The sequence below is a fragment of the Lissotriton vulgaris genome, chromosome 7 (assembly GCF_964263255.1).
Source record: "Lissotriton vulgaris chromosome 7, aLisVul1.2, whole genome shotgun sequence".
NCBI classification, from domain to species: Eukaryota; Metazoa; Chordata; class Amphibia; order Caudata; family Salamandridae; genus Lissotriton; species Lissotriton vulgaris.
Window position 1 is genome coordinate 1,076,203,025 of NC_141695.1, and position 288,358 is coordinate 1,076,491,382.

At 44.6% G+C, this 288,358-nt stretch overlaps 1 protein-coding gene across 1 annotated transcript; it reads left to right on the top strand.

Moving 5' to 3' along the window:
• The first annotated feature begins 82,225 nt into the window (after positions 1–82,225).
• On the top strand, positions 82,226–192,928 carry NME5 (NME/NM23 family member 5). The gene is made up of 6 exons (XM_086928850.1): positions 82,226–82,402; positions 105,047–105,196; positions 142,841–143,046; positions 152,401–152,501; positions 189,058–189,176; positions 192,711–192,928. The coding sequence occupies exons 2-6, from the start codon at positions 105,053–105,055 to the stop codon at positions 192,789–192,791; spliced, it is 651 nt and encodes a 216-aa protein (XP_086784976.1). The 5' UTR covers positions 82,226–82,402; positions 105,047–105,052; the 3' UTR covers positions 192,792–192,928.
• The last annotated feature ends 95,430 nt before the right edge of the window (positions 192,929–288,358 follow it).

Genomic DNA, 288,358 nt, shown 5'->3' on the forward strand with positions numbered 1-288,358 from the left:
ATTGGACACCCCAGAAGCGTGATATTCTAAAACTAGTACAATAATTAACAACAAATATAAACATAAACATATAAAATACATAATAAAATAAATAACACTAATATAAATATCGATATTAGTAACATCAATATTTTTGCTATCAATATTATTATCTAAGATATTAACAAAAACTATATTTCTTACCTTCAGGTCGATATTCCGGGTTTCGATATTCATGATGCCGATATTCTGTCCCTACGATATTTACAACTTGATATTATTGTAGCTCGAAATAAAAAACTCGATATTTAGACTGTGCACCCAATGATCAAAGAATACTATTGGTTAATACCATTACTCACTTTAATGCCACTTTTTGGACCTCTCCCCACTTTACGGATCAGCACAAACATACCATGTGGAACGAGCATCGCAGGACCTTTTTTATTGGAAAGTTTCTTATAGATTGTTCAAAACCACCAAAGTAAAAAAAAAAAAGTGCCTTTTCAAAGGAAATTCGGACATAACCATATCTGTACTGGTGCTATTCCCACCTGATCAAAGGTTGAAGCGATGTTATAGTTAGGTCTAACAATAATACCTTACTTTAAAAAAATGAAAACGTAGAAATCCACTGCAAAAAACTATGGTTAAAGTGAGATTATAGTTACGTGAAATTGTCAATTTAAAGTACAATTTCAAACAATAAAAACTGTGGGGGTTGAGAAAAAGGAGGGGCCCAAAATGTCATTCCCCATGTAAATTCCCATTTTCATTTTGGGAAATGATACAGGCAACATTGGCTGAACAGAATTACACCAATCTTGGTAGAATGCTGGATATTTATTCAGAAAGTGTGCTTTTTTGTAATTTGGTGTAAATATATTCATCTGTTTTCGAGAAATTTGCATTCAAAATATGGTGATATCTGGACAGTTGGTCCAGAAGGAGTACAGTGGTACTTACACGTTATCAGAATTTAAAAACACAGAGCATGATGATTGGTCAAGAAGTCTTTTTTAAACTGTTGGCCTCTTTGGTCGCACGTAACCAATGACCCTTCTGTGTACCAAGGAGCCCGATAAGCCAGCTGCAACAAGAAGAGGAATGTTGCAGCTGCCATTTTAGGACTCAGGACTCAATCTCCATATCCTGAGTTAAGACGAAAATATGGTTCAAGGGAGCAAAGGAGGGATACCTTTACCCCCTGGTCCTTGTGGCCCATACGGAAGAAACATTTTTGTCACTGATTCTGCAGTACTTTCGCCCTCTGTGTATGGCTGCACAACTCCTGCAGGAGCCGTGGTACAGCAAGACCATTCAAAATCAACAAGTGAAGCTTGTGCAGTATCGCAGTGCTGTCAACTTTATTGTATCTGAGTTCACTGTACGCCACTCCACTCTATGCGACTTCACTCCATGCCACTCCGCTGTGTGGTATTCCACTATACACTACTCCACTATAGCTTCTTTCACTTCACTGTTCCACAATACACAGTCTCGGAGTATACTTTATAAAAAAAAACCTACACTATATTGCACCACACTCCACTTAATAACACTCTACTAAGCTAAAGTGGACGAATATTACAAAATTGTTACTAACATTGGAAAATCATTGAAATTCATAAAAAAAACAAAGTTACACGTCAGTTATTGTTAGGAACATTTTATTTGGGTTTAGTATACAAGCCCAAATTCCCTCGACATACATTAGAAATTCTGCAGTAATAGTTTTCTCTTAATTGTATGATTTATGCACCACTTACACATTTCTTTTTATCTTTTGTGTGCCAAACACACTTTCATATTGCATAAGTCATACTTATAACTCCCATTTATACTGTTCAATTAATCACTGATAACATCTAAAATTACATCATCTGTTTTCCAAACATTCAGGCTCATTTATAGTGAGGTACAGCAGGAGCACCTTCATAAATTCGTTATGCTCCTTCACCACCCAACTTTTAGTTCTCCTGCCCTATTTAGAAGGACAGGAACTGCTGCATTCTTGCCTGCACAACCAGCTTGGGCCTCATATGGCAGACCACTTGACCGAGTTACCCAATTGCCATTGGGTAGCGGGGTCAGAGTGATAGTCCTTTCACCCTCTTTAGGATGGGATGATCGTCACTGTTCTTTCCTTTCTAGAATGCCCTGCACAGCATGGAACATGCTGAAATATCTGTGATGCAGATGGAGATCACTCCCTGCATATCAGGGACATTTTTTTTTTCCCAGTAAGAAGCTGTTGCTTTGGGAAAAGAGATACCAACCAGGCCCCATCCACATGGCAGCTCACTAGGCATTCAACAGTAATGAAAGTACATCCATCATACTAAAGGATATACTTTCATTAAAAAAATCCCCACCAGTCAAGCTCTGTTCTCAAAATACAGTCGGCAGACCTCCACTAAGGAAGCAGAGGCCATGGCCTCTGCTAACCCAATGGGCTGCAGGGCACCCACCATTTTATAAATCACTCCTATGTCCTTTCTGTGGGTTAGGCCCTTCTTCTTTACTAGTGCTTCTATTTTGTTGATAATTACAAAAAACAATTTGATGGACAGAATGTAGATCAATGTCTTACATTCACCCCAGTACAAGGATCTGGGCCTAAATCCATCCTTTTTTGCACTCCACACCACCCTGGGTCAGATAATGGCTTTATGCAAATCAGCTCTGACCCTGTGCCCCATGGGAACAGTCCAGTCCGAATTACAACAGCCATATCTTTCCCAGACCGGAATCAAGCATCGGAGGACCGGACCGGTTTCGAGGTAACACCTCTCATCAGCCCGGCTAGCTTGACTCCAGTGGTGTGGAGGCTCTGGGACCCACGTCTGAGCTACCCCAGTACACTCAGGGAGAAAATTACAAAAAACAATTTGATGGACAGAATGTAGATCAATGTCTTACATTCACCCCAGTACAAGGATCTGGGCCTAAATCCATCCTTTTTTGCACTCCATACCACCCTGGGTCAGATAATGGCTTTATGCAAATCAGCTCTGACCCTGTGCCCCATGGGAACAGTCCAGTCCGAACTACAACAGCCATATCTTTCCCAGACCGGAATCAAGCATCCGAGGACCGGACCGGTTTTGAGGTAACACCTCTCATCAGCCCGGCTAGCTTGACTCCAGTGGTGTGGAGGCTCTGGGACCCACGTCTGAGCTACCCCAGTACACTCAGGGAGAAAATTACAAAAAACAATTTGATGGACAGAATGTAGATCAATGTCTTACATTCACCCCAGTACAAGGATCTGGGCCTAAATCCATCCTTTTTTGCACTCCACACCACCCTGGGTCAGATAATGGCTTTATGCAAATCAGCTCTGACCCTGTGCCCCATGGGAACAGTCCAGTCCGAACTACAACAGCCATATCTTTCCCAGACCGGAATCAAGCATCCGAGGACCGGACCGGTTTCGAGGTAACACCTCTCATCAGCCCGGCTAGCTTGACTCCAGTGGTGTGGAGGCTCTGGGACCCACGTCTGAGCTACCCCAGTACACTCAGGGAGAAAATTACAAAAAACTATTTGATGGACAGAATGTAGATCAATGTCTTACATTCACCCCAGTACAAGGATCTGGGCCTAAATCCATCCTTTTTTGCACTCCACACCACCCTGGGTCAGATAATGGCTTTATGCAAATCAGCTTTGACCCTGTGCCCCATGGGAACAGTCCAGTCCGAACTACAACAGCCATATCTTTCCCAGACCGGAATCAAGCATCCGAGGACCGGACCGGTTTCGAGGTAACACCTCTCATCAGCCCGGCTAGCTTGACTCCAGTGGTGTGGAGGCTCTGGGACCCACGTCTGAGCTACCCCAGTACACTCAGGGAGAAAATTACAAAAAACAATTTGATGGACAGAATGTAGATCAATGTCTTACATTCACCCCAGTACAAGGATCTGGGCCTAAATCCATCCTTTTTTGCACTCCACACCACCCTGGGTCAGATAATGGCTTTATGCAAATCAGCTCTGACCCTGTGCCCCATGGGAACAGTCCAGTCCGAACTACAACAGCCATATCTTTCCCAGACCGGAATCAAGCATCCGAGGACCGGACCGGTTTCGAGGTAACACCTCTCATCAGCCCGGCTAGCTTGACTCCAGTGGTGTGGAGGCTCTGGGACCCACGTCTGAGCTACCCCAGTACACTCAGGGAGAAAATTACAAAAAACAATTTGATGGACAGAATGTAGATCAATGTCTTACATTCACCCCAGTACAAGGATCTGGGCCTAAATCCATCCTTTTTTGCACTCCATACCACCCTGGGTCAGATAATGGCTTTATGCAAATCAGCTCTGACCCTGTGCCCCATGGGAACAGTCCAGTCCGAATTACAACAGCCATATCTTTCCCAGACCGGAATCAAGCATCGGAGGACCGGACCGGTTTCGAGGTAACACCTCTCATCAGCCCGGCTAGCTTGACTCCAGTGGTGTGGAGGCTCTGGGACCCACGTCTGAGCTACCCCAGTACACTCAGGGAGAAAATTACAAAAAACAATTTGATGGACAGAATGTAGATCAATGTCTTACATTCACCCCAGTACAAGGATCTGGGCCTAAATCCATCCTTTTTTGCACTCCATACCACCCTGGGTCAGATAATGGCTTTATGCAAATCAGCTCTGACCCTGTGCCCCATGGGAACAGTCCAGTCCGAACTACAACAGCCATATCTTTCCCAGACCGGAATCAAGCATCCGAGGACCGGACCGGTTTTGAGGTAACACCTCTCATCAGCCCGGCTAGCTTGACTCCAGTGGTGTGGAGGCTCTGGGACCCACGTCTGAGCTACCCCAGTACACTCAGGGAGAAAATTACAAAAAACAATTTGATGGACAGAATGTAGATCAATGTCTTACATTCACCCCAGTACAAGGATCTGGGCCTAAATCCATCCTTTTTTGCACTCCACACCACCCTGGGTCAGATAATGGCTTTATGCAAATCAGCTCTGACCCTGTGCCCCATGGGAACAGTCCAGTCCGAACTACAACAGCCATATCTTTCCCAGACCGGAATCAAGCATCCGAGGACCGGACCGGTTTCGAGGTAACACCTCTCATCAGCCCGGCTAGCTTGACTCCAGTGGTGTGGAGGCTCTGGGACCCACGTCTGAGCTACCCCAGTACACTCAGGGAGAAAATTACAAAAAACAATTTGATGGACAGAATGTAGATCAATGTCTTACATTCACCCCAGTACAAGGATCTGGGCCTAAATCCATCCTTTTTTGCACTCCACACCACCCTGGGTCAGATAATGGCTTTATGCAAATCAGCTTTGACCCTGTGCCCCATGGGAACAGTCCAGTCCGAACTACAACAGCCATATCTTTCCCAGACCGGAATCAAGCATCCGAGGACCGGACCGGTTTCGAGGTAACACCTCTCATCAGCCCGGCTAGCTTGACTCCAGTGGTGTGGAGGCTCTGGGACCCACGTCTGAGCTACCCCAGTACACTCAGGGAGAAAATTACAAAAAACAATTTGATGGACAGAATGTAGATCAATGTCTTACATTCACCCCAGTACAAGGATCTGGGCCTAAATCCATCCTTTTTTGCACTCCACACCACCCTGGGTCAGATAATGGCTTTATGCAAATCAGCTCTGACCCTGTGCCCCATGGGAACAGTCCAGTCCGAACTACAACAGCCATATCTTTCCCAGACCGGAATCAAGCATCCGAGGACCGGACCGGTTTCGAGGTAACACCTCTCATCAGCCCGGCTAGCTTGACTCCAGTGGTGTGGAGGCTCTGGGACCCACGTCTGAGCTACCCCAGTACACTCAGGGAGAAAATTACAAAAAACAATTTGATGGACAGAATGTAGATCAATGTCTTACATTCACCCCAGTACAAGGATCTGGGCCTAAATCCATCCTTTTTTGCACTCCATACCACCCTGGGTCAGATAATGGCTTTATGCAAATCAGCTCTGACCCTGTGCCCCATGGGAACAGTCCAGTCCGAACTACAACAGCCATATCTTTCCCAGACCGGAATCAAGCATCCGAGGACCGGACCGGTTTCGAGGTAACACCTCTCATCAGCCCGGCTAGCTTGACTCCAGTGGTGTGGAGGCTCTGGGACCCACGTCTGAGCTACCCCAGTACACTCAGGGAGAAAATTACAAAAAACAATTTGATGGACAGAATGTAGATCAATGTCTTACATTCACCCCAGTACAAGGATCTGGGCCTAAATCCATCCTTTTTTGCACTCCACACCACCCTGGGTCAGATAATGGCTTTATGCAAATCAGCTCTGACCCTGTGCCCCATGGGAACAGTCCAGTCCGAACTACAACAGCCATATCTTTCCCAGACCGGAATCAAGCATCCGAGGACCGGACCGGTTTCGAGGTAACACCTCTCATCAGCCCGGCTAGCTTGACTCCAGTGGTGTGGAGGCTCTGGGACCCACGTCTGAGCTACCCCAGTACACTCAGGGAGAAAATTACAAAAAACAATTTGATGGACAGAATGTAGATCAATGTCTTACATTCACCCCAGTACAAGGATCTGGGCCTAAATCCATCCTTTTTTGCACTCCACACCACCCTGGGTCAGATAATGGCTTTATGCAAATCAGCTCTGACCCTGTGCCCCATGGGAACAGTCCAGTCCGAACTACAACAGCCATATCTTTCCCAGACCGGAATCAAGCATCCGAGGACCGGACCGGTTTCGAGGTAACACCTCTCATCAGCCCGGCTAGCTTGACTCCAGTGGTGTGGAGGCTCTGGGACCCACGTCTGAGCTACCCCAGTACACTCAGGAAGAAAATTACAAAAAACAATTTGATGGACAGAATGTAGATCAATGTCTTACATTCACCCCAGTACAAGGATCTGGGCCTAAATCCATCCTTTTTTGCACTCCACACCACCCTGGGTCAGATAATGGCTTAATGCAAATCAGCTCTGACCCTGTGCCCCATGGGAACAGTCCAGTCCGAACTACAACAGCCATATCTTTCCCAGACCGGAATCAAGCATCCGAGGACCGGACCGGTTTCGAGGTAACACCTCTCATCAGCCCGGCTAGCTTGACTCCAGTGGTGTGGAGGCTCTGGGACCCACGTCTGAGCTACCCCAGTACACTCAGGGAGAAAATTACAAAAAACAATTTGATGGACAGAATGTAGATCAATGTCTTACATTCACCCCAGTACAAGGATCTGGGCCTAAATCCACAGGGTCAGAGCTGATTTGCATATCGCCATTGTCTAACCCAGGGTGGTGTGGAGTGCAAAAAAACGATGGATTTGGGCCCAGATCTTCGGACTGGGGTGAATGTGTGACATTGATCCACATTCTGTCCATCACCTGTTTTGTTTGCAATTACCGCCCTAAGTGCGCTGGGGATGCTCAGACGTGGGTCCCAGGCTCTCCACACCACTGGAGTCAAGCTAGCCGGGCTGATGAGAGGTGTTACCTCGAAACCGGTCCGGTCCTCGGATGCTTGATTCCGTTCTGGGAAGGACATGGCTTTTGTAGTTCGGACTGGACTGTTCCCATGGGGCACAGGGTCAGAGCTGATTTGCATATCGCCATTGTCTAACCCAGGGTGGTGTGGAGTGCAAAAAAACGATGGATTTGGGCCCAGATCTTCGGACTGGGGTGAATGTGTGACATTGATCCACATTCTGTCCATCACCTGTTTTGTTTGTTCTATTTTGTTGATGGCATCAATGTTACAGTTTCTCCTATTTAACCCCTTCACTGCGGCTGCAATTCCGCCGCAGTGCTAGGGGGTGGGGGGGCCGCGCGGCTCACCTGCGCTTGTGACGGAACCTCTCCGTCATGCGCCTCGGGTGAGCTGTGCTAGTGACGGAACGGTTCCGTCACGAACGCGCCTGCTCAATAGAATGCGCCGCGCAGGCGCGGCGAGCGGGCCGTGACGGAACCGTTCCGTCACTAGCACAGCTCACCCGAGGCGCGTGACGGAAAGGTTCCGTCATAAGCGCCGAACGGGTTAAGTACCTTTTGTTGTGGCAGTTGGTGATACTGGAGAAAAACCTATTTAATGACACCTGTTTGAGGAAACTTTCTCCATTTACTTCTCATTTCTTTACAACATACTGTATTCAGGATATGGACATGAAGCTCCGCCCACTTTCCGCCCATCATTTTAATTGGTTCCTGTCACTGTCTTTTTTAAATGGTGTTTTTTTTATTGGTCAATAGGCTTAGCAGTCCTTCCTCAGTACCGCCTAATCTCTTCTTGTAACCTCCCATGAGGACACCCCCTGTTACATGTGTTGTTACTCCTTATGTTTTAAATACAGCCTCGGAGCACTATTTTCTTAAATAGGTTTGTCCTGCCTGCTGTTGCAGACAGGACACGCTCTTCTGCAAAGGTTTTTTTTTTCCAGCGCGGCACGCCTTGGCTAGAATAATGGCGGCCAAGCTTTTCATTGGGTTGCGATTGACGAAGGGCCACATGTCTTTTCTCCTCTTTATTTACTTTGCTTACAGTGGCGGCACCCGTGCTTTAGCTGTAAACATCTTAAGCTAAAGCGCTGGTGCCGCAATTGATTCAAAAGTAAAGAAATAGAAAACATTTTATATTCTATATCTTTCCTTTTGAAGCAATCGCAGGACCCATGCTATAGCTTAAGATGTTTACAGCTAAAGCACAGGTGCTGACATTGTAACAAAAGTAAATAAATAGAAAAAAAGTGTGCGCCCACCATTTATGTTTCTTGTTGTTTACTTTTATTAGAATCGCTCCACCTGTGCTTTAGATTTAAACATCTAAAGCTAAAGCACGAGTTCTGTGATTGCTTCAAAAGGAACGAAATAGAAAAAAATATATTTTTTTTTCTTTTGAAGCAATCACGGCACCTGTGCTTTAGCTTAAAATGTTTACAGCTAAATTGCGAGTGCCGCAGTTGCATTGTGTAATACAAATTGGATGTTTCCCATTATAATATGGCCACTATTTCATGTCGCTGCCTGGTTTGTTTAGTTGCAGGACACAACCATGGGCAACAGAGTTACTGAATTTATTCCCATTACCTTAAATATCACATGAAACACAGAACTAGGGACAAGAAATAGAAAACAAGCCAACGTCTTCTTAGACAATGTGAGCAACCGTTTTGCAAGTCAGCCTCTCCTTATTGCCACTACACAGCTCCCCCCTTTATATCTTGCATATACAGCAAGTGATAACCTGTGGCATGCAGCAGCTAGCTTGTGTGCTACTTCTGAGCTGCACTGTGTTGCTGAAGGATAAAAAATGCTTAGACGCAACAGCTCAGGGTGTATTTTTTTTCTCACAGGCAGAACACCAAGCAGCCTTCTAATATAAAGTTATTTGCCTGGTATCCACCCCACTCTACCAAAGCCATGTGCCCATTCCAAACTGTTGCATAAAAACTGAGAATTTCACTTACATTTTGTAAGTGAGTGTCTTTTGTAATTTGCTAGAAAAGGCTAAGCAAGGAATCAACCCACATTCAAAATGTGGTCAGCTGACGATCTCAGGGTAGTCACTAGAAAAAACTAAGCAAGGTATGCATTCGCATGTGCGATGGTATTACAAAATGCTTGCGAGTAGCTGCACCATCTAAAATTCGCGAAAGAAGGCTACGCAAAGAAAAGCAATAGGTCTTGCATTTGTTGGAGTTGGAGTTATAGGCATTATAAATGCCAATGTTTTTTACCTAGACGTGTTGCACGGTGCAGTACCATATGTGGCCAAAAGAGGTCCCATTGGACCTACAGGCCCTTTGCAGGTTCTGCAGCCTGTAAAGTTGGAGTTCATGGCATTATAAATTCTAATGTTTTTTACCTAGCCATGTTGCAGGGTGTAGTACCATATGTGGCCAAAAGAGGTCAAGGGCCCTCATTTGGCCACAAATAATACTGCACCCTGCAACATGGTTAGCTAAAAAACATTGGCATTTATAATGCCAATAACTCCAACTCCAACAAATGCGAGACCTACCACATTTGTAATGCTTGTTTTCTAGTTCCTCTACACCTACATACAGCTTAGTACAATTACCCCTACATATACCATAGTATGATAACTCATACCTGCACCATAATTCCTCTACCCCTACATTAGGTACCGCTAACACTGCATTTACCCTAGTATTGATACCGTTGTCTATACCTTAGTATCTGTACTCCTATCTAGTACCTCTAACTATATCTTAGTACTTTTACCACTACCTGTGTGCTACTGTATGTACTCTAGTATGTTTGTCTCATCCATACCATGGTAGGTCACCTCATACCTATACCCTAGTGGCTCTACCCTTATGTATATGATTGTACCTTTACCTCTTCCTGTACCCTAACACCTCTACCCTTAACTATACCCTAACACATCAAGGTATACACTAGTATTATAACCAAGCCTATACTATAGTGCCTTACCGTAGATTTTTTTTTTTTGTAGAATGCAGTGCAGCAACCAAAGTTGCTGAGCTACATTGCAGAAGGGGGAGAAAGCAGCACAACCCCATATTTATTAATAAAGACTTGTTGCTACTCTCTACTGAGGCCACTGAAATTATGAAATTATGTGGGTGCTGTGATTTTCGCATCATCATGGATTTGCAACATTTGCCACAAAATTAATCATCGGCTGCATAATCTGCATATATTAACAAACATTTAATTTAATTCTAGCTCAAACAGGTTTGCCACAAACTGGTTGTCTTCTCCCTGATTCAGGAGAATAGCCCAGATATCCTGTTTTTGACAGAAACGTGCCAGCACAAGGGCTCTGATCAGGCTTTACCTTTAGGATACCACGTCACCCAGCAAGACTGAGCAAACAAATTAGACGGGGGACATCACCATTATCCTTAAAGACAAGCTTAATGACATTTTCACCCCCTCCACCCTGCAAGACTGTGAAACCCTCTCCTTTGCCATCTCCCTTAACCCAACTTTCACTCCTCTGGTGTCCTACTTTACAGGTAACCTGCCCCACCTCCCATTTCCTCAACATACTCCCAGAGACAGTTGCAGATATGGCCCTGAACAAAGCCAACTTCTCCCTGCTGGGAGACTGCAACATTCACGCTGATGACAGCACTGTGGGCGCTGCCAAAAGCCTTCTCTAGGATCTTACCTGCCTACAATTCAAACCAAAGGTCAAGGGTCCGACCCACGAGAAAGGGCACACCATTGACTTTCTTTTTAGCATCACCCCCAACCTGCAGGTTCTGCAACCCACCCCAGTCATTTGGTTAGATCACTACTTGATCCCCATCACCCTGTCCCTTCCCCTCCTTCCCAGTGCCCCTTCCTGGTCTAAGATGAAGGATCGCTGCTGGTCCAAACTAGATAATGCACTCTGGACGGCCAATCTCAGTCAAACCAAACCTGACTTGGGGGAACATATCTCTAGGGCGAAATCTTAGATTCATAACTGGATCAGTAATTTCCTGGACCAAGTCTTCCTGGCAAAAACCCATAAGGGCTCACAGCAAAAAAAAATCCCTGTGGTTCTCCCCTTATCTCTTATCTGTTAACACTCAAGAAACAGTGCAAAAAGCTGGAAAGGAAATGGAGGAAACATTACGACGAATTGAGTAAGTGAGAACACTGTGGAGCAGTCAGGCTCTACCATTCTGAGATCAGAGCCTCTCAAGCAAACTACTACACCTCCACAATTGACAGCACCTCAAAACCACAAAGTTTTGAAATCACTCATAGAGGAAAACACTGACTGTCCACCCCTAAAACCTTCACTTGCCCGCTGCAAGGAACTAACCCCCTTCTTCTCCCAAAACATTCTAGACATCTATTGTTGTCCCCCCCCCAATATAAAAGAGACTAAGACCCCTGCAGGCACCCTACCCTCAGTCTGCCAAGATCTTGGCCTTTTGGCCTCCCACCCCCCCATCACTCACTATCAACAATCAAATCAGCAATTTGAAGTCAGGCTCCCCTCTTGATCAAGCCCCCGCCCCCCAATTCCTAGCACAAGGCCCTGAGAGCATCTTTCAAACCCTGTTTGAATGATTGAAGCTTGCACTTTCCTCCAGCACAGTACCCGAGCAATGGAAATATGCAGTGACTGAGCCACTGCTGAAGACGTCAAATATAGACCCCCTTGTGCGAGGCAGATTACAGACCCATCTCCCTGCTGCCAGGTGTATCCAAAATCCTGGAGCAGCATGCCAGCCAATATCTCTCCATCTTTCTGGAATTCAACAATTTCCTCCACTACACTAACATGGGTTTCAGACCACAGCACAGCATTGAGATTGCACTGATAGCCATAACAGAAGTACTTAGGCAACTTCTAGATCAGGGGGGCTCAGGTAGGGCTGAGGTAGGGATAGACGGCAATGCACTAAAATGGCTCACATCCTTCCTCAAAGGCAGAACCATACAGGTATTGGACCAAACAAGTCTTTCAGACATCTTATCCCTGAAATGTGGAGCACCACAGGGCTCCACATTAAGCAACAACTCTCTTTTTAATCTCTACCTGCACCCCCTAGCAGAGTTAGTCCAATCATTTGGCCTGACCATAATATTGTATGCAGTCTATACACAATTAGTTGTGTCTATCGCTCCAGAACATGGCTCAAACTGCAAACAACTTGACCTTAAGGAGGTTGCCAACTGGATGGCCAACTGTTCCCTCTAACTAAACGGGGACAGGACGGAGCACATGTTGTTAGGGAACAACAAAGCCAAGAGGGAGTTAGCTCCCTGGCCAGAATGTCTTGGGGCCACACAGAGCCCCAAAAAACAAAATCTTAGTATCTGGTTAGATGATACACTCCCAATGGAAGCACAGGCCAATACACTGGCAGTGAAGTGTTTTGGAATACTCAGACATCTAAGGAAAGTATTAGATCTCCAGACCCCTTTGTCATGAAGAGTCATTGTTCAGGTCCTGATCATCTCCTGACTGGACTATGAGAGCTCCCTATATCTAGGATCTCCACTCCCGACACACTCAAAGGGGCCATCCTTGACTGGATCATCTCTAAGGAATCAACAGTCAAGCTTATATCCATAGACCAGTTCAACTGGTCTGACCACCACACCATCGCAGTCCTACTGCCTGGCACCCACAAGATAAGGGCACCACAGTCAGTGATTCCCAAACGCCGGATTAGAGACACTAGAAACCTGGACGACAATGAACTGAAGGCTTGCTGCAAGTGTGGCCTACCCCGCTCATTTCTAAATGGTCAATGACCTCAATAATCACTACTCTGCAACTATCTCGAACATTATGGATGACCTAGCCCCACTAAAGCTAAAAAGAACCCAAACCAAAGACAGGAACCCCTGGTTTACTGGACCACTCAACAATGAGAGGAGATGCCTCCGGCAATCCGAAAGAATCTGGAACCGCACATCTAAAACTTCTCCACCAGGCCAGAAATGCCTACATCAAGAACATCCTTAACTCTAAAAAAGAATTTTGCAGATCCTAACTTGAGAACACGAAGAACAGACCTCGCAAGCTCTTCGATCTGGTCAAACACCAATCCAATAAACTCGTCAAAACTTTGAAAGAAACCCCCAAGTCTTTAATATCATCTGAGAAATGTTCCTCCTTTTTCGCGGACAAAGTCGCAGCCTTAGAAAATGAACTTAGTGCCGCCACATACACTCTACTCCTTTCTGGCCTGCCCCCTCCTCCTGCGATAACCCACAGACTTCACCTAAATATCAAGCACTTTGGACTGACTTCAACCTCTATGACGAAGACTTAGTATCTAAAATCCTATTGTCCCTAAACCCGAATAACCATTTCAACGACCCGCTCCCCTCCAACTACCTAGTGGCCGTCGTCCAATCCATTATTCCTAACTGGACTGCAATAATTAACGCCTTGCTCCAGCAGGGTTCCATTCCTGACTCTTTGAAAGCCGGCCAAGTCCTCCCCATTATGAAAAAAACATTGCTGGATCCATCTTTCCCCGACGATTTTAGACCTATCTCCAACATCCCCCTCTTAGCCAAAGTGTTGGTGAAGTGTGTACAACAGCAACTAAGTCAGCACATCAACAACTTCCACCTTCTCGATGACTTCTAATCTGGATTCAAGCCTGGGCACAGTACTGAAACGACCATGCTCCACATCGTTCACGATGCCCTCCAAGCCCTGGACCAAGGGAAAATGTGCCTTCTAATCATCTTAGATCTATCCTTGGCCTTCGACATGGTCAACCACGAAAAACTAATCAAACGCCTCAAACTCAGGATGGGTTTGGATGGCTCTGTTCTAGAATGGTTTAGATCCTTCCTCCAAAACCGATCGGAGTGATTCCTAATCAACGGCAACCTATCTGCTCCCTCTCCGGTCAAGGTCGGAGTCCCTCAAGGATCAACCCTGTCCCCTACCTTCTTCAACCTTTACCTTGAACCACTTGCCGAAGTACTACGCACAGAGAATATCTCATACCATATGTATGCTGACGACACTCAGCTCTTCATCAAAGCCTCTTCTCTCGAGGATATTCCCTCCCTGAATAAGGCCCTGAAATCAACCGTCCATTTGGCTCACCTCCAATCAACTTAAACTCAATGCTAAGAAAACTGAATTTCTCTTAATTTCCCCTCCAAAAACCAATCCCAAGATGCAGATATGGATCAAGGCTATCACAGCTTTAGATTGCCCAACAACCATCGTGGACTCAGCAAAATATCTGGGAATAACCCTTGACTTCAATTTGAACATGCAAGCCCACATCATCTCAATTGCCAAACCAGCCAGATTCCACTTGAGCTACCTCTGGAAACTGAAACCCTTCCTTGACACTATCGACCTAAAAAGTGCAGTTAAAGCGCTAGTAATCTACAGACTGGAATACGGCTGTTCCACTATCTCAGGTTTACCCAAGATCTTCCTGGCACCTTGAAAAGCCTGCCTTAATGCTGCCGCCAGACTTATTACAAACTCAAAAAAATTTGACCATATCTCTCCACATCTGAAAGCTTTGATCTGGCTTCCCTTCGAGGCCAGAATACAACTCAAACTGGGTTGCATCACACACAAGGCTTTATACTCAAATTCCCCTGCTTATCTCGCTCAGAAATTTGTGGTATCCGGCAGAATCAGAAACTCCCGATCGCCAGAGACCTCTTACTCCAACCTCCAAGGTTCTGTAAAAAAACAACTTTTAACCGGGCTTTCTCTGGATCCACTCCAAAAATATGGAACTCTCTCCCTCCCTCCATCAGAATAATCCCTTTTATGACTTGTTTCAAAAAGGAGGCCAAAACCTTCCTTATGGGTAAATTCCTCTCCTAAATGCTGCCTCCTACCAATACATAGACCTTGACCAACCACCGACTAGCGCCTCCCTTTGGAATACCGAGCTACCTCTTCAAGAAATCTGGGGCCTTATCTGGAGTTACTTATATGTAAACTGTACATACGTGTCCTCTACTCGAATGTGATTCCTTGCCTATTGTACACTGCTATGTTCCCCTGTAAAGCGCTCTATTACCCTTACGAGTCAAGTTTGCGCTCAATAAAACAATACATTACATAAATAAATAAACATTAAGAAAAGGTTACAGACCTTCCAAAAGGTTGCTGCTCATCTCCTCTTTAAAATCCCATGGCACCTGTTCACAAGTAGGGCCTTCATTCATTGGTAGGCTTTCCTGTTTTCAGTTTCTATTTTTGGTCAATTCTGGTGGGGTTTTTTCAGTGTTTTCCAGTGATTTCAATACCTTAGAAAACAGTGATTATCAGTGGTTTCACATTTTTGCACCATAAAAAACAACAGAAACAGTGTTTTTCCAGTGGTAATGGACCGTTTCTGCACTAATAGAGCATGGTATATAGACATTAAACGTACAGTGTATATGAAGGTCAAATACATTTATTACAAATTAAACTTAATGTAGTAAACCATACAATACTTCCTCAGTGAGTCTTTGGTCTTGCGTGCTCGCTCCTTCCTTCCCATGTAAACTTTTATCTGTGAAAAAGCCCTCTCAACATTGACCATCAAAAAAGGGCCTCAGCAAACTGTGGCTGAGTTCAGACCAGGGCACATGAGACGGGCAGGGGTTCACCCACAGCAGAGGCAAGGAGAGGCCCTTTGTGTGCACAATAAGGCTGCCCTACTCTATCGACAACTGTTCTGCATGTTTTACCAAATATATTTGCTCATGTATTCTCAAGTTACTTCTCAATTGCAGTAATATTATTATTGCATGGGGGCCCTACCCCCTAAAGTTAAAGCTCAACTGTAGATTAGGACCTCAGTAGGGTCTGCCTTCAGCAAGCACCTCTACCAACCCTTACGGTCATACACAACAGAGTAGCTACTTACTTGACCCACCAGAAAGCACCTTGAGGCCTCTACAAGATGTAGGAGAGCGCTACAGCAATTCTACAATTCAATGCAGGTGAGGGTCTGATTGAAAGGACTGGAGGCCACGATTTGCAGCAGCCTGGATCTGTCAAGCTCTAGGTGTCCATCGCCCAGAGGAAGCGCAGATGTCCTGGGTGGTAGGGTGGTCCAGTGTCAAAGTGGGTGCTTGAGGGGAGGGGTATTGGACCAACAGAAGGGGCACAGACAAACTCAAAACTTATTTCAAACACCCCCGCAACAACGGCCTTGTATCCACTCACTCTCTTTCAAATATTATAAAACACAAACACGCATACACATTCTGCGGATCTAACAAATGCCCTTATTTTGTGCATAGTAAAACTGCACGCATGTGAACTCCTCTGTATCTCTGTGTCTTTATCCATTAATAGATGTGTGTTTATCTTTGCATGCGTGTTGACTTGATTAAAAACATAAACACAGGTACATTCTAGATTAATCCTGCCGCAGCGGCTAATTTGCCCTCATCCTCTCAGTACAAAGATAACTTTTTGTGCACATGCTTCGCTGTTTCCCGGCTCCGGACATGCTGAGCGGGTCCCAAAACTACAAATATCAAAAGAAAAAAAGTCTTATGAGAAGCTGAAGGACTCAGGCCTTCCTTCCTCACTGCCCTTTGTAGATGCATTTTCTCTTGCCAGTCTGAAATACATCACCCATTTAACTTAGCTAATTTACTGCATCTTTGTCATTTCACATTAGACACACATAAGACATACCTTGAACAAAGATCTTCAGTGAGTATGGGCCCTGGTTTTAACCAGAGTACCTAAGCCAGGATGTAATGGGGCGGTGGGTGGGAAGATATAATTACCAAAATAATAGACAACATTGTACAATTTGTTGTCACTTATTTTAATTTCCTAAATTTACAATCTAGAATGTGTGAAACAAAAGTGATGTACCCAGGATTACAAAATGTTTTGAAAAGTTCTAAATCTGGCATTAGGGATCTTGGCCGACAGTATACAGTCATCATTGGTACATTTTATATTTGCTTCCAAAGATCTCAAATCACTACATGTAAGGTGTAGGCAGCTGAGCCAATTCTTATTTTTTGATGATAGAAAAGTTAGTGTTCTTTAGTCGATGGTTGTAGGAATATAGCTAGGCTTTACTTATGTGCTGCGTGTAAAACCTCCTGATGTATGTCACAACTACTTTGTAACTCGGTTTGCCCCTCTGTGGCCTTTTGTCTTGAGGGACACTTGTTGTCAGATCTGGCTTCATAGGCAACACCATTATGGAACGTGTTGTTTTACTTTCAAAATAAATACAGGCTGAAAAAAACAAGTATGCGGAGTGCTAAGGGTTTAGAAGTCACAAACACCTTATGCTATGGTACCATATTGTGAAGTCTGTATAGTTTGCAGTACTCCAGCAGGACACAAAGTTACAAGCGATAACTTCGACAGTCCTAAACTTTTTTTCAAAAGCAAATCCCATTCTGAAACATATAGCTTTGCTTGTAACAATATAAGTGTGGAATTACAAATCTTCAGCATAAGCACATATGTTTTTATAAAGCGCTTTGTAGATTTTTACTGTATCTCAGCACTGCACATAATGACACAGTCACCCAACTGAATGTATGTAATGATATTGGCCTGACCTACTTGGAAAAGAGACATGTGCACAGAAATAAGTGGACCTAGAAAAAAAACGTGCAGAAAGGCATAAGGGGCCCTACTTGTGAAGTAAAAAAAAGAGATTTACACAGCAGTAATGGGACCTGCCTAAGGGACATAACTGAAGTAATAGAACAGCTTTATGCAGGATAAACAGACCTGCCTATGGCAGTAAAAGAGTGACAGGCGTAGAAATAAGGAGACATATCCCGGAAGTTTTTTTAAAAAAGCAGCTGTATACACGAATAAAGGGGACTGCTTGAGAAGTAAAAAAAACAGTCACAAGAAAAGGGAGAACCACCTGGGAAGTAAAAGAGAACTGTACACAGAAAATAGCAATTATTGAAGATCATTTTTTTTCCCAGAACACAAAAAATATCACTCGTGCATAGGAACTCCTGCGCCATTTATGCATGAGGATTTTCATTTTCAAAATCTCCTGGTAACAGTTGTTTATGTGAATTATATAAAAGCCCAACACCTCTTCAAATTAAGCCGTTTGTCGAGAGTGAACTCAAGAACACACAGTTTATCAGAAGCATGAAAGGCCAAGTCATCCCTGCTAACAGACCTTCCTTCATGACAGATTTCTGAGCATCACCCTTAATCTTAGAGACATAAAGGTAAGAAAGAGTAGGCATCATATTAATTGTGTCGGGAGGGTGACCAGAAAACCCTGTGGGACTAAGGCAAAGATATTCACGAGCCAGGCTGTGTATGGAGAACACTCACCGGGACTCCAGTTGCACAGACATGTCAAAAAGTCTCCCTGTTCCTCTCTCTAAGGAAGTCTGCGTGTGTTTACATCAACATCATTGTGAGCATCAAGAAACTGTAACAGCCAGAGCTGCCGACTTTGAAACTGGGCTGGGGAACTAGGTTTGAGTCTCGGCAGCGGCTCAACATCATGTGATTCTGGGCAAAAAAGTTAATTTCACTGTGCCTACACAAAATTAATCTGTCCTGTCTGTAATGAAACTGGTACTCATGGAAAGCACTCTAAAGCCTCTGGGTCGAGTTTGCGCATATAAAAGTGCCCCAAAAAAGAAATACGGTACAGAAACACACGACAAGCAATTATTATATACAGCCAGAGGCGCAACTAGAGCCAAATTTCAGGGGGGGGGGGGGGGTATTTTAAAGACAACATTTCGGGGGAATGTATGCTTATTCTTAAAGCAATCAGCAGAGTGGAGATGCTGGGGCTCTAATTAGGCGTGGAAACACAACAAAGCCTCCTGAATAAGTAGATGGTCTTTTAAAGACCTGTGAAGTGCTCGGGTGCGGCTGTGTGTGTGTCCGGGGAAGCTGTCCCATCCCGGGCTGACACACACGACGTGGAGCCGGGGGGAGCTGAAGCCCTTTCAGCACAATGGGCGATGCGCGCCTGTATACAGCTCAAGGGGACAAAAGAATTGTATTTTAGAATTTTAAACCCATCAAAGCCTAGTATTGGGCTAACAAAAATTCAATGTGTCTGACTCATCTACTTGATCCCAGTAGAGATTTAAGTCATAGGGGCTCGAGCTCACATCAACGCGGCCGGTGCACTAGCTCACTGAGCTGCTTTACAATTCGCGCTGCCTGCTGATTGCCTGTGGTGAGACTGCAGAACCTACAAAATATTTTGGAACATCCAGTATTAACTTCTTTAGTGTTGTGTGTGTATATCGTACTGACTAATGTGCATCACTCATAACAAAAGCAATGTTACTGCTTTTACCAACCTCCAAACGATGGACAGGCGAGTCAGCCCCACCAAACTTCAGGCAGATTTCAGCACCTGAATGACTAACCCACTGAGCTTTCTTACGTCTCGGAATGGATGACGCAGTGATGCTCAGGAGGTGCGGAAACAAATACACACTGGCCTTTAAACAGCTTGGAAGGGAGGGCCAAGTTAGGGCTGCTGTAACTTCTAATTGGCTGGCTGGGCCCAGACCCTCCGAGGAGTCCCAGCACCAGTCCTTCCGTGGGAGTCAGAGGACGGAGATATTATTACGTAGTGGGTCGGGGACCAAGAGGTGGTGCCAAATCCAGATACGTCACACGTATCATTTTACTGGACTGGAAAAGAAACGCTGCTGATTTACGGAGCCTGATGACACAAAGGTAGCATGCTTACACCTCAGATTGCCAGAATCTCCGCTGCAGGCAAGGCTGGCCCGTGTGCATTTTTGTTGGCAAGGAGATAGGAGATGGGAGGGTGCACATGGGGAAATCGGGCTGGTCCAATCCAGTCTCTCCCAGGGCCATTGAGTCCAAGAGAGGGCGGGGGACACTCCGGTCCTCAGCTGCTCCGGAGTCTAGATTGCACGCCCGCAAAATCAGTGATAGTCGGTTTCAACCGGCTCAGCTAATTTTCAGGCGGTAGGGTACTGTCGTTTGCAATCGGTTTAAACCGATATCCGGACAGCCTATTCATTGGTTTCCTATAAAGCAAAGGGTACTGTTCAAATCTCTGTGCATCATGCACAGGGCCCTTTCAAGGGAAGAGACCGTAAATTATTTGTGCTCTCATCAAACTTTATAACCCTGGAAGATCTCTAAGATGCTTCTCCTCCTTTCTTGCAATGACACCCAGAATTCTCAAATACAGATAGAGTGGTTCCTTCAAACACCTAGGGGTCATTTGGATAGTGGGCGAATCGCCACCACCCGTATGACAGTGGCGATCCGCCCGCTAAAAACCTCCGCCCGCTTAGGATTTCCCCCGTCACATTACAACAGCGGGGGGACCCCGGTGGACGGAAAGACTGTCCGCCGCTTTTCGGCCCGGTCGCAGAGTCAATCTGGCGGAAAAGCTGCTAACATGGTGTCGGTGTCTGGGAAACACCACCATCCATATTAGCATATATGCGGGTTGTGCTGTTACCACAGTGTAAAGGCAGGCTTTTTCCACCATTGGGGGCCCGTAGCGGGACCCCAGGGCTTCTGAAGGGAGCACATTGGAGGGTACCTATGGTACCCCCTGCAGTTCCATGCACAACATGGCAGGCACCGCGCAGTGCCTGCCATATTGTGCATGGAAGTGCACAACATGCCTTCTTGGCATTGCGTTGGGCAGTGCGGAGAGCACCGCCCGCCGCAATGTCAAGAATGCAGGAGGCGCCCCCCAGTGTGGCGGGCGCATCCTAATGTCAGCAACGGGACCCCCACACCAATGGCTAGCGGTCCCATTCCACAAAAGGATGGCAGGTGGACAAAGTCCGCCCACCATCCTAATGACCCCCCTAGTGCCCAGACTATGGAGCTCCCTGCCATTCGAACTGCATCAGATGGAATGCGAATCTACCTTCAGGAAGGCTCTTCAAACATGGATATTTGTTAAATAACTCTCCCATGCTCAGCTCTCAGATGGGTTGGTCTCAATTATCTGCTGGTTTGGATCAGCGCTGGTAATCTTTCAGGTAGCAATGCGCTTTACAGATCGCCTAGATTAGATTAGAATAGAAATGGATCAACTCATGTTGCTGCACAGCGAAAGGATTTCCACAAAGGTTGACTGGTCATCTTTCACTTGCTCATTGCCATATTTGGCAGTTAAATTGATAGTATTTACAAAAACACTTTTATCAGGTGTACAAATATCAAAATAATGAAGTAATGTTATCACATAATGTGCTTCATTATGCCACACAATTTGCCTTTTCTTGGCACATCATTTAGTCAACTCTGTCACATAATTTGGTCCTCCTCTGCCACATAATTCCAGAGGCCCTGTTCACTACCCATAAGCTGGCAAACAAACAGGCTTCCTAGTGCAATGTGCAACCTGTGCACCATGACATAGAGGTGTGTGCTTGTTGTTTAGCTTAGGATTTGTACTATAAGCACTCTTCCGATACCAAATCCTATATCTAGACAATTCTACACATGTTAGGTGTGCTGACCAGTGCAGTACAAATACCTCTGTAGATTGTTTATAGAAATGAAAATATGTATTTGTGCTAAGGCCTGCTTCAAGCAGGAGTTACTTTTTTATATAAAGCCCAGTCTCGCTATTTTAGTAGATTGGGCTTTGTATTCACTTTTTATGGGTGCTAGCACTAATATGCCGAGGTTACACCCAGATAGCTCCCTCTTGATACTAAGTGATGCAAAGTAGTGCAAAGAGCTACTTGCTCTGAGGAGAGGGCACCTTTACAGCGCAAAATATTTTATGCTCTTGAAAGTAAATACCCTTACAAGACTTTGGACTGCTTTGTTTTGTGTTGTGGGACTTTGCCCTCACCCAAACTCCAAGTAAATCTTGCCCTACGAGTCTGTTAGACATGCTCTGTAGTCAAATTAGAGAAAGAGGCTGTTTTGTTTATGAGCAATGATATTACGACAAGACTTGCTACTGCAAAGGAGTGCCGCTCGCAGAGGAAGACTCAGTAAAGATGCTGTTGGTTGCTGGAAGCGCGAGGACTCCAAGGTCCATGAACCTCAGGGAGAGAACGCAACCGTGTCCACTTGCCCATAAGCCTCATTACCTCTTGCGGCACCCGCTTCAGGGGAGCCGCTTGCAGAGGAAGACTCTGTGCAGACGCTGTTGGTTGCTGGAAGCGCGAGGACTCCAAGGTCCAGGAGCCTCGGGGAGAGAACGCACCTGTGTCCACTTGCCTGGCTCCGCCCACTAGTGCTATATAATTTCTCGCGGTACCCAAGTCGCAAGACGTGCGCCGGGCAAAGCCCGGGAAAAGGGCGGGCCCTTTTGAGCACGTTCGAGACTGCGAGAGGCTGGGCTGGGCCCTCTCTCTTAGCTCCCCAACATTATTGGTTACCTCGTCCCCTCAGTAAGTGAATTTTTGCTTCGTTTTATAGGCAAATTGCCAGCACTATCGAACTGAGTCAAGAAATGGCAACACAGGAGGGGTGAGGTAGGAAAGCAGCCGGAGTAGTCTATGTTTCAGGAACTTTAGACCAATTCATTACAAGGGCTTTATCTGTCTTGGCTCACAAAATAGCAATTACTGAGCGTAGACTCTCTATGGATCCTATATTCGCAAAGAGGTCGTCTCTGGGGAGGATAATGAATGTATGTTCACCTCAAAGAGACTCTCAGTCCCCCCCCCCCATATTTCCCAGATGCCGAGCCCAGGTTTGCAGCAGAATGATAGCTCAGCAAATACTAAGGAGGGACATTTACCGTTCCCTACGGCGCCCGGAGGTGAAGCACTGCAAAACTCATTTAATAATACTGTATCATGTGCTGCCTTGGTTCACAATCAGCCCACTAAACCGAAGGATCATGTATAAGGGGCAATTCCCAAGAGGAAGCGAGGAGGAACCCAGCTGAAGGGGAAGAATCACAAAGTACCTAAGCTGAGTAAACTGGATGAAAATTCAAAGATGGGCCCTGCAACTAGCGAGGCCTCACCTCAAATACTCGAAGTAGCAAATGACGGGAACTTAGATGAAAGTGTTACTGGACTGCCAAAGACTAATGATGAATATTGGCTAAAAATAAGCACCATAATAAAACTGTCCCTGGAACCCATACTATTGAGACTCTCGCCATTTGAGAATAGGCTTGTGGAACTTGAGTCCTCATTGACCTTTGTTGCGAGTGGCATGAAATAAATACTCGAAGAAGCAAATGACGGGAACTTAGATGAAAGTGTTACTGGACTGCCAAAGACTAATGATGAATATTGGCTCAAAATAAGCACCATTATGAAACTGTCCCTGTAACCCATACTAATGAGACTCTCGTCAATTGAGAATAGGCTTGTGGAACTTGAGTCCTCATTGACCTTTGTTGCGAGTGGCATGAAGAGTAATATAGCGGGTGGTGGGCAAGGTAGAGACCCCTTGAGGGATGGGGTGGAGGGGAGTCTGCAGTATTGGTGGGTACTAATTTACCGACCAATTGCCAAAAATACTTTGAGGCCAGAAATAACCACTACAGTAACACTTAAGGCTGCAGAGTCACAGGGTGGGTCTAGGATTGTCAATAGAGAACTCCAGGGACAGCGCCAGCTAACTGGTTTTGCCCATAGGGGGAACCTGAATGGTAAGGAGGTAGAAAATGCACATCAACATCTAGATCTCCCCCCTGAGTGCTCGCCCTATGTCACTGTCCTGACTGGCGTCCCAGCACTTAAGCAAGGGCAATTTGAAACTTACGAACAATTAAAGAACAAGACAATACACTGGTTAAACGTCAACAGACCACTCCCCTGCGATGTACAGTCCAAAATCCTATTTGTAAGAAGGGTGGGTTGGGTAGGACCCAAACAGAAAAATACCCTAGGGGATTGTATTGTCGTCAATTTCAATGACCCGAGGGCTACTGAGCATGTCTGTTGGGGTGCACTGGTAAACCCACAAACTCTTCTACAGGCCAGGGATTTGAGCTACCATTACACCCCTCCAGACTCTATGTCCAATCTAGGGAATATTGAGCTTGTGAGGGGCAGGAGGGGCCATCCAGCTAGGATGAAAACTTGTTTAAATGGCCAATTATCCGCAGTACCTCTGCATAATAGATTTGCTTGACTGGACTCAGTGGATTGACTGACTCCGGTTGACACTGACCAGGTTACAACTTTGGCTAAGCAGAAAATTAGCGGGGTAGCATTGTGCGGAGATGTAGATCAACCTCCCAAATTACTGGGTGCAGTGGGCCACAATAAAGTCGCAGTGCTTAGGCTGGTGGAACAAGGGGGAGATGCTTTGGATGTCACTTGTTCAGCGATAACTGACCATGACAGTGGAGAAGCTGGCTGTTATACTACAGGAATTGGGCCGACCACCACAGAATATAGTAATCGTGGGATTACCCCCGAATTTAGTAACTCCGGGACTATTCCCGAATGTACCGATTTTGAGATTAATGATAGATCTTCAGTACAGGGAATGCGGAACCCGATCGCACAAACAATTACTGGTGGCTTTAGAATTCTATTGTGGAATATTGCCGGTCTCGTTTCTAAACTGGATCAAGTAGACTGGGGGGAATATATTGATTCCCACAAGATATGCTTGTTCCAGGAAACTTGGGCGGTAGAGTCACAATATAGGGCAGGGTTTGTAACATACTGTGAGGGGGCAGTGAAGGGAGCCAAGGGTAGACCGCCTGGGGGTTTATGTATATGGGTGGCTTCACATATAGGATGCAAGGTTAAAAGAATTTTAACATATTCCGGAGACATAACCTGTATTCTTCTGTCACATAAGAATTTATCGAAACTTGCTATTATTAATATCTTCTCGCCACCGGTTCAGTATGGTGGAACATCGCCAACTATAGATAGTTTGACAACTCTTTTGAATAGACTGGCAGGAAATCTAAATCTCATAATTTGTGGAGATTTGAATTGCCACTTTGAGCCACTGAATGGAATTACGCATCCAATCACCAGCGAGGAGGATTCTATTTGGTCAATCCCCCCCTCTAATATGTACTTTATTAATCGATGGACACCTTTAGTCCTGCAGTTAACCTCCTAAACGTTTTGTTTTTCACTAAGGGCTTGTAATGGCCAGTTTTCTGGTGATAATCCTAGCCGTCCGACCTTTAAGAGGCCTGGATAGGCCACGGTTATCGATTATATTTTGATCAGCACAGAGCTATGGCATAACGTGGTGGATTTTACTGTAGGAGAACGATGCGAGAGTGACCATAATCCTCTAGTTATTGAGCTGGACTTTCAGTGGTACGGCTTGAGAGGAGATATCAATGAGCCACGCCAAAACAACCTGGTGATTGTAGAAGGAGGGAGACTGATCAGATGGTCCAAGTTAGAGCATTCAGAGGAATCAATGTCAAAAATGTATGCCAGCATTATACCTGTCCTAGAGAGAACTAGTGATGTTGCGGCAAATATAACATACCCCGGTTTCGATAGTGATATAGGTGTATTACACCAAGAATTGACTTTATCATTATTTAACGCAATCCAATATGGCCTCCCTGCACCGCCGACGTGGGTAGGTGCTGAGATTGTCCCAATATATAAAAAAGGATCTCAACTGGAACCTTCAAACTATAGGCCTATTAGCCTTATTGACGTTTCTCAGAAATTTTATGGGAGCTTATTATTACGGAGATTGCAGGATTGGATGGAAGATCACGACATGCTTACCCCATTACAAGCTGGCTTTAGAGTGAAGATGTCAACTGTTGATCAGTTGTTTAGGTTGCAGCTGATATATTGGAAGCATGTGGTTTTAGAACAGGGGAGTCTTTATCTTACCTTCCTGGACTTGAAATCTGCGTTCGACATGGTTGATAGGGACCAGTTATGGAGTATCCTATCGACCATGGGGGTACCAGCCTATCTTTGTTTCCAACTCCAACGTCTCCACGAGGGTACTTATGCCAGAGTAAGATATGGCAAAGATGCTCGATTAACAACACCTTTCCCTGTCGATAAGGGGGTCAGGCAGGGCTGTGTGCTCGCGCCGACCCTCTTTTCACTCTTCCTCATTGGACTAATAGATGACCTACTCCTTGTGAAGGATTTGGATTCCCCGAAAATATCATCACGCAAATTCCCCGCACTGATGTTCGCGGATGATACCTTGCTCCTCTCAAAGTCAACTATGGGGATGCAGCGAGTCCTGAGGGAATTCACGCAGTTTTGTAAAATGAGAAAACTTCTAGTCAATATTAGTAAAACCAAATACATGTTTTTTAATGCTAAACCCACCACCTACCGCATCCAGTAATGGACGGTATTCCGTTAGAGTGAGTCCATATTTTTGAATATCTTGGCTTATCCTTGAATGATAAAATGGGCTGGGGCCCACAAATCGATAAGGCGGACCTGAAGCTTACACAGGCAATAGGGGGATAACGGAAAGTCCAGAAAGTCTGTGTTCTGAAGGCAATGAGCCCCCCCCTGGAAACGTATAAAGTTCAAGCACGCTCGACTTCTATGTATGGCGTGGAACTTTGGGGACACAGTAAATCAACTATATTGACCCTCACTGAAAACAAGTTCATTAAAAGTATTATGGTCCTCCCAAGAAATACCCCATTGGTTCCCCTTAGGATGGACCTGGCTATCCTCCCAGTAGCAGACTTAATCTCGAGCCGACCCCTGTTATATTGGCGTCGGCTTTGGAGTACAGTCGAGTTGAGACACTATCGGGAGAAACTCAAGGCTTTATTATTGTTACCAGGGGCCGTGGGTAGTATTCCATGGCTGTCTTCGTGAGGGACTCATTACGTGTTATCGGTAGGGAGGATCTTTGGGTCTCTCTGGAGGAGTCATGCCCAGCCACCTCAAAAAAAACTTTATCTAAAGAAATCAGAGATTTCAAACTGGCTAGCCTAATCCAAGCTACTAGTGCTACGAGTTTGACGCATGGGTTCATGAATTTTAAATCACATTACCAATATGCCACTATTTGCAACAACTAACAAGTGGTCAGATGATGCCTGCTATCTTTGTCCTGGATGCTGTGTGGCAGAGGAAACAGAAATTCATGTATTTTTTTTCTGCCCAGCTTATAAGCAAGCTAGGTCTAAATGGACCATACAACTGTGTAGGAACTTGGGTATCAGGGATTACCTTGTTTTTTTCAGAATTCTAAAATCTGTTATGGACCCAGTGTATGTGGTTGCAATCTCTAAATTCCTTTAGGCAATGTGGCTGAAACGAAGGCACCTTTTGGAAATTGATATTTAGTGAGCTCTGATTGTGTTATTTATCTGTGACCACTCTGGAGCGTTTTTCGAACTAATTGTCTACAATGTTTAATAATGTTTTTAAACTTCTTATTCTAATTTATATTTTTAAAGTTTGACATAAATTTAAAGCTGTCTTACTATTTCAAAGCCATGGAAAGTTTGTGTATACTTACAATCGTTAATGCCACCTCCGGCTTTTAGGTTTTAATGTGTATGAAAATGTACAGTTGATTGTTATTCATCTTTGTGCTTTTATGACTGTAATAGTCGCAATAAAGTTATTATGATGATGATGGCTGCCTAGTTTACCTTACTAGGGGTCTTGGAATGTGGAGGCTCTGGGAAATTGTCCACTTTGGCCATGATTTAAACGGCTCTGTTTACATGGCCTGTTATATTATTACAAACGGATGTATGACATTACAACGCATGCTTTTACCACGCATGCCTTTACAACGCGGTTTTTACAATGAAAAACTTTACAACGCATAGCGCTTTGGGGTGCTGGATAGTGAATAGTTTAATTTACTATTCCAACTCCAGTCCCCGTGGACACTAGGGAAGGTGTTGGATAGTAAATTAAACGTATTCCCTATCCTAGAGCGCCCCCCAGCGCAATGCGTTGTAATGGTTTGCGTTGTAAAAGTTGCGTTGTAAAGGATGTTTCCCATTACAAACTAATATGTCTATGATGTAGGACAGTTAATTAAAACTTGTGAGAAAAACATTTTTTTTGCAAGATTGCACCATTTGTTTTTTGATGAATGGAAAAGCTGTTTTTTTAGCTCTGTATATGGTGACACCCAGTCCAGTCCTCGGTGTATGTGCTCTGGCCCCCAAAATATGGTAACATTGGCATAGTACAGGAGAAATAAACAAATGGCATGGAAAGTTAATTGTCACCAGTGGAGAAGTGTGGCTCACCAGTTAGAGGCGGCAGACCCAGAAGCAGAGGTCGGCCCGGGACCAGGGTTCAATTCCCGACGCGGCAGGGTTTGGAACCAATGTCAGCGGGCTCGATAAATCTCGCCTCCTGCCTCTCTAACCATGGGTCCCACGCTGCAACTCTGGGCAATAGCTTGCTTAATCTCCACAATGGCCCCCTCGCTGCCGGGGATGCCTGGCTTCACCTTGGGGATGCCCAATAGGGACCATCTCACAGGGAAAGCCAGGACGGGTTCCCCAGCGGTACACAGCGCCAAGAAACCCCAGGGTGCGCTCTACAAATTCATACTAACATAACATAACAACAACAGTGGAGACTGTAGCACATATTGTGCCATCCATTAGGCTGGTAGCAAGGAAAAGATTGCTTCAGCCCTAAATGTGTAGTTTGGCTGCTGCCGCCTTTAAATCCGTAGACAAATGAATCAGAATAACCCTTTCTGACAGGAAGGGACCCTGCTTTTAAATAATAAATAAGTCACCCCAAGTTAGTTTTGTAGCTCCCAGGGTAGAGTGCCTAGTACATAAAAGTGTAAGAATTTTGTGTTGGCATGCTCCTACAATGACTATCACCCAAAAGCTATTTTCACTGTAAGAGGCTGTAGCTGATCTTAATAAGTTGTAAAACTGCTCCCAGAGCAGAAATAAGGGGTAGGCCTTATGGCAGGAGGGCCTTCATGAAAGGTAGGGAATCCTCTCATCTTAGGAAGGGCAGCTTGGTGGGGTGCATCTTTGGTGAAAATTATCTTTTAAAATGTAATCGAATTGTTTGCTTTGAAAATTGTAAAAACCATAAGTGTTTGAATTTCCTTTATTAGGATTACAGTAACTATGTACAAAGCTATATTTTATGTTTTTTTTCAACATTAAACGTTTGCACAATATAATGCATAATATAGCCTTACACGCTCCAGCGCCCTTTAACAAGGGAGCAGGACTTTAATGGCCTGTATAGCCCAGCTATGAAGGGCTATAAGGCTATTAGAACATTCTGCTACTGGAGGGCAGACTGTTCTAACAAATTAAACAAAGGCCTCTCTGAGCCAGAGGAGATTGAAATCCCTTAGGGATCCGAGAGGCCTTTGTTCAAATAATATTGGAATGTTGCTCTGCGCGCTTTTACCGGCCCATAGAAGCATGGAGCACTCCATTGTGTTCAATGGAGTGCTCCACATTCCAATGTTCTAATACATTTTATTGCAATTGTTTTTGTTACTCTGCTTTTATGTCATCCTACTTTAAAAAAGTATACTTTTGTTTTACATTTAGGTGTAGTGGTAATCACAAAAACATTCAGAGTACAATTCACAAAAGTATTTTCAGGCATAAACATAAGTTGACAGCTGAATTTACCTCATTCATGCCTTAAAGGAATTCACAAAAGGATTCCCCGATGAGCAGTAGGAAGTCTGCACTGAGAAATCTGCAATAGTAAATCCCACCCAAGGGATGAGAAGTGAGTATAACATGGTTTGGTTTGCCTTGCATGTTTGTAAATACTCTCAAACATGTATGTGAACATTCACAAAATGACTGGAGTTACTCCAACCCAGGGTGGAAAGGAGTATAGTTCATGCTCAGATATGATGGGGTGCTTAGGGCAGGGCTATCACCACTGGAAAAATATATTTCCTTTGTAGTGAAGAAAACAGTAAAGAGATGTATGGGCAGCTCCTCATTGTGTGTTGTTCTATGCTATGTAAAGTGATGAAGAGGGGTAATAATAGTGGGCTCATTTTCCTTTGTGCATCATTCTATGCTCTGTAGATATTCGCTTAGAGAGAATAAGAGCTTATGGAAGATGTCACATAAAATTCACAGTAGTAAAAAATTTAAATGTAAATCAGTATTTGTAAAGTGCAAACTACTCACCCTTACGGGTCTCAAGGCGCTGGGGGCCGTCGTGGAAATTAAGTGAGCTATTGCCCAGAGTCACATGGTGCTGAGCTAAGCGGACGCCGGAGCCGGGGTTCAAACCGTGAACGCTGTGCTGCGAAGTCAGCTGCCCTGGCTGCTGCACCACACCTAGAAATCTGCTCCTCACACAGGTTTCCAGTTGTACTTCTGGGAATATTTGAGAATTAAACAGAACCTGAAACTACATTCAGGATGGAAATGGAAATCTGTGCAAATACTTTTAGGCTTTTATATGAATCTGGCCAATTTTAAGTGGGTGAATACCAAGTGACTTTATGAAATAAGTCAAGTCAAGTCAAGTCAAGTCATAAAATTTGTATAGCGCACTACATACCCAGAGGGTTTCAAGGCGCTTTGGAAGGGGAGGAGGATTATTTGTCAAATATCCACGTTTTAAGCTGCTTTCTGAACGCTAGGTGGTTCTGGGTGAGGCGAAGGTAAGCGGGGAGTGAGTTCCATGTTTTAGCAGCCAGGTATGAAAAGGATCTGCCTCCCATGGTGGTCTTGTTGATGCGAGGTACAGTAGCGAAGGCTTGGCTGGAAGAGCGAAGTTGGCGGGAGGGGGTGTAGAAGGACAGTCGAGAGTTGAGGCAATCTGGTCCGATGTCGTAGAGTGATTTGTGTGCGTGGGTAAGCAGTCGGAAAGTGATCCTCTTATTGACGGGTAGCCAGTGGAGGTCTTTAAGGTGACCAGAGATGTGTTCGTTGCGTGGGATGTCTAATATGAGCCTGGCTGAGGCGTTTTGGATTCGTTGTAGTTTCTTCTGGAGTTTAGCGGTGGTACCTGCGTAGAGGGTGTTTCCGTAGTCCAGTCGGCTCGTGACTAGAGCGTGGGTGACTGTTTTCCTTGTTTCGGAGGGGATCCAGCGAAATGTTTTTCTGAGCATGCGAAGAATGTTAAAGCAGGAAGAGGATACGGCGCTGACTTGTCTGTTCATTGAGAGTGAAGAATCCAGGATGACGCCAAGGTTCCGTGCGTGGTCTGTCGGGATGGGTGCTTTTCCGAGGGCTTCCGGCCACCAGGAGTCGTCCCATGCAGAGGGGGATGTACCTAAGATGAGGACTTCTGTTTTGTCTGAGTTCAGTTTCAGACGGCTTTGTTTCATCCATTCGGCGACTTCTTTCATTCCTTCGTGTAAGTTAGTTTTGGCGGTGCTGGGGTCCTTGGTGAGAGAAAGGATCAGTTGAGTGTCATCCGCGTAAGAGATGATGTTGAGGTTGTGTTGGCGGGCGATGGCCGCGAAGGGGCTCATGTATACGTTGAAGAGGGTGGGACTGAGTGAGGATCCTTGAGGTACGCCGCAGATGACTTCAGAGGCCTCGGACTTGAATGGTGGGAGGCGGACTCTCTGGGTTCTTCCGGTGAGGAACGAGGTGATCCAATCAAGTGCTTTTCCTTGGATTCCGATGTTATTGAGGCGTTGTAGAAGGGTGCTGTGGCAGACTGTGTCGAATGCTGCAGAGAGGTCGAGGAGGATGAGGGCGACTGTGTCACCATTGTCCAGTAGAGTTCGAATGTCGTCTGTTGCTGCGATGAGGGCGGTCTCAGTGCTGTGTTTGGCTCGGAAGCCAGATTGTGAGGGGTCGAGGGATTTGTTGGCTTCGAGGAAGGCGGCGAGCTGGTTGTTGACGGCTTTCTCGATGACTTTGGCCGGGAATGGAAGAAGCGAGATGGGGCGGTAGTTTTTGAGTTCGGTGGGGTCTGCTGTTGGTTTTTTCAGAAGGGCGGTGAGTTCAGCGTGTTTCCAGTCTTCTGGGAAGGTAGCGGAGTTGAAGGAGCAGTTGATGACGTCTCGGAGGTGCGGTGCTATGACGGAGTCTGCTTTGTTGAAGATGTGGTGAGGGCATGGGTCTGTGGGGGATCCAGAGTGGATGGAATTCATCAGGCGGATGGTGTCCTCAGTGGAGATTGGGTTCCAGGCGTTAAGGGTGTTTACGGGGGGAAGATGGTCAGCAGATGGTAGGGTGGGTTGGCTTCCGGGTTGGTTGTCAAAGCTGTTGTGGATGTCAGCAATCTTGTTGTGGAAAAAAGAGGCTAGGGAGTCGCAGAGGGTTTGAGAGGGGGTGATGTCGTTGGAGTTGGCCGAGGGGTTGGAAAATTCCTTGACGATGTTGAAAAGTTCCTTGCTGTTGTGGGCGTTGTTGTCAAGTCGATCCTTGAATGCTGTTTTCTTGGCTTTTCGGATCAGTTGGTGGTGAGTGCGGGTGGCGCTTTTGAGGGCGTCCTTGTTGCTGGTGGATGGGTCTTTTTTCCAGGCCTTTTCAAGGGAGCGGCATAGTTTCTTGGACTTCTTGAGATCATCGTTGAACCATGAGGCCTTCTTGTTGCCAAGTTTGTGTTGATGTTTTTTCAGTGGTGCTAAGGTGTCGGCGGTGTTGGATAACCAAAGGGTGAGGTTGGAGGCAGCTTCGTTGGCGTTAGAAGAGAGGGCTGGGGAGGTTCGAAGGAGCGATGCGGAGATCTGATCCGTGGTGATTATGTTCCAGTTTCTTTGTAGAGTTGGTTGGAGGTGGATGATGGGTTTCGGCTTGTTGTAGGTGAAGTGAACGCAGCTGTGGTCAGTCCAGAGGAGATCCGTAGTGTGGCTGAAGGAGACATGGTTGCTGGAGGTGAAGATGGGGTCGAGTGTGTGACCTGCGATGTGGGTGGGGGAAGTGACCAGTTGTTTAAGTCCGAGGTTGGCGAGGTTGTCTAAGAGGGTGGCGGTGTTGCGGTCGTTGATCTTTTCGAGGTGAAAGTTGAGGTCTCCCAGAAGGATGTATTCTTTGGAGGGGAGCGCGTGTGGGGTGATGAAGTCCGTGATGTCTTCACTGAATTTTGCGCGGGGTCCTGGTGGTCTGTAGAGGAGGGTGCCTCTGAGAGTTGTCTTAGGGTCGATGTGGATCTGGAAGTGAAGGTGTTCGGAGTTAGCGAGGTTGGCGTCAGAGCTGGTAGAGATGCGGATGGATTTCTTATGGACGATAGCGATTCCTCCTCCGGTATGGTCGGTGCGGTCCTTGCGTGTGATCTTATAGTCATCAGGGATAGCGATGGTGATGTCAGGGGCGGAGGAAGCGTTCATCCATGTTTCCGTTAGGAAGGCGACGTCTGGAGAGATGGTGTCTAGTAGATTCCATAGGTCAATGGCGTGTCTGTGGATCGAGCGGGTGTTGAGAAGGATGCATTGTAGGAGATTGGGGTTGGGAATCTGTGGTGTGGTCGTAGCGGGGATGTTGTCGGTGCCGCTAAATTTGCAGGAGAAGCAGGAGAAAGGTCCATGGGTGCGTCCAGGAGCGGCTTGGACGCAGTTGGGGGCGCGACCGGGGTTGAGGGCTAGGAGGGTGGCGGCATCGTAGGTAATGCGGGGGGGCTGGGCAGCGCGAGGGGCAGGGGGTCTGGCGCTGGGCGCGGTCCAGGCGCGGACGGGCGTAGACGGGCTTACCTTTGGCGCACCTTCGGCGCGGGTTGGGCGCGGTCGCTGCGCGTGAACGCTGCACGCGGGAACTCCTGTCATATATGGATGGTGGAGTATTTATGAAATAAGTATATATATGTGTACACGTGCATGTGTGTTTTGGGAATTATTTTAAGCATATTGTGACTAGAAAAGCATTCCATATGAAATAATGCTGTGAGAGTTCATATAATTAGTTAGTATATTTGTATCTGTATGTATATGAGAGTGAGCGTGTGTGTGCATTTGAAATATTTGTTTTTGAAAGTGCATTATTTTTGCCAATAAATGTAGGTTTTAAGAACATTATAAGTGATTGTTGTTATACCTGGCACCCGTGGTATGTTGTTTTTCCCTGGATTTTTACCTTTTGAGGTCCTGTTTTGCTGACTTAATTTTTGCTGACTTTGGATTCTGGGCACTTTACCTCAGCTAACCAGTCCTAAAGGATATGCGCTAAACATGGTAGCATTGGCTTATACCACAATTGGAATATTTAATTTATCCAAAAGTCCCTAGCAAAGTACAGTCCATGTGCCCAGGGCTTGTAAATTAAATGCTACTTGTGGGCCTGCAGCACTGATTGTGCCTTCCACTTAAGTAGCACTTTAAACATGACTCAGGCCTGCCACTGCAAAACCTGGTGTGTACAGTTTAAACTGCCATTTCGACCTGGCAAGTTAACCTACTTACCAGGCCCATACCTTCCTTTTTATTACATGTAGGGTACTCATACGGTAGACCCTGGGCAGCTCTAAGGGCAGGGTGCAGTGTATTTAAGAAGTAGGACATATACTTGTAGGTTTTACATGTCCTGGTAGTGAAATGCTCTAAAATTAATGTTTCATTACAGCAAGGACCAGTATACCTGTAGTTTCCCTTTGGGACAAGATAGAACATTTAATTTGGTGTCTCTAGACTCACAATTTAAAAATACAACTTATTATGAAGTTGGTTGGTAAATTGTAGTTCTGAAAATGCCACTTTTAGAAAGTTGTAATTGCAACAAATAATGGACGGAATGCTGAATGATTCAAATATTCCCCCCCCAGTCAAGAGATCTGGGTTAAATCCATTGTTATTTTTCCCACTACGCCACCCCAGTTTGGACCCAGCCGTATCCAAATTAGTCTTGACCCCGTGCCTAATAAGAACAGTCCCTCCCTGCACTGGAAACAAGCATATTGGGACCGGTTTTGGGGTATGGTACCCTTCATCAGCCAGGCTAGCTTGAATCCAGTGACACAGTGAGCAATTTTGCAATTGTCACCCCGAGTGAGACAGGTATGCCCAGACAAGAGTCCAGTGCTTTCCATGCCACTGGAGTCAAGCTATCCTGGCTGATGAGGGGTGAAACCCCAAAACTGGTCCTAGGATGCTTGTTTCCAGTCCAGGGCCTGGCCTGGCAGTTCGGACTTGGCTGTTCCCACAGGGGCAGGGTCATGACTGATTTGCATATGGCTGGGTGCAAACTGGAATGGCATGGTGAGCCAAATAACGATTGATTTAGGCCCAAATCTCTGTACTGAGGTGAATGTATGACTTTGTTCTGCATTTTGTCCATCAACTGTTCTTTTTGAAAAATTTAGAAAATTGGCATTTTCTTACTTAAACAGTTTGGCACCTTCTGCCTGTCCCTGAAATACATGTCTGGGGTGGGTGACAGCTGGTTTCCTGCATGCGCTCTAGATAACCACACACAAAGGCAGAGTAGGTTTGACTGAGCATCCATCTGCATGTTGATGGGTCATCCTGAGGCAGGTTCAGAGGGAGGAGCTGACACATGCACCTGAATAGGGCTTTGCCTGCTCCCACACAAAGGGTTGCATTCTACCACTGTAATGTAAGTCAAGGGAAGAAAGGCACAGCCTTGTGTACTTCAAAGCACCTCTTTGGAGTCTCCCTACTTCAAAGGCTCAAATGAGTATAAGTACTGGACCTCTGACACCATGATTTCAGAGCACTGCTGGAACTAAGAACATTCTGCAGAAAGAATATCTGCTGTGCTGTAGGAGGGACTGCTATTTTGATAAATGCGTTGTTGTGTTGAACTTCTGCCTGTGGATTGCTGTGCTGTAGAGGGACTGCCACTGTGCTATCTGCTTTCCTGTGTTGGCCTGCTGCCTGCTGCTTCTTGCCTGGGAGTGAGAAAGACGGGACCTGGTCTCTACATCCTTGAACCCAAGTTCTCCAAGGGCTTGCTGGCTTGTCTCCTGTGTTGAAGTCTCAGGTCCATGAGAGTCTTCCTTCAATTCTGCTTCAGCTCCTACACTCTGTCAACTGTGAGCCCTGCCCTGCCAAGAGGTGCCAGTCCAGTCCTGGGCTTTGAAAGTGGGTTTGGCAGCTGTTTTCTACAAAAATTGATGCAGTGATTACTTTGTGCCGATCCAAACTGACGCAGTGTCCTTCAGTACCAATGCAGCGCTGATTCAAGGACATCCCTGCGTGGCTTGGCGACGACGTGGGACCCGACAGTGTTATTCGACGCATAAGGAGCGCCAAATCAAGGACATCTCAGAGCAGCTCAAAGATGACGCAGGACCCGACTGCGAGGCTCAACAACACAGCGTCTACATTGTAAGCAGATTGACGCCAATGCGGGACTTGCCTGCAAGGCACAACAACCCTTCTGCCCAACTGCATGGATCAGAACCGAAGCATCGTGTCTTGCTCCATCCAAGGTACTTTTTCAGTGGGCCCTGCTTGGGTCCTGTGGCCAGCTTACCCTCCATCGCAGTCAGCCTGAACTTTGCATTTACCCCAGTCCAGCGCGATCCTAAGTAACCCCTAAGCGCTACTGGCTTTTAAGCACAATATTTCAGTTTATTCTCTAAAAATTCATATCTTAAGTTCTACTTATTGGATTTTTGTCATTCTGCTCTTGTTTTACTCAGATAAATATTCTCTCTTCTTCTAAACTGCTGTGGAGTCTTTTGGTGGTGTTTTCACTGTGATACTGTAATTAAAGTCTTGCACAAATACTTTACACATTGCCTCTTGAATTAAGCTTGACTGCTCTGTGCAAAGCTACCAGAGGGGGAGCACAGGTTAATTTAGGTTGTGTGTCTGATTTAAGCTGACTAGGATTGTGGTCTCTACCTGGACCTCTGCCAACTAGAGAACCAATTTCTAACAGTTGTGAACTAAAAGGTTTGTGTGGAAATGAAAAGGTGGGTGTTTTTGTACACAAAACCTTCACAAACATGAACATCACATTTAGTTTATAATGAATTACATTAGCACATTTCTAAAACCAAATGTACATGTTATATTGGTCCTAAAATGCATGAAATTATGTTTCTTTTAGGAACATGTTTCAGTAAAACTTGTTTTGAGGCCAGAGAATTAACACAACTACGGTTGCATTTACTTTTTTAGGATTTTGTTATGAATTGTGAACAAACATGTAAACTACATTCAAATTTATGGACAAACCTTGTAACCATACTCATAAGCTTATGACTTGCACCAGGTGAGTAGTATAGCAACAGACCTACTGTTTACTTTACTTATAACAAGTGCTCTACATACTAAAATGTATATTGTTTGTTTCATGACCTTGTTTGATCACATCTCCTGGCTATTAACTTTCACCACTAGCAAAATGTGTTCAACTCACACAATGAGTATATAAATTTACAGTTCATTGGTTACAATGCTTTTCTATGTCCTACAACATTTTGTATATAAAAAATGTTCTTCAATCCAAATGTGTATATAAGGTCGGTATGCATACTGACATTTATTGTTGGCTGTATATGTTGACTACATCACCCTAATAATTTACATTCTCTTTACGTAGTGAAAAGTTTTTGTTTAAGACATTTTTATAAGTCTTTTTTTAAAAAGAGAAACAATACATAAGCAATATAGATTGAGATGAACTACAAAAGAACATGGAATATATGACAAATGTAATAATATTGAAGTAAATGTAAAAAAGAAGAAGGAAAAGGGGAGATGAGGAAGGGAGAGAAGAGATGAAAGAAAAGGGGAAATAAGAAAGGAAAGGAGAAGGAAGAGAAAGTAAAGTTGAACACGTGGAAAGAAAAACCAAGCGATCAACTAGGAGAGTTGGAAGAAAGATAGGTAATAAAAGGAAGCCAAAGGAGATCAGATTTAATTTTTAGGGAAACAGAGGAGGATGAAGCGACTGAAATCCTGTGTTCATCACAAATTAAATTCCACCATGTATGTACAGAAAGTTTAGAATTATCCTTCCAACACGATAAAATTGCTTTAAAGGCAAGAGCAATAAATAGGTCTAATAATCCAGCAGAAGAGGATACAATATCAATATCAGTTGATTAAGAACCTAACAAAAAATCAATAATGATAATAAAGTAGAACAGCGAAACATTGGCATGCAAATATTCCAAACAGAATTCCAAAAGTATAAAACAGAGGGACATTCGTATAATTGATGTTTAAGTGTGCCTGTTTCTTTAGAACACGACCAACATAGTGGAGAGGAAGTCTGAGAAAACTTATGAATGCTAACAGGTGTAATAATAACTCTATGATATATAAAAAACAAAGATTGAGTAATACGTGCAGCAATAGATACTTTAAACAGTTTAGACCACAAACGATCCCACAACGTAACAGGTAGGGAAACAGAGAGGTCCGTTTCCTAAGCAGTCTCCATGGTTGTTTTAGGACGATCAATAACATTTGATAGCAAAATTGTATAAACAAGAGCAGCTTTAGGCTGGTACGTTGAAAATAAAGGATAAAGTTGAGTAGTTGGAATGAAAGAAGGTAAGACATCAGGGATTGAAAGAGTAGACAAATATGATTGAATGGCAGACGTTATGATAGTGTATTCATTAAGACAAGACGAAGGCAAAATATATATATTTTGCAACACATGAAAAGGAATGATAGAATTGTCAGCAAGAAACTAATGGACAAACAAAATATCCTTTTCCTTCCAATATTCGAAGTAAAACAATTTGCCTTTGTATTTAAGGAATTTTTTATACCACACAACAGATGATAAAAAACATTGAAGGGGGAGAAGTTTGAGGAACAAACATTGTGAAGCAATGTTTGGGCGAATTTTAACACAGGATATTTGGCCAAAAAAGAACAGTTTGACATAAAAACAGTATGATGGAATGAAAAATCTTTTAAGAGGGAGCGTTCAAGAACAACCAATCTGGGCACAGGATTGTCTAAAAAATCATAGGCTAAAGAAAAGGATTGCTTAATCAGGAAGGCAGAGTGGTACGTTTTAAAATTAGGGAAACAAACCCCACCTTCATTTTTAGGACAAGTCAATTTGTTTAAGGCAATGCGAGGGTGTTTATCATTCCACAAGAATCTGGTACAAATAGAATTTATACGAGAAAAGTATGAATTAGGAATTTTTAGAGGGAGCAGAGATACAGTGTAAAGGACATGAGGAGTAATCATCATTTTAATTGTGTCCAGTCTACCCCACCAGGATAGAAATAAGGGAGACCAAAGTTGGAGGAGGGATTGGATTTTCTTCAAAAGGGAGTCAAAAGTAAATTTAAGTGTATCAACTAGGGATGACGAAAACCAGATACCAGATAATTATGGAAGGATACCATGCAAACTCGGTATTACTAAACATATATTGGTAACAAACCGAATTTAGGGGCAAAACTTCCGTTTTGGATAGATTGAGTTTATAACCTGAGACTGAGGAGTACAACCGCACTTCATCCAAAAAATATGGAAGGGATGCAATAGGATCGGCCATATAAACCAATATGTCATCCGCATAAGCAGATAATTTAGTTTCAATAGATGAGATTTTGAAGCCAGCAAGCTTGGGGTTGGAGCGAATCCGTTCTAAAAAAGGTTCAAGGCACAGGATAAATAATAAAGAGGAAAGAGGGCATCCTTGACGTGTACCCCTAGATAAAGAAAAGAACCTGGAAAATTGATTATTAACAAAAATATGGCTCAGGGAGAAGAATAAAGGAGTTTAACCAATGAAATAAAAGAGGTTCCAAAACCAAACCATAGGAAGGTACGAAACATAAATTGCCAATTAATGCGGTCAAAGGCTTTCTCAGCATCTAAAGACAGAGCTGCCAAGGGGTCTTTAAAATTTTTAATATGCGCAATAATATTAGAGAACATACGAGCATTATCTGCAGCTAGTCTACCTTTCACAAACCCCACTTGGTCCGTTTTAATTAGAAGGGGGATAATGGAATCAAGGCGTGAAGCCAGAATTTTAGCAAAGATTTTGCAGTCATAATTGATTAATGATATAGGGCGGTAATTTTTACATTGCGAGTGATCTTTGTCAGGTTTGGGAATTATGATAATTAATGCATCCAAAAAGGACCCAGAAGCTTTGGCATCTGCAATAAAGGAATTAAAAAGTTGTAGGAGTTTTGGTGCAAAAAGAGCGTGAAAAGTAGAGTAAAATTCAATAGGTAGTCCGTCAGAGCCTGGTGCTTTTGATTTTTTAAGGGAATTAATGGCCCGAGTAACTTCCTGAAGAGTAATATCTTTCTCTAATAGTGCTAATTCATCCGGAAGAGACGGTGGTGAGGGGAGACCGCCAAAAAAAGAAGCCAGATTCTCATCAGAGGGGTGTGTGTCATCAGTGTATAAGGATTGGTAATAATTATGACACACTTCTGCAATTTCTTCATCAGACAAAACTAGTTTATTAATAGAGTCATTAAAGATAGAGCCCACATTTTTATGTTCAGATTTGATTTTTAGATAATTTGCCAACATTTTACCCGCTTTATTTTGACCACCATGGAATTTGGATTTTACTTTAAGTAGGGTGTTACACGCTTCATTGGTGATAATTTTATTAAGATCAGTTTTTGCTAGGATTAAGTCCTGAAGGGAAGAGGTAGATTTAGAGGTAAAATAAGAATGTTCGAGCCGTTTAATTTTCTGAAGTTGGTCTTCATATTTACTTCTATTAAGTTTCTTTTTTTTAGAGACATAAGATATAGTAAAGGCCCGTAGGGCAGCCTTAAAAGCATCCCAATTATTAGGGATAGAGGTGTCTGATGGATTGTTAAATGTGAAAAAGTCAGCAAAAAACCCTTCAATTTCTTTCATGAAAACAGTATCAGACAAAAGGAATGTATTAAATTTCCAACGACTAAATTTAGAAGAGGCAAGGGAGAGGTCAATGGTATTATAAACAGGAGCATGATCAGATATAAAAATGGAACCAATTACAGATTTCTGAATAGATGGGAGTAAAGATTTGCTAACCATAATATAATTGATCCTTGAGCGAGTGTGGTGTACATTTGAAAAAAAAAGTATATTCAAGCGAATCAAGGTTACACATTTTCCACGAGTCATATAATGGACAAGAGGCAATGGCAGATTGAAAACTCTTATGGGATTTGTTGGGTTGAAATTTACCTGAGGAGAGTCTATTGGAAAAAGGGTCAATCCATTGGTTAAAATCACCAGCAATTACAATATCTGGACAGTCAATGGAAGAAATAAGGAGTTTAATATCTTTCCAAAATTTGGTATCAGGTCTTACCGGACCATAAATGTTTAGCAAGACCAATGTCTTATTCTGGATTACAACCTTAGCCATTGCCCAATGACCTTCATCATCATTCTGAGAAGAAAGAATTTGAACATCTAGAGCTTTATGAAACAAAATAGCAACCCCCCTTTTTTATTAATAGCAGGAGAAAACACAACTTGGCCCACCCACTGTCTTTTCAATTTAGATGATTCAACATCCGAACAATGCGTTTCTTGGAGAAAAACAACTTGTGAATTAAGCTTAGATAAATAGGACAGTACCTTTTGACGCTTGACAGGGTGTCCAAGATCTCAAACGTTCCACGAGACAAAATTACACATGATGAGAGGGAGGAAGGATGGGCGACACATGGAGTAGACACATTTCAAGGAGACAACTACAAAAAGGGATACGGCAAACAAATAGATTACGTGAGGAGAAAACTCCCAACACACTCATAGTACTAAAATATACTCCACCTAGAACTAGAAAGGGTAACAACATGAAGTACAAAAAGAGAAGAAGAGACCATTCAGGAAGAGAATAACATAGGAGTAAGCAGGACAAGCAAGAAGAACAGATAGAGAAAGGGCAAGAGATAGAGAAGAAAGGAAGGATATAGAGGAAGAGAAAGAAAAGAGTAGACAGATCAAGGCATTAGAGCATGGTCTGAGGAGAAAAGAACAACCAAGACAGCTGGAGTGAAGAGACGCCAAAGAGGGGACGGATCCCAGCGAGCAGCCGAAGAAAGGACTTAAAAAGAAAAGGATGGAAAAACAGAACCTAAAAAAAAAAAGAATCGTAACTAGAAGGAAAATTCAAAAGAAGCCAAAGTGAAGACAGGAAAAGCTACAGTGAAAGCCAAGAGGAAGAAAGGCATCAAGCATTAGTATCCATGCTAGAAGAGGAGACACTCAGCAAATAAGTGTGAAGTTTTTGAGGATCATCAAATGATTGGGTACGACCATTATGTGTGATCTTGCAAAAACAAGGATGGAGGATACCATATTGAATGTTCAGCTGTCTCATAAGGGGACGAAGATTCAAAGATTCCTTGCGTCGGGCATTTGTGGGGGACGAAAGATCCTGTGAGATAAAGATATTATGCCCAGACCCCTGGAGACGTCGTTTAAGCCTAGCAGCCTTCAGGACATTCATTAACTCTGTGAACTCAAGAAACAGCATAATAATGCCACGAGGCTTGGTAGCATTGGAATTAATAAGACCTAGACGATGAGCTCTCTGAATGTTGAGAGGATGAGACGAAGGTTGGAGATCCAAAAGTTCATGTAGGAATTTTGGTAGGAAAGACACCATGTCCAGGCTCTCAACATTTTCCAGAATCCCATAAACACGTAGATTGTTTCTACGATTGCGGTTTTCAAGGTCCTCTGTGTGTAATTTCAGTTTGTGTATCTCCTGTTCCAACACAGGGATTTTAGCGAAGACATCCTGGATATCACTCACGCGTTGCTCCAAATTCAGAACCTTGCCTTCAATAACAACCCAGCGCTCTTCAATTTGTTTGAGTTTTTCATTAGTGGCAGACATGAACGGTTGGAGACCACGGACCTCCTCTAAAATGGAGTCTAGAACAGGATGTGAGGAGAAAATAATGGGAGAAGGCGGGTCATTTTTAGGTCTCTTTGGCTTGGCTCCAGTATGGGACTTTTTGGGTTGTTTGAGTCATGAGCCATGTTGGAAGCGTGGAAGTGCGCCAAAAAACAATGTATTAATAGGTATGATGAGGTGTACACTTCACAAAGCTATGAAGGCAAAACCCAGCTGGCACGACCTTCACGGGCTCAAAAAATATATAAAAGAACAGATGAGATCAGTCCAAAAAACCAGGGCCGCATAATACAGGACAAAAGCACGAGCAGTACTGGAGATGACATCAGAACTGTAGCAGAGGAGCAGAAACCATCAGAGGAACAGCCTTCATGAGTTAGCGTCATCCATAGCAAAAAATTATAGCAACCCTCACTCTGGATATTATACTAGCAGAAATAGCGGAGGTAGAATAAACCTTCTCTTCATTTCATGCACACCTACAATTGAGGCCGTTTTCCTCACAGAAACTAGGAAAAGGAGGCATTAAGATAGGAGACATATGAAAAGCATAGCGATTTATGCCATAGTGTGCAGTAACAAGGCAAAGCGATCAATGTGGGGTGAAGGGGAGACATTTAGCAGCGGAAGCGGTCAAATGCAGATTGGAGATAGATAAGACGCGGGCTCGGCGGCACAAAATGGCGGCCGCCCGCGTCTAAAAGAGAGACACCTTCCGCCGGTAGCACGGTGAAAAAATTCACATCAAGAGGCGCTGGAAGAGGTTCTCACGGCACCAGCGGGTCCGAACCTCGACGGAGCTCACGGAGAAGCCATCCTCGCTCCTCGGCGTGCCAGCCACGCCCTCTCATAGTGAAAAGTTTTAATGCATTAATTTCAGCCAAGGAACAGTTAAGTGCACATGTCTTCTTCCACTTCAATGATGTTTTGGATTAAAGGTTAATCTTAGATCCTTTGGGGCCACAGTATGCTAGGAAGCGCAGTCTGGAGACCAGCCTTGGAGTTCCCAGGGTTGAAGTAAGGTGTTGTAGTTCTTGGCTCTGAAGGGTACTACTTTGAGTGAGGATGTGCTTCTTGTGAAAGACTAGACTTAAATATTCCTCTATGTTACTGATGATTCTAGTTACATGGTCCTCCAGCAACTTCCATTTTGTTGTAGGGATGATCTTAAATATCCACCTTTTTCACTTTGCAATGTTATGTAAGAGCCCATCTTTGTGTGCTTTGTATTTTTGCAAGCATGATGCTTCACTTGCAGTGCTATGAGATGTACAGTGTTTTGTTTGTGATTTACCTGGCCTAAGAATTGCTTAGATGCCAGTGTCGTCTGCTCCTGTCTATCCAATGTCTTTCGGTGGCTCCTTTCAGCCCAACTCAAATGTAACGAGGACAAGACAGAGCTGCTGTTTTATGGCAACTTCCCGGCCAATTTTAAGGATCTTATTTGGCCGCCTGATTTTGCTTGTCCCAGCTCTCTCGGAGGTCTGGTCAAAAACTTGGGGGTCTGGTTTGGACAGGATCTTAGGTTTGAAGTGCATCTAAAAAAACTCACGGCGACCTGTTTCTTGACCCTTAAGTCACTAAAAAGGTTCCTCCCACTACTTCATAGGGAAGCAAAAGAGACGGTTCTGCGTGCTCTGATCTTATCAAGGCTAGATTACGCCAACGCCCTCTTTAGCGGTCTCCCTAAATATCTTATCAATCGAATGCAGATCATTCAGAATGCTGCGGTTCGACTTTTATTTCACCTCCCGAGAAGAACTAGCGCATCTGCCCATCTTCGAAAGCTCCACTGGCTTCCAGTGGCCCATCGTATTGTGTTTAAATCACTGGTCCTGGCCTTTCGTGCCTTGCACCAACAAGGACCACAATATTTGCACAAGAGGTTCACTTTCTATATTCCTCGCCGTGCACTCCGATCAGCTAATCTCCTTCTGATGTCTACGCCTAAAGTCAGATATGCGAGATTGGGTGGTCAGTCTATTTCTGTCCAAGCAGCTCGGTCGTGGAATGCCCTGCCGCTCTCTTTGCGAGCTTCAGCCACACTGACAGAATTTAAGAAGGGGTTAAAAACCCACCTTTTTAATCTCAGTATCTAGTTGCTTTTTTTCTTTCTCCTTCTGGTTTGGCCCTGTTTAAGCTCACATATCGCGCCAGGATACTCTGTAGTAGCAGAGCGCGTAATAAAATATTTTATACATACATACATACATACATACATTTGCTTGTCATCATGTGGCAGCTCTTGCTGGAATGTTTGTCATGGGCTTACTTTTATCCTTGCTTCACATAAAGCTGACAGGTTTAATGCTGAAAAGGCATTTTTCTTTTTTTCTTTGGCAAGCAATTGGGGCTAAATTGCTGTGTAGTTTTTTTAATCTCATGTCTGTTTAGCAGGTGACTGAAGCACCATGATCAGCCGACTATTTGGGAGTGTTTCTCAAACCATAACATGACTCTTAGCCTTTACACCATTGGCAGAGAGACTGGATATTGATGCCTTACCTGCTATCAATGTGTTTCACAGTACTATGCATTACATTTGCTTAATGGGTGAGTATGATCTATGTTTCTTATATATGAGGCCCTCTCTGCTGAAACTGGTATCAAGGGTGTCAACTGTAGTTGCCTGCTGACTAGAAAATGCGTATCAACTTTCCCTCAACAATTTCTTGCTAGACTAGTGGTGAAGTTTTAACTAACTTCTTGAAAGCATACCAGTTTTGAGATGGTAGAGGATCACTGTTGAGAGTGGTGTTTAGTTTGGCTCATTTATTAACAGGTGTTTGAGTGCTTGGCCACTAATCACCAAAGTTTGCACCAGTAGCTTAGGCATTCATTCTGTGCTTTATTGATGGGTCTTTTAGTATACATAGTAAAGCCAGAGACCTGATGACTGATTTTGCTGTACCATTTCTGTAGCTAGCACCACACAATTCTAAATGAATGTATTCTGTGTACACTTTTCTCAAGAAAGCCAGAAGTAGTTTTTGCGTGGCACAGCACTCAGTAGAATGTGCTGCATGGCTGCACACTTACAAAGGTCCAAAGCGAGACCTATTGGCTATGCCAATGCTTGTTATTGTAGTACTTCCACGTAGACTTCCCGCGCCGCCTGCTTAATAGTGATGCTTTTCTCTAAAGACAGCACACGAGGACTAGCTGCGACTTTCTGTGGTTGGGAAAATCGTATACAATTAGAGCCTTTTTATCTAAGTTGTGGGTTGTCAAGTTTTATTCATGTCCGTGCATAGCTAGCTCTGTAATATTGTACCAATCAAATGATTTCCATATAATCATAGGCAGACGCTGCAAAGGTACAGAAAGTACTCCGTGCTAAACAGCTGCTATTCTATGCTATTTGTATCTATTTTCCGGGTGCAAAATAACCATCAACCGAAGTGGATGAAATACCGCTGAAAGGAACACTAACGGGAAACAGGAATAAGACAGGAATAAGTCCAAAGTCACACTGGTGGCCGATAAAGGAGGCTCCTGCCAAGTCCAGTGCAGATAACAGGGTAAGGTCACAGTTCAAGTGATTGGAGATGGCACCAGGCTGGTCCCAAACATTGTTCAAAGTGTCAGCGGGTGCAGGGGTGTAGCTCCAGGGGAGGTGTTTGGGGTGTTACACCCCCTAATAAAAGTATTTTCAGATGAATAGGTTGGTACAGGTGCTTTCAGTCGGATATGGTGAGGTGTCTGTCGGATTTCACGTGGGATTTTTGTATACATTCACTGACAAAAACAAACCCTCGCTCTCTCTCATCTTTGTTTTGAAGGATTAAAAAAGCATTTACTTTACAAAATATTGTGTTTCTTTCATTTAGTACTACTATTAATCCGCATTCCTCTCAATTTCCACTACCTCTTGAGCCTCACCCATGCACCCTGATTGTCATATAATGTATTTTGGTATTATATGTCAGCGTGATGGACAGAAAATCTAATGCTCACACTCACACAATCTTACTAACCAAGCTAGGCCCCTGAGCGGATGCTAGGAGACAGCGACAAAGGCAAACAGTATCTTTCACACACCTCAGGGGCCCCTGCCTTGGCTAATCTTTTTCACAGATTTCCATTGGTGAGGACAGCCATAGTTCTGGAGGCACCAGATAGAATAAATGGCATTGACTTTTGACAATGGGCCACAACGTTTAAGTGTGGGAGTGCAACAGAGACCCAAGATCTCATGAACCGTGAGACATATTACAAGCATTCAGTCTCACCCAACACAACAACCCTCTGTATTGCAGGGCTGAAGGGGGAATCCTCAAGTTCCTTTCTGACGCAGGAAGGTGATACAGATTCCCATAAAGTAAATAGAGGTTGCACCATTCTGAGTCCATCATCCTGCTCACCAAGGGTTCACAGGCCCAGCAGCTGCAAACTACTGGTTGGTAGGGCAAGTCTAGTACTCTAGATGTGTCTCTGAAACATCCCTTGTAGATGTTATAGAGATGCCTCTGATTTGGACCAATTCACCTGGGACTGTTGGGCTTTTTCCTAAGCTTGCCCCTAGAGAGCTGACTCGTCCTGCTAGTCCTCAGCATAGTCCTCAATCTCAGGTGATAATCAGCTTCACTCTAGGAAGGACAGTTTCTTCCAGACGGGCAAACCAACGGGGCCTTCTCCTCTGGATTCTGGCTCTTCCTATCCATGTTGTTGACTGTCATACTTCCTTGCAAAGACAAAAACCAATGTACTGTCGCCCTCGGGCCCATAAATATCTAGAACTTGGTGGGGTCAGGGGTGGTTTGTTGTGCTACCTTTAAATCCATAACCAAAGAGAAAAAGATTGAGTAGCAGTTACAAAGGCTTCCTGCACTGAGTCAACGTGTGAGCAACAACTGGTCAACTGGATGTGGAATGGGACTCACAGGCTAAACATCTAAAGAGAGGTTGAGCTGTTGCTGGTCATATGTGGGACGAGGGCAGCTTCATAAACCACACCAGTTTCAGCCAGGTCATTATTGAGGGTCAATGTCTTGCCTAAATGTAGATTTTCTAACCCTGAAACAAGACAAGGGGGACATACCTATGCAGTCTGTGAGATGGAGGCTTCTGAAGCTGGTCCATTATTATGGAAGCTGGAATGTCCATAATCCTAAGGTGGCAAACTATAATCTTGTCACACAGTTCCCTAGTTCAGTACATGTAAGCGCAATCACATAATGGGGAGACTGAACCAAATATTAGATGTGGTAGGACGAACCTTTTCCAAGAGGAACAGGTAAAACATTCAATGACCCTTCATTATCAACAAACAGTTACCAAAAATCAGCATCACAATAATCTGCTGAGGAGGCAACAACTGGCCTTACAAATAGGTGGGGCACACTTTGGGTATGTTTCCAGTCTAGCAGTGGTTGTGTTTTTCTGGGAAGCCAACAAAAACTCATGAAGGTTGTATATGGGGAGGATGGCAAAGCAACGTCCAGGGCCCAGATCTTCTATGATCTTGTGCAGGGGTTGCATCACTTTTGTGGTGCAGCCCCAATGCGTAACCCTTTTTGGCATTTACTAAGCTACGCAAAGCAGGTTCCCTTGCTGTGCTGCGTTGCATGAAATAAGTGTGCTCCCTGATCTCTCAAGCATGTCACAAGTCAGTCCCATGGCTCTTGGCAAACAACTATTCCCAATTAAGAGTTAATAGTGCCATATATATGCAAAGGGATAGTGAATACACAAAAATATGCTAGTTAATGTAGTAATTCATGGTATCCATGAGGCAATGGGTCTCTAAATGCTCATCGATGAGGATGGCCAAGTTGAGCTAGTGTTTTCTTAGACATACCATGATCATTTGCCATTCACGCATCCTGATGCACTCAGTGAAAGGGGTGAATGGTGGCTGACCCTCAGTAGAATGTCAACATTTGTGGCCCTGGAGAATCTGAAACATTGATGCATAATTCTGATAAATCCATATTGTAGCATCTTGGAGGACTATCCAGCACTTCAGCAACCAGGCAGCATCTCTGATAGGATAGAGGAGCTACTCCCCTGCATCTGCAGGCACCACCCACACTTGTCCTGTACTCCGGTTTGCTGACCACTGGGTCCATTGAGGGAGCATCTCACTAGGAGGAGGTCACTGCAGTTCTAGAAGGTCAGCCCCATCTCTCCAGTGAGTTTCGAGATGCTAGACCTTCTAGCCCCCTCCAAGCACCAATACCCTGGGTAACAACCAAGACTTTAGACACAAATTCAATTTCCTGAGCAAATTATATGAAGTCCATAACATAGGTCCATGCAGTAGTCTTTTTCAAGTGTTCGTCCTTGATCTTTATTCTGTAACTTGTATCTTGGGAAGACTTTTTGATCTCTAAATACACATCAGTTCTTCAATGAAACAAACAACAGCAGCAATTCTTGCCAACACGTGTTTTGTCTAATGTTGATAGCCAAAGACTTTATCAGGGCCTGGAATGCTATATCTATTCAACCCAACGAGTTTTTACTGCCTCTGTCATGGACAGCCTTCATCTGATATGAGGACAATGTGAATCCAGGTCAAGTGCTTTCAGTGCTTTCAGTCGTTAATATTGGTATGAGCTCATCACTCAATATTCGTTCTCAGTAACACCAGCCGATATCCTAAGAATTGACTTCAAAATGCAATGGTGCATGTTGAAATTAATTCTTGCATTGTACAGGCTAGGCACAGACTTATCGGGCCAGGGGTTTCTGAGCGGACCCGCAGGAGAGCATGCTGAACCAACACTGGGGGCAATTTTGTTAAGAGGGCCCCAGAGTCTCGGAGTGGGGCTCAGGTGGCCCAGTGGTGCCAGGCCTTGTTTACAGCTGCACCGCACCACCCCGGGAAGCTGCAACGGTGGGCACATTTGTTGCTAAAGTCCAGGTGGGGGCTCCAGAGGGCACAGTGAGTGCCAGTGCCTACAGCTATTTTCACAGCTGCACCGCAATTAGCGGCAGCTGCAACGTTTAGGCAGATCAATTTTAGGAGTCCCAGTGTGGACCCAGGAGGCACAGTGGTGCCAGCGTTATTATTTCTTTGGGGAATTTTTGGTTTCCTTTGATATGAAAGAAGTGAGATACACTCATGCCCTTCCCCAGCTCAATTGCACTCTTTGATGTTGCGGCATTGGCAGGCTTCCCTGACATTTTTGGACAGAGGGCATTTTAGCCCCAGCGAAAGGCCAGTTGGCCTGGGGTCACTTCTATGTTGGTAGGGCGCCAGACCCTAATATGGTACCTATGCTAATGTGTTTATGCTGGTGATACCTAATGCGTAATGTGTTTATGCTTATGAGGGTCTTGCATAATGTGTTTATTCTTATGAGGTTCTTGCATAATATGTTTATGCTGGTGAGGCCTAATGCGTAATGTGTTTATGCTAATGAGGTTTCAGCCTAATGTGTTCATGCCTAATGTCATGCTATGATATTTTAGGATGGTGTCTAACGCTAATGTGATAGTGCTGAGGTCATTATGGTACCAGTAGTTACTAGTCGTGCTTTATATTTACTTACCTGTTCTGATGGTTCTGACAGTGGCCCGATTGGCCCTGTCCTGTATATAATCCTCTGTGAATATTCCCTAGCGCCAGGTGGCACAGTGTAAATGTGTGATTAGGTTTCTAATGTGTTTATGATAATACAAAGGCTACTTTTGATATAACCTTTTGTGGAATTTCTTTTGTGGTGTGCTTAGTGTGTTGCGCAAATGCTGTACACATTGCCTCTGGGATAAGCATGACAGCTCGTGCAAAGCTACCAAGGGGGTGAGCAAAGGTTATCCTCAGCGTGTAACTCCATTGCCCTGACTAGAGTGGTGGTTTCTGCCTGTCTTAGGTGCAAGCCCTAACCAACCAGAAATCCCATTTCTAACATTGGTTGTTAGCAGTGAGGATAGGACTTGCTTTTGCGAGGTACCACAGTGACAACTGGTTGCACTACAAACTCTGCCTTTAGATAATCACAGATTTGGGGATTACTTTTCCTGAGATTTATTATTCTCCTAAAAGTGACATTTTTTAATTGTGTACTCTTGCTTCAGATCTTTCGCCTAGAAGTCTTGTGTTGCTCTGTGGGTTGTGTCTCTTGACAAAAATTGAATCTACCTTTCAGCTTCATGATCTGTTCAAATACAGTATGTTAGAGTTGAGGGAGTTCTGTGAGGAGAGATTTGTAGAAGTTAGTAGGTCAGAAACCCAGCGAGACCTTCAGGAAACTCTACTCCGGTGGCAGGATAACAAATGGGCATGTGAGGATTATGAGAGGAAGTGTTCCCAGTCCACACACCAAGAGGGTAGTGGGTCTGAGGGTGGCCCTAAAGAATCTGAAGAGGAGGAAGAAAATGACAGGGCAGGGACACCAGTAGAGAGTAAGGACCCCATAGATAGGAAGTCCTTTGATGGGTCCAGTGCCGGGGCAGTGCACCATCCCAATCCGTGTCCCTGTCCCCAGAGGAGTAGATACATAGGAGGGAAGAAAGGAAGGATCAGCTGGCTTTGGAGAAGCTCAGGTTAGAGCATTCCAAGGAGACAGCACAGCTAAATGTGGAGGAGAAAAAGCTAGAGACTGAGAGGGTCCTAGCGCAGGGGAGGATGGTTAAGGCTGAGAAAGCCTTCGCCAGGGAGAAGCTCGCTCTGGAGGAAAGGTTGTCCCCTGAGAGTAGTTTTAGTTGTCTGGATTCACCAGTGAGGGTGGGGTCCAGTGTGGCAGCAATAAGGAGTCCAGTGCAGGAAGTCCCACTTCCATATCCCAGTCGTCCTCTGTAGTATGGGCATCCAGTAAGTTAACATCATCTCCAGACAGAAGTGGGCTATTGATGATGCCCTATAACTTGGAGCTGTTACGCAGTGTGCTTGCCTCCACTAAATCAATCCAGGCCTCCTCTTTCAGGCAGGACTTACGAGTTGCTAGGGCAGCCTTGTATGCTCTTCGTAGGCCTTTGACCACCACCAGATCTCGGGGCTTAACACCCAGGGCCTGTCTCAAGTTCCTAGAAGCATGGGAGTCAAACTATCTTGGACAGCCCCCACCCAGGGCCTGTAGCAGCTTCCTATGACAGTAGACATTTTTCTGAATGTACCCACAATGCCCGAGGCACTTGCCTCACCATCAAGACAAATGGCAAACTCTCTGCGACACTGAGTTAAGAGGGACTCGTGAAACAGCTCTGGGACAATACTCTCCCTTGTTATTCTCCTTCCTGCTTTCACCACTTTAAAAAGGACTCCCCCCCCCCCCTCCTTGAAATGTCCATGTTCTATGGACCATCCTGTTGAAACACAAATGGGGTTATGGTCACTAAATACATTCGCCTGGATAGAAAAATCAGTGACCAAAGAATAAAATGGAGTAGATACAAAGGTAAAATCAATGAAGGTCTCACACCCGTTCCCAATAAAGGTGGGGGTAGTGTCTGTTTTGCCCGGGGCAACTTATTCATGGCAGATGTTAAATTAAATTCAAGCAGGATGGAGTTAAGTTCAATACCCTGGGGTGTGTGTTGCAAGTGCAAGCCGGCTTGTCGTGCACAGCCCATAGCTTCCACTCCTTCTTGCCTGATGTCACCACACATATGAATATTAAAATCCCTGGTTAAAAAGATGTAGTAATAACTCTGACCATTCAAGATACTATCCACAAGTACAGACCCCAGCTGAGTTGTGCTGTTCTTATCCAGGTGTGTAATCCCCACGTTATAAAAATTTACCAAAAGGAGCTTACTCTTTCCACTAGACAAAAACATTGCACGTACGTTGGGAGAAACATATAGTGAGGTAACAGAGATGCAGAGGACAGCTAGTGAAAGAAAGGTAATAAGGCCCCCCATAGCTGGCACGAAGAGAGTTTTATAACCATCCAGGTGATAGTTGTTCTCTACAGGCCAAGTTTCCTGGAGGCATATCACATCAAAACTCTTAACAAGGAACAACCATTCTGGGTTCTCGATCTTACTCACCAACCCTGTGGTGTTCCAAGAAAGAAAATTACACCCTCCATTCACGCTCGATACCTGTTACTTGGCAGTATTTTTTCCTGTGGTGCAGATGCCGCAGAGTCCGAGGAGCTCACGCATCGCCAATCGCAATCGTCCAGTGAGTTCAGAGAGATAAACCTATTTGCTGTACTTACCCCCGTAATCCCCTCTGTATGGCCCCTTTGGTCCACCTCTTGAAACCTCTCACGCTGGGACCCTGGCTGGTAATGATTGGGTCTATAAAAGTATCCCAGCGGGAGTGCCAAAATTGCTGAGTTCCAACACCTGTAGTTAGACTGCGCAACCATACTTAAAATACGGTTTACCATAACAGTATTATTAAAATTAATAATAACACAATCCCCCAACCAGGTTTTATTGGCATTACCCACCCACTGTGCCCGGCGTACCATAAGTATTTGGTTTTCCACCCTAGAACCAGGGACAATGTTGGAGTTAAGCCAGTACACCACCTTATTCTTAAGCTGAAAAAAGTATTTCTTGGTCCCAGGATCAAGGCGGGGTACCATGGCTAATACTACAACAAGCAGAGTGTACTCGGTCGGAGGTAAAGAGAGCCCAGAGTAGGGAAATAGTTATTCATGTCCCCAGAAAGCGTGACTTTCCACCCTTCCCACCTATCATTAGAACTGTACAATCAACCCACTTTTGAGCCCTGAGATTGACGGGGCTGGGAAGAGACTGGGTTCAGGGTATTCTCCCCCCTACAATTGGCTGGTTGAATGGCTAGTCGATCCTGAGGGTCAGTTCTGGTCGTGGTTGGTACAGTTTTGTCTACTGCCACGTGACTAGACTGCTGCGTAATAGGCACTGCTCTGACTCCAACCCACATGTTACTACAGATGGAAATAGTCGTCGAGGTCGAAGGCTTTGTTGGCGGGAGACGTGTGAAGAAAGTGGCGCGGTCCCTTTGCAAAGAGGCTATCTATGCGGTCAAGTTCTTTTCCAGCGCAGAAAGACGAAGTAGAAATGGGTCCAATTTAGTATCAAGTGCTGACAACAGGGCTGCTTTGAGCATATCTAATGAGATAGCATCAGGGTTAGGCACTACTGGGTGTACTGCTATCCAAGGTACGTCAGGACAAATAAAGAGTATTAAAGTTAAGTCGCGGAAATAATCCCCAGGTTCAGATTCTGATTTGCAGTGATTTTTACACAGGAGAATTTTTTATCCGCATAAACATCACTGCAAACCAGAATCTGAACTTGGGAATTATTTTCATGACTTAACTACAATACTCTTTATTTGTCCTGATCTACCTTGGATTACTCTTACTTACCAGTGGGATGGGGGTCACCCACTGTCAAGGACAAATACCTCACGTATATTCAACTCAATAATACGGCCAGTAAGGGACTGGGACCTTGCTATCCCCCTTTTTCACTTTGTAGTTTACTAGGTGTACTGCTGAAGTTGGCTGTGATCCAGTATTCTTTCTGCATTTGCAAGGGTCCCCCGCCAAAGGTCACTTCCTCTTGGCACCTTCTGTGCCCAACCCCATGCCCGGAGTAACACCAGAACCTGACCCAAAGGCTGGCGACTGGGCTCCGACCGGTGTGGCGATGGTGCTGATACTATTTGAGGGCTATTTGCTTGCTGGTCCAGCCACTCCCCTACATTTACCCATTGTTGAAGTATTAGGTCACTAAGAACAAGATTGCCCTGGTCAGCCCAACAGTCACCCACAACAGACAAAGTGTCTTGATGAGGATAGCAAAGTAATTAAGATGTGGAAGTTAACACAAACCACAGAGACAAGCAGATCTTCCTGGCTGGGTTAGGGGTAAAGAAGATGAGGGAGTCAGTTCAACAATTCTAATAAGGGCTGCACAAAAAAAACTTAAATTGCAGGATGGAAGAGTAAGGAGAGCAGGAAAAATCACTCTTACCTAGAATAAGTGAGTCCTGTTCCACCCTGAAGCGTTAGAAGGCTCTAAAGTCCTGGGGCAATACGATTAGGCTCAATGACACAATCCAGGGAGGTAAAATAAAGGCAAGCAAACCAAGAGGGGGGGCCCAGCCCAGCCTCCCCCGGGGTTTGCCCTGGAGCGGTTTGCCCTGCAGGAGCTGCAGCTGTGTTTTATGCACTTCTGTGCGCAGTGGCAGTAACGACAGCGCCGGGGAGTCTGGGGAATGGAGTTCTCACTCCTTGGTCCTCTCCCGCTCCCACTGTCTCTGGCACTGTGCTGTGCTCTACCAGTAAGTAGATGGAAAGGGTTGGTGGTGGAAATCAAAGGCACAGGTATCCAGGATTATTTATATGCTGGGCAAGAACAATGTTGTGGCAGATTTTCTTTCCAGGATGCCTGCTATGCCTGCTAAGCTAGAAACATGTGAGGATGGAGAATGGATTGATTTACAAGTGGCTCTTATCCATGATCAAGGATTTTCAGCCATAGGTAAGAATGAGTGCGCTGCTGAGTACACCAAAGATCAAACCCTTCAAATGATAATTTCACACGTTTAACATGATTGGCCTAAGAAAGAATTGTTGAACGCCTCCATCAAACCCTTTTGGGAGGTCAGATTTGAATTGACTGTGGAGGACAGCACTTTATTAAGAGGTGAAAGGTTGATTGCAACTGAAAATTTTGGTATTGTTAGGACTAAATCAGATATTAAAAGGCTGTTCTGGTGGCCGTGGATGGTTTTCAAGTTGAAAGAATTGTACGTGATTGTGGTGCATGTTCCACCTCTGACAAGTCTTTGTGAACTTTTTGTCCACCTATGACTGAAGGACTGTTACCTAAACCCTTGAGAGACTGTTGCCGTGGACATTATGGGTCCAGTTGGAGAGTCCCACTTACTTGTTCTTATTGATTTGTTCTCTAGATGGCCTGTAGTCAAACTTGTTAACAGTGCTGATACAGATTCCGTTATGAAATTTTTAGATGAAATTTTTGTCTCTGAAGGTATTCCTTCAACCATTCTAAGTGATAATGGCGTGACATTTTTGTCTGTTAAGGCCAAGGCATGTTTTAAGAAGTTGGGCTTTAATCACAAAACCACTTCTCTTTATAATCCTAGTAGTAACGGAATGGTAGAAAGGTTCAACCGAGTCCTTAAGGGAACCATTCAATTGGCAATTAAAAGCACCCAGGATTGGACCATGCAGATTGGTAGAACTGTTTGGGCTTACCGGGTCACGTGTAATAATGCCACGGTCTGCCTCCTTTTGTTTTAATGAGAGGTAGGAAACCTTGATCAAAGTTCACCCTGGGTTGGGTATTTCCTTCTGGTATGGAGTCTTGGTCCATGGATGAGGTGCGAGACTGAACGGAGATTATGCATAGTAATAGTAAGGAGTACTATGACGCTAAGCATGCTAAGCATGGTGTTAAAATTCCAGAAATCAACATAGGTGACTGGGTGCAAATAAAGAAACCTGGTTGGCTCCCTAAAGGTGAGAGTCAATATTTTGAAACTGAAGAATTTGTTGAAACCCTACTCAGTGCAGTGAGAGTGAAAAGTAGTAAGGTGTGGAATTTCAATAGGGTTGCTAAAAGCAAGAATTCTGGTGGTGGTCATCATATTGGTTGTGATTGGATGTTGGATGACTCCGATAACATCAGCAGTGAATTTGTGGAGGGAGCCAATATTCCTACCGCTACTGCTGAGAATCCGGGGGAATCTGATTTGGTTATTCCTTAGAGGTAACCAAGGAAAATGCTGATGAGTCTCAAGAGCTTTCCAGTTCCAGTTCCTTGTTGAGCGAGTTCCCATCATTCTGTAAGGAAAAGGATGGCTCCGCTTTTGTTAAAAGATTATGTTGTTAGTAATAAGTAATACATTGTATTAATCACTATTTCACCCCTTTTGTTGTTTTTATATTGTTTTTTTCTCTTTTTCTTTTTCTCTTCCCTTCTTTCTTTTGGAATAAAGGGGGATGTGTTATGTTCTTGTTTCTAGGCAGCAATGTAGAACAGGCTATGATGTACTGTGTACTACAATGTATTGCATGTCATCGTAGGATGTATGTATTCAAGTTTCTGGCAGTTATGACTTTCTTACAGGAGCTTAAGGACGTGCTCATCCTTGCTCCTCATGTACAATAAAGTAATTAATTATAAATGGTGTATAAGTGTTCCTTACAACACCGTTCTCCCAAAAAAATCAGGTGATCACTGAAAGATTGACCAGCTGCATGGGCCCTGGCTTGCCACCATAGGCCTTCCAGAGAATTTGTAGTACTTCTGCACTCTGCAGATCTCCTCCCAGGTGGTATCTCCTTCCTTCTGCCAATTGGTCAGAGCTGGTAAGTCTCCAGGGCAGCAATGTCCTCCCAGTAGCTTTCAGGGCTTCGGCCCCAGGACCCGCCTCCTCCTGGACCATGGGAGTTTCAGGAGTGGTTTCTTGTGACCCTAGCCTTCCTCTTCTTGGCAGGCACTTGGGCCACTCTTCCAGGCTCCAAGTCCTCCTTACTTCCCTTTCAGGTCGCCTTGGACTGTGTGACCAGGCACATCCACTCAGGAAACCCTAAAAACTCCATCTGGGACTGGCGCTCCACCTCTTTCCAGATGGTGTGCTCCAGGTCAGTACGAGCAGACAATCCACAGGCATGGATGGGTTCATAGCTACTCTCAAGGAACCTGAGACCCTACCGTTCAAATGGAATCAGAGTCTTTTTATAGTGGTTATCATGGTTCTCAGCTACTAAAACCTGGTGGACTATATTAAGGACTATCTGCTCTGAGGACAATAGATGACACCTAACCATTGCCATGCTGGCTCCTGTGTCTCTCAGAGCCTCTACCTTTTTCCCATTGATGGTTACCCACTGCCTGTACATTTTAGTGGTGGTAGGCATGTGGGCCTTTGGCACCATCTCTCCTTCACCCAGGGACTCTAAAGTAATTTATTCTCCATACTAAATGAGGCAATCTCCTACCCAAGCGCTACACTAGCAAGCCCCAGTGTCTGCCCACCAATAGTTGGTCCGCCTTGGGACACTTGGCATCCCCCTTGTAGTGCCCAACCTATTGACACTCACAGCACTTTGGAGGTGGCTGAGGACTTATTGTCAAGAAACCATTTCTTCATCTGCTCAGGTGGGGATGAGAATCTTAGCCTGGGGAACTATTTTTGGGGCCTTTCTTTTATGTCTTTCTACCCCCTCTTTCTTCTCATGGGGATCCTGCCCGCCTTTATGGTTATCCCCCAGATACTTTTGCGTAGACCCTGGTGCTGAGCCAGTGGTTTATCTCCTTGGCAGTCAGTGAGCTTACTATCAATCAGGTGTTGGAGCAGATCTACAGAAGAAAGGCTGAACATGTGCTCTCTTGCCACCAAATTGTACAGCCCCTGGTAATCTTTTACTTCACTGCCCTTCACCAAACGATCCAGTGCCTTTCAAAAGGAATCTTCACCATCCAAACAAGACTGATTGGGCAACTTTTGGCTGTCCCTAAATTTCTGCCTGCCTGTACTTTTCTAGGATGAGGCCATATTTCTTGACAAGGGTGTCCTTCATGTAAATATAAAAAAAAAATGAGTAGTGTCTTGCAGGGATCCGCAAGTACATCCCCTGGGTAGGCACTCCAATAGGTGATCATGTTAATTGATTCATGAAGAAGTAAATACTTTTTAGATGCGTTTTAAATGCTTTTATTCAGCAAGTTTGTTCAATTCGATATTATTAGCATATCAAATGACCATTTATAATCCATGCTGGTAGATCTATGAACATTACTCTCCTATGCATTTCGGGCTGGGACGCCCTTGGTCACGGAGCGCTGTTGAGGAAGGGAGGGAGGGTTGAATCAGTGAGAGTATAACGGGTCAAGGTTAACTGAATCTACACGTGCATAATGTGACAAGGTGCAACAATTAATAAAAACGGGTGTGCTAGCTGAACGTTTAAGTGACTACGTGAGGGTACAAGGTAGTGCAATGGAAATTAACGCGTGTGTTAGTCTAAATGCGCGTTGCGCGATGACATGCTGGATCTTGTAACACTGTAGGCGAGGAACACTTACTTCATAGAAACAGGTGGCAAAGCGTGCCGTCCATCGCTTAATCGAAGGGTCTGCAAGTGATGCGGGCGGGTGCACGTTATTTTAAAATACTCGGTGATGTGACGTAAAAAAATTAAACATAAACGAAGGACTAATGTGGGGTATGTACTGTGGCGGCCATCTTGGAGTGTAGGGGGATAATGTACTGGTAATTCAGACTAGGGAGAATACAAAGAGTCAATGTCAGGAAACAGATGTGGTATTACGTGAATAAACAGTAAAATCATAAACAATACATTATATCAGTATTACAGGTAACAGCTGTACTCAATGCGGTCATTAAGACCATGTGGCTTCAGGGTCTGTAACAGGTAAATCCATTCAAGTTCTCTTTTTAACAAGAGTTTATGATTGTCAATTCCTTCTCGTTTGGTGAGGGTTTCAAGTACTATGAACTTCAATTGAGCGATGGAATGTCGAGCCTCAGCAAAATGCATGGCAATGTTGGATTTCTCTGCTTTCAGCCTGATGTTAGATTTATGCTCGTTGAGGCGAGTTTTAATTTTGCGCTCAGTTTTACCGATGTACAACTTTCCACAGGGACATTTTAAAGCATATATTAGATTCATCGAGTCGCAGGTGGCATCAACTTGGAGTTTGATGTTGTGACCTTTCATTGGGTGCTGGATGCTACTGCCTTTGATAACACTATTGCAGTGATTGCAATTTAAGCAAGGTATGGTACCACGGTGTTGTGTGTGGGTATCGGTAGGATTAGACAAAATCCCTTTGAAATTTCTGCTTCTTGTGTGTGCAAAGATTGGTGGTTTTTCAAAAATGCCCCTAAAATCGGGTTCACTTTGTAAGATGGGCCAGTGCTTCCGTATGATCTTCTTGTATGTGGGGCTTACTGTGGAGTATTTAGATACTAACACCATACGTTGTTCTTGCTCTCTCTTGGTTTTCAAGAGGCTGTCTTCTCTGGTGATGAGATCGACTCTAGATTGGGCTTCATTTAGAGTATGTTCGGGATATCCTCTAGCACGAAACCGTTCACGCATTTCACTAATGCGCATGATGTATGTCTGTTCATCTGAAACGATGCGTTTGACACGCAGCATTTGCGAATATGGCAGGTGTTGCTTCAGGGACCCTTGGTGGAAGCTAGAAAAATGCAAGGTGTTATTCCGGTCTGTATTTTTTCTGTGTAGATCGGTGATGAAACCCTCTGGTGTAATCTTAATGTTGACGTCAAGAAAGGAGATTTCTGTGTCACTTATGTGCCATGTTAGTTTTATTCTTGGATCTTTACTGTTGATTTCCGTTAACAGATCATGGAGAGACTCGTTGGTGTTAGACCACATGAAGAACAGGTCATCTATGTATCTGACGTACATTTTGGCATGATCTTTGAACTTAGAGTTGGTATATATGTACTGTTTTTCAAAGTTCTCCATGTATACATTCGCATACGTTGGGGCAGCACAATTTCCCATCGCCATTCCGGATAGCTGTAAAAACCATTGGTTGTCTAGCTTGAAGTAACTGTGATAGAGAATGAATATCATCAGTTCCATGAGGAAAGCCTGCATGGATGTCTTTATCTCACTGTTGAGCAAAATTTGTTCGATGGCTTCGATGCCCCCAAGGTGAGGTATTGATGTATAGAGGGAACTCACGTCTGCGGTGCAGAGGATCAGTGGTTGCATGTTGTTGACTTGGATGGATGATAGTTTCACAAGAAAATCGGTAGTGTCTTTGATATAGCTAGCTGTGTTGACAATGAGAGGTTGCAGATACTTGTCGAGTAATTTACCTGTGGTCTCATGTATGGATCCTTTTGTTGACACAATTGGTCTACAGGGTGGGTCTACCAGATTCTTGTGTATTTTAGGACACATATGGATCGTAGGACTTCTTGGGTATTCTATTATCAAATAGCTTTTAGTTCGGTCTTCAATTGTACCAGCCTCATGGGCTCGATTGATGATTTCTTTAAGGAGATTCTGGAACTCAGTGGTGGGATTATTGTCCAGTGCCTGATAGGTCTCTGTGTCTTGTATATGTTCCCATAATTTTTGTGTGTACATACTTGAGTTCATGATTACTAGTGCACCTCCCTTGTCAGCCTTAGTGCATTTTATCTTGGGATTATTGGCCAGTGCCTTAAGCGTGTCACGATCCTTGTTGGTGAGGTTGAACGCTCTCCTGGGTGCTTTGTAATTTATCGTCTGTAGATCGTTGCGTACCAATGTCTCAAATAAATCGATACATTTATGACTACATGGAGCTTGATAAGTACTGGGGGGTCTTAGACCTTTAAGTTCGTCCTCTCTTGTGCTAGTTGTAGTAGTGGTGACTGGTAAAACATTGTCGAAGAAATGTCTAAGTCTTAATTTCCTTGTGAACTTAAAGGTACTGACCTCTAGTTCAAGCAAATTAGTCACAGTGGTTGGAATGAACGATGTGCCTCGTTCAAGTAGGTTCATTTCATGGCTCGAGATTTGAGTGTCAGAGATGTTAATCACTAGACTGTCTTTTTTGGTTTCAAGTCCTTTTTGGCTACCATGCTTCGGGTGTTTGGTGGGCTCTTTTCTTTGTCTTTTGGCCTGGCTCCGCCTGAGTCTTCGAGTTCGGTGGTGTCCACCTCTAAAAAATGACTTGTCGATGTTTGTTCTTGACTAGTGGTTGAAGTGCTGGCCCTTTCAGAGCTTGGTGCTGGTCTTGGGCCGGTGGTGGGTTTTCTTGAAGTACGGCTAGTGGTGTCGGAGTCAGAGGACGATGTGTCGGTTTGGGCGTTAAAAGGTTTGTTACGTCGCCTTTGGGCGTACACGTCGGCCCAGGAGTAAACCTCATCTAGCTTGTAGTCAAGCGTGTCCCGTCGGAACTTTCTAATTTTGCGTTCATTGACCTATCAGGCACTGGACAATAATCCCACCACTGAGTTCCAGAATCTCCTTAAAGAAATCATCAATCGAGCCCATGAGGCTGGTACAATTGAAGACCGAACTAAAAGCTATTTGATAATAGAATACCCAAGAAGTCCTACGATCCATATGTGTCCTAAAATACACAAGAATCTGGTAGACCCACCCTGTAGACCAATTGTGTCAACAAAAGGATCCATACATGAGACCACAGGTAAATTACTCGACAAGTATCTGCAACCTCTCATTGTCAACACAGCTAGCTATATCAAAGACACTACCGATTTTCTTGTGAAACTATCATCCATCCAAGTCAACAACATGCAACCACTGATCCTCTGCACCGCAGACGTGAGTTCCCTCTATACATCAATACCTCACCTTGGGGGCATCGAAGCCATCGAACAAATTTTGCTCAACAGTGAGATAAAGACATCCATGCAGGCTTTCCTCATGGAACTGATGATATTCATTCTCTATCACAGTTACTTCAAGCTAGACAACCAATGGTTTTTACAGCTATCCGGAATGGCGATGGGAAATTGTGCTGCCCCAACGTATGCGAATGTATACATGGAGAACTTTGAAAAACAGTACATATATACCAACTCTAAGTTCAAAGATCATGCCAAAATGTACGTCAGATACATAGATGACCTGTTCTTCATGTGGTCTAACACCAAAGAGTCTCTCCATGATCTGTTAACGGAAATCAACAGTAAAGATCCAAGAATAAAACTAACATGGCACATAAGTGACACAGAAATCTCCTTTCTTGACGTCAACATTAAGATTACACCAGAGGGATTCATCACCGATCTACACAGAAAAAATACAGACCGGAATAACACCTTGCATTTTTCTAGCTTCCACCAAGGGTCCCTGAAGCAACACCTGCCATATTCGCAAATGCTGCGTGTCAAACGCATCGTTTCAGATGAACAGACATACATCATGCGCATTAGTGAAATACGTGAACGGTTTCGTGCTAGAGGATATCCCGAACATACTCTAAATGAAGCCCAATCTAGAGTCGATCTCATCACCAGAGAAGACAGCCTCTTGAAAACCAAGAGAGAGCAAGAACAACGTATGGTGTTAGTATCTAAATACTCCACAGTAAGCCCCACATACAAGAAGATCATACGGAAGCACTGGCCCATCTTACAAAGTGAACCCGATTTTAGGGGCATTTTTGAAAAACCACCAATCTTTGCACACACAAGAAGCAGAAATTTCAAAGAGATTTTGTCTAATCCTACCGATACCCACACACAACACCGTGGTACCATACCTTGCTTAAATTGCAATCACTGCAATAGTGTTATCAAAGGCAGTAGCATCCAGCACCCAATGAAAGGTCACAACATCAAACTCCAAGTTGATGCCACCTGCGACTCGATGAATCTAATATATGCTTTAAAATGTCCCTGTGGAAAGTTGTACATCGGTAAAACTGAGCGCAAAATTAAAACTCGCCTCAACGAGCATAAATCTAACATCAGGCTGAAAGCAGAGAAATCCAACATTGCCATGCATTTTGCTGAGGCTCGACATTCCATCGCTCAATTGAAGTTCATAGTACTTGAAACCCTCACCAAACGAGAAGGAATTGACAATCATAAACTCTTGTTAAAAAGAGAACTTGAATGGATTTACCTGTTACAGAACCTGAAGCCACATGGTCTTAATGACCGCATTGAGTACAGCTGTTACCTGTAATACTGATATAATGTATTGTTTATGATTTTACTGTTTATTCACGTAATACCACATCTGTTTCCTGACATTGACTCTTTGTATTCTCCCTAGTCTGAATTACCAGTACATTATCCCCCTACACTCCAAGATGGCCGCCACAGTACATACCCCACATTAGTCCTTCGTTTATGTTTAATTTTTTTACGTCACATCACCGAGTATTTTAAAATAACGTGCACCCGCCCGCATCACTTGCAGACCCTTCGATTAAGCGATGGATGGCACGCTTTGCCACCTGTTTCTATGAAGTAAGTGTTCCTCGCCTACAGTGTTACAAGATCCAGCATGTCATCGCGCAACGCGCATTTAGACTAACACACGCGTTAATTTCCATTGCACTACCTTGTACCCTCACGTAGTCACTTAAAAGTTCAGCTAGCACACCCGTTTTTATTAATTGTTGCACCTTGTCACATTATGCACGTGTAGATTCAGTTAACCTTGACCCGTTATACTCTCACTGATTCAACCCTCCCTCCCTTCCTCAACAGCGCTCCGTGACCAAGGGCGTCCCAGCCCGAAATGCATAGGAGAGTAATGTTCATAGATCTACCAGCATGGATTATAAATGGTCATTTGATATGCTAATAATATCGAATTGAACAAACTTGCTGAATAAAAGCATTTAAAACGCATCTAAAAAGTATTTACTTCTTCATGAATCAATTAACTTGATCACCTATTGGAGTGCCTACCCAGGGGATGTACTTGCGGATCCCTGCAAGACACTACTCATTTGTTCATTAATGGTGTTAGGACGGATAACACCACCCTGATTGAGCACCCAGACCCTTGTCAAATGAGAACACCTTTCACCTAGTTCACGCAGTGCACCACCCACGCCTCTTTCTGACTTCATGTAAATATCTCATCATGCCCCCATCTCTTGGGCTAGTAGGGCGTCCCTCTTTTCCTTAAGCATGTGCCGCCAGAGACTGGCACCCCAGTCCTCCTCAGGGGCCCTTTCATCTCAAGAGCAACCTCCTCATAAGCTTCAAGCCACTTGTCAATGTCATCTCCCACAACAAAGTTAGGTACCAGATCCTTTGGAATGTGTCCTCTCTTGTCTTAGAGGGCACTGCGGATGTGATGCCACGAATTTTGCTTGACTTTGCTTGTCTAGCTCTTACGACCAGCTCTCTGAGGCTCCATTCATGAGCAATTCTTCGCTCCACTGCCTCCATAGCCAGTTTCTTTTCCCCCATCTTAAGCTTGACAATCTGTTGCCTAAACTTCCTGCCAGTCTTCCTGTCCGCCAACCCATAATAATAAGGAAGGCTTGGGCCTGGCAATAGACTTATCTTGGCAACGCCAAAGGGGATGATGGACAGAGTGTTGAACATTGCAAGCACTCACCCCCAGTCAACTAATCTGGGTTTAATCCATAATCATTCTTTAGCTTACTCCGCCACCCCAGCTCAGACATGGCCATATGCAATTCAGTCTGATCCTGTGCCTCATGATAACAAGCAAGCCTGAACTGCCACGCCATGTCTTCCCTGTACGGAAACAAGCATCCTGGGACCGGTCTCTGGCTAATCAGCCGTCATCAGCCAGGCTAGCTTGAATCCAGTGGCAGAGTGAGCAAGGGACCCATGTCTGGGCATACCCTGCCAACTTAGGGCGAACAAAGCAAAATCAAAGGGGATGATGGACGGAGTGTTAAACTTTGCAAGCACTCACCCCTAGTCAACTGATCTGGGTTTAATCCATCATCATTCTTTAGCTCACTCCGCCACCCTAGTTCAGACATGGCCATATGAAAATCAGTCTGACCCTATGCCTCATGGGAACAAACCAGCCCGAACTGCCAAGCCATGTTTTTCCTGGACCGGAAACAAGCACCCTGGGACCGGTTTCTGGTTAATCAGCCGTCATCAGCCAGGCTAGCTTGAATCCAGTGGCAAAATGAGCAAGGGGCCCACGTCTGGGCATACCCTGCCAACTTAGGGCGAACAAAGCAAAACCTAAGGAGATGATGGATGGAGTGTTAAACTTTGCAAGCACTCACCCCTAGTCAACTGATCTGGGTTTAATCCATCATCATTCTTTAGCTCCCTCCACCACCCCTGTCCAGACATGGCCATACGCAAATCAATCTGACCCTGTGCCTCAGGGGAATAGTCCAGCCCGAACTGCCAAGCTATGTCTTCCCTGGACCAGAAACAAGCATCCTGGGACCGGTTTCTGGCTAATCAGCTGTCATCAGCCAGGCTAGCTTGAATCCAGTGGCAAAGTGAGCAAGGGACCCACGTCTGGGCATACGCTGCCAACTTAGGGCGAACAAAGCAAAACCAAAGGGGATGATGGGCTGAGTGTTGAACATTGAAAGCACCTACCCCCAGTCAACTGATCAGGGTTTAATCCAGCATCATTCTTTAGCTCACTCCGCCGCCCCAGTACAGACATGGCCATATGAAAATCAGTCTGACCCTGTGCCTCATGGGAACAGTCCAGCCCAAACGGCCAAGCCATGTCTTCCCTGGACCGGAAATAAGCATCCTGGGACCGGTTTCTGGCTAATCAGCCGCCATCAGCCAGGCTAGCTTGAATCCAGTGGCAACGTCTGGGCATACCCTGCCAACAGGGCGAACAAAGCAAAACCAAATGGGATGATGGGCGGAGTGTTGAACATTGCAAGCACTCACCCCCAGTCAACTGATCTGGGTTTAATCCATCATCATTCCTTAGCTCACTCTGCCACCCCTGTACAGACATGGCCATATGCAAATCAGTCTGACCCTGTGCCTCATGGGAACAGTCCAGCCCAAACTGCCAAGCCATGTCTTCCCTGGACCGAAAACAAACATCCTGCGACTGGTTTCTGGCTAATCAGCCGTTATCAGCCAGGCTAGCTTGAATCCAGTGGCAAAGCCTGGCAGTTCGGTCTGGACTGTTCCCATGAGGCACAGGGTCAAGACTGATTTGCATATGGCTATGTCTGAACTGGGGGGGTGCATTGAGTAAAATAACGATGGATTAAATCCAGATCTGTGACTGGGGTGAATGTTTGACAATGTTCAACATTCCGTCCATCATCTTTTTGAGTTGCAAGAGACTTATCTTGCCAGGTTCAAATGGCACACAGAGGCTTCTATGGCAGGCCTGAGACATGTTTAAAGGGCTACTGAAGTGGGTTGCACAATGAGTACTGCAGACCCACTAATAGCATTTCATTTACGGGCCCTGAGCACATGTAGTGCAACTTTACTAGGAACTTAGAAGAAACTAAATATGCCAATTGGGTGTAAGGCAATAATTCCATATTTAAAGGAGATAGCACAAGCACACACTTTATCATTGGTTAGCAGTGGTAAAGTGGTAAGAATCCTAATGCCAAGAAAAACACATTCAGCAAAAACAGGAGGCTAGAAGGCAAAAAGTTGGGGAAAAACCAGGCCGCAAGGCTTTGCAATCGGGGCGGGGAACTCTGCACACATCAGTATGGGGAGTGCAGAATCAAAAAACTCAGCATATAGTTTGTGAATTGCAATTTGTAGTTCATTTTGTAGTACTACAAAGTACAGTTTGTGAATCAGGCTCAGTGCCTGGATCTTTCTGTTGCCTTCCCTATATCTGTTCACAACATTTTCCCGAGGTCTATCATGAAGGCTTAAACAAGTCCAAGTAATTGTCAGCCTCCCAGATAGACATTACAATCTCTATGAAAGTAGGAATTAGCCTCAACTGTACTTCTTTGAGCAATATTAATCAGCAAGCATTCATATTCATTGGTCTGCCTTTTAATATATGTTGTTTTCAACCTCTGTACCTTCTTGTTTCACTGAACTTTACTTTTTAATATTTTGGCACAGTGGCGTATAAGTGCACCTAGAAGAAAACTATTGATTTCTAGTATTTATAATATAAACTAATCCCTGGATGAATTAAATATCCTTACATGACCAAAAGAGTGCTCCGCATTGACCTTTACCGTACGCAAGGTGTACTGATCATGTTATGTGCTAATCTAGTCTTTACTAGTCTAGGAGGTGGGTACATCTCGTACAATACCCTTCTTAGATTTTTTAAGGATAGAATTCAAAATGCCGAAAATTCCACCAAGGAGCTTTTTAAGGTTTTTAAAGAAATTTCCTCCCAGGCATCGATTGTTCCTCCCGCTGTGGGATCTGAGAAATCCTGCAATCAGATTGCAGAGTATTTTGCAGCTAAGGTAGAACAGATCTACTCCTCTTTCCCCGGCTCTGCTCATGTTAGCGTGGAAGGGGGTGGGGGCAACAAGAACAAGTGGATGCTCTTATATTACATAAGCTCCATTGATTTCTGGTGCCTGCCCCGGATAGCCTCAAACAGATAGCAAGTACCATTAAATCAGGATCACCTAGGGATCCAGGGACCCCAAGGGTGCTTAGAGGGAGTCTGGATACGTTAAAGCCCTTCATTAGACATCTTATCAGCTTGTCTTTTAGTTCAGGAATGGTGCCTAACAGATGGAAGGAGGCAGTGGTGCTTCCTCTTCAAAAAAAGCCCCATATTAATATGGAGCAACTAGACAACCTGCGACCCATCTCTCTACTTCCCTATTTTGCCAAGGTAGCTGAGAGGATTGTGAATACACAGCTGACAGAGCACATTAGCAAGAACGGACTCCTTCATCCCTCGCAGTCTGTCTTCCGCGCCCTCCATTCCACCGAGTCGGCACTACTGTATTCTACCGAGATCATTCGGGAGCATGTGGACGAACAGCGGCACTAATTTTGTTAGACCTAAGTGCTGCGTTTGATACCGTCGCCCACCACACCTTGCTGCAGGCTTTGAAGAGGGGTGTCGTTTTTCATGGAGCTCTGAAATGGCTGGAATCCTTTCTGACCGAGCGCACCTTCCAAGTTATGCAAGGGCCCCACTATTCGAGGAACGTCAAGCTGATGCAGGGGGTGCCTCAGGGCTCCACCGAGTCCTACTTTGTTTAATATTTATGTCGCCCCCTGGCAAAAGTAGCGGATACGTTTGGGATTATTGCCCTGTCCTATGCCGATGACACACAGCTAGTGGTCTCCCTGACTCAGGCCCGGTCTGATGCGGCCGTCAACTTCATGTTGTGCCTGCAAGGACTGGCCGAGTGGATGGCAAGCAATTGTCTGAAGCTCAACGGCACCAAGACCTAGGTACTGATAATAGGGAGGCTCCATCTGTCTGGTCCTCGGCTTGATGGCCTCAGACGCTGGGCCCGACCCCAACTCCGTGTGAGCAAGCAAAAAACCTCGGTGTTTGGGTGGATAACAAACAGTCCTTTGACTATCACACCAGGCGGGTGACAGGTGCGTGTTTTGGCATCCTACGAGCTCTTTGGACCTAGATATTCTCCCCATTGCATCCAGAAAGATCATGATGTACGCTTTGGTAAGCTCGCGCCTCGACTACTGCAATCTCCTGTATTTGGGCGCATTTGACAAGTGTATACGGAGATTGCAGGTTATCCAGAATGCAGCGGCAAACTTGTGCTTATGTTACTTAGGAGAGCGTCTGCTGAGAAAGCGTTTGCCTCCCTTCACTGGCTCCCTATTCGGGAGAGAGTGAAGTTTAAGGCAATGTGTGTGAGTCATCGGGTCCTACAGAAAAAGGGTCCTGTGTATTTACACAGCCTTCTTACTCCTTACGCTCCTACTCGACTGCTTAGATCAAGTGGGAGAGGAATGGTGCACATCCCTAAGGTCAGGAGAGCTAGGATGGGTGGCCGCTCATTTCGTTATGTGACGCACCCGGCTGTGGAACACCCTTCCTCAGAATCTCAGATTGGAGGAATCCAAATCCATCTTTCGTAAAGGTCTGAAGAACTTTCTATTTCCTGCAGGTTAAACTGGTATATCATTTGGTTTCTTTTTTCTGTTGTGGCGAAGATGCTTGGCTATTACCTTAGCGCGGGGGGACACTGGGTCAGTGTAACCAGGCGCTCTATAAATTCTAATAACATAACAATAATTCTCTCATTTAATGTGACTTAGTGATTAAACTTCTAGGCACCTTCATTTTCAGTGATCTTATGCTATTGGCTCAGCCAAATGCACAAGTGGAGTCCCACATTTATGGCCATATAATGGACGGCTGTGCCTTCAGGCAGTGCCTCTTCTCTTTCTCAAACAGGAACTCTCACATCTCCCCTAATCAAATCTCAGCCCAGAAACATTTTATTTTTTCAACAATATCACCAATTACAAATAGAATTTTCATTTCAAACAGGAAATAATATCTTTAACCACAGCGCTCGTTCCGCACCAACAACCAATCTCAGCGTAGTAACTCATGTTCTGTCCTATCACAAGGCGGCTCTCCATAATGTAACCAAACAATATCAGCTCAACACTAACGCCAACCGTCCAGTCCCAGCGCGGCACCCTATGATGTACTTCTCACTTCTCCCAGCCGTTCACCCTCCTTTACCAATTTCAAGACTGCGCCCTTTTCCCCAACGCTAAGCAAGAATAATAAACAAACACTACGCGATTTCAATAAACAGCTTTTTGTCTGCTCCACTAAAGGATTCAAAGTGTTCGATCACTCAAGAAATGGTCCAGAGTGACACTTATCAACCTACCCAGACACAGACTTGAGTGAAACCTGGACCAGCAGGAAATCACCCTGAATAATAAATGTTCTCCCTTGTGCAACAGGATCCACTGCACCAATCACAACTTACTGGCACACAAAGTTGTATGTCCCTATCTCATTTGTGCAGTTGAAGGTACCTCACCACTGAAACCACAAATTTAGCAGACAAGTTACAACACAATGTATTCCCACGTATCCCGGGATCTTGGGATATGACCAGCCCTTTGGCAAACTCAACTGCTCAGCTTTAAGCACATTCACATCTACACAGTGGCTAAAACATCATGACATCAAACTACATAATCTTAACAAAATACCACAAGCTTTAACTACACAAATGCAATGTGCAACCCTATTAAAATTCACTCCTCCGCCGTTACAACTCTTTTCTGAACCGTTGGAACATCACTGCCCCACTAAAATAACACATGGGCTGTAAAGGAGAGGATTGGGTTTGGGCAAGTCTAAAGTTTCTACAGGAGTATTTTAGCTCCCTTTGTTTCAGTAACGAACCATGGCACTGGTACTTACAACGCAATCTTTTAGTGCAGTCATCAAAGATTTTTCCCCATTGATTGTATGGACCTTTGTTGGTTGCCTTGAAGTGCTGTAAGGGAGAAGATATCAACAAAACATTTCTGGCTTGTGTAGCCGATATGACCCCACAATATGGACAGGAATCACTAAATATGGTTACATTGATTTTATTTCAGAATACTAACCAATCCAATATATAAGCAGAATAAAAATATGTTCAAGAGATACAACAATGCAGCAGGTAAGCTGAAATATCTCAGTAAATTGAGCCATAATAAATTGAGATACAGAATAGTGACAGCATTAACTATAATGAAAGACATTAAAATAAATAGGTGTCCCATAAAGAAACTTCCCTCCTCTCTTTTAAACCAAGATCAACTACATGGCCATCTACCCAGGATTTCTAGTTAGAGAGCTTGGAAGGTAACAGCAGAATATAGACGTCTGTAGAAGTATTGAAAAAGAGTTTAACCTTAAGCTTCATACTTGCAGGAAAAAGATAAGCAGAGAGGTCTGTCCCTTTCCAAGTCTAAAAGAAGTCTGACTCTCCAACTGAGGGAACACCAAATAAAATAACAGGAGCTTCAGAAACATCTCCTCTCACAACACCATGAACCAATTAAAGTGTTACTTGAGAGGAGCATTCCCACCCTCCCTTAAGATTCCCATTTCGTGGCAACTATAAATTGCAACCTGGAACATCCTGTCAGCCTGGTACATTTTGAACAAAAGGCCTCTTCTGACCATTAACTCTCCATGGTGGAGAGGTGTGGCTCACTGGTTAGAGGCGGCAGACCCGGAGGCTGAGAACGGCCCGGGACCAGGGTTCGATTCCCGACGCGGCAGGGTCGAGGACCAGGGTCAGCGGACTGATAATTCTCTCGCCTCGGTGCCCACTTTGGTCAGTGATCACACTCGGTAACTCTGGGCATTAAGCTTGCCTCATCTCTACAACGGCCCCCCACAGACGCCGGGGATGCCTGGCTTCACCTTGGAGATACCCAGCATGGGACCATCTCACAGGGAAAGCCAGGACGGGTTCCCCAGCAGTCATTCGCGCCAGGATACTCCGGTAGTAATTGAGCGCGCTATAAAACACCTTACATTTACATTTACATTTACATGTTCTCTGACAAGTTTCTCCCTTCAGGCCCCACTATTGACAGTCTAAAACAAACAATACACCTTTCTCTAACTAACAAGAAACATGATAATGCGCCTGCAAAAGAAAGAAAGAATATACTGGCAAGGCTAAATGTATTTCAATTGAGGCCAGACTAAGTTAATTTGAACTTCAAATACATGATTATACATTCACAGGTATAACTGTAAGAATAAATGCAAAACATGAATAAAAGAGCGCATGATTACGTTTCAACTGAACATTAGTGCATTCATATATACCTCTAGTTCCCACGATGATTACATTTTATTAATCAAACCCCCCAGGATATTGTGGCATGGATTAGCAAATTTAGCGGCACAAATATGGAAATTTAGCGGCACATATATGGAAATCTAGCTGCAATTTTGCGGCACTTTATTTTACTCATAATCATGCATTTTCAGCTTTAAAACAATGGAAACTGTTTTAGCAGAGTATTCCACTTTGACATAGGCAACCTGCGATATGGAACAGAGGAAGCAACCCATAGGTGAAGGCTGCTATCCCTTGGAAATGCAATCCTCCGTTTGCTTAGCCCATTCTTGTAATTGGCACACCGAGTGAGAGAGAGACATTTGAAAGACTGGACCTGTGACTAGGCGTGAAGCTTCAAATGAGTCCTCATTGGGACCACCAGGGCAGCTTGTAATTCTGAACACTGAGTGAAGAAAATGCGGTTTTTTTTAAAAGCAAGTACCAAACGTCACCAGTGGCTTGACATGGCACATTTTGCACTACCCATGTAGGTGCTCTAAATGGCCCCTAATTATAATTTCACTCAGCCCTAGAGGCATTGCACCATGCAGATTTTGCATATATCATTTTTGCCCAGTGAAATCTGCTGTCGCTTAAACGGGCATGCGCCACACGTTAGATTTGGTTCAGAAATCACGTGCTCTGTAAATGCTGCATCCAGAGCTGTCTGTATTTACCGGGTGTGCAATTAACACTCTGATAGCGCTGGATTCACAAAGAGACGCCTGCGCCCATGTCCATTCTGGACCGCTGAGAGATGTCAAAGAAGTCGGGCAGATCAGTACGAGGTGCCAACCTCGTTTCTTGGATACAAATTAGCTAATGTCTTTGAAGACCTTTCATAGGCTCTGCAGCTGGAAGATGCCTCCATGTTTCTGCGGGTTTTTGGGGACATGAGGAAGGTGTTTGCCCCGCAGAGTAGCCACGTGCAAGCACAACTTACCCTGATGAGCATATTTCTACAAACCAGAACCTATCGCACGCCTCAATATTTAATTTACGGTTGCTGTTTTCTACTTTCCTCCCATCCTCCTTAAAACAACAATGTAGGTCAGAGCAGCAATATCAACTTCAAAAACAGCCAGCTTACTCAAAAGCGATGTTTTTGAGATCAATATTTGTGCGGCCCAAGTGCATGCCGGGAACGTTTCTTCAGAGTATTTATTTATTTACGTTGGAGCTGGGCCGGAGACACGAAGTATAAATTTTAACATGCTGAGGTCCCTGGCACGCCGACTTGCTCTTGCCTCATGGTTAAGCACTTTACTAATGAGTTATCAATACCGAATGATTGATTTCTGAAGTAGGCTCAGCATTTGTCCTCTGTCGGCAGGGCAATGCAAACCAGCACTGCTCCATCCGAAAGTGTACTGCATGCACCCATTCAATAATTGGCCTCTCTCTGATTGGTTAAACCCAGTTAATACGAGGGAAGTCGAGTCCCGATTTCCTTTCAGCCCTTGCTCGCTCTGCAGTTCACTCTTCATAGAAATGTAAAAACCTTTATTTACCCTGCATTCCTTCATTTTCGCGGGCACTTATGTAAAAATCGCTGCATTTTTACTAAAGTGCAGATTTTGCGGCAAACCACGAAATCCTGGAAGGTCTGTTCAATGTACATTAAGAACGACTAATACTTGCTGCCAAATCCATTCTTTTAACTTTGGGGTCCTGAAATTGTCTGAATTATTACACTTGTAGGAGTGTGACTTATCAGTTATGCTGTTACTGAAATTGACAGTGAAAATGGGCAGTGCAACCGGAAGTGTCCTGTTGATTAGAGCACTGGTACTTATTCTTTTTTTTTTTTACAAATTAAGTACTGTAGTGTGGGTTCATACTGCCTGCACCTATATTTAAATACTAACACACAGAAGCCCCAACTACAAGTGTCTTGTGTACAGTTAAGTAATTTACTTAATCCGGTAAATACTGTCACCTTGGCGCGAGGACTTTACTGGGGTCATGAAATACCTCCTGTAAAAACATTTTATTTGGGTATGAGGCATAACATGTAGATGTCGCTGCATACCGCATGTCTTGGTAATCACGGTGCGTTTTTCCTCCTGGTAAATTGTGGCAAGTTTAATATGCCAAAACTGGCCCGGGGGAAATTGTGCAGAACTTTTCAGGGCTCAGAATTCTGACCGTTAAATAAACAAGAGTGTGTGCAGAAATCAAAATGCTATCCTTTATTGACAATCTGGGTTGTACAGGGCCCTCACAGTTCTCATTTATATTTCCCGGCACTGTGCATTGACATCCTAGTTTTGCGGCCTTTGGATAAACTATTAATAGCCCCTCAAGGTGAACTCTTATTGCCAGAACCATGCAACCTACAGAAAGATACTCGTTAAACTTCAATAAGATAACTCAGAGGTTTGGCACCTCCCACAGAGATTTGTGTGTAACCTGCAGGTCAGAGTTTCCAATACAATTGATTGATGAATTAATGCACTTCCAGCAGAGACGTTTCTGCAATCTGCATGTTGCCAGGTCTAATCTCACTCATACAGCATATCTCTTTAATGCAACTGCAATTGTCTAAAACTGAACTCCGACAAAACTGAGGTTATTATCTTTGGTAAGCTATCCCCCATATGGTCCAGCATCTGGTGGCCACCTGCCTTAGGTTCTCCACCAAATCCAGTCACTAAGGTCAGGAATGTAGGTATCTTGTTTGACGATACGGACCTTCGCACCCCATGCCAATTCGGTGGCTTCGGCAGAATTCCATAAACTCCGAATGATCAAGAAGATTTTACCATTTCTCCCTCTGAACTCAGGAAAAACTTTGATTAGCATCCTGGTGATGTCACCTTTAGACCATTGCAATGGGCTGTTTGCTAACGCACAAAGCAGGGTTATACAAAAATTGCAAACCGTCCAGAATGCAGCCGCCAGAGTGCTGTCAGGAACTCCCAAGTTTAAACCAATCTCACATGTTATCAAAGGGTATCACTGGTTGTCAGTGAGGAACCGAATACAATTTAAGGCATTGTGTATTGGTTATAAAGCCTCGCGCAAGACAGGCCCCCAGTTTTTAATAAATCACTTAGCCACATACACTCCCAATAGACTACTTCGATCATCTAATGCATTTCACCTTATTGTGCCACATACACAAACCGTCTCTTGGGGCGGCAGGCGTTTTGTTGTTACGGTGGCAAAACTCTGGAACTCCCTCCCGCTTGAGATCAGGTCATGTCACTCACTGCTAGTTTTTAGAAAGATGATAAAGAACTGGTTGTTTAACCAATAAATTTCTCATTGACCTTGTCCGCTGTCCGCAGCTCCGAGACGCCCCAAGGCATTTGTGAGGTTTACAAATTTCAAAAATAAATAAATAAATAACTAAATAAATAATCTGCAGAAGTATCTGTGTGTACCCTGCAGGCCAGTACTCTAATAGGAGTATTATAGTTTTGAGAGTAATGTACCAGCTGCTGCGCTGTCTGGGACCCTTGACAGATATCAGTTTAGTCCCAATAATTTATAACATGGCAAATAAATGGAAATAGAGAACATAGTTGTGTAGCCTGAACGGTCATAGTTTTCGATGCCAGGAAGTTCTGTAAATGGGTATATGTATTCAGTGCCAGTGAAATGACTCCTGGGGGTAATATTTAAACTGTTACATTTACTATGAAGTACAAAGTAATGCATTGCTTCATTTGCGCGGGCACTAATGTAAAAATCGCTGCATTTTTACAAAAGTGCCAATTTCGCAGACACTTTTGTAAAAATAGCGGCATTTTTACAAAAGTGCCGATTTTGCTGCAAACTGCGAAATCCTGGAGGGTCTGATAAATACATTTAAATGCTTCACACATGTTAAAGAAGTTAAGACACACAGTGAATACAATGTTAGATAGGAGTATATAATTGCAAAACTATGACGAATAAAAGTTGGAGCCTAAATCCTGCTGTTCCACATGCCAACAGACCGAACTTAGGCAGGAAACTCCAGATTTTTAAAGCTAAAAATGGCTTTACTTTAGCTGTCGCCCGCCTAAAATTGATTCTGTTGAATCATGAATCATTTGGAAAACAAATTCCTCAGACTTTTTAGGTTTCCCCTGCATAGGGCTTGTGCTATACTTGTGAAATCTATTGTATTTAATATAAGTCTTAAAAGGGGTGACATCCAGCCCTTACTTTTCATTCATTAGCGTGCTTGCTACTTACTTTTCCTCCGTTTAAATTGGTTGTAGCATACCATTTCCTGTTGTTCTTCATCAGTTCTTCTTATCTGTGTCCCATTCCTTAGTGCTCCTTTTCATCTGCTCCGAACTTCTTTGGTATCTTAATTTTGCCACAGAGAATGGGGAAATCATTAGAACCCAGGAGCTGGAGTTGGTTAGGCATTCGCTATCAAGGTTTGTTTTATTCTGCAGAGCGCAGACGCAGAATAGCATAGCTTGAGTCTATTTTTCTTCCTGTGAAAGTTTTGTTGTGATTAGTTCCTGTACAAGTCAAGACAGCAAGATTCATGTAAAAAAAAAGGGTTGAGGGCCCTGGTGACTTTGAATACGGGCAAAGGAGGGAGTGTAGTTATAATTTCCTTTCCTTTCCTGTTGGTGCAAGGATTGCTTTGAATTGTATTTACAGTGGCAACTTTGAATTGTATTAACATTAGAGTATATTTTAGTTACTCATTTGTAATGGCAGCTCTAGTCTTTAGTTCCCTTTCTAGGGCAGACACTCAAGCATGTCCCTTCTGTACTGTTCTCTAACAGCACTGAGGTAAGGGTGAATCTGTTGTAGCCGGTAAAGATGGGCGAGGCAGTGTTCTCTACAGCTTAAAAGTGGTATGTGTCTTCCTGCTCCTCCTTTCACCAATTTGGTGGAGCCAGGATTTCCCTGTGCAGAGTACCTTCATTAGGAGCCCTTGACAGGTGTGCTACATAATTTATATGTGCTGCCCAACCAGGTCTACTTTATTGGTCCACCCAAAAGAGACATCCTTTTTAGGTATCGCCTGCACAGCAATTGCACTGTGCTTGCAAAGATCTCTTGTATTTAAAAAAAAAACCTTAAAGGGGACTTAGAGCCGGCTCAGTACTTACCTTTACTTACCATTGGCTGGCTCTCACGTCACTCGTATCTTGCCTGCTATTGGTCAGCTCCTCCTTCTTGTCGCCGTCTTCTCCCTGGGCTTTGAGTCTTTGTTCTGCCGTGGAGTCTGGACAAAATACTGCTTCAAGTGGCCAGTGCCCTTCCAAAGCAGGCTCCTACAGGTACTCTTTTTATTTTTACTTTTCGGTTTCACTCCTTTACCACCATCCTCCCCCCGATCTGTAATTTTAAACCCTACCTGCTCGGTCTCCTTAACCCACCTTCCCACTTTCCTTTGTTTCTAAACCATTTCCCCTCTTGCTTTCCTGTTGTTTCTAACCCACCCTGTTTCTCCCACCACCCTCTCCCACTCTCTGTTTTGTTTCTTTTCTGTTACTCCATCCACTTCTTTCTATCACCATCTTTACCCCCTCAGACCCTTGCATCACATCACTCTCCACAGTCCCCCACAGCCCACTGTCCTCCTTTGCCTACTTCACTTCCTCCCTCGACCCTCACACCCCAACACACCCCCCGGTCCCCCACATCCCCCTGTCCCCCACATCCCCCTGTCATACTTCGCCTAGGCCACTCCCTCCCTTAACCATTGAGCCACCCTTCACTCCGTGCTCAGCTCACCTCTCTTTGGAAACTAAACTTGATTCTCTCATCTCTTCCCTTTTGCAGCTTGAAGCGTCCATTTCACTCTTAAGTGCTGAGATATCCCCCTCCCCGAATAATCTCCAGAGGAGTTCCTTGCTCCCGTGCCCCAATAAAGCCAACCACAGTCTGTCTTCCACAGACATCACCAACTTACTGGCTACCTACAAGACTACCAAAGCCAATTCCCCTCCACTCGCCTCTCCTACCAATTCTACTCAATATACCATTCAGACCATCTCTTCCGTCAGAACTTACCAGCCTCCCCCTCAAGGGACACCGTCATTCAGGAACCTAATCCATATCCCCATTATCAGTTAAGACAATCACATCACCAAAACAGTTGCATCAGAGCTTCATTGTATGCTCCATAACTGTGGATCTGCAACCAAACACAAACTGGAAATATCTGACACTATCACCCACCACAATCTTGACATGCTCTTTCTCACTGAGACCTGGTTTAATGACTCCTTTCACACTTCATTTGATCTTTTGATATCTACTGACTATTCTATCCTCAGAAACGACAGATCAGACAAAATAGGAGGAGGTGTTGCGATTATCTTCAGAAACTCCCTTCAAATCAAAGCCTTTCCCACCATCCTCTTTCGCACTTTTGAATGTCTTTCCCTAGAACTCCAAGTTCATCATGGCTCACCCTTCAGGTTCCATACCATCTACCACCCTCCCGGTAATTGCTCTTCCTTCATAGAGGAACTCATCGACCACATTAGTGACCAATATTCACAAAGCGACAAACAGATCTTCCTAGGTGATTTCAATCTCCACTGGGGCTCCGTGGACGACTCGGCAGCCAACAAGCTTGCAACTTTTCTTGCAGCTAACGATCTTGTCCAACACTGGTCGGAAATTACACACGCCAAGGGCTCAATTCTGGACATTGTTATTTCTAAATCAGACCAGCTTACCACTACTCCCCCCATCCGTGTAGATTGGTCAGACCATTTCCTCATTCCCTTCCGTTTTCACCTCTCGCACATTATAACTCTCGGCCAACCTAAAAGAGCCTCTACTTGGTTCTGCAACACAAAAAACATTGATCTTGGGACTCTATGTGATTCTGCTATGCACTCACTTCCTAGTCTAGACCCCAATATGGATGTTAACAATCTCACTCCCCATTGCCTCTCAATCCTTGCATTCGAAATCAACATGATTGCTCCACTCCAAAGAAAAAGACCCACCCCTTCAGCTCTTTGGTTCAATAAAGCTCTCTATGACGAAAGGAGAAACCTTAGAATCCTGGAGAAACATTGGAGACAATCTCCATCCACCTCCAACCTCTCTCTTTTACGTTCAGCAAGATCCAAATACCACAAGCATTTCTTCCAGGAAAAAACATCACATTTCAGATCCCTCCTCGATTCAGCTAAAAACAGACCAAAAAAACTTTTCGACCTCATCAAAAACCTAAATTGTTCTCCCCAAACCATCAAACCTGAGGATGCTGTGAAGAAAGCAACTGAGTTCGCTATATTCTTTGATCAAAATGTAAAATCACTGGTGGAACAGGTTACCCAACCCCATTGAGGAGCAAAAATCCTTAGTCACTTGGTAGAACTTTGCTGCCATCTCGGAAGATGATCTCCTCAAATGCATCCTCGAAACTAAACCCTCCAACCATTTTTCTGACCCCATACCCAGTGTCATCACTATTGATTTCAATACCAACACTCTCTCCTCTTGGACCAAGCTAGTTAATCTCTTCCTCAGTCAAGGATCCCTCCCAGTTGTCCTCAAAACAGGACAGGTTAACACATTCTAAAAAAAAACTCTGCAGATGCAAACAACATTAATAACTTCCGCCCCATCACCAATCTCCCTTTCCTTTTAAAGATCACAGAAAAATGTGTTGCAAAACAACTTTCCCAACACATTATGGTCAATAATCTCCTTGACATGTTCCAGTCTGGCTTTATTCAAAATTGCAGCACTGAAACAGCCCTGCTGTGAGTGTTTGATGATGCGCTGCATATACTCGATTCAGGGGAATCGTGTCTTCTGATTCTTCTTGACCTCTCTGCAGCATTTGACACTGTTAATCACAACAACCTCCTTAACACTCTTCAACAGAGAATGGGCGTGGAAGGCACAGTACTCAAATGGTTTGCATCATTCCTCTAGGACAGATCCCAAATGATCAAGATTGCGAACAGTCTCTCTTCTCCACTGGTGGTTGGTCAAGGCATCCCTCAAGGTTCTATCCTTGCTCCCACTCTATTTAATCTCTATCTGGAACCACTAGGGAACCTCCTAAGCAAATTTGGAATCCTCTACCATCTCTGTGCGGATGACACCCAAATCTACCCCAAGGTGTCTTCCTCTCATGATCTCTCACTACTCAACTCTACTCTCAACTCTATTCACAACTGTATGTTAGTTCACCAACTCATTCTCAATCCCTACAAAACAGAATTCCTTCTGATATCTAGCTCTCTCTCTCCGCCTCCTTTTCAATTCTGGATGGATCAGTTGAATTTACTCAACAGTAAACCCATCATTAGTGACTGCGCTAAATCCCTAGGTGTCATACTTGACAAAAGACTCAACCTAATCTCACATCAACTCCATTGCCAAGAGCGCACGTTATCAGCTGCACCTTTTATGGGGGATTTGTCGGTTCTTCCCGGATAATGACCTAAAAACCTTGGTCCAATCGCTAGTTCTCTCGAGACTAGATTATTGTAATTCTCTTCTGACTGGCCTTCCCAAATCTCACCTCTCCCCCCTCAAATCCGTCCTCCATTCAGCAGCTCGCTTCATTTCAGGGTCCAAACGTAGTGACCACATCATTCCTATCCTGTCTTCTCTCCAATGGCTTCCCATCGAGGCTAGAGCTATTTACAAAACGGCGTGCATCACCCAAAAAGCTTTGCACTCTTCCTCCCCTCGCTATCTAGCGAATAAACTGAAATTGTCTGGAGGCTCAAGACCTTCTCAGAATGCGGAAAAGTTCCTGCTTGAGCCCCCCTCCTTCAAAAGGGAAAAATTGATGCCTCAATCGTTCTCAGGTAATGCGGTGAGAATCTGGAACTAGATTCCTCCTTTGCTCCGTGCCATCACCTTCATCCAGATCTTCAAAGCGGACCTCAAATCTCTTCTATTCTAAAGACACTTACAGAACTAATTCCTTCCTTCTCAGACCCCGCCAGGAAGTTCTTTAGTCATTGTTAATTTGTCATATATATTTATATTTTTGTTTGTACATTCTGTGCTTGCTGTGTTTAATATTGTGTTCCTTTTGCCTGCGTTGTTTTGATTTTATGGCCTGCTATTTTTGTTTGTTTCCATTTTTGTAACATTTCTCTCATGTAACGTAACTGGTTCTATTGTACAGTGCTTGACACTTTCGGGTAAAGTCTGCGCTTTATAAAAATGCATTAATTAAATAAATAAATAAACCCTCCTCCCTCAATGTTTCAACCCTCTGTGCTGTTTTTTTTACACATTACACTATAGAGTGTCTGTTGTGCAACGTGGCTTAAAGTTTTTTTTTTTTAAGCGTTATGACTGATTCAGTGCTGGCCGCGTCATAGTGCTTATATATATATTTTTCTTTAACCCGTGTTGCCCATGCTGCTGTATAAATATTGACAAAAGTCAATGGATTTTGCATAGACACAACCTATTGACTTTGACGATGCTTGTTTTAACTCGCTCCCTCTTTCCTGTTTCGCAAGTATAGACTCTGCACTTTAAAAAAAATCACCCGCTGACACTACCCGCACCTGTTATTTGTATCATGGAATTGTGCAATGTTACCCACTGTACATATGTTGTATTTTAGTGTAGCGATCAATGTTGAATGTAATACAAAACCAAAATATACGTGCATTGTTCTGGCATCTGAATGCATGATTCCCATAGACTAGAGTAACAGTTGTTTCCCAAAAGGTCCCTGGATTTAAACATGAACAGTTCTGCATAAAGCACGCAAATGAAAAACTTAATAGAGAACAAAGTCACTAAAGCCTTTAGAACATTATGAGTAGCCCACACTATACAAAACGAGTCGCGATGTGATATTGTTTTTGTGTCAGTCGGTGGAATTTTAGCAGTGATTACATAACTAAGCCTATTGGACAACCTTTTTCATCAAATAAGGAGACGCTATAGATCTCAAACGGACTTTGACTTACATGCGATTTGTGCCTCCCTACAGGATGGAAAGGTAGCTCAGCGGCCATATTAGTTGTAGTCACACCTTTTCTATCTAATCCGCTTCCTCAATGGGCGGGTCATACATTGAGACTTGATTTCTATTGGTAATTCAGTTCTACAGTGGGCGGGTCATGCCTTGCGACGTGACGTCTATTGGATGTGAGGTGTCTTTTTTTTGTCACAGTCTCAATGCGTGGTCTAGTGTTCGAAATAGTCTCTGACAGTAGCCCAGAGTCTCCGAGCGGGGCGCAGTGCTGAGTTAGGTTCTGTCTATTTCCTTTCCGTTGTTTCCTAGCAACGGACGCGGAGAAGCCTGAGCCTGAAGCAAGTTGGAGGAAATCGCGACAAAAGTGAGAGGTACGTGCCGGGCTGTACTCAGGGAGACCTAACCGGGATCAGGCAGGGTTGAAGGGGAAGCATTAACCCATTCACCAAAGAAACACGAGTACCTGGATTGGCCTATCATTCCTTTCATTTTTTTAGGCACCTAAAGTCTTCCGCAGGGTTAGCGATGACTCCATCGCAATACAAACACGAAACATAACAGACCGATTTTTCCCAAACTCCATTGCTCTTACTTGCGTTACCCACGAAAAAGTAACTAACAGACTCTTTTAAGCCCCCTAACACCAGTGCTTCTTCATTTCCATGGCTGCACGGTTGCCATGTACCCCATTTATGTTTCCCACGGTAGCTAGCTAAAATGCCCATAGACAGCATTTCTATATTCATCCGCATATTGAACCGTGCCCCTGCATCATTTGGACCATCTTCAGACAATCTAATTCCCTGATTAGTTTATGCCCTTCTTCCGTCTCAAGCGCAATGGCCACTATCGGTATCAAACAATTCGAAGTTGTGTACAATACTTTTTACTCAGTTTGCCTTTCGAATGTATATTACCCATTTTTAGGGCAAGCCTACTAGACAGCTCAAGCTGATGTAATGATGGTATTCCCCCAAATAAGGACGCTACAGCAGATGAGCGGTTAACAAATATTTAATAAGAATATTTCCCTAAAGAGCGCCGAGCCGCTAGCTGTCGGTCCTCGGCTTTCGCGCCTCTGAATGCGCGATGCTCGCGCAGCCTCAAACATGGCTAGCACGTCACGTCAGCGCGTGACGTGAAACCACTAGACCGCGCCACCACATATCTCCCCTTTTTTCCCAACAAAGCAACTGTTAGCTCACAGTCTGCCGTTCATGTCAAAGTCTCGGAACCTTGCTGGTTTGACCACCGCTCTACCCCTCCGGGTCAGTCTCACCTAGGTAGTTGGGGTCTCCCCTTCTTGAGTCCCTTCGTTCCTACCTTCACTTCCAAGCGCAGCCGCGCTTCCATCTCGTCTGCTCATGTCCCCTTCACTCACCAACTCCTGATTGCCGTTATCAGTCCTCTCTCCTTGCTGTTCTCCCCTTCTCACTTCCAGTTCCACCTCCGATGGTTCTTGCTCAGCGGTTCCTTCCTCCTCGTCTCCTAGGTCTGCTCCGCCTTGGTCCCATCGTAGGACTCTGTTGCATCTTGCTAATGCGGTCCTGTGACCACACGTTTCCATCGCTCAGCAGGGCCGCTCTGCCCAACACTTCCTTGACCTGCATGGGCTTACTGTACTTACTGTCTCCTTTCCTTTGTAGCATGGCCAACTTCACTCGCACCCATTCACCTTTTTTCAATTCTTTCTCTTTCACGTTCTTTCTGTTGTTGTAGTGTCTCGAGTTAATGGCTTGTGCCTTTTCCAAGTTGGCTCGCACCACTGCCGGGGACCACTCGCTCGTTATGGTTTTCTCCTTCCATACTCTCGGGTGAATGGTTCGCGGCCCCTCAATATTTGGAAGGGGCTGTAACCTGTCCCTGTGGGGGTGATCCTGTACGCCCACACCATGTGCCATATCTCCCTTTCCCAGTCCTTGTTGTTGGAGATAGCAGCCTGGACCGATCCCATCACCACTCTGTTAAATCGCTCTACTAGTCCGTTTCCAGCGGGATGGTATATGGACGTGTGCTTGGTTATTATACCATTCCTCTGCATGAAGTTGCTCCATTTCTCTGATCTGAATTGGGGGCCATTGTCGCTTAGGATGGACTTTGGGATACCTTCCCTCACAAAAGTGTCAGCCAGGAACTTTATAATAGTCTCTGTGTCCATCGCCTCGTCTATCTTCAACTCTGGCCATTTCGAGTACCTATCCATGAGGACACACACGTACTTTTGGACTCCGTGTACATCTAGGATCGGGCCCAGAATATCCACTGACAACTCCTCCCACGGATTCCTCGGGGGGTCAAATTTGCCAAGAGCTGGGGGCAGTGGTTTGAGTGTTTTATCTGCCCCTTGGCACTGTGAGCAGTCCCTGACGTGCCTTTCAGCCCTTACGTCCATCCCTGGCCACCAGTAGTTTTGCTTGGCCCTCAGCTTCAATTTTCCAATTCCCAACTGTCCTTCGTGGAGCATGTCTAATAGTTTGGGGATGATGCCTGCCGGGGGGATGACCTTCTCCCTTCTGTACACAAATACTCCTTGGTCGTCCATCGATAACTCTTCCCTGACTTCATAGAATGGTTTGAGGTCCCCACGGGTCTGTCTCTTGTCTGGCCATCCCTTAGTGATATATGATTTCACTTCCTCTAGGGTCTGGTCTTCATCGTACGCCTCCTTCCATTCTTGATTACCCATTGCTTTTTCCAGGTCTTCCCTGAGTGCTACCAGTTCTTCTACTCCCGCTTGGTCTTCCCCGCTCGGCTGCATGCCCGCTGCTCTACTTAGGTAGTCCGCCACTTTGTTCCTACTGCCTGGGATATATTCTACATCATATCTAAATTCTAGTAGTTTCAGCGTCATTTTGGAGATCCTGGGCGTTGCATTGGCGTGCCCGCTGGATGTTAGCACTTTCAGTAGGGGTTTATGATCCGTTCTTAATTGGAACCGTGTGCCCCATAGGAACTGCCTGAATCTGGTCATAGCCCACACGACTGCCAGCATTTCTTTTTCTATTACACTGTACTTCTTTTCTGTTTCACTCAGTGTGCGGGATGCGAAGCTGAGCGTCTCCATCCTTCCTTGACCTCGGTCTTGCATCAGGACGGCGCCCAGCCCCTTGTCGCTGGCATCAGTGGTAAGCACTGTCTTCCCTTGGGGGTCATATCCTTGGAGTGGTACTGCCCCTGCTACTTCTTTCTTGATGACTTCAAATTCACCTTGTGCTTCCTCCGTCCAGCGGAATTCCGTGCTGTCTCTCGTCAGCTGCCTCATGTGATGGGTCTTGGAGGCGAAGTGCTGCACAAACTTGCTGTAATATTCCGCCATACCAATAAATGATCTGACTTCTTCTTTGTTGGTGGGCGGTGGTGCTTCACAAATCGCTTTCACGTTCTCTGCTTTCGGGGTCACCCCTCGCACCCCTATTTCGTGTCCCAAGTAGGTCACCGATTCTATTCCAATCCGGCACTTGGTCCATTCGGCTGCGAGGCCCTTACCCTCTAGGATCTTCAGTACTTTGCCGAGTTTCACATCGTGATCTGGTCTGTCTCGCCCCATTACCAGGATGTCGTCCTGGAAGTATTGGACGCCGTCCGTGTCTTTAAACAGTTGGTGCATCAGCTTCTGGAACACCGCAGCCGCCAAGGCCAGCCCGAACGGCATGCGGCGGAACTGATAGCACCCAAATGGGGTGATGAACGATGTAAGTTTGCGGCTCTCCGGGTGTAGTGCAATCTGGTGGTAGGCTGAGGTCAAGTCTATAGTGGAGTACCACTTGATTCCCCTGGTGCTGGCCAGCATCTCCTCAATTCTAGGCAAGGGGAACTTCTCCACCACAATGTTCTTGTTCAGTTCGCGCAGGTCGACACACAGCCTGACCTTCCCGCTTGGTTTCATTACTACCACCAGGGGCGCCAGCCACTCCGCACACGTAATCGGTTCAATTATCCCTTTCATCTCTAAGTCCTGTAGTTCTACTTGTACTGCTTCTCTCACCGCCAAAGGCACATTTCTCACTTTGTGGGCGACCGGTACGGCATCTTCCTTCAAGATAATCTTGTGTGAGAATTTCTCCATCCTTCCTACTGTGCCTCCAAATACTTTGGGGTACTCATTTCTCCATTTGTCGAGGTCTGGCCATTTTTCCGGCTCCGTAAGTAGCATTTGTTCTTTTCCTCCAGGATCCAACTTGATGCCTAGGTCGCTTTGGTCCAGCCATCCTAGGACCGGGGGTCCTCTCTCCGATATGTAGAGTTTGCAGAAAGCGGACCGGCCTCTAAACTCGAATTTTAATGGTCTGAATCCTGCCATGGGTATGCGGTCCCCATTGTACGTGACTGGGCGGATATCCAGCTTTTCCAGTTCTGGGCCTAGATGTGGTGCAAAGCTCTCCTCCCACACTGCTCTCTGGACGATGGTGTAGGGCGAACCCGTGTCGGCCACCACGCTTATCAGAATTCCCCCTATCGACATTTCCAGGACAGGCTTCGTCGTTCTTCTACCATCCACGCTCAGCACTTGGCCATCCACGCTCAGCACCTGATCGTAGATGCAAAGTACCAAGACAACGTCTTTCTCTGCGCCTTCTTCTTGTTCTTCACTTTCTTGACCAATATATTTCACCATGCCCTTTGAGGCCTTCCTCCGACATACCTTCTCATAGTGGCCCACTATACCGCAGTGAATACATTTGGCGCGGAATGCTGGGCACTTCCTGTCGTGTGCCTCGTGGGACCAGCTCCCACACCTGTAGCATGACTTCTTGTTGCTTCCCTCCTGTTTACCTGGGGTGCCTGGATTGCCTTGCCATTTGTTGGGTCCCTTCACCGACGACCCCTTGTACTTGTAGTCTTTGCGGGGCTCCTCATCGTCTACTCTGTTTACCATGGCGCTGGGCGCTGTTTCCTTCTTCGTTGCCTCAGCACACCTGCGCGCCAACTCTGCTCTTTTGACGATTACCATCACCTCCTTTAGTGTGGTGTCCCCGCTGGCCCATAGCTTGTCCTGCACTGCTGTGCTCGTGGTGTGCATCACCACCTGATCTTTAATGAACTCCTCTTCCCAATTGTCATATCTGCACGTGGACGCCAGTCTCTTCAGGGCCGCCACATATTCCTCTACCGTCTCCCCTGGGCATTGTTTTCTTTGCTGGAAATTGAACCTGTCCACCGATACACACACCGCCGGTCTGTAGTGTTCATTAAGGTCATCGATGGCATGGGCATACACATCATCATCAGTGCTTCCTCTTTGTTTTGGTACCAGGCTCTTGTAGATTCTCAGGCCTTCCGGGCCTAGGTTGAGCAACAGGATGCGTTTTTTCCTCTTGGGGTTGAACTGTTCTTCATTCTCGTCTTCCAAGACTCCTATAAAATTATCAATATACTCTCTCCAGTCCTCCCACTTCATTAGTGGTTCCCCTGGTCTGGGCAGAAATTGCACTGGCGCCATTGCGTATCCTGCTTGCGCACTCATCTTCTCACTCTTGATCGCGGGTTGTGTGTTCCCTTGGCTTCTGGGACTTCCCGGTGTGTTGTCCTGCTCTTCTTTCCTTGCGTGGGCCTGGGGACTACCTGCGTCAGCCCCCTCGCTCTTTTGTGAGGTATCCAGCGTGGTTCTCCCTGTCTCGTGGATTGTTGCGTGATCTGGCGCGCTTTACTTTGTGCCTCTGGGGTCTGTCCACCCCCCTTAGCTTAGTTGTTCTGCCCTCCTGGGTAATTCTGGGGCTCTGCCACGCTCTTTAGGGTGAGGTACCTGTGTGGTAGCTGTTGGTCTCTTTCTTGACCACCTGTTCCTCTGGCCACTTGTCTACGTGGTCCTGCTCGCTGCTGATTGTCTGCTGTCCACCGGTATGGTTGATGTTTCCCTCTGTGGCTTCTTGCTGTGGGGGTTGTTCTCCGTGGTGGGTAGGGGTCTAGCATCCCATCCTTGTCGCCATTGTAATAATGGTATTCCCCCAAATAAGGACGCTACAGCAGATGAGCGGTTAACAAATATTTAAAAAGAATATTTCCCTAAAGAGCGCAGAGCCGCTACCTGTCGGTCCTCGGCTTTCGCGCCTCTGAATGCGCGATGCGCGCGCAGCCTCAAACATGGCCGCTAGCACGTCACGACGGCGCGTGACGTGCAACCACTAGACCGCGCCACCACAGCTGACTAGTCTTAAAGACCTATTGTGAGCTTGCCACTTTTCAAGAAATTGCAGGGGTTTACAGCCCCCAATTGCTTGCCATTTTTCCATTGTTTGGCTTTATTATCACAGTCATTTGCTTTCTTCTTATTCAATTACTTTCCTTGTCCAAATTTTCCATTTTGTGTTAGTCCCTCCCTTGGAGCTTAACCTGTTTACCATTTCTCTGATTAGTTGGCTTCTATCTGTAGTGTTGCGTCACTGGGTGAGAGCACTAGGTGGGATGCACAACTGAGCTACACCTAAAACCTGTCAGTACGATTGGCTTTGTCAATGGTTGTTAACTGTTTAAGATAAATGAGTAACAACAAGAATTTGTTATAAATAATTGACCTTCAATTCTGAAATTTCAATAGTATTGAGGCCTGTAGAAGGAGTTTTGGGCTTCAGTTATGTGCACTTTATGATAGATATGTATGCCCTTTTTAATGCAAATCTCGTCCATCTGTACATCTTCAACTACCTCTCTTTCCTCTTCAGCACCGTCTTCTCACTCTTCCCCAAATGCACTTCCTTGCATCTCCCTCACTTCACCACTTCCAAACATATACTGTACTCACTCACCTTTACGCAATTTATTTTCATTTGCCCTGTAAATATTTTGCCCTCTGTGCACCCCTTCACACACATTACCACAGAATTGCAATGGCAACTGCAATACATGACCATTGTTCAAAGCCTCTCACAAACACCTAGCACAGCTCAAAGTATGGACAGAAACACAACATGATTAAATAGCTAACTCTTGAGGAAGGCAAGATAAATGAGTAACAACAAGAGTTTGTTATAAATAATAGACCTTCAATTCGGAAATTTCATTAGTATTGAGGCCTGAGGAAGGAGTTTTGGGCTTCAGTTATGTGCACTTTATGATAGATGGGTAAGCCCTTTTTTCTGCAAATCTTGTTTATCTGTACATATTTAACCACCTTTTTCCTCTTCCTCTTCAGCACTCTCTTTTCACTCTTTCCCAAATGCACTTCTCTGCATCTCTTTCCCTTCACCACTTTCAAACATATACTGCAGTCACTCACCTTTAAGCAATTTATTATCTTTTGCCCTGTAAATATTTTGCTTCTTCGCACCCCCTTCACACACATTCCCATAGAATTGCAATTGCAACTGGAATACATGACTTGTTCTGTGTGCTCTGCAGAGGTCAACCCACTGACAGGCCAATTGCTTTGGCTTCAACGTCAGACCTCTCAATCAAAGCCCCTCACGAACACCTAGCATGGCTCCAAGTAAATAGCTAACTCTCGAGGAAGGCAAGATTAAGTAAAATGTGAATTAAGAGAGGAACTAAATTGATGACATGCATTACCTTAACATTTTTAACACTGATTGTTCGTAATCAATCCATGGTTTTTGCATTACTGTTGTTAAGGGCATAAAGATAGAGCAAGTTTTAATGCCATACCTCAAATAACTGTCTACTGTAAGCACATATCTCTTGCTTTGGGTTTGAGTCAGCACCAAAGTGCACATGCTTGCATCCACTCCTACATTTGACGAATGGGAAAGGGTGGGATATATTCCTGTGAATGATGGACAGGTGCTCTTACGCATGGACAGAGACTCCAATGCCTGAAACCATGGCACTGAAAGCGTCACTGGCCTATAGTTGATACTGTCATAGAATCCAATAGCAATTAAGGGCTTTAGAACAGTAAGCCCTACGTCCTGAGTCACAGTTCAGAACGTTGATTTACTGCCTGACTTCCATCTTCTACTTCAGAGCGAGGCGGGGCAGCCAGCCTGAGACAGACAGCGCAAACTTAAATATATTGATTTGTTTAGAGATAAGGTTGCATCTCTAAAAAATCAATCTATTTCGTAGTTGTACAGGAATGTGTAGGAATTTCAGGGAGTACAGTCCCAGAGCCCTAATGGAAAAAACTGCCTCTGCTTCAGGAGTCAAGCCAGATAGTTTGTCCTGGTGTCTCACGTCAGGACATATATAAATGGAACACGCAAGGCAGGCTTGGTCGGTTTGGAGCCAAAGGTTAAACTGGTAACTGGTGTCTCTGTATTATTTGAACCAGCACCACCAGACTCATTCTACACTGGTGACGAGGAGGCTGCACCAACCCCCATGAATGTCTGTGCCCCGCCTGCCTCCTGTGCTGGCTTGTTTATTTTTCTGGAGCATCCTGCCTCGTCTGCCCACTGCCCTGATGCCAGCTTGCAGCTAAGCCTCTACCTCTGAAGTCCCCTGACAGCCCACCGCAGTCACGAATGAGCAGCTTGTCGGAGCTACGTCCCTGCTCCAAAGGCCCTGTCTATGCTCTTGGCAGCCAGCCCTGAAGTCTGCAGAAGGTGCAAGAGGCCTCATTGTTGCTGCTGATTCTGTCTCTGACCCAGCAGCCCCACCTCATGTCTTAGAGAATTGCTGTGGTAAACCTGCCTGCGCGCAGTGGAGCCCTGCCCACCTGCTCCCTGCACATAACTACTACGATACCAGCTCACCTGAATGGCTGGCTTTGCCTGCTGCTCCTGCAGGAGCTCTTGTACACAGGATTTCACCTGGATGGCTGCCCATGTGACTTTTAGCAAGCTCCCCAACGGCCCACTGTGCATATTGTCAAGGAGGCCATCACATCAACCCTAAGCACCCCAGGCACCACCTGAAGACTGTCAAGCTGCAAGGCAGATGTGTCCCAGGCAACTGACATCTGAGTTACCATGTCTTCAGGGAGAGTTAGCGAGCATGCCTACAGCAATACCCCTTGCCTTGCAGCACCCCGTGGGTGCCAGCAATCTAGGCACCCGCAGTCACCGTCAGCATTATCCTGCATCACTGTGGGAGTACCAACCGCTCCTTACTGCCTACATAACCCCAACCCACTGGGCAAAATGTGTGCGAAAGTAAGCTAAGTGTGAGAACACCCTGGACCAGTCCGTTGCCACTGCTACCACCCCCCATGTCTTCTGTCCTGACAGTGGAGCTGTTAGCTGTCACTTCGACCTGCCAGCACAAGAAGCCCGGTGGAAAGCGTTGGGAGATTGCCTTAAGACCTATGTTGAAGCTGCGGAAGTTGCGTATGAGTTGAAGCAGCCCTTCTTCTTCACTTGGGTGGAACTGATGTCCATAAGATCTCCATGTCAGTAGTCAAATCTGGACCCCATGCACATACACTACCCTGAAGAATGTCATCATTGCGCACTTCGAACCATACGCTAACTTTGACTATGCACGTTTCCTCCTCCGACAAGCACAGCAGAAACCAGACAAATCTGTAGATGTTTTCAATAGCCACCTGAAGTAGCTAGCGAGCATCTGTACGCTGAAAGATGAAGGGGCCGAAGTGAGAATGCAGTTCATACAGGGGTGCGCTTCACTGAAGCTCCCTGAGTGCATTTTACAGGATTCTTATACGTTCATGAGAGATATCTTGACTCTGGGGCAATCTAAGAAACTTTCCAAGGTGCGAGCAGCCCACCTGGACCAGTGTCAGTCAGTATCCATCAAGGAGGAGGCAGCCAGTGCGATCCACTAAGAGTCGCGCAAGCCAAACTGAAAATGTGAAGCTGATCCTACACATGGCTTGGAGGCACATACCCCCACACAGGTGACTGCACAGCACATGAGAATTCCTGCAGGAAGCTCAATGACTTCTCAACAGTGTGCCACTCCGCTCGAAGATGCACAGGAACACAGCCGAAGAAATATTTCAATGCTATTGCACTCAATCTGCCACGCTGGCAGACAGCTGATGAGCATGAGGTAGTCCATGTTGTCTAGGCTGTGGATCCGCACCGCACTACATCCCAATCGATCACCCTGTGCTGTTGTTAAATTCAGGGCCAACCAGTCAAGGCTCTCCTTGACACAGGAGCCTCCATAAATCTCCTGGTAGCTGACATTTACCCCAAACTGCCTCAACCACAATCAAAGTATTTGCCTTTGGCAGCAAAGCTCCACTACCACTCAAGTGGTGTTCCATGCAACAGTTGCACACAATACCACCTCAATGAAAGCCAAAGTTTATATGTCACAAGAGGAAGAAGGCTTTCTTGTAAGCTGCCAGACTGCTCAGGATCTGAAGTTAGTACACTTTGTCTTCAGCGTACACACCAACGATCTTGACAAACTAGTATGGGAATTCAAACCCCTCTTTGAAGGCATTGGCTACCTAGAAGGAAAAGCCATCAGCCTTCACATCAACGAGTTCATTGCTCCAAGTGGCACGCCGACACAAGGGAATAGCCTTCCACTTCCACCCCAATGTGGAGCAAGAACTGAAGCTTCTTGAAAAAGCTGGGATCATCGAAAACGTAGTTGGCCCGATCCCGTGGGTCTCCCTGATCATGGTCATGAAAAAACCCAAGCAGCCTGAAGCGGTATGCATCTGCATCAATATGAGAGTGCCCAACCTTGCAATCAAGTATTAGGGGCACCTGACCATCAATTATATAATTGGGGAACTCACAGGTTCGCAGTGGTTCTCCAAGATGGACTTTCGATCTGGCTTTCATCAAATACCACTGCATCCGGACTCTCCTCCTATAACCATGTTCTCCACCCATGTAGGCCTCTAGAGATACACCCACCTAAACTTCGTCATCTCCAGCGCAGCGGACGTCTTCCAACACTTAATCAAAGAGGTGCTGCATGGTCTTCCAGGGGTGTTGAACATGAATGATGACATCCTCGTTCACCCCCCCCCCCCATGCTGGACTGCCATTCCACACTCCTTTGTACGGTATTCACCCTTAGCACACCCTCCAACCTCAGACTATCCTGTAGTAGGTCCCTATTAAATTTAGTCTTAACCAAATCCTCTGCCAAAGAAGAATTGGTTCCATTTTTATGAGGTCTGATGTGTATGAAAGACCCAACTCGGCATGGCAGACATAGGTGAAAGTACTAGAGGATGCTGACGAAATATATTTAATAAAATAATTCTCCACTAATTGTATTGAGTTTGTGTTAATAAAACCCCAGATCCCGGCCCCATAGATAAAAGTTGCAACACATTTTGCTTGATACATTTTTAAAAGTTCCAAAGGTGGTTTACGTCCCAATTTTTTCACAAAGCTGGCTAAAGCAGTTGTTCTAATTAAATCCAGCTTTTTTGCTACAACAGCTTGGGCCCAGGTGTCATTGTGACTAAACGAAATGCCTAGGTAAGCGAAGCTATTAGTTGAGGCTATCGGTTTTCCCTCCAAAAAAATATCCCTGCATTTCTTAGTCCCACGACCACATCTCATTACAAAAGTTTTAGAGATGTTAATCCTAAGATCTAGCTCCTTCATGAAGTAAAAAAAAATATTTAGGGTCTTTTGTAGGCCAATCTGGGTACGGGACATGATTACAGCATCTTCTGCGTAGAGTAATGCTGGGATGGGGCGATTACCTACTTGGCGGAAATCTTGGACATCAGGCCTGTCCTAACCCATTGATATAAAGGTTAAAAAGGAAGGGGGCAAGGACACAGCCGTGCCTAACCCCCCTTATAATGGGAAAAGAGGCAGTACACTCACCTCCTAGGCAAAATTGCACACGTGATTTCGCTCCGTTGTAAAGGCGGCGGATAAAATGGATAATATTATTGTCGACCCCAAGTGATTCCAGAATTTCCCAAAGCTCTGAGTGCCTCACACAGTCAAAGGCCGCCGTGAGATCAACAAAAACTAGGTACAAGTTTCCCTTTTTGGCCCTGACATACTTTCCTATGAGGATCGCTAGGTTTAGACTCGACAGTCCCTAGTCCTTCACGGAAACCATATTGGATGTCAGATAGGATTAGGTTTTCCTCTGCCCAGAGCTGGAGGCGTTCCAAAACGATACGTTCTGCAACCTTGGCCATGGAGTCCAATAGGGAAATAGGTCTGTAGCAGGTCGGATCCTGATGGTCTCCCTTCTTAAATATGGGGACAATGGTGGATTCCACCCAGGTTGATGGGAAAGCAGCCTTGCAGCTAGCGTTGATTATTTGTGTAATGATATGGACCCATAAGGTAATGTTCGACTTGTACAAGTCCACGGGTATCCCATCGGGACCAGAAGCTTTCCCACCTGTGCTTAACGAGAGTGCCCTACTTACTTAGCTAATACTAAAGCATAGGTCCAATGGCTGACAAGAGGAGCCTATGCTATCAGTATCATGATTGTTAGTGGAACAGGGACGTTATATGTTTTAAGAAACTGTTCGCTCCATTGACCCTCTGTGATCGCTACTTCAACGGTAGGGCCCCCCGCCGGGGTCAGGAAAGGTGTTTTGACAGCCTTCCAGAAAGCAGCGCTATCTTTCATTTGTACGGCCGAGGTAAGCAGCTCCCAGGCTTCTTTCCTGAGGGCCTTCTTCCTCTCTAAAAGCGCTGACTTATAATTCCTTCTGGCTTCTCTGATTTTAATGATATTCCTTGGTATGTTGTGGAGCTCCTGTTTCAGGTGAGAATGTGCACGAGTGCACGTTGAGTAAAACCACCTCTGGGGGACTTGCTTTTTACCACCTTGTTTGAACATTACATCCCTAACCCTGACTGCTACGTCTTGGAAAGAGGATAGAATGCTCTCAGGAGAGGCTTGTTCATTCAGGCAGGTGACAAAGGCAGATCTGCACCTTGTGATTGGTAATTTATTGACCATCTCAGGGTCCATCATGTTCCATCGAAGGGTGTACTCATTAACTTTGTCAAGTTTTAAGTTAGCTAAGGCCTCATCAACCACCTGTTTGTCAGTTCTCTGACTACTCACGGGGAGTTTGACCGTAATACATAAAGGGTAATGATCACTCACTAAATTTGTGTCTACTAAAAAGGTGAGTACTCTAGAGGTGCACATGTTCGACACCAAAATATAATCTATTGTTGAGCTAAGGCCTATGCCATTAAAAGTCTGCGGCATCCGCATAGGTCTAGTGCATTGTTCGTTGGCAAAACCTAGGTCTAGGCTGAACACCAGTTCATAAAAAAGTTCTCCTGCACTAGAATGACAAAAATGAGTACCATGTGTGCCTTCTTCTGCGTTAAAACCACATATCCTGTCATCCTCGTAGGGGCACAGGGCGCAATTAAAATCCCCACACATAATGAGCATTTTCTTTATACAATGAATCAACCACCCTAGAGACGCTGTCAGGTGGAATATTATTATAGAAATTACCCAGAGTCATAGAATGAGAAGCAGTTAAATACAACTTTATTACTTGATAATGGGGGGACTCAAGCTTAGATTCGATTTCAACAAAGTTTAAGTTGTATTCTAACCACAGGGGATTACTAAACTTGGCTCGTAAACCTGCTATGTTCCATGATACAAGACTACAGCCAGTGATTTTGTTAGTGACGGGGATGTTGGCTGCCCCTATAACTGTAGGACTGTCAGCTTCACTTCTTCTCTGCTGCCTTGATTCTGGCCGTATGTTAGGCGATGCTTGTAAAGAATAGTTTGTTGAGATGAGGGGTGAAGAGGTCCCAATCCCTTACTGACAGGTAAATGAGCGTAGATTCTCTTTTTTGGTTCTTGCCCTTGACTGGGGGAAAACCACTAACCCCCTAAAGTAAGCAAGGTTCAACAGGTTTGTCTGGGCATGGTTTGTTTCATCTGTTTTTTCTGGAAAAAATTCCAATCACGCGCTGGTTTTTTTGTAAGGTGTTTATAATAGTATTGACACTATCCATAAGAGTGAGTGGAAGAAAGACAGCCAACACATGTTTCACCCACTACATGGCCATCTGGCCTGGGGCTTCCTCAGGGCTGTACAAACATATATAATTAAAGGAGGACAGTGGTGTATACCACCAAGTAGGAAAGGAGTGTTAAATATGGATGTTGAGTTAGAAAGGGAAGATGAAAGTGAGATTTATTAGTTTGTAAAATAACCAAGAGAAGGGTAGGTGGGGAAAAGCGGGTGGAGCGGAAGTGGACGAAGGTGGGCAAAAAGGTGGGGTGAAAGAGAGAGAGGAAAGGTACACAACGACAGAGGAGTATTAATGTTTAAATCATTGAGGTAGAACTAATAATTGTCAGATATGACAGACAGACATAAAAGAGAGGCAGGAAAAGTAGTTTTGAGGTAGTTAAACAAAGGAAAGGGAGATTGGGATTTTAATGGAAATAAAAACAGAGAACAATACAGGTTGGAAAGGTCGAAGAGAGGGGAGGGAGATAGGAGGAGCAGCAAAAAGAATAGTAAGTGTATAGTATGCATAAAGCAGATGCTTTAGCCTTAGAATGTTTGTGGTGTTTCCTATTCTTGCCTCAGTACGTTTCTTTGCACTTTGTAGGCATTATCAGATTTTTTTTTTTATTTATCTATTAGGTCATTAGGATCAAATTCTAAATGTTGTAATAAACATTGCACATTGAAAATAAAGTTAATATACAAGAGCTATGATATATTTTACTACTTAACTGGCTGCCACAAGTGCAGTTACCTTCAAACAACAGGGTCATGATTTCAATGGTGCAGCAGGTGCAGTAGTACCGGGCCCAAAAGTTGTCTGAACTCCTCTAAACACGTAATATTGCTATATTTGACTACTAAACAGGCAGTCACAATTGCAGTTCCCTTACAGTTAAAAGAGACTTGATTTGAATGGTGCAGTAGGTGCATTGGCACCAGAGCCAAAAGCTCTAGGGACCCCTCTAAACCCAGATTATTGCTAAAATGTAAAACTAAACAGGCAGTCACAAGTGCATTTACCTCGCAGACAACAGGGTCATGTTTTCAATGGTGCAGCAGGTGCAAATACATCAGGACCAAAAGCTCTAGGCACTCCACTACACACCTAATATTGCTATATTGTACTACTAAAAAGGCAATCACAAGTGAGAGGTACCTTGCAGGCAACAGGTTCATGGTTTGAAGGGTGCCACAGGTGCAGTGGCACTGGGCCCACAAGTTGCCAGAACGCCTCTAAACGCCTATTATTGCTATATTTTACAACTTAACAACAGCCGTGGCCCATGCAGGTAAGACCGGTGGAGCTGGGTGGGGGGGGGGGGGGGGGCCGGGATTGGGGGGGATGGTATTTCGACAGACGATGAGGGAAAACAAATTATTTATTCAATTTTCCCTCGTCGCCATCGTCTGACGAAATCCCCACATGGTCCCACCGCTCTTACCTGCACAGTCCGTGCTGCTTAAAAGGTAGTCACAAGTGAAGGAAGCGCTAGGGTCATAATTTCAATAGTGAAGCAGGTGCAATGGCACCGGGAACAATAGTGCCAGGCACCTCAATAGGCAGTGGCAAGTGAAGTTATCTTTCAGGCACTAGGGCATGATTTGACTGGTGCAACAGATGGAGTACCACCCGACCGATAAAGTTTTCAAATAAATATTGCTAAATTTTACTACAACAGGCAGTCACAATTGCAGTTACCTTGCAGTAGAAATGGGCTTGATTTAAATAGTGCAGCAAGTGCAGTGGCACCAGGCCAAACGTTGTCATAACTCAACTAAACACCAAATATTGCTATATTTCACTACTAAACAGGATGTCACAAGTGCAGTGTCACGGGGCCGAAAAGTTGTCAGAACTCCTCTTAACACCTAATATTGCTATATTTTACTACTGTACAGGCAGTCATAATTGCAGTGATCTTGCAGAGAAGAGGCTTGATTTGAATGGTACAGCACATGCAGTGGTACGGGGCCAAAAGTTCTAGGGACCCCACTAAACACCAAATATTGCTATATTTAACTACTAAATAAGCAGTCACAGGTGCAGTTACCTTGCAGGCACCAGGGTCATGATTTCAGTGGTGCAGCAGATGCAGTGAAACCGGGGCCCAAAGCTCTAGGAACCCCTCTTTACACCAAATATTGCAATATTTTACTACTAAACAGGCTGTCACAAGTCCAGTTACCTTACAGGCAGTAGGCTCATGATTTGAATGGTGCATCAGTTGCAGACGCACCAAGCCAAAAGTTGTTGTAACTCCTCTAAACACAAAATATTGCTATATTTTACCACTAAACAGGCAGTCACAAATGCATTTAGCTTGCAGGCACTAGGGGCATGATTTGAATGGTTCAGCAGGTGCAGTGGCACCGGGCCCAACAGCCGTCAGAACTCCTCTAAACATAGTATTGCTATGAGAAGCGTGGGTTTCACTAGGATGGGCCTTATCGAAACAAAACATTGCACAAAAATGGGGTGTGGGTGAAACACCAAAGGTCAGAGACTAGGTGACTGACTGTGGAACTACAACCCAGCAAAGAAAGACTACTTGGTCCATTACACAGTGAGGGGGGGCGCTTGAGTGATGAATCTGTGTTGTAACAGTATGCTGAGAATATTCTACCTGCCTAAAACATTCAATAATATGTTATTGCTTGGTTGCAAAGCTATGCTATTTGTTATATTGCTCAAATAAAAAAAGTTTTTTAAAAAAAAGAAAAGAAGAAGACAATCTCTGGCCCCCGTGACTGAAGGTCCACAGTTGTTGCCTCAATGGATGGCCCCCTAGATGTTTTCAGCCCATCTTGTCAGAACCCAAGACCAAGACAAGCACTGATTGAGATCGAGGAGCTGCCGCTACTCTTTCCACAATGCGGTCAGCTTCCTTTACCACTAGATGGCCTATACCTTTGCAGTTTCCGTATAAATGATACTCCGATCAATCCTACTCTTACGTTCTATAGCAGACATCTGCAAGTCTGTCCTAGTTCTGCATCTGTAATCTAATCGAACGGCCATGAATGAATCAGGCACTCTAGTGCGTCCTGAGTATCTTCTGGCTTGAATGTTATCATAGCAGTTCCCCTGGAATCCCTCAGTTGACACTCAGTTGGCTATGTGCTCTCTAGAAGCATATTCATACATACACCTCCTCCCATTCGTACTTCTTAAGGCTATATTAATAACCAATGCATAGAGGCAATGCAATATTTATTGTATTTATACGGCGAGGAAATCGTAAATCCCGTGCTTAAAAATTCGTTCTAGTTTCTACTAACCCTCCCAATAATGTCTAAATTAATTGTCACTATGTATTCATTAGACAGGAACATGATCATTGTTCTTAAACTGTAGGCAAACCCCCCACTAGTTCTGGCTTTTTATTAGGTAACAAACTAGTTAATTGATGGGAGAGAGAGAGAGAGAAAGAGTGTGTGTGTGTGAGAGAGAGAAACCGTGAATATGGGGTCAAGTGAGTTGTTGGGTAAATGTGAATGATTGGAAGTGCCTTTGTCCTTGGCACTTTTACTACTAAGGACACGACTTGTTTCAGTTGAGCTGAGGATACTCTGGTATTTCAGAAGTGTGTTGTATTTTGTGTATGTAGTTGGGTCCAAGGATGGAGTGGGACCCTCTGCGTGCTCTGCATATATGGAGTTCATATGTTGTGTGCTGAAGCATCTATCAATGCCCTACACCAACATCCAGAACTGGTGAGTGCATTATCACAGACATACTCATATTGCTCTGGATCTCAGCCCCTCCTATAAGTATGCAGTATTTGATAGCCTGCATTATCATACCATTATGGATAGGTGTTTTAATCTTGTATCCTGAAGGAACCAACATCACTGGAAAAGATCCTTTCACTAGCACGAGCCGAGACAAGGGCGAAAGCGCAGGCAAAGGAGTTGGAGCGAGGAAAAGAACGGCGAGTTGAACAAGCCCACCGCATGACGGACAGCAGCCGCACCAGCAGCTGGAAAAAAGGGCAAAATGAACAGGTGACAAGGAAGCAACCAGAATCGACCTGCTACAGATGTGGACTTGAGTTTTCACACAGAGGCAGGTGCCCGGCATTTGGCCAAACATGCAGGAAATGCAACAGAAACAACCACTTTGCCAGCGTATGCTAGGGACTGCAATTTAGAAATGAAAGAGGAAGAGCGGGAAGACCGCGAATGATGACGAGCAGACACGTCAGACATGTCGAAACAGCGAATAGAAGCTCCTCGATAGAGTCAGGAGAAGAATGGGAAGAAAAAAAAGTAGAACGACTCTACTTCATGTCGGACGCTACTGCTGTGTCCTCTGATGAAGGCGGAAAGCAAGAAAGCATCCGCCTTGTGGACAAGAACACGATAAAGAAGATGGAGTCTGTGACCATAGGCGTAGGACCACACAAAGCAACATGTAACATCATGTGCGTGTCGTAATAAGAGAAGATGGAGGTGAAACCAACGCTGAAGCCGTCCAAAGTTGAAGTATTCACATGGGGGTCAGGAAAACCAGTGACAAACATGGGAAAATTCACAGAGAACCTAACATACAAAGTCCAAACGATAAAGGAAGAGATTCACATGCTGAAGGGTGACATTCCAGCACCGTGCTTACTGAGCAAAGTCACGGCCCAGGTAATGGGCCTCCTCGAAATGATACAATATGTCATAGAAGAAAAGCATCTTGAAGAATACCCCAATTTACTGCAAGGACTAGGGAAGCTAAAGGGGCGCCAAATAACGCTGCACATCAATGAAGCAGTGAAGCCGATAGCTCAGCACCACCGGCGAGTGCCAATACACCTGCAACCGCAAGTAGAAGAAGACCTTGAAGTGCTGCTCAAGCAAGATATCATAGAAGCAGCAGGAGGACCGACGCCCTGGGTGTTACCAATAGTGACGGTACAGAAGAAAGACACATCCAAAATACGAATCTGTGTCGACATGAGAATTCCGAACACTGCGATCGAACGTGAGAGACACCCTGGACCTCACCTTGATGATATGATCAGCAGCCTAACAGGCACAAGACGCTTCTCCAAACTAGATTTGTGCAAGGGATATCACCAGCTAGAGCTCGACCCTCAGTCCAGATACATAACAACATTTTCCACGCACCTAGGTCTGTTCCGATATAAACGGTTGAGTTTCGGAATAGCGTCCGCTGCTGAGAAATTTCAGGAAACAATACGGCAAGTAATAAGGCCGGTGAAGAATAGCCTAAACTACAGTGATGATATTCTGGTGTTTGGCGTCAGATGAGGAGTACGACAAGGCGTTGCGAGAGGTGTGTTCCCAACTGGAACAGGCGGGGTTGACCCTGAATGAGAACAAGTGTGAACTGGGGCGAGACAAACTAGTATTCTTTGGCCACATCGTCTCCAAGAATGGAATGCGGCCAGATCGCAGCAAAATGGACACGCTGGAGAGAGCGAAGCAGCCAGGTGACATTGCAGAGGTGAGGTCATTTCTCGGCCTTGCCAGCTACTGCGCACGATACATCAAAGACTTCGCCACAGTGAGTGCACCCCTGAGAGAACTGACAAAACAAGGCCAGAGTTTCACGTGAATCGAGGACTGCAGCAGAGCTTTTGAAGAGATAAGACATGCTGTGACGGCAGTAGATCACCTGGCGTATTTTGATCCGCTGCTATGCACTGAATTGACAGTAGATGCCAGCCCAGTGGGTTTAGGGGCAATACTGGCACACCACAGACCAGGCAAAGACTCACCAAGATGCGTAGTAGCCTATGGAAGCAAGAGCCTATCAGATGTCGAAAGAGCGTATTCCCAACCAGAGAAAGAGAGTCTGGCGGTAGTGTGGGCATGTGAACACTATCACATGTTCATCTATGGGAAACGTTTCACAATAATAACGGATCACCAAGCACTGATAACAATTTATGGAAATCCTAATGCAAAAATACCGCCCCGGATAGAGAGGTGGGGGATACGGTTAATGGACTACAATTTCAAAACAATACACAAACCAGGAAAGGAACACAACCCGGCTGACTACATCTCAAGACACCCCCTGCCACATGCATCGGAGACAACCACAATGGCGGAGGAAGACCTAAATTTCGTACTGAAACACAACACACCGGCATCAATAACGATGGAAGAACTGGAACGGGAAACGAAACAAGACCCTACCATGCAAGCAATACAGAAGGTGAAAAGACAACAAAGGTGGAGGCATGTCAATAACAACAGCATCCTGGAAGAAGGAGTGATAAAAGAGGAACTTCTGGCATTCAAAAAGATCCATGTAGAGCTCTCAGAAAGCGAAAATGGAATAATGATTAGAGGCACTAGAATAGTGATGCCCAGAACGCTGCCAAGGCAGACGGTGGAGCTAGCACATGAGTCACACCGAGGAATGGTAGCAACCAAGAAAATGCTACGAGAAAAAGTGTGGTTCCCGGGACTTGATAGCATGGTTGAAACAACTGTCATGCACTGCCACATCTGCCAAGTGACGGGGCCACCATCCAAGCCTGAGCCACTTCAGATGTCTGAACTGCCGAAGGCAGGGTAGACAGAACTGGCAGCTGACTTCTATGGGCCCCTGGAGACGGGAACTTACCTGTTGGTGTTAATAGACGAGTTCTCCAGGTTTCCAATTGTAAGGCAGGTAGCGTCATCCTCGGCAAATGCAACGTTACCAGTCATGGACGATGTCTTTGCAGCATGGGGATCACCGCAGACATTAAAGACTGACAACGGCCAGCCGTTCTCAGGTGAAGAATTCAGAAGAATCATGGAATACCTAGGGAGCCACCATCGGAAGATAACACCTCTGTGGCCACAAGCAAATGGGATGGCCGAACGATTTATGGGAACGATCACAAAAGCGATACAGCGAGCCAAGATAACGCAAATATCGATAGGGCAAGCCCTATGTCCGGGATTACCGGAACACTCCTCACAGCTCCACAGGATGGTGCCCCGCAGAACTAGTGCTGGGACGCTCGAGCAGGACCAGACTACTGCAAGTGGAAGCGATGACCAGCATGGAGCGAAGCAACATAGCTGTCAGAGACGAGGAAGCAAAGGCAAAAATGAAGGCGTACGCCAATCGGAGGAGGCACACCACTAAAACAAAAATAAAAGAAGGAGATACCGTGGTAGTGCGGCAAAGACAACTGCGGAAGTCAGACAGCGCGTTCTCACAGGATCCTCTAACGGTGACGGAAGTGAGGGGACCAATGATAACAGCATCAGCAGGGCGATATCACATCACAAGAAACCGTTCGCATTTCAAAGAACTGAAGACAAAGGAAGAAGAAAAGCAGGCACCAGTGCTAGAGGAAGTTAAACAGGAGGAAGAAGCACAAGTGGACAACCAAGAAACACGGCCGAGAAGGGAGTGCAAGAAACCACAGAGACTGATTGAAGAGATGTAAAGTGACGGAGGCCTATGAGGAGGAAGATCTCTCTCTCTCTCTCTCTCTCTCTCTCTCTCTCTCTCTCTCTCTCTCTCTCTCTCTCTCTCTCTCTCTCTCTCTCTTTCTCTTTCTCTTTCTCTCTCTCTCTCTCTCTTTATCTCTCTCTCTCTCTCTCTCTCTCTCTCTCTCTCTCTCATTCTCTCTCTCTCTCTCTCTCTCTCTCTCTCTCTTTCTCTTTCTCTTTCTCTCTCTCTCTCTCTCTTTATCTCTCTCTCTCTCTCTCTCTCTCTTTCTCTTTCTCTCTCTCTCTCTTTATCTCTCTCTCTCTCTCTCTCTTTATCTCTCTCTCTTTATCTCTCTCTCTCTCTCTTCATCTCTCTCTCTCTCTCTCTTTATCTCTTTATCTCTCTCTCTCTCTTTATCTCTCTCTCTCTCTCTTTATCTCTCTCTCTCTCTCTCTCTCTCTCTCTCTCTCTCTCTCTCTCTCTCTCTCTCTCTCTTTATCTCTCTCTCTCTCACCACAGACAGTGTCCTGGCAAATATTGTTTTGCAACAAGGGGGGAGATGTCGTGCCCAGACAGTGGGAAATAGGATCCTGGGTCTGGGGCAAAGGGCATGGGACACCGGACACCACTTCCGGTCAGGAGAGCAGGGCGGGAAACAAGATGACCAGCAGGGCAAGGGGCCAGACGTAGATGTATGCTATGCCATAAGACATAATAAAGGTACCTTATAATCAGCCACCGCGTCCTGTGATCTCTAGGGGCTTGAGGATACGACAGCCTCATAAGACACTCAATATCTAGAGCTATCCCCGCTCAATCTGGGGTCAGTGTGGGTACCGTAAACAACGTTATTGTTCTGCAAATATCTATACATTCTTAAATATTTTTTAAAGTATATGTGCAACAGCTTAATTTTAAGAAATAAATACGAACCAATGGCATCCCAAAATGTCTATGTTTTCATACCAAGCTTACTAAAACACATATTAGGAGAATAACTGCTGCTTTTTGTGAGTGTCTGCCTTTAACAAAGCTTGTTTACGTACACTAATCAGAGATCATCAATGAAAGAGAACAGCCAAGGGAACTCGAATGTTTAGAGTAAGTATTCAGGTAGTTTAACACCACTGGTAAGTTCAGTGGAGTAGAACATAGTGAAGTCAGTTGCATTTGTGTCTGCTTCTTTTGTACTTTCCTTGATCGTGCCAATGTGTGAGCGAAGAAGGCGGATGTGTGCCCCTTCCAACCAAGGAATATATGTCCTAATTTATCAGAGATCGCTGCTATGCCAGACATTGACTACTATGTCAGTCACCACTGCAGAATGTAGAACTGCGTAGTGCGCTCATTTTTTATCTAAATGAGGATAGCACTGGCCTGAAGCAGTGGTTGAAGGGGCCTGGCACCGGGTGACCCATGGCTTAATGATGCTGGCCCACAGCTCCACTCTGTGTGTGTTTGTACATGGTATTAACATGAAGTGTGTCAAACATCAAAGCTGTCGTTAGCCAGAACTAATGAGGGAGCTCAAGGAAGGACTGATTTTGTAGGCACCTGTTTTAAATCTGTATGTAAAGCCTTTCATTGCAACACCAGTATGATTTTGGGGAAATTAGTAACCCTTCTCTGTTGGGCCTCTAGAAAAACGCTAGCTGGACTCCTAGATGCTGCTAAAAGTGTTTTCTGTGTTATGAAAAAATACAAGGCAGCTTTGAAACCCGATAGCGTGGATTTCTGAAGCAGCGATATCATTTGTAATGTCTAGATTAGAAAGTAAATGTTTTCTTGTCATCCTCAATATCACAGGCCGTAATGCATCCCGCAAACATGGAAAAATGCATGTCAGAACCGCAGATTTATGTCGAAAGAACTCTGGCTCTCATTAAACCAGATGCCATTCATAAAGCAGAAGAAATTGAAGATCTCATTCTGCGGTCTGGATTCAGCATCGTTCAGGTAAAATCCTTAAAGAACATCTTTGTGATTTCTGTTTGTCATTCAGATGAGTATGTCATAATGAATCCGGTGTCATTCTTATGCAGCTGTTTGGCTGCCTACATATGTGTGCAACACAGAGACCACACTGTTCACGAGGACATCGGCTTTGTTTTCAGTAAAACTGCCGCCTTTCCTCTTCAGCTGTTGTCTTATGTGAAGCCTTATTTCTGAGTGATGCATTTGTGATGTGTTGTATGACGTAAGCAATGATGTTTTCTGTGTTGTCATGTCATCAATGATGCCATGAACAATGCACGGCTTGGTGCTGTCACTGTAGCCAGATGACACACTCTGCACCCAATATCACTGCATGCCGGGGACAAAGCATAATGCCACTGCATGTGGTGGTAGTTGGGGTTGAAAAAGTAACATCACCAAAGCGCAAGGCATCATAGCAAGAAGACAGTGTTTCCAAAGCAGGCTGCCCAAATCTTGAAATCAAAAAACAGTTCAGTCTACACTGGAAATGTAATCTGATGAGGTAACTTGTAGCCTGATAAAGCCCCTAACGTTTCCCGACTAAAGATGTTGCATTCCCCTCAGTAACCGCTCATGCTGGGCTACTATGTGATCAGCCTCACTGTATGTGTTGCACAGTTTTAGAAGGTGCACTGTTCAAATATAATCGAGGCAGCCAGTTAATGGAGATGACACCTTCGACTCTGGTAGCACTGTAGCGAGTTTTTAGAAAGTGGGTTATTGGTTTGGGAATGGGTACCCCTTCCAACACAATAAATGTCTGGTTATGCCACCAAACATTTCTAAGAAAAACTGTCCTCATTTATTAGCAGGCATGGTATAAGCACCAGCAAATTCCCAGGGAAATGTGATGATAATATTGATCATTAACAAGACTTTGATGGGAATCCATCTCTGGACATTGGGTTGCACCTACTGTTACTGGTGTTTATGTGTGTTGGACTATGAGCATTGTATCAAAGACTGAAAGGTATTTTACCTTGCACTTAATTATTGGGCAAAAGTCTTATCACTTCAGAGTATAAAGTTTACTCAACAGTAGACCCCCAGGTTCTTTTTGGTTGTTCATGTTAGATATAGGGGATTTAATCTGGGCAGGTCTTTAAACTTCCCTGAGACCCTCCTACCCTGCGTGTTATATGCTTACACCAAACCTTTCCTGGGTCCCTCATCCAAAATTGCTCTGACCAGCCTCTATCTGGAGGAGCTCTGGCTTTTCACCTAGCCGTTCCCCTATAAATGATGATGTATCTTCCCATCTGTCGGTACTGGAACAGTTTTTACCTTTTGCTGAGTTTGGAGCCAGAAAGATTAGAGTTGCTCTTTGAATCAGTGGTAGCAAAGGCTGCTGTTTGTTTTGCCCGCTGGCCCTGCCTGGTGTAATTGCTGCTAAGTGTCTACTTGCTGATGACACCCAAGCGTTCCTGCTGCAAGGGGCCAAGCCACTGTTTTACAGGAGGAGGGTTGTTAGCATGCCAGCTCAGGATGTGTATTGAGGAGGGGGCGGGGTGGCCTGGGAACATGGCCGACAGGACGTGAGCTCCTGGCCAACCAGTTGATAACGTCCCCATAATCCTACATTATCCCGTGCATCTGAAGCAGCTGTGATGCGCCACAATATGCCCTCGTACAGTACCTGATTGCCATCTGTGAATTTATGCAGAAGTGGAGTCTTTCATCTGAGTTGCCTAGCTGGGCCTATGGCATGTCTGCAGAGTCCCGGGGGGCGAGTGCAGAACCTCAGCCCCTACCTGAGACGAGTGTGGTTGATGTTGACTGTGCCCACTCAGGGCGAACACTGATAGTGGGAATGACATTGGTGGACTGGGAGCCCGTGACACAGCTGTAGGTGAGAGCTGCTGGGGCCTGCAGTACCTCTGACAACTGGCTGCTGTCCCCGGCTGTGGCCGGTGCTTCCCGGTGGGTGCCTACAGACATTGTACCAGTCCTCTGGTGGGACTCTAGAGAACCCACCAGGACTCTTTGTGCACTTGAGGTGCCGGGGGCACGTGCAAGCATATCTGCTGGTGGCTGTGCTCAGACCTGGCATGGAGACAACGTGACCCGGCCTGGTGGCGACGCAAGCCGCTGCAGACACCAATGGGCACATTGAGAGCAATGCCCTAGTGGGACTGGTGAGTGGGTCTGCTCCTCCGGGCTCTCCTCTGACACCTTATGGTCTCCTTTACGGCTTGGGTGCACATGCTCCTCAAAGCACCTTGTGCTTTGGATACATCGGTGAGTCCGGCTGTTGTAGTTCTAATCGGCATGTTCAGCTGCCCTGCAGGCATGCTTGTTCCTCCTGCTCTGCATGGCCCCGGCCCTGGGGAGCCCCTTTGCCTCAGACGACGGCAGCCGTATTACCTGGGGGGCTCTTTGACCCTCCCTCTGTGCATACCCTGGTCTTGGAGGAGCATCTCAGCCCCTTGTCACCATGGACTGCTTCTGTGACGACCCATCTCTGGAGGCTAAACAACCTGCCCAGCGAGGCCTGTTCTTGGGGATTCCCCTGATCACACGCCAACTTCGGCAACTGTGGTGTGCCCCTTTACAGCGTGGTTTCCCTGATGGCAGTATAACGTGACCTTAGGTTACTGCCCGCTGGTTAAGTCACTACCCGGCTGCGCTGTCTGCAGGGGTATTATATCCTGGCATGCTTGAGGTCCTGCTGAGTCCCCTCCCTACCTGTTCAGTTGTGGGGGGCTGGCGGGCCTACCATTTCTCCCCTGAGTTGGTTTGTTGTATTGCCGTGCAGGACCCACATAACTGGAAGATTCTCCTGGACTTGGAGGGCACTCTTCCCTGCTGTACATCATCAAAAGCCACAAGGATGGTTTCCCGGGGGGGGGGGGCCTCCTGATGGGGAACGCTGACAGGGCACTTGCTGGGCCCTGTTGTGGTACTGACGATAATCCTGACCAACTGGCATCAGGGCTGTTAGATTTGGGGGTCTCTAGTTGGCACAGGTAGGCACTTGTGACAAATAGGGACCCTTGCCTCTAGTCAGGATAAGGGGATTACACTCCTAAAATAACATCTGCTCAACCCCTTGGTAGCTTGGCACGAGCAGACCGGCTTATCTCAGAGGCAGTGTGTAAAGCATTTGTGACCACATACAGTAACCCAGTGACACTACTACAGATTTACACCATACAAGGTTTTATATAAAAAATAAGTACACTTTATATAGATTTACCATAAGACCATAACAACAAAAATACACAATACCGTTACTTTAAGATGGTAGATTTAGCTTAGTTACGTTCAGTTCTTATGATGCAACACTTTGCGTCAGTGTACCTTAGGTTGCGTTGCGCTTGCACGACAAGCAATGTCGCAGCAAGGGAAATGCAGCAAAGTTCAGGTGCAAAGAAATAAAGACGTGAAGATCTTCCAGATGCGGCATGCTTCTTCGGGGATGCGAGTAGTTCTCGGTTCGATGCGTGGACTACAGCGGCGACCCCCTATTCCCAATCCTTCTCAGCTTGGGAATAGTCGCTCCTCAGTTTCTTCAGGTTTCTCTCCTCAGTAAAGGTTTCTTCTTGTAGTCCAAAAGTGATCTAATTTCATGGGATCAGGGTCCCAATATTTATACCCCAAAATCCTTTTTTCTCTGAGGGGAGAAGGGCATTTGCCCAGTCCAAACCAGTTCTGAAGCACTTCTCCTTTCCTTTCACAGTGCAGGACAGATACATCAGCTGCACCCCAGGAGGTGGAGCCAGCATTGTGGAAGGCAGGCACAGCCCTATTCAAGGTTCAGGTGCAACTCCTTCCTCCCATCTAGATCTCTCTATTCACCACTGAGCTGACTCATTCTGTCTCTTGGAATCCCCCAGCCCTGTCACTCACAAAACCAGACAAAGGAATACACAACCTAGCAGAGTCAGGCTTGAAAGGTTAGACAAGCAAATACTTACTTTCTAAAAGTGGTATTTGCAAACACAGAATGTTAAAACCAACTTCACTAAAATATGTATTTTATCATTCTGAGTTCAGGCATACTAAACTCAAATTTCTACCATGTTCTGAGTCAGTTAGGATTATAAAATGTAATAATTCTAACAGCCCATTCTGGCCTATGGAGAACAGGTAGCCTTGCAGTAGCGAAAAACAAAAATAGTTGTAATTCGCTATTAGGACATGCCACACACATAAGGGATTGTCCTACCTTATACTTATAGTGCACCCTGCCCTTGGGCCTACCATAGGGGTGACTGATATGAAGAAAATGGAAGGTTTAGGGACTGGCAAGTGCACTTGCCCAGTCAGCATGACATTACAAGACTGCACACAGGCTCTGCAATGGCAGACCTTAGACACATTTTACAAGGCTGCTTCTGTGGGTGGCACAACCAGCAGCATTTGGATTTACACGCCTTGGGCACACTCAGTGCACTGTACTAAGGTCTGACAAGTAAACCAAATGGCCAAACATAGAACCACTGATTAATACATCAATTTACAATGGGGAGCATTTGCACTGTGGCACTGGACAGCAGCGGCACAGTGCCCAAAGCATTTAACACCAGCAAAAATACATGAGGCAACAGCAACAATGGAAGGGGGACCCACGCCAATGGTGCCAGGTCTAACAAGGGCCATGCATGCACTGGTTCTGATCCTTCATCCCAGTGCCCCTCAACCTATACAGGGGTGCACGGATGGCTATTATACAGTACAACACACTGAGGCAGCCCAAAGGTTGACAAGATAGTCGGACATCACTGAGATGGGAGACCTGTGGTAAGGGGCTTCTGAGCTGTCTAGGACAGACCTACATGCAGCCATACAGGGCTCTTGCACTGCATTGGAACACCAAATTATTACTGTCTCTATAGATGTCAATTTATTAAGAGCATCTCTCTGAAAAGTTACTGATAAAGTCACCACTGCAGAATCTAACATTGCGACCCTTAAGGGGGGAGGTGGCAACCCTAAAATGCCAGATGGCCACGATGACTACCACTGCAGTGGAGCTCAGTCGGAGGGCAGATGATGCAGAAGGCTGCTCCTGTTGCAGTAATATCCAGGTCCTGGGCTTTCCTGAGAGGTCAGAGGGCTTCTCCACAGAATGATTCTTGAAAGACTGGGTCCAAACAATCCTGAAACCATGGGGCCTCTCTGGCCTGTCTGTAATTGAAAGAGCACATAGGGCTTTGATACGAACGCCATGCCCTGGAGCTCTCGCCTCCCTCAGGGCCATCATCACTAAAATACATAATTATCGGACAGAGACTGCATACTGAGAGCGGAACGTGACCAAGAGGTCCCATACTGTGAAAACAACATAGTTGTCTTCTCAGATTATATGAAGCAGGTGCAGGACCAACGTAAATCCTTCAAAGCCGTCAAACAGAAATTGAGATCATTGGCTTGCGATATATGCTGCTGTATCTAGTGAGATTGAAAGTCTTACTCAATGATAAAGCCCACTTCTTTGACCGGCCAAAGGAGGTATGGGAGTGATTGGAGGTTAGAGATGAACCAGCGGTCTCGCACACTGGAGGTAGCCAGCGTCGGGCCTGGGGCACATGAATTCATGGAGGTCATGGCCGGCCCAGCCCTGGGCTCAACAATCCAGACTTGTCCCCTTTGGTACCAGTGGAGTTCAAATCAGGGAGGGTGGTGCTATGCACCTTACCCTCGCAGCACCATCGGAGGAGGAGGGAGTCTCTCCCACACATATGTCTTCAGAGGGGGCAGCTTTGAGGGCCCGAGCCCAACATCAGACATAATTCCGGATCAAGTCATCCCAGATCAAGAGGCCGGGGATCGATGAGGGTTGGCACGCTAGCGCTATTCTTGGGTGCAACTAGTTTGAGTTTTAAGAGCAGTGTGTGTGTGTGGTGAGTGGTTTGTTTTTAAAACATTTGGGCATGCCCTCCTGAAACTGTGCTTCCTGTTAATAGGGCGGGAAAGGATGGACTGTTCACAGCTGTGATTCCTCTGCGATGGGGGGTACTTGTACTTTGTCCGAGGGATTTTTTGTTATAGATTTTATCACAGAGATAATTGCACATATGCCTGGCTGGTGGAGGACATGCTGGTTCACATAACTAATTGGGACGCTGTTGGACCGACTGGGGTGTTGTGTCTGTCCTGGCACAACTGTGGGTGGGCTTCGTTAGTCACTTTAGTTCCCCGTGGGTGGGTGGAGAGGGAGGTGTTTTTTGCTTAGTTTGTGCACAGGTATTGTGATTAAGTTGGTACAGCACCCAATGACGCAATGGGTGAGAAAGCATCCTACTGCAAACTTCTAGGATGTTGCTGGGTGACTATAGAATATTCACCTGGAATGTCCAGGGCCTGGAGACCTACGTAAAAAGGTATAGAGTACTCTCTTATTTGAGGCACAACAAAATAGAAATTGTGTGCCTCCAAGAAATGTACCTGGACGGCACTAGGGCCTTAAAACTAGCTAAAAAGTGGGGGGGTTGAGTTTACCACTCTCTTATTCGAGGTATGCACATTGATTTGGGTTGGCGCAAGGGGTCCCTTTTTCCCTCACTTACACGGATGCTGATGTGTGTGGCAGGTATGCCCTAGTGCAAGATACCTTGGACAGTAGGGAGCTGACCATACTGAACTCCTATACCCCCAATAATGATGACCCACAGTTCTTTTATATTATGCAGGACTTGATGTCCTGTGCTGTGGACTCTCCACTGATATGGTTGAGTGACTTTAACTGTGTCCTGGACCCTCACATGGATAGGCAACCACAGAGGACTGGGATGAAACCTCACATGACTGACATCTTGCTTTAGGTGAATATTGGCCTCCAAGATCACAGTAGCCTGGCTCACCCTTCATCGCAGACATTCACATGTCACTTCCTGATGCACAACACCTACAGCAGACTAGATAGGGTGCTCATTCAGGGACTTTCACAACTAGAGGACACTGAGGTCAAGCACTTGGTGAGGTTTCTGTCTGACAACTCCCAGCACCTCCCCAGCTGAATTTGGGGGGTCAACCATAGCCTGAGGCAATCCTGGAGGCTGCTGACAGACATACTGGAGGACCCAGAAGGGTCCAAGGTTTTGGTTTACACCCACACAGAGTACCTTGATGCAAACTGGGCCTCCACTACACATAGATTCAATGAGTGGGAAGCCCTAAAGGCTGTACTGAGGGGCTCTTGTTTAGGTCTTAAATGCGGGGTGCCTTGCCAGCTCCACATGGACAATCGTCAGGAAGAGACGGACTTACTGGGTATGCAGTCGGCTACAGTGGCAGTCCATGCAGGTAAGCGCGGTGGGGTAGGGGGTGAAAGTGTCAAACAACAGAATAGGAAAAATAAAATAAATAAAACCACTTACCTTGTGCTCACTGCATCACCGAGTGGTAATGCAGCGAGCACAAGGTAAGTGGGTTTATTTATTTATCTTCCCTATTCTGTCGTTTGTCACTCCAACCCCCCCCCCGCCCCACCCCATCGCACTTACCTGCACAAGCCGCCACTGGTCGGCTACCTCTATATACCCTGAACTGCATAGAGGGGAACTCGCGATCCATAGACGGCTGTGATAACTCTGGGTCCGGCTGGATAAGTACACCCTGCGCTATTATCAATAGCGACTGCATAGGGAAGGAGACAAGGTCTACAGACTTTTAGCATTGATATTACGTAGGGACTGGACCCCCTCGCTGGTGACCCATTTAACTACTCCAGAGGGCGCTAGAGTCATATCTATGGCATGTATAGTACAAATGTTCCAGTGCCATTACGGAGAGTTTATGTAACGGACCTTGTTGTCGGCACAAAATGCTTTGCTCCTTTTCTGGCCTCAGTGGGACTCTCCAGTCTCAATCCTGAGATTGGGGAGACACTGGATTCTCATCTGAACCTGGAGGAATTTATGGCAGCCCTGCAAACATTTCCTCTTAAAGTGGTCGAAAGCTCCTGGTACTGGTGGTTTTCTACCCAAACTAAACCAAATGTTTTCAGCAACCTTGATGCAGAAACATTTGGATGTCCTTTTGGAGACTCATGAAGTCGGTATATTGCCACTATCCCTGTGAGAAGTGGACACTGGGCCGAAGAACACGTCAGGGCAGCCGTTCTCACCATTCTTGTTTGCGCTGGTTATAGAGCCGTTGGCGATTTGGATGCGTCAGGAGTTGGATGAATGGGGCATCCGTTCTGGTAACAATTGCCATGTGATATCCCTATATGCAGATGATTCTTTGTTCTGCTTGGGTTCCCCTTGTGTCACTGTGCCGGCATTACTTCAGTTCCTGGATGAATTTGGCCAGATATTTGATTGCCACTGAAACCAAGCCAAATCCATGGTATTCCCCCTGACTGCATTGGTCGGGACTCTCCTCGAGCGAGTTCAGTTTTGCTATCTTGGGGTTAGTGTCTCACACCCGGAAGCAACAGCTTTGTCTCAACTTGAAGAAGGTGATAGAGGGTTGAAGTCCTCGGTCATGATTTGGCGCACACTGACTCTGTCATCAATGGGTCGTTTAGACATAACCAAAATGGTCCTCCTCCTCCCCAGATGTCTGTACATCTTGCAGAGTCCCTTGACCTTAATCCCAGCCAAGGTCTTTAAGAAGTTAGTCTCCATCCTTATTTATTTATTTTATTTATTTATTTTGCGTGTTTGTAGAGCGCTAGATTAGACTCCCAGGGGAGTATCTCCGCGCTTTATGACTGCCGAACCTACAGGAGAACAAGTTACATAACTGCAATCCAATTCTGAGACTGTAAAGTTAGACCTGGAACAGAAACGTCTTCAGCTTTTTCCTGAAGGCCAGATGATTTTCAAGCTGCCTAAGCTGGAGGGGGAGGCCATTCCAAATCTTCGGTCCCCTTACCGACAGAGCCTTACCCCCAGGGTCTTTCTAATAGTGTCTGGAAGCAGTGGAAAAACTCTGCGCAGTAGTCCTATAGTTCGAAAACAGGACCCCACAATGTTGGTAACATGCTGCTTCAGGCTGAGTTCTTGTTCCAGACGGACCCCTAGGTTCTTGACTATCTGCTTAGGCTCAGGGACTGGGCCTAGGTCTAGAGGCCACCAGTCAGGAGCCCAGCAGATTTTAGCCTCGCCAAAGAGCATAACCTCTGTCTTTGAAACGTTGCACTGCAACTTGTTCAAAGACATCCATTGGGAAACTGCTCTCATCCCCCTTATATCCCTCATGTGGGCAGGACAGCACAGCAAAGTTGCTATGTGTATATTGACAAGACGATTTGAGGTGGGAGTTGGAATCACAGCGGTTAGATATATTATTTTACGGCCAAACTACAAAACACTGCGCAGTGGTTTGACCGATCAGATAAAAGTACTTAATGGCTGTTAGGGTTGATACTGCCTTCTTGCCTCAGCTCCTCATGGAGGGCTCTGGACTACCTTTGGAAGCCCCACAGTTAGGCCAGCGGCAATACTTTGGCATAGATTCGTTCGGACAGTGCTGAAATAAGGCCCGTTTTACCGGGAGCTCCTGCTGTGGATATTAAAACCAGTCTGACTTTTGGCAGATAATATTTCAAGCATGGCATGACAGTGGGTATAAGCTACTCAGGGACCTTTACGCCAGTGAGATCTTCCTTACATTTGAGGAGGCTCGGCTCACATTTTATCTTGGACCTATGTCATTTTATTCATCATGCAGGATTGACAGAAATAGCCAGGGTAACATGACTAAGCTAAGCAGTCGCCCCTGCTTCCTCACATACTCTAGAGGGCCTGACGTGTGAGACGGGTCACCCCTTGATCTCGTTATTGTACAGAACCATGCGTTCTGATGTGAAGGGCCCTCTCCCCTGGTCACGATTGGCATGGGACATAGACCTGAACGCTCTGCTCACCGAGGGGGACTGGTTAATAGTCAATAAACTCGCACACACTGTTTCCTGTAATGCTCGCCTTAAGCTGGTGCATTATCATTTTTTACATAGGACTTAACTTACCCCCATGCCCCCACAGACCGTCAACAACACGTCCGAACACTTGCCTCAGGTGTGGTCTCGGAGCGGGCTTCATGAACTTAGCTTAGCACTGTGTGGGCATACAGGACTGTTTAATAGGGGTGATCTAGAGGAGAGTCCATATACCTTTTGTGCACTCACCTCAGTATCTCCTGGGTAATATTAGGCATCCAGGGGCAAGAAGATGGTATGTAGGTTTCTTCACTTGGCACTAGTCCTGGCCATCCATAGCTATAACCTGGATGGGTTGAAGAGTCCCTGACTTCACTCATTGGTGTAGTGATGTACTGGAGTGGTCCGTCCATGGCCGAGGAATCTCTCATGAGACTAGCCAGGCAAGATGATAAGCTAATTGAGGATCTTGCTGTTGGGAAGGATGTGTATAATGTATTTCTATATCCGGAGGTGACTATGATCTCCTCTGAAGGCGAGGATACACAGCATGTTGAAACTGATGGGGAGGACACAGGTGAAGAGGGTTTTTTATAACCAGAGTGTCTTGGGTCATAATGCATGCTTATATTCGTTCTAGACGCCAACTGTCTGGAGAGTTAGAGAGTATTATACGGGTCCTGATGCGAGAATTGTAGACTTCCGTGTACCAATGGCATCTGTTAGTGTACCCACTTTGTCATTCATAACAGCTGTAATGTTTGTGATTTAACTGAAAAAGAAAGGTTGTTAAAAAAAGATGTGTATTGTGCCTCAACCAGTTGACTACCTTCCAGTTTATGGAAAAAGTTCTTAAACTTATTTTTATCATCACTGCACTAGCATTTGTTCTTTCCAACTGTTGGTGTCTTGATTTTAAACTGCAGCCCAGCAAGAGTATAATGGTGCCCCTTCCCTAACCCATATATATTGTCAAATATGTGGTGGTGTAAATACATACTCCAGCCAATATATGATATTTTACTTGTATGCCATTGGTATAATTTGTGCGTCTCTTACAGTGCTTTACAAGAAAATTAAATAGACCAATTGTGTGAAATTAATTTTAACAGCCCAATATTATGTGTAGACCAGAAGCATTGTGGTATCTAATGGCCATGCCACAGTGCACTTTGCCATAATCCCTAACTGCTTTCCAACTGCACAACCTACAGCAGCATTCCTTTCGTCCTACACACAAGAAAAACCATATTGTTGATCTCATCATTGCCAATCCTGCCATTGTTCAAGTGCCGCTCTGTAATAGAAATGTACTGGTTTGACCATTATTTTGTACCTTTCCTGCTCACTCTCCCTTTCCCAATTATTGCCTCTCAACCAGACTCACATAGACTGAAAAGAAACTTTTGGGATCTTTATGGTTTAAATCTTTTATTTGTTTCAAAGAATTTCACAGAGAATAACAAACAAGACCCTCTGCTCCCCTTAGCAACATACAAATGAGACATATGAGTCGCAATAGCTGGCATCACCTGCAGGTAATAAGCATGGAGTGGGTCAACAAGTGCAGCAATAACAAGACAAAGAGAAAGGACCCCCAACTAACCCTCCACCCCGAGCACCACCCCTCCCACCCACCCCTCGTCCACCGAAAAAAAAAATAGGGGAAGGAAGGGAAGTGGGGGAAGACAATCCACTGATCAGCAGCGTCGTTTACGATTCTTTGCCGAGCTGTCTTCTGGTATCTGCTTATCAGGGAGACTGAGAAGCCGGAGGTATCTTGGGCATGTCAGCTCTCGAAACTCAGACACCAGGAGTGTCAGAAAAGGCCACCATAACTCCGGGAATCCCGATCCTTTCCCTGCTAGTGTAAGTGTGAGTTTCTCAATGCCCAATACCATCCATAGCCTCTGAAGCTTGCCAGAGAGCGTAGGAAGTTGGGAGGTGCACCAGTGGAGCAGTATATTCTGCAAAGCCGCTCCTAGAGCAATCGCTATCAAGCAACCCAGTCGGGATTTGAGTGGATATGTTAAAGGGTTAGGTAAACCCAAGAGTATGTAAGAGGGAAAGCGGGGTGATTGGGTGTCTAGATGTTGGTCTATTTCAACGAGTACCTGTGACCAATATGGCTGTATGCGAGCGCAGCCCCAGAGGACGTGTTCCAGTGTGCCCTTTTCTCCATACTCCCTCCAACATAGGTCACTGCATCGTGGGTCAAAGCGGTGTATCCGCTCCGGGGTATAGTACCAGTAGGTGACAATTATGGTCAGGGTCTCCGTGAGGCCCACATGATACACTGAATGCCGCGCCCTATAGTAGATACCCTCCCATTCTTTGTGGGTCAGGGACCTTCCCAGGTCTCTCTCCCATCTAGCGCGACCTGCATTATAGGTGTGTGTATTGGGGCCTAAGAGCATCTTATAGAGGTCTGAGATGGTTTTTTTGTCAGAGGTACGGGTTATCAGCCACTTTTCGTAAGGGGATAGTAAACATTGTGCCTGTGGTTTAATGTGTTGGTGTAGTGCCCAATGCCGGACCTGAAGATATGCAAGGCGTTCCATCTCGGGTAGGCCGTAATGCTCCCTCAACTGTGGAAATAGGATGATGCCCTCTAGATCAAAGAGATGCCCCAGGGACCTGCAGGGGGAAAAACGCCAGGCTTGAAAGGCTCGGGCTTCCGTGCCAGGTTGGAATTCCGGGTTGTCCCACAGCGGCGTGAGAGGAGATGGGAATGTGGTCAATTGTGCATGGAAGTTGGTGCGATGCCAGGATTCCAAGATGGTGCCTGTGATGTATGAGGCATATAGGTAGGCTGGACGGTGACCTTTATGGAGAAAGGTAATCCCCTGCAGCGGTCTGCCTGGTCCTGAAACAGTCAGTGTTTTTCCGATTCCGGCCTCTGCCATTCTACAAGGTATCTAAGCTGGGCAGCATGGAAGTAAGATTGGAGGTCGGGCACCCCTACACCCCCCTCTTCCGGTGGAAGAATGGCCACCTGATGTCAGAAACGCGGCTTACGACCATGCCAAATGAAGCGTGAAAGGTCCGCTTGTATCTGTTGGATCCAGCCCACAGGGGTCGGCGGGGAAGGGTCTGAAATAAATACAATATTTGGGGGAGTATGGTAATTTTAATGGCCACTATCCTACCCAGCCAGGATATTGTGCAGTATTTCCATCTGTTCAGCTCCTTCCTAACGCGGCTGCGGAGTTTGGAATAATTATTGTTGAAGTGGCTTTGATAGTAGGCGCAAGCTGAATACCCAAATACAGGATTGTCTCAGTCGACCACTGCATCGGATGTTCCTCTTGGAGGGGGTTGAGAGTGTGCGGGGAAAGGGAGAGACTAAGGGCCAAGGATTTTTCCATATTCATTTTGAAGCCTGAACCCTGAGCGAAGTTGTGTAGCTCAATGAAGAGGGTGCGCACAGAAGTGGCCGGATCCGAGAGGGACAGCAGGATGTCATCAGCGTAGAGACTAATGGTGTGGGTATCTCCCCCGAATTTAATCCCAGTTATCAACGGGTGATGCCGGACTTTGAACGCCAGTGGTTCCATATAAAGTGCGAAGAGGAGGGGAGACAGGGGGCACCCCTGCTTAGTGCTCCTCCTAATGGGAAACCGGGAAGACATGTGGCCGTTAATGCGGACCGTCGCCATTGGCAACCTATAGCAATTCAGGATGCGGGTTCGGAGTTTCTCCCCGAAGCCAACCGCTATCATTACCAGCTCCAGGTAAGGCCAGTGGACCCAATCAAAGGCCTTCTCCGCATCAATAGCTAAAAGCATGTACTCACCTTGGGTGCGGGAGGCCTTTTCAATGAGATGTAGTATACGCTTAGTGTTTTCACTGGTTTGCCTTTGGGGAATAAACCCGGCTTGGTCAGGTGCAACTAGCTGTGCCATATAAGGCGCCAGTCGGGTCGCAATTATGCTCATGTAGAGCTTGATGTCTATGTTAAGCAGCGAGATTGGTCGATATGCGCTGAAAGCTGTCCTATCCTTACCAGGCTTTGGAATGACGACCACTGCTGCCTACAGCATCTCACCCGGGTTTGCCCCTGTGTGTTCGAAGTTGTTGAATAGATGTGCCAAGATGGGGGCCAGTTGGTTGCAAAAAGTCTTGTAGAAGGTGGCTGAATAGTCGTCCGGACCTGGTGATTTACCCACTTTGAGATGGGAAATTGCCGAGATGACCTCTTCTACCTGTATGGCCCTGTCGAGATGGTCTGTCTGTGCTGGGGAGAGAGAGGGAAAGCCTGCAGAAGCTATGTATTCCGCGCTACGTTAGAGATCAAGAGGGTCTCCGGCATAGAGGTCGGCATAAAAGTCTCAAAAGACTTCAGCTATGGTCGCATTGTCTGTTACAGGTTCGCATGCCATAGTATGTATGGTCTGGACCCCTTGTTGCTGCCTGGCCTCACGAAGTTTGTTGGCGAGGAGGCGGCTACATTTACCCCTTCCCGGTGTAATAAGAGTGTTGCAGCCGGAGTGCTGCATATTCCGCTTTATCTTGGTCTAAGGCTGCGAGCTGCCTCCGTTCTATGCAGAGTTGGCGCCAGGCTCTAGAGGCCCCTGTCCTCTGGTGGAGTTGTTCAAGTTCTAAGACTCTCTAAGTGAGGTCTGCCCTCTTGCGTTCTCTATCTCGATTGTGGGCCGAGGAAATCGCTATAAATTCCCCCAAAAGGACTGCCTTTAAGGCCGCCCACTGCGTAGCCACAGAGGTATCTATGTTAGCGTTGTGGGAGTTACAGTCCGTAATGGCCTTCTGGATCTGAGCAACCACTGGTGGGAGCTGGAGCAGTGTGTCGCGAGGTGTGTGCAGGATATGGAATTTACTAACACCGGGGAGTGAGCTGAGAGTGAGGCAGTTAGAATATCTACATTGGTTGAATGGGTTTGAAAAAGGGGGGAACCGAGGAGATAATCCAGACTGGTGTAAGTTTTGTGAGCCCCGGAGTAGAAGATGTAGCTGCGAGATCGAGGATAAAAGTGGCACCAGAGATCAGTCAATCCTAGCTCCTGGAGTAGCGCTCGCCCTGAAGGCGGAAGGACTCCGGCCTGCGCCGTTCTCTGACAGGAGCGGTCTAGCTCGTTGTCAAACACAACGTTGAGATCCCGTCCAAGCAACAGATGCCTATCTGGGGCAGTGGCTGCCTCCCGTAAGGCCGTGTGTAGGAACTTTACCTGCCCTTCGTTGGGAGCGTAGATGGAGCCAACAACAAAAGTCAAGTCCCCTAAGGAAAATTGGTATGTCAAAAGGCGGCCCCTAATCTCCGCCTTTTTCTGTAAGACCCTCCCGGGAAGGAACGGGAAACCAGGATGGCCACCCCGCTGTCTTTGTGGTGTTAGAAGAAAACAGTTGTGTGGGGAATGCCCTAGCCCTCAGTCTCTGATGATCTTTGGGGAGAAGATGGGTCTCTTGAAGTAGGCATATGTTGGCCTTAGAGTTTTCTAAATAGTGGAGTATGGCCCTGCGCTTGACTGGGTTATTCAAGCCTCGGACATTGAGGGTAAGGATTTTAAGAGAATTGTGTGTCCTCAGTGATCCTGAATCGAGGTGGAGCGCTGTGCACGTCACTGCCCGCGTCGCTGCCCGCGGCAGTCAGTAGAGATCCATAACTATGCAGGGAAGCGCGACGTGGCCAGTGGAGTAAGTGAAGACTATATGTGTGTAGTGCCCCGGGGTGGGGGACGAGGGGACCCAGACTCATCAAAAGAAACCCTGCAAACAGTCCCAACAAGAAGAATGTCCCAGGCAAAAACAGAAAAATCAAAAATATAAGAAAAACCCCAAGGACTAATAATCTGACAAAAATCTAAAAAAGAGACAAAAAACCTAGTCCACGGAAAGTAACCAAGTTCTGGCAGCAGTGCCACCCGAAGGAGCCGGGAGGTCGTCAAAGTGGGACCCATAGTGTGACCAAGCGGGGAAAGCCTGGAACCCTCCCGCCGCCCGCCCCTGGACTGAGAGTCTATTTTTCAGGTACAAGTTGCCTTCCCATCCTCACTCGGCTTTGGGGCCCGACTTAGCCAGTGCATCTGTGGCCAAGGCGAGCAAGTCTTGTTGGCCTCTCTCTATGTCCTGCTTGTCCGGTTTTCGGAAGCGCCGACGCCGCTTAGGTCGCTGCCATCCAGAGGGAGACTTCTCTGGCTCTGACACTTTGCTCCGCTGATCATCTTCCTCAGTGGGTACTGCCAGTCTCAGTAATCGGCATGGGTCGATGAAGGAGCGTATCTGGTGCAGTTTGCCGTTGAAACGGAAAATAAGTCGGAACGGAAGTCCCCAAAAATAAGTGATGTTCTGCTGTCGGAGGTGCTCCGTGACTGGGCGAAACTGCCGCCGGTGCTGTAAGGTAATCAAAGCCAAGTCCTGGTAAAGAACCGGTGAGTGCCCTTAATAGGAAATGGGATGGAGGGACCATGCCTTGGAGAGAATTGCTTCTGTAGTTTTAAAGTCTTGCAAACAAACAAGTATGTCAGCAGGTGGGGTGTTTGGTGCCCGAGTAGGGTCGACTCTATGTGCCCTGTCTATGACAAAGGTAGCATCAGCGGGAGCAGTCAAAATGTGGCGGAAGAGGCCCTCCGTAAAGGCAAATAGATCTCGGCTGTCATCTGAGACTCTCACCCCTCGTATCCTGATGTTATGGCGACGTAACCTATTTTCCAAATCCTCCAAGTGGGTCTGGACAGCTAAGTGCTGTTCCTGCAGATGAAGAACTTCTTATTGAAGCATGGTCACTTCCGTCATTACAGTGTCGCTGTTACCTTCAAGGGTGGCAACGCGCTCGCCAACATTGTCCACATCTCTGCGGATTTCCCGCATTTCAGCAGTGAGGTCTGTTTTCACGGTCTGTATGTCTGTCCGGAGCGTATTGAAAAGTGACTCCAAGAAAGCCTTAGTGATGAGCTCACCTCCGGCGTCTGTCTGAGCCCTCGGGGTCGCCATCTGCGAAGCTGTGGTTGGTACGTCGGAGGTGGATTGCGTTCTTCCAAAGATGTCCTTCAGGGACTTCTGTTTCCTCATCCTGGCCGAGGTCATAGTCGTGTGGATGCTGCTGTTAAGCTTATGGTGGATCCCCACCGCCTGCAGCCCCTGTTAGGGAGCGTTCTGCGAACGACTGGCCTGGTGCTCCCAGAGAGTGCTGTCTGACTCGAAGTCGTTTCAGTCACAAGTAAATGAGAGAGAGGCGCTACTGACCAGCCCCGAGTGAGGACAGCCCCCAACTTCGGTAGCCTCCGGGTGGAGTGGGCGCGACCCCACTTGTCGAAAGGGCTCACCTTGGCTATATGGGTTCTGAGCTTGGTGCGGCGGCGGTGGAGGTCCCGCAACCAGGCCAGCATGCTCCCAGGGTCCCCTTCCTGACACAGCCTTCTCCTGAGCACCAGCTCACAGCCTCCCCTCTCCACCATTCCGCAAGTAGCCTCCAGCCGCTACACCGGGTCAGATCAGAGGGCAACAGTCCCGACAAGTCCTCCACTCCGGTCCGTCGTGTTGCAAAAGCTGCCTGCTCCAGTCCGCACAGGCCTCGTGGTGCGTAGTGAGGAGGCCACTGCGGCCCGCAGTGGGTCCTCACAGTCGCAGTGTCGTGTTGCGTCAGGCGGGGGGGATCGCATCTTCGCATCGCCGGTGCAAGGGAGGTGGCCCCGTCCGATGAGCCTGTGTGTCCCCGTACCCATCTGAGGGGAGGTGCCCACCGCCCGGGCGTCCAGCTCAGCCACAGACCTCCTCGGTCGCCGCAGATTCAGGGGTGTTTTCAGAGCTGAGGCCTGGCGTAAAGGGCCACCCCCCCTGCAATCTGGTGTGCCCCTGTCCCCGGGGCACCGCCCATCCGTAAATCGAGGATAGGGATCGTGCTGGGCCTGCTATGCTGAAGGAAGATGGCGGCGGTCTTCTGGGTAGGCCGCAAGCTGGTGATGCTACAAGTCTCCCCTTCGGGCTCTTTCCTCTGTGTGCGTGGGTCGCTTGCCACTTGCTCTACACTAAGGCGATTGTGTGTCTCCCTAGGCCCGACAGGTGCCTCGATCTGCTATGGTATCGGTGTCAGCTGCTCCAAACCTCCTGCGCTTCCCGCCTCCGGCGCACTCCGCTGTCCGTCACCCCCGCGCTGGACAGGGGGCTCAGCCTTGCCGCTGACGCTGTTATGGGGGACTGCATTATGGTGGTGAAGGGCCGCTGGGGCCGAGCTGTTGTTGCGAGCATGGGGGAGGGAAGGCCTCTCCTCAGTCCCGCAGGTCTGGTTGAGCGGGCGCCCGGTCTCTGGCCCCTTGGCAGGAACTCAGCTCGGCAGTGCAGGTGGGGATTGCCACCGCCTGTGGATCCCACACTTCAGCGCCTCTGAGGCAGGTGCACGGAACACCGAGGACGCTGTGATCGACCCGCGGGTCAAACCAGCGGAGGCCCGTGCAATCGATGCCAGCCTCGACGGTCGCGGATGCGAGCCGCCCCTCCTTCTCGGCCTCCGCCGCTGCCCAGATCGTGTAGAGCAGCCTTCCTCCTTCTGAGCCGGGCCGGCGGCCGGCGCCAGGAACCACTGCCGCTCACCCCTCCGGCACCAGGGTCGCCGATGCCAAGAGAGAGTCTTCCAGGAGAGTCTGCTGTCCCGACTCACATTGGTGCCATCGATGCTGTTGTTGGCGGGCTGCGTGCAGGAGCTCCAGAAAACGCATCCTAGCTCGCCGCCATTTTAGCCACGCCACTTTTCGGATCTTTAAAAACAAATTAATGTTCTCATTTCTCAAAAAAGCACACTAACCTCTAAATTGGCATTATCAACTTCATGCCTGCAACTTACAACAAACTCATCTCATAAGCAGCTGACTCAGTTGCAGTACCAAAACTAAAGCAACAGAGACTATCACAGCAATGGGTTTCCTACGATCTAAGCAACAAAAGAAGAGATATTTATAAGCTAGAATGTGTATGGAGACTATCGAAATTGCCCTTACTTCTCACAAAAGTCAAATCATTAAGAAAAACTACAAACATTTCGGTGACAAAGACAAATTGTTTACAATCAGAGTTGCAGGAGTCCAAAAAACCTGCACAAGCATTGCTCCATTTTATCTAAGCCAGCATCTCCTAGACTGGCGAAGGTATCTCTACCATCAAATGCAATGATTTTTTGGAATACTTGAAATCCTCTTCATTCGAGCTTCGTCAGCTCCCAATATCAAACACTAACTAATAACATGGTAGATATCAAACTCCCAAACAGCGAAGGAATGCTAGCTCCCAAGTAAAAGGAAGTGGATCTCTGAACTCAATCTGACGATTCATGGGACAAAGTTAGATTAATTATTTCACATTTATTCCACTTGATCCTGAATCAAGAAATCCTCCTGTGTTCTATAAGGAGTCCACATTATTGGTCTAAGAAATAGTAAGCTTGAATTCCACTTGTTCAGCCATGGGAAGAATGTTTGCTTATACACTGAAGCTCTATTCTCTTGAAGAAGGAATGGGAGTAAAGTAATTTTTTTGATTTCTGTTTTCAGTTTCCTTCAGCAGTCACAGGGGCACCAAAAAGCAAAGGAACCCTTTTTAAAAATAAAAATCAAAAACATTCAGACGTTATCTATTTGCACTTGATCAATCCAATTTTGGATTATATATAATGATTTGAGTTGTCCACCTTTGGCCATCTATCACCTCTTTTCCTTGGGCCTCTGTGGCACTTGCAATCTTCCATTCTGTTGTTGAGATCTGAAAAAGATCTGAAAAAGACAAAGGAGGTGAATTCACAAAAAGTATTTCAGGATTGAAAGAAAAGTGAATTGAGACTCCTAGCTGCTTTGAGGATCTCTCTGACTTCTGCTCTCTCCCTGTCACTCAACACAGCACAGCAACTTTACTTGGTGTCCTGCATTGCATACACGTTTAGTAAATGTGCCCCTCAGTGTCAGCTAAAGGGATCCTCGGGAACAATAACCCCCTAGAAGCTCACCTTCCAGCAGCTCTCTCTCTGACAATAATATGAGCTGAGTAACAGAGTGGCCTGATGGGGGGAAGGAAATTAGGGTGGGTACGCCAGGGAAGGAGACCTGAAAGAGAAAAACATCCAACTACAACACTATGTGCCAATGTGCAATTTGCAAGACCTGATTCAAGTAATAACAGCAGTAAATCATGTGTAAGTAAATTATATTATTGCACAGCTGTGCATGGAGAAATAACATCAAAACATATATATCAGAATTGCTATGCATATAAAGGTTGGTTGATAATAAATCTGCTAACAGCAGATCAATATACACTTGTCGGTGTTTGAAAAGGAATCATGAGGATCATATGACCATAACATGCCCCTAAAGGAATCATACTGTTGACCAAACATAATAATATTCACAATATTCAATGTGTGTACATGATTCAGCAGTTCACGTGGACACCCCCATAGGACCATATGGCATCAAAAGTACATAGGTGTAAGTTAGCAGTGTGAGAAATATCACTGTCTATTAAGTAACCAGGCTTCAACCCATGCGTGTGACCTGAGAGTGCAATGAAGAAACACCGAAATATTTGGTGCCTGTCCATTATGTTCAATACTCGGGAGCCACAAATTCAGAACGGCCCAGACGAGTAACACAGCAGGAGAGCTGAGCAGAATGAAACACACTCCCAAAATCCATGAAGGCGAGCAAGAACAGGCACCACAACCACTCTATCAACGGGCCGGCGACTTTGGGAAGGAGACATCCATATAACTTCCTTTGGCAGTGCGGCATGAAAGAAGGAACTGTCCTTCACTACTGCGAACTCTGCAGAAAAGCCACAGGCATAGACGGATCTTACTGCCCAACCAGGAAGATGGAGAACACAAACTGACAGCAAATACCCAGAATCAGGAACTGACTAGCAGGTGCCAACCCGGTTACCCCCTGGGTTACATACAGTTCGTATACAGCCGCCAAACCACTGCGGACTTGCGAGATCTCACCACTATGGGTTTTTTATTGTCACCATGGCGGGCATCTCATAGTGTAGAAGAACATGCATAATCTGGTACCTTCCAGCATTTCCACCAATTGCGAGTCCCATGTACATGGCATTTTCCACATATTCCATGTTTTTTTTTTTCAGAGCACAATACGAGATAGGCTATGGTACCACAACCCTGACACTCAGTCTGTGGAGATTGTTTGTTTAATTTTGTGCTCTAGAGAGCTCAAACGTCTGTCAATCTGGTATTCACAAAGTCCTCATGGTATGGCTTTTCATTTGTATTTACCTGGCAAAGAGGGTCATCGGGACCTTTCCCCTATGTTGGAGGCTACTTGTTGAGTCCACGCAGGCAGACTGTACGCAATAAAGGCTCCAGGGGACAATAGACTGGAGCCAGCCTTCCACCCCAGGTGAGTTCTATTACACTTTTATTTTATTGAATGAAACGCCAGAGCCTGAAATAACAGATGATCACAGGCTGCATTCAAATCTTCCTCTGAATCTATGCTTTGCCTTATAATGGCTGACTGTAGTAGTGCACACCCAACCATAAATGTCTTAATTTGCTCTGCATGACGAGCAGCAGTATCTTCAGAGTCCGACATCGTACTGTTTCCCACAGCCACTCTGCACGTGAGGGATAGTGGACCACTGGTGCTTGCATGGTGACCAGAATAAGTTCAGCATTCGGCCACAGGTGGGCCTCTGATGAGGCTAAGCTAAAGAACTAGGGATGGGTGCATCCTGGAATCCTCTGGAATACTAGGTAGTTGACTCTTAGCTAGATAGCACACTTACTTAGCAGACTTAAATGTGTATTGTATTGATGACTGTCAGTGCCATGGTTCACAAGACTGTGGAGGTGCATGTGGACAATCTAAGACTGTTGGAAGTTAGGCAGAGAGTGACTCTTAGCATTGTGGACCCCTTACATTGGCTTAGAAGAAACCTGTGTGCTTGCTTGTATCACCTTTGCCTGCAAACTTGATTCTTGGCCAGACAAATCACCAGTCTTTCTACACTGTTGGAAATGGCCCTATTTGCAGGGTTATTCCCAAACATTTTGTTTCTTCCTCCTTGGTTTTTCCTTACCTGTGGTTGTTGGCTATAGGACTCTGGGCACTTTACCACTGATGATCAGTGCTAAAGTGAATATGCTTTCTGTGTAAATTGTTATTGTGATTGGTTATCCATGATTGGCATATTGATATTGCGATTGCTCTTGGGAAATACATAAAAGCTGCACTGAGTGATCTAAGAAACCGGGAATAATATGTAGATTTTAAAGTATTTTAATTTAATGAAATTAGTCTAGTAGAAGGGAGTTGAATGGGTTTTATTCATAAATGCAGAATGCTAATTTAAATGCAATTTTGTGATTGTCGGCAAGGAAGAAGTATGTGTAAGAGTTTTAACTATATTGGATTCATTTTAATGCTATAATGTTTTAAATGTTTTGACATGAATATTTTATTTTTGATACTGCCTCTTGCACCTGTTTAAATGACTAAGGTCATAATAAACATACCTTTTGACTTGACTTGACATATTTGGCTTACCAGTAGGTCCCTAGTAAGGTGCACTGAGTTTGCCAGGGCTGGTAATTCAAATCCTACTAGTGGGCTTGCAGCACTGATTGTGCCACGCACATGAGTAGCTCAGAAAAGAGGTCTCAGGCCTGCCACCACAGTGCCTATGCGTAGTTTGCTAACTGCCATGTCGACCTGGCCAGTGTACCCACCTGCCAGGCCTTACCCTTCCCTTTTTTTACACCTAGGACACCCCTATGGTAGGCCCAAGGTACCCCCTGGGCAGGGTGCAGTGTATGTAAAAGGTAGGACATGTACTAGTGTGGGTAACATATCCCAATAGTGAAATACTGCCAATTTCGCTTTTTGCATTTGGAGTGGTGGGAGGAGTAGCACCTAGGCCTGATTAGGGCTGTGTTTGCCTTCCACAATGCTGGCTCGACCCACTGCGCTGTGTCTGAAGGCCCTGGCTAACACTCACAAAGGAAGATTATGTGCACTAGCAGATTGCACACAGAACTGGTTTGGACTGGGTCCAGGACCCCTCACACATAAATATCAGAGCTGAAACCCCTGAGCTTTAGACTACTACTTCGTGATCAAGAGGAATCACTGCCAAAGAAGATCAGCTGAAGAGACTGAGGAGAAGTACTGCCCTTGCTGAGTGTCTGGGGAGGCCTGCAGCTTACTGTTTCTTCTGTGGAGAGACCTAAAGGAATTTGCTGTGTGCTGTGTCCCCTGCTTCAAGAAGGACTTTGCTGTGTCCCTCTGAAGAAAAGTCTCCAAGGGCCTGAGTAGAGCTGGCCTTCTGTTTTTGAAGTCCCAGGCACCAAAGGACTTCACCTTCAGCCTCCCTGAACTTCCTTGCTGGGAGTTCCAGTCTGCCATGAGGGCCTGTAACTGTGTGTGAGGCCTTTCTGCTGTTGGGAGGTGAACAAGAGGAAAAAGAGGAAGAACATTTGTTTACCTACGCCGCCGCTGTGACACCACTATTTGCATCGAGGCCCGGGGAGCTGCTTGTGAAGTGATGACGCTGCGAACGGCCTGCTCCGCAGCTCCGGCGCCGCCGCCAACGGCAACGACTGGCCTTGACCGACACCAGCACTCATATCGACTCCGTGTCTTCACTAAGTGCCGGCCTCCGATTATCGCTGCGCCGATAACCGCCGAGGGTGACTTGCAAGAACCGCCTATGTCGCATCTTCACAGGAGACAACATTGTTCTTCTTCGACGCCGTACATAGTCACCAACATAATTTTTCAAGGTACTGTTGTTCGGGGGTCTGTGTGACTGAAGGACTGGGTTATTTAAGACCCAGCGGTGCCAGGGAACAACACCTGAAACCTTCGTGGGTAACCTGCTCCGGCGTACAAGTGACAGAGACACGGGACACTTCCTTCGGCGTCAAAGATTCGAGCTTTATTTACTGCAGGGAACACAGAAATCACGGCAAGTACAACGCGTGCTACTTGTGGAGACTGCTTCAAATTGGTTCTGTGGATCGCTCCTTTTATACATAATTCACCCATAGGGTTACATGGTACACAAAGGTTTATGGCTCAGTTCTCATAGTTATCCCACAGAGGGGTCGCTTTGGTCTCTTTGATACATTCAAGGTCCGGAACATAAGTGCGGAAACATTTGGTGGTTCCCAACTGTAAAAACCCATCTCCCCACCATTAGTGCATTCCAATCAGCAGTAAAACAGATCGAAGAAGGAACAAGGACAGGTGCGGAGGAAGATGGAGACAGTGGGGATTTGGAAAGGGTGTAAAAGGGGAGGTATCGAGAAACACGAGCTCCTGGCATCAAAGGGACGTGCCTAATGAGATGCACGGCTGAGACAATAGACCGGCACGGCAAGATGAGCCTCGAGCGGGGCCATTTGCCTTACAGTATCATCCCCCTCGTCATAAAGACACTTTCAAAAGACATGTGTCTTCCGTACATATCTTGGGAATCCCAGGGTCGCGAAGCGGACAGCGTCCGTTCGCTGACTACTTGAGGGCAAGAGACAAAATGGATGCCATATCTAAGATGGAACCCGTGGGTACAGATAGAATAACCCACATAACAGACGAACGGTTTAGGTTAGCACAGCGAAACTGCATACACCCACTAAACTCGTCATTTGCGGTTCATAGATACCAGACTCGACCATATTCGTGCGAGTCAAAAAACATCACTTACAATTGTCACGGAACCTCAGACGCTCCTTTTGCCCTCATGTAGGCAAGCACTAGTCGGAATCATACTCGATATTCATCAGACCATCTAGATGTTGCTGTAACATAGCTCTGTCCAATCGAGCGTCTTTGGTAACAGGCGGCTGTCTTATACACGTTGTAGCACAGAGGCCACATAAGGCAGGACCACACTGCACGCAAAGGCAGCACGTGAACAGGAACGCCACAACAACTCCGATAATCATCAGAATCTTCCAACCCCAAGTCGACATCAGGCCCCAAAACCACCCAAGTAGCGTCCAATCCCCTACGTCCACGTGTATGGACTCAGAGATCTTATGCAACTTTGAGATGGCTTGATAAACAGTCGGAGCATTATCAGGAATGAAAATACAGCAGCTCGAATGGATCACCTTGCATACCCCACCTCGATCTGCTAAGATCACGTCTAAAACCATACGGTTTTGTAACGTCATAAGTCTATCCGCCTGAAGTTCTGTGGTGATATTACCAAGGGCACTGGCAGTAATATTAGCTGTCGATTCCACCACTCGAGTCAACTGTCTCAGGTTCCTACTATTAATCATAGGCCCCCAAAACGGGAGGAAACCCTTGAAAAAGTCTCCTGCCTCTTGACCGGCAGTGTCCTCTTCGCTAATTACGCCCCTCACAACTCTAGTCTTGTGATAGTCTGCATCTACAGTGAACGTCGGAGGCAACAAATTTGCGATAAAACATGAGCCCACAAAGTCGAAGGGCAACCATGCATACGCACGATCGTGACAGATAAAGTATGTACCCTTGGCAGCCAGAAACACAGGGGACGAGACCATCGGCAATATGTAATTTTCAGTGCAAGCACTCTCTCCAAGTCGGGCTTTCGATCTTCGGCCACGCCCTATTAGACAAAAATTACCAATGTGGGGTACGACCCATATCGGGGGCGAGCTTTTAAGCTGTTTTTCACTAGTGAACACACTATACTCGCCTCTACTCAGGACCCTATAGGCTTGTACCTCTTCTTCTGGAATAAGCGATGGTTCATAGATATCTCTATCTAGATCCTCTATCGCTATAGACAAAGGCTTTTGATACGAGCCAGGGCCAGAGTAGGGGGATCGTTGCTCTCGATTGGGGTGGGAACCTAGTGCGCTTCGAAACATTGTTTGAAATGCTCGAGCGGAACCCTGGGAACTGTACGGCAAAACCAAATATGGAATTCCCTTATCTGTGGTATGTGGCATCAACCCACACACCCAACAATTTGTAGTGTTAACCACTAACTGGTGCTGGTGAAGGAGCTGAATAAAGGAATTATTGCGAAATTCTGCACGTCTAGCCTGCTCGTGTTCGGGTAAGATATGGAAAGAATGAGGAGATGCCGTAGAGGTGAATTTAGAGTCAGAAGTAGGAGTAGGTGTAGGTATGGCAGAAGGTAAGAAGTGCGACATCATATAGTACACCCCACCCGCCAGTGATGCAGAAACAATCAAAAGCAATACAAATATCTGAAACATAAAGCATTTCGTACGACTAAGTTGCTGTAGCTCGAATCTTTGTGCCTGTGCTCTTTCCACGTCCATCAGCTTTGAAAACGCCATCCCCTATGACCGTCCGCAACGTTTCTTGACGCACTTCGTTCTGTGTAGCAGTAGTCAATTCCTAGGAGTTCCCAGGAACCGACGGTCTTTAACCTAGCGTCAAGACCTACTAACCAGAAAGAAGTACGCGCGCGGCCCTACGGCCTTTATTTACAATATATATATGCAATGTCTCTCAGCTGTGGAAGCAAAAATACATAGGAAAAAGAACCCTTCAATATGTACAAGAATAATTGCAATGATACAGGTGTTCAGACTGATCGTGGAAAACGGGATAATGCAATTGCCAAGGGGCAAAACAACACTTTATTTGTCCTTAGTACTGGATCGCAAAAAGTATCGAGTTTTCCCAGGACGTGTCTGTTCATCGAACAAAGGATCCGTTGAAGAGACAGCGTTCTGTTGATCAGTTGAATGTTCTGGTCTCGAGTCTTTTGATGACAAATGTTCAACAGTGTCTTTCTGCTGCACTGAGGATTCTCCGACAGGTTGTGCGTCGCTGAAAGGAACAAACGCCGGCAATCCTTCGGTTTCAGTTGATGCAATGCCTCTCCTCACCCACGAGTCTGCCGGCAACGGAATAGGGACTTTCTTCGTATGGGTGGCGTGCACCCAGTTTTTCCGACCCTCTAGACGAACAGCAGTTCTCGTGGCAAGGAGGACCTGGTAGGGTCCGGTGAACCTGGGCTCCAAGTTCTTCTTCCGAGAAAAGTTTCTGGTAACCACCCAGTCTCCAGGCTGGAGCTGGTGGCCTGGACCCTCCGTCTGCGTCGGCAATGCTTCGTAAACCTGTTGGTGAATTAACCTCAGTTTAGCAGTCAGATCATGAAGATAGTCAATCAACATTGGGTACTCAAGATCACGGAACACACCCGGTCTAGGGACCCCCCAAACATTTGCAGGACGACCGAACACTATTTCATAGGGACTGAGCCCTACTCGGGAGTGTACGGTTGCCCTTGTTGATAGTAAGGCTAAGGGTAAAGCGTCAGGCCACGAAAGACCAGTCGTAGCCTGAATCTTTGCCAGTTTTAGTTTAAGGGTGCCATTATACCCTTCAACCAAACCAGCTGACTGGGGATGATTGGCGCTATGGAATTTTTGATTAATTCCAAGGCCTTTGCACACACTCTTCATTACACTCCCCACAAACTCACTTTCGTTATCAGACCACACAACCCGAGGCATTCCGTACCGAGGAAAGTATTCCTTCAGTAGGATTTTTGCCGTTGACAAAGCAGTGTTGTCCTTGAGAGGATAGGCTTCGATCCATCGGGAGAACGCGCAAACCACAACCAAAACGTATTTCAGGTTATTGCATCGCTCCATATGGATGAAGTCTAATTGAATCACCTCAAAGGGACACGAAGGGGGAGCAAAACTACCAGGAGGAGTTGGGGTTCCCTTACCAGGATTGTACAACATACATACCATACAGTTCTTAACCAATCGTTCAGCACATTTCGTGATACCATCATTCTTCCACACAGGAGACAGCAACTTACAAATACCTTTCACGTTAATATGTGCTAACCCATGTGCCATTGTCACAATAGCCAGCACATACGCATCTGGCAACATCCATCTCTTATGTTCCGACAAGTCCACCCAACAACCACTCGCATCCAACTTTCCCGTACTTTCATTCCACTTCTTCTTTTCAGTCTCGGTGGCCTCATTTTGTATCGCCTTCACACTCTCGATAGTGTCCTCACACATACTAGTCTCCGCAGGCCACCTAACCGAACTTGCCACATACATCCGAGTGCTAAGGTTCCGGGCAGTCTCCTTAGCAGTCTCATCCGCAAACGCATTACCACGTCCAACATCATCCGTCACCTTACGATGTGCACTACATTTAACAATCGCTACCTGTTTAGGCAACGTAAGTGCATCCAAAAGATCGTTCACAAGTTGGCCATGCTGAATCTTCGTACCATGCGATGTCATAAAACCTCTCTCTCTCCACAACCATCCAAAACTATGCGCGACACCAAATGCATACTGACTGTCAGTATACACATTCACACGTTTATCTTTTGCTAACACACACGCTCTAGTTAAGGCAATCAGCTCTGCAGCCTGGGCAGAATTCTGATTCAATCTCGCAGCTTCCACAACAGTACTCAAAGTTACAACAGCATACGCAGTGGTCACATCACCATTCGGCAATTTAAAACACGAGCCATCTACATACAATGTTCCATCTGGATCTTTTAAAGGAGTGTTTTTAAGGTCCACTCGACCTTTTGTTTCCTCCTCTGTTCGCAAATAGCAGTCATGGGCTGCTATTTCATCTGACTCTGTACTAATGGGTAACAAAGTTGCCGGATTCAGAACATTGCAACGTTTTATCTGAATATGACTTGCCAGCAGCGTCAACTCGTATCCAGACAACCTCGCACTTGTCAAGTGCTGAGTTTTCGTACGATTCAAAAGAGTGTTGACTGCGTGCGGAACCATCACCGTAAGCATATTATCCATGACCAATCCTGCTGATTGTCGGATGGACACCGCAGCTGCCGCTGTTGCTCTCAAACAACTCGGCAATGCTCTAGCTACCGGGTCCAAGGTCGAGGAAAAATATGCACATGGACGTTGCTTACCACCAAAAGGTTGCGTTAAGACACTCAAAGCACAACCTTCCCTCTCGTGAACATATAATGTGAACGGCTTACTGTAGTCAGGGGTACCTAACACAGGAGCAGAACACAATGAATCACGTAATTCAGAAAAACTTTTCTGACATTCTTCCGTCCATGGTAAAGGAGTTGAAACATCCTTGCACGTAAGAGCCACCAATGGTTTCGCTAGCAATGAAAAATTCGGGATCCATTGCCTGCAATACGACGTGATACCTAAAAAGGCACGCACATCTCTTTGTGTTTTTGGCACAGTCATTCGCGCTATTGCTGCAATTCTCTCTGGGGTCAACCGCCTTCCCTCCTTTGACAATAAGTGACCTAAATAGGTTACTTCTTGACAGCAATATTGGAGTTTAGAAGGTGACACCTTGTGATGTAAGTCACAGAGATGTTGCAGCAACGACACCGTAGCAATTTTGCAAATGTCCTAAGTATCCGCAGCTACCAATAAGTCATCGACATATTGGATTAAGGCCGCACCAGCCGGCAACGTAAACGCATCCAGTTGACCCTTCAAGGCTTGACTGTAAATTGATGGACTCTCACAGTAGCCTTGAGGAGCGCGTTTAAACCGGAAGCTGCGCCCACCAAGAGAGAAACCGAAAAGGTCTCTGCTCTCTTCAGCAATCGGAATACTGAAGAACGCATTCTTCAGATCAATCACCGAAAACCAAGACGCAGAGGCTGGAATCAGAGTCAGTAGCGCCGTGATGTCAGGCACAACAGGGAACTGAGGAATCACAATTTTATTTACCTCCCGTAAATCGATAACAAAACGATAAACAGGTGGCTTCGAAGGATCAGTTCGTTTTAAAATAGGCAGTACAGGGCTGTTGCACACGTTTCCCCGAGTCTCTTCAATAACGTCTTTGTCGATCAAATCATAGATGATCGCTAACAGTGCTCGTTCGCCATCAAGAGAGATACGATACTGGGGAATACGTGGCAATCGCACATTAGATTTCAACTGAACAACATAAGGGGAGATGTCAAGCAGGCCCACATCATTGGGACCTGTTGCCCATAAAGATGCAGGAAGAGAACTCAATTCCGGTGGAAGCTTATCGAGAGACAAGTACATAGGAGAGACAACCCTCTCTCCTAACGTAAGTTTTACACCCGCAGGAGAACAATATAGAGTTGCATACAAACGTTTTAGCAAATCCAGACCCAAGAGATTTTCACCACAACCAGTAGTCAGAATCAACGGAGCTTCAAGCTCACGTGGCCCAATTGTAAGAGGCAAAGGGCGTGAAACTGGATTGCTAACGGGGGCGCCAGAGAATCCAACGGAAACATTTGTTAAGCCAGACAAAGGTGCGCCAGGGAGTTTCGAATGCATAATGGAACTTTTCGCTGCACCAGTGTCCAACAGAAAAGGCTCAACGACGCCCGATGTAGCAACTGCGACGTAAGGCCCTCTCTGATCAACCGGAACTGATACCACTCCCTCTCCTTGTCTATGGCTGTCCTAGTAATTACTGTCGTCAGTTCCCTGATTGACGTAATAATCGTCGACGTTGTACTGCGCAGATCGTCCTTGCAATGATCCACGTTGATCGAAACAATTATTAGAATTTGATGGGTTATCTGAAACGTCATTCTGAGCACCGCGACCTCTACCACGTGATGTCTGCTGCGAGCCACCACGACCTCCTCTAGATGAATTACCACTATTACGATCGCTCAAAACAGGACAGTTGAATTTTATATGACCCTCCTGTCTACAATAGGCACATTGATTGTACCCTAACGAAGATCTTTGGGAAGAGGAGTCATTTCTAGATTGTGGTCGATTAGATTGCGACTGCGATCTATTTTGCTGTGAAGCATTCTGATTCGAACGTGAAGGATACGCTTGCTGTAACAACACTTTAGTTTTAAGTTCTTTCGTCTTTTTATCAGCTCGGTCGTTCTCCTCCTTCTCTCTGTTCTCATAATACTGTGCTGTAGCCAATATTTGAGCCGAGGTAGAAACGGCCCACACACTTTCAGAGTTTTTCAACTTACTACCCAAATCAGGCAATAAGTTAGAGACAAATTTATCCACGAACAACCGTTGACCACCCTCAGTGCCCATATCCTGCCCACTATGATCGATGAATGCCTCCTCAAATCTCGTAAAGAAGTCGGAGACACTCTCGTCCTTTTTCTGCTTACAAGCTGACAATTTGTCCCAATTCACCCTCATAGCTGGCATAAGAGTTTTCATTAATGTAATTATTCTCTGAGGGAGAGCAGCAATCAACTGCTCGGGTTTAGCACCACCAGTTTGCAACCCATCCGCCGCTATAATGGCAGCCCAATCACCGCCCAATTCGTTAGGATGGTTTTCCTGACGAATCTTAGCCCAGACCGGTTGCGGTACTACATTGCCAAACAGCATATCAATATCGGCAAGATTCATTATCGTAGCGTCTACAAGCTGCGACAATTCCTTATAATACCCTGCAGGATTCTTGCGAGGGTCAGGCAAAGACTGCTTCACCTGTAACACTTCTGATCGTTTCCACGGGAGATGTATCCATACTCTCTGAAAGAACGGCAAGATCGGAGGAGCAGCATTAGGATTACCTGGCATCCACACTGGTGGAACTTCACGCATAGGAAATTGGCCAGACTCATCTGACTGTCTTTCAACATCCTCAACAAACAGGGCTTGAGGTATAGGAGTGGGACGGAAAGATAACAACCGCTCAACAGCACGTCGAACGTTGGTATCCACTATCAGTCCATTCGAGAACTGTAGTTGTAGATCAGACAGAGCGGTCAACACCTCGTCAGGTGCATCGGCCGATATCTGATCACGCAAAACTTTACACATTTCTTCGAAAACAAATCTTTGTGTTGGTACATTGAATTGACAGAACGTATCAAGTACAATACGTGGAGGATTTCTAAGAGGATGCGTCATCCAACCCATCGCCATGTTATATAGCGAAGCGCGTTCCCTACCGCCGGGAAGCTGACTACGTCTCTGAGGACCATCTGAACCAGCGGACCCAAGGACAGGTCCAAGAGAATGAAAGAAGTTAGCCGCAACAGGAGAAGTGCGACTACGAGCAGCTGAAGAAGTATAGCACAAGGGACTGACAAGAGAAGCAGTAGAGACAGGAACAACAGCAGGAGTTAGTAGAGCAGGAACAGTAGCGGGAGCAGGAGTATGCGGAAGTGGAGGAGCAGTAGGAATAGCAGTAGGCAAGGGAGCAGGAACAGTCGGAAGAACAGGTGCAGGTTGAGGAACAGGCTGAAGAACAGGTGGAGGAACAGGTACAGGGGGAACCACTGGAGCAGCGGAACCCTGCACATACGGAGGTGGCGACTTCATAAGATAGGACATTAAAGGATCCTCAACTGGTTCTTCCTTCTTATCCGACTCCGTAGGCAAAGCAGGATAGCATTTATCTATGGACATACGCTGTAGCCTATCGAACACTTCCTTTTCCTTATCCTCCTTATCACGCTGAAACTGCTCTGCTTTCTTTACAATGGTAGCAACACCATCTCTCTGATTTCGTTTAGTCTGTCTGATCTCTTTCTGTCGGGCTTCTTTACGCCATAACCGAAGGGCATCAAACATGGCCGGCCTTGACTTTTTCGCAAATAATTTAGCTTCTAAATTGTCTAAGATTGGAGTCTCGAAGCTACCATGAGGTGGCCAACTAAGGACACCATCCTTCTTAGTATACCGAATCCAGTAATCATTAAAAGTAATCGGGCCTAGCCCGTGCTTACTCTAGAGCTCATAAGTGGGAGTTCCAACCGGAGGTATCGGACACGAGTCCTCCAGTCGGGAATCCGTACCACAACGTCTGAAACAACTAAACAAAGTACAGCGACCAGGCATTTTGCACACTAGCCGTGTTTCACAAACTTCAAGGGTTACGGGATTTACCAAGTCCCAGCAAAGAGCAAAAACCCTCGGTTTTTGGCGTCTGCAGTAGTCAAATATCACAACAAAGTACCAAGAACCACAAATGCAATGGAACCATGCAACAACTAAGTAACCACAACCAAGAACTCTGGGAGCGACCCACAAATACTTAACTCAAAGATCGATGGCGTCACCAGGAAGGCCCGTCAATCGTCTCGCTATACCAAGGTCTACGCCAGGCGCCAAAACAGGTCTACAGTCAGGGCAGCAGTCCGTCGCAGCCGTCAGGAGGCGGGAATCTTCGCGGGAAAAGTCTTCGGGCCACTTATTTCGACAACAGGATCGATGAAGCGGAGTGCACCTTCCCTCGGAGATTTCACACGAAGTTCCTCACGATCGTCGGGCTTGGACCGGTACCACTGATGCAGCCCCACGTGGGCGCCAACTGAAGGACTGGGTTATTTAAGACCCAGCGGTGCCAGGGAACAACACCTGAAACCTTCGTGGGTAACCTGCTCCGGCGTACAAGTGACAGAGACACGGGACACTTCCTTCGGCGTCAAAGATTCGAGCTTTATTTACTGCAGGGAACACAGAAATCACGGCAAGTACAACGCGTGCTACTTGTGGAGACTGCTTCAAATTGGTTCTGTGGATCGCTCCTTTTATACATAATTCACCCATAGGGTTACATGGTACACAAAGGTTTATGGCTCAGTTCTCATAGTTATCCCCCAGAGGGGTCGCTTTGGTCTCTTTGATACATTCAAGGTCCGGAACATAAGTGCTGAAACATTTGGTGGTTCCCAACTGTAAAAACCCATCTCCCCACCATTAGTGCATTCCAATCAGCAGTAAAACAGATCGAAGAAGGAACAAGGACAGGTGCGGAGGAAGATGGAGACAGTGGGGATTTGGAAAGGGTGTAAAAGGGGAGGTATCGAGAAACACGAGCTCCTGGCATCAAAGGGACGTGCCTAATGAGATGCACGGCTGAGACAATAGACCGGCACGGCAAGATGAGCCTCGAGCGGGGCCATTTGCCTTACAGTATCATCCCCCTCGTCATAAAGACACTTTCAAAAGACATGTGTCTTCCGTACATATCTTGGGAATCCCAGGGTCGCGAAGCGGACAGCGTCCGTTCGCTGACTACTTGAGGGCAAGAGACAAAATGGATGCCATATCTAAGATGGAACCCGTGGGTACAGATAGAATAACCCACATAACAGACGAACGGTTTAGGTTAGCACAGCGAAACTGCATACACCCACTAAACTCGTCATTTGCGGTTCATAGATACCAGACTCGACCATATTCGTGCGAGTCAAAAAACATCACTTACAATTGTCACGGAACCTCATGACTCCACACCTGACGCCGCGATCCTCGCGGGCGGCGCCTTACTTTGGATTTTGCCCTGTCCTGACATCGTGATAGCCCCAGTTGATGCTATTTGATTTCTACAAGTTTATTTTTGGAACAACCTTTCTAAAAACATTCTACTGAGTTTTGTATGTTGGATTTTTTACTGTTTTGGTCTTGCTTAGTTTAGAGAAGATATTTTATTTTTCTAAACTGGTGTGGTAACCATTTGTGGTGTTTTCACTGTGTTACCGTGAGTGTTGGTACAAATACTTTACACATTGCCTTTGGGATACGCCTGTCTGCTTGTGCCACACTACCAATGGTTGAACAGGGGTTATCTAAAGTGTGTATCCCCCTTATCCTGACTAGAAGCAAGGGTCCCTATTTGGTCCAATGTACCTACCTCTGCCAACTAGAGACCCCCAGTTCTAACATACACCCATACACAGAAGAGCCTTCCCCCACATCTTTAAACTGGTCCTCAGCTGAAACGTGTCCTGCTCCAGGTCACCAGTAGGGAAGGGCATATAGCAGCTTGTTGTCTGCAGCTTTCTAGACTGCTGACGATCTTCCCCAACGTGTCACCGAAAGTCCCCTTCCTTTGCAGCATCACCACTTTGCGAATTCAGGCCCTGATCTCCAGAGACGACTGTGGTTTCAGGGATGAAGGGTTTGGTACCAGAGCTTCACAAGCTCATTGCCACCCACCCAGACTCACTCCGATCCTGGAAAAAAAACGTCCGTACGATTTTCATCCGGAGCCATCGCCGTACGATTCGTACCCGTCCGCCCGAGTCGCGTAGTACGATCCGTATTCCGTCAATCCGTCCAAATCATCGCAATCCGTACGTATAGCAAGGCTGAAACAGTGAACCGTACGACTCGTACACATGCCGTACGACCCGACGAGTACGATCCGGACCGGGGTATGAGGAAGCGATTCGTACGGTTCACATCAGGTAAGGGCGAGTCGTACGGAAAAACACACAATCACTTACACACCGTACGGTGCTTACACCCCATGATAGCAGGGGTACGGTGCGTACCCCTGCAATCATGGGGTGTACGCACCGGAGCCCGCGATCGCAGGGTGTACGCACTGTACACCCAGCGAACATGGGGTACGGTGCGTACACCCCAAGATCGCGGGGTACGGTGCGTACACCCCGTAATCGCAGGGGTACGCACCGTACCCCTGTGATCATGGGGTGTACGCACCGTACCCGGGGTGCCATTCCGTACCTGTTTCGGGGCGAACTCTGCTTTTACGGCTGTTTTCAACTCCTGTAGAGAAAGGGTCGTACGGTGCGTACCCGACACGATTCGTACTTGCCGGGTCGGAACAAGCAGCCGTGAACCGTACAGACGTCGCGTACAGGGGATTTGATTCGTACGGTCTCTGTACGATTCATACGGAGTCCAGCTCCTGGTACGAATCGTACTTCGGCGTACGTACGGGGGACGTTGCAGGGTACGATTCGTACGGGAAAAACGCTCCGAACGGCTATTCGGAGCAGTTTTTTCCGAATCGGAATCGACCCCTTAATGTTAAAAATAGAGAGCATCCACCCAGACTCATGCCTGTAAGCCCCTATTTTATCTTAACAATGGAGAGCATTCTCCCAGACTCATGCCTGTAAGCCCCCATTTCATGTCAACAATAGAGAGCATTCACCCAGACTCATGACTGTTTGCCCCTATTTCATGTCAACAATAGAGAGCATTCACCCAGACTCATGCCTGTCAGCCCCTATTTCATGTTAATAATCGAGAGCTATACTCTCATTGCTGATATGGACATATCATATTGTTATATTCCATAGAGGTACCCTATATAGGCGCAGGTAACACTGCAACCTTTCACCCATATCCTTCCCTACATTACATACATAAAGGTTCATAGGGACTGACCTTTTACCTAGATATGACACTGCATTCAGATTGCAGGTTTTTCCCTAGTGCAAAACTCATACATTATGCTTGAGGCCTCTTGGAAGCACAGCAGGACTGATAGCTGGACGGACATCTCTTCTATAATATCTCTGTATAAAGTTCAGGCCAGACGTCACCCTTCAGTCCGACACAGTAACACAGCAAGGTGGGACCCCTGGGGAGACCTGTGGGTAAATATTCATCACGTCTTGCTTATAAAGACAAAGGAGACCATGACTTTCCGGCTGGCACACTGACCATAGACTCTGAGGTTCCTGCATGCAGACACTTCAGCTCGCAGTGGTCTAACATCACTCGCAGCGTGTCCAACTCGAGATCAGGACGGGGTCCCATATTCTCTCATTCTCAGGTAATGGGGTTGACTATATCCTATCGTGATTCTTGGCATAACACCTACACAGATGCTAGGTACATTTAGGTACATCTAGTTAGGGAGGCATTGTAGGACTACGTACTTTTTTATCATGTGTTTTATGTACTTGTATATATTCATGATTACTGCAAAATGGTAGAACTGTACCATCCCTTTAGTTTCGTTTTACTGCTAATAATATATCTCTGCTACTGTCTAATGGTTGTTGCAGCTCATCTATTCTACACTAGAATAACAACTGTTCAATACATTTTTATTGAAATGCCCAGACTGGTTATTCTGTGTATCTCTGAGAGAAGCTAAGTGAGCACGAGTCACTAAGGGAAAAGTAGTATATTGTTTCCACAATCCTGAGGAACCAGGGTTATCATGTTCTTAGGTTCCCAGAAACTATTCTCTCCCCGATAAGAGGAGAATCTAGTGGCACTGTGAGCTAGCTGATACAGACAGGCTAACATATCCGGTGGGGTTGCTTGGAACCAATCTGCCACCAATCCCACAGTTTATGTTATCCGAACGTGCAGATCCTGTATAGGGTATATAGGAACTACACAACAGTATATCTTGTTTACCTCTAAAAAAAATTGCAACAAGTGCTAGCCTCCGAGCGTAGAAATATCATACAGGTGACTGTTTTGATGACGCTATTGAATGAGCAGCTGTAGTGAATTTTTATTATGAATCAGATTGTATAAACATTATTTCTCCAGGGCATTTCCTCTTTATATTTCATGTATTTTAATAATGATGCCCCTGTTATTGATGCTTTTTTATCATCATTAATACCATAGTTCCTCAATAAAATCGTTGTCTTCATAGAAAAGTGTGGTTAGAAACATCTGAGGTTTATTGTGACATCCCATCTCCATTCACAGTGGCAAGTTGTGTCTGGATTGTTTGCAGGAGCTAATTTAATTAAGTAAGGATTTGTTTGCAACGGTAGAGAGTAAATTGAAATTATTCAAGCAAATTCAAAACGCTTATCTCTAATGAAGAATTTAATTAATGCAACAATACATTTCAATGTGGTTTGTCGAGATGTATAAGGCTAATGAATATATTTATGTTAACTTAGTGCACCTTTCCCATTCATTGAGTATGCCACCTGCAAGGGTGTTCCTATGAGTATGTAAAAAGGTGCTAAGGATGAGCTGCTCTGCACTGCAACACTAATTCTAGTTAACTAAAGGGTCATGTTCATATAGGCTCTCAGCTTACTTTTCTGCAAGGCATCTTTAGTTACATGCCCAGTTATAAATCTAAGAATTAGTAAAATCAAATTGTAAAATTAAATATTTTTTTTTAATTTTGCAGAAAAGGAAACTTCATTTAAGTCCGGAGCAATGTAGCGACTTCTATGCAGATCAGTTCGGAAAAATGTTTTTTCCAAGTTTAACCGCATTCATGAGCTCTGGACCAATTATCGCTATGACATTAGCCAGACATAAAGCAATCTCATACTGGAAGGAACTTCTTGGTCCAACGAACAGCATGAAAGCCAAGGAAACCCATCCAGACAGGTAACCTTTGAACTATAGAATTCCACAACAGGGTACAGTTGCTATGCATTTTTGTTGCATTTGTAATGTACCCTATACTTTGTCCCCTCCCACATATATTCAGATTCAAGATAGGTTTCAGAGCAATACAATATTTGTATTCAAGTCATGGTAGGTAAGAGAAATTTAATGTGCCTGCCTTTCAAGGAACCCTCAGATTCTAATTAGCTACTTCACTCAAATACGTTATCTTTCTCACACGACCTACTCACCTATAAAGTGCCAGAATACCCTCGCGGGTAAGAGTGCGCTTTACAAATGCACATAACATAACTCAAAATCTAATATTCCATAATTAAGCTACCACTAGGATGATCTTAGTTTGTTTCCACTTGCTTATACTTGTGCCCTCCTTGTGCTTCTATTGGTGGATCATCAAACTCTGCAGTCCTCAGATTGGAACTCTTTGGGGAAATAAATCCATTAGTACCTTCCATTGGCATTTGACCGTACACCTCTGAGTGGGAAATGAGAAACATAATTACTATAGACTTGTATATCTCTTGTAAAATAAAAGATCATAGTCTGACTCTCTCACCTCCAAGGCGGTGGTCAGCCTCACACCTTTAACATGCACTGACTATGCAGTTAAGATGTAGGGCAGAGCTGAGGATGCACATGTAAAATAAATGTTTCTCCATGTCATTTGTACAGGCTGAGCTAGGAAAAGATAGATTCATGTTGTATCCTGCTACTATTTGACCTGCCGATAGCTCTACGCATGTTTTCTTAAATAAAAATAGCAAACATGATCTTTGTTCCATATCTGTTAACTGTCCTACATAGGGACTAGTAAAATAGTAATTGTTGTAATGGTGATGTATATAAATACATTCTTCTCTCTCTCCCTCTCTCTCTCTCCCTCTCTCTCTCTCTCTCTCTCTCTCTCTCTCTCTCTCTCTCTCTCTCTCTCTCTCTCTCTCTCTCTCCCCCCCCCCTTCCCTGTCTCTGTTTTTTCTGTTTTTCCCTCAATGCTTGTGACACTTCCTTGTATTTTACAGGCTTCCTCCTTGGCCCCTGGACACTTTATGCATTTAATGTTACCGTTCTACAATTTGAATAACATGTACAAGAAAATAAAGGAGGTCTGTTCCTTGGTGTAATGCAAGTATGAACATTAGGAATCCCCAACATAAGATGACATTGTTCAAATCCTCAAGCAAAAACATAGAACATGCTAAGGAAATGTTATAGAAACAAAGCTACCTATTACAAATCCCAGCCACTTAAACAGACAGCCATAATAATAAAATGATATTGTAAAATCCCCTGTCGTGTTGACCTTCAAACAAGCTCTTATTCAAATGAAAAAATGTATTCAGTTCTACCAATATAATTTCATAATATTAGAACCAGCATCATCTTAACCACTGATTAACCAATCAACGTTACTCTGAAAGCACCACTGACCTCCTTCATTCATCTCACCATCTTATCCAGACAGAATGGACATAAATCATGACACTGAAAAAGGCAATCTTCTACAAACCACTACCATCTCTATAACCTTCTTAGATTTTCTATTTAACTACAGCCTCAGCAACCTATACAAATGGTAGACATGCTTTACATATCTGGAGTATTTAAGTCCAGCAGAAGAAAGGGAGGAATTGAACTTGTCTCACAGGAATTCCCTTTCTCCCAAGAACTCTTTTACATCTAACTTAATTTCAGTTTCAAGATTATTGCACCCATGATCTAATTTACCATGCCAACAATGTTGGCCCACAGTTTGGCTCATAAAACTCGACCTATATGTCACGAAGAAGGAAAACTATCACCAGTCTCTGGAAACTAAATTGTTTGCTGTTGAATCATGAATTGTATAAAGCCCCTGGAAGCTCAGTTAAAGCAAATGTACATTTCTGTTTTCCATACAGAATGTCTCATTAAACTTATAGTAATCAAAAGTCCTTTATCCAATTAATGAGTTACTTTAAAGCACTGCGGTCAAATGGTTAGGAGTAAATATTAAAGCAGAATGTAATCTGGCATCCATATCTAATCTGCAAAAGCACTTTCCACAATTTCCTTTAGTTAATTCACCATACCCTTAATTCATCCAGTGGTTCTGCCAGTTATCCTAAGACTAAAGATGAATTGCTTGTGCTACTTCAACCAATGTATTGTGCATTGGCTTGGCCCATTAGCAAATTGTGAGCTGCAATTGGTTAAGAAAGCAAATGTCATACTGTTAGTTGAAAGTAAAATCATTAGTCTTCCTGTTCACAGTCCTCAATTTCTTCAACTGGATGCCTGTTATAAATCAGTTCATCTTCAAAACACTAACCCTCCTTCACAAATATCTTTATGAAAATAAACTAAAATACCCTCAACATCAAAATCCACCATTAAAAACTCAACCTAATCTAATTGACACCATAGTTGAAGGACACAGCTGTAGGATAAATAAAACAGGATACACTGCACCTAGATCAACTATCTTTCTGTTTATCTGTGGGTAGCTTAAGACTTGTCTATTGGTCTGGTTGCCGCTGCCATTGTACCAATCCTTGCTATTTTCTATACAGTCATTGATTTTCTAATCACCCTTTGTCTCCTGTAATGCACTTAACTTGCCTAGGCTGAAGTGGTATATCTTGCACCCCTTTTTGCCATTCTTAAATTTCTACATAGTCCTTGTCTCCAGTTGTCTACTTGCCTTATCATTGGTTTGGCTCTTATATTGTTCTGACTAGGTATTTGTGCGTCGTGCCTTATATCCTCTAAGCTTGGCTGGTGTCTGATGTTCAGTCCGACCACCTTTGCTTGGTCCACTGCCTTACCTTCCATTCAGCCTTCTTCCAAACTACAAGGACTCCTATTGAGAATTCTTCTATTCAATATGACTTAAGTCTACATATGGTATATTTTAGGCAGGATCAGTGTGCTCTCAGTTACTTCACAACATTGCGTATTTTTGTTTCTGTGTTTGACCTGCTCTTGCTTGCTTGCTCTTCAAAACCCTGCTTGTTGATTATGTGCACTGAAACGGTTGCCTTAATTCCTGCTTATTGTATGGCAAGACCTGCCTAAGTCTCTTCAATCTTTTCCTGTGCTGTTATTGGGAATTCTTCATCCATCTGAAAGATGTCTTTTTGTGAACTCCTGTGCTCATTTTTTCTTCTTCTCTGAAACAGGTTCTCCTTTACTCTTCTGCCCTAGAAACACTTTTGTATTATTTGAAATTCTCGTGTTAATTATTCAAGGAACTTGGCAAGTAGGTTAAGCTGTGTGTGCCTGCCAAATACATCACTCTAAAGTAAACATCCTTCATATTTGTTCCTGTATCGAGTATTACAATTGAAGATTTCCAGTCTCTTCCCCAATTACAGACATAATGTAGTGCTTTTGTAAGAGCCTGCCAAAGGCTAACATTCTATTGAACATTTAGCATTTTTGGCCTTCGCTAGCAAAAGTGGCTTTCTTTCATAATGAGGAGAAAGTAAGCATGTGGTGTAGGTAGTGACATGTATATCAGGATAATGATTTGAGTTGTGGTGTGGCGTGTGTAGAAAAGTGAAGTAGGGTTAAGGAGTGCTAGGAATTTGAGAACAGTTGTCTTGCTCTACTTTTGTCCGTATCTGTGTTCTTAAAAAGGTGAAAGATTTTGCATCAAGTTTAAGTTATCCTATTGTCTATCTCTATTTTATGTCTTTTTCGTAGGTTTGTTTATTTTCTCTTGGGGCCCTTTTACTATACCAACCTGTCACTTTCGTAACATTCTGTTGTCTACAACTGTAGCTCTTAACCTTGTGACTGCTGTTGACCTCCACTTAATCAAAACTGAACTCCGGGGACTCCAACTGAATCATTATTGGACTCCGGGGACCCCGTCCGAAGCAATTTCGATGATTTGGACCACAAGCAATGCACACAAATATGGATACAAGCAAATTATGAAATATTTTACTCAATAAACAAATAAATATTTTTCTACATTGTGTTTGGAAGGTTAGAGCTATTCTAAATTAAATTGGGGCCACCAGTTGCCATTATTATATTCTGTTTGATGTACTAGCACGGTTCCCACAAATCAGTATGAAGGTACTAACTTAGTTTATTTGCACCAATTTCAAATTTCTTCGCATTAACAGAATGTTATAAAAGTTCAGTTTTACACATTGCTTCTTTATTTACGTACACCTTATTGATCTGTCAATATTATTTCAGTCTCTAAGCAGTCGCAGAACCCCCCCCCCCACCCCCCCGGTAAGCATCACACGCCCCAAGGGTCTCCAGGCCACAGGTTAAGAACCATTGGTCTATGGGATAAAAATAACTTCATGCCTTGATTTGTACTGTATTATTGGCTTCAAGTTTTTTTTTGGGGGGGTGGTGCACACATTATGTAGCTTTTTCCCCGAACAAAATTACATTTTATTTTATTTGGTTTGAAACTTAAAAATACAAATGCTATAATAATAAAATACAGTTAATGCTTCAACACCAAGTTCATCAATAATAATCCTTCATTCTACAAAATTCCAAGGCAACAAACATTTCCTGTTTAATTATAATATTCATCTTAAATCAAGAGATTGCATCTTTACCTACAGTCACAAAGTAACAGACTCCTAACTATACACATTCTCAGTCAATTTAAAATGCACACTCACTGTAATAACTATGGCCTCATTATGTTGTCGGGTGGAAAGCCATCCAACAGCTTGTCGGAGGCTTTCCACCTGACATCATAGGTTTCAATCCGACCGCCGTATTATGATACTGGCGGCCAGAGGGAAACCTGCTGAGGAATTCTGCTCTGTTTCTGACAGGCTCACGGGATTCTTCGGGGCAACGGGTGGAATTGTAATCCCAAAATGGCAGCGGAGCCAGTCACAGCTCTGCCGTCGGGATTACTATGCCTCATTCCGCTTGCCCTTTCAAGGCAGGCAGAAAGTGACTTTGGAGGCCCCTAGCAGGGCCCCCTTCTACCCTGGCCCTCCGCTATGAGGCCTGGGATGCACCTGCTGGGCCCCCCTAAACATCCCTGCACCTTGTGGCCGGCACCATGCAGTGCCTGCCACACACTGCAGGGATGTTTGAAAATCTACATTTTCGATTGCAGCTTGTGCTGCAGCCCTTTACAGGCCGTTGAACAAGCTGCAATAGAAAAATTTATATTTCTGACCACCCATAGGGCAGTCACTGACTAATAGTCGGGTGGATTCCATCCCGCTATAGTGTCGGTCAGATGCTTGTCTGACCAACATCATAATTATGCTCTTTATTATTACTCATTTAATTTATTATAATAAAACGATCAACCTTTTCATTGTCCCTTTAAAATTTGTGGGCAGAGGAGCAGTTTATCTTATGTTTGAAATATAAAATATTTTTCTAAGGTACTAAAACAAAGTATCAAAATAATTCCTTAGCATTTAGTAATAACAGCAATACAAATCTATAATGTCCTAGGCCATTGTGTTTTTTTTTATTATTGGGAGTAACTCATCTCTTTTGTTCATATACCTAAAACAATAAAGGTGCATTATCCTAAGTTTGGTTTACACCACATGTGCATATGAAACAAAAATTAATATTTTTTTTTTATGTGTCAAAAACAATCCTTACATCATAAATGTAGCTGATTTAACCTAGGTTTAGTGAGTAGGCCCCAGCTGCTGCATTTTGAACAATCTCAAGATATGGTTAAGTTATCCTTTATCTAGTCTGTAGTTCTTAAAGTGGTTTTAAGGGATCTTCCTGGAAGCCACCTGGGATTAAAGCATTAAATACTGAACTTTAAGGCCTAATCTACAATCAAATAGGCACTTTTCCTAATCCACATTTTTATTCAATAGACCAGGGGGCAGGGGGTTAGGTTCTAAGGAGTCAGTTGAAATGTAATACCTAGTTCTCAATCTAAATCTACTATACAATGGTTAACTCCTTGGGGTACCACTTGGGATCTTCTAATGAATTGATTCTCTTCAACTAATTGAATAGGACATAGTATGCCACCATACTCCAACCTCATATTTTGTCTTGTCAGTGGATTTCGGTGTGTAAACCTTCTTTGATGCTCTAACTGGGAAAACGGCAATTCTCTTCACGAAATGTAACCTTGTCCGTTTGTTTGGGGCATAACCAAAGTCACCTTTCCAAACTGGTCCTTCCTTAACTTGCTGCAAATCTAACCTCTCAACAACCAGAAGTTGAAACTTAAGGGAAAGGCTAATAACTGAATCTTGACTCTGGAGGATGCTCGGCCTGCTTCCAACAACTAAGAATTGCTGATACCTTTGCTTAATGTATATTCAAAGATGTCTAACTATTATTGGAAGGCATGTCCAGTTTGCAGTCAGCACCAAATCATCAGGAAAAAATAATATGAGGATTCAGGTGGTATTGGCCCTAGCGATAGTTGTTTTTTAACTACCAGTTGAGTGGACCAAATTATAATAACAAAAGCAATTTACATGTCAAAAAGCTAGATTAATCTTCTGTCTCTCTTTATGTACTTTATTGACATGAATAGGTTAAGGTTGAAAATCACTCTGCCATACTTTTTTGTGCCTTATGGCTATATTGGCGCTCAGCTGAAATATCCTTTTCTTTTATCCACTCAAGCAGTCTTCTGTGGATCGCATTCCTAAACAAGCTAGTTTGAGAAAATAGTAAATACATTGGTCGAGAAACTGGTAGGTTTTTTCCGTAGCTGTCTTTTAGAGCTCATGTGATGAACAAAGAAAAAATATACTCAGCAGGATTTTGGGTAGTCCCTTTTATCCTTGTGTAGCATTGGACCAGTCTCCTTCAGCCATTTCGTGATGAGATTGCTTTAAATTGTCACTTGCATTTTTAATGGGTTCACAGGAGTATTTGCCCTGATCAGCCTGCAGCCATTTCATTGGTCCATTACATGTATGGTCTCCCAGATGTGGTCCCAACTGTTGCTGTTGTTGTGGTTTCAGCTGTGGTAACAGCAGTTATTTTGGTAATGATTCAGTCTGGTAACAGTTACTAAAACTGTTTAAGCATCTTTGGTCCGTGTGGTGTCTTTGCTGTGGTGACATTTGTTGGTGCTGCTGTTGAGGATGCATATCTGGGACATCTACAGCTACAGCAAACATAAAACCAAGAACCCCAGGAGTAGCTCAAGCTGTAACCACAACAAGCAAAATAACTTCTGTCATAGTGGCAGGATCTACAGCTGCAACTGCAGAAGAGCCCACAGATACCACCAAAGCAGACAGTGTAATAAAGTCAGTTGCTAAATGCAATTTAGCACTGTAGTGTGCAATATAAGCAAACTAAATGTAAACAACAGCAACCACAGCTGGCACAACAATAGTGATACATCAACAATGGCAGTTGTCACAACAGAGGTGACAACTGCAGTGCCAAAAGCTCTCTCCACATCAGAGGAAACAGCAGGCAACACAACTGCAACAACAGCAAGTTCGACTACCTCCGACACGTCAGGGACAAAAGGTAACAACAGCAATCACCACAACAAGATCCATAGTGGCAACCACAACTGAAATCACAGCTGCCTCAACAACAGGGACAAAAGCAACAACAGACTCCGAAAAACACACAGGTTGTGCCTCCTAGTGTATGAAGAGGTATCGCTAGCACCTGTTGATGATGATGTATTGGGATATGGGTATTCCCCCACACTATTGTAGGCAACATGGGCATTACTTGCAGTGTGATGCATTTCAAACACATTTTTTGGACACACTTGCAAAATCTTACTTTATTTAAACATTCTTATAGGATTTGCAATTTGTCAGAATTATAGGTAATCAAGTATGAGCAGCAACAAGATAAAGAAACACGCATTGGCAAAGTAAATAGGTCTGACTTGTTATTTGCTCAAACATGTAAAGTCAAGCAAGCACAAATATGCACAGAGTATTTGTACCATGTCTCTCAACCTGCCTCCTTCAGTTCCTCTTCTCTACATGCCCTGTTGGTTATTCACCAAGCTTTTGAAACTGCAGTGGATGACAAAGGCTGATCCATCTACGTGTTTATTTAAACCAGGGCTCGAACTCCCTTGGCTTAACAAATGCTTGGGATGTATCTCTAGGACACCAAAAGGTAAAAAGAGTAACTAAATCCAGCACACAGTTGTTATCAATGTTAGAGGGCAAAGATAAATTGTCTAAGCGTATCCATGGGTGGAATACACTTCAAAACTACACGAGGCTGAAACCACAGGCTTACCTAAGCAAAACCTACATTAACCAGGACAAGGTGCACTTCCTGAAGTATAGATTAGGACTATCACCTTATTAAAACATTATCACCCATGGAAAAGGAGGCCAGGGCGCAATCTCCGTCTGATATGCATGCAAGAGCCAGAGAACATCATCTATGTCTTATGCCTGTGCCGTTCCGGGCATGAGGACTAACGTTATATCTTTTGCAGGAAATGGAAAAATCGGGGCATAAGGTCATGTAGGTAGGCGGTACTGGCTAATTTTGATCCTGCGGACATTAGTATCAATTTTGCAACGATCAAACTCCTACAAAGGTTTGATAAAAAGACTGCTGGCAGAGAGCCAGAACTGTTTGAGAAGATATTACATGAGTATTCACATCTTTAAATTTTCTACGGTATCCGCAATTTCCCACTGCTATGTCTAAATTCCAATTCTCAAAGGTGGGACCACTTGCACCTTAATATCGAAGTTTATCACTCCAACTTCTAAGCGACCACATTGGATTTTTCTAATAACCGTCCCTGCTTCTAAGTTCAGCATCTTCTTATTAACATTCACTCATCATTTTCAGAAAAACTGATTTTACAAATAGACATCTTGTACTTTAATGTATCTCATTGCACATTAATGGCTGTATCACACTTTTAGAACCAATATTTTATTTGCTTTGAAGCAATATAAGCACTTGCAATTTTAAATGGGTTCAACCGATCTTAATATCATGAAATTATGATGATGATGAGTTGATTTTATGTGTTTTGCATAGAAATTGTATAATGAATTGCATTGCAAAGGATTTTATTAATCATGCAATGATTTACTTACTTACTGATCCATTTATGTACTAAAACAGAAAAGCTGAAGTCATACTTGGTTAATACTGGTTAGAAATGGTCAGACTCAGTTGTACCAAATCTTCATATTGTGGTAGCAACACCAGACCCTAAATAATGACCCTGTAACAAATGAAGGATTACATTTATTCTAGATGGAGGCCAAACTAAATATGTTTACAAGTTATAAATTCAGTATTTAAATATATACGAATGTAATACATTTTAATGCGATCATTGATTTGACAAATTGTTAGTTGCAGATATTTCTGTAATTAATGACAGCACACTTGTTTATTTAGCTTAAGAGCAATCTATGGGACAGATGACCTTAGAAATGCACTTCATGGCAGTAACTGCTTTTCATCAGCAGAAAGAGAAATCAGATTCATGTTTCCTGAAGGTGAGTTGATGCTTGTGGTACTTCCATGTATGTACAAAGTGTTGCTCCATTTAAATGTAATAGATTACACTGGCGTAATGTTCTGGCTGCCAACATAAAGAGTTTGAGAAAATAAGTAATCAGACCTGTACAGAGGAGGATATCTAAAGTGAGGGTTCCAGATATACTGAACCTAGCACCAACTTTGAAATCTGTAAATTAGTTCATAAACTCATTCATTCTATTTACTTGCAATGTTGCTAAGCCTAAATAGATGCTGCAATTTGCTCTCACTTTCACTAACTATGCCTGCTCTGTGATGCTGCAAGAGCCATTAAGGTTCAGGCACACCATTACTGGGCATTTCAATAACCCTTTTCTCTCTTTCCCTTCCTATCTTTATTTCAGTTTAATGAATTTATTTGTGTGACTTTGTTTCCATTTCTTTCTTACAGTTGTATGATTTGCCCCTTGCGTTCTCTTTTTGTTAACCATGATCTTTATCATTCATATACTCTTCCCTTTTCTGCTTCTTCCTTCCTTGTCAGTAAGTTCACTATTTACTCACATTTTTAACAAACCCTCTTTTTCTATCATTTTTTCAATCCTTTTCTCTACCATTAAATATTTTCTTTTCTTATTATTACTCCACCTTTGCCCGTCTTTAAGCTTTTTTTTACTGCTTTTGATTTTTGTTACCTGTTTCTTACTTAGATTGTACTTATACATTTAAATCTGAAACTATTTCTCCTTTCTTCCTTAACACCTTGTCTTTCTTTCTTTGCCCTAGTATTATTTTCTGAAATTCTCGTTTTGACCAGCTAATTTTACTTACTTGCCTTTGATCCTCATTCTCCAAGTTTGATCTTTCCATGTATCCCCTCATCCTATCCTCTCCTCTCCTCTCCTCTCATCTTCTCTCCTCTCCTATCTCCCAATGAAAACTTCCTGAGAAACCCTTTCTGGCAATCTTCCTCCTGACTACTGGCAACTGTTCTTAGCCTTCCTCTACTTTCCAAACATATTAATGAGAATTTCATTTTTGCATGCCAGATTATCTTGGCACACTGTTCCCCTCCAGAAACCTGGTTTTGATTTCACTCTCCCTACTAGATGTTAACTACGCTTTTGTCCATCACAAACCATTTGAATCTTGCCCATCACTGTAGATGCTCTTCCATTCTCATTACTTCTATAATGTTCTACTTTTAAAACAGTTGAATAACCTATTTTGTTTGGCACTACCTCTTCTTTGGTGCTTCTGGTATTGTCTCAAGTGGATGTAAAATGTTCTAAATTGGTCTCAACTCTTGCAAAGAACAATTTACTTTCTTCTCCAGTGCTCAACATTTATGCTCAAATATCGTCCTATGTATTCACACACCACTAATTACTAACTTTCTTTCAAATGCCAACAATGAATCCATACTAAGATGATTAGAACACTGTGTTACAAAAATCAAAACGTACAAAAAATATTTCTCCAAAACAAAGGACTCCCCATATCTGACCACAGAAGCAATCTGCCTAGTGGGAATGCTGTAGTAAGGTACAAAAATGATCTCTCAAGATAACAAGAAGTTTGAGAACAACTATAACAAGGAAAACCCACTATCACTTTATAACAACGTATAAAACTTTGATTTGACTGCAACAAATAATGCAAAAATTAAGCAGACCATATATTATTGTTTATCAAGGCTTAACCACAACGCAGATAGAAACAGAAGTGAGACATGTTGGCATATTACTACAAAACCAAGAAAGTAAGTGAAAGACCACATCCATTAAGGACCTGATAAAATTATTCATAATCAAAGACTCTTCAAAATTCTTAAAATCTTTAAAGATTTCTATGGATTTTCTTTACTCCAGCAAAATATTCCCCTCAGAAGAAGGCAACTTACCTCCTCCCCCAATAATAACTAAGTCTCAAACATCTAAAGACATAGAAGCACAAAAAGCTGGCAGTACCAATGAGGAGATCATTCACTGAATTAAGACTCTAGGAAATGGAAATCATTTGGCCTCAACTACTTTCAACCAGAGTTCTAACAGTACCTTTAAGAGGAACGATTACTGATACTCTGCAACCTCTATTTCCTTCTTACAAGAATGCAGACACTAGCAGGACTATATACAGAGGCTATGAAAAACCATAGAGAAAGAATGAAAAAATTACGAATACACAAATAGTACGCATAAGAATTTACCACACTGCCCAGAAGTAACATCAACAAGCAAATTATCATAGAAAGAAACTGTCCCAGGTCCATTGGTATGTCTCCTAGTGTACCCCATCTTTCACAATACACACCCTGCATGCTCCTTCATCTGAATATATGCTTCCTTATCACAACACCCTCTTCCTCCTTGCTTCCCCTGAACTGAACTCTTCCTCCCTATAGGATGGCCAGCATACATGGGTTTATTTCCCTACTCTCCCATGTTTGTCTACTTCAGCAGCCAATCTTCCAGCCCTATCACCCTCTTTTTCTACTGTATTTTTTCTACTTTTGCATGTACTTACAATCCAATAATACATTTTAGAAAATATTGCCATCGTGGGCTGGAATTGTTAGCTGAGGGGGGTTAGCTTTTGGCCTCTCTTGACCTGTGGTCTATTAGTGTCTCATTCAACTTTCCTTTTCATTTCAACACTAACAGTTCTCTGAACGTTACCCCCTTTTGTTTATTTAAACAATGCTTGCATGGTTTCCTCTTTGACTTTCTCTCTGCCATTGGTCTTCAGATGTCATCTTTCTCTCTCTCCAACATATTCCTTCAAAAAATGTAATCCTTTTATCTTCTCCCCCACGCCGTTATCCATTTTCAGATCTCCTCACCACATTCTTCTCCTTCCATTCTACTTAATCTACCTCTTCTACTGCCACCCTACACATAACACTTGTCTTCTTTTTGTTTTCTTATTTATTTCTCATATTGGTCTATTTTTCAGACTGCATCACTTTGTGAGTGTTAGTCAAGGGTTTAGGCCCTACGTGTCTCTGGTCCTCAGAGACAGGCTGGTTGGATCTCTTCTGTGTTATAAATCATAGTTTGTGTTTTGATCATTAGTGTTTATTTAACCCCTTCGATGCTCATGACGGAACGGTTCCGTCATGAGGCACAGTGGAGCTGTGCTGATGACGGAACCGTTCCGTCATGACCACACCCATTGCTATTATCCCTTAGCACCGGTGGGAAATATGTGCAACAGCGATGAGGTTAAAGTCCCCACCCCTTATTTGTTGTTTGATCCTTGGAAAAGTTATCTTTTGAGCCCTGAATTGTTGACATACGAAGAAGATCTCAGGAAGCTGACTCGCAGAAACCTACAAGCAGTGGACACAGCTTGTGTGATTTCTCATTTACTCGGGCCACTAAGATAGACATGTGTAAGTGCAGCCTATTTGGTCTGGAAGGGCATGGTAGCATGGCATGCTGCAGGGCCACTGTACATGGTTGTCACATCCATCTTAACTTTTCTTGAGGAGTGGACCCTCATGAATTGATTTAGTCTGATGTCACTGTGCGCAGAATACTGGATAGGGAAAAGAGCACGATGTAATCTTTTGTGATACTGTCTGCTTCCCTTTACCCTGAATAGCTGCATTATTGAATAAAGAAATCACAAATTTCTTGGCACCTAAAGCATCCTGTCTATTTTTGATTCTGGCTTAATATCTTGACCAAGCTGAGCTTCTGGTTAATGCTTTGGGTGAGATATTGGGGTGAATGTCCAAGGACACACCAACAATGAGAATTGCAGCAAGCAAGAGGGTGTTCTTGTCTAAATTGGGGGTTCTGAGAATGGTGCTAAATTGGTGGTCAGGAGTAGTGGACTGATACAGGATCTGGTGGAATTAATATTACAGTCTTCAAGGGCGTACTGGTATCATTTATATTGGAAAAACATGAACTGTAATTGGCCCAGACAGTTCATTGCTACTATTGTAGTTAATTCCCTGTCTAGACCTTCAGCTAAATCTGGTATTACGCATAGTGTTAAGCAGGTAATTAACTGGTTGTTCTATGGTAGTGCAGAGACTAGCCAACATGCCATTCTGTGGTTTATATTTTGTGGCTCTCCATCAGACACCAAGCGCCATTTTCATGTTTGCTACTGATCTTTTGAAGTTTATACTGTGTCTTACAGATAATCACAGCAGAAGTATTATAGCACAGGATTTAACCCCTTCTCTGCGGCGGCTATTCCGCTGCAGTGCTAAGGGGTTCAATCCAAAGTTGAGCAGGAAAACCCACTAAAGTCTGAAAATGCAGCCCACTGGAATGACGCATGTTTTTATGGTTAGACGATAATAACAAACGCTAAACTACAGTTTAACCCCTTCCTTGCTGGTGACGGAACCGCTCCATCACCAGCCGCGGTTGCGCTGTGCTCATGACGGAGCGGTTCCATCACGGGCCCGCGCCGCGCAGGCGTGCCGAACGGGCCGTGACGGAACCGCTCTGTCATCAGCACAGCGCGACCGCGGCTGATGACGGAGTGGTTCCGTCACCAGCAGGGAAGGGGTTAAACTGTAGTTTAGCGTTTGTTATTATCGTATAACCATAAAAAAATGCGTCATTCCAGTGGGCTGCATTTTCAGATTTTAGTGGGTTTTCCTGCTCAACTTTGGATTGAACAATCTTCTATGAATTAAGCATTAATAACATAACCTTGCATGGAATGGACCTACTGTGTGGCAATTATATTTGCCAAGTTATTGGATTATAACACTGAGTATTATACTGGAGGCGCTTCTGGTCAACTCCTGAACTAAGAATACTTACAACAAGACTTATGGATATAAGTAAATGAGGCACTTTTCACAAAATTAAATGGTTATCTGACGTCAGGGGGATTCTTGGAGAACTAGAAATGCAAGAGTTATGGGAGGATCCACTTAATGCTAGGTTTCCACCAAAAAAGGCCCTAAAGGGTATATATTGGAAGGTGGTCGCTTCAAAAGATTTTAGGACTACTGCTCCACTTTCGCTCACAGGGATTTTACTTGATTTCAAGGATGTGATTACCCTAGAAACATTCTGGGATGATATAACCAAGCCACTGGATAGAAAGCTCTATTTCCAGCTTAGAATTGGTAGTTTACCAATTAGAGCATTCATATCTAGGTGGTCAAATGGTGGAAAAGTTTTTGTCCTTGTTGTCCGGCCCCCATGGAAACAATTACCCACTTGCTATTTGGGTGCCCTGCGTATTCCTCCCCGCGCAGGGTCTGGTTGCGCCGAATGTGTAAGTTACTAGGTACCAGGAGTGGCATGGCTGCTGCTAGAATTATTTGTACAAGTACTAATTCTCCAGTTTATATAGCAGTGGCAAAGTTCCTAGGGTGGTCTTGGAACATTAGGAGCAAAATGATCAAGGAGTGATTCGTCCATGTTGTGCTTTTGTAGTATATTGTGTATTTTAGGTATTATGAATTGTATGCATTTTTCACTTTTGAGATGAACTGTATCTTAGGTATTATGAATTTTATGCATTTTTATTTTTGAGATGAATTCTATATATTTTATGCTTTTATGACATTTGCCGAATAAAGCTTGCTAGACTATAACACTGAGTCTGAAGTTGTTCACCTACCTAAACTTGGGCAAGATTACCAACACAGATTCAATATCACCACTGATTGTGGATAGCTTCAAAGGCATATCTCCACTTGGGAAACCAGGAAAGATTGTAGATTGCTTTAACATTTCATTGAGTGATATTGTGGGCAGCCTTGTTCAAGTGCACAGGCTTAAAGTTAGAGCAAGCCAATATTCTAATAAACAGCGTATCCACAAACTAAAGGACTTATAAGTCATAATAAAAATCAGCACAGGACCCAGCATGGGTGACATAGATCCATTGAGATTAGGGTGTCTACTTTGCGAATATAACGCTGCCATCCTTGGGGTTTAGAAGGATGATTTCTCATTCAGAATAGAACCGGTCAGTAAATTGCTCACAGTGAAATACAGAACCCTTCTTGAATCTGTTGAACGTACTACATGTCTCAAAACAGTAGTCAATCCAATTACAAGACTTAAGTAACAGAGTGAAGGCCATCTACCTGAATACATCAGACTGCCTTCTATTCACTATTTTAGAACCACAATGGTGTATATGGAAACCCATTTTGAGTTTCAGGAGGTCTTCTTGACTGAGGTTCAACATCTGATAACAGTGCTAAACCTTACACATTGTGAAAGAGATCTGTGTACCCTGCTTGTGATCGCTGATTGCCTATTTGGAGTGGGTTCTTTCTGTAATAACCTCTTTCATTAACAGCTCTTTTTGCACAGGTCTCTTCCATCTCTCTGAAGCAGGCCTAGAGTGACAAAAACCTTAAACCTTTACCGATTGTATGAATCTGTGTATTTTTGTCACTTTGGTAATATCTTCTGCTGAAAAGTCTAGAAATGGCAGTTGCTATTGTGCTCCAGGCCCATTTGGATCTACAATATTCTGGAATACTGCCACTCCGGTTTTAATCACAATTGAGAGACTGAATTGGCTTTGCTGGAAGTTCTGTGTGTAATTCCAGACACTCTAGATAATTAGAACCTATGCTGTGTGACCTGGCCCATTCGTTTTGTGTCAAGGGAAGTGATGTGGGTGTCACATTTCACAAGATCAAAGCTGTGTTCAGACTTTCAAGTGATCAAGAAAGTGATCGAAATAGCATAAACTACCTCTTTGTGATCGTAAGTGGAAACGAGTTTAACTGAATGACGATCCAAACAACTCTGGCAGGAGTTAACCCTTCATCTTAAGAAGGTTCTGTTAGGTTAGCCCTTTCTGACTTTCTCTGCAAGGTCAGACCTTTATACCAGTGTCTGCAAAGGCCAATGATGGTAGTCTGTCCTTAGATGTAGTGCCGTCCAAACCCTATTATTTGCAACTTCTGCGGCACCGACATCCATTTTTAATGAAGTCCATAGGACTGCTCTTGCCCAGGCTGTTGTTATTGGGGTAATTTTGTCTATAGCAGTGTTCTCCTGATTGTACAAATTATAATATTGAGGAACTTTGGACCATTCAAAATGTAACAGTTGAATAGTAGTTAATGCCCCATGGAAGGAACATACCACACTTATATTCAGAAAAGTAAACTAGCTCCGGGTCCAAGGCAGAATCCATTTCATATCTCTGTCTGTTGTTCATAAAGTACTTTCTGGAGCATTCCATGATTACTTGAAAACATTCTTGCCACTGTATGCCCTTCCTTGTTCTCTTCAAAAGAGTAAGGAAGGTGGCGATTCCTTTGCAGAGCAAGTTGTGACATTATGGACCGTCCTCCTTCTGAGCATCCAGGCAGTTCAGTCTCTCTCAGATTTTTACAGGCTGTACAAATTCATGATGATGATCAGTCTCTTTAGCCATTTCAGTTTCTTATGTACCACAACATTTAAACTCTTGATTTTTCATTTGATGATCTCTGCACTTTTTAAATGGTATACGTAGATTTATTCCATAGCTTCCTGCTGCCCTTTTCCTCCTATTGTTATCAGACGAAAGTGAGGGCTTGTCTAGTTTAACCCCTTCCTTGCTGGTGACGGAACCGCTCCGTCACCAGCCGCGGTTGCGCTGTGCTCATGACGGAGCGGTTCCATCACGGGCCCGCGCCGCGCAGGCGTGCCGAGCGGGCCGTGACGGAACCGCTCTGTCATCAGCACAGCGCGACCGCGGCTGATGACGGAGTGGTTCCGTCACCAGCAGGGAAGGGGTTAAACTGTAGTTTAGCGTTTGTTATTATCGTATAACCATAAAAACATGCGTCATTCCAGTGGGCTGCATTTTCAGATTTTAGTGGGTTTTCCTACTCAACTTTGGATTGAACAATCTTCTATGAATTAAGCATTAATAACATAACCTTGCATGGAATGGACCTACTGTGTGGCAATTATATTTGCCAAGTTATTGGATTATAACACTGAGTATTATACTGGAGGCGCTTATGGTCAACTCCTGAACTAAGAATACTTACAACAAGACTTATGGATAAAAGTAAATGAGGCACTTTTCACAAAATTAAATGGTTATCTGACGTCAGGGGGATTCTTGGAGAACTAGGAATGCAAGAGTTATGGGAGGATCCACTTAATGCTAGGTTTCCACCAAAAAAGGCACTAAAGGGTATATATTGGAAGGTGGTCGCTTCAAAAGATTTTAGGACTACTGCTCCACTTTCGCTCACAGGGATTTTACTTGATTTCAAGGATGTGATTACCCTAGAAACATTCTGGGATGATATAACCAAGCCACTGGATAGAAAGCTCTATTTCCAGCTTAGAATTGGTAGTTTACCAATTAGAGCATTCAAATCTAGGTGGTCAAATGGTGGAAAAGTTTTTGTCCTTGTTGTCCGGCCCCCATGGAAACAATTACCCACATGCTATTTGGGTGCCCTGCGTATTCCTCCCCGCGCAGGGTCTGGTTGCGCCGAATGTGTAAGTTACTAGGTACCAGGAGTGGCATGGCTGCTGCTAGAATTATTTGTACAAGTACTAATTCTCCTGTTTATATAGCAGTGGCAAAGTTCCTAGGGTGGTCTTGGAACATTAGGAGCAAAATGATCAAGGTGTGATTCGTCCATGTTGTGCTTTTGTAGTATATTGTGTATTTTAGGTATTATGAATTGTATGCATTTTTCACTTTTGAGATGAACTTTATCTTAGGTATTATACATTTTATGCATTTTTATTTTTGAGATGAATTCTATGTATTTTATGCTTTTATGACATTTGTCGAATAAAGCTTGCTAGACTATAACACTGAGTCTGAAGTTGTTCACCTACCTAAACTTGGGCAAGATTACCAACACAGATTCAATATCACCACTGATTGTGGATAGCTTCAAAGGCATATCTCCACTTGGGAAACCAGGAAAGATTGTAGATTGCTTTAACATTTCATTGAGTGATATTGTGGGCAGCCTTGTTCAAGTGCACAGGCTTAAAGTTAGAGCAAGCCAATATTCTAATAAACAGCGTATCCACAAACTAAAGGACTTATAAGTCATAATAAAAATCAGCACAGGACCCAGCATGGGTGACATAGATCCATTGAGATTAGGGTGTCTACTTTGCGAATATAACGCTGCCATCCTTGGGGTTTAGAAGGATGATTTCTCATTCAGAATAGAACAGGTCAGTAAATTGCTCACAGTGAAATACAGAACCCTTCTTGAATCTGTTGAACGTACTACATGTCTCAAAACAGTAGTCAATCCAATTACAAGACTTAAGTAACAGAGTGAAGGCCATCTACCTGAATACATCAGACTGCCTTCTATTCACTATTTTAGAACCACAATGGTGTATATGGAAACCCATTTTGAGTTTCAGGAGGTCTTCTTGACTGAGGTTCAACATCTGATAACAGTGCTAAACCTTACTCATTGTGAAAGAGATCTGTGTCACCTGCTTGTGATCGCTGATTGCCTATTTGGAGTGGGTTCTTTCTGTAATAACCTCTTTCATTAACAGCTCTTTTTGCACAGGTCTCTTCCATCTCTCTGAAGCAGGCCTAGAGTGACAAAAACCTTAAACCTTTGCCGATTGTATGAATCTGTGTATTTTTGTCACTTTGGTAATATCTTCTGCTGAAAAGTCTAGAAATGGCAGTTGCTATTGTGCTCCAGGCCCATTTGGATCTACAATATTCTGGAATACTGCCAGTCCGGTTTTAATCACAATTGAGAGACTGAATTGGCTTTGCTGGAAGTTCTGTGTGTAATTCCAGACACTCTAGATAATTAGAACCTATGCTGTGTGACCTGGCCCATTCGTTTTGTGTCAAGGGAAGTGATGTGGGTGTCACATTTCACAAGATCAAAGCTGTGTTCAGACTTTCAAGTGATCAAGAAAGTGATCGAAATAGCATAAACTACCTCTTTGTGATCGTAAGTGGAAACCGGTTTAACGGAATGACGATCCAAACAACTCTGGCAGGAGTTAACCCTTCATCTTAAGAAGGTTCTGTTAGGTTAGCCCTTTCTGACTTTCTCTGCAAGGTCAGACCTTTATACCAGTGTCTGCAAAGGCCAATGATGGTAGTATGTCCTTAGATGTAGTGCCGCCAAAACCCTATTATTTGCAACTTCTGCGGCACTGACATCCATTTTTAATGAAGTCCATAGGACTGCTCTTGCCCAGGCAGTTGTTATTGGGGTAATTTTGTCTATAGCAGTGTTCTCCTGATTGTACAAATTATAATATTGAGAAACTCCGGACCATTCAAAATGTAACAGTTGAATAGTAGTTAATGCCCCATGGAAGGAACATTCCACACTTATATTCAGAAAAGTATACTAGCTCCAGGTCCAAGGCAGAATCCAATTCATATCTCTGTCTGTTGTTCATAAAGTACTTTCTGGAGCATTCCATGATTACTTGAATACATTCTTGCCACTGTATGCCCTTCCTTGTTCTCTTCAAAAGAGTAAGGAAGGTGGCGATTCCTTTGCAGAGCAAGTTGTGACATTATGGACCGTCCTCCTTCTGAGCATCCAGGCAGTTCAGTCTCTCTCAGATTTTTACAGGCTGTACAAATTCATGATGATGATCAGTCTCTTTAGCCATTTCAGTTTCTTATGTACCACAACATTTAAACTCTTGATTTTTCATTTCATGATCTCTGCACTTTTTAAATGGTATACGTAGATTTATACCATAGCTTCCAGCTGCCCTTTTCCTCCTATTGTTATCAGACGAAAGTGAGGGCTTGTCTAGTTTCTCTTGGGAGTGAGGGAAGAGTTCACTCTTTGGAAAGAACTCTTCTAATAAAAATTCCCTTCTATATTTTTGCTTTTGCAGAAGCCCTCTATGACTTGTCCAGGCTAAAAGTAAATCATAAAAGTATTTAATTACTTCTTGCCAAAGGAAAAGCAGAGTGTAGTGTGGTAACTGGTGCAAGATCAACTGGAAAGTCACTAGTTTTGGTTTGTCAAGATTTGACTGCAAGTACCCCTGCTCATTTCTTTTCTTTGGATCAAGTTTTGGAACTGGATACAAAGACTTGTTTTGCTGTGACTGTGAAGAATTCCTGTCTACCTCCAGAGGAAAATCGGATGAAATGTTTGCAGATACGTGTTTGAAGTTATGCCTTAATAACGTCTAGAGATGGGGTAGCCTGTTTTCTGATGTGGCCTCCACAGAGAATAGGGCCTGACTTTGAATAGCTTAGTCTTCTGTGGACTTTCTGCTTGATAAATTAGATGTGCATAAAGTGAAATGCAGTGGTAACATGAAATGTTTTACAGAGGAGATCAGCATCTTCAGTCTAGCTGCATACACTTTTGAATCAGCCTAGATTGCTACCTTGTCCGCCCACAGCTTTGAATAACAGATTGTCTGATTGAAAGCTCATTCCACATGCATCCAACCTCCTTAAGTCCTGATCGTAAACTGCCCCCAATGTTGGTTCCACAAGATATTTTCAGAATCCAAAGTGTATTCTGTATCCAAGATTAGGAATTCTGGAACCAGCAACTTGAGAACCTCCACGTCCACTCATGTTAATCTTATTTTAGTGACCATGTCCCACTCAGACCTCTTCAACCAGATGTCCGGTCTTCACAGAGGACTCCGATCAATTGCCTTCCTAAAGCCCAATTAGATACAGTGTTCCTTTTTGGTTCTAAAAGTCGTCTTATTTCTCCACAAATGTTTATATGAGCTAAGGTAGACTGCTTCATCGGGACAGCCCACTAGATTATTGCAACCTTTACGCATTCAGGGGAATACCGAAGTAGTGTCCATGTGCAGGCCTGTTCTCTACAGGTAATGCAGTAACCCTTTTCAATGCTTTCCAATTTTACCCTGAATTAAAGCAATGTTTGTCCCCACTGATTCACTTCAATGATGCCTTTCCTTCTTTGCATATTATTTGTAACACTTTTAAGTCTTGTATTCCCTTTACTTCATTGTTATTTTATGGTTTCTTTAACGTTACACCCCAGGCATTTTAGTATTACTTTGCAGGTGAGGTCGGGATTAAAAAAGACAATCCCTTATTGAAATCTGTTTGCTTGTGTTGTACTTGCATTTGTATAAGGCTTATTACCCCAGACGAAGCCTATATCCTTCTGCTTAGATAGCGTGGGACCTCAGTCACAGATCAGTCAGTCCAAGACTGTGGCCTTCTCTACCATAACTTAGAAATAAAAGGAAATCGTTCTGATGTTCACAGTATTCAAGCTTCTCATTCCCATGCGCGCCACGTGGCCTCTAAAATCTCAATTATCATCAAGCCACATTTCACTGCTATGCAGTGGCTATGCTAACAGTCTGTGTGGGGCAGTATGTGTTTTCATCCACTGTCCTCATGTTCTGTAGCAAAGCAGTAAGAGCCAGGAAATTGGTTTCAGAGGCAGCTGACCTGAAGCCGAGTAATGCTTTCTTCAGAGGAGCCGACAAATAGAACAGCTGCTGTAGGACTTTCATCTGTTGCACGCCTGAACACTGTCTGCAACAGAATACAGAGGAAAGAGATAGTTCTTTCAATCATGCCACCTGCCTAGGAGGAGGTGTGCACATTTGTGTGCATCTCAATAATCAACTATCTTAGTTCAATTCTAGCTTCATTTTTCGTAAACTGCCGGTACAAGACACACCTATGCCAGTTGTGGTATTTTCTCACTGTTCTTTTTCCTAATTTCAATCAGTTGTACTCTCCATTAGCATCCTATTTTCAAATCGATTTTCAAAGTTATGGTATTGTGAACATTCTAAAAGCAGCTAAAACTTGGATTAATGCACAAAGGTAAGCTAAGTGGTGTATCTAAATAGCACACAACAATAGAATATTCCCTACTAAAGTAAGAAGGCATTAGAATGTAATGGGTAATTTTCCAAGCAAACACATTCTCTTTCTGAAAAATAAAGATAGCTTAATTTAGTTCAGTATGCTGAATAATCTGTTACTTTGTTGCTTCAGTGTTTAACTTGTGTCATTCTAACAACAGATGAGGTTTGGAACCCTGCATTACTCTGTGAAAGCTGAAAGCAAAGAAGTAGCGTTATTCAAAAGATGTCCGTGATTACTGGGAGCTTTGACCCAGCTTTTACTTGACTGTGGCATCACTTTGTCGAGCCTGGATTAAAAACTTTGGGCGTGGGCCCCAGTCCTTTTTTTTACCCAAGGAACTGCATAGGGAAATAGTTGGAACATTTTCAGTAATACACCAAGGGGCATATTCTCAAGGATCCATCGCCAAGTTATTGGCACTTTAGAGCAGTCAAAGTTGCTATTAATATATCGCTCGATTCACAAGCTGGTGCTAACAGCCAATATCACCAGTTTACCTGCGATAGCAGCCGCAAAAAACATCTCCACAGATGCAACCGGCAACTAACGCTAATGATATGCAGAGTAGGCGTTCCCATGCAAAAAGCTGTGACAACACCACGTCACAACATTCTCAACGACCTGCCAGATCTGAGATAAGATCACAAAACAGGCGATAAGGCGCGTTAGCTGGAATATAACACCTTTTCTTACCTGGTGTAAAGTCAGACTACAACCTGCACCAGAAAAGGGAGTCCTGCCCAGAGCCACACCTGAAGAACAACAGATGCCATGGGGCCAACGATCATTCAGCTCGGACGCCCAAGAGAGCCACAACACCCACCGCCACCCCCTCAGGCCCCTCCCTGGGCCCTACCCCAGACCCCCCCCCACCTCCCCTGGACCAAGATATTGCACATCAACGTCACAAAATCATGAACAAAAAAATTCATCTGATGTCGCACTTTTACAACAATTAACATTTATGTGAGTACAGAAAATCAGAATAATTCATTCACCATTGAAAGTCCAAACAAAATATCACAATCGATTTTGTCTCCAAACAACTATTTGGAAGAGTCATGGGGGGCCATCCCTAAATATTCTGTAAGTCACAGCCTGCAAACCAGTATCTAAGATAAGAAGGTGTGCCAATCACTCATCAATCGACAGAGAGAGAGAGAGAGAAATATAGAGAGAGAAAGAAAGAGACTGAACAAGGAGCGCAAGCCAATCGGGCCCTTAGCTCATTCATACAGGCCAACTGCTGTGTGTGTCTCGCAATTGGTGCACCCTAAATCTAAGGCCTGGCATCAATGTCAGCGCGAAGGCCACATCGCATTTAGGACATGCAAGCAGGAGTCAGACTAAAATTAGGTATGAAAGCTACTTTGTCTCAATGCACAAGGTGGAAGGACAACCGGACCTCCGACCTTGGTCTTGAATGCAGCTGGCACACCCTGAGTGAGATACCATACCAGACTCCGATGACTCCCACACCACGAACTGCACTAATAAAAGACCAACATGTCCACACCCTACACACACTTGTCCCTGCTCGAGATACACCTGCAAGGGATGCCCTTGACACATTGGTAAAAAACAACCCATACTTCTAAACATTGCACACACAACGGACTCATTGCCCAGAGCTGTGGCATATCATCCACCGATCTGCCGCGGTCTGAGGATTGCCAATGCTACGAGACCAACAAACGCAATGGCAGGACATCCCGGGCACACGCACAACACTTGTCACATCGAACTGTACCGTGCACGAATACTGCATCTGTTGGGATCACTGCCAATGGCAGTTTTGCGAATCAGTTACCGTCTGAGTTTCCGTCTTGCGTACGTCACATGCGTCTAGCCCTGGTTCCACTGTCGATCATGCACATTGGAGTGGCCCATGGATGTCTGCCTATCCAACGCAACGGTAGCTGAACTGGATTATGACTTGTCTGTGCGCCCCCTGTTGGCTCACGAATAGGAGTGTAACCGGGATACCCGTACATGGGATGCCTTGATCTTTGGCGTATGTGTTAGCAGTTGTGCAGGGGAGATTGCACAATTCCACGTGTGCAGTGACCACATCGAGATGCTCCCCTATTGATCTGTGTGCCGGATTGGTGAAACGGCGTGGACGGAGCACAGCTGCCCCGACCAGTTAATGGATTGCCTCTCACTCGTGTTCCTTGAACTTGACAACAACGTACTCTTGGAACAGATTGCCCATGAAGCTGCGCTCGCAATCTTGGACGAATAACTACGTTCCTGCAGCCACAACTGATTGCCACCCACAGCACAGGTCCCCACACCTTGTTGCATCTTGGGGAATGGTCACATATCCCACCACAACAGTGGGCATGTCTGCCTTCGCCTGGACTCAGAATGCATGTGCGTGGAACTACGCGGGTGTAAACACACCTGTGCAAGGTGATGCAGTCCCATGGGCACAGCTGCACAGCGTTGTTTGGCACCTTTCCCAATTCGGACATACTGCTGGGGTGAGAGTACCCACATGGCAATGTAGTACGACATGTGACCTTGTAGGACCCTTTCACCTGCTCACTGTCAGCAGAGCAAGCAGTCTGCGCAGTCCATTGGTACAGCACTATGCAGATCCTATGGGCTGTGAGTCGTGTCCCCTGACACGGGCAATGAGCAGACGCCAAACATTGTATGACTCATCCAGCAAGGCAAGGTGGGCTGAGCACGTTTCCATCCATATTGATTTGTGTTCATTTTTGTCTCCCCATTGCTTGCACCTCAACATGTTCCTATGCTCCCAGTTAGTGTCTGAAGCATTGGTCTGCATTTTGTGGCTCTTGCCTTGCCTGTACTGACACGCACATGCTAATAAAGTGTATGCAACTTCACAAGTGTTCAACTGTGATGAGCGTTGACTAGAATGACAAATCGTGGCGATCTGATTAGAGCGATAAATGGATAACGAAACCGCTATTCCGAATTACCAGACGTGAGGCCGCCGCGCTGATGTGACGCCTACTGCATTTTTTGGCTCATCGTGACTTCGCTTTTAGAAACAGCGCGGTGGAACTATCCATTTATCGCTCTAATCAGATCGCCAATAGACTCACGTCTAATCCAGATTATCATGTGCTACTAGTTAATCCAATACAGACACCGTAACGATTTGCAGCGGTTATTCGTACCTAAAGGAACATCGATTTTCTTTAGATTATGCCTTCAGATGAGAACACTACTAATATCCTGTTGTAGGTGTCTCTACCCTTTTTATCGTATAACAAGGAATTCAGGATTATCTTCAACCCTAAATGAATTCTTCTAGATTCTTCTTTCCGAACCTGAAAATAATACAATTTGGAAATTTTTCACAGACTTAAGTTATTTTGTGGCCTGTCCTGAAGAAGGCGCTGGTCGCCGAAACGCGCGTCGAGGTTCATTACTTTTGTGCCACGAACATTTCTTTTGTGTTTTAATGGTGTTTTATTTATATTAATTGTCCCCTATGTTTTGTATGTATTGATAGTTCTTCGAACTATTTTTATCAAATGATAATATCCTATTGAAATTATTTTTGAAATATTTTATGAATTATTGATGTATTTTGCCAATACATTTTGTTCTTACCTCAATTCGAATATGGTCCTATGCTCCCTCAATATCTATGTGACAAGTAATTTGTCTGCCTAGGTTGTTGTTTACCTATATGATTTATCCCTGACCTAGGAGTACAGTTTGTTCTTTCCTCAGGGGGTCCTTGTTTTATACACTAATGGAAGATCCCAGCTACATCTCGCTGGTGTTCAGCCGTGGCAGCCATACTTCTAGACTGCATCTGCTCCATGGTCTTCATTGTCCTGCGCATCTCTGCCAACTCTGTTCTGTCATCGCTGGACCTGTATGACTAGACAGTTCCTGTATTCGAGTAATGGCCACAGCGATGTCAGCCAAGTATTGTTGGAGTGCATTATGCAGACAATGGGTGTCCGTTAGGGCCTGTAAGTGGTCCCTGATGGGACTCATACACCCACATATGGCATTAAGTTTGGCTGCCACGAGGTTGAATCCCATCCACAGCTGATCAGCCATCTCCTCCTGTCACCCCAACACACGGCGTTGGAATTCCTTGTGTTGGTTGTGGGGTCCTGGGAGACAGCCATGTTGGTGTGTGCTTCCTGCTGTGTGGTCTGTGCAGGGGGTGGGGTCACCTCGAAGCAGCTGGGCTGCCCTGCTCCTGGTGGTGGGGTGCGGAGGCTGTCCATTAGCCTTTGAAGGGTGTCTGAGCAAATGTGCAGGGTGTTCTCTTCATCATCACTGAAGAGATGGGTGGTCTGCTCTGCTGGGGGTGTTGATTGTCTCTCTGCAATGTAAAGGGGAGATGCAGGTTAACAATGTGTCCCATGTATGTTGACGCATTATAGATGTTTACATACAGACTGTATGACAATGTACATTGTGATTGTTTTGGTGGAGCTGGCTTTTTGATGGGAGACAGTGGATATTTCGACTACATGACGGATGTGTGGTTGTACTCGTACAATATCATCTCACAGTGTCATGCAGTGCCAGATGTGATTGGCCAGTTACTACGCACAAGCGGCACCAGTTGTGTCCTCTGTCCTGTGGTGTCAGTGTTGCACTTTGTACCACATTGTCGTCAATGTTGATCTGCTGTGATTTCTATGTGTGTGCTGCATTGTGGGAGAGTCGTCCCTTTGAGGCGGTGTGCCTTTGACTTGTGTGCTTTTCGAGTGCTGGGATGTTTGCAACTTGGGTCATTTGTGCTCTTGGACAGATTTTGTGCTCTTGTGCATTGTTTGTCTGCAGATGTGTTAATGACGTCATGGGTTATAGGTGCATGTGAATGTGTCAGAGTGTGACCTGCTACTTTACGGATGTGATCCACACTGGGCCACCTCAGTGTCATCTTGTGCACTATCTCATGTATTTTGACTGCAGCCATGCTATCGGTCATGCAGTGTCACTTGAATTGTCAGTGTGGCTCACAGAGTCGCTGCTTTTCTGGATTCTGCACATGGCTTCCAGACCTTCTGCTAGGGGAATTGAGGTGTACAGAGAGGTTACATCTATTGTGCATAGTAATACAGTATGTCCTCCTAATTCCACTGATTGTAATAGTTGTAAAAAATGAGCTGTGTCTCGCACATACGTGACCCATCCTTGTACAAAAATTTGTAAACATTCGTCAATGTATTTACATAGAGGTTCAAACCATGATCCCCAGCCACTTATGATGGGTCTCATTGGAGGATCGTATGTATTTTTGTGAATTTCCGGCAGCATATATAATGCCGGGCATCTAGGGTACTTGCTGGTCAAAAAAGTTTTGGTCTTTATGCTGATCCATCCCAATTCCACTGCTTTGTTTAATATGGCATCCAATGTGTTGGTTATCTCTTTGGTTGGATCATTTGTTAGTTTCAAATATGTTGTTTCATCATTGATATGTGCTTCTACTTTGGTTTCGTAAAAATGTGTATCCATAATCACCAATGCACCACCTTTATCCGCTTTTTGTATGGTTATGGTAGTTTCTTCAGCCAGTTTTTATAGAATATTGTATTCATGTTTATTCAAATTGGTTCTGTGTTGTTTATGCCATTTTATCCTTTGTAAATCCTGTTTGACTCATTTTTCAAAGGTATCCAGAATTTTGTGAGAGATCGGTGGCATGTATGTACTTGGAGCTTTAAACTCTTTGTATTCAGCTAATTCTTCATGTAATGTAAAGTCAGGTAAATTTGGTACAACGTTGTTGAAGAAATGTCGTAGTCTTAGTGTGCGCATGAGTTGGAACAAACTGACATCTGTCTCTAATTTGTTGCTGTGATATGTGGGTACAAAGCCCGTGCCTTTTTCCAGTGTCAGCATTTGTTGTTTGTTCAACTGTTTGGAAGAGATATTAATTGCTAAGGTCTGTTTTTCCTCTGCAAGTTTTGGCTGATCGTGTCTTTGTCCACGACGGGTCTTGTGGTATCTGTTGGTTCTGGAGGTTTCCCTGTTGATGGTCCCTTTTCTAAAAAAACAAGTTGTTGAGGTGTAATATTAACTGGTGCTTGTGCTCCACCTGTTTCTTTTAAGGATGTTGATAAATCCACTGGTTGACGTGTTGCTGACAAATCACGGTCGGAAACTACACTTTCTTGGGAAGATGATACAAACTTAGGTGAAGGTTTCCTTCTGGCATACACTTCTGCCCAAGTGTACACCTCATTTAGTTTGTAATCAATGGTATCTCTTTTAAATTTGCGTAGCTTCATTTCTTGTATGTCTTTACCATACTTATCAAGTTTGTCATTCAGATCTTTCAAGGTGACAGATAATTCCTCTTGCTCCATTTGTTTGGATATCTCGTCTTTTAAGATGTTTATTTCTTCTTCAAGCTCCTTGATTGCTTTGGCCAATTCTTCTACTAACAGTAATATTAAGCCTAATGAACATTTATTTAATATTAAATACCACTTATCCGTGAAGTGTTTATTGTATTGAAATTTGTAAAGCATTGGTTTAATTGATAGTCGAAGTCCTCGCGGAATGCGTTGGACTTTATGGTACTGTATGAGAGTTGAAGCATGTAGCTTTTGATTCAAAACTCGCCTGGAAATAAGTTCTAACTGTCGTAATGATTGGGTGACTGAACCACGTTGTGTGCTGAATGAACGGACTTCAGAAATTAAAGCATAAATATCTGTAGCTTGAGCTGATGTGTACGTTTTGGTGGCTGCTTTATTGTTCGTGATATTTGATATCGAATCAAAAGACATTTTGTTCTCCGGGTGCTCCGACACTGGTAGCTGAATTTCGAAATGAAGAAATGTTGATTGTGTAGCGCACTCCTGTTTATTCCAAAATTTTACTGATAATCAGTATTTACTCTATATTATTCAAGGCGTGCTGGAAGGGATGGAGGGAGCTACCCTCTAATTTGAACAATGAACCATTCTGGTGATCAAAATCACCAGACCCTTTCCGCACAGCTAAATGGCAGAGCTCCTTCTGCCCGTATTAAATCATCCAATACTTGTGTTTGCTGCTATCTTTTTTTAATTTACATTCAGTGTAATTATGCAGCTCGATCAATTCATTAAGCTCCTTTTACACAAATTATAAGTCAACAAATGAATTCCATTTTTCAATGCCCTAAGCTAGACATATAATTTTCTATCTAACAATAAATAAAAGGAAAAAGAAAAATGTCGTCCAATCCCAATGCATTTCGGGAGTGATCCCTTCGTCAGGGGCACTGTAGAAAAAATAAAACATGCAAAGACATATGTAAGCCGACATCCAGCACATTAATTGGACAAAACATATTATCAACAAGTATTCAATGCTATGTAACTATTCCCGTTCTCCCTATATACTTTGTTCAGAAATTATGATTGGTTAGTAAGAAGTTAGTGAAGGTAAGAAAATATAAAGGTGAAGAATAAAACTAAACATAAGCTTACAATGACGTATGTCGGTCGGTGTGGCTGACCAATGGTCGTTCAATGTGGACTGCTTCGCTAAGTTCACGTCCGCAGAGTCCAATAATCTTTAATAATATAGTGTAATTCAGACACCAACAATTTTCGAGAAAGCCAAAAGCCAAACATTACGGAAATCAATCTGTGCAGAAAAATGCATCAAGATGTTCACATTGTAACTCTACACTGTGCCCTTTGAGTGCGTTAATGGACTAGGGTAAATCCGCATCCTTTACGAAACATGAACTAATATCTGAAAAACTGCCCAGTTGTTCCAAATGAAACTAACGCTAGAAAAGTAGCTGCGTGCTATGCAGTTTGACTCCTGAGTGAAGCTCCTTCAGTATGTGAACAGTGGCATAACCAAATTAGCTTGAGGCTGTAATACCAAGCATATGTAATCTAAATACAGTTGTTTCAGACGGAAAAGCTGATTCTGTATTATCCAAACTCTTAATTAAGTTATCGTACCTTGAACCAGAAATATTCTCGTGAAGGCTGTTAACGACGTTGAAAACCACCTGTCAAGGCTTTCCTTCAAGGAGCGCTAATATTTCTTGCCCACGGCTACAACAAACATTAAAAAAAACGCTTAAGCAAATGCTCAAAACCGCAATTGCCAGCTCTATTACATGACGCCTGTATGTTAATGAGCGTACCTTTTTAAATTGATCCACACGCTCCGAATACTCCTCACTTTCGAAAATCGCCGATCAATCTTTCCTTCAAAGGAAGCTAGTTTTTCTTGCCCTCAGCTACAAGAAACATAAACACGCTTAAGTAAACGAGCAAAACCGGAATTGCTCGCTCTGTTACCCAACACCCGGCCATTACCCTTACATGTCTCTGAGTCGATCCACGCGCTGCAGAAATTCTTCACATTCGAAAAACGCGATTATTTTTAAGCGATCTGCGACGGGCATATGAAGTAACGGCGATAAACATAAACAACAGACTAAACCTATCAACTTCCTGCACCGAACATTGCCTCGTTGATCAACATAACGACAGACTCATGTTCCCGACAACCACGGCGGCCATCTTAAGTGAATTTTTGAAAACAATGTGTCAAACCACCTGAATATAGTGTCAAAGCTGCCTATGGTAATGATCAGATTAGAAAACAAGAGAAGTAGATAAAGTAAAATGAAATAAGAAATAGTATCTAAAAATGTGAAGAAATAAAGAAAAGATAAAACAAATATGAAATATAGTTTGTGGTGTCTCTTATTTCAAAAACTAACATATTCATGCATCAATAATGACTTAATTTAGTAGTACCAGAATGTACATTAATATTTGATTGCTCAAAACCGAACAGTTTGCGATGTGGTCCAATACATTCATTGAATATACATGGATGCTATCATTATCCATACTGTTTGGTAATTCAACATGAGTTAAGGAAGGTCTATAGCCAAGTGACAAAATCAAAATATGTTTATGTGGAGATCATGGTTGATATAGCTTACATATGAGATTGAGAATGGAAAGTCCAACTATATATAGATAATCTCAAACAATGAAATATTCTCATTTGATTTTATTGGTATATATTATATATATTTATCAATTCTTTTAAGATTTACATATTTTATATTCTTTTTGTGTTTTTCTCTTCTGTTTTCTTTTCTTATAGTTGTTTTTCAATATAACAAAAGTCAGTTAAAAGCATACTAGAAAAAATATACATAACCAATAGACATGAGACTGAAAAAAATGTAGAAGGCAAAGCGGTAGATGTCACAACGCGCGTTTCGGCTCTTGAGCCTTCTTCAGGTTACCGTCTATTGCAAAAAATGTGTGCTTACTCAAACCTAAATCTTGGCTAAGATGTGACAGGTCAGTCGATATTTAGGGTTTCTTGATATCTTCAAATGCAGGTAGATGAAAGCGAAGAACATATATGTTGTAGCTGTCAACGGATGGGGGTGATATCTAGGAGTCACTAGATTTATTTATTTATTTGGCGATTTTTAGAGCGCACAAATACCCGTAGGTGTCTCGGCGCTGTAGTTGCAAAACTCTCGGGGGCAGTATGGGAGGTTTAGGCAGGGAACAGCCATGTCTTCAGTTTTTTTCTGAAGTTTAGGAGGGTAGGAGCACACTTGATGTGTATAGGAAGAGTGTTCCACAATTTGGCAGTTGCCACTGAGAAGCGTTTGTCACCCCAGTTGGCCCTTCTTGTACGAGGGACCATGAGTAGATCAGTTCCTGTCCGTTATCTACAGTTTATTGGCACTGGGGGTAGTATAGGAATGAACTTGCTGGACATGAAAATAAAAGATGTCTTTGAAGTTTCTTCACACTTAAGTTATGAGGCAAATGGATGACGAGGATAAACGATAATAGCATCAAAGGAATTGTTCATTATCTGGGGATAGCCAGAGAATTGCTTCCCAGGAGTTTGGATCTGTGTAATAATTAACGTTCATATTGCCATATCTGCTGAGAATGGCTGAAGGTTTCTAACTCCCGGTATTTAGAAGAAACGACCGCCTGTGACTGAGGACACTGGATACAAACCTTCTTCACATTCGAAAAACGCGATTGTTTTTAAGCGATCTGCGACGGGCATATGAAGTAACGGCGATAAACATAAACAACAGACTAAACCTATCAACTTCCTGCACTGAACATTGCCTCGTTGATCAACATAACGACAGACTCATGTTCCCGAAAACCACGGCAGCCATCTTAAGTGAATTTTTGAAAACAATATGTCAAACCACCTGAATATAGTGTCAAAGCTGCCTATAGTAATGATCAGATTAGAAAACAAGAGAAGTAGATAAAGTAAAATGTAATAAGATAAAAATAGTAACTAAAAATGTGAAGAAATAAAGAAAAGCTAAAAAAAATATGAAATATAGTTTGTGGTGTCTCTTATTTCAAAAACTAACATATTCATGCATCAATAATGGCTTGATTTAGTAGTACCAGAATGTACATTAATATTTGATTGCTGAAAACCGAACAGTTTGCGATATGGTCCAATACATTCATTGAATATACATGGATGCTATCATTATCCATACTGTTTGGTAATTCAACATGAACATGATCTTACTGGTAAATGTCACGAAATCATGATTCTAGTATGGTGACAAGGATTCTAGGTTTAAAAGAAACATATCATGTCTAATTTGTCATTGAGACCTTTCTGTATCATAGTTTCAAGAAAATCTATCCACCAAATTTCTCTTTGAGATAAATATTTTCCATTGTCTTGGTCAGGTAACAACTGTATCTGTTCGAGTACTTGGAATCTAAGTTGAGGGATAGTATGTTTCATTTCCAACCAATGGGTAACTAAACATGATGTTAGAGACTTATTCCGAATTCTACTTTTGTGTTCCGTTATTCGTATTTTACCTTTTGGCGTAGGATCAGATCATGTCTCCACAAGGTGTTGTCGTGGGACCTCCCGCTAGATCCACGGCTCTTCCTAACAGCACCTATTGTTTCTAGCTCTCACCATGGCCAAGATGGACATAGCGCATATGTGGAAGGCGACATCTCCCCCGACATTAGGCAAGTGGAAAATGGAGCTTGATAAATGTATGGGGGCTGAGATTGCTGTTTTTGAGGCCCCAGGGTGCCCTGCGAAACATTGCAAAATATGGACTCGATGGGCGGATTATCAAGGAATCGACCTTCCTCCTTTACCGGAGGTAGATCCCTGAGAGTGGCCCTACTTTTCTTGAGCCTCAGTTTTCCCACTGTATGTTTTACATTGGTTGTATCGCCATGTTTTATAATGCACTCAACCACAAATGCACCATTTCTAAGACATCTTGGGAGGCTTCCACCACTCTGCAATTGCGGCACCTGGTGCACTACTAGTTGGGGGATGAAGTCCACTTTACTCCAGAGGGGCCAGGAAGTCCTCTTGGTACCTCCTGTAAGTCCTACTCAGCGGGATTCCTGAGAACTCCCTTTCTCTACCACTCTGCAAATGTGATTACCACTTAAAAATACATAGACATTCACTGACAAAACCGAAGGTTACAGGGACGTTATAGTTACGAATTGGCATTTCAAAAACATTAGAAATTCACTGAAAAAAACAAAGGTTACAGGGACGTTATAGTTAGGTAATGGAATTAAAAACAAGCATTGGCATAGCCAATAGGTCTCGTCTTTGGGACCTTGTAAGTGTTTAGCGATGCAACAGTGATGTTGCACCAAGAAAATTGTGCTGCATTACTAAATACTTATATGGGGCTTGCCTCAGCATGCATGCACTTGCCCTTATTTTCCTTTACAGACATTAGTTCCTGCTGTGGGCCCAGGGCTGGAGGACTGGCCTCAATCTCTGGTGACATGGATCTGGAGGTGGAGAGTCTCTGCAATTCATACCAGCAGCACTGCAAGTATGCACCAGGCCCAGTGCAACTTTTGGAGTCGGCACTGGCAGTGAATGTATTTTGAAACATTCGAGGCATATGGTGCATGCACTCCACAGCTCATGGCCTAAACCTCAGACCTGTCCTGCCAGGACGCCCACCCTGGGGCCCAAAAGCCAAGTTATTGGCCTCGCCGCCCGCCATTAATTATTTCCGAGCAGCTGGCCTTCTTAAGGCCACTGGGTGAGGGAGACTGCACTGCTCCATCCCTCCCCTGGCGCGCTTTTATGCAGTGAGGAGAACTGGGCATGTGGCTGAGAGCATCACTCTTTGGAAATCGCATTGTTGCTGCTGTCCCACGCTGTTTTAAGGTGTTTAATGGCGTTGATTTGTGAAGCTCACAAACCCAGTTCTATTGTTACAAAATATTCACAATCGTGGTGACCGTGCCCAAGTACCACCATCGCATAAACCACTAATTTCAGGGTGACATCACACCAGCAATAACTGTTGTAACTTTTATCAACACTTTTCCTGAGAAATCTCCAAGTTTCAGTACTATTAATTCAGTGAGGTTTGGGGAAGATTCTGGCATTGAGAGAAAGTTCGGCATTGATCGATTTAGGGCCAGCGAGACTTTCTGTCAAAATGAGGGATATTGTTAGTCAACAAACACTGGTCTAGCTGAGGGAGACTTGAGTTTCCTGTAGTGAAAAGATTGCACGAAAAAAAACTATTGTAACGTAGCCATTTATCCTTTGCAAGTCGATACTGTGAGTGCCAATAAAAACGAAAATAGCAACAACTCATGTTATTTACTATAATTAGAAATGGCCTTAGGAACTATTTAATAAATTATTGTAGTGCCAACCATACTGCCATTTTCAAACACAATTGACCATGGTGGCAAAGTTTTGGAACATTTTGGATTCCAAGCAATATCTGTATACTGGGTTGAAGTGGACCGGGTGCAGAGAGGTATTGCTCAGTCCAAACATGACTGGTGGGGTTTGCGTCAGCAGCCATGCGCTTGGTATTTTTTTCCTCTTAGGGTCAATTCTCATTAAATTGGCGGGTGGAGTGGCCTTCCAAATAAGTTCAAACTAAGGAAAGCACACCCGTGGATAAGCAGAAGCAGTACTGGAGACATGAAGAGATCACGTGGATTTCAATTCAGGGATATGCAATGTAGTCCCTGGATGATGTCCAGGAGAGGGGAACACAAATGATTTATTTATCAGTCTCAATTTTTTTTACAAAATGTCCCTCTTCCTAGTTTTAAAATGTTGACGTGTATGTCCTAGTATTACTGAAAGAGCAAGAAAGCGACTCAAAACTGCGCGTACTCATTGAGAGTAGTGGTTAATGCATGCAAGGCAGTTATTTTTCTTCAGTTTTACATAGCGGGAACTCGACCCGAAGGTATTGGAGCGCTTTACATGAGCGACAATCAGCCTCCAGCTGTAGCTCCGCCATTGAGAAATAGGAAGCGCATGGACCTTGAGTGACTGTTAAGGCTTGTGCTTGAAGATACAGTCAACCCTAAGAGTTAACCCCCCTACTGTTACCAACCAACAGATTACACTTAAAATACTACATCTCAATGTTAGATCCTTGGTCTGCCACCACTTAGATGTCTTTACTATACTTACAGACGAACAGCCTGACATTTTCTTTTTAACAGAAACATGGCTTCATGATAATGCCAAAGCAGCTATTAACCTTGCGCTTCCTGATGAGTACGTCATGTATACTTTGAACCGCAACTCACGAGGTGGCGGAATTGCGGCTGTAATTAGATCATGCTACCCATGCTCATGGAAGACCATTCCCATAGCTGGTTGTGAAAGTGCCCATTTTGCCATTTCCATAAATCCCCACCTTACCATCTCTGGACTACTCATCTACAGACCCCCTGGCTCGGACGCCGCCTTCCGGCTCGCCCTTCCTGAGGTTGTCTCCTCGCTGGCCCTTAGATCGGCTAATTTTAGCATCATAGGTGATCTCAACCTTCACTTAGATATTCCACTCTCTACTACCGCTAGTAGTTTCCTTGCAGATCTTGAGGCCCTACAGCTGCATCAGCTTATTAATCATCAGACTCATGTGGGCCGGCATATCCTCGATCCCTTTCTGACGAATCTTCACAATGTTATCACTCTCCCACCCAGACCCATGGCCTGGACAGATCACCACCTAATAGAAGTTCAGCTAATATGCAACATCTCTCCTTTTAAGAACTCCACTCCACCGATTTTTAAGCGGCCTTGGAGAAAACTGAGATTGGCTGACTTCCATCAGCTTCTGTCATTGCATCCTCCTGACCCTCCTAAAGATGCCTCGCTGGGATACGACCACTTCTGTGAGTGGCTGACCCTAGCCTTGGACTCCCTAATCCCTGCTAGATGGAGCAAAGTTCGACCTGGTCCTTCTAGCTCGTGGTACAATGATTCCCTTAGGCTTCTTAAGACTGCCTGCAAACGAGCAGAAAGAGCCTGGCGTAAGTCTTATGATCTCAACCTCAAGCAGACTTACTTGACTAGTATTAAAGTATACCACCGAGCCATATGCAAAGCCCGAGCCACGTTCTACTCCGAGGAGTTTAAGAATAGCCCTAATCCGACAAAACTCATCTTTAAGGTCTGTAAAGACCTTATCAGCAAGAAAACGGCGGCAATAGAAAAACGCTCCTTGAATCACTGCGAAACGCTAGCGGCCTTCTTTGTAGAGAAAGTCGAGGCGATCTACCTGTCATTCCCTCCGCAAACTGTACCTGTAACCAACTTAGGAAGCAATCCCACGATCACTAGATCTCTCTGGCTTATACCTAAGCCATCTCAGGAAAAGTTCAAAGCCCTTACTATAAAAGTTAAATCAGGCTCACCCGCTGACCCCTTAAGACCTGCACAATTCAATGAATCCGCAGAGATTTGTTTGCCTCCTGTGCTCGATCTAATTGGGCTATCCTTTGAGTCCGGGACTGTTCCCAGTAAATGGAAACAGGCTACGGTTATCCCTATTTTAAAAAACCCACCTTGGACCCTTCTAAGCCTGAATATTATCGACCCATCTCCCTCCTCCCATGGGTATCCAAACTTGCGGAGGCACATGCCAACAAAATCCTGTCTAACCATCTTCAAAACTCAGGCATTCTGGATCCATCCCAGAATGGTTTCCGCGCAGGCCATAGCACGGAAACTGCTTTGTTGGCCATGGTGGAGCAATTGCGGAAGATGATAGACGCAGGACAGACGGCGGCACTGATCCTGTTGGATCTCAGTGCCGCTTTCGACACTGTCTCCCATCCCATCCTTCTTCAACGACTACAAGAGGCCGGTGTGGAGAATACCGCACTAGAATGGTTTTGTTCCTTTTTATCTGGACGCACCTTTAAAGTCTCCACCCCCCCCCATTTGAATCTGCCCCACGCAACATTTCCCAAGGGGTCCCGCAAGGCTCGGCTCTCAGCCGACTCTTTTCAATTTATACGTGCAGACGCTAGCCACTATTGCAAAAAACTGTGGTTTAACCATGGTGTCGTACGCCGACGACACCCAGCTAGCGGTTGCACTAAATGGGGACCCTGCGGTTGAAGCCCCGAAATTTCAGATAGCCCTAAAGGAGGTGGCCAGTTGGATGACGAAGAACTGTCTCCAACTTAACGCAAAAAAACCAGAGGTCTTAGTTCTGGGTAAACAGGCTCATCTTTGGGGAGACCACTGGTGGCCACCGGAGCTAGGCCAAGCCCCCACTCCTGTGACAGAGGCTAAGAACCTCGGGGTCTGGATTGATTCCAACGTGACTTTCATCCCCATACTAAAAGAGTTGCTGGGACCTGTTTTGGGGTGCTGCAGAGCCTCAGACCCATTTTTTAATTTTTCGATGCTCCTACAAGACAACTCATTGTCCAAGCTACAGTACTCTCTAGGTTGGATTACGCCAGTTCGCTTCTTTTGGGCGTTAACCAAGCTGATTTAACACGCCTTCAGCGTGTGCAAAATGCAGCCGCCAGAATGCTAGTAGGCCTGCCCAAATTCTGTTCCGCCAGTCGCACCATCTACGATCTTCATTGGTTGCCTGTCGGACAGAGGATCAAGTTCAAAGCTCTGTGCCTGGCCTTTAAGATTCTAAAAGCCTCTTCACCTCCTATCCTTGCACAGGCAATTACCTACTACACCCCTGCTAGAGTACTACGTTCGACGGGTCAATTTCTGGCCTGTGTCCCTCGCTTCAGGAGGGCCAGAGTGGGCGGTCGCTCCTTTGGCGTTCTGGCAGCGAGTCTCTGGAACGCACTACCTGTTGACATCCGTGCTACACCTGACATACTGTCTTTCCGAAGAGCTATCAAAACTTTTCTGTTTCCATTACTCTAATCTTGGTTCTGTCTAATTTCCTCTTCTGGTTGTGTTATTTTGTCCAATACAGCGCCGGGACGCCACTTTGCTGTGGCAGCTGTGGGCTCTATAAATTTTATAACATAACATAACATAACAAGATACAGAACACCACAAAACACCACAATTGTCTACAGAGGAGCGCTAGGCAATCGCGCAGTCACTTAAATGATCTGAAGTCACGTGTAATCCCCAGCTAGCCAATTGCACAGTCACTTATATGATCTGATGTTGCATGTAATTCCCTGTAAAAAACAAGCGAAATCGCGTAGAAACACCGCACCAGCACATCTTTAGTCCGTTCGTCCGCGTGAATCCGTATTGATTCCAAAAGGCCCTCACATGGCGAGCGCAGCGCGTGCGCGCTGTTCACGCCAGGCAAGACCTAAAAACTTAAAAATTCACTAAAAAAAACAAAGGATACAGGGACGTCAAAGTAAGGCTCAGATTTCACTCATTCAAAACCAGTGAAATTCAGCATCACCGATGACATCACTCATGACATCTCAAATTACATCACTGATGAAATCATCAACAGAATCACTAACGTACCAACACACACGTTCATAGAACCTTTCATGCACGCACTCCCACACAACCATTCACATACCCATTCACAGGCCCATACCAGTACTTACACACCCACTCACTGATTCATAGATCTACACATATATCCACTCACTCAGCCATACAGCTGCTCATACGCCCACTCACTCATTATTACAGCAACTGACATATCCACTCATACACCAATACAGCCACTCACACACAGAGTCAGTCACCCATAGAGCTACTCACACACCTAATCACTCACCCATACAATCAATCACACAGCCACTTACTGACACATACAGTTACACACACACACTCAATTTCTCATACAGATAGTAACACATACTCACTCACCTATACAGTCAGTGACACAAGCACATACTCACCCATACAGCCACTCTCACATTCACTCACTCACACATACACCACATCACTCACCTATACTGCCTTCCACAAACCCAGTTACTCACACATATATCACTGACACATCTACTCACTCAACCACATAGCCATACACACACTCAGTCACCCATACAGCTCGCCACACATATACTCAATAACCCAAACTGCGACTGACAAACCTACTCACTCATCCATACAGGCAGTCACACCCTCACCGACCAACACAAACACCCAGACACCCATACAGGTACTCATACAAGCAATCACTTACCCATACAGCTACTCAAGTACCCACTCACACACCAATACAGCCACTTAGAAACCAACTGACAGACTGATACAAACATTCACACAACCAGTCACTCACCTATACATTCACTGAGACACCTAACCACTCGCTTATACTGTCAGTCATGCACCCACTGAATCATCCATACTGGCACTCATACACCCACTGATTCACCATAACACCTTGGTATACATGTTTAAAACTCATAAACTTTTTGAAAACACTCCCAGTCACTGGTTGATGTTATCAGTGATGTAATCAGTGATGTCACTGACCATGTCATGAGTGATATGATATGTCAGGCAATACGCAGTGTATTTCGGGGCGTGAGTTATAGTTAGGTCTCCTAACTATAACAGCTGAATTTCACTGGTTTTGCATGAGTGATATCTGAGCCTAACTGTAACGTCCCAGTAACCTTTGTTTTTTTCAGTGAATATATATAGGGAGGGATACATAAGAGTGGAGCTGAGTGACTTACCTGGCATGCCGTGAGAGGTCATGCTGGGATTCGCAGTTTTGCCGATGCAGCTGCGGGTCTGTTTGTGACTCTAACTCCGCCCATCTGGATGACAACCACATGGTAGAACGACTGGGACTAATTAAAGGGAACTGCTGTGTGAGTGATGTTGGAGTAGGCATTTTAAAAAGGCAAAGCTCGAAACGCGTCATGCCGATGCTCTTTTATGTAAAATAAATCCTTTCCGAATTCCCGCTGTGTCCCTCCCGTTCTTTCTACCCAGGAACGTCTTGTGGCATATGATGCACGCTAAGCCCTGGGTGCGCTGGAGGAGACCCGCTTTCCTACGCGGACAGAGCCAGCTGACAGCTTCGGCATTTTCTTCGATATCCATGTTAATGGTTTGACTCTGACCCACCACAGCCACGATCGGCAGATGAGCCGCTGCAAGTTGCAGTCTGTGACTGCACAGAGATTTTTGGACTGGTACATCCATGTTTTCAGGCCGAGGTGACCGTGGTTAGTGTGGTTGAAGGCGTCTTGGGGACCCGGGTCAGGAATTTGTTTTCCACAACAACGTTCGCCACAGATCCCAACAACGTTCTTTAGGCATTCCAGTACCCAAGGAGGGATACATAAGAGTGGAGCTGAGTGACTTACCTGTCATGCCGTGAGAGGTGCATGCTGGGATTCGCAGTTTTGCCGATGCAGCTGCGGGTCCGTTTGTGACTCTAACTCCGCCCATCTGGATGACGACCACATGGTAGACGACTGGGACTAATTAAAAGGAACTGCTGTGTGAGCGATGTTGGAGTAGGCATTTGAAAAAGGCACAGCCCGAAACGCATCATGCCGATGCTTATGTAAAATAAATCCTTTCCCGGATTCCCCGCTGTGTCCCTCCCGTTCTTTCTACCCAGGAACGTCTTGCGGCATTTTAAATCTGTGCACAATAAAGACATTCATTGTCTTACATACTATGTCATTGACAAGGTCCCTATACCACGGAGAGATGGAGATAGGGAGAAATTATTAAGACAATTGGAGACAAAATATATCCTGAATTTAAACAGCAAATTTCCTTATGGCCTGAACAATACTGAAGACCTGCATACATTCTTTTAGAATATCTCTTTTCTGATTTGCTTGTATTTACTGACATATGATTTTTCCTTTTTTCCTCTTACCTAATAAATTGGAGGAGATCATAAATGTTATAAAGAATATTGTCATTACCAACTGTCTTGAACAATCCTGCAGGCTTGCAGCAATTAACACTATGATTAAAATCTAGACGACAATTGGTGGAATCATAGAGGAAGGGATATGATTACAATTACATAATCTCCCTAGATACTGCCGAGATAGACATGTAGATGAATACATTTTTTTAATATTCACTCATCTCTACGGTCATTTTAAGAGTTACTCATTATATATATTTTTTACTGTAGCACTAAGCACTTTGGCATTTTAGTAGGAATTAATCTACTGAGCACTTTACTGACACCTGAGATCAGGTGTCGAGATGTTGTAATAATTGGTTTTATACTTGTACATTATGAAATTTTATTAGCAGACGTGGACATATTAATCTTGCACATTTGCAACTGCATTTAGGCAGTAATTTTGCACAAGGCCCGTGGTATCTGGGAGTGAAATATCCAAGAGTCACGGGGAGAAAAGTATAAACCAAACAATTGCGTAATTTGTACAGACATAGCAGCATTTAGGCTGGGAGTTTACACATTTAATTCTGCATTATAAGAATGATTTATAACAGGTTTTATCTTGTAAATATGTATGAAATGTGTAAATAATGTGTAAATAATAATGTAAATAACTTTATAAATACATTGCATGGATTATTAGAATTATTTATTTGCGTACAGTTAGTCGGATATTTATGCATTTAAGCTGTTATATTATACCGACAAATGAACATTATATTGATAAAAACATTATGTATAATGTAACCAATATGTGCTCAAAGGAAGTGTAATTGCCATCTAAACCACAAGTATTTCTTCACTTTCCATAGTCACGTAGTGTCTTGAAATGAAAAAATGAGTATTTAAATGTTACCTCGTACTGCATGAAGGTTATGTGATCAAGGGTATTCGTTACCCGAAACGCGTCATGCCACTTGAAACTAAGAGGATATAATAAACTTGCCAATTTGCTCGAAGCTGCTTGGTGGTCCGTGATTTCTGTGTGCCGCATTGGAGAGACAGAAGCTGCTCGGATATATATATATATATATATATATATATATATATATATATATATATATATATATATATATATACACACACACATGGTCATGGTCCTGGGTAAGCACACTGCACTCTGGGGCCCCCAACACTGCCTCGACTCTTTAAGACTTCTATCCATTCTTTCTTCCAAGGTTAAGAACCTAGGTTTTGTCCATGACAAAACACTGTTGATGAAACCTCAGGTGTTTAAGGTCACCTCCACTTGTTTAGCTGTGCTGAAATTGGTGATGATCTTAGAATAAGGCAGACAGATTGCTGTATGAGCTTCCTAATCATGCTTCAGTCTTCTCACATCTCTTCTTGGAGCTGCATTGGTTCACTGTCTCTAAACAGATTCAATTTAGGTCACTCTGCTAAATGTTTAATGGCAAAGCTAGAATAGCTCAACGTTACATTCAGGACCTTGTGATACCTTACATCCCTTCTTGTTCCTTGAGATCTTCCGTCCTGGCCTTTTCTATTGTATGTAGGTTCCATCTTGCCCGGATGGGAGGGTGTTCTTTCGCAAGCTGGGTCCAAGACTGTAGCACTCCCTTCCCAAATCCCTCAGGGACTGTACTTCTTTGCTTGTGTTCCACAAAGGCTTGAAGACATACCTATACTAAGTTGGCACTCTGGTTTTTTGTCATGCTTAGCGCCGGGTAACCCTTTTTGTGTAGCTATGAGCTTTATTAGACTATAAAATAAATAAATGTGTGTGTGTGTGTGTGTGTGTGTGTGTGTGCATTCTTTTTCTCAACGAGGGTGTATTTAATTTCTGTTGACCCCTGTGGGTTAGGGTGTATAAATCTGAATGAGTGAGCATTTTGAAATACAGACGGGCAGGGAGAGAATAAGGGGCCAGTCTTAACCCGAAAACTCTTAGTGAGAGATACAATTGAGCAGAGGCTGTGGTGATTATCAAGCCAACTGAGTGGACAGATAATCAGGATGAGTTGGTTAAGGAAGACATCAATCCGCAAGTGTTATCAGGGGCACTAAAGGATTATAGGGAGGTTTCACCAAATAAACAATTTGCTGAATAGAGTCAGGAGGAAGTCTTAAAAGCAACCAAAGAAGTGGACTGGACATGGAGAGCGATGAAGACATTTTTTGTTTGTTAGATTTTGTTTTATTGTTTTTACTGTGGCCCAGAATAAGGGAGGAGTCTCCACGACACGATCTGACAGAACCGGTCTTCATTTTACAGAACCTTTGAAAGAAGGAAGAATAAAGCCTGGAGTTAATCTATTGTTTTCAAACCATTATGCTCTGTACTAGGTTGTGAGATATCATTAAAAGACAATATTTCCCCCTTCGCTGTCCTCTTTTATTGGCTGTGTTGAACCCATTTAGGCCAGACAACATGGTGATTTTACAGTGACTTTAAAATGTCATGCAGCTTGCAAACTGCATGGTATAGGTTAGAACTTTATGCTTTTTCCCCCAGTCTTTCATAATGGTAATGTTGTTAAGAAGGGTTTGTTTGGGTAGGTAGAAATACATTCTTGTTAGTAAAGCCTACCCCAACTACTGTGGGGCTTTTTAAATCCTGGGTTTGCGCTTCTGCAGAACAAACACTCTCAAAATATACTGCCTACTAGTATGGAAGCTCCTACACCTAATTGTCAAAAGTAGCAATTCCTTTAGGCGGATTTACGCACATATGATTCATTGTCTCTGTATAATATGTGTGTGACGTAAAGCATTCTGACATCCTATATTGGTATGAATAGCGCTATTAAACAAATAAATTGCATGTGAGAGAGGAGCTATGGAGAGATGAGGGACTCTATTGGATGCTGGTAGGGAGGGACTCAGTAGAGATGGAGGTCATGGGGATTGCTAAAAACAGCTTTTGCACAGGGCGCCACTTTCTCTAAAGCCGGCCCTGAAGCACCACAGGGTGAATATGACCTGATGAATTAGGATTGACTGTGCCTTGGTGGTTCTCCAATAATCCCCTTCTATCTCATAAACATTGCTGGTGGTTGCTGTTCAAGCCCAGGTCTCTGATCCAGGATGCCAGGTCATTAAGGAGGCAAAGCACCCTTTCACAAGATTATAATCCTTCAAGTGGAAAATATTCTTCAACCTGGGTCTCAAGAAGCAGGTTAATTTGATATAACCTCAGGAAGGGGCACTACCTTTTCTTCTTTATTTGGCTAAATCAAGCTTCTTCTGTGCCTTTTAGAAAGTACATTTCATATCACAATCCTGGTGAATTAAGATTTCATGGCGGCCCCAAAAGGCCTTCTCTCCAGACCGGCGCCCTGCCTTCTTTGGGAGTTGAGAACAGTTACATATTTGCCAACTACCCACACCTGCGCCGCGGTGCAGCTTATACTGGTGCACCCAGCAAAGTTGAGGACAGTGCATCCAATTAATAAAAACAATGTCCTGTCCTGGGAGTACTAAATTATACATAAAGTGATTACTAAGAGCCAATCCCAGTCCATCGTTATTTTGCAACCCATGCCACCTCAGTAAGGGATGTCGCCCCAGGGTAATTACCAGTGGCTGAGTTTTTGTATACTTCAGTGCGTCACCCTAAGTGGGAAGAGTATGCCCAGACGTGGGTACCTTGCACATTGTGTCACTGGATCGAAGCTATTCCTGGCAGATGAGCCCAAATCTGGGCAAAACTGTCCCTACCTAGGTTGCCAGTGTTCCGGTTCAGGGAGGCCCTGAGCTGGCAGTTTTGACAGGACTGTTCCCATTGGAGCAGGGTCAACACTGATTTGCATATGGTTGGGTCCAAACTGAGGTGACATGGTGTACAAAATAACAATTGACTGGGATGCGGCCTAACTAATTGCCACTGGCTGCGGTTAATTCAAGCACTAAGTTTGACAGTTCTGAAATCTCGGCTCCCTCTTTCAGTGGGAGAGTTTTAGGAGGGAGCTGGGAACCCCCCACCCTCATGCCAGTGAAGTGTGTGACTTCGCCCACCTGCAGGTGTATTCCTGATCAGTCTCTTGGTCCCCTATGCTTACTCCTAAGCGGCACTCTCAGGGGGCACGCTGACTGTGCGCACCTAACATGTGGTACCCAATGAGTGAGCGTCCCAACAGCTGTTTTGCTTCTACTTCTGCATCCATCATGGGTGCAAATGCATTATTCCCTTACTTGCAAGGGACTATGCGACGTACAAATGTGATAACACCCCCTTGCTATTATGTGGGTTGGCAGGTCTGCCATCTTTAATATTTAAACTGCTTCTCTCATATTATGGGCTTTGATTTCCTTAAGGTTAAGTTGCATTGAATTAAAGATTTTCGTTTTGTCTGGTTTTTTTTCTGCCTGCGTTCTTTAAGCTAAATACGTGCATGCTTCCTTGTGCTCCTTGATGTTTCAAGAAAAACCAGCTTAACAAGGCTTAAATAATACAAGACGCCATCATTAGGATCAAATAAAACATGGCGGTTAGCAGAATGAAACACGCTCCTCTCTTCTCCGCTTCCCGAACTGACAAATGACAAATCTGCGATTTAATAAAGCAAAGAACACATTTTTGTATTTACTGGTGCCAAGAATTAAAAGCCTTTTTTCTTTTTTGCATAAGTGAAGACAATTAACAAGCGTTTCTCTTTTTTCAGTGATTATTGAACCAATTCCAGTTGGGCAAGCTGCCAAAGACTACCTGAGCCTCTTTGTGAATCCTACGCTGCTGGCTGGCCTGACGGAGCTGTGCAAACATAAGCCCGCTGATCCAATTGTATGTATTTCATGTGTTCTGCAGGTGCATGGAATCTGTTCTTATTTCCTTCCGATGATGATGTTCTTTTCGTAAAGTTGGGGGGTGGGGGGGTTCGGCACAGGGACGTAGCTATCATTGTTTCTGTGGCACTGGGGCCTAGAGCTCTGCGGGGCCCATTGAACGCTGACAATGGCTGTGTTTTCCTTCGCCGGCAGCTGTAAAAGAGGTCATTTTCATGCTCACACTGTGGCTACAGGCATCCTTGCCACGCTACTGTTGGGGGTAAAGGTCGATCTATTGCCCGTTATGCCAGCTGATACATAGGGCAGCATGGAAGGCCTCCTCTTCTGTTTATCTTGAGCAAGTTTCTGTAACCCACCGGTGATTCAGAACCCTCATTTCCGTTCCACACTTCTCCTCCAGGTCTTTGGGGGTAAAGGTCGCTTATGTGTTTACATCACTTGTGCGAGTGTTGTTTATTTTTATTAAGGGTTCTCACATTCTTAACAGTTCGTTAATCTCAGTCATCTCAGGTGCCATTTTATAGGACAAGTTGATGTGAGATGTGCAGCTTGGCCTCCTCTTCATGCCTCCTTAGTAAAATCTCATGGCCACCCAGAGATATGGTAAAGTAAGTTAAATGACTGATCATTGTATCTGAATGGCGAAACACTGACTAGTGTAGAAACACAATATACATATATTGATTTTATAGGGCCAGCCATTCTTCAAATATTCCCCACTGAACCCCTATGGGGTTGATTGGAAATGAGCATCATAAAGAAGTTGATCGGTTTTGTTTGGCTGCCCTGTTACATCCGGCAAGCCGTCCTGTTCTCGGAAATCACAAAACGCTTACAAGGGTACAGATTTACTAAACAATATTGATCCATATTCCCTACAATCACATGACGGGGACCTTGTAAATAAGTACTTGGATGCCATAAAATCTTTGGCTGCGTGTTTGAATAATGACTGGCAGAAGAAATCTATGAAAGTAATGCTGCTTAGTTCAATTGGGTGGAAAAGGAATAGATGGTCACAGTGAATTGATGAACAAAAGTTAAGAAAGTTACTGTGTTTTCAGAAGACTTTCAAAGACAGCAAAAACAGTATAAAAATAAAATTAGACATAATTAGTCAATATTGAATAAGGAGATTTGAGAGGAAATTATGTCTACACTTTTACGAAAAGATGTTAAATTTTTGGGAGGATGATAAGATATGGTACTCAGTGAATGATAAACGTGAATATAGTATGGTGCCTCAGAAATTATGGCTAGAGTTTACTCTATATAAGGAAAAGTGAGACATTGCCCCCAAGGTAATAAGCCCTAAAACCGATTAGGCCCTAGCGCTCTTTTTTGTTTCATCAGTAAAAGATACATTAACGAGACGCAGGACCCATTGATCTGCCAGCAAAAAAGAATAACAAAATCTAATTTGGGCTGGTGGATAAAATTTATCTCTGAGGCATATAGAGCTTTTACAGTTACTGATGTTTACCCTTCAAATTGGAAAGGGGTTTATATTAAGTCCTTACATAAAAAGGGTGACCCTATGGCTCCCACAAACTGCAAGCTAAACAGCCTTATAGATGTAGGGGCTAAGATATATGAACAAATACTATTGCGTAGTCTTAGAATATGCTTTGAAGAGGGGAATTTGATTCCAGTAGTGCAGCTTCAAAGAAGGTCATTCTACTATTGAACATTATTTTAGCCTTTGGGCAATTATTCGTTAAGCAATTGAAGTGGGGTGAGTATTTTACACTTGTTTTGTTGATTTTCGACCAGATAAACCATTGTGGTCAAAATTAAAAAATTATGGAAATCCCTGGAGATATTTTAGAACTTTTGAGAGAATGCCACACAAATAATTGGGCCAGAGTAATGGTGGCCGAAGGGGAGGGAAGTGGTCTCTGAAGGAAAGGAAATATAGAATTCTTAGCGCCTGGGGTGTGTGTTGGTCCTAGCAATTTTCACATTATATTTAGCCGATCTGCCTAAAAGACAGGCAAAACATTCATGTTCACCAAAAACAGAGGAGCCGTCCATCCCGTGACTTCTTTATGCAGATGATTTAATAATCTTAGACAAAATTTACATTGGCATTAAAATGAAATTAACAGGATTCAAGCAGTATTGTGTAAGTTATAATTTTGTAATACATTTTGATAAAACCAAAATTATGATAGTTGGCAAAAAGAACAGATGGACAATTGGAAATACTCCAGTTGAGGAAGTAACAGAATATAAGTACCTGGGGCGAACTTTTAGTAGATCTCTTTCTTGGAGTTTGCACATTGATATCATAAAATCTAAAGCATTCTCAACCATCGGAGGTTTGAGCACAGTGCGATGGTTCCCACACAGTTACTGTACAGGGAGGAGGCTCTGGGTTTGAGTGGATTCCAAAATTGGGCAAAGATGGAAGTCTGTGTTTAAAGAATGTGCTTTCCCTTCCGAAATGTGCAATGGTCGAAGCAATCAGGATGGAATCTGGATTGAAACCATGGTCAGGGAATACTCTTGTTCACTGCATGAGATTTTGGGATAAATGAATACAGGCTGAGCACCCAATGTAGCAACCTGATGTAGATATGAAATAATACAAAGTGATCTTAGACGGGCCGAAGAGGTTAAATAGTTTTTGCAAGACATGGCACAAATTCTACAAATAAACAACCATAGTGCTGCACTCCCTACCGCCCTTTCAAAGAATGAATTAATGAAGCTGGGGATGTTGGTTTGGAGAGAAAAAGATCTGGTGTATCTAAGACAAAAGCCTTCTGCAATTGATTTATGTGAATCCTGAGAATCCAATACTCCCTTTCTTTTTTGCATGGGTTGCCCAATCATGCAATGTGCAGTACAATTTTAACGTTCAGAATTGGTCTTCATCCACTCCAATCGCACCTTGCCAGGATAGCATCTTTTAAGAACTCAGGAGGATTATGTAGTAATGGGTTTAATAGGCAATTAATGACTTTAAATGTTGCATTGGACTGTCTTTGATTTTTAAATCCACTTTGTAACATTTTAAAATCTATTTTTCTTTTAAATATAATGTAAAGACTAGATCTGCAGCTAGAATGTTCCTGTTTCATATGCAATACATGGATGTAGCCTATGCACTAGCAAGGTTGAAAATGTTTTTTAAAGATGTTGTGAAGGTGTCAAGTGTTTTGTAATTACTTATCGATCTTATGGTATTTTGTGGCATTTTGTTTATTTAAGGTTGTTGTAATATTGAGTTTTACTAATGGGTTTTAATTATCTGGTTTAAGGGACATTTTCCCACATAAACTTACATTTATGATAGTATTACTGCCTATGTTCACGAAGGAGAAATTGTATCTATGTTTTTTTCTTTTGTGATGGCAGCTGTTGAAGGAACGTATTTTAGAAACTGTTTTTTGAAGTTCTCCTCTGGAATGTAATATAAATGTGTAAATGTATTATCTCTCTTGAACATACTTTTAAGCAATGACTGTGTGAGGTTCAATGACTCAAAGTGATAATATCCTTACATTTTTCTTTTACAATGCAGACATGGCTTGCGAATTGGTTACTCAAGAACAACCCAAACAAACCAGATGTGCTGGATAAAATTATTGTAGAAGAACCTTAGGAATAAATATTCAATCAAAATATTCTTCCTTTTTATATGTGATGAATAAATAAAACATAATTTTATATATTTGTGTTATTCATAATTGCATTACATTTGAAGACGTTTTCATACTTATTAAAGAACATTCTCAGGAATTTATGATGTGCGGTTTTCAGTTTTGTTCACACTAAAAAAAATATTTTTAAAACTTGGGTCGCATACTTTCAACTGGTGTTATAACTGTTTATTTTGGTACATATGCTACTTTTACCTTCTGCCTATCTTTGAATACAAAATAAAATCCCTCCTTACTTGTACTTACCACTAGCTTGAGTATAAATGTTCAGCCCATTTAAAGAATATAAATAACGAGTAAAAAAAGCAAGATGACCCCATCTTTAGACATACTTAATATGATACTAAGGAGAAGACATAATTGCTGGAATACCTGTTTGTGCACTGTTTTTTGATGGATCTGAAGTGATGGTTTGTGCCATGCAGACCATCCCACCTGACCTTGATGATTCAGATGACTTCCTAAGTAAGACCTGTGTCTTTTGCGGACCACAATAAATCTATCTGATATATTTTCCCAGCAGTAAGAGGAAATTGCTAAAATTGGCTAAAATGCTCAGCCCCAAGACAAGGAGGTCAAGAGAGGCTAACAATCTAGTATTAGAAAACGAATGGATAATGTACATGATGAGCTTAGTATGTGGGATGAGAGGACACAATCGACTAACCATCATTTCAAGGACCAAGATTCATATTCTAAAGTGCTGGCCTGCGCTGTGTTCCTAATACTGGGCGTTGTGATTCCAGATACATTCAAAAAGACCTGCTGAAGGCTTTCAAGGTGTTCTGGCAAAAGGAGACTGCAGTTAAATGAAAGTGGAGAGACTAAGGGCCTGATTTAGATTTTGTACAGATCGGATCCTGCCGAGGCTTTTTCCGCGGTCTCCCCACCCACTGACTTGGCGGTCCACCAACCCTATTTAGAGGTTGGCTATTGCATAGATGAAAGACCGACACAGTCCTTCCGTCACCTTCAGGAAATCTCTACCGCGCTGACGATGGAATAGGCAAAAGCGGCTGTCGGAGGGAGGGCTGCCAGTTTCTCCACTGCACCAATCAGGATGTGCCTTCCTGCCAAAGCTACTGTGGCGGTAAACCTCCACACCTGAGTTGGCAGAGTGGAACACATATCGTGTGCCGCCATGAACCCGATCCTACACATCCTCCTCTGCTGCTGGCTGATCACGATGCAAATAATCACCGTCGTCACCAGTAATGAAGGTAACCTTCCTCATTGCTTGTTACCTTATTCACTTGGCTGTTCATATATGCCCAGGACTCATGGATTATTAAATTACTCACCCAAGCAATAGCATACCAATGTGTAATGCATATGTCTCTAATATTGACATTTAAGACATTTAAGGTAACACACTTGTATTACCACATTGTGTTCATAAATTAGTGCCTGTTGCCTTTCAAAAAAGGACACTTGCACAAAAAAGGATAGCAAGTAAAAAAAATCCAAGACACCATACAGGTGTGTGTAAATAAAGTATGAAAAGTGACACAATAAAAACATACGCATCACATGCCACTGGGATAAATGCTATGTAACCGCAAGTAGAAATTGCTCAAGACAAGCTGTACCCTCACCTCATACATTACCTGGAAAATCAACTACTGTCTCAAATTTGATGCACGCTACATATTCATCCATGTAAAATTTCCTTTTGTGTAGTGCAAGTCCTATATTGCTTACAATTTCACTTTGCACATAATATTACAAGGTGCAATGCATATGTGTACATACTTATCAGTAATCAAGTGAAACAAACACACCTGTAATAAAATGTCCTTAAATAACATCTATTTATTGGTGCAAGAGTCCACTCTTATGTTGAATGCCTGCACCTAAATTCAAATGACCATCACAGCCAGTATATGCAATTAAAATAGTAGAAATTTAAAAAGTATGTAGTAGTGCTGGCCATCATGCTAAAGAAAAATATGTACTACAAATTTTACACTGGAACATTGCTAGGAATCAAACAATCGCAGAGGAATATTAATGCCAGGACAAACTTGCTGAAAAGAAAAAATGGGATTTATTTGCAGTGATGTCACTTCCTTAACTTGTTTTAAACAAGGAAAATGCCAGTCCGAATTGTTTCAACGAAGTCCTGTGCACAGGTGTGCTGTGGCACTCAACTTGCCTCCGTTGCACTGACAGGGAACCCTACCTGGGAAGGGGCATATAATAGACAGGTCATGCACATCAAAGATGTTATTCGGGAGGGGAGTGTTTGGGTTTGGGAGGGGCGCCCTTGGGTTTGGGAGAGGTGGTCATGGGTTTGGGAGGGGGGCTTCGGGGTGGTTTGGGGTTTATGACTGGGTTTTTTGAGAGGAGTGGTCTTACTTTTGGAATAGGGGCCTTTGCCTTTTTTAGAGGTACCGGGGGGGGGGGGGTAGTAGGGATGGGTCTTGTCTTTTGAGGGGTAGGTTGCATGTGGAATGGACCGGTTGGGGATTAAAGCGATGGGTTGGGTGTGGATAGGTGTGCACAATTGTGAGGGGTGGGTATGGGTGTGACAGGGCACAGGGGAAGGGCAAACAGAAGACTCTCACTGGAAAATTAAAATGAGTAGGATGGTCGGGAGGGAGTTAGGGTTGGGAGATAAAGGGAGTGGAAGTACCTGTTGTGCATGTGTCTGTTGAGGGTGCAGGTGTCTGTGGGTCTGGTGTGTGTCGTGAACATTTGGGTGTGTCTTGCTTTGTTGGTGTGTTGTATGGGTAAGTGTGGGTGTTTCTGTATTGTGGGTGTGTCCTGTGGAAGTGCTGGGTGTGGTCATGGTAAATGTGGCTGTGCTGGTGGGTGCGGTGTCTTGGGTGCGCTTGTGGTTAATGTGACTGGTGGTGGGTGCAGTGTCTGTGGTTGTGCTGGGGGTGGTGGATGTGTGTGTGGTGGTGGGTGCGTTGTCTGGGGTGTGATTGTGGTGGTGGATGTGTCTGTGGTAGTGGGTGCAGTGCCTGCAGTTGTCTTGGTGATGGAACAGGTGTCTGACGGTGGGTGCAGTGTCTGTTGTTGCGCTGGGGGTGGTGGATGTGTCTGGTGATGGGTGCAGTGTCTGTGGTTGTGCTGGGGGTAGGGTGGTGTCTGGATGCACACCTTGCGTTTTTTGTGTTGTTTGTTTTTATGTGTGGGTGTGCTGCATGTGTCTGTGTGTGGGTGTGTGAAAAGGTGTATGTGTGCTTGGTACAGGTCTTGGAATAGGACATTTGGATGGGACAGGGTGGGAGGTCAGGCACAAGATTAAGATGGTTGGAAGGCTATGGTCAGTAAGGAGACTAAACCTTGAAAAGACCTCTTTAGGACAGACATAGCACTCTGAATGCCTTCCATGTAGGCTACCATTTGTTGCAATTGGCAACCAAGCTTCTGGATGGCATTCAGTAGTGCAGTCTGGCTTACAGATATATTCCTGAGGAGGTCAATAGCTTCCTCTCTCAGCGCTGTCAGGGGGACAGAGGCTGGAAAGAAGGAGAGGCCATGCCTTTTAGGGGGTTTGGTTTGGCCAACTTGGGGAGATGGTACTCTGGATGGCGGACAAGGATGCAGGTATAACAAATGAAGTAGGGTCTGTCACAACTAGGGAATAGGGAGTGCTCATTCAGGAGGACTCCAAATAAGATGTGGAGTTGCTGGTGGCCTCCATTGCACTCCCCTCACCCATCGGGCCATTGGGTCCCTCAATGCTGGTGGTGTCAGCACTGGGAATACTGTAGTCAGCTACTCCCCTGCAGATGTTGGCACCTTCTCCTTCACATGCCCCAGATGATGCTTAAATGGCATACAATAGTTTTATTGAATCTGTGTAATCAGAACTCATCACTGTTCACAAAACCGCTTCAAAGATTTCAGACTTCACCTGCTTCAAGGCTCTCAAACTTTGCTTCAAGATTAGCATAAGTTCATGCATGTATGCAACATTTTCAGAAAACATTTGGTCACAGTTATGTCATTCTCCATGATAGCTCCTATATCATGTATGATCTTCTCTCTTATCCATCAATATGTATCTCCAGGAACTGTTTCACACCACTGAACGGTTGTCTTTTGTAGCTTAGAACAGTGAACTGATAACACCAAAAAGGATATCAACCAAAATACCTTTGTACAGTGTGTTCACAAGGCCCTAAAACGTGCATAATGTTCATTCTCAAAAAGTAAAATATGAATAAATGTGTGTCAACAAATACTGCAAAGTTGTACCAATATTACCATAAACTGAAAGCAGGTTACCTTTGTTTTGGCATTTCACAATGATAACACTTACTCCAAGTTCCTAAAGTATATATTAAAATTATACATGAATTATGTACTGAAGTAGGTTAGCAATGTATCACATACTATGTAGCTACCTGGGCTGTTGAAGACAGTAAGAAACAAAGATTTGGGGTGATTGACAAATGGCTGCTATAGCATAAGTAAATACATATCCCTTGAAACATTTCTAATACACTTCAGTGCAGAGCAAACATATTTTCACATTTCACTCCTAAATGCCTACAGCTATTTAAAGTTTGTTGTGTCTTTTTGAAATTGTTTCACTGAATATGCTGGGTTTCACTGTATTGCAACGTTTTTAGAACATTGCAGCAGTTTTTACATACACTTAATCCTATATAATACTTACATCAAACACTCGCATATAAATCACAATATGCAGCATATTATAGTTTGATGCGTTTTAACAATTGCCTAATGAGTCATGAGTTTGGCCTGATAATAATTTTTCCTTATGGGATACTCCTAAACACATGTGATGGAACTTTTCATCTTGTAAAATCCCTTTAAGGTCATTCATTGCTTCACCATCTGGATGACAAAGGACATTGAGAAATTCTTCAGGGTATGTGTTACATGTCACCATTGTGTACACATTCCTGTCTGTGTTTCCACAACAATTGTATGCCTATCACAATTATTTGTCACAAAACAGACTGCCTTACCTACGCATATTTGTGAAGGAGTGGGACATCATGCTAATCTGTCACTTTTAACATGTATTATGCAAAACACAATTTGGGCATGTTTTGATTCCAAAAGATAGCCATTAATACTGATGTCACTAGTAATTTTGGATCACAAGCTCACTCTTGTTTTTGTAGAAACCCAACTTACCAAAGGGGCATTTGGTACATCCACTGTATCATAAGTGCCTAGTATGCTATGTTACATGTAATAGGGCTACCATTATATCTTCCATATAAGTGATGGAGCAGCACACCTGATATAATAAATACTATTGGGCTGCTTCGTACAACTGTTCCTCATGCCATCATACAACATGATGTATATGTAAAATGTAGGCAGCTATGTGTCTGCTCAGAACAGTCCAATGATTTTGAACTGGAATCAGGTGGGATCCTTTCCAACAAATTAATAGACAGGGCGCATCATCATATAAATTGTGAAAAACTTACACCCTCAAGAACTCTTATTGTGCATTAGATATGGGTCACCCTTAATGTTGATGGTAAAAATCCTGGCTGTAACAAAAGAAAGAGTCATGTAACATGTGAACCTATAAGGTAAGAACTTACCCCCTTGTTGCTGCTGTTAGGCCTCAACCACCCATCAAACTCTGGATACATCGCCACAAGAATGCGGGTCATTAGGGATGTCAGGGTGCGGCGCGTTGAGAGGCTTGCTGGAGTTGGACTTCAGCTTACTTTTGGGTCCAGCGTCGTTGGTTCTCCCACCTCTTGCGGCTATGGACGCTGTGACGCTTGCAGACCTCCAAGGTCCACAACTTCCTGGAGATCGCCTTACACATGTCCCACTTCTGAAGGGTGTTAACTTATATGGATACAAGAAATGAAAGAAAAAATAAATGGTTTGGTGAGTTTTTGTATGTTTTGATGTAACAAATGTTTCTACAACTAGCACTAGCATAACTCATTAGTTAGCATACAACATGTATATTGTCACACACTGACCAAAAACAATATCTTAAAACACACTTTCTGTTGCCTATCCCCATTTCATGTCATGGTGTGAACTCACCCATTCAGGCCTGTGACATCAGAGAGCCCAGGGGCCTCTTACATAGTTGGTGATGTGACCTACTTCTGATCAGTGCAAAAGATTGTGAACTACTAAAGACTAAACACACATACTTGTGGCATAGTGAATAGTGGCCATTGTGAGTACGGGGCCTGCGGTGTGGACATGACATACTTTGAAATGGAAGAAAAATTAAATGAATTGTTAGCTCATTAAGTTAGGTAGATTCATTGTTTTTAACCATAAAAAGGGATCCACTTATTGAAAAGGTTAGGGTTCTCCTTAGTTATTTTTAGACTCATGTTGCACCAATCCACTTCTCATTACACAAAGAGCACCACCTCACATGCTTCAAGTTGGCAAAAACGAAAAGAACTCTGGCAAAGAGCCTCCCGAGGGTCCATTGGCATTGCAACACCGGCCCAGTGAGGAGCTGCCTGATGATGAAGCATGACACGCATTTGGGTGTGTGAGCGCTCTTGCTTCTGAACAATCAGATCCCCTGAGCTGTTCTCTCAGTTGACTTCCAACCTCCTTCCTCTCTCAATAGGAACTGCATACTCCATAATACAAAGAGCCATAGAGCTGTCCGTACAGGAAGAGGACCTCCTATACCAGCAAATCCAGCTCCTTTGGTGAGAAGGCAGTGGCCCACTCACCTAGCTGACCTGGCATCGTTGTTCCCAGAGGTGACAAACAGCAGCAAAAGTGGAGGAGGTCTTCATAGTCCAACTGCTGTTTACATGTCCGCTACATATGCGATCATCATCATAGACGGGCACAGCCATTGTCCTTCATACTCTACTTTCACCAAAGTTAGCCTATGGCTGTGACCGTCATAGAGTTTACTGCCCACTACACTGCGACATTCTGCTGCACCCGTCTGATTCCAAATGTCATATCTGCGAGGTCAGGCACCCGCCATTTAAGAAGTTTATAATAGTGTGTTTGGGACTGTTACATTTGTTACCACCACTCAAAATGGGGGCTAGTTTGTTTACATATTCAAACTTTGATGGTCACTCATTCTTTTAAATATAAACATTTATATGTAGTGCATTACAGTGCTGGAAAGCAATATTAGTACAGTGTTGTTTACACCTCTGTTGGCAGTGTTTTTAGAGGAAGATATTTCTTTAAAAATAATATCGTGCCAATAATACATCTGAAATGTATTAATTACAATTTATGTAATTGTACATTTTTTGTTAGGCTGTAAATGTAATTTGTGAAGCATAAAGGCCAAAATGCAAATGTTGGAATAAAATATGTAGCTAAACCATATATATTTTGTAGAACTACATGAATGTTGTGTTAATGACTAACCATGTTGCTGTGGAAAAGGTGTCAAAGGTTCAAATGCATTTTCCAATGCAGACATATGAACTCTGGGAGAGTGAGAAGAAGACAGTCTTGGGTGTACCACCCAATTCCAGACCTTACCACCATTGAAGAGAGAGAAATAATCAAGAAATTCAGATTGAATAGGCACACTATAGTGGATTCATGTCATTAGCTGGAACCAGATCTTCAGCCTCACAAGAGAAATTCCACTGCTACTACACCAATTGTCAAACTCAAGGCAATACTTCATTTTGTTGCCACAGGGTCCTTCCAATAAGCTGTGGCAGTATATATTGGAATGTCACAGCCAGCTTTCAGTGGTGTGCTACAAGAAGTCCTATCTTTAATGATGAGACACATCAACAGCTTCATGCAGTTTCCACAGCAGCAGGATTTAGCACATGTGAAGGGTGACTTTTATGGTTTGGATCGCCTATCACATGTGGCTTGAGCAATTGATGGCGTACACATTGCCTTAGTGCCACTACACACCAGAGAACAGGTCTACCGGAATCGGAAAAACTTCCATTCAATCAACATGCAAGTTGTCAGCTTATGGGATTTTTACATCACAAGCATTTGTTCACATTTCTCCAGCTCTGCCCATGATTCTTTTGTACTACGGAACAGCCCCATATCCCTGCAAATTTCTTAACTTGGACCTGAGAGGGCCTGGCTTGTTGGTCAGTACAAACTTTTGTTATATTGTTTGGGGTATTTCTAGTTGATTAATAAGCTTATCAGGGGGGCTTACTCCGGCTCACGGTTCGATCCCCAGCACCGGCTGCAGGTTATCCCAGCACCTTGTGACTCTTGGCAATAGCTTGCTTAATCTTCCCAAAAGCCCCCAGTGCTGGGACATCTCTCCGGAGGTACCTGTGCGCTTTACAAATGCTGATATTTATCCCAACTGGCCATGGTTGTTGGTACTGCTGAGGAATCCAACATAGCCAGGGGAAGTCCGCTTCAATGAGGACCATGGAAGATCATGGCGGCCAGTGGAGCGGGCTTTTGGACTCCTAAAGGACAGATATTGTTGTCTGGTCAAAACTGGTAAAGCCCTGCTCTACTCACCCGATATGCTGTGCAAAATCACCGTAGCCTGCTGCATGCTCCACACATCGCCCAGTGATGGAACATCCCTAACATCACAGAGGATGGAGACCATGAAGAACCACAGAGTGAGGATCCTGATATGTCAAATGAAGAGGATAGTGGTGAAGAGTAAGGAGTTGACTTACTTTGAAAAGTCATTGACAACTTCTAAAGAGTATAAGTATATCTTTACATGTTATCTCTTTCACTGTTGCACCAACTATTGGTGTGATGATGTGAGAAGTATGTGGTGGTACTTTGTTGGGGAAGGACACCTTCAGGGAAATTTAAGGCAAAGGTGTTTGTTGATCAAAGTTTGGACATTTTGATTACTGTCTTCAGTTACATTGTTTATCTCTGATTGTTTTATGAAACTGTATCCTACAAAAGTTGACTTTGTAATGGGTGTATTGTGTTCATAGGGAATGGTAATCTTTTTGTTTTGATCTGTTTTAGGTTCCTTTGCCAGGTCATCTTAATTTGGGCATTTGAGAGTTGTGCCAAGTGCATTTATCTGGTGCTGTTTCCAAGAACAAAGGGAAGCTGGGTTGATCCTGTTAATGGCAGACACCGACTTTGGGTGTACACATCTTATACCTAGGCAACTTGCAATGGAAGATTTGAAGATTACATTGAACTTGTTCTCTGTTGAGTATTGGCACTATATCATTGTGTGCCATCATTTGCTCAACCAACCTGTGGCAGTGGAGCCAAATCATGCTAATCTCCTTTATATTGGCAAAATCTTCATTTTGAGCAAAGTGTATGTAGGTATTGATGTGTCTCATCATCGTAAAACATACTTCTTGTGGCACACCACTGAAACATGGTTGTGGCATTCCATCAAATACTGGAACAGTATTTGGAATGATCCTGTGTCTACTAAATGTAGTGCTGCCATGTTTTTTGTACATTGGTATTATTGATGCAGGATACCTTATGTGAGCCAGAAGATCTGTCTCCAGCTGATGACATGAGTCAATGATAAATTGCCTATTCTGTCTTATTGTTTTGGACATGTTGCAGGTGCAGATGAACCAGATGCTGTAGGACTGTATGAATGGGTAGATGATGCTGGGAAAACCTTGCCCATATGGGTGTAACTTTCCAGCAGCACCCCAGTCAGGAAGCCCATATTGAAGTTGTGAACCTCCATTTGATGATTGAGCTCCCTCTGCAACTGCTTCATCTCCCAGAGCTCGGTTAGTTCCTGGCCCATCATGTCTTGGGACTGATGGTAGGTTCTTAAGACTTGGTCAATGGTTATCTGGGCAGTGGGGACCCCTGTGGCCTCACTATGTTGGCCCACAAACTCCCTCCCATGACCACTAACCCCACTATGCTGTGCCCTTGGACCAGTGTGTCCCATCCGTAGGGCACAGTACATTTAGCACATACCTAACAAACCCAATGAGCTCTGAACCTGTGAACTGAAGTGTATCAGGGACAACCAATAGCATAACCAAGTACCATGCATGTGTAGAGAGTATGCAAGTGCAACTCGTGAAAGCAAACACAGCACCAACAGCATGGGTCACACATCTAGATAAAGTAGCTGTAAGGTACACAGAGGGAAATTGACAAATGTCCATGCAGAACTCCATAAAGGTATGACAAGTTAATACCCTCCATGTGTGGATAAACACATATCTAACTTCAACACATCTAACACATTCCTACATACATCATAGGGATGACTGCAACCTAAATGACATGGACATTAACCAGAACAAGCCAAAATACTTACCATTTCATATAACACCCAATGCATTGTCTGCACAAATCGGCGCTCATGCCACATATCCATCTAACACTTCAAATTAATCAGTAATCAGGAATCAAATAAACACAACTGTAGTCTCGCATCACTAATAATACAAGAATATCAAATAGTTAGAATAGTAATGGCAAAACCAATGTCTTCAAAAATAGGAAAAGTTTCATTCCAACTCAAACAACCCATCAAGGGAACCAAAGGCCAATGGCCAGTCTATTGTAAAGTCATGTGCCACAGCACAATGCTGTGACTCCAAACTTGCCCTTACTATCTCTGCCAGGGAACCTCCTCATAAAGGGGCATCCTTTGCGCACAGCAGGCACCTTGAAGATGTACTTGGGAGATTTAAGGAGAGGCAGGTTTAGTTTTGAGAGGGTTCTTCTTGGGGTTGGTGGGGTTTGCTGGGTTCAGAGGGGTGGGGATGGTGTTTTTCTGTGGTGGAGTGGTAAGTGGTAGGGATGTTTTTCTTTTCTTTTTTGAACTGAGTTCAGGGGGTAAGGATGCTGTTTCTCAGGGGTGACGTGGGAAGTGGAAGGGATGTTCTGGGTGTGGGAGAGGATTTTGAGACTTTCAGAAGGGGATCAGATTTCACAAGGGAAAGGGCAAGGGCAAACAAGACCTCTGCATGGGGAAGATGGGCAGGATTTTCGGGATGGAGTTCAGGTTGGGAGGAAGAGGGAATGAAAGTGTGAGCTGTGTCTGCTGTCTCCACTGTGAGTTGTGTTGGTGTCTGTTGTGTAGATGACTGTGAGCATTTTTGTTTTGTGCCTGTGTGTGTTGTAGATGTGCTGGGTGTTGTGGAGGGCTCTGTGTGTGTTGCTGTGCCATCTGCGGGTATGCGTGGGCTGTGGAGGGCTGTGTGTGTGTTGCTTTGTCATCTGCGGTATGGGTGTAGCTGTGAAGGGCTCTGTACATGTTGCTGTGTTGTCTGTGCATATGGGTGTGGCTGAGGAGGGCCCTGTGTGTGTTGTGGTGTCATCTGTGGATATGGGTTTGGCTGTGGAGGGCTCTGTATGTGTTGCTGTGTCATCTGTGGGTATGGGTGTGGAGGGTTCTGTTTGGGTTGCTGTATCATCTGTGGGTATGGGTAAGACTGTGGAGGGCTCTGTGTGTGTTTGTGGCTATGGGTGTGGCTGTGGCAGGCTCTGTGTGTGTTGTGTTGTCTATGGGTATGGGTGTGGTTGTGAAGGGCTCTGTGTGTGTTACTGTGGTATCTGCAGGTATTGGGGTGGCTTTGGAGGGCTCTGTGTGTGTTTCTGTGGTGCCTTTGGGGTATGTTGGAGATAGTTGGAGTGGTGAAGGGTCAAGTGTGTGTGCATGTTTGAGTTTTTTTGATGTTTTGTGTTTCTGTGTGGTTCTTGTGTCTGAGGAAGTGTGTGCTTGCTTATGTGTAAGGGTGCTGGGGATTTGAATGGGAATAGGGAATTTGGACGGGGAAGTGGCAGGAGGTGAGGTGGTAGGTTGAGGATGGGTGGAGTGCTGCCATGAGGGAGGAGGCCAGAGCCTTATAGATCTCTGTAGACCAGACACTGCAGTGTGAATGCCTTCCAGGTAGGCCACCATCTGGGTCAGCTGGTTGCCTTTCCTCTGTATGGAGTTCAGGACTGCTTTCTGGCCCACAGAGATGCTCCTCAGGAGGTCAATAGCCTCCTCACTCAGGGCATTATGGCTATCATGGGCAGGGGCTCAGGAGCCTGGAGCAAAGAAGAATGCTCCAATCTTAGGGGAGCGAGAACAGCTTGTGGATATACAATCTGCTTTTGGATATACAATCTATGACTGGCATCATCACATGTACCAAGCTGGATTGGGGATGTTCATATGGCTATATTGAGTCTTGTGCTGTGTGACCTTTGGGTATCTATCTCCCAAATGTTTTGACATCAATGTTTTCAGAGAACTTTATATGTTAAATGTGATACATAGCTAAACTACATGTGTACAGCTTTCATTAGACTTTGCAGGTAGTAGACATATTATGTAATTTGCAGTGCAACGTGTCATCAGTGTGCAAAGAGCATTTGAATGTGACATGATGTCTGCTACAACACTATTTGGAGGTACATTGGGGTTGAGCTTGACTTTCAGCAGATCATGATGTGTTATGAGTAATAGTTAATGTTGTTTAACACTTGGCATTGTGTGAGCATTGCGTAAATTGGTGCACAGACAGAATATCAAGTTGTAAATGTCGATATACACAAATATCGAGTTGGAAATATCGTGATGCAGAAATATCGACAGCAAGAATATCGTGGTCCAGAATATCAACTTAGAGGTATGAAATATCATTAAAAAAAATATCAAAGTCATTAATATAGTTTTCAAAAATATAGTTGTTTAAAATATCGATGTTCTAATTAGTGTTATGTATTTTGAAAGTATGTGAACTATTTTTTTGTATAAGATTGCTTTTGTTTTTAATATATGTGTTAAACTTTTAGTAGTTCTTAATTTTATTTTAATAAAATCTTGCATTTTTTAGTTCTGTAGTGGGTTGCAGGTTTATAAGGGACTAGGGTGGGAAGTAATTTAATTATAATAGATAATTTTTTTAACATTTATTAGTAGTTAATACATTTAGATTTTATTGTGTTAATTGTGGGAATGAATGTATTATTTATTAATTATTATTTGGCTATTAATTAATCGCTAATTATGTTAATTGTGTCATTTTTTTAGGAGCGGGTTGACGGTTTATAGGAGTATAGGGTGGGAGGTAATTTTATTATAATAAATGTATTAAGCATTTTAATTTATTAATATTTATTTAATTTACATTTTCATGTTGCTAATTGTAAGAATTAATTTATTATGATTGATTTAATAATTGGATGTTAATTATTATTAATTAATTAATTGGTAATGATGTTGATTGTGTCATTTTTTTGTGAGCGGGTTGTGGGTTTCTAGGGGAAAAGGGTGGGAAGTAATTTAATTATAATACATCTATCAATATTTTTTATTTATATATTTATTTAATTGATATTTATAGTGTTAATTGTGGAAATTAATGTATTGGTAATTATTTATTAATTGCTTGTTAATTATTATTAATGGATTAATTGGTAATTAATTATGTTAATTGTGTTATTTCTTTAGGAGCGGGTGGTGGGGTTTATAGGGGAATAGGGTAGGAAGTAATTTATTTATAATTAATTAGTGATTATTTGTTAATTAAAGCTAAATAATTAATTAAAATTTAAATATGGCACTTGTGTAATTAATTTTAGATGTGAGTTGTGGGTTTATAGTGGTAAAGGGTGGGAAGTAATATCTTTTAAATTAATTAATAAGTTGTTAATTGATATTAATTTATTAATGTTAAGTGTGTTATGGAACTTGTGTAATGATTTTTAGGTGTGGGTTGTGGTGTTTATTGGGGTAGAGGGTGGAAAGGTATTTGTGTTAAATTAATTAATAATTAGTTGATCATTAATAGTAATTAATCAATTCATAAATATTTATGGTAATTGTTTCTGCTTATTGTGTGTGTGGGTTTTGGTTTTTAGGGGTAACATTTGGGGAGTATATTAATTTTTATCTGTCATACTTTGTTTTTTAATTAATTATATTTCTCTAATTGATAAATAATTATGTTAATTATGGAGGTACTTTTTTAAAATTTAGATCTGTGTTGTGAATTGTGTGGTGTTATAGGGTAGGAAATAAATAAGATTTCATATTTATGTAATATGTATTGCATTTGCTTTTAAATAATTTCTATTAACACCTTGGCTGCTTAAGATATCCCCCTGCTGTGCTGGACCATAATAGAAATGGGTGTGTTCATGACCAGCTCAGCTCGTCATGACCACACGAGCACTGTGCCTCATGACGAGCTCAGCTCGTCATGAGCACCGAAGGGGTTAAAATAGTTATTTGTTTGTAAATTATTTTTATGTAAAAAAAAAATCTTTCTAAGTATTGGTTAGATCTTTTTTTTACATTATATGTTTTTATATTTTGTAAATGTTTAATATTTTTATATTTTTTTTGTTTCTTAAAATCTTGTGTGTTGTAGTTGATATTTTGTTTGTTTTTAATTTTGAACTGATGCCAATGGGAATATTCATTTTTAGCCCTCTGCTGAACAACATTTTCCCTACTGTTGCACTCACTGGAGTGGGAATAGTAAGTTTTATCCCTCCGCTATCCAACACTTTCCCTACTGTTGCACTCACAGGAGTGGGAATAGTAATTTTTACCCTCCGCTATCCGACACTTCTCTACTGTTGCACTCCCTGATGTGGGAATAGTAATTTTTACCCTCTGCTATCCAATATTTTCCCTACTGTTGCACTCACTGGAGTGGGAATCGTTCTTTTTACCCCTCGGCTATCCAACACTTTCCCTACCGTTACTGTAACAATGGAGTGCAAAATGTAAGTTTAAAGACTACTAAATATTTTAATGTTTTAAGTTATAATATTTTTTTATTAGATTTTATGTTATAGTTGCATGTATATATATATTTATTCATGACCAATCTTCGACATGAAGCGAAACGCGGCGTAAATAACCTCAGAGGTGAACGCCAGATTTTGCCGAGTGTGATATTCCTGAGAGTGCGCTATATTTAAAGTTTACTTATTGATATATATTTATTTGTACATTTTTATATATTCATCAAATTCAAAAATGCATTAAAATTAATAGTTTATTATTAGTTTTAGAGTAAATATATTTATATATTATATTTTATATAAGTATGTTTACATGTTTTTATTATATTTATTTCTTATGTTTGTTACAATGTATATTAAATCCAAATAAATGTTTTTTTATACTTAATTTTAATATTTCATATATTTTAACATTATTTTTTACATATATATAAAAAAGTATATTTTGTACATCGATATTTTTACTTACCATTATAAATATAGGATGTCGATATTTTTGACATAGATAGTTATGACTCAATATTTGTGTATGGGGATATTTTGTGTGTCAATATTTTATCAGTGAACCATGTAAATTTCACACTTGTATCCAACCTATTTGGTTTCATCATTTTACAATGGCATACTACAAGTGCAAAAGAATGTAAATGTAAATGTATTTGAGCTTATATAGCGCACAGCTACCCGCAGTGGGTTTCCCGGCGCTTGCTTAGGGAACCCGTCCTGGTATTCCCCTGTGAGATAACCCCGGCAGGGTATCCACAAGGTGAAAGTCAGGCATCCCGCCGCGAGGGGCCGTTGTGGAGATTAAGCAAGCTATTGCCCAGAGTCGCAGAGTGTGAACCCGTGAGTCGAGAAGGCACCGGAGCGAGAATTATCGAGTCAGTGGAATTTTTAGCCCAAGACCCGCCGAGGCGGGGAATTGAACCCTGGTCCAGGGCCGATCTCAGCTTCCGGGTCTGCCGCCTCTAACCCCTGAGCCACACTTCTGCAACGTGTTCAACTATCCTAGTATGGACATAAGGATGACAACTCCATCAATGCATTTGGACCTGTCTGGGGTTATGACATGAGTGGACCCAACACTTTGCAGGTTAGGTAGCATGCATGCATGTGCTCATGCTACATTTCAACCTTATTTAGTGAGCCATGAAGTTGGTGTAATACGTGCATTTCTTCAATGTTTTCTGTTGATTTGTGATAGTCAGGTGTGGAAACACAGTTGCCATAAACCTGTTACATGTCATTTCATATACATCCAGGGCAAGTGGAGGAGAAGAGGTCAATGTCGGGGATACAGCTGGTCACAGCGGTTCCAGTTGTGGGCTGTCAGACACGGAGGGACACACTGACCAGGAGGGTGTGGGGAGTGCATGTTCACAATCATCACTCCAACAAAATCTTCTGCTCTTCTTTGTTAACTCCCTGAGTGGCAAGCTCAAAGTTGCAGAATTATTAACATTTCTTGCACAATAGCAATTCCTAAAAATGACTGCAAGTCTGTTACGTCTGTAGTCCTTTGTATTGCATTAATAGCTGTTACTTTAACAGGGTGTGGTTTCATTCCTTCAGGAGAAAATATACTTTCATAAAATGTCAATTCCATTTTATTCATTTACCATTCTTTTAGGTTGAGTCAATCCAGCTTTCTGAAGTTGTTGACATACTCCATCTGGGGCCTGGTTATGTTCCTCTTTTGTTTTGCCAAAAACTAAAATATCATCAGTATAGTTCATGCTATTTTGCACTGACCTTATAATATTTGTTATAATCTTTTGAACAATTTGACATATCCCTATATGCAATCGTTTATATCTAAGCAGTCCCATATGCATAGAGAACCTAGTGATATATATTGATTGACTATCAATTTCTAATTGATTATATCCTTCACATAAATGAAGCTTTGAAACACTAACAGCCCAATGATATTACTGATCATATCATTTAGATAAGGACCTGGATATCTCTCCCTTTCAATGGCTGTATTTGGAATTCTCATATCCGCACAAATCCTAATGTCTTCAGTGTCTTTTTTTAGAACGATTACAAGGGGCGATACCCACGGTATTGGACCTGTTAATTCTTCAATTATAACTTGTTGAAGTAATAACTTTATTTCTTTCTCTACTTTTGACTGTATGTGAACTGGAACTCTCCTGTTCGTTTGCACCACTGGCCTCATTAATGTGCACGGAAATTGCTTTATCCTTAAGTTTGCCTTAACCATCAAACACTTTTGGATATTTCCTCAGAACTGGATGATCTGTTGTTACATTCCAAGTCATTGCTAACAACTCCATGAATTGAGCAGTCACATTGCTTAACAAACATGGTCCTGGAACTTCTCCCTGTAAAACATGCACTTCTTCTTTACTAACCTTATCTCCATATTTTAGTATTTCTTTACATTTTCCCAGACAGCAAACGGGATGCTTAGGGGCCGATTACGATGGCGGACTGTCTGCCACCGTCGGGCCGACGGTGAGGACCGCCCGCCATTCAACCTCAATATTCCCACTCCCAAATCAGGATGGCAGTGGGAATGGGATTGGTACTGCGGCAGACGGAAAGACCATCCGCCTTGGTTCAGCAAGGTGGTCCTTTTCCCCCCGCCTTGCGGGACATGGTACAATGGGGGTATACTGGCGGTGCCTTGCAGGCACCGCCGTGTGCATTTGGATGCTTGGGGGGCCTGTTGCGGTCCCCCAGGGACTCTGGGGAGGGTGGGGGTGCACATGGGGGGTACCTATGGTACCCCCTGAACTACGATGCACAACATGAGAGGCACCCCGCGGTGCCTGGCATGTTGTGCATGGAAGTGCAAAACATGCCTTCCTGGCATTGTGGCGGGTGGTGCTGAGTGCACCGCCCGCCACAATGTCAGGAATGCTGGATGTGCCTGCTACTGTGGCGGGCGCATCCTAATGGCCCCCACGGGACCCCCGCTCTTATGGCGGGTGGTCCCTTTGTACGACGGGATGTCCGCCCGCCATCCTAATGTGCCCCTTAGTGAGGTGTACCTGACCAGACTTCACTACCCCAGATATTCCTGTCAAGCTCTCAGGATGTAGGATGGCTAAGACTTTCTCCTCCCAGGGAAACAAATGTGATGGAGTCCTGGACGGACGACCGCCAGTCTTCTGGGCCTTGAGGTGTTGCTTGGAGGCCAGAGAATGTACCTTCCCACTCAGGTCGTTCCAACTCTTCTAATTTCCTCCTGTGTGCGCAGGGTGGTATCTACGGTATTCACTCTGTAGACTACGTTGGAGCACATTTCCTTTTTCCTATTGAGAGGAGCATGTTAGACTTGGGCTCCAAACAATTGTGGCTCTACTATTATGATTTCATCCATCATGACTGACAATTCAATCTCTAAAAAACTTTCATTTTTAGGGGGCATAACACTAACATAATTATAATTTAAAGTGAGTGACAGTGTTAAAAAAAAACCACACCAAGCGATGTGAGGAAAATGTGCAAGAGAAGTAATTGGAGAGTGGTAACTGAAATGGAGAAAATAGAGCTGCCTTATGTCACCAAAACCGTTTGGTCTCAGTCTTGCTGTGCTGCAGTGGAGAGGCAAGCATCATGGTCTAGAATGGAGTGTGTTTTATAGTGTGATGTGCTGGTGTGTCCACTTGGCCAATGGACATCGCTGTGTTGTTTTTGTATCATCCAATGACCCCTGTTCTGGTGCTTTGCTGAGAGAGTGTTATGATGGCCTGCCGCCATAGAAGAACCGCAGCAAGGGGACCGCCTGTGTTTTTGTTATAGGTTCGGCGTGATGCAGTGGCTCTGGCGGAGACCGAGTACATATGGCCAACATTGTAGTCTGTCGCACCGTAGGCGGGAACCACTCCATCAACGTGGCCGGCAGTTTAGACTACATGCATCGTAATACAGTGGGCTGGAGACCACTGACCCAGGGGTCTTCTTGGAACCGTCGCCATGGCGGTACGAGGGGGAGAACGCCAAACTTGTAATAGGGCCCTTAGACTTGAGTGGTAATAGTAAATGTCTCTCCATTAGTGTCCAACACCTTCTCCCAGTATGGTTAGATTAGAGTGGACAATATGGGTAGACTGGAATGGGAATGGTAAAAATCACCCCTTTAGTGTGCAACACCTTCCCCAAATATGGTTAGATTGGAGTGAGAATAGTAAATGTCACCCTTTTGGTGTATTTCTATTTAGAAATATTTTGTGTTCATTTATTATTACTGCTGTGTTTAGAAATATAATAAATACATTATTTGAATGTTTGCAGGTAATAATATAATTAATTAGATTTTTTACAGAATAAAGGCAATGTAACACATTTTTCACATTTTATTTTTCAAAGTCTATTTATTGTCCAATATTACATTTTAAACATGCATACATACATATCTATATATTTATATAGATCTATAGATATACAATTTTAAATTAAACATTTGTAAAAGTTAAGTAAATAAAAAGATCAAGATTGTATTTTAAAGATTACACTATATTTAATTACTATTGCATGTTGCATATTTTCCTCTTTAATTTTTCATTTTTTAACAGTTGTTTTAACACTTATTTATTACATTATGGTATATATATGTTTTCAACATTATTTAAACATATGTTTTTGCAGTAAATATTTAATATTTGTATATATTTCGTTCTAATATTTAATATATGTTGTATCAACATTGTTCTGATATGTTTTGCATTTGTGATATTTGTAATATTTTTTCATACATATACATTTATTTAACATTGTTACATTATTTCAAATTCCTTTCAATAGGAATATATTTTTTTTTGTTTTATTTAACAGCCATTTTTTTTTACACTAGCTTCCATTTGTTTTTTTTAAACAAATTTTATTGATAGATCACATAGAAAATCGCAGCTCTCTGTAACCCAGAGACGTCTGCCAGACATAAGTACACATATAATATAATGCAATCCATCACAACTTTTATCTGAAAGACAATGGAATCATTGCAAATAGCTGATCCCCCTCCCTCCCTCCCCCTGCCCCCCCCAACTATCCCCAACTCCCTCCCGCCCGGATCCCTCCCTCCCTTGCACGGTTTCTGACAAGTCCAATCATCCGATTACACACATCTTGCGGCATAGCATATTCACACCTCTAGGTGTCCCGTTCTGGCGGGGGCTCTAGCCATATGCCCCTGTAGTCGGCCCATCTCTTCCAGATCTTGTAATGCTTACTGGGGCTACCTTGGGCCAGAAATATGGGCTTCTCCACCCCCATGCAAAAATCCAAGCCCCTTTTCCATGCTACAAGGGATGGGGCTCGCGGGTCCTTCCGCGCCCTCGCAATATCTCGTTTGGCCACTGTAAGTCCTAATAGCAACAGATGCCTCTTATAGATGTTACCTCCCACTCCTTCCAATACGTGCAGTAGCCCCAATCACGGTGTGTGCTGGAGCATCCAACCCAGCGCTTCATCCAAACCATTCCAGACACCATTCCAGAACCGATTAAGACATCCACAACTCCACACTGTATGGAAGAAAGTGCCCTCCTCACAGCCACACCTAGTGCACTCTGGGGACGCAGTAAGGCCCACCCGCCACAACCTCCGCCGTGTGTAATACACTCTGTGAAGGTATTTAAATTGAATCAACCTCAGGCGGACCGAAATGGCCGCACCTCTGGGACCCGCCAGCGCCTCATTCCAGTCTTCCTCCTCCAGCGTCCGGACCTCAGTCTCCCAGGTCTACTTTAATTTGAGTAGATCAGAGGAACAGTGTATGACTAGAGATTGGTATATGCAGGAAATCTTTTTATTTTCAATATCACCCATGAAGACCCGCGCCTCCAATGGACTAAACTCGGGAAGTGAGGTCAAGCCCTCTAGATCCGGAGCCAGGGCATGGCGAAATTGTAGGTACCGAAAGAACTGCGTGCGGGGCATATTATACTCAAGACTCAGAGCTTGAAATTACTTGATCGTTGACCCGGTCATAACATCACCCAGCCTAGAAATACCAATCGCGTCCCACCCCGCAAAAACGGAGAGGGGCGCCGATCCCAGGAAGCAGCCATTTTGCCAGAGGGGGGTTTCTTCAGTTAAGGTCCGCCACCATCCCATCCGCCGCAGCGCTCGTCTCCAAACCTCAAAGATCACCTGCGTCACCGATGGCAAGGTCTTACGCCCTCTTGCCACATAGAGCAGCTCGTGGAGCGAATGGGGTTCCATCAAAAGCCTCTCCAGTGAGTATGCCGGGTCCCCCCTGTCCCCATACCACCATTCATTCAATACTAGGAAATGCGACGCTTGGTAATAGGAAAGAACCAGGCTGTAGTTAGGGGCTGCTGTTTATCTGAACAGTTAAGTCTTTTTTACTAATTTTTAAGGGTTTCAAGGGTGGAGGGTTTAGGAAGGTGGTCTACATGTTAGTTATAGTGTTGTTTGTGGCTTTTTGGTATATTTTGACGTGTTAAGAGAAATGTTTTCCACTAGTTGGTAGTATGGGTTTTTCAATGCAAAAAAGGAAGGGGACCCCCTCTAAAGATACAGAACAAGGTCAGGGAGAAGAGGAGAAAATAGACAGACCTAAGAAAAAATGTCCCTCATGACCAAATTTATTTATGCTTAGGAATTAATCCCAAATGCCAACTGTGAGTGCCCATGCCGGTTTCTGAACCCACTCAGAGACAATTATAACAACATATCTAAAAAATATACAATTTTTTATTTTCATTTCATTTTATCAAAATATTTTTTCATAACTTATACAAATCCATAAATATTTTTTACAAATAACATATTTCAACATAGTAAAGTCACAGATCAACATAAATAGGAGAAACAATACATATAATCAATCATGAAAACCCGGGAAGAGACAACCAGAGACATCACAACAACCCATTTATACCCAACTCACACAAATCCAGACACACCTTCACATTCATAATATATCTGGGGAACACAATTACAGAATAACAAAGTAACTGAGATGACCGAAGACAGAAACTGCACGAGGGCAGAGTGTTATAAAGGCCGTGGATAACATGTTTCGGTGGCTGCAAGCTGATAGAATGCCACCTTCATCAGGACCTGCCAGATATAATGCCCCAAAGTATGGGGGGAAATGCCGCTCCACCCGGGAAAGATAACAATACACACTCCAACAATAGGTATAAGCACCTTCTTAATAGGTGCCTTTATGCATCTTTAGATATAGAAACCAGATTTGCCAGACAGTCCTCAGCTAGGTGAAAACACCAATCTCAACATCTGCGGGGATTAAGCGCCATAATTCCTTTCTAGTGTGACAATAACTCGAAATTCAGAAGCCTCTATTCTTATATCTTGCACATATTCTTGGTTTCCACAGGACGTGTCAAACACCGGAACAGTATGGCGAGAGGATAATATAGCAACACCCAGTGAGGGGCCTCCAATACTTCAAAGGCTACCCTTGGTCCAATATTCCTCATCCTTCTTAATCTTCCAACAATGTTTATGCTTCAATATGTAGTGGACTCTAAAAATGGTCCGATGTATTCCTGGAGTGTCGCCTCATCAGAGCTCGCATCCGCCCGGGATTCTATAAGAATAGAGGCTTCTGAATTTTGAGTTATTGTCACACTGGAAAGGAATTATGGAGTTTAATACCCACAGATGCTGAGATTTTAATACAAATATACAGCACACTACATTGAGATTATCTTTCTAAGCACCAACAATACTAATTATATAATATATGCCACACCATGCAGGAAGGGCAGTCGGAGCTCTGACGGCGGCAGACTGCATGTCAGGCTCTTCTATGAGCCTAACAGCAGCCACCATCAGTCCACCGCAGGACCGTCCGCCAGACTAGGCTTTAACTCCTAATCTGGTGGGCGGTCGCACTACAGCTTTGGCGCTCCTACATGGGATGTTGCCACCCCCACTGTAGGTCCGTCAAAGACATAACCAGACCATAAGAAATTATGAACACATGTCACTCTCCCGATCACAGCCAAATTAGAAAACAAATACCAGTGCATTTAACACAATAAAATGTAGTTCAATCTCCTTTTGACCAATTCCCTACAAAAAGTAAACTTTGCTGGAATACCAAACAGGAAAGGGCCTTTAGCTGGCTGAATATGGGCAGAGTCTTTTGGAGAATGGAGAAGATCCTAAATGAAGGAAATCCTACATTACAGATTCTATAGCAGAACCTAAAATAGGCCCTTGGTGAAATAACCAATCGATCACTGGCTTGCTTTGGAGCAGTGGATCCAGTTCAAGATCTGTTGCTTGACATTCAAAGGTCTCAAATGACTTGCCCCCAAAGGTTTGCTAATAAGGTGATAATTTATCTGCACCCAATTTGAGATCTACTTCCCTGATTATCCTGCTGAACTTTCAAAAATGGAAATCTGGTGGCAGAACCTTTGCGGCACAAGCCCTGGCAAACTAAAACTAACTCCCACCTAACACCCAGCAACCAGTCTGGGGTTGTTTGCTTCCCTTCTGGAGAGGACATGGCTTGACAGTTTGGGCAGAGCAAGATCGATTTGCATAAGGCGGGACCAAAACACGTTTGCATAATGCGGATCTCTATCTAGAATGGAATAGTAGGCAAAAAACAAAAGTCTGGAATGTGACCCAGATCTGTCACCAGTGACTAAGATTAATGCAAACATTCCTTCCAACACTTTGTTGTTTTTTGCAGGAGACACCCTGTGGGATAGGTTTGTCCAGATATGGGGTTTGTCCTCACTGTGCCATATGACTCAAGCCATACCTCGATGATGAGACCTAAGAATGTTAAAATATTTCTGGAGTTGCTTCTCTTCCAATCTGGAGGAGACCTAGCCTGGCTGTCTTAACTGAACTTTTCCCATTTGCATAAGGCAGGTCTCTGTCTTGAATGAAGATTAATTCAAGCATTCCTTCTATCACCTTGGTTTATTTTGCAGTGCCTTGGGTCAGTCTAAGTTGTTGGTATTGGTCACCGATTTAGATGCTTCAACATTTATGCATTTCTGTTTATCATAATCCTTTTCTGACTATGTCCATGGTATCATTGAATGCGTTTGCTGTCCATAGAGAACTCTGAAAAGGCATCCTGAATTTCCCTATGGGATTGTGATCTTGCTCTAACACATGGTCCCAATGATTATTCAATGAATGCTGGGACACTCTTGTCCGACTGATATTGGGGCGACTCCTCCTTTTTTTCTCTTCTGATGCTTAGGGTTAGAGCTAACTCTAAAACTGTGCTAGTGGTGCCTTGCAGTTGCCAGGGAAAGCCATAAAGGGGCATGTGGATGTTTTATGGCACAGAGAGGGACGTTGAGGCATGTTCAAAGGACGTTGCAAGTGTTTAGTTCCATGGCCATTCTCTGTTGAGCGGATGATAGTACTATATTTTTCAGGAACCAATGAATCAACCCAATTTCCCAATGGCTTGAGGCCAATGAAGCATGATCTTCTCATATGTTTTATGCTGAAGCTTTGGTGGTAGTCTTGAAAATAAGCCCTCTGGATTTTGAGCCTATTATCAGTTATGTCACCATGTTTTCAAAGAACAGAGTTCATTGCTTCAACCAAGAGGGTACTTGGTGCAAACACCAGTCAGCCCAGAGGCAGACAGAATGAGTGGTGCCTAAGTCCACAATTGTTTGTGTTCCGAATTATTCGTTTTTTTCCTTTTTTGCTCTCTCCACCTGTGCTTCAAAGTTACCACAGGTCTGTCAATGTTGGCATCAATTGATGAGGTCTTCCACCATCATTTCTGGGCAGAAATAAAAAAAAACTTTTCTCACAAAGTTTCCTTTTCTCCTTTCCCTGTGGCCAAAGTGAACTATATAAAATCCTTTATTCCATTGGGACTACCCAGCAGCTGAGATGGAGTGAACATACTCATCTTGAGTAGTGCCATAGCATTTTACTTCTAGAACACTAGCTTTAGGGCATGCCCTTTGTCAAAACGAGATTCACGTTTTTCCATCCCTTCTACTTGCCTTGTCTACGTGACCATAGGTTATGTGACAAAGAAAATTGAGAGTTAGTCAAGTCCAACACTTGTAGCTGAAGAGCCATTCCTCTATTCTCGAATGATACTGTGATAATTGTCCCTGAAAAAGATGTATCAATAATTCGTGGTCCATTTTTACTTGGAATCGTTTTTATATTGCTACAAATGGAAGTGTTAGAACCCCCAATTTATGTCAGTGTCCTTTTTTCTGTTTGTAAGAATTGTATGTCAGTCTGTCATAATCACTCTATTCGGTTAATTAAAACCATAAAAGTACCCTACAAAAATCATTTAAAAACAACAATAGCACAAAGACAACATGAATTTCATATATTCCTATATACCATAAAACATGAGAATAAAAACACCCCCATCCTCGTGATATAGGGGAAGATACTTGTGCCAAATCCTTTCACGATTAATTCTTATACACCCAGCACATCCAATTTACACTAATTTCCTGATAGTTGTAAAAAAGCTTCATCTCTTGAGGCCCTGTTTTTTCTTTTCTCTAACCTCCGCAACGAAAAAACTAGCAATATTAAACGTTTCCCATGCATTGTTCAGCATCTGTAAATATACTAGAGCAGGTCTTACCTGCACAAAACCCTTATTCTGTAAAATAGGTACTAAAAAACTTTCGCAAATATGCAGATAATGGTCACAAAACATGATAAAGTGCAAAAAGTCTTAAGTGGAAAAATGATCAGAGGAACAAATCTTCCACCCTTCACCATCCTGATGGGCCTGGCAGTAGAAAATGCTAATAATTAAATCTAAATTTTGTTAAAAGAAAGCGGTGATTGTATGTCATTGTCCATAAGGGCTCGGCAGGCAAACTCCATTGGTGCCCACTTATCAGAAGTCATTTCTTATAGCAAGATAGCCACTAGCTGACAGTGGCTTCTGGCTTTTGCAGTATCAAAATACTTCATTTTTACATTTTGTAGTAAAGCACCTTTTCTTGCTTCAAAAACATCTTGGGGCATATTTACAAGGAGTTAACACCACCAGAACATCACTTTTTCCGATGTTCTCATGGTGTTAAGTCCTTGCCTTATTTACAATGCAGCTTTAAGCCACCTAATGTGGCCTAATGCTGCCTTGTAAAAAATGCCCCAGTTCACGCAGCACTTAGCGTGAAAGGTACGTGTATTGGGTGTTGCAGTGGGCGGTCCGCCGCAATACCCATTGCTTTTTGACGCTGCCCCATATTTGAAAGGCATGGAGCAGCCTGGTCTTAAGCAGATGAGAAATGTTTCATTTCATCGCATATTTTGCTCTTTCCATGTGTGCTGCAGAATGCAGCACACAGAGAAACAACAAATTACCTGTAAAGATTGTTTATGTGCTGGAAGGTGTCCCTTCCTGCACATAAACAATCACCACTTCAGCGCAGGCACCCTTGCAACATGGGGCAAAGATGCCTGCACTGGTGCTAGGCAGCTTCTTCAGTGCCAGCCCTAGGGGAAAAGCAAGGGTGCCGCGCATTCTTTTAAATACGGTGCATCCCTACGTTTTGAAACTGCCGGAGCGTGGTGGTACCAATTTTGGCATAAAACAGCGCTCCACCAGTTTCAAGTAGTTAGGCCCCTTGTGTCATTCAGGCTATGACCATGCTGCCTGGAATTTTGTCAACTTGCAAAGTGGTTTGATGATGGTGGCCAGCTTCGGGATGAACGTCCCTCTGTATGTTGCCATGCTAAGAAAACTGTGCACATTTGCTAACCTTTGAGTTGGGGAAGCCAGCTTCAATAACTGTGCTTTCATTGCATCAGCACTTACTTGAGAAGAAATAGCCAAATAAATATATTTTCTTTTTCAGAAAGTAACAATTTTTGTGCAGTCAGTGCACACTTTTCATTTCGTGGAGCTCTGACAAAGTGGTACCATAAACCAATGTCACTGTTTAAATTCACGACACCATCTAGAACTGTCTTTGTCTTCTTATGGCATTCCAAAATACCTCTGCAACTGATGAGACCCCAAAACTCAAATGCTTGTAACATCACAATTCGATCTGGGTTTAGAATGTTGTAATGTATCTTCTTACTTAATCCATTGGCAGCTGGTGGTACCTACAATTCAGTTAAGCTAAAAAGACATTAACTTGACTTAGGTTCTTGAAGAAGTGATCAGTGGAAGGGGTAGGTTGGCATTCCTTCTTTGTGGTCATATGTTTATGTCCTTTGTCAATACAGAGGCTTACCACACCAGGACGTTTCAGTGTATGGTGACATAGGTCCAGCCACCTATTCAATCACCCTTTGTCTTTGAGTTTCTTTAGTTCAGCTTTCACTTACATTCCTGAAAAGGAATGTGATGATCTCTGAGGGATACAGATTGCACTCTGTCTTCAGTTTGGAGGTGAACTATGCAGCATAGGCCTGAGAACTGAGATAAGTACTCATAAAGATGGTGTGGTACCTGTGCTTGTTCATCACTAAGGGATGGATCATCTCCTATGGAACACTGTATTGTAATTGCATTAATATAGCGCTTACTATCCCTGACGAGGCGTCAAAGCACTTTTTCGGCGAGTAGCACGCTACTCCGGGACCCATAGAGGATTAGTGTTCAATCAGTATAGTGAAACATGCAAGTACATTTTAAGTGGTGGATAGGTTAATCAGTTATTTTGATTTGGAATGATAGCAGAAGGATAGAGGAGGAAAAAAGGTTTGTATTTATAAAGCGCTTGTTACCCCTGATGGGGTGTTGAGGCACGCTATTCCGGAAGCCCATATAGGATTAGTGGTGAATTAGTATGGTGAAATATGAAATTATTCTCAGTGGTGGATATTAGTCAGTTATTTGGAGTGAGAAGGATAAAAGGGGAAGAAAGGTTTGCATTCATATAGCATTTGTTACCCCTGATGAGGTGTTCAAGCACGCCACTCCGGAACCCATAAAGGATTAGTGGTGAATTAGTATAGTTGAATATGGAATTTGAGAAGTGAACATGTTAGTCTGTTAATTTTGATTCAAAAGGATAGTGGAGGGCTAAAAGAGTGAAGGATTTTTTTTAAAGTCTTAGCAGTAGGAGGAGGCTTTTGGATGAGTAAAAAGGAGTTTTGGAGGGGAGGAGTCAGAGGGAAGAGTTTAGAAAGGTGTGTTTTGGGGGATAGGTATAGTAGAAAGAGGTGTCAGATGATACAAGGAGGGGTAGAGTAGGAGAGAGTCAAGAAAGGGTTATTTTGGGGATCATAGTAGTGTCATGGGGTTTGGGATAAAATGAGAGTGGATCTAGAGGATATATTGATAGATCTATAGGCTGAGAATTAGGGTAGTGCATTGGAAATGCTAAATTAGAAGAAAGTGATAAATATATAGATCCATAAGTACCTTAAGTTTGTGGGTGTGATTGGTGTGGGCTGGCTAAATGGGAAAATGGGCAGCATTTCTGGCCCTGGCCCTGGTCAGTCTCGAATGTTCTCTCTGCCCTTAACAGGCTCAAACAGGCAACTGCCCTTGTCCTCTCTGCCCTTAACAGGCTCAAACAGGCAACTGGCCTTGTCCGCTCTGCCCTTAACAGGCTCAAATAGGCAACTGCCCTTGTCCTCTCTGCCCTTAGCTGAGACGCCCTAACCCTTTATAGCCCTAGTAATCAGGTGACCCCTTCAGTCAATGGGAACCCTAGCCCTAACACTATCCAATCACAACACTAGCCCTAAAATCTAGAACCAATAGGAGAACAGGACCTTACAGCCAATCTTAGCCCTAGTCCAAGCACCCAATCAGTTCAAAAACCCTGATCTCTACGTCCAATAAAGGCCCTAGCCCTACCAGTAGTCCCAAAACGAGTCCATGCAACCAATGGCACAGGTAGCCCTAGTCCACACTTCCAATAGAAAGCCTAACCCTACTCTAAGTCCCACACCTAGTCCAGCAACCAATCACACCAGAAGCCCTAATTGCTACTTCCAAATAAAGGTCTAACCCTAGCCCTAGTCCCACCCTACTCCCAACAACCAATAACATAGGAAGCCATAGTCCCTACTTCCAATAGAAATCCTAATCCTAGCCTTAGTCCCTACCCTACAATGATTGAATCACAGACCCAGAAACCAATCAGAACCCCCAAATACCCAACCAATGAGGACATTAACTCTAATCCAATAGAAACACCAGATACAACCACCAATCAGTGTAGACATGTACCAACCACTAGCAGACCATATAAGGTCCCAGCGACCTCAGACAAGGTTTGCTGGCCAGGGAGTTGGAAGCTGCTTCTCCTGTTCAGAATCTCCTAGGAGACAGACAGGCTCAATCCACACTTTGGACTTCAGCAGGTAAGGGCCTCACTAACTTGAAATCTAACAATACTGTTTGAATAAAACTTTACTCCCCCTGCTGGCCAAAAAAACGAAGTTCACAGGCCCAGGTAAAAAACAGTTTAAACATCTCACAGAAGCACCCTCTGATGTACAAAATCCCTGTTGCAGGGGGGGCAGGGGCAGGGGGGCTGGGTTCACTGGCTTGTGAACACAAAATGGTGGCTGGGAGTGCACTGTTTTAACATACAAGTCTTAGCCCAGAGCAAAGGAGAAACTTGGAGGGAAAACAGAATTGTCACCAAGGAATGAGAGGGACAAACTACAGAGGTTGGACTGTAAATCCCACAATTCAACACGCTAAATGTAGGCAGTCATGGGCAGGGAAAACCACAAGTTTAAAACACCTACATGGGTGATAAAATATGCAATTGCAGGCAAGCTAAAGCTACAATTTTTAACTGAAACAACCACAGGCAAATACAGTAAACACAGAAAGTGAAAATCGTTTTTTAAACAACTTTTTGTCTTGGGAAGAGACAGCACTAGTCTGTCTCCTTACCACTTCCTGGACTCTGCTCACTGCAATCTGGGGCACAGGTAGGCTGTGCCCAGATTGCAGTCTCATATGGGTGTGTTAGATAGGCTGTGTCATTTAATGTGGGAGTGGCAGTTATTCTAGCTTTGATGGATGATGGATGGGATCTTCTGAGGAATAGCCACTGCATCTTGAATTTCATTGTAACCAGATTCTACAGTTGGTGCAGTCAGCAGTCCTCGTGAAGGTCTCAACACATGTTATATTTTTGTATTCGGCAGACACTACAGGTCTGTTTTGTGGACGTGCGGTTTCAGCCTATGTACTGAGTGAGACTGTTCTATTGTGAACTCATGACTAATCATTGCCTGTGTGCCAGTCTAAGGGAAAAGTATCCTGAACATAACTTGAAGGGGACTTGCTGCTATGTATCGCTAATCGCATGTTTCAGTCTGCCTAAAGAAATCACTGGGCGCGCCTGGTCTCAGTCTTGACTGTTGCTCCTGCGAGCCAGTGCACCTATGTGCTAATTCAGCACCATGTGCTTTCTCAGTCTACACCGCACTCTCCGCTGCAATCCAACTGTATAAGCTTTACTTGTCCTTTTCAGCTCCCTCACAGTTTCCATCACGATTTCTCTCTCCTCGGAGGCTGTTTCATGTATCTGCTCCTCAGAAGACGTGTCGGCACCTCCGAAGATGAGCTGTGCGTCAAACTGCAGAAACGCTTCTTTTAAAGTGGCATTTACACCTTTAACTTGCATGGGAAATTACAGTGACCCGCACACCTTGGGCATGACTCGGAATGTCCTGCTTGTTGTGATTGCAGTGACATATACACTCTAACCAGAATTCAGCGTGTCATGTTCATCATGTTTACATTGACACGCACACTTTTGTCATAATCTAGTGTGTCCAGTAAATTGTATATGCAGTGAAACATGTAGGGGAGCTGACCTCGGCTTCTTGGGAATGACAGTAAGGTACTGGATAGGCCTCACACCAAATAATTACACACACACACACACACACTGTAGTGGTTTGGTTGGACAGGAAGTCACGAGCGACATCCTCCCATTTATTTATAGCCTTCTGGTCACGCCTGGCCAGAAGGTGATACATAGTGTGGTGGTGTTTCCGGGTCTCAGCCGAGACCCGTGAAACACTAGACTGCTACATCCCTTCCCAAGTTAGTGTTCAATTTTCTTTTTTTTGTCACCACCTTGCAAAGTCACCATTCAGAATCCGCCAGCATCCGACTTGGTCTCGGATTCGGTCTCAGGTTGTGATAGCTCCGCCCTTGGGTAGGTGGAGATTCAAACTCCCTCCTCCTGGGAGATGAGGATGTGTTGGTGATCTCCTCATCCTCTTGGGGCTCACACCTGATATCAGGTGAGCTGGCGATTTAGGAAACTGGTCCTTCACCTGTCTCTGTATCTTCCTGTCTTGCTGCAATCCGCTTGAACCACGATACATTCCTGGTAATTTCTTCCCCCGGCTTCTGTGCGGTCACAGCCGTCCCTCTTGTGGCCTTGACTGTCCATGGTTCTGCTTCATACGGGGTCTTGAACTTTCCTCCGGGTCGCCATGCTCTCACCAACACCGCATCACCTGGAGTTAACATTCTGTCTTGCGCTCGCCTTTTGCCGCTTGCCTTTTCATTCGTTCTCCTTCTCCTCTCTTGGGACTCAGCTGGTGAGTAAGGTTCCGGGCTCCAATTCTCAGCAGTTGGTAACAGGTCACGTCTGGGTCCTGTGAACATCAGCTACCACAGGGATCTTTGGGTGGTACTGTGGGGAGTGCTTCTGTACTCCCTCAGGAATAACTGTAGCGCTGCCTCCGGATCTGACCCCTCTACCAGAGCGATTCTCAGGGTCTTGTTAATTGTCCTCATGAATCTTTCCGCCTCTCCATTGGCTTGAGGCCATTGAGGCGTAATCCTCCGGTGTGTTATTCCTAGTCCTTGTAGGAATTCTTTGGACTCATGTCCCTGAAACGGGGGCCCATTGTCCTTTTTGACCACCTGCAGGATGCCAAACATTGCGAATATCTTGCTGAGTATTGGTTGTACATTTGTGAAACTGGTGGATGGTGCTATTTCCACCACTGGGTATTTCGTGTAGTTGTCAACCAGTACTACTGTCACTCTCCCGTCGGGGAAACTCCCAAAGTCTAGACTGACCCATGCCCATGGCGCTGGGGGTGGTTCTTCCGTTATGACGGAGGCCGGTGCTTCTGGACGACTGGTCAATTGGCAGGACCGACAGTTCCTTACTAGCACGTCTATCTTTTCGTCCATGTGAGGAAACCACACCTTTTCCCTCATTCGGGCCTTCATCCTCTTCGTTCCTTGATGTCCTTCATGAGCAAGTGAGGTTGCTCGATCTTGCAGAGTACGTGGGATCACTATTCTCGTTCCCCGAAGTATCAGTCCATTGTTGCTCTGCTGAGTTCGTTATGTATCTTCCAAAACTGGGACAACCTCATTCTGTCGGCTTCGTCCCAGTAACTCACGTTCCGCAGAAAATTCTCCCACGACCCAGTGTCCATTGCCGTTTTAACTCTGGTGATGACAGCATCTTCCCCATACTGGGCTACGATCTTCTCAGGTGCCAGGGCCTGGGGACACCATGTCCACATAATCTTCAGTCCACTCTTCCTGATCCAGGGATTCTTGTGCTTCTGCCTGGGGATGTCGCGACAGGAAATCCGCCGGGTTCTTAGCTCCTGGTCTATAGACTAGGTCCATTTGGTAATGTTGGACCTGGATGGCCCATCTTTCGGCGGTGGATGTGGGGCAGTACCTTTGAACAGAGGCACTAAAGGCTGATGGTCTGTAACCATCCTGAAGGGTTGTCCGGTGATATATAAGTGGAAATGATTGCAGGCCCACTTCACAGCTAACGCTTCTCTCTCTATTTGTGAGTACCTGGCCTCCGTTGCTGTGAGCGCTTTGCTAGCAAACGCCAACGGCACCCATACCCCCGGTTCCGCTTCTTGCGTCAATAGTGCCCCAAGTCCCACCGGGCTTGCGTCTACTAATATTTCAGTTTGGCGTTCCGTGTCAAAATAAGCCATTGTTGTGCTGTCCAGCAGTGCTGTTTTTATCCTGTTGAACGCCTCTTCTTCTATTGGGGACCACCGCCACGGGTTCTCCTTTTTCGTCAAGTTTCTCAGTGGTTCAGTGATCGTGGCTAGTTGTGGGATAAAACGGGCACTATATTGTGCCATTCCCATAAAGCTTCTCACTTCCGATGCTGTGGTCGGGGCTGGAGCATTCTTGATGGCCGTCGATTTCCGTGGGTCTACTTTGACCCCTTCCGTGCCGAACACATATCCAAAGAATTCTATCGATTGTTTGAAGAACTGACACTTTTCTTTGTGCAGCGTGACCCCAAACTCTGCCAATCTTGGCATGGATGAGGATGTCATCACTGACATTTAACACTCCACTCAGTCCAGACAGAATCTCTTTTATTGTGTTTTGAAAAATTTCAGCTGCCGATGTGATGCCAAAGTTGAGCCTCTTGTATCTCCGTAGGCCGAGATGCGTGGAGAATGTCGTGATGTACCGACTCTCCTCCGCCAGTTTCAGTTGATGGTATCCAGCATTTAGATCTAACTTGGAAAACCATTGTGCCCCATTTAAGTCTGTCAGGATATCATCCACTGTGGGGGTGAGATGCCTTTCCCTTTTGATTGCTTTGTTGGGCATCCTCATGTCTATGCATATTCGGATCTTTCCAGGCTGTCGAGGCTTCTCAGCGATCACCATTGGCGACACCCACGGTGTCGGTCCCGTCACCTTTTCAATGACCCCCTGCTCTTCTAGTTTGACTAGTTCTTGTTCTACCGCCGTCCGAAGGTGAAACTGCATCCTCCGATGCCTTAAAGCGATTGGTCGTATGGCTTTGTCTATATGTAGTTTGACTGGTGGCCTCTTGATGGTGCCCAGACCTTGAAACAGTGATGGGAACAGTTGAAGGATCTCCTCTGTGGGGAGCATCTTCACTGCATTTGCAAATGCAATTAGTTTGAGGTCTTCTGCCGTGTTACTGCCAACGAGCAGGTCCGCTTCCTTATCGATTACATGAAAGGTCGTCGTCAACTCCTGATCCTCGGCCTTCACCTGCACCGTCATTTTTCCTCTTACGGGCAACGGGGTCTTGCTTCCATAGGTGAGGATGCGTGCTCTCGATGGCACTAGCTGAGGCCTTGGCCTTAGTGCTTTGTAGTGCTGGATTCCCATGACATTGATCGTTGCTCCAGTGTCTATGACTCCGGTCACCGTCGACCCATCGAGTTGGATTTGACACTTAGGTTGTGGTCTGCGCCGTCGCTTGAGTTCACTTACGAATGAGACATAATAGCATTCCTCTTCATCGTCTGTTGACGAGTCATCCAGTCGGTTCGGGTGACGGGCTGGTGTTCTGTTTCCTCTCGCCGAGAATCCCTCCCGTGTGTCTTCTAAGGCCAGCTGTCGAACTGCTTTGGTTGGCATTTTCCTCCCTTCTGGTTTTTGTCCTCACAGTGAACCTCTCGCTCCCCCTCTGCATACGCTGGCAAAATGATTGTTTCCTCCACATTTGTCACATGTTTTGCCACGTGCTGGGCAGCTGTCACGATTGTGTTCTTCATATCCGCAGGAGCCACATTGTGTGCGTCTCTGTGTCCTAGTTGGCCCTCTTCCTCTGCCCCCGCGGTTAGTACTCCGTACAGCATCTACTCTCTCCGTTATGACAGTTACCTCAGAGTTCGCTGATGGGTTGATGACTGATTCCATTGCTGCGGCCCGTGCATCTGACAATTCATGTGATCGAGCTAGCATTAAGATCTCATCCAGCGTTATGCGGGGTTGCCTCAAGATTAGTGTCCTTAGGTGTTTGTTCCTGCACCCCTGAATTAATTGCGCTGTGACTTATTTCTCCTGGTCATCATCTTGGCATGTGCTAATTAGCTCCCTTAGTCGGGCATGAAACGCATTCATGGTCTCCCCTTCCCTTTGTCGGGATTGTCTGAACTTAAACCTTTCATAATGGGGGTTTAGTTGCGGGTCGAAATGTGCATTCAGTGCTTGGACTGCGCCATCATAGTCTGTAGCCGCTCCCGTGTTTGGCAGGTGTAGAAATAACTTGTAGAGTTCATCGCCTCCAAAGTGTTACAACAGGGACCTTTTCACTTCCTTGTCCTTTTCCCTCGTTGCCGTGAAGTAGCTGTTCAGGCGACTCAGCCACACCCCCAAGCGTGGTGCCGCCGTGCTTGGATCTGCCAATGCACTGAACGGAGGAATAGGATTGATTTGGGCGTGTGGCGATGGCTGAATTATTGCACCCGGTCCCGGCTGCACCACTGGTCCCGCTTGTTGTACAGGGACTGCAGCTTGTTGCGCCCCATCTGCGGCCGCTACGTTGGGTTGCACCGACATGTCTGTGTCGCACTATGCTGATTCCCACTGTCCTGTGTGTAGGACTCTTGTGGCACGTGTCTCAGCTCGTGGCGTGCCAGCTCCCTCCTTAGGCGCCGTGTTTTGAGCACCTTATTCGTCGTGCCTCACACTTTTCCCTCGGCGCACTGTCTTCCACACTGCCGTGTGAGCCTGTTCTCCCTCCAACCTCAACTGAAACAACCACCCCACTTCACAATGGACTTCCGTGATTACCATGAAGCTCCACTCATGAGTATAGTTTTAATTTCCTTCTTTCATTTGTGTGTGATTTTTTTTTTCTCAGATGATGCTGCCAAGGCTTGTTGCCTTGTCCCTCTCGGCCGTCCACCGGATGTGTTTCCACTTCCCTCCGGTCACCTCGCCGTCACTCGGGGGCCTCACTTCTGCTTCCCGCCCCGCTCACCGCCTCGGAGCACGACTCCAGAGCCGGGCCGGGCCTTGGGCACACTGCGCATGCGTGCGCAGGCCTTCGCGGCAGTCGGGCTTCAGATGGGCCTCACCTCACACACAGGCCGCGTCGCTTGCCGCCAGTTGCACAACTCCGAATACCGGTCCCCAACGCAGCACAGCTCACGCTGCTTACCGGAACACCGGACACCGAGGCGATTCCTTCGATGGCACCACGTCGGACACCACGCGGCGCCAGGAACGCGCTGAAGCAGCAGATTGCCCCACTTTGTCATCGGTTTCACACGCCTTGGCACCACCCTCGTCGCCAGTGTAGGGGAGCTGACCTCGGCTTCTTGGGAATGACAGTAAGGTACTGGATAGGCCTCACACCAAATAATTACACACACACACTGTAGTGGTTTGGTTGGACAGGAAGTCACGAGCGACATCCTCCCATTTATTTATAGCCTTCTGGCCACGCCTGGCCAGAAGGTGATACATAGTGTGGTGGTGTTTCCGGGTCTCAGCCGAGACCCGTGAAACACTAGACTGCTACAAAACACACACTGTTGGCATAATTCAGTGTGTCTTACTCATGGTGTATGCAGTGACACACACCCTGTTGACATAATTTGGCATGTCCTAGTCCTAAGGACACGCACACTTTTGGCATAGTTCAGCGGGTCCTACTCATTGTGTTTGCAGTGACATGCACACTCTTGGCTTAATTCATTGTGTCCTGTTCTTTGAGTGTACAGTGACACACACACTTTTGGCATACTTCAGGGTGTCATTTTTTCATGTTAGCAGTGACACACACCTTGCCTGTAATTCAGTGAGTTCCTGAGTTTGACGTCTGTGAAACGCACACTGACTACATATTCAAGTACGCTTACAATATATTTGTTTAGATCTCTTAATAATTTTGTTTCTCTTCTTGATTTCTTTTTAGTGATCTGACATGTATTTGCAATAATATTACATAATATTCCAATCTTGTGATGTGACTGGCATATAGTAGAACACACTAGGAAGTATGCAAAATATTACCACTGCACCATCCTTTATGTCTGCTCCAGGCACGTCTCCCATTAAATGGCAAAAATGGAGACAAGTACTTGACAGGTATGCCAGGGTATGTGGAACCACATTAAGTCCAGAAAGGAAAACCTCTTTTCTCTTACACTGTTTAGGTTCAGAAGGACATGATGTTTTTGATCATCTACCTGACCTCTCGGCTTGGGAGGCTGAAGAGCTGAATGAATAGGATATATGCATAAAAAATAGACAAACATTTTATTTCAAAGATAGAAAATAAAAGCAGACCAGGTCCCATCGATACTATTCTTGTGGAAGGGAAGCTACCAGTGTTTTATTTGATTCCGGTGCTAAAATCCCCATCAGCTCCAACAGGTTTTTAATACGAAGCTCCAGGACAAAGTCTCTTTATTTAAGCCAGATATAAAACCCTGTGGTTATGGTGGGGAAACAATAAAAATGCATGGGTATTTTATAGGATGATTAGAATACAAGCAAAGGGGTCCATTAGGATGGCGGACGATCCGTCCGCCATCCTTGCCCGTCCGCCACCTTTCTTCCCCGCCATATTACAATGGCGGGGGGACCGTGGCGGAGGGGAACACCGTCCGCCGCTTTTCCGCTGTAGTCGCCTTGCGACCGCGGCGGAAAAGGCCTGATATGATGGCGGGGTCTATCAGACACCACCAGCCATATTAGGATGGCCTTGGAGGAATCACTTTCCTTGGCGGCAATGCCGCCACAAAAAAGCATACGGTTCCTGCTTTGGGGACTCGTTGCGGGCCCCCATGGTGAAGGGTGGGGTGCACATTGGGGGTACCTATGGTACCCCCCTGCATTTGCATGCACAATACGGCAGGCACTGCGCGACGCCTACTGATTTGTGCATGCAAATGCACAGCATGTATTTTTAACTTTGCGGCGGGTGCTGCTTAAAGCAGCACCCGCCGCAATGTTGACTATGCGGGATGTGACTGCCAGGGTGGCGGTCACATCCTAATTCAGACGCCATCATAATCGACCCTAAAGTTTGGTTTTTGGGAGAATTTATGTTTTAAAAAAAAGGTCATAACATAGTTAGCTGGATACAACAGAATGATCTAGGAATAATGCTGGATCCCAGTAGTGATCCACCTATTATATTGAGAGAGACTGTCAACTTGTGTAATGTTTAAGCGCAAATTGGTGATGATTTTGTGCAGGTTCTAAAACATGATTTTCCAAGGGTTTTCTGAGAAAAGCTTGGTTGGCTGAAAGACTACAAACATAAGATAAAACTCAAACAAAGTGCTCAAACAAGGTGTTGCAAGTTCAGTAATGTACCAATTGCTCTCTGGGAGGAGGTGCATGCTGAGATTTTAAAGCTGTTGCATGGTGGTGTTATATAGGAGTTAGAAGGTACAGAATGGCTGGCTCCTGTTGTGGCTGCCAGAAAACCTAATAGCAGTTTGTGTTTATGCATTAACTTAAGACAGCTTGATAAAAATGTTGTGGTGGATAGGTTCCCTAAGCGCAACATCACGGAGTTGTTGTTGTTACTTGATGCTACAAAGGTGTTTAGCACCATCAACCTTACCTTAGCTTACCATCAAGTTGAGTTGGAGGAATCCTCAAGGGATCTTTCAGCATTTATTATGCCATTTGGGACCTACATATTTGGTAGGCTTCCGTTTGGACTGGTGTCTACGGCCTCCATTTTTCAACGGGTTAAGGATAAGGTGCTGTTTGGTATTGTTGGGATGTGCATCCACCAGTATGACATCTTAGTTTTTGTCAGGGATGAGACAGAACACAGTGGCCATCTTAGAGAGGTTTTGCAAAGATTAAGTGGCTGTAGTCTTACTGTCAAGCTGGAAAACTGCAAACTCTGTACTGGTACCGTTAGCTATCTTGGCCATACTATCACCAGAGAGGGGATCAAACCTAAGGCTGAATTGCTTTTCACCATCCACAAAATGAGTTCTCATTCATCAAAGAGTAAGTTGATGACGTTTTTGGAAATGGTTGAATACTATAGTAAGTTAGTTAAAAATGTTGCTATGAACATAAGAAGGTTGTTGAGTAAAGGTGTGGAATATGTGTGGGATAGTGATTGCGAGAATGAAGTTCATGCACTAAATGAAGAACTTGCCCTTGCGCCCAACTTGAAGAATTTTTAACCCAAGTTGAGGTCGATCATAACCACTGAGAAAGGACTGGGTGCTGTCCTGCAGCAGCATGGTTCTAATGGCATGAACTTGTTTCTCTCAAAGAGCTTGAAGTATGCTGAGTCAAGATACTCCATGGTAGAGAGACAAGCTCTTGCAATTTTTGGGGCAATCAAGAAATTGAAAAAGTTCCTATGGTACATCGTGTTTGAGATTAGAACCAACCATGAGCCCTTGGTGGACATTTTCAATAAAAAGGTCTTTACCTGGTTTCTGGGCGGATTACGAAATGGGTCATTGCTTTGCAAAAGTATAGTTTTACTGTAAAGTAAATTCCAGGTTTGAAGAACGGGGTAGCAGATACTCTTTCAAGACTTGTTGATAAAGAGGGTAATGACTTGGGTGGAGACCCTTTTGAGGATGAGTCAGAATGTGGGTATTTTTTGGAGAGTGATGCAATATCTGAGCAAAGATAGCGAGATTCATTGAGTGTTGGCGGGGAGTTCGTTGAGCTTATGTCTCTTGTTCAGATCGGGTAGCATAAGAAGAGACAAGGTTCCGATGCTGCTGTGCCTTTCTGGAGTGTGAATGAGGAATTCAGTGTCTCTAGAGACTTACTATTTCTGGGCACTAGGTTAGTTCCTCCATGTAAACGAAAGAAAGGAATTAATTGCTGCAGCACACAAGACACATCAGGGCATCACAAAGACCAAGGGAAGATTGAGAATATCTTATTGGTGGCTTGGAATGGATAAACAGGTGGAGAGAGTGGTATGTGAATGTTATGTGAATGTTATTCCTGTGCATTGAGTGATAAGTTTAAGAGTCCAGAGTGCAACTTTTGGTTATTACCACCACTCGTCCTTGGCAAGATGTTGCATCGGACATTCTGAGACCTATTCATGGAGAAGGACAGCAAACGTACATAGTTATGGTGATAGACACTTTCTCACATTGTCAGAAGGTTCTTTCCACAACTTCTATAGAAACCAAACATGTTAACATGTTATCGGATTTCTTGAAGAACTTATATTGAGAGTAGGGATTCCAGAGTCAATTCTAACTGACAATCGAGTGCAACTGGTTTCTAAGGAAATAGAAGAATTTTTAAAGAAAATGGGAATTCAACATAAAAATTGTGCATTTTATCACCAAGAGGCCAATGGGATAGTTGAAAGGTTGAATAGGGTGCTCAATGAGACTATACGCATGGCCAAACTCAATTATGTGAGCTGGTAGAAGGAGGAGCTTAAAAAGGTGAAAAAGTACAGTTTCACACCTTACAGTACTACTGGGAACACTCCTTTTAAACTTTTCATGGGAGGTTGCCAAGCATATCGGTTGAACCACCATGGATTAACAATTATGTTCATACATGAATGATGAAAAACATTACACAGCAGTGCTTTACTGGATGTTTATTGCACATCCAGTGGACTTTTGCAGCTGGGGAGGTACAGTGCCATGCCAACCACACTACACAATATGGGCCCGTGGACGGCCAGCCAGAGTCCATCCAGGGATGACAAGTACTGCGGAAGAGGAAGGGTACAGTCCGCAGTCTGGTTGCTGTGTCATTGTTCATCACACAGGATATGGCAGTCCATGTTGCGGTCCAAGGTGAGTGCAGCAGAGTGTATCGGGGTCAGTGGAAGGTCATGGGCCATGTTCAGCACCAGGCAGAAACAGGCCATCTGGCGGAGATGAATGCTAGTGACTCCTCCTGACAACAATCCCATCCACTTCCTCGTCCTCGGATGTGTGCTCTGCCCCATCTGTGGGTGTTGCAGTACCGGCTGCGGAAATGTGTACCATTGACACATCAGGGGCAGGAGGAGGTTTGTCGGCCGCCCATCAGGTGCCAGAGTGGATATGCTTGCTGCACTGTGGGGTACTGACATACCAGGGGGCGGAGATGTGGACGGTGTGGGGGCAGCAGCAAACATCCGCAACACGCCTTGTGGCAGCAATGCCATGATGAGGATCTGCAGGTCATGGTAGATCTCAGCTACATTTCGCTGATGTGCAGTGGTGGCTGCCGTCCTTTCTGCCTCCATCGTACCATCTCCTCCATGAGCCTCCGCATGTGTGCCAGCGTACGGCTGAAAATCGCTGGAGCCAGTCTGACTGGACAGGTGTTCTTCTCTCCGCGTCATGACACCAGTGATGTCAGTCAGGGCTCATTGTAGACCATGGAGTGGGCTGTGGGCTGTGGGTGTCCGTTAGGGACTGGAGCTGGTCCCTGATGGGACCTAGACACCCATGGATGTCGTCCAGTTTGGTAGCCATGAGGTTGTACCCCACCCGCACCTGCTCAGCTGTCTCCCTCTGGCCCTCCAGCACACGGTGTTGGAAGGCCATGGTTTGTTCCTTGGGGTCTTTGGAGACTGCTGTGGGTGCCTCCTGCTGGGTGGTTTGGGTAGTGGATGGGGTGTCCTTGATGCAGCTGGGCTGCCCTGATCCTGGAGGTGAGTTGCGGATGATGTTCATGATGTGTTGGAGGGCTTGGGTGTTGATGCTGGGGGTGTCCTCCTTGTCATCAGTGAGGAGTGGCTGGGACTGCTGTGCAGGATGTGTTGACAGTGCCTCTGCAATGTGAAGGGGAGAAGGTGCATTACAATGTGTCCACATGTATGTAGCCGCATGGTGCATATTGACATTCAGGCAGCATGGCATTGTACATTGTGACAGTGTGTAGACCAGGGCCATGACCCAGAGTAATTGTGGGTGTGCACTGTGCCCTGCTTGATTGTGCATTTGTGCCATTGTGGCCATCTCCACTCATCCCCCCAGTACCTGACCGTCACTCACCCTGTTGTGGTTAGGTTGTGTCCTGTCAAGCAGTGTCCTTTTCCCCGACTCCGGCCACAGTCTCCACACTGATGACTGTCGACATCAGCTCCTCCATTTCATCCAGCACGAGCTGTGGTGCTGGGCTCCCTCCTCCAGTCTGCATTACTGCCTTCTGGTTGGCTGCAAGTTTCTCCTTGGTCTTACGCTTTATGTTAATCCCTCGCCTCTTGGCCTTGTCCATTGACCTCCTGTGCTCCATGACGGCATTCACCTTGTCCACGATGTCCCGCAATATCCCATTTTTGGTGCCCAATGACACGTTGAAGGTGACAAACAGTTGTTGATGGTGTTCCATCACCTCCGTGTTCAGGATTCTGTTTTCCTGCGGACTGAACTTCGTCTTCCTCTTCTTCTTATCCTTGCCCTTCCCCGTCCCCGAGGTCCCAGGCTGGTCATCCGGGGTGCTTGTGGGGTTACGCTCGACCTCTGTGCCTGCTCCCCCTGCCTCCATGGTGCTTGGGTGTTGTCTGTTTGTGTTTGTGTGTTTTTTCTACTTTTATAGTGATTTTTCCCACCTGCCTTGTGTGTATTGCAGGTCTGGTGCTGCTTATCGCTGATTTCATCATTGCGCTTTGGCCCTTCGCATGTTTTTTCACGTTGAGGTTTGTGTTTTTCTCTCCGTTGAAGTGGTTATATCCCAGACATTGGCCACGTTTTCGGTGGACTATCGCATGATACCGTCGTGTTGTGAATTCCACGTTTCCTGCGATAGGCTGCGGTGTGTAAAGGTGCGTTAGCATTTTTTGGTGATGTTTAGCAAACGTTCTTGTGAATATACTCCTTGTTTGTTTGAATGGAAGAGATGATCCTGGGGTTGGAGGTGAGTAAGAAATTGAAATTGTAGTTAGAAAATCTAAGAAGGTTGTGAAACGACATTTTTTTAAGAGACTATGTGCAAAGGTATTTTGTGTACTAATGAATGTATTTATATTCAGGCCATTCTTGTAAATAGTTTTTATTGTGTGTTTAAGGGAGGGAGGTGTGTGCTACCTGTGCTTGGTAATCACTGTGGGATGGATCATCTCCTATGAACACTGTGCACGTTATGGTGTTATTGTATGGAACACACTTATGTCATAAGAGTGTGTTAGATAGGCTGTGTCATGGAATGTGAGGAGTGGCAGTTACTTCAGCTTTGATGGATGTTAGATGGGATCTTCTGAGGAATAAACAGCTTTTGAACCTGCGACTGCATCTCGAGTTTCATTGTACTCCGATGCTACAGATGTCATCAAGTCTGCCTTGCTGCATCAGTGGGCAAATGCCACTCTGTTAAATACAATTTGAATATCAGCCCTTTGACTGCGAGCTATATCTCTCACTCAGATGTCCCAACAACAGGGTGTTTTGAGGCCTGGATGAAACATTTTGAATTTTGGATGAGGCATTAACTGAAGATTCATTTCCCTAATGGCCACTGACTGATAATTGAAGAAAACAGACAGAAAGACCAGGTTAAAAGTGAATATAGATGTTTCATGTCAACTTCTACTTATGAAGCATGTCCAGCCTTTGCAGAAGGTTGAAACGTGAACACATGGCTGGGTTTTTTTTTCCTGCAAATGTGGCAACACTAAATGCAGGACTGAAATAAATGTAACACACACTTCAAAGACCTAATAATCAGATGTGGCTGGCACAGGTAAGAGTGGTGTGGCAATGGGGTTGGGGGAGGGGAGAGTCAAAAGACCACGGAATAGTTAAAATAAAATTTTAAAAATAATAAAACCACTTGCCTTGCACTCGCCGCATCACTGACTCCGCGATGCCGCAAGAGCGCGGTAAGTGGTTTTATTTATTTATTTATTTTGTTTACCTATCCCATCATCTGTCAACTTCCACCCTGCACCCGCCCCACCACTCGTACCTGTGCTGCCCGCGCCTGCTAATAAGGATGGCTGCCTGTGACTGCAAATCACACTCTTATTCCTCCATCTTCCATCTTCCATACGCTCAGTCGGAATGGTGTGCCTTACTTTTGCCCAGCGCTTTGATGTGTTATCAGACATAGAGGTGGGCGAGCCACTGAAAGCTTGAGCCAGGCTGTAGTCTGAATCCTGACCCTGACTCAGCTTGAAGTTGTTTTGGAGCCTTGGGCATAGAAGGAGCTGAGCTTTCATGTGGTTTCTGACTCCCTCCCTTTCCTTCCGCTGGATGTGGCCTTAGGGCCAGAGTTGTTGATTTTGCAGCTGGGGAACCCGGGGGCATATTATCAAGCTTGGGCGATAAAATTATGCCGCTTTATCGGCAGGAAACTGCCGATAAAGTGGCGATAATGGGCTTGATAATATGCTCTATGGAATTAAAAATTTGCAAACATTCGTGACAAGAATTTTCAATTCTATTAAGGACACGGTGGCGAGGATTATGCTTTCTCGATTTCTTTACTACCAACAGCAGCCAATAGGAACATAGTAAAGAAAAAAGCAGACTACAAATCCCATGAGCCCTTAGGCAACCATAGAGACTACATGCTATATAAACAACCATAGAGGACAACACTTCCTCTTTCTTTGTCCAGTAAATTGTAAACAGTCAAAAGTCATTGGAGAAATACCGCCGACCATCGTGAAGGAAAAGAGCCGAAGGCAACTGCAAAAGGGCCAACAGGAGACACGCAACCATTCAAGGGCGAAGAGGCCGTATCAGGAAACACAGCAGATCCAATATCCAGAGTGGCGGAAACACTGCAGGAGAGACCATGACGAAGAATCACTTCTGGTCCGAACCTGAAAGAAAAACAGAGCCGTAATACACAACTCTAAAACCCTGGAAAGGTAGCATCACATAGGGTGGGGAAAAAATCAATGCAAGAAACATTGCAGATCATAGCAAAGCAAAGATGCAACATAAACAATGCAGTAGAATACATTTGGGTGGGATAATCCTCGCCTCCGTGTTCTTAATAGAATTGAAAATTCTTGTCACAAATGTTTGCAAATTTTTTATTCTATGGCAGGACAGGAGGCTCAGATTATGCTTGTTCAAAGCTGGTCCACCACAACAGATGCAATATCCACAATTGGCTTGAAATAATATGTTTTAAACACAGTATCAGAAGACCAATCAGCCATCTTCACAATGTCCTGCAAACTCAAACCAACATGGAAAGCTTTAGAGGCCATGGCACCCCACGCGGAATGAGCTCCAAAAATGGAGACATCAATTCCTGCTTCAGACATAAGCCAGCGCACCTAACGAGCAAGGGTAGCTGGCGCCAGAGGCTTAAAAGGCTTTTGCAAAGCAATCAACAACTGCCCAGACAAATCCTGACGAAAAGGAGCAGTACTCACCTCATAATCCTTTATGCACTGGACCACACATAACTGTGGGTTCTGAGGAAAAGCTGGATAAGTGACAGTAGATAGATTAGTCTTGGTGCGTCGGGAAACCGTAAAAGTAAACCCCTCTGGGGAAAAAGAACAGCCCGCGAGATCAAACGCGCGTACATCCGAAATACGCTTACAAAATACCAAACATAAGAGCATCGTCAATTTCGCGGACAATTGCTTACGAGACAGCGAAGCGTTGGGAGACCAAGCTTCCAGAAAACGTAAGACAACGGAGACATCCCAAAGAGCCACATACTTCGGACATGGCGGCTTAGCCATCCGAACACCACAAAGCAATTTAGAGATTAGATGATGTTCTCCAACAGGCTTCCCGTCGACAAAATCATGGCCCGCAGATATAGCGGAGCGAAAAGAATTGACCGTCCTGTAAGCAGAACCAGAAGAAGCGATGGAAGCAAGAAAATTAACAACTAAAGCGACATCCGCTGAAGCGGGATCCAAGTCTCGTTCAGAACACCAATTACACCATCGTCGCCAAGCTGACGCATAACGCTTGCGCGTGTTGGGGGCCCAAGCCTCACTGATAAATCTCTCAGCGTCTCCAGATAAGCCAGGGATTTTCCAGCGTTCCCCGAAAGACGCCACGCCACCAGTCGGAGTTGGCCCGACAGAACTAGAGGATGTGGATGGAGCAGAGGATCCAACAACAGGTTCCACTTCATTGGAAGCAGGAACGGAGTTGAGCAACTCATTTCCAGAAGGTCCGGAAACCACGCTTGAGCCCTCCAAAGAGGAGCTATCAGAATGATCTCCGATTGAAACTGCTTCGTTCTGGCCAAGACTCGCAGAATCATCGCGAACAGGGGAAAAGCATAGCAAAGCTGAGGAGGCCAAGTCTGGAGAAAGGCATACGTGGCAAGAGCCTCCGGATCCGGACGCCAACTGTAAAACCTGGGCAGTTGAGCATTGAGGCGAGAGGCGAAAAGATCGATCCAAGGTCGACCCCAAAGGCGAGACAGATTCCGAAATACACGGGGGTGAAGTCGCCAGTCGCTGAAATCCAGCAGATGGCGAGAGTTCCAGTCGGCCACTTGATTCTGGCGACCAGGGAGATACTCTGCAATAAGAGTGATCTACTTCCGAAGGCAGAAGTGCCAGAGATCCTTCGCAATCTCTGCTAACAGTCCCCCCAGTTTGTTCACATACCTCACCGCTGAGATGTTGTCCATGCGGAGCAAAATGCAACAGCTGGTGGCCTGAGGAGCAAGGCTGCGGATCGCAAAAGATCCCGCTAGAAGCTCCAGACAGTTGATGTGAAGGGCTAGTTCGTCCTGTGACCAACGGCCGCCCGTCGTCACGTCTCCGCAACGGGCTCCCCAGCCCCAAAGACTCGCGTCCGACTCCAGCACTAAATCTGGAGTGGAGTCGAACAGGGCTTTCCCGTTCCAAGCCTCCATGTGATGGAGCCACCACAGCATCTCTGACTTTGCGTCCTGTGACAGAGGAACAAGGTCGGAATAACGAAGACCCTTCTGCAAGTGCCGGATCTTGAGACGTTGCAGGGCCCGATAATGTAAGGGACCTGGAAAGATCGCTTGAATGGATGAGGCCAATAGTCCGACAATCCAAGCGATCGACCGCAAAGAAACATTCGGTGCGGACAACAGTAACTTCAATTCCCTCTTGATAGACCTGACTTTCTGGGCAGGCAAGAGAAGCTGGCAAGATATCGAGTCTACAAGCAAACCCAGAAACTCGATCGACTGAGTGGGATGTAAATGAGATTTTTGAGGATTCACTAGAAACCCGAGAGACTGCAGCAGATCGATTGTCTACGTTAAATAAGAACGTAGTTGAAGCTGACACTAAGCCATCAACAGAATGTCGTCCAGATATACGATCAGACGCACCCCGCACGCTCGCAGCGATTCCATAACTGGTCTCAGGAGCTTCGTGAAGCACCACGGAGCGGACGAGAGGCCGAACGGGAGAACCGTGTACTCGAACCACTCCCCCGACCAGTGGAACTGAAGAAAGCGGCGATGAGATGGAAAGATGGGAACGGACAAGTAAGCGTCCTTCAAATCGAGGCGAACCATCCAGTCGCCCTTGCGAAGAAGATCCCTGAGAAGATGGATGCCCTCCATCTTGAAGTGGCAATAGACCACCCCGTTGTTGAACTACTTGAGATTGAGCACAAGGCGAGAACCTCCCCCTTTCTTCTCCACCAGAAACACATTGCTGACGAACCCCTGTGGATGCAGGGACGTCCGCACAATGGCCCCTTTGAGTAGAAGAGAATCGATTTCCTTGGAGATCACCTCTCGATCTCGTTGGGAAAAAACAAGGGGAGAAGGGACGGGACCTTGAAGGGGTGGGTGATAAAATTCGATGTGGTACCCTTGAACTGTCTGCAATATCCATGCATCGTTTGAGATCGTGCGCCAATTCTCTGGAAAAAATTGCACCCTGCCCCCCAGAACAACACTGTCGTAAGGAATCAAGCTCACCTGTAGAGGAGAAATCTTGGCGACCTCCCTGGTTTCCACCGTAGCCTCCTTTGTTGCCTTGACCACGACCTTTACGGGAGGGATAGAAGGTCGTCTTGGAACCTGAATAGGAAGACTGTTGTTGCTGACGTTGTCCGCCTCCTCCCTGGTGGGACTGTTGGCCACGCTGCTGACCAGAACCTCGGCCGAACGAACGTCCCCCAGATCGTCCGGCCCTGGCAAAAACCGGGCGGAAACGCCCTGCGCAATGAAGACTGCGCCTTGTCAAGGCCACTAAAGGTCGCCACGAACTTTGTCAACTCCTTTAAAAATGGTTGACCAAACAAGAGACCTTGAGCCAGGGGACCCGACTCAGACGTTGCAAGTTCAGACAACCTGGGATCCATTTTCAACAAGATGGAACGTCTACGTTCGGTGGAAAGGGCACAGTTTGCGTTCCCCAGTAGACAGATAGCCCGTTGGGCCCAACCAATAAGCTCATCCAGGTCGATGCCAGATGCCGACCCCTGAGCTTGATAACCTAAATCCAGGATCTTCATCAGGGGGCCAAGAAGATCAAGCAACTGATCTTGACACAGGCGCCAAGAGCGATCAATCCTTTTTCGGATCCTTAGTGAATTTTTTGAGGTAGGTCAAAATAGTCGGATCGACCACCGGAGTGTCAGCTAACTTATCCGCCAACTCCGGGCGAGGGCACTCGGAGCGTAACCGAGAGCGCACCTCCTGATCGAAGGGCTCACGGATGTGTGCCTGGATGTAATCAGCAACCTCTGGTGCAGGGAACCAAGTTTTAGAATTGGGATGGATTATATCCGTTGGCTCAAAGGTCAGGACCGGTGGATGTGAGGAGGCGTCAACAAAATGTTCTTTGCGATATTTCTTAGCAGGGGGGGGACCAGAGGGACCAGAAGAAGAAGAGGAGGAGGTGTCCTCCGTGTCCGGGGGAGGTGGATGGGATTTTTTAGACACAGTAGGGGCAGACAAGGACTTAGCTGATTTCACAAAGTCAGACCTATGAGGATTTTTTGGTGACTTAGAGGAGTGCTTGGTAGAAGAGAATGGAATCCAGCCCTGTTGCTGAGCGTAATCGGTCAAATGGCGCTTCAGAGGTCCAATAGCGCGGACTAGCGCGATATTGACCGAATGATGGACCCCTTGGTCACGGGCATCGACCAAGTCGTATTCAAATGACTCTTCAGGCTCCTCATCGTAATAATATTCCTCAGTGTCTTCATATTCAGCCATGGCGTAAGAAAAGGACAGTGCACACCACTGAGGAAAAAATATATATATATAAAGAAATATATATATATACAAATAAGCCCACTAAAATAATAAACAAAGGTCTAGGCGTAAACCAAGCGACCCTGTCAGGGGGAGTGACAGCCCCAAGCAAGCCAAATAGGCAGAGCAACAAACTCGACCAAATAAACAACAAATTCGAGAGTGGAGGGACAGGCTTGCAGAAACAGTCACCCTAGGCAACGCCTCTAGAAATTATCCAGCCCTAAACTCTATCGTGAGGTAAAGGGCGTCTTGAGGGGCTCTCCGGCAGGCAGTGGGCTGAGGCCCAACAAGAAACGCCGCCTCTCAGCGTGTCCGGGCTCCGTGTCACACACGGAGCGTAAACAATGCCAACTAAGGAAGAAAACACGGGCACAAAGCGCCCGTATGGCAAGAGAGGCGACACGCGCTCTCAGGAGTGAACAAACAAAACCACAATTCGCCGAAGTGAAAAACTTCAGAGGCAACAAACCACACGGCGAAGCGGTAACAAGTAAAGTATGAAGCTGAAAAGCGGCGTACAACAATGTTTTAGAAAGAACAATGCAATATTCAAAACATGCAAGCAATAATAAGCAAAGCAGAAAAGGACTTAACTGGCTGCGAAGCAGCAAAGAAAGAGGAAGTGTTGTCCTCTATGGTTGTTTATAAAGCATGTAGTCTCTATGGTTGCCTAAGGGCTCATGGGATTTGTAGTCTGCTTTTTTCTTTACTATGTTCCTATTGGCTGCTGTTGGTAGTAAAGAAATCGAGAAAGCATAATCTGAGCCTCCTGTCCTGCCATAGAATTCCAATCGAAGCTCATGTTAAATGTGAAGGACATCTAACATGAACTTCGATTGGAATTCCATAGAGCATGTTATCAAGCCCATTATCGACACTTTATCGGCAGTTTCCTGCCGATAAAGAAGCGATAGTTTTATCGCCCAGGCTTGATAATATGCCCCCCCGGTTCAATTCTCAGCATCGGCTCAACATAACATCCTGTGACTCTGGGTAAACAACTTCAATCTTCCGTCCCTATAAACACGAAGGGTGACCTTGTGTAACGTACGCATGCACTTGTAAAGCGCTCCAATATCTTCGGGTCTAGTTCCTGCTATATAAAACATATTCGAAAGGCGCACAAAGAGGTAAAAACCGACTAACACAAGGAATGCTACTCTACAATAATCTTGGGCAGTACAAGCTTTAGATGACAATTATATTGCCTTTTTGCTCACTTGTAATAAAGTACTTTTTAGTGCACTGTTATAATGTAGCGTATTAGTGTGGAAGCTTCCACATACAAAAGAAATAAACTTTCTTTCGAATTTTGAAGAGATTTTACGTGATGTTTGTTGTATGATTTACATAGCAAGCATTTTGAGGGTTCGGCTCGGGCACGGGCTCTAAAATCCGGGCCAGACCTCTGAATTGGCCCTGGCTCTGCTCTCCCTGTTAATTTATTGGCTCGCCCGTCCTTAGTCAGACTTGAGCGCCAAGGTTAATACACATCACCTTCACCCCGTGAAAAGACCATAATAGAATTTTTGCACAGAGCCTAGAAACAGATAGCACATCCAAGTAATTTGACTAAAGAAGATTATTTGTAAAAATTCTATGTTCAATAGGAACATGCCGTTTTGTTTCTTTTAAAAATGAGCTGGTGAAATAACGATCATATCTTTTATTTTTGATTTTAATGTCAGTAAGTGCAAGAACAAATAACGCTCACATGATGAATCTCGAAACTGCCGCATTATGAGTGTGTTGAAAATTGTGAATTGTTATGTACCATTTAGCCATAAGACTGGAATTCATAACAATTATTTACGGCATGCAAAGCAATAATTACCTTACCTGGTGTGTTTTTTAAAGGCACTAACGGAATGTTTTGTAGTGTCTGTTTTTTAGGAACTCTAAATCCCTATTTAAAGTAATTGCAAATAACTTTTTATTTAGATTTAAGTATATACCATTTTTAACCACTTGGTGGCAAACTTGCCTAGGCAAAGATTGTAAAATGTCACTTCAACTGCAATTAACAAATTCGTTGATACCCACACCTATTGGTTAAAGGGAAATCATTAATTAAAGTAAGATATAATTAAAGTAAGATATTAGCACCCCGCCCGTGTTTTTGTGTTATACCTAGTATGGCACAGCAATTTATAATTACATAGATATAAATTTCTCACCATGCAAAAAAGAGGACATTACTTTAGTAAAAAAAAAAAGCAAAATAACTCAATTTCGCCAGCCTCCTCCAGTTCTCAAGCTAAACGAGACAACCAAATACTATCTCCTTATCACTAAAGTCGATTGATTTTTATTAGCAACATCGTCTGAGTTATAGTTTTTGCACATTTGTGGTATTATAATAACCACCTTAATGATACACATCTTCATAGTTGATGTAAATCGTAGTGCAGCAGAAGAAGTCAGTCAGACCCTTGCACCCCATTCTAAAATAGTCTCTCTTTCGTGCTCCTTGGTGCCCCTCTCGAGCGAGAGGGAACAGAAACATTCTATAATAGCCTTTGAGCCTGTGTGGACTTTGAAGCGAGCACATATTTCAACCACTGGGGGGCTTCCTTGTTACAGAGCATGGTTTCCAAAACCAACACTGACAATGTCAAAAAGATGGCGCACGCGCACAGAGGCTACTCTGTATAGATCTTCACATGCACGCAAAGAATATACACAAACCCAACGTACCCAGAGAGACTCATTCTCACAAAGTCCAACAGGCGTGAAGTTGTCCGTGAAGAGAGACAGGCACATCGAAGCACACAAACAAACAAGTATGCATGACCCTTGAAGCATGTTGGGCGGCATGAGCACAGGGTGATGTGTGCCATGGAAGCACAGAGTGATGTGTGCCATGGAAACACAGGGTGATAAACCCCCCAGGGAGAGTCTTGGTTATGTTCCTGAGGGAGCCTGGTTCATGTGCCTCACCACTGAACTGAGTGGTGGGAGTCATTCGCACAGCGGGTGCCATGCTGAGGTGCACCAGGCGGGAGCTAAGAGAAACACAGATGTGTCTGGACTGGCTGAAGACATGACACTTTGAGTCAGTCCTGGATGTTCAGTCAGCATTTTCGAAGCATATAGCAATAATTCCAACAGCAAAACTAAAAGCCTCCGATTGCAAAGTCCTGTTGACCAAAAAGCCTAAACTGGTTAAAGGTGTTACAGATGATATGACCACTTGTCAGCGGTCCACATAAACAAATGGATGGAAAATTTAAACACACATTGGCAGATGCAATAGGATTCGCCTATGTGATTAATTATAAGCTGTTTTTTGCTGTAAGTTGTAGCTTGGTGAGTAGTTGTGCAATATAGGTTACTGAAACTCCATTACAGTGTTATGACTTGTATATTGAGAAAGGCAATATATTGTGCTGTTACTGGTGGTATTATGAAGCAGGAGATGGGGGAGGACAAAGAAAAAAAATATGTACCCAATAAGTACAGTGTGAATGCAGATGAGGACGGGGACTGAGATTAGGTGAGACTGTGCAGCGTGTCACTGGCTGCACCTTGATCTGACTGGAAAGACATCTCGTAGCGATAAATGTTGAGTCGTGCCACTGGGGTCCCTTGTGTGCCTCTGCACAGAGGACTTAATGTTCATCCCTGTAGTCTGAAGGAGAACAATTTAAAAGAACCAGGGAATAATTTATTGGATGGGTTGAATGATGTCAAGAAGATGGGAGCTGTTTCTGTGGAAATTGAAATAATTAAAACGAGGGGGGGAGCAACAAGGTGTGACCCGGGAGGGGGCTGCAAGACTCAGGGAGGAGAGAGACGGTCTGCAGGTGCACTCGTAAGGAGTCCTTTATTAGGCAATGCAAACAAGCAGCACAAGTGAAGAGGCTAGGTGAGCTTCTGGAGGGAATTCTGTGCTCTTGGCTCTGTCCCAGAAAACACACTAAAGAGACACGAAGAGGATGTGGTGTAGCATTCAGTGCTGGGGACCACAGTTCAAGTCTCAGCATCAACTCAACATACTGTGATTCTGGGCAAATCTTTTAATCTCCCTGTGACTACAAAAAAGTTATGTGTAATGTAACTGGTGCTCTTGTAAAGTGCAAAGTACATTTTACTATACTGCAAGCATGAGAATTTAAGTCATTATAAACGCATAACATATACCCCTCCCTCACACCACAAATCACAGAAACGTGCTGAAATCAAACCACTTGCAGCAGGCTGTAATTCGTTTTTTCATGAACAGGAACAGGCTGTTTAAACTGGAACAGACTGGATAAACAGAAAACAGTTTGCAAAGAAGTGAGGTTTGGTTCGAAGGAACGCTGCATAATAAAAGTGTAACGCAGCCTTCCTCGGCACTTGCAGAAAGATTCTGCCGCTGCTGAAAGCAAACCTGCCAAATGGGTTGAGTTTCATCTTGGGAAGAGGGTGAGCGGAGGTGATGGAAGGGGCAGGGTGAGAAGAGTGCAAGCACCAACGACGAGGAAGCAAAGATGAAGGGGCAAGCAAGAAGAAAAGGTCCTTGTTGATGGATGCTGCTCGCACAAAGTATGTTTTGAAAGGGGACAAAGCTGTAAACTTGTTTCCCCAGATTCACATGACGCCAAAACTCCAAGTTGTTTTCAAGTTCTAAAAGTAGCCAGCTGTAGCCATTATAGAAACCATTGTAGAATCTTGTCTTGGGGCTAGATGTAATAAACGCCCTGGAGTAATTGAAAATAAAATAATGTTTACTTGTTAGGCAATTGGTTTGGTAATTTGCAAATTCACTGAAAGGAATGGGCATCCTATGATGCAGTGGAACAAAGTGTATTTAAGGCAAATAACAGCCTTGTTATGCCTCTGCTTGATTTGCTGAAAGCGCCCTCCATTCAGACAGCTGACCAAAGCAAGCCTCAGAGAGGGGGGAGAGGATGTGGCATTACGGCCAGAGCTGACCTCTTTCGGGATGGGGAACCAGGTTCGAGTCTCATCATTGGCTCAACACCCTGTAAGCAAATTGCTCAATATTCCAATTTCTACAGATTTAAAACTATCTTACGAACTACACCAAATAAAAGAAATATTTAATTAAAATTCCGTAAGAAGCACTACAGCACAATCACCAGCTAGATTGAAAAAATTGGTGTGCTCACTCGTAATTAAAATAACAAAGACATTCAAGTGGTTGGAAAGGAGTACTTGGGTCATGGGACATGGAGAAGAACAAGAAATGGTCTTCTACAACCAATAGAAAAGGAGAAAAAGTAAGTGGCAAGCACACAAACGAATGAAAAGGAAGGGTGTGATGTAAATTCCGTTTAAGATTTATATTAAATACAATAGATTTAACAAGCTGTGCAGGTGAAACCTAAATAGCATCTCTTTTCCATAGGGATAGTTTGATCCTGCTTATGCAGTATTAAAACAAGTAAAGTATAGTAACAATTTCACATTTTTAATTCACTATGGGGCCAGATCTACAAAGTATTTCTCTGGTCGCAAATGGCCTGATTTGCAGAATTGGGCCTTTTCAAATGTACAAAATGCAAAATGCTCTTCGGTAACTTGTTACTGAATCGCAGTTTGTATTTGCAATTCAGTAGTTTGAAGGGGAATGTTTGGGGTTTCCCTTCTAAATACCAAATATATATGGTATGTATTACCGTTTTGAAATTGAATTCCAGTTGCAAAATAGTAATACTTTACCACCAGTTTAAAACTTGTGGTAACCCATTCGCAAAGGGGAAGGGGTCCCCAAAGGAACCCTTTCCCTTTGAAACAGCAAATAATATTTTTTAAAGCAGACAGTGGGTCCTGGGGCCACTGCCTACTGTTAAAAAATGAAACCTCAAGGTTTCCTTTTTTCTTCTTAAATGCATCCTGTTTTCCTTTGAGGAAAAGGGGCAGCATTTAAAAAAACAAAATGTTTGCTTTGTATTGTATTGTAATTTATTAAAAAGCATTCACAGACATGGTGGTCTGCTGACCTCAGCAGGCCACCATCCCTGTGATGGCTGTGATTCATAAAGGGTCACTAACTGTGACCTACCTCATTAATATTCATGAGGTAGGTCAATTTGCGACCGAGAAGGAATCCCTAAATTAAACTCAATGAGTTTCATAAATTAGGAATTCCAATTTCCTAACTGTGATCCAGAAAGAATATCAATTAGGAAATCAGTATTCATAATCTAAGTACATCCGGCCCATATTTTTCTCGCAAATAATTTCATTGACCATTTGAAAATGTGGTAAGGAAAGATGCATACAAGCATGCAGTCATTAATAAATATTTCCAATCTATCAATCTTTACGCCAGATGTAATGGACTTATACAATGTTATTTTAGTTTGCTAAATGCCTTTATATATTGCAGTCCACAAATATAATGGGGAAAGGGAACTGCGACATAAAAAAAGTAATTTCCAGGGCTTTCTATTGGGTCCACGTAGGTTTCATTTTCCGTGCAAAGCAATAGGTATGGCATTTCAGTGATTGTAAAATGCTGATTAGACATTCCAAACAAAGCTTACTTTTAAAAATGAGTATAAAATTGAGGTTGATTCCCTCAAATGTTGCCCCTAACCAGAATTTCACACTCACTTTTATTTTTGAAAACATGGATGTGTACAGTAAGTTACAAAACCGACTGTAGACATGGGAGTTAATGTGTCTGCTGCAAGGGAGAGGGTCTTTACCACATGTCACAGCTTTGTTTTCCAGTAGACTAGAGCTTAGTGGGTTTATGATTCTGTGGCAGACATCTATTTATATCTTTCAGGTCACCAATTCCAATCCTAGTCAAATAGCTTACGAATTATGAAATCTCTGGCAAGTCATGCAACTAACATAGAGGGCCTTACTTTAATTCCCTGCAAAGATAACTCAGTAAGAAAGTGCCCTCTTTTCGCATGATTGCCCCCACTTTTTACCAAACTGCTGATGTACCTTGAATGAGTGTGCCCTGGGTTTCTTCAAAACAGGTACCCCAGGCCTATGTTCTTTCCCTAAAACTGCATGAAGAAAAAACCCAATTGGCACTCTTTGGCCACAGGTCAGTCCCTTGTAAATGGTACCATAGGTACCAAAGGCACTGTGGCCAGGTAAGGTCTCTAAGGCTGTAGCACTTATTGTACCACCCCTTGGTGCCCTGTACCTTTACACACAGAAACATTGCCTTTACAGGCTGAGTGTTTTGGCGCAGAACAAAGTGACGAGTCGACATGGCACACATCCCTGTGTGCCATGCCCACAACCCACTGCTCTGATATAGGTCAGCCACCCCTCTAGCTGGGTGCACTATACCAGTGGTGAGTATAGAGGTGCATGAGCCCTGTACCCCTACAGCGTCTAAGCCAATTCTTAGACATTGTAAGTGCAGTAATGCCATTAAGAGTATATGGTGCTGGGAGTTTGTCATTATGAACTCCACAGCACCATAATGGTTTTATTGAAAACTGGAACGTTTGGTTTTAAACTTTTCAGCACATTAAACCCACACTGATGCCCACTGTAGAATTTAATGGAAAATGCACACAGAGGGTAACTTAGAGATGTCCCCTGAAAAATGACCTAACATTAGTGTCCTGGATGAGTGGCTGCTTGCTAGCTGCCCCCACCAGACATGTTTCTGGACCCCTGGGTCGAGAGCCTGTTGCTCTTGAGGGTCTGAAACAATGCAGATCCTGGGACGAGGTGCCAAGCCTCATCCCCCAGGATAGGCAGGGTCCACAAAGGGGAAGCTTTAAAGGCTTGCCGCCTTTATGAGCTACCCTAGCCCTTTGCTGCTTCCAGCAACTGGCTCCCACCGGTTCTGACCCCCACTTTGGGCAGGAGAATCGGTGGGAAAACTAAGTGAGGAAGGGAGGTGTGCCCACCTTTGCCAACCCCACTCTTCAGGTGGGGGAGGCGAGTTGAAGCACAACTCTCAGTCCCCACCATCTTGCAGATGGGGGGACAAAGTCATCCAGAGAGAGGCAGATGCCCCCTTCCTACTGGAGGATGGCATAATACTGGGTGTACTCAGCAGAAGGAAGAGACCCATGGTTCCAACCTTTACTTACCTGTAACACCCCTAAATCTAGTATTTAGGGGCAACTCTGAACCTTGCCTCCTCAGACAAGAACCGACTAAAAAGAAAAGAAGAAGAAGGACTGAAGAAGTTGTCCTGAAGCTAAAAAAAGGAGAACGCCCACTGACTTGGCCCCAGCCCTACCTGCTTGTCCCCAACTCGGACCTACAGCAGGGAAATCCTGGTGTGCCCTGCAGCCAGAAGCCTCAAGAACCCAAAGGACCTGCCATGCCTTCCAAACCGAAGACTTTGTCTCCAGTGAGCATCAGATTTGCTCACCAACAAACTCTGGCCCCAGCCAAAACCCTGAATCTGCACCCCTCTGCAACCGAAGCCTACTGTCTGAGGTCCAGTGGCCCAACACCACAAGGAGGTGTCCCTGGTGATCCTGGTCTGAGATCTGGTGATCTCTGACCTGCCTCGACACTCAAAACAACGCCTGCAGTCTCTTTCTGAAGGATCCCCACGACCGCGACCAGAGCTGGTAAGAACACCCGAAGCCTAAAGACACCCCTGCACCCGAAATCCCATGGCCTGTGGCCCAACCAACAGTGTCCCAGCATCCCAACTTACCTCTCCAACTGGTGGTCACCTCCGGAAGATCTTCGTCTCAAAGCCTGTAGTCTTTGATGCAACCAGAGAATCTCCATTGAAAACAACGGGGCACCCGATGCCAAAACTGCACCGTCCACCCAACCACCCCTGCACCGCTGCAGGTGTACTTTGTGTGCTAACTCGGATCCCCCTTTGCCCTGAGCCAAAAACCAGGAGCTTTGCTCCCACAACCTTGTGGCCTGCTTGTGAGCAGCCAACAACCGGTAGCCCCCCTATCCCCCTTCGGATAACATTGGGCCTCAGCACTCTGCACCTGGCCGCCCTAGTGCCACTAAGAGTGCATCCTCGGCCCTGGGGGGGCCCTGGTTATAACCCAAGAATACCAACTCCAACAAACTTGTACTTACCTGTAAACTGTTATCTTCATTTCTCTCCATAGGAATTCATTGACTGTTTTTCCTTGAAAATTGTTCTAAGTGTGGAGTTGGTTTGTATGAAACACTGAACAACTGCAAATGTACAAAAAACTGATTTACTTACTCTAGGAAATGTCCCAGTGTGATATCTAGGCATATCACACTGAGTAGTGACAGTAACATGAAAATTAATCTAAAAAGTGATGTACAAAGTAATCTGAACAGTAACTCAAAAGTAATTTGGACTTATTGACTTACCTGTATTTCAAACAACTGCAATTGAACCTGCATTCAATTGTAAAACACTGCATAAGATTTTGCAAAACATGTATTTCACTTGCCTGCACCAGGTTTGGCTTGGCTCTAGAAATAAAATAACTAAATACAATTTTTGATACAAACAAATTGGTCGGAGTTCAGTTTTTGAGTGTGTGTCATCATTTGCTGCCTGAGTGTGTACAACAAATGCTTAACTCTACCTTTTGATAAGGCCTTACTGCTCACCCACACCACCACAAATAGAGAGTAAGGTGCTATCAACTTTTACCTCTGCATACCTTTGGGGTTCCACAAGGCTCTGTGCACACTATACCTCATTTTGGTATAGTATATAAAGAGCCAGCTTCCTACAAACTGTCATTCTTCCGCTGGAGATAAAGTAAGTACCTTTGAGTTGGGTCACGATAAAGACATACCATTAAGAGCTAAGATACAATTAGAGGTGTGTGTGTGCAACACAGATAATCAGTATTATTATAAATGTGTCACATTGACTTGCAATGCAGTGCATATATTTTTAATTCAGGAGATTTTATATTTTCTGTAGGAAGGTAGATACCTGACTATGGTTACCCCCGTCTTTTTGCCTGGTGTTTTGCTGGTTTTCCGACTTAGTTGACCTGGGGCCCTGCCAATCAGGACCCCAGGCCTACTGCTCTCTCTCTAAAATGGATTCCATGTACCTTAGGTACATTTCCAATTGGTACTGGGCCACCTTGTCAGACCCTGTAACTCAGGGCATCGGTGAACCCAGGGCCTACCAGGGGCTGAAGCATGTATTATGCCACCCCTGACTGGCCATCTAAATCTGACACAACTGGCTGCACGACAGCTGGGGCAACGTGGCGTACTCGCCCGTTGCTGTAGGTATAGTATCCCTATATCTAAACTCAAAATGGACACCCGAGTTCCTATCAGCCACTCCTATGGCAGGCCTTAACAATCCTGAAGGCAGAGTGCGAGGAATCGTGTGAACTGGGCTCTGGCACGAGCCGAGCCCGGTTGCAGCTTGCGGGAACCAAGACCCAATGGCTGTTCCATGATAACGCGTATCATATCGGTAACTTCGGTATAGCGTTATCAAGACATGTCGAGTAAGGTGTCATACGAATCGGGATGCTGCCCCCTCACCAATTCTGGCGACGAGGTTAGCATTCCACCCTTCTAGAGGGACACGACATGTACGTAACTGTGAACCCCGGTTAAAGTTAACTGAAGCCTCAGATCCACAAAATGGATGCTGCCACCACAGACACGAGTCTGACCTCCTGCTGCTGGGAGTCCTTCCAGCGAGGAGAGCTTGGACAAAGGGTTTCCTGTCAGGGGCTGTGTTCGCACCGTCCCAGACAGGGTTTGTGTATTCTGGGTAGGTAGGGCTTTGCAGGAAGGTGACTGCGGAGTGGCACCCCGGTGCTCACTACGCATCTGCCGGTTAGAACCAGTTCCAGGGGCGCGCAGCCCCTGACCTGGGGAAAGTCCGGCAGGGGAGAGGGGTGTAACTACCCCCCTTCCTGGTCCCACCCCTAGGGCAGGACCTAGTCATGTACCCACCCCTTTCTTTAGGATAAAGGCCGGAGCGGGGACCCTTCCAAATTAGATCATCTTTGAATCAAGAATTACTTTCTACGAAAGGACATTCGAGACTCTTCTCAAGATTTCTCCCTTGTGGCTAAGGAGTAGTCACCCTGCACCCGCAGGCACCATCTAAGAACTCTGCGGTTTGCTGCAAGTCCTTCCTCAGGAATCCGACGACCCAGCTCGACGAGAACCGGCTTCCCTGGCACCTCTGACCTCTACCCACGTCGTCAGCTCAGCTGAGATCTGTGGGTGCGACGAGACCTCGAGGGACCGGCCATCATCAAAACCTGCACGCTTTCTTAAATCAGCACGACCACCGAAGGAATTCTCTGGTGAGTGCTCTGGGGTCCGAGAAGCCCCGACCCTGAGCAGCTCCAGCACCGAAGTGCAGTCTCCCAGCATCTCCACGATCTGCGTGGGGCCCTTCTGCCGCTGCTCAGCACGTTGTCCGATCACTAGCCGCTGGCTTGTGACCCTTTGACAACGAACGACAACCAACGCTGCTGGTCCGGTTGCTTCAGACTAGCCTTTTGCTCCTTTTTACGAGAGGAGCACCACGGACCCTCCTGGTCCACTCAAGACGCCATTTTAGGCCCACCACGTGGCCCTGAAATCTGCCAAGGCTTTTTGCCCCAATCCTGGGCCCAGCGACGCCGACAGCATCAACCTTCGTGGGACAGCTCGCACCTCCATCCTGGTCGCCGACAACGCCTCCTGGTCCATGAGACTGCAGAGCCTAGCATCGCCCACTCACCTAGTCGAGGTGACGGCCATCTGGTGCCTTCCTGGTACCCTCTGACTACTGGCTAGTAGTACGAACTTGGTCCCCTCTGCTTTCAGGTATCAACGATCTCTGATCCAGGCTTGGATCTCTACGAACTATTCATCACTGGTCGCCGGCCAGCAACTCCTTCCTTCCGGCTCCTGGCTCGTCAGCGAACACCCCCGACGCCTGTAAGACTTGTGCAGCCGCAGCCCTTGTGGCTAGGTAACTCCGACACTACGGTGTCTGCATAGCCTCCTTACTTAAGGGTCCTGAGTCCCTCGCTTCCGACTTGCCTTATCGGGTCCGCCCGAGACCACTAGAACTTTCCGTGCCCTCGGGCACTTGTTTTAATTGTGCACTTGAAGTATTTTCCTAAGAGTTTTGTTCTGTGCTTAGTACCCTGTCCTCATAAAGAGTCCAGGGCTGTTGTGATTCTAATAAATACACTGTTTATTTTCATAACACTTGTGTGGTGTCCTTTCACTTGGTGTTCAAGGGGTATGTGATGGTATAACAGCTGGCTTAACACGCCCTCTAGAGTTTAGCCCAAAGACTGCTCGTATCCACGCTACTAGGATAGCTGGTCTAAGGTTGACTTACAACCAATCACCATAAGGGTCGTTTGGACCGATGCATAGTGGTCGCTAGAATAGCGAACGCTGCATATCGGGCCAACTTCTCACATTGGTGAGCAGCGGTTGGGATTTGAGCTTGCTGTTGTTTTACCACGCTTATCCTAAGAATATCTTGCGAAAGATCGCATAAGTACTCCAGGTACATATAACTTAGCTTAGAATACTCTGAGTTCTACTGAACCATCTGTTGTAGCTCCCCAAGGCTTAGCACACCTTGGCTACAACTCTTAGCAAGGGATCAGTAGGTAAACCCATAGTGTAGGTAGGTGCATCACTTACACCACACTAGAAGCAGCATGTCAGACAAAGGAGGAAACTCTGAGTCTCCCCTTGTGTCAGTCGACCTTCCACAGGTCACCTCCAGATATGCTGCACTTAGCTTCCACGAGATGCGACAGATCTGTACATCGCGGAAGTTAAAACAGGGTGCAAACCCTACCATTCCGTTTCTGATTGGTCTCTTGGAGACTTATGATGCGAGGAGGGCGGGTAACACCGACCCTTCTCATCCAGAAGTGGATATGCCCCCCCTCGAGGGAACCCGAGGTGACCCTGACCTTATCCACCTCTCTGCAGAGGGCGAAGAGGAGGAAGAGGAGCCAGAGACATCTGGGGACGAGGCAGACAAAGGTCCAGTAGTGGTTAGCCAGCTAACTAGGGACAACTTAAGCCGGCATGAGAATGGTACTAGGAGACCCCTGGGGCCCCTCTCAGGCCAGCTTAACATTGGGAGTGGACGAGTTAGGTCTCTGTCGAGAGGCTCTAACAGATCCGCTCGAACCAATGGCTCTCGAGGCTCTGCTCGAAGAGGGATGACATCCCCTCAGAGAAGAGTGTACGAAGCGAAGGAGCTGGAAGTCAATCTGCGGATCGAAAGGGAAGAACTGGCCCTAGCCAAAGAAAGACTCGCCTTTGCTAGAGAGCAAGAACTGAGTGGGACCATTCCCACTGGTGGCAGCATTCCCCCACGGGATCCCAGGAGTTTAGACACTAAGCACCTGAATAAGATAGTGCCCCCCTTTAAGCAAGGGGACGACATCCACAAATGGATTACTGCTTTGGAGCGGGCCTGCACTGTACAGTGCATCCCCCAGAGTCAGTGGGCAGCTATATTGTGGCTCTCCTTTGAAGGTAAAGCCTCGAGATAAGCTCCTCACTACTAGAGTCGAGGATGCTAACAATAAACAGGTCCTGAAGAACACACTGATTGATGGGTTCGGCTTAACCACTGAGCAGTACAGGTTGCTGTTCAGGGATACCCAGAAAACTCAGTCTCAGGACTGGTCTGACTTTGTCGATTGTGCCACTAAGGCTTTTGAAGGCTGGCTACTGGGAAGTAAGGTTACTGATTTTAAAGGATTGTACAATCTAATTATGAGAGAGCAAATCTTAAGTAATTGTCAGAACCAGTTATTACACCAGCACCTGGTAGACTCTGATCTGACCTCTCCACAAGAATTGGGTAAGAGGGTGGACAAATGGGTCAGAACCAGGGTCAGGCCTAAGAACCAGGGTGGTGACCAAAAGAAGGAATCGACCAAGCCTCAAGAGAAGGGTGGGAATAAATCTTCTGAGCAAACCACAGGGCCCCAACATTCCTCTGAAAAGGGTGGGTCCCCAACTTCTCCCAAAACCCAAAAGAAACCTTATTGTCACACCTGCAAACAGGTGGGGCATTACAAAACTGACAGCAGTTGTCCCAAGGCCAACAACAATAAGGAGGACATACCCCCAAATAAAGCTTCCCAGCCTCCTGTTACTACTAGTAGTAATCCCCCAGGTGGTGGAAGTGCCCCCAAGAATCTGGGTGCATTTTCTTTGGGAGTGCCTGGGGACTCTGGCCTAACCAGGTCCCCTGACTTAGATACTCTTGTCTGTGAGACTGGCATGGGGTTTGCCAACTTCACCACTTGTCCCAACACTTTGGGCAGGTACAGACAGGAGCCCCTCATCAATGGTTCAAAAGTTGAGGCCTACCGAGACACAGGGGCTAGCATCACCATGGTGGCTGAGAGCCTAGTCCCCTCAAGGCAACTTATGCCAGGTGCCACATACCAGGTAGTGAACATTGATGGAGTGCAGAGAGATCATCCCATAGCAGTGGTAAATCTCAGCTGGGGAGGTGTCACTGGTCACAAGAGAGTGGCAGTGTCGCCAAACTTGCCTGTAGATTGTCTACTGGGGAATGATTTAGAGACCTCAGCCTGGGCTGAGGTAGAGCAAGAAACCCATTTTAAAATGGTAAACCTCCATGGTAAGGTTAGTGGGGCAGTGATAGCCACAGCCCCAGTCCAAGATGTCCTCCCTTAACAGGTCAGGAGGGCTGTGCCAGTCACAGCCCTATCCCAGAAAGATGCCTTTCCTGAACAGGTTGGCAAGGCTGTGATGGTCACAGCCCAAACCCAAACTGAGTCCCTTCCTGAAAAGGTTGGTGGAGTTGTGATGGCCACAGCTCAAACTCAGACCGATAATAGTGTTGTGAAGCCTGAAACAATGGACCACTCCACTCAAACAGAGAGCATTGAGGAGGAAGAAAAGTCTTCCCCCTCCCAGACACTAGGTGAGAGCCAGCCTCCTCAGGGAACTGACTCTACCCCTGGTGAAGGAACTGCCCCAGAGGTAGTCAGGCCTAGCCTGGCAGAGCCCCCGATGACAGTGGAACCTTCCCAGGTGGGACCCAGTCTGGAGCAGGTAACCTGCCCCTCTCTACCCTGCCTCAGTCAGCCCAGGGCTGTAGAGGTCAGGGAGGCCAGTGGTGCACCCCAAAGGGCCCCCTGTCCAAAAGAATTTCCCAATCCGCAGATTAGGATCACTGAAGCTAGTAGTCCTAGCCAAGTGAAAATAAAACACACTCCTGAGGGATCCCCCTTAAACTTAGTTAGGGAACTCCCACAGCTGGACACTGTTGGGCACAGACAAACCTGGGGCCTAAAAACCCCAAACCTGACCTGTCCCTCCAGTAAGCCAAACAGAGGGACTCAGCCTCCAGCTTTAGGTAGCCAGAGGTTGACCCTGAGAGCTCATAGCAACTCAGTACTGGAAAGAAAGGCACATATGGTGGATAGTGATTGGAGGAAGTTGAGCCCTACAGTAGTGGAGTCTCACTTCAGTACTCCATTCCCACACCAGCCTTTTACTTTGCCAAAGCACACCACAGGTAGTGATTCCCTATGGTGGAGACCCTCAGATACCCTTAGGGTGAGGGGTTGCTTAGTGGACCATGATACAGGGGGTAACCATGCCAGTGCATGTACCACCTCATATGGCCACTCAGGCAATATAGGCTTACCTGGACAAGGATAGCCTTATCTCCTTTTGTTTGGGGGGGGGGTTGTGTAGGAAGGTAGATACCTGACTATGGTTACCCCCGACTTTTTGCCTGGTGTTTTGCTGGTTTTCCGACTTAGTTGACCTGGGGCCCTGCCAATCAGGACCCCAGGCCTACTGCTCTCTCTCTAAAAATGGATTCCATGTACCTTAGGTACATTTCCAATTGGTACTAGGCCACCTTGTCAGACCCTGTAACTCAGGGCATCGGTGAACCCAGGGCCTACCAGGGGCTGAAGCATGTATTATGCCACCCCTGACTGGCCATCTAAATCTGACACAACTGGCTGCACGACAGCTGGGGCAACGTGGCGTACTCGCCCGTTGCTGTAGGTATAGTATCCCTATATCTAAACTCAAAATGGACACCCGAGTTCCTATCAGCCACTCCTATGGCAGGCCTTAACAATCCTGAAGGCAGAGTGCGGGGAATCATGTGAACTGGGCTCTGGCACGAGCCGAGCCCGGTTGCAGCTTGCGGAACCAAGACCCAATGGCTGTTCCATGATAACGCGTATCATATCGGTAACTTCGGTATAGCGTTATCAAGACATGTCGAGTAAGGTGTCACACGAATCGGGATGCTGCCCCCTCACCAATTCTGGCGACGAGGTTAGCATTCCACCCTTCTAGAGGGACACGACATGTACGTAACTGTGAACCCCGGTTAAAGTTAACTGAAGCCTCAGCTCCACAAAATGGATGCTGCCACCACAGACACGAGTCTGACCTCCTGCTGCTGGGAGTCCTTCCAGCGAGGAGAGCTTGGACTAAGGGTTTCCTGTCAGGGGCGGTGTTCGCACCGTCCCAGACAGGGTTTGTGTATTCTGGGTAGGTAGGGCTTTGCAGGAAGGTCACTGCGGAGTGGCTCACTACGCATCTGCCGGTTAGAACCAGTTCCAGGGGCGCGCAGACCCTGACCTGGGGAAAGTCCGGCAGGGGAGAGGGGTGTAACTACCCCCCTTCCTGGTCCCACCCCTAGGGCAGGACCTAGTCATGTACCCACCCCTTTCTTTAGGATAAAGGCCGGAGCGGGGACCCTTCCAAATTAGATCATCTTTGAATCAAGAACTACTTTCTACGAAAGGACATTCGAGACTCTTCTCAAGATTTCTCCCTTGTGGCTAAGGAGTAGTCACCCTGCACCCGCAGGCACCATCTAAGAACTCTGCGGTTTGCTGCAAGTCCTTCCTCAGGAATCCGACGACCCAGCTTGATGAGAACCGGCTTCCCTGGCACCTCTGACCTCTACCCACGTCGTCAGCTCAGCTGAGATCTGTGGGTGCGACGAGACCTCGAGGGACCGGCCATCATCAAAACCTGCACGCTTTCTTAAATCAGCACGACCACCGAAGGAATTCTCTGGTGAGTGCTCTGGGGTCCGAGAAGCCCCGACCCTGAGCAGCTCCAGCACCGAAGTGCAGTCTCCCAGCATCTCCACGATCTGCTTGGGGCCCTTCTGCCGCTGCTCAGCACGTTGTCCGATCACTAGCCGCTGGCTTGTGACCCTTTGACGACGAACGACAACCAACGCTGCTGGTCTGGTTGCTCCAGACAAGCCTTCTGCTCCTTTTTACGAGAGGAGCACCACTGACCCTCCTGGTCCACTCAAGACGCCATTTTAGGCCCACCACGTGGCCCTGAAATCTGCCAAGGCTTGTTGCCCCAATCCTGGGCCCAGCGACGCTGACAGCATCAACCTTCGTGGGACAGCTCGCACCTCCATCCTGGTCGCCAACAACGCCTCCTGGTCCGTGAGACTGCAGAGCCTAGCGTCCCCCACTCACCTAGTCGAGGTGACGGCCATCTGGTGCCTTCCTGGTACCCTCTGACTACTGGCTAGTAGTACGAACTTGGTCCCCTCTGCTTTCAGGTATCAACGATCTCTGATCCAGGCTTGGATCTCTAAGAACTATTCATCACTGGTCGCCGGCCAGCAACTCCTTCCTTCCGGCTCCTGGCCCGTCAGCGAAGACCCCCGACGCCTGTAAGACTTGTGCAGCTGCAGCCCTTGTGGCTAGGTAACTCCGACACTACGGTGTCTGCATAGCCTCCTTACTTAAGGGTCCTGAGTCCCTCGCTTCCGACTTGCCTTATCGGGTCCGCCCGAGACCACTAGAACTTTCCGTGCCCTCGGGCACTTGTTTTAATTGTGCACTTGAAGTATTTTCCTAAGAATTTTGTTCTGTGCTTAGTACCCTGTCCTCATAAAGAGTCCAGGGCTGTTGTGATTCTAATAAATACACTGTTTATTTTCATAACACTTGTGTGGTGTCCTTTCACTTGGTGTTCAAGGGGTATGTGATGGTATAACAGCTGGCTTAACACGCCCTCTAGAGTTTAGCCCGAAGACTGCTCGTATCCACGCTACTAGGATAGCTGGTCTAAGGTTGACTTACAACCAATCACCATAAGGGTCGTTTGGACCAGTGCATAGTGGTCGCTAGAATAGCGAACGCTGCATATCGGGCCAACTTCTCACATTTTCCTTGACTACCTTGAAGACAGGATACATCATATGATTCAGCTGTTTCTATCACTTGTTGTTCTGTGCACATTTTAATCACTTTTACGTGTAAAACAGTTGCCTTTTTATAGAACTGTAGATACTATTGGGCTTATTTACAAACCCATTGCGTCACTTTTTCCCATGTAAAAGTGACACACCAGCAGCACAAAGGGTTTTTGAATATGCCCCTATATTGCTTTCAAAACTCTCTCTCTTAGCCAACTTGTAAATGTGATAAGAGTGTATCAAGGGAGGTTTTTGATATCATCTAGCTTTGCTCCGATCCCTCTGAATCTTCCACTGCTATGCCCAGCCAGAAATCCTAGCAAGGTTAAACTGTCAAAGGGTGTTAACTGAATGTCATCAAGTGAGTAGAGATGCCCTGCAGTTAAAAGCGCTAAGAGAGAGGAGTTGGCCTAACGGCTAGGGCGCTCGACCTCGGGCGTGGGGATCTGGGTCCGAGTTTCGGTAACGACGTCAAACATCCTGTGATTCTGGGCAAATCAGTTAATCTCCCCGTGCATAACAAAAATGAATGTGTGTCCTCATGTAACGTAACTGGTGCTATGTAAAGCGCTCTGATACCCGATTCGGTTCAGGTCTAGTTCGCGCTATATAAAACTCTGCAAAAAAAAAAAAAGAGGCTAAGGGGCATATTATAAAGAACGGCGTTAAAATTATCACCGCTAAACTGCCGCTAAAGCGGCGATAATGGGCGTGATAATATGCCCTTAAGAACTCCAATAGAAGTCTGTGTTCACACCAGAACATGGGCTTCTATGGGAATTCACAAGGGCATTTTATCAAGCCCATTATCACCGCTTTAGCGTCAGTTTCCTGCCGATAAAGCAGCGATAATTTTAACATTGTTTCTTGATAATATGCTCCTCATAATGTAGGGAGAATGTGCTATATATAAAACCCATAAAATAACATTTAGCCAGGAGTGGCTTATGGGTGACTCTTGGAAACACTTGAAAACCAACAGCAGTGTTATGTGCAGCTTGAAGGTTTTTATGACTGCAGTAAGTGGATTTCTGAGGACAAATACACCAAAAGAAATGTTCTCCTAGAAGAACTATCTATTCTCCGACTGGAATAGACTATATATACACTAAAGGACACATATTGAGTGGCACCAGGCTCCCTGTCTCTGCACATTTAGAAGCCTTGATCAAAAAGGGCAGTAATATCATGGCACTACAAATGGCCTACTACAATTGAAGCCGTGCCTGTTAGCGCACACTCTATCTGTTGCAAGGCATATTGTGGGGTTACCAAGAATTTACAGGGGCATGGAGCTCACCCACTTTTTACCATTGGTTGGGTTTCTTGTCACTCGTATTTGTCTGCTCCTTTTTAATGCCCCATCTTGTTAACCTTGTTTTTGACCCTCCCATGAAGCATTGCTTCTATAGCATCTCTGTTGCCTGGCTGGTTTTTATGCTTCACTGTTTGCTACAAAAAGCACTACTCTTTTCTTTTGGGTTAAGCACTCAATGCGAGTGCATGCATTTTCCAGTGGTCTCCCTTGTGTACTTTCCCCATGCACTCTGTGTTGGTGCCTGTCACTCGTATGTTGCTGCCCGCCCTCCTCCCTGTTGCATTGGCCATTGTGTACTCCCCTACCCCATGTTGCATTCTCGCTCATATCCTTCTCCCCCTGTCTGCTCCACATTTCTCTTTTTCACCAGTTTACTCCCACCCAATTCTCCACTTTGCTCTCTTGCTCCATCATCTGCTTTCGCCTCACCTGCACCTACCATATCCCATTACCATTCCCATTACCAATGCTGTCCAACCAATCTGATCTTGGTGACAACCCACCCTCTTGCGATGATTTTGCCGCCTTCTTAATGGAGAAATCACGAACCACTCCATTGACCTTGCCTCTAAGAAGCCTCTACTACCTTCTCCCATTGCTGCCTCACCCATTGACTCCTCTGTGAGATGTAAATCGACCTCCACGAATCCCAAGAACAATGCATCATGGTGCACCTTTACCACTTTTAGTGAATATGAAATCTTCAAGATTCTTCAGAATATCAACCCTTCCAACCACTTCAGCGACCCACTGCCCCCTTCTATCTTCAAAGAAATCAATAATGCACTGATCCCCACATGGACTAGGGTTGTTAATGCTTCCCTAACACAAGGTATGATCCCAGAATGCCTAAAAGTAGCTCAGGCAACACCCACACTAAAAAAAGCTAACGCTGACAATCTGATCTCAATTACTTCTGCCCCCTTTCCAACATCCCCACCTTAGCGAAACTACTAGAAAAATTTGTGAAATCTCAACTCTGTGCCCACATAGAGAACTATCAACTCCTAGACCAGCACCAATCAGGCTTTAGGAAGTGGCACAGCATCGAATCGTCAATAATAACATATTAATTATGCTCGACCAAAATGAATCCTGCCTCTTGATCCTCCTCGACCTTTCCTCCGCATTTCACACGGTTAATCATGATAACCTGCTATCCATCCTGCAAAATAGAATGGGTTTTTCTGATAAGGTGTTAATATGGTTCTCATCCTTCCTTCATCACAGAACTCAAAGAGTCAAGGCAAACCACTCTCTCTCCCGCCCTCTTCTGTACTCATGGGGGTCCCCCAAGGATCCGCTCTATTCCTATCCTCTTCAATCTTTTCTTGGAACCTCTTGCACAATCTCTAAATTCCATGAACATTCTCTTCCACATGTATGCGGACGACACACCATTATAGCTGAAGATATCATCCTCGGAAAACATCATCTCAATCAACACTACCCTAATGTTTACTCAAAACTGGTTAACGGAGAATCATCTACTGCTCAACACCTCAAAAATGGAATTCCTGCTCTTCTCCCCCCCCCTGAATCTCATCCCCAAGCTAAACCTCTGACTGAGTCACCTCACTGCTTTCAACTGTACGCCTCATATCATAGACGCAGCCAAGTCTCTCGGTATCACTATGGACAAGCATATAAACATGAAAGGTCACATCAGCAATGTATGCAAAGGAGCCAACCACTTGATGAGATTTCTAAGAAATATCAAACCTTTCCTTCCTCTAAATGATTTCAAGCAAGTGGTTCAAGCGCTTGTCTTGCCGAGGTTAGATTACTGCAGTGCTACCCTCTGTGGCCTTCCCAAATACGCTCTCGCTCCACAAAGGGCTGCACTTAACTCAGCTGCTAGACTGGGTACTGATACCAAGCGAAAAGATCATATGTCCCCAGTCCAAAAATCCCTCAATTGGTTGCCCTTCGAAGCACAAATTCAATTAAAGATTGCTGTTCTCACACACAAAGCCTTTCACCTAAATACTCCTATGTACCTTGCAAAAAAACTTAAATTATCCTGTGGCGTAAGAGCTTCAAGAAGTGTCTCTTCCCTCCTCCTGAAACCACGCATCTTTAAGAAAAAGAGAAGTTGTCACCGAGCTTTCTACGGAGCTGCCCCTAAGATTTAGAACTCTCTCCCACCGGAAGTTCGCAGAATCTCCTCATTGATGGCATTCAAAGTGGAAGCCAGAAGATTTCTAATGAACAAATTCATACCCTAATAGGGTTAGCCTCACAGGCCCATTGAAATCACACCTGCTGACTTTGGTCTTACTTTTGATACAGCTCCCCCTTGAACAATGTGTTTCACCTTTGCTACCCACCTATACTTGTTTTATTGTATTACCCTCCTAGTTGTATGTTGCATTGTATTTTCTTTCTCTCCCTTATTCTTATGGATATTGTTATGGATATTGCTTTTGTCCTTCCTCCCATCATATTGTAAAGCGCTCTGTTATCCCTCGGGATCTTGTTCACGCTATAAAAAACGTTATAAATAAAATAAATAAATAAATTACCCCACCCATGCTCCTGTGTGGCTTCTGCCCCATGTTGCTTCTTACCCTCCAATGTGTTGCTTCCACATCCACAGCTTCCCTCCCACCTGCTTTAATAAAAATGTTTCTGCGTGATTTTTTTCCTTTTTAGTTACTGAACCAACTTGAATTGGTGAGTGCAAAGAAAAGAAACCAGAGCAACATTTTATAGGCACGCAAATGTGTGGTGTGCACAGCTACAAAATGACGTGGCTGGCTGTATCCAAGTTTTTATTTTAATTCTGTAGTCATGCTGCAAAGCCTCAGAGGTGGTGTGCTGAATGGCTAAAAAATATTTGCAAAGGCAATAGGTACCTAAGGCGAAATCTGTTTGGCTTTACCAGTGCTTGTTTTATTCGACGTGCTACATACCACAAGCAACTGTCATTCCTTACTCTGGCTCTGACTGGCCAGAACTATGATCTACTCAGCCATACACTCCATTCATTCACTAACTTCTGCACGACCTCTTTCGTGCTCTGTGCAACCTCTACTTTGTCCAGTTTACTGTGCATACCTGGCCCTGCTTGCATCTGAGACCCACACCATTCAAAACTAGGGGCCAGTTTTCAAAAGCAGTGCCTTGTGAGATGCCAGAATAAGGCTAAATTTACTCGAGGCAACCAATTAAAAAAACAACTTAGTATTTATCTGTGCATTAAATAACCATGACACACATCATGATTCCTTTGATCACAGCATTGTCAACAAATCCCTATAGTGTGACTCAATCCGTCTAAAGTTGGATTTAGTTCCATAACTAGTAAAGCACCTTTCCTAGAAGATATTACATTAGCTGATTTCCAGCCCATTATCATTGGCGGCAGCCATCACCAAACTGATAAAGAAACGAGTTGTGCCCAAAATTCAAGTTCATCTTCCCGCACGTCTGGTTTGCCCCATTTAGTCGAGGTTAAGGGTTTATTAGGTAACAAAGTCAGATTTACTAAGTGTTTGAGATGGCATTTATTGAACACTGGACAAAGGGAATCTCTTCTACAATTTGCTGTTGGACCTTCCCCCCAGAATTCAAAAACCACTCATCACTCAGTTTGACTTGAAGTGTTGAAAGAAAACAGAAGGATGTCATACTGTTACAAAGTTTCGGGTTATTTGTTGGCAAATAGTATAAAACCTAACTTTGGGACAACTTGAAAGCCTTTCTTTTTTTTTTTTTTTTCTGTAATTTTTTATTGAAAAAAAAAGATATATTTACATGGAGCATAACATATACATGGGAGGAAGAAGAGAAAAAGAGGGGGAGAGAAAGAAGAAAAAGAAACGCCCGCGGGGAGGGAGTGGGGGGGGGTCTGCTTCACTTTCAGCTTTTCAGTCTTATTGGTGTTAGTCCGGCCGCCAGTCGTTCGAGCTCGGCCTTGTCATTTGGGTCCTCCGTCCCCTTGTCTTGCATCGATTGTCGCTCTTAATCCCTCGCCCCAACCGTGGATAGGAAAGAGAGAGAGAGAAGGAGCGGCGGAGGTTTTTGGGGTTTGCACTATCAAGTGGGCTGGATATTGTTGGCACATGTCGGTTTGGGTATCTGGCTGTGCTGCCTACGGGGGTTTATGCGATGATAGGTAGTTGTCTAGGGACTCCCACATGTTTGACTGCCTGGTTGTCTTTGGTGAGTGTTTCTCTGTTATGGTGTCCGCCCCTCTTAGGAATGTGACCCAGTTGAGCCATGCTCTAGACGTGGCTTTTCCTGTGTCCTTCCAGTTATTCAAAACCGTTTTGACTGCCGCTGTCAGCAGCAAGTCAATGAGGTCTCTGTCTTCTTTGGTTGTGATTGAGGGAGACGTGAACCCCAGTGCTAGGCTGTAAAAATCCAGTTGTATGGCGGCCCCTGGGATGTCGTTTATCAGTGTCTCGATTATGTTCCAGAACTTCCTAACCTTGGTGCAGTGAAAGAGTAGATGTGCGAGATCCCCCCTTTGTTTGTTGCAGTTCCAGCAGGAATCACTGTTGCGGATTCCCACGGAGGCTAGGCGGGCAGGGGTCCAGTATGCCTTATGTATGAGCCAGAATTTGGTCTGGTTTAAAGTCGCCGTAACCTTTTTCCTTGATGTGGATCTCCATAACTCAGCCCTCTCCTCCTCACTTAGCACCCTTCCCTCTAGTGTTCCCCAAAAGGTTGCAACTTTGTTGTTGAGTTTGGTGGATTTTGGGCATAGGACCTTGTAAAGGTGCGCTACTTGGTGCCCTAGTTTATTAAGGTTAGTGGCGTATTGTAGGATTGATGGTGTTAGTCAGTTCAGGTCTGCTTTCCTTATTGCTACCTTAATCTTCAGGAAGTTGTACAATTCTATGCTGTCTAGATTGTGTTCTTCTTTGAGTGTGTCGAAGGTTATGTTTGCGCCTTGCTTTTGTAGATTGCTTGCTGTGGACATGCTGTGCTTGTACCATGAGTGCATGTTCAAAGTCTTGTCCCTGTATTTTATTCTGGGGTTGTGCCATATGGACTCAAACTGTGTTTTCTTTATGCTAGTCCCCAGTAGCTTATCAACACTTAGGAGTGCTGTCTTGGTGTTCCTTAGGATGGGGTTGTTTTTTATTGCTGGGTGTCGGGTGGCGGTAAGCAGGGCGATGGGGTTCATCCCTTTCAGTAGACCTCTTTCTAGTGTGAGCCAGGCCGGGGTATAGTCTTGCCCCGGTGTGAGCCAGTATAGTCCCTGTCTTGCTATGCATGCTTTTTGAAATGTTTTGAAGTTTGTTATGTTTAGGCCACCTTGGTCTTTCGTCAGTCTAAGTTTTTGTAGGCTGATTCTAGGCTTCTTCCCTCTCCACAGAAAGGTGTTAAGCATTTTATCCAATTTCTTGTGGAAGTCTTCTGTGTTTATCAATGGCAGCATGTTAAGCATGTAATTCACCATTGGTGTGAGCATCATTTTGATCGCCTCCACTCTCCCCCACCACGTGGTGAATTTGGGAGACCATCCCTCCACTCTTTCCTTTATTTTGCATAGTATGGCTTGTTCGTTCTGTTCTAGTGTGGATCTAAGGTCCCTCTCAAAACGGGGGCCCAGGTATTTGATTGGTTTCTTTTGCTATGTCAGGCCAGATGAGCCTAGTACTGTCTTAGTGGTGTGGACGTTTAAGGGTTTGAACTCAGATTTTTCCCTGTTTAATTTGTATCCCGAGGCTTGGGCGTATTGTTCTATCATTTCCATCAGGGCCTTGATTGATTTCTCTGGGTTTTCGGTGATTATTAGGACGTCGTCCGCATATGCCGCTAGTTTGAAGGTTTCCCCTTCCACCGGTATTCCCGCTGTGTCTGTATTGGTTCTAATCATGGTTAGTAGTGGTTCTATCGCTAGCAGGAACAGGGCTGGGGAGAGCAGACACCCTTGCCGGGTGCCACGCTCAAGGTGGAGTAGGTCTGATGTCCCCCCATTGACTACCACTCGTGCTTTGGGATCGTTGGAAAGGGCTAATACCATCTTCCTATAGTTGGGGCCAAGCCCGAATTTCTGCATGCACTGGTCTAGGAATGGCCAGGACACTCTGTCGAATGCCTTCTCAGTGTCTAGGGCTAATATGACAGCTGCATTGCTGTTCTTGGAGGAGTGGTTTATTATGTGGCAGAGCAGCCTTGTGTTGTCGTGGGACATGCGGTTTTTAAGATAGCCTACTTGTGAGCAGTGTATGGTAGATGTGCGTTGAGTCGGGCTGCTAGGACTTTGGCATAGATTTTACAATCTACGTTTATAAGTGAGATTGGTCTGTAGTTTTTTGCCTGGTTTGTGTCCTTTCCCTCCTTTGGTATTACTATTATGTTGGCCTCCGCCATTGACGGTGTCATCCGTCCATTCTGGACGCAGTTCGTGAAGACTTCCGTCATTGTGGGCTTGAGTATGTGGAGGTACTGTTTGTAGAAGCCGGCCATAAAACCATCTGGCCCTGGTGCTTTGTTATCTTTGAGACTAGCTGTGGCTCCCCCTATCTCGTCCTCTGTTATGTTTAGGTCAAGCATGTCCCGCTCTTTGTCTGTTAGTGTTGGTGTGGATATGCGTCCTAGGAGTTCCTTGCCTCCATCTTCTCGTAAGGTTTCATCCCTCGTGTAGAGTTTTCCGTAGAAGTCTTTGAAGACCTCAAGTATCTCCTTGTTGCAGTCTGGGATTTATTATTTCTGTCTTTGATAGCCTCTATCGAGTGTTGTTTCTGTTTCCCCTTAAGGTAGGATGCCAGATTTTTCCCTGCTTTGTTTGCGGTGCACAGGGTGATGGCTTTGTACTTGTTTATCCAAGTTCCTGCCCTTTCACTTAGGATTTTGTTCCGTTCATATTTCCGTTTAGTTAGGGTGGTGAGGGTGTTTCTATCTTCTAAGTTAGCTATGTGTCCTGTCTCTAAGTTTTTGATTTCCTTTTCTAGTTCTGCAATCTTTTTGTTTCTTTCTTTATTCAGCCTTCCTTTGATGGCCAGTATTGTCCCTCTGATAGTGGCTTTTAAGGCGTCCCAGAGCAAGTTCCCCTCTGTCTCGGGGGTGTCATTAATTGCCAGGTAGTCTTTTATTGCTGTCTCAATCTCTGCCTTCGCTGACGTGTTGGTAAGCAGGTTATCGTCGAAGCGCCATCTACGAGTTGGCTTCTCATTGTGTTTCCCTGACAGGACTAGGCTTATGTGTGAGTGGTCTGAGATGCTCCGTGGGCCAATCTCCGTGTGGTCTATGAGGTGGGTGTGTGTGTCTGATATGAGGATGTGGTCCATTCTGCTGTAGGAGTTGTGTGGGTTTGAGTAAAATGTGTATTCTCTGGCGTCCGGGTTTTGGAGTCGCCACGGATCTTTGAGATTAAGTTTGGAGCACAGGTTCTTCAGGATATTGCCCTTTTGTGATGTTTGGCTAGGTCTGTGCGGGTGTCTATCAATGGCTGGGTCCAGGGCCTCGTTCATGTCTCCTGCAACCACTAGAAGCTCGCCTAGTGGTAGTGTGTGTAATTGTGCTCCTACCTTGTCCCAGAAAGACCTGTCGTCAGTATTAGGACCGTAGATGTTGGCCACATGTATTGCTTCTTCTCCTCTCTTTAGGCTGGTCACTAGAATTCTACCCTCGGTGTCTGCCTGCATGTTCCCCAGTGTTAGGTTGGATTTCTTGCTAGTTAGTGTCACCACCCTGTTCTTTTTGTTCTGTGCTGGTGACCCCGTTACCACGCCTATCCAGCTAGCCTTGAGACGCCCTATGTCTTCAGCTTCTATTCTGGTCTCTTGCAGTACATAGATGTCGCTTTTGAGCTTCCTCAGGTATTCTAGGACTTTCCTTCTCTTCACCGGGCTATTGAGACCTTTGACGTTTAGGGATACTATCTTGATATCCGTTGCTAGGTTGGTTTGATTGTTGTGTGTCATTTGCAGTGTAGTGCATCTGGCGATCTGTGTGGTCTGAATCTCTGTGCCTCCCTGTGCTGGCCTCCCCCTTGTTCTTTGCTTACATGTGAGTGGCTGTGCTTATCCCTGCGCTGACCGCTCCTAGGAGAAGGTGTGGAAGAGTGAAAGATAGAGAGATAAAATAAAAGAAATAGAGGTACCCCATGTATGTGCTCCCCACGCCCACCTCCCTCCCCTGTTCCCCCCTCCCCTCCCGCCCCCTCCCCCCCTTACTTGCTGAGTGGGTGTGCGATGACAAAGTTCCTTTGCTCCGCATCAGCCCTGAGGTAGAGTTCGTGATAATCGATGGCTGAGTCAAAAAAAACACAGTCCTTCTTGCTTGTTTTGTGTTTTTCTTCCTTGTGAGGTCTTTGTCAGCACTGAGGTAGATTGCTCAACATGTAAACTTGTTGTAGATCGCCCAAGTTCTCTTTGCGACAGTGGATCGTGACTGATCGGGCGACCTAGCGCTTGGCTAAGGTAGCTTGCCTTGAGGTAGACTTGTAGTCCTGTGGTTGTGCGTATTTTTCATTCCGAGTGTGCTTCGTCGTCTGGTGAGGCGCTTCTTTTGGCTGCTCCGGGGCTTTTTGTTTCCATCTCCTCTGTTGGTGGTCCTTGCATGTAGCGTCTCAGGTCTTCCGGGTTTTTGAATACCATTGTTCTCCATTTGTCTGTGATCTTGAAGAGTGCCGGGCAGGCGAAACTGAAGCTGATGTTCCTTCTGCGTAGAGTGTCTCTTAGTGCTAGGAAGCCCTTCCTGGTTTCAACCATTGGTTTGGAGTAGTCTTGTGTCAGCACAATCTTGCTACTCGCCCATGTGAGGTTCTGATTCTTTCTGGCAAAGGCAAAAATGGCGTCAGTGTGGCACGTTCGCAGCGGGTTGCATATTATTGGTCTGGGGCCTTTCCCCATTGCTGGCTTCCCTGCCGGCACCCGATATGCTTTTTTTACTTCGAACTGCCTGTCAAAGTTGATACCGGTGAGCTTTGGAATCATGTCTTCAAGCATGGCTGCGCATGAGCCTGCTTTGTCCTCTGTTCCTTCCGGCACACCTAGGTTCCTCACGTTGCCTCTTCTGGCCCTGTCATCTTGTTCCGCTAGTTGTCTTTGTATGGCTTTAGTGGCTTTCTGACACTCTGCTATTGTCTTGGTGTTCTCTACAGTTGCATCCTCCACAAAGCTTATGCGTCCCTCTGCGTCTTCCATTCGGGTGTTGGTGCTGTGCAGATCAGCTCTTATTGCCGCTAATTCTAACTGCATATTGTCTATCTTAGGTTTTGTTTCCTTCGCTACTGCGTTACCCTCATTGATCTTCCTGAGGATGGTCTCTAGGGTGACCGTTTCGCTTTTTGTCTTCAGCGGAGAGTCAGGGATGTCCTTCTTTGCTTTTTTTAAGTCCGCCGCTACTTTGCCTTCGTTGTTTGCCATTGTGCAGATGCCTCTTCTTGACAGGATGCTGCCCAGGCGCCCTTCTTTCTGTGCTGATGAAAGATTGGTAGTTGGGATCACTTTTAAGGTCGGGGCACTTATGTGGGTTCTGTACCGACTCGGTTCTCTGATGTGTCTGGTCCTTGTCTTGGCTTTTGCCCCTGCCAGCGTGTGCTTTGTCTCGTTTGCAACCTGGCCCGGCTGCTTTTTATGTGTGGCTTTTGTTGGTTATTACAGCCTTATGCTCGCCTTCTCTGGTTGAGGGTGGTAGTGGTTGTGGCTCTGGCTCGCTTGGCCGTTTGGCTTTGTTGGCTGGATCTACTCGGCAGGCGATTTTAGAACAGGCGAGTTCGTGCCTCGGTGTCTGCCCCGTCAAGGCTCCTCTTTCGACACTCGCCTTTTGAAGGTATTAGTCGGGTCCCCTCCTTTGTGGTGGAGGCCGGGGCTCCTCAAGCCCCCCCACTTGTTCTCCAGCGCTGGGTGTTAGCTCTGCTCTCTGATCGCCTCCTTCAGTTGTGGGCGGTAGTAGCTTTGATTGTGGCTCGTTTGGGCTGTTTGACCTCGCTGGCTGGCCCAGAGTTACTTTTCTGGCGTGCGCATGCCGCGGTGCCAGCCTCCTCTTTGTTCCACTTTCGCCTCTCGCCCCTCGAAAATCACTGCTCAGGTTTTCCCTTTTCGCTAAGCGCACCGTGGTTTGCCGAGAATTTCCCAGCGTCGGATGTTTACCTATGCGCTCCTATATCCGCTTGTTAATCTTCCGTTTCCTGTTAGTTGTTATTGTCTTATGTCTTGGTTTCCGGTGATGGCGGCGCCCATGCATGGAGTTAGGTTTCGCTTTCGTTGGCTTTCCGAGCGGTGATCGGTACTTGCTCGTAATGCCCCCCGCTGCTTTAAAACCCCCTTCGAAGCCTTCGGGAGGTCCTCTCTGAGCTTCCGCCCTCTTCCGATGCTCTTTTTGTTTGTTCGCCGCCTTCTCCGCTGCCGCGTTCGGCTGCCAGATGCGCTGGTGAGACTGTGCTCGGCTGGGCGTATTCTGGGGGGCGGGGGGGTGATGGGTTAGCTATAGGCGCTTAGCTCACCTCTTCTCCTTGTTCGTTGTGTTCGCTCGCTTTGGCGCCTGTAGGTAGAGATCTTTTTTCTACCCTCTGGACGCCATTTTGTCCTCTGTTTGTTTCTGGTTCCGTGGGGCTTACGGGTGTAAAATCTCTGTGTTAGCGCATCTTTCCTCACGCGCTTCTCGGCTCCTCATGTAGCCTCACTCTTCCCATGCTTGATTCTTGGTTCTAATGTAAGATCAGACCTGTTTGGCTGGTTGTTATCGCCGTAGTTGGCCTCAGGGGTGCGGAGCGAGTGGACTCAGACGACCGTCCACATTGCCGTCCAAGCCACGCCCAACTTGAAAGCCTTTCTAAAGCCCTTGACTGTGGGGTTCCCCAGGGTTCACTTCCCTGCGCTATATTGAATTACTTCATGTTTAACCTTCACCCGCAGAAAGTACACTCCTATGCTGATGAAACCCAGCATTTTGTGGCAAGAAACAGCAAATTATGTTGCATAGTGTGGCTTATTTTATTATATTATTACTTTATCGTTTTGTCATTTTTACACATGCTACCATTGTCTGGGAAAAGTTTGTATCTCATTAATACCAGCATAACTCCCAAATATAGCTATAGGTAACTGAATATTGACTAGGAAACCTTTGCAAAGTATAGCTGCCTTTTTATTAACTTTTGATCCGTTTGAGCTAGACTCAAATGTTTTTGCTAGTGCGCAAATCCATAATTATGTGGTAAAAGCAGCATTTGCAAAAGCACACTATTCCAGTGGCCCTGGCTATTGCAAACGGTTCATGTGTTTCTCCCTGAAGCCCTAATAGACAAGCTGCATTAGGCGCAATATTCTTCTGGTAGGATAGTTCAGAATCTGTAAACATAATCTCTAATAGAAGAAATCCTGAGGCATATTTGGAAGGGGTTATCGCCAACAGAATTGCACTTTTTTGACGTTCTGGTGGCGATAACCCCTTCACCTTATTTACAAAGCCTTGAAAATAATGCCACAATTCACAAATCACTTAGTGCGAAAAAGGTGGGCAATGGGTGTTGCAGTGGGCGTTCCACCATAACACCCCTTGCTTTTTGACGCTGCCACCTATTTACAAGGCTGGCATAATATAGGGCAGCATTACAAACAAGACCAGGGAAAACCTGCATTCTGCAGCACACATAGAAACAGCAAATCACAATCAGTGATTGTTCTTGTGCAGGAAATTGTCCCTTCCTGCACATAAACAATCATTAGGTAATGACGAGTTGCAACTTCTATTTGTGCTGTATTCTGCAGCACACATAGAAGTTACAAATCGCCACTATGGTGCAAGGGTGTCTGCATTGGCGCGAGGCAGCTAAATTTAGTGCCAGCGCTAAGGGAAATGCAGGGGTGTGTTGTATTATTGTAAACACGGCGCATCCCTGCATTTTCAGAATGTTGGAATGCAGTGTTACCAATTGTGGCATAACACCGCACTCCGCCATTCTGATGTAAATATGCAAGCAAAAAACTACACTGAGAAGTAACAAGCATTGGAAATGCAATAGGTCTCGCAATAGGAAAGTTTGAGTTTTTAGTGTTGAACATTTTTGTTTATTATTTGCTAAAAATAAAACTCTTATTTAATATATTTGAAATGCCAATATGTTTTTTTTGCACATGTGACATGTATAGCATTAGTAAAGTTACAATATCTATTTCCCCCCTGTCTTACATGTGTTGCCTTCACAAATTTTAAAGGGTTAACATTTTTTGAAGTGAAAACATTTAACATATTATTTTGACATTTGTAATAAAGTTTGAAACATTGGTAGTATATATTTGAATATATAGATATATATATTTTTGGACAGATTGATGATGTTGCTCTGAGTGATGTTGTTTTGTGTACAAGTGATGCTGTGGTGTTTGAAATATGCTGTTGTTGCGCATTGTGATGTGTGGTGCCCCTGAGTGATGCTGGGCTGGTGCTGAGTGTTGCTGTGGTGTTGTACAGTGATGTTGGTGTTTTGTTAAAGGATGCATGTTTTTTTCTGAGTCTTTTTGTGTTGTAACTGAGTGTTGGTGTCGTTGTGCTTACTTATGTGTTTTGGATGGGGAGTAATGCTGGATTATTTGTGAGTGGTGCTGTCCTGTTGCTGACATGTTGATGTGTTGGTGCTGAGTGTTGTTTTGCATAGTTGAGTTGTTGTGTTCTTGTGATGGTGTGTATTAATAGTTTTGTATATATGTTTGTTATGTAGTGTATTATATGTTGTTGCGTTATGCTTTGTGTTTGTTGTTTTATAGCAATTGTCAGATGTGATGTGTGAGTGTTATTGTGTTACATGTATGTATTTTATTCTAACATGTCCTTGTATGTATTTATTTTTAAGTATGTGTTATGTGTAGTAATGTTTTTTGTTTTAACGTTGTGTATAAAGTTTTATTGAAATAAAAATGGCGGGCGCTATGTGTTTCCTTTACGTGATTTACGTCAATTGTTTAGCGTTCTAGTCTTTTTGTGTATTCTGAATGTGTTTGATGTATGATGTAATCCTTAGCCAATCGCAGCGCTACGTTTGGTGACGTAGCGTTGCGTTTGACGTGCATTAATTGGGAAATCCCCAGTTGTTCGGGAACTTTCGTGGGGGAAAGGCGTGTTGTTGTTCCTGTCTTCTTCCGGCGTCGTTTGACAAGTAGGTTTTTTTTTACAACTATTTAATGTATGATGTGAATGTATTAGAAACTATGTAGGGATGTATTTGATTAATTTTTACAGTTTAATATTAATGTTAGACTTTTGTGTATCACAACTTTTTTTACGTTATTGTATGTACTTAGTATATTATTAAATATGTATTGAACTTTCTAAATTGTGAATGTGAAATGTTGTAATGTAATTTTATGTAATGTATAGCAATGTATTGATTTTGAGGTACAGTCAAAGTGTGTATTGTATGCATTTATTGATTTTGTGTACTTTTTTGTTTTTGCTAATAGTATTACCCTTTGTTTCTGAGTTGTTAATTATTAATAATGTAATGTATTAAAGTATTGTCATGCTTTGATTGAATCGGTATATATTAAGTAGGTGTTGGGTTATTATTTCAGGTATCGTATGTACAGTATTGGTCTATTTTTAATAACATGAGTGTATTACTTCCGTCCCTTTTTCCAAGTGCATTTTTTTGGTGTAAATTGATTTGGTTTTTTGGAGTATGTACAGGAATGGTCTTTTAATTGTAATTTATAAGAGTTTTTTATGTGTTAGCAAGATCTTATTGTGTAGGTATTTTTTGGCGTGTTATTTAGTCCATCATTACATGAATACATTGTATTGTTTATTATTTATTTACATGTGGTGTAATCCTATTATTGTATAGATGTTGTTGTTAATTTGTGATCTATATAGATAGTTAGATAGGTATATTGAGGGCGATAGCTAACAACACATGCAGCATCACTTTCCAGCAGCCTAGCAACACTAACCAACACAGCCGCATTAATTATTAAACAATAGTATCATTGTGGTGTTGTTGTTTTGTCCATGTGGTGATGCAGAGTGGTGTTGTGATGGTGCTGAGTACTGTTGTATTTTGGAGTGTTGGTGTGGTGCTGTGTAGTGTTAATGTGGTGTTTGCGAGTGATGATGTGGTCCTTGAGAGTGATGTTGTGGTGTTATTGGGTGTTGTTCTGGTGTTGCAGAGCGATGTGGTAGTGTTGCAGTGTGACAATGTTAATGTGCTGAGTGTTTTTGTGTTGGTGCATTGTGTTAATGTGTTGTTGCTGAGTGATAATGTTGTGTTGATTCGTGGTGTTGGGGTGGTTGTTAGTAGTGTTGTTGTGTTGTTGAGTTGTGCTCTTTTGATGCTGTTTGATGCTGTTTTGGTGTACGGTGTTCCTGTTGTTGTGCACTTAGCACCACCAAATCACTTCGTGCAACAGCAGCATGAGTTAGAGCAACACCAGAGTCTCGTGCTTTTGTGATTACGCACTTTGTTTGCGTTTTTGATTTTTTCTGGCATTGTTTAATGGTTTATTTTCCCTTACTTTACTAAGTGCTTTATGTTGTGAATTTGTTTCCTTTAGCTCGCTTTGTCCACTTTTAAATTGTTGTATTATTTGCTGTGTATTCAGATGTTTGCCTTTTTTTGTGTGCATTTATGATCTTTGTGAAAGAAATGTTTTATTTTACAATCTCTTTATTAATTTTTGTGTATTAATTGCTGCACTGTCCTTGCGTTGCATTAAGTTTTAATTTTTGAATAGCTACAAGTGTGTAATCCGATTTTTACGTATTAAAATAAATGTTGCCTAACGTTATTTATGTGTGGAGTTGGAGGGTGGAGTTGTAGTTGGAGGGTAGAGTTGTAGGGTGGTATAGTAGTTATAGGGTGTAGTTGGAGGGTGGACTTGGACGGTGTGAGTGTGAGTGGATGTGAGTGTTTGGGTGTTTGAGGGTGTGTGATGGTGTGTGAGAGTGATTGAGAGTGACTGTTTTAGTATGAGTGAGGGTGTGAGTGTTGTGAGTGTGTGTGTGAGGATGAGGGGGTGAGGGTAAATGTTGCCTAACGCTATTTATGTGTTTTAGGGTGTAGTTGGAGGGTGGACTTGGATGGTGTGAGTGTGAGTGTGAGTGGATGTGAGTGTCTGGGCGTTTGATGTTGTGAGTGAGGCTGAGCGTGTGTTGGTGAGTGATGGTGTGTGAGGGTATGAGTGTGATTGAGGGTGTGAGGTTGTGAGAGTGTGAGGGTGTGATGTAGGGTGAGGATGAGTGAGGGTGTGGGAGGCTGAGGGTGAGGGTGGGTGAGGGTGTGAGTGGTTGTGATGATGCCTATAAGTGATAATTTTTTCTCCGTGAATATTGTACACTTAAAATGTATTAATGTTGTGAAGCTTTTTTTTAGAAGCTAATCAAGACCTATGTAATGTTGATTGATGCTGTTGTTAACGCTGAATCAAAAAACAAACACATCAGTAACGTTTTTTATATAATGCATGTAAAAAGTTATCATTTTTTTGTACGGTACACATCAATTCGCACTGCAAAAGCTTGGCTTGCATTAACATAGATGCGCAGTGATTTTGTCTGTGTTTGCTCATTAGAGACAATGTTTACCTCCTTTTAAATTTCCGACTACAGATGCGCATTAATTGTGGCAAAGTATAAGTATGAAGCCACCTTTAAAAATTGTATTGTTTTTGTTGTGTAGTTTGAGTGGAATACTTTCTTGTACTTATGGAAGAATTGCAATTAGGATGTGAGGTCTCGTGCTCTTGTGATTACGCACTTTCTTTGTTTTGTGGATTCTTTCCACCATTGTTTAATGGTTTATTTATTTCCCCTTACTTTAGTGACTGCTTTATGTTGTGAATTTGTGTCCTTTAGATGTCTTTGTCCCCTTTTAAATTGGTGTATTACTCGCTGTGTATTCAGATGTTTCCCTTTTTTCTTTGGATTTATTTTTTTTTGTAAAAAATATTATATTTAACAATCCTTTTCTGCGTTTTTATGTATTAATTGGTGCACTGTCCTCGCGATGCATTAAGTTTTCATTTTTGAATACCTACAAGTGTGTAATCTGATGTTTTGGTATTGAATTAAATGTTGCCTAATGCTATTTACTTTTGGAGTTGGAGGGTGGATTAGTAGTTGGAGGGTGGATTAGTAGTTGGAGGGTGGAGTAGTAGTTGTAGGGTGGAGTTGTAGGGTGGTGTTGTAGGGTGGAGTTGGAGGGTGGACTTGGACGGTGTGAGTGTGAGAGTGAGTGGATGTGAGGGTTAGGGGGTGTGAGGGTGTGTGATGTTGTGTAAGGGCGAGTGAGGGTGACTGTGTGAGTATGAGTGAGGGTGTGAGGGTTGTGAGGGTGAGGGGGTGAGGGTGTCTGAAGATGAGGGGGTGAGGGTAATGGGGTGTGAGTGTGTGTGATGCTATGTGTGGGTGAGTGAGGGCGAGTGTTGTGAGGGTGTGAGTGTGTGAAGGTGAGTGAGGGTGTGCAAGTTTTAAGGTTGAGTGTGTGACTGTGGGTGAGGGTGGGTGAGGGGGTGTGAGGGGGTGTGAGGGTGAGGGGGTGATGTAGAGTGATGGTGTGTGAGGGTGAGTGGGTGAGGGTGAGTGAGGGTGTGTGAGGGTGAGTGTTTTGAGGGTGTGTGAGGCTGAGGGTGAGGGTGGGTGAGGGTGTGAGTGGTTGTGATGATGCCTATAAGTGATCATTTTTTCTCTGTGAATATTGTACACTTCAAATGTATTAATGTTGTGAAGCGTTGTTTTAGAAGCTAATCAAGACCTATGTAATGTTGATTGATGCTGTTGGCAACGCTGAATCAAAAAACAAACACACCAGTAACGTATTTTATATAATGCATGTAAAAAGTTATATATTTTTTGTAAGGCACATCAATTCGCACTGCAAAAGCTTGGCTTGCATTAACATAGATGCGCAGTGATTTTGTCTGTGTTTGCTCATTAGAGACAATGTTTACCTCCTTTTAAATTTCCGACTACAGATGCGCATTAATTGTGGCAAAGTATAAGTATGAAGCCACCTTTAAAAATAGTATTGTTTTAGTTGTGTAGTTTGAGGGCAATACTTTATTGTACTTATGGAAGAATTGCAATTAGGATGTGAGGTCTCGTGCTCTTGTGATTACGAACTTTCTTTGTTTTGTAGATTTTTTCCACCATTGTTTAATGGTTTATTTAGTTCCCCTTACTTTAGTAACTGCTTTATGTTGTGAATTTGTGTCCTTTAGATGTCTTTGTCCCCTTTTAAATTGGTGTATTACTCGCTGTGTATTCAGATGTTTCCCTTTTTTCTTTGGATTTATTATTTTCTGTAAAAAATGTTATATTTAACAATCCTTTTCTGCGTTTTAATGTATTAATTGGTGCACTGTCCTCGCGATGCCGTAAGTTTTCATTTTTGAATACCTACAAGTGTGTAATCCGATGTTTTGTTATTGAATTAAATGTTGCCTAATGCTATTTACGTTTGGAGTTGGAGGGTGGATTAGTAGTTGGAGGGTGCATTAGTAGTTGGAGGGTGGAGTAGTAGTTGTAGGGTGGAGTTGTAGGGTGGTGTTGTAGGGTGGAGTTGGAGGGTGGACTTGGACGGTGTGAGTGTGAGGGTGAGTGGATGTGAGGGTCAGGGGGTGTGAGGGTGTGTGATGTTGTGTAAGGGCGAGTGAGGGTGACTGTGTGAGTATGAGTGAGGGTGTGAGGGTTGTGAGGGTGAGGGGGTGAGGGTGTCTGAAGATGAGGGGTTGAGGGTAATGGGGTGTGAGTGTGTGTGATGCTAGGTGTGGGTGAGTGAGGGCGAGTGTTGTGAGGGTGTGAGTGTGTGATGTTGAGTGAGGGTGTGCGAGTTTTAAGGTTGAGTGTGTGACTGTGGGTGAGGGTGGGTGAGGGTGTGTGAGGGGGTGTGAGGGTGAGGGGGTGATGTTGAGTGATGTTGTGTGAAGGTGAGTGGGTGAGGGTGAGTGAGGGTGTGTGAGGGTGAGTGTGTTGAGGGTGAGGGTGTGTTGGTGATTGATGGTGTGTGAGGGTGTGTGAGGATGAGTGTGCGGGTGTGTGAGGGTGTGAGTGGGTGTGAGTGAGAGTTGTTGTGATGATGCCAATAAGTGTTTTTTTTTTCTCCGTGAATATTGTACACTTCAAATGTATTAATGTTGTGAAGCATTGTTTCTGAAGCTAAGATACCTATGTAGTGTTGATTGATGCTGTTGTTAGCGCTGAATCCAAAATCAAAGACATCAGTAATTATTTTAATATTATACATGTGAAATGTTTTCATTTATTTTGTAATGTACTCATCAAGCCGCACTGCAAAAGCTTTGCTTGCATTACCATAGATGCGCAGTCATTTTGGAGGGTGGAGTTGTAGGGTGGTGTTGTAGGGTGGATTTTGAGGGTGGATTTGGACGTTGTGAGTGTGAGGGTGAGTGGATGTGAGGGTCAGGGGGTGTGAGGGTGTGTGATGGTGTGTGAGGGTGAGTGAGGGTGACGGTGTGAGTATGAGTGAGGGTTGTGAGGGTGGACTTGGACGGTATGCAGCTGAATGTGAGCACGGCTGTATTGCATTGCCTGTTTGTACACAAGTTTTTTGTACTGAAAGTTATACCCCCCTACAGTGACTCGAAGTTGTGATGCGAGCCTAGAGTATGAATGTAAAAAATGGATGCTGACAGGTGGCCATGAGGGTATAGACGGCCCTGCAGCGATTTCATTTGTAATTCGTCTGTGAAGTTGTTTGTTTTTTGGCGGCGATTTCAGTTTCAAGTCTTTTGTTTATTGTGTTGTGCGAGCCTGGCTGTGTGCAGGGAGAGAGAGGGGAGGTGCTGGCGTCTGGGGAGGGGGAGGAGAATTGCGAGCCTGGCTGTGTCCGGGGAGAGAGAGGGGAGGTGCTGGCGTTTGGGGGCTGGGGAACAGATGTCGAAGGCTGGTGAATTTTTTTTTTTAAAATAGTCTGTTTCAGTGGTCAAAAAATGAGTTGTGCAGGTTTAAGGGTTTAAGACGAGACAAGGTTTAAGGGTTTAAGACGAGAGAAAGCCGTGATACTGCAGGGAGAGAGAGGGGAGGTGCTGGCGGATGGGGGCAATAGGTCTTGTATTGGAAAGAGTTAAAGCTATTGCCATTGTAAATGACAATGCCTTTCATTTATCTGTTTAGATAATAAACAATTAATTACAATGCCAATAGCCAGCGTTCAAATGCTGGTGAGCCCAACAAAATCAAAATACAATGGCAGCCCTCTATCTGTTTCGTGTGGCTTGATGGGGTGGGGGGCTGAGGGGGCTTTCAATGCGGCTTCCCTTTGCAGGCTCAGTTTGAAGCCCTGGTCTTAAGTATGCAGCCTCGGCACTCGATACAAACGAAGTAGCAGCAGAAAGGAACGGGCTGCAACTTGCAACCAGTATTTGAACGCTGCCGTTCACTACCACACATCTAGATAGTGTATTTTTTGTTTTCGGTACAAGGCAAATTAATGTGTGTTAGTTAATACAAATTCTTTTAAGAACATGATGCTTCCAACATGTTTTAGTATTCAAAGCGAAGATGTGAAATGCGGGTTTAAGACGAGACACGGCTGTGATACTGCAGGGAGAGAGAGGGGAGGTGCTGGCGGATGGGGAGGGGGAGGAGTAATGCGAGCCTGGCTGTGTGCAGGGAGAGAGAGGGGAGGTGCTGGCGTCTGGGGAGGGGGAGGAGAATTGCGAGCCTGGCTGTGTCCGGGGAGAGAGAGGGGAGGTTCTGGCGGCTGGGGGCTGGGGAACAGATGTCGAAGGCTGCCGAATTTTGTTTAAAAAATAGTGTGTTTCAGTGTGTGAGTTGTGCATGTTTAAGGGTTTAAGACGAGACACAGCCGTGAAACTGCAGGGAGAGAGAGGGGAGGAGCTGGTGGCTGGGGAGGGGGAGGAGAAATGCCAGCCTGGCTGTGGAGGAATGCCAGCCTGTCTGTGTGCGGGGAGAGAGAGGGGAGGTGCTGGCGGCTGGGGGTGGGGATTGCCGTGGGAGGGAGCCTTGTAGCTTTCATGTGTGAGAGAGAGGGGAGGTGCTGGCGGATGGGGTTGGGGATTGCCGTGGGAGGGAGCCTTGTCGCTTTCATGTGCACGCGCTTTTAATGTCAATGCACTTGCGCATTAAGCTTCAATTTGACGGGCACTGCAAGGAATCGCCATGGAATCGCAAGTTGGTTAAAGTCTGTTTAAGCCCCCATAGTCTCGCAAGCTCAATGCGCATGCGCATTGACAGGCGAGACCTAAAAAGGCAGATTTTTTTCAAGACTGCATACATTATGCACAAAATGCACAATAATTCACCCTGGCTAAGAAGGAAAATTGTTCTTCTCTCCTCTTGGCTTTCCCACAGCTCTCTTTCACCCACACCACTCTCTTTGGCTGCAGTAGGACAGTGCAAATCAGACATGATCTAGTTGCCTTGGAACTCATGCTGCCTGGCAGCTCCCAATGCTACTTTGCAACTAAAGATATCTCAGGCAAACCATGTTGTACCTAGTACTGGAACTCTGTGGTTGGCACCATTTTCTGCAATAGGCGAGATTATGCAAATATTCCACTCCAGCCTCCTGCAGTACAACTTAAAGGCTGCAGAAAATCCAGGACGTGGCTGCCAAATGGTCAATAGAACTAAACAGGCATTAGCAAAGCCAAATGTTTTGTATTTGTGGGGTGAAACGGCATTGTCATGCTTCACTAAAACTCATAGTGCAGGTGTTTCTTGATCACCAGCAGCAGTTAATCTATTCTTAGGACGTGCATTGGAAGTAGTAATGAAAGCTTCCCTCTCTTTCACACACATACATGTTGTGCAGCACAGGCAGCTGCATGGAAATCTTGATATATTGGAGGTAACTGCATGATAAGCTTCCCTGACACACACACACACTCACGCACATAGCACAAATAACACAACTAAAGCAGGGTCAGCAGCAGTGTTCCTCTCCATCACATATACACACAACATAGACAGCAGCACTCCATCTTTCTTCACGTGGAGAAATACTGCAGCGCAATCAACAGCAGGTCAAGCTTCCCTCATACACGGAACATCTTCAAAGCACTCTGCAGGAATGTAAGCTACCCTCTCAAACAGATGTAGAGTACAGACAGCAGCAGGGAAAGTTTCCTCGCACAAATACACATTTAAAGCGGACCCTGCCTCACATCTTGTGCTTGGTAACACACTGGTCCTTATTCCAGGATGATAAAGCACAAAATTGAATAAAAGATCACTGAACCAAGCTTCGATACGTGTGCAGTGCAGCTCATATGCAAAGCAATAACCAGAGCAGGGACCTGTGAAGCCCCCTCTTATTACCGCGCATTGGCCAATTTGCTTTCAACACTACTCTTCTGAAGTGGATTCACATTCTTGGAGCCATGGTGCCTTGATGCAAAATATTAAAAGAGGGGTCACTCTGGCCCAGAATCAAATTCTAAAAATAAAAGTGCTATGACATGATTAAAGTTGCCCGCTTGAGATCACGTTTTTTTAACTTTCAACCATGCTGCTTAGCAGTCACACCATGTATACAACTTGGCAAAGAAAACAGTGACAAAGCGAAATAACTTTTTGGCTTTTCAGTGCTTTTTAAGCCATATTGTGCAGCTGCGTGGCTTGCGAAGTAAAACATAAAAAATAGTGCAATGAGGCGACCAGTTTTGCTTTTATTTTACACTTTCAGCTATGCTGCACATCAGGTGGGGTACTGTACAACATTTCTATAAATCATTGAGATTTAAAGAGAAATCCAATTGAACTTGCATAGGTGAGACCTATTGCCTTTGCAAGGCTTGTTGGTCAGTGGATGTATTGCCTTGTTGTATTAACTATAATCGTTCAACTGGAGTTCGTAAATACTGCAATAATCCATTTCAGGTAAAAAAAATCCCCAATAGGTCAAGGTTCTCTGTTTACGTTTGGAACACAGGTAGTATGAACAAGGAATTTCAAGTCAGGTCAAACTTTATTGTGCAAACTAAGGTAACACCATAAGAACATCTCACCTAATTATAAATCGAAAACCGACTGCAAAACGTAATCAGCGCTAAATTATGCCGGAATTGCAAAATGTACTAATACGAGTACACTGAATATCCACTGACTGTACTTAAGACATTGTTGAAAACAGAATTATGTACACTTCCAAACAACATTTTTTAAATCAAATGATTGCCTGTTCCTGAAAGTCACTATTCTCCCTTGGTTGAATGTCCATCACATTTAGTGAACAGCACAATGGCTCTACACTAGTGCAGACAATTCTTCCTTTTCACATCAAGCACCACACTAGGACTCACTCGTGAAAGATTTCCATTGGTCACAAGAAGCCTCCACAGAGCTTTGCCTTCGACAGAGCATTGAATGTTTGCCAGGATACCCTAACATCTGCAATCCAAATCAACCTAAACCTGAGTTTGACGAATTTAAGTCAAGGGGTTCATTAATAGTATTGACAAACAGAACCCATACAAGAATTTATAATAAGTTGTCCTGTTTTTTTTTAGGTTTTACACCAGTACCTCCTCATATTCCACCATTGAATATTCAGCTAAGACATTCCTAGCAGGGTATTTTTGTATCTCATCTTAGAACAGACCGAACATATGTAAACCATAATGAGATGGCTATGTTAGGGTTTGGAAATTCGGCGTACATGTCGGTATACTTTGTGCTAATACCCTTGTCAATTTTGTTTATTTTGTGCTAATTCACTGGCAATTCGCAAATGGCTTTATCAGGCACATAGGAAAATACATAGGAAAATACAAGACATTTTGTTATCGGTTTGAATATATCCAGTGCATGAAATCTGATTTAAAAACACCTCAAATTCAAGTCACCTCGGGTTCTTGTCAGATTGTTTCTGTTGCTCTTGTTTTCACAGAACACAAACTGGCACTCGCAGTGATTTTGAGAGAGAATTTTGAATTTCATTATCTTGTTGCCACACAGTTGTTCTGAGAGACTGAGGCCAGTACAACACTAACGCTGTGCGGTTTGAAAAGGCTGGCATGCTCTCGTTTTTTGGGAAGACATGTTAAAGATGTCATGGCGGTACCCGCGGATGAGCAGAGGACGCCATGATAAACATGAAGTAGGGTGAGGAAGTTAATCTCTCTAGAGGAAGTTGTGCTTGCAGCAGTTTCCCGGAGCCGCAGTGTTATGGAAGTTGATCGTGTCAAGGGAGTGATTGATGCATTTTCTCTGCTCAAACATGGATGCCCGCCAAATTGCCCTTGCAGCACCCCTGCCAGCAGCGCCATGGCGTGTCACTGACACAAGCTCGGAGGGGGGCTTCTGGCTGCTCTTCCCAGCCCGAGGTGGGGCCCGGGGGCAGCGACGACCAGCACGTGGGAGGGACAAACAGCTTGCCGACAAATGGGGCCACATTATTCACAAGATTTGGAATGAAAATGCAGCCGTCATACAGGCACACACAACTAATCTCACTCTAGCAGTCAATTCAATTCAATTTCAAAGCTTTATTCGATTATTAAAAACAATCACAAAAGCATACAATAATAAAAAAATATGCAGGATATACATTAAATTGGAAACAACAAAAGAACTCATCAGTTTGGGGAATTAAAAGGGATATTAAAACACCAGACTTTTCCTATGCGAAACAGCTTTGAGTAAAGTCGAAAAAGAGACAGACCTCTTGTGATGCAATATATATATATATTTTTTTTTAAACGAAGGAAAGAAAGTATTTGCGCAATGTAGCAAGCACACTGTGCATATAACCTCTTTGGCAGGGAAATTCCTCATTTTCACTGTGATGCAGGTTTTTGGCCTGGGGCCCGCAGTCAACAAGAAGCCATTTGAGTAATTTCCCTGTCACTCATTAGGAAAGAATTGCTCAGTGGCGGGTCCAAGGCATGCATAATTAAAACATAAAGGTGCTTGCTGAAATCCAGTCATTCACAGCACCCCGTGCCCTGCACCTCACCCCAAATAACAATCAAGCTACAGCTAAAATTACAGTTACAATTACACAGGTAATATTTTTTTACAACGTTAATGTTTACTGGTCATGTTTTAATGGGCCCATTTGTCGGTCAGGTTGTGGTACCACACCCTGTTATCTGCATAGTACAGGCCTCATCTGCTATCTCTGCCATTCCCTAAGTTGCTAACAAGTTTTTAAATAAAATAGATTTTCGGATAATTTCAAGCTATTGCCATTGTAAGGACTCCGCTGCTCAGAGGAGGGAGCCTTTAAATGTACTAATAATGCTGATTCAGATTCGCTTTCCTTTGAAATGCAGTTCGAGAGAAAAAAACATGTTAGTGGCTCCCAGCAAAAAATAGCTTTTTTCCCTCTGGAATATTCTGCCAAACTGAGTAGCAGGCCCTCCATATATGGGCGCTTTAGATTTATGCATTTTATGCAAATATTCCATAAGCACGATGAATGCACATTCACAGAGCTTATCTTTTTATATAGATGCTGCTTTTATTTTGTAGTTGTGCAGAAAATCCATTCATATTTTTGGTTACATTTTTTTTGTAAACATTGGCTATGGCCGGGTGTCTTTTGGTCAATTGCTGAAGTATTAAAACAGTATTTTTTCCACTATGTCTTCTCAAGTTCATACAGTCTTAGTGGGCTTTATGTAGCACTGGCCATGCCCCACTGAAGGACGAGTCACCAGATCAAGGCTTTCTGACGGCCAAGCCAGCTGTTGCTTCACCAGCAGAAGCCTTATGGTTCCAAAGGTCCAAATGGGGCGGGGTAACAGCGAATTTAGCAGGCAGTATGTGATGTCTTCAATAAGGAGGCTTCGTAGACATGAACTAAGCAGGTAGCTCTTTATTCCAGCACACCAGCCACCAACTGCCTGATTCCTTTTCCTCTCTTCTCAACATTCCCTCCATACATCATCTGGTTCCATTACATCATGACAATCTAAGGTGAGAATGGAAGACTCGCCTCATGCACAATATACTACACAGTAGTGCCATCAATTTGTGGCTGTGCTTGTGTGCCACCAAACTATAAATTAGCCCCAAAGTCTGCATAGTGCCTCTTCTTGTTCACATTAAATATCTTAACTTCTTGATGCTTTGTCTTCCCACCATTACACAAACAGCTATGTTACAGTTGTTAGTTCCTTATCTTGGTCATGGAAAAAATAGGAGTGGAGTGACTTACTGGATACAAAACAGCATTTGTACTGAATTAGGTTTGGAATCTACAAATAGGCGCCGATCAGCCACCACATTAAGATTCACCACTTCAGCAATCATATAAGACACTTTTCAGTAAACAGGATAGTTGTTATTTATCTTTTTGGTTGACCCTCCTTTCATATTTTTGGTCATCTACATGAACAAAGCTGGGATCTCACCCTGCAGCTTCTCATTGGCTCGCAGAGTCCCCTTCCTGTCCCTTTTACTTCCTTTGCGTGGCCCTCACAGGAAAGTGTGGCTATTTTCCCTTGGCCAGTCTCTCATCCAAATGGTCTTGCTTCCCACCCTGTGCTGGTGTCACTGGCATCCTATTACCACCCCTCCTCACACTTAAACAACAATTCAGTTTTTCCAGATGTTTACTTCTTTGTCTTTAAAGTGATATCCTTCCTAGAGTTGCTCTATGAATCTCATTGGTTTCTTCATTGACCTGTTTGAGTGCTTCAGCTGCAGCGTTGGTTCTTCGATAGCCTAAATATGTTTACCAGTAAGACATTCTCTCTCTATGGCTTCATTGTCCTCAACTGCCAACATGTGATTGCACAAGTCTGCCAGCTCAGGGATGTGTGGGTTAGCAGGATGTTGATTATTTTTTTAAGTGAAAAGTGTTTCTGGTTATTTGCACCTCTCCAGTAGCAGCAGTGATCATTGATACTTTCTGGATGAATACACGTAACGGCTGACTTCCATATTTGGCATTCAATTTTCTTCTATGGCATTATTTGACTAGTATCCAATCTGCTTTCTTGATGTCAAATCTTAGGCATGTGTAAACATTATTTACCACAAAACTTTTCCCCGCTGGGAAATACAACCCAGTTGTTACAATGACCGCCTTGTAATCATGCAAACCATTACTACGCAAGTCGGGACAACGAATTGCGGAGGGGGCAGAAAGTTTTGGATTTGAAATCCAACACCTTCCCTACTGTTGCACAGACTGGAATACTAAATTGACTATTCCAACATCCAGCTGTTATTATGACTTGCGGGGTAATGGTATGCGTGGTTACAACGCGGTCGTTGTATCGACCTCGTTGTAATTCCCTACGGGGGAAAAGGAAGCGTGAAAAGCGACTGGACATTTTACTTGGCGTGTTACACTGTCTGTGTTATAAGTGGGTGAGCACTATATTGTTTATTGATTAATGGGGACAATGGCAGGTGATCTTTGTATTTGCAACATGCCCACATGGAGCAATAGCGGCCGCTTGGCAGGAGTAATGTGGACTGGGCCCAAAAATGTTACCCAGGGCCGGCATTGATTTTGTCAGCTTTTGCCCAATGTCAGAACTTTCGGTCAGCTCCGTCCTTGATAACGTAGTATCTGTGAACCTCCCCCCATTCAAATCCCCTACCCTGCGCCATCCACACAGGTCTGCTGACATAGGAACCCGTTTTCGAGGGCGCCCAGTGTGTTTACATCAACAGCCTTGCACTCAGGCATTGCATTTCCACTTTCTAACGGCGTATCTGGGAAATGTGCAGTGTGGTAAATTTTGGACAGCGGAAGTTGAACCAAGAGATCCGAGTTCTAATCCCCCCCGAGTCGCCACCATCCAAAGCACTAGCGTAACGAAAATAGAGGGGGCCTCCCTGCAAGGCACGTGGAGGGGCCCCCTCTGGGCTCAATCAGGGGCCCTGCAGCCAGAGTGCAGTGCTGAGGGGGGTCCCTGGAGCTTGAGGGCCTACCCGCACTGCGGGAGCTGCAGGGGCCTGTGTTACGCCCCTGATCCAAAGGGTTGAATCATGGACAACTCATTGTCATACTCTCTCCCTTTTTCCATATCTTCTGAAAACATTAGAGGCACTTAGAAACGGCAAAGCACAGCAAGGAAGCACTATGGAGAAAACGCAGATTTAATGCAAAGAGGGCAATGCGTCCCTGCCAAAAGTCTTCAAGAATGTTATTAGAAAGCAACGCCGCCAGTCCGGAATAAACATGAGGAGGCCAACAGCAAACAGTGAGTACTCGTTCATCTGCTGGCAGGTGATGTACGAGTTGGCCTTGTGCCCAGGCAGCAGTCGTAGCTGTGCTGCTTGGACTGGGGCCAAGGCATGGTGCCAGGAGATGTATACATACAAGCCAATTAATGGCATAGCAAAACACACTTAGAACTCTAGTTGGATTGAGGTGTGTATTGGACTGTACTGCAGTTCCTTCAAAAAGCGCTTCAGCCCTCCCAACACCACCAAACCCCCAAGAAGATGCCGAAGTGCATGCGTTTTTCAAGCACTTGGTGAACAGCAGTAGGCAGTATGCACACATAATTAAATGTTTTTTTGTCATATAAGAATAATGATGTTATAGCACATCCATAAACTGATTTTTCTACTAGTGCTTAAATACCACTTGTTGCCACCCAATTTAAAATACTCTTTCTACCTGCCTCAGGAAGATGAAGGCTGAGTTGGCCAGACAGCGATTCGAAGCGCAACCTGCTACTTATACACAGATCTCTATAGCAGGCATGCAACTCACTGAGCTGTCATTATGTGTCATACTGGCATTTGGTAGCTTATTGGCCCTCACAAAACAAAATAATTTTAAAAAATGCACAACAGCACCGAGAGGATCGATCTCTGTAGGAGTGGATGCAGAGCTGTC

Coding starts and splice junctions, on each gene's coding strand:
- NME5 (XM_086928850.1), top strand. CDS start 105,053: ATGCATCCCGCAAACATGGAAAAATGCATGTCAGAACCGCAGATTTAT. Junction 105,197..142,840: donor CTGGATTCAGCATCGTTCAG/GTAAAATCCTTA, acceptor TTAATTTTGCAG/AAAAGGAAACTTCATTTAAG. Junction 152,502..189,057: donor CAGATTCATGTTTCCTGAAG/GTGAGTTGATGC, acceptor CTCTTTTTTCAG/TGATTATTGAACCAATTCCA.